The following is a 288,358-nucleotide window of genomic DNA, read 5'->3' as shown; positions in this document are numbered from 1 at the left end:
CCTAGGTGCTGGAATTTCTCCCCGTAGGAGTTCTTTTAGTTTGACGTATCTGAGCACCTTTAAATACTACCGGACTGAGCCAGGATCGAACGTGCCAAGTTGGGGTCAGAAGGCCAGCGCCTGAACCGTATGAGCCACTCACCCCGGCCTTTCATAGATCAATTGAAGAAGAGGTAGTATGCACGTTTCGATAACAGAGAGCTTTCTCTTTCACAAAAAACCCAGGGCTGTCATCAGATGAACAAAGCTGTCATATGGCTGATGAACTATGGATGGAAAAACCTGTAAAATGACTTTAATGTTCATTAATAACATGTTTCAAATAATACTTAACATGAATTTCCCTTTCCTTCGCAGAGTGTACGATAAGGAACTTCACTGAATGGATATTACAGTCACTGTTTACCGCGTATTTTTAAGCAAACTTGGCAAAAGTATACACAGTAGATTTTTCATAAATGAAAAATATTTAAATTATCATGCAAATAGAAAGCATATAAATATAATACGATTCACTTTCACTAAGTCAGGGATGCTCAATTCAAATGTCACCAGAACGCATACAGAGCGAGCGTGAAATTATAGGGTTGTTGATAATAATGATAATAATAATAATAATAATAATAATAATAATAATAATAATAATAATAATAATAATAATAATAATAATAATAATGAAATTTATATTCCACTAACTACTTTTACAGTTTTCTGAAAAACCAAGGTGCCGAAATTTTGGCCCACAGGAGTTCTTTTACGTGACAATCAATCTACTGACTCGAGGCTGACGTATTTGAGCACCTTCAAATACCACCGGACTGAGCCGGGATCGAATTTGCCGAGTTGGGCTCAGAAGACCAACGCTCTATCGACCAAACTAGTCAGCCCGGCAGGGTTATTACTATTAAAAAAATAATAATACTTGTTTAAATACGTGGAACCGAAGCACAAAAAATTATCATGCTGATACACAAATAATTCTAATTCTAAATAATTCTACAGTAATGTGTTACTTCCGAGAAGTTGTGGTTGCTAGGAAGTAGGTATGTTAAACGTAACTCCTCATTAGTATATCCCGTATAAATGTAGATTCTACTTAAGACAGACACTATATCTCTAGCCATACTCGAAATAAATAAATAAATAAATAAATAAATAAATAAATAAATAAATAAATAAATAAATAAATAAATAAATAAATACCATAATGGCAAAAGCTTATATACGAACCTCAACTGGTGGTAGAGGTAAGAATTACATCTCTAAGGAGAAGCACACAATCAATTAACCGCCCCCATACTTCAAGTACTAGGACGCTTATTCATGCATGACACAGACAGTGAAGTCTTAGAAAAGTAACCGAGAATTTGATGAGCTTGAAACCAAATTCGGTGAATGGAAACATTTTGCATTCTGCAGGGATAAATAATGTTACCTTCTGATGAGTACAATAATTATGCGCATTATAATAGCACATCGAATTTTGTTATTATTGATAATCGTTTATGAATATACAACATGATCAGCCGTGGGCGGTCATGACTGGAGGCATAAAAAGAACACAGTGGGTCTAACAAAGGACCAGATGTGTGTAATGTAACCTTCCCACGGAAAACAAGTTTATTTATTCGTATATGAATCACAGATGATATGGAGTTGCTGATGCGAGGTAATTTAAATCATATATTAACAGGACAGTTAAATACTCACATAAATGATAATATTTTATTATTTCTGAAACATATCAATAATTATAGACCACTACACAAGTAAATCTTTCGCTTGTTGAATGGTACATTTGATGCAGCAAAACTTGGCGTTATCGCAGACACTACCGACTGAGTTTGTTACCTGGAACACGTCATGCTTACAGACTTTGAAATGATTTTCTGTTGTTTCTCATTCTTAGACGGATCAAATACAGAGGACTTGTCTTAATTACGTTAATTAAATCAATTATCGCTTCCTTCCCTCTCCAAACCTTTCACTATCCTTAATTATACATACTGCAAATATTCATTAACATCTGTTATAACTCCGAGCGTTCAGTCTGAAAGTCGCTTCGAATTCACTAATTCACTCCAAATCCCCTATTTGCACTCGGGTTCAGTGGCTAGGATGGTAGAGTCTGAACCCAATCTGTATAAATAAATTTGTAGGGGTCCGCTGCTTCTAATTTCGATTATATGGTGCCATTTTTTACATATTAATCCGTTTTAGGTCAAATCAAGACCCTATCAGTGCTTTTCAGCTTTCGTAACTGGTATTCTGTCGGTTTGTTTGCCTGTTCCACCATCATGGGGAAAGAGCTGGGTAGATCTCGTCCACTCTTTAACAGTAGAGTATTGTAAATTTCCGAAGTTAAAATCATTCCTATTTAAGGAGCTCAGCCTGGCTGAAGAAGGACCGGAAATTTCCGCTCCAACCCAACCCGTCACGTACACCAAAATACCGGGAGATGGGATGAATGGTCGTTTCAGCCTCCAGACCTCTCGTTGCAAAGGTTAATGGTTCGACCTCTACTGTCGGCAGCCCTGAAGATGGTTTTCCGTGTTTTCCCATTTTCACACCAGGCAAATGCTGGAGCTGTACCTTAATTAAGGCCACGGCTGCTTCCTTCCCAGTCCTAGCCCTTTTCTCTCCCATCGTCGCCATAAGCCCTACTATGTCGGTGCGACGTATAGCAAACGAAAAAAAATTAGCAAAGGATAGTCATGCATTGTAAGAAGGAATATTCTTACACCCACCCACTCCGTGGATCAATTACAAAATCTTGTTGCACCCTCAGAAAAATACAAAACAGTTCTGAGACGGAATGCCATAGTTAACTTTACTATTCATGATAAATAAATTACGCTAATAACGGAACCAACACCGTGGGAATTTTCGAAGGTCATTACCATAAGGAATGTATGAATTTCAGAAAATTCATCCTAGCTATCTCCTGAATGGTCAGATACACAGGACGCCACCGTTGAAGTGAGGAAGCCCAAAAAGTATGAGGACCGAAATTTAATCATAACTTTTGATTCTACCATCGATTCTGGATCTAAGTCATGGAGGTTAAGATAACTCAGTCAAGTGAAGCAATTTTTGTGGCCTAGCTCAGTCTACGACTGCCAATATGACAAACCCCATCCTTTCTCTTTCCGACGCAACGTCAGATGAACCCGGAAATATCGCAAAAAAAAAACTATAACAAGGATCCTCGACCAACGAGTGGGTCACTTCCGAACAATTGTGTGATAAACGCTTGCCTGTCGATGGTCCGTCATTTGTGCCGTATTCAGTTCGGGAGTAGTTCAGAGCGATACTGAACACTTCAGTTCGAAAAGTGTTATTATTATATCACTTAAGGAGTGATTTCAATCTAAGTATACTTTAGTGGTATGCGTCAGGTAAAGTAAGAATGTAGACAATGTACTTACCGTGCGTTCGTGTATCATAGACAGGCGGAGGGACGTTTCGCGCATTCGCTTGGAGGAGAGACTGATTATTGTCCCAGTAATTACGATTTATCCTATTATTTAGACGGTGAGATCGACTCATCTGTGAAGAAGTGCTTGGTGAGCGTAATGGACATTCGCTGGCAGGGATACTAACTTTTCGTGGAGTGTGCGTTGCGCCGTAGAACGGGATAACACGGCGTACATTATCACTAGTTCCTAGATCGAATAAAAAGGAGGATTAATCGTAAATGTGTTCGTTGCAATAGGCACCATAATGCCAAGGTATCTTCCAAACTTTTTTTGTATTTTGTGTGCGTCTAATACGCGCCTTGGGTTGATTCATCTCCCTGTTATGGATACCATCGCTATGGTTAGCTGAACGGATTGGCAATTCTGTCCCTTGTCCGTTTAGTACGCCGAAAAATGAGTACCCTGGTATTATCATGCAGAATTGCTATCGCAGTAACAGGGAGTATAACTTTCTTAACAATGATTACTTAATTGTAGAAAATGGGTCGCTTCCCGGCTCCATAGTTAGGCTTTAAATAAGATGGAGGGACGTATTAAAACGTAATTAATAGGCTGAAATATTAAATTGAAGTTTGTCCTGTTGTACATATTTCTTTGGGTTTCTTAATTTGTTTATTTTTTGGGTTTAGGTGATGTCATGCATGTAATTTGTAGAATTAAATTCAGGCTCAGCTGTGTGGTGATTGTTTTACACCTGTTTGCGCGACAGATCTGGCCAGGTTTCTTTTTATTCTTGTTAGAAATTAGGCATGATGTTAAGTCCAGAGGTACGAAATTGCCAGTGAATTTAAATGTGTGTTGTGCTTATGGAAGGTTGTTTGCGTTAAAAATAAATGTAATTCAGATGTCGAGATTTTGTCGAAGGCTGTCAATAGTGTCAACTGTAGGGAATTAAATATGAAATCCAAATGTAAACAGTGTTGAATATTGGATTTTAAGTGGCTAAATGTGAGAGTGATGAGGGATCACTAATGCTGTGCTCAGCTCATGAGCCCGCTTTCGTAATAGTGTGTGAATTAAAATTTATAAAAATTAAACCGTGTCATGATGCTGTCACCGGTGCAACCGAGTTCTAAATGTGGTTTGTTGTTTAAATTGCGGTTTGGGACCACGGAATAATAATCACGTATTCACGATCGTTAAATTTTTTGGGAATATAAAGTCACACCATAAGATCTGTTGTGGAGATTAACCTCTGTGAAACAAGTCGAGTGTTACGGGGTCAATTTAATAACACGCAGTTGATACAAGTGTAAATCTTACTGTGTCGTTGAGGGAATATAGTCAGTTATGAGACCTATGAAAAGTAATTGGACCGAGCTCGATAGCTGCAGTCGCTTAAGTGCGGCCAGTATCCAGTATTCGGGAGATAGTAGGTTCGAACCCCACTGTCGGCAGCCCTGAAAATGGTTTTGCGTGGTTTCCCATTTTCACACCAGGCAAATGCTGGGGCTGTACCTTAATTAAGGCCACGGCCGCTTCCTTCCCACTCCTAGCCCTTCCCTGTCCCATCGTCACCATAAGACCTATCTGTGTCAGTGCGACGTAAAGCAACTAGCAAAAAAAAAAAAAAAAAAAAAAAATAGTAATTGAGGCAAATATCGCTGTAGTGTAAGAGGGATGAAGAATTTACACACCATGAATATTTATAAAGGATCTACGAGAGAAATAAGGAATCTGCGAGATAAATAAATTATATGTATATTCGTCCGCGTGACTGGAAATATGGAAATATCGTCCCATGCTACATACGTGAATTAAGACTGAATTACAGGGTGTCCATGGATCATACCCCTTTACGGTACAAACAATAAGGGTAGGCTGCATGTATGGTTAAAGTGCTACGACCCGAGAGATTACACAGGTTAATTGTGAGCTGGGTGATAATATGGTGGAATTTTAATTACAAATTAAATAGGATTTAAAAGGGGTCAATAATAATAATAATTTCTAAATTATCGTAAATTAGTAATCATAACGATGGTAATGTCACAATGACAGTCAATTTACAATCCTAATAACCATAGTATGAGGAACATTATCGTGATAATAAAAGTAATGAGAAGAAGTGTAATACGAGAATATCATTGTCAGCTCTTCAGCATGAGCTATATCTTACTACTATATTTACACAATCAATCCAATAATTTAAAAGTCTAGGAAGGTGTTTCTGAAACCTCATATAAGCACATTATCTGTATTATTAGTTCACCTGACACTTACCGGTAAAGAAGTGTAATAATAATAATGGAGATGGTCGCCGTGAGTTTGTTAGTCACAAGGTTCACAGAACCTTGTGATTGAGACCACGGCCGATGAAAGTCAGAGTTATATGAGGTTTCAGAGACACCTTCCTAGGCTTTTCTGTATTGGAGTGAATGTGTAAATACAGTAGTAAGATAAGGCTCATGCTAGAAAGCTGACATTGGTATTCTCGTAAATCTGCATGGTAAGACACTAAGGTCCTTCCATCGAATCCTCTCTTGTTAAACATAGCGTTTCTTGGGTAGGATTCCTGACTCTCTCATTAATGTTACTGAGGAATTTTGTCTTTTTCTCTAGCGATACTTGTAGCCCTACCTTAGAAGACTAGCGTTGAGTATGTTGATTGCGTCATCATTACTTCTACAGAGCTCACCAGATGTGTCAGTGTCGTCTGCAAATCCAGATAGTCGACGGTGACTTCATCCACTTCGCTACTCTCTTGAATCTTCTATGATCTTAAAACTCTCCAGGAGTATCCCTCTGAATTTCACTCGTGACCAGCTTTTATACGAGGTTAGGTGGACGAGGTTGTCGGTTTTCTTTACCAGTTCCAATTCCTGCTGAATTTTCATACGGGTAGACCTGTCAAATGAGAAAATGCTTTTTTAATGTCGACAAAATTCACAAAGTACTCCTTGCCTACTGTTTTAACTTGCCTTAATACTGAGTTTAATTTCAGCATCTGTTCAACACAATAGCGTTCCCTCCTGAATCCCTTAGATATTCTCCTGCTTCGGAGTACAATTGGGATTCGGCAGCAGAAAAAATGTCCAGTAATTTGGTAGTCTCTTAGTCTTCGAGATGTCCTGCAGGATCTCAGTCAATTATTATTATTACTATTATTATTATTATTATTACTCTACACTCTTGACGAGTAAGAATCCTTCTAAGTAGAATGTTTAAATATAGACTCCTCGTATATAATCTCTACTTAGTATAAAATGAAGTCCTCGATCCTGTCTGTCTGTCATTCTGTCTGTGACGGCTAATCTTAAGCACAACTAGATGAATTTTGTTGCGGTCTCCAGCATTCTATTCAGCTTTCCTCTAGATACGTTCATATATATAGAGAGAGAAAAATCATCTATGACGAAAGGAAGCCGAGCAGTAACGATTTCATTCGAGTATGTCGAAGAATAAACGACCATTCGTGCAACATTTTAGCTTGCGTTGGCTAAACGGCTAATTTTTCAGCATAACAAGTTCTTGAAAACGTTCCCCGACAGCACATATCTATCTTTAACACGTTGCTCACTATAAGTGTCTTTATGTTACAATAACAATTTAAACGAAGCAAGTAAAAAAAAAAAGGTCGCCTGGGTGCCTTTATATCTTACGCCGACTAAACCGTTAAAGACACATCTAAAGGCCTACTGTGTGAGAACGACTTGTTCAGCATTTAAAAAAAATCGGCGACAGCATCTATTTTTAATCTACACCCGCCAAAAGTTATGCAATGGGACGCGATTGGTAGTGAAAATGTTAAGAAAACCGTTTGATTGGAGCTACTAATTTAACTACCAGTGGCACAGAAGAAGCGATCGGAATACCGACAATCCCTATTCCACCCGCTCACACCTGAGTCCCAGACTAGCATTTACCTGAGGGGTCTTCGGCTCATCTCTACTACAAATCTGACATCAAACATATATTCTAATAAGGCGCTCGACTGATACTACAGAGGTGAATACTGAGATGGAAAACTTCACACTAGGATTGGGAAAGTAATATGATTTCTCACCGTGGGCAGAACTAAATACTATCTAGAAGAAAAAGATAATGGAACTGTTTCCTTCTGAAGTGTACAAAGGAACAATTTATTCACTTTACTTAATGCAATGTTTGATGAGATGACATAAATTTCAGTACAAAGCAAGAAGAAAACCTTCAGAAAAACAAAACCATGCATTCTCCATCATACCACTCCGATGGCTGGAACAATAACCAAATGGGGTCGAACAGCGACACGTATACCACGACATGGAAGCCGCGGGCCCGAACGCAAAGATAAGACAGCCTCCTCGTTCCCAGAGATAAGCTACCTCCAGAGCTATACGGTACGCCTCCTACAGTCTTTAATGTATGAAATCAAGAACAGATCCTTGACCAACCACATGAGAAATTACAACGTAAACCCCTCAGTCACAGCGACAGTATGCCCAGGATAGAAGTGTTTCATGTTACTTGTGATTAAGTGATCACTTTAGTGGGTGAAACCCGGTGCCTGCACATAGCCTAATCCTGCCGTATAGCACCGAGGGGTCTGCTCAAGGTTGGACGTCTCTATCCAACGGACGAATCACCGTCAACAGCGTCATATGTCCTTGCTCCATATGAACACTACGGGGTGAGCAGACCCCTTGGTGCTATTTAACAGCAGTAAGCTACGTGCCGGCGCGGGATTTTACTCTTCCCTTCCTACTATTATATACCACGTCATTCATTTCATCTCATTAACACATCGTGTGAGATTGACGTCAGGAAGGGCATCCGGTAGTAAGAACTCACTACGAATATTCATCTCACTTCAAACCCGATCCCGTATTAAAAAACGGAAAAACGGAGTGAGATGGCCGTGCGGTTAGGGGCGTGCACTGTGAGCCTGCATGCGGGAGGTAGTGGGTTCTATACCCACTGTCGGTAGCTCTGAAGACGATTTCCGGTGGTTTCCCACTTTCATACCTTAATTTTTAACGCCACGGTCGCTTTCTTCCCATTCGAGTGAATCCCATTACTTTTGTTTTGGATTTATTCATTTTCATCTTCTACTCATTCTTTTAAGACTGTGTCCGAACTTGTGAGAATATATACAATTTTATATCATAATGGAGCTGTACATAACACATGTACTTACATGTGCTTACAAAGTAAGCTAAGCGTACTCAGAAAGTGGCCAAATTCCAATTTTCCGCTGTTCATATTGAACCATATCGTTTCATGGTGATAGAAATAGTATTTAACACATCAAGAAGGCACCGGGAGTCGAAACTGGAAAGACGCGAGTTCGAGCGGGGGGGGGGGGGGGCAAGGCAAGCTAGAATGGGCGTGACAAGATGTGTGAGATAGTGAAGAAGCCAAGGAAAAGAATAGAATGACTCGAGTACTGTCTGGGGATTCACAGACACCACACTTACAAGAAGAAACGCGGCATGAAACAGGCCTGGCAAGGTATGAACATATGACGGTAATTACTCATGTGAACAAATTGTGGCAAAGTTAAAATAACAGGAGATTTTGTAGTAATTTACCGTGTGCTTTGAGCTGATTGCATGTGCTAAGTGTAATTGACTTTCTTAGTATGATTTGAGCGGGTTGAGCGTGGGAACCAAGCTTTAGTTTGCACGAAGGAGAAGTGTTTGTATCATAGGGTTTCCCCGTGTGTGGCGTCCTGTCAGGAACATAAAAAGGAGCATAGAGAGCAGGTGGCATTCATTTGAAGACAGATGATGACGTAGGATGTACCGTTAGCTTGTAGCAATCACACAGAGACAGTGTTAAAATATATAGTTTTGGTCAGTTTTTACCATCCGTAGCCTGGAGAAATAGCAATTACACGGAGCTAGGAAGTAATATTTTAATAACATTTGATCCATTGATGCATTCTACTTTCTACTTATGATTAGGAGCTCGACGGGACTAACAATAAGCCCGGATGGGAAACATGTTCTATAGTTTCTTCAGTCCTAACCCACGATATGCTGGAGAAGGAGTGATGGGAGGGCGAAAACAGGCATATTAATTGTGTGCGTAAAATTGCAGTTATTGGCAGGACGGGAATCTACGACAAGAGCTGATTCAGCGCGAAAACTTCCTACAAACCAGCGCTCAGGCAGACAGCAGCACGATGGACCATACCATGGAGCTGAACCGAGGACAAGAAGCTCAAGACGACGCTAGCGAAATGTTGGGCTAAAGTCCATACCCAGTCCGGCATGGAGGAGCCGTGAGGTCGCAATGTAACAGGTAAGTTTGAACAGATTTTTCTTTTAGCAAGAGAGAGGAACAGTTCAGCTTCGCATATTTCGCTTTGTAAATAAACGTTCATTATACCTTAATGGCGATAATTTAAGTATTCTTAGGACTAATGCATGTGTTCTCTGTGTTATTAGCTTTGAATCGATTGTGTACGGTTACGAGGGTATTAGGATTAAATTAGGCTTGTTCTATAGTCATGAAAAGTAGTGTTATTCTTATTGGGGATTATTTTATGGAAGCCTGTGGAGTTAGGGTCATTGAAAATTAAAGGATGGAGGTGCCTTATGAGTATCGAAAGGGGATACTCTTACTGGAGTGCCAGATGACCTAAAGGATAGGAATTGCATGTTATGTTAATGTTCATTAGCTTTTAAGATAAGCAGAAGAAGCTGAGGATATTAAATCCCCAAGGTGCACTGTAAACGGTTTTCGAAATAATTCCGGCAGCTAACACATGGCTATGTACGTGGCATGTACCGGGGCCCGTTGCATAAGAAAAGAGATTATATTCGGGATATTCTGGTTGGCCTGAAGTGAGGTCAAGCATGTAGGCCTGTGAGTTACGAGTCTGTGGAAAATGATTCCAGTCCAGAGAGATATGTTATTAGGTGTTATTGAGAGGCCATAAGCGCTCGCAGCCTGTTCCCTAGCGAAGAGATGAGATTTACATCAGCTGAGTGCTGCCGTGTACTATGAGGCAGGAAGGGGACCGATTAGCCATGTGACGATAAGCAGATGTGAAGAAGGCTTTGCCGTGTAGGTATGTGTATCTGCAGACAGATAAATGTTATTGTTTGAAACAGCGAAGGGAAGTCGGCCTTGTCATTCCCCTAGTATAGGTAAGGTCAATGGACGTCGCTGCGCAAGATTACCCAGAGATGGGAATATATCACCAATCACTCAAGACCAGTGTGTATTTTGTGTGTTTATTTCAGATCCAGTGGAAATTTTGTGATTTGTTTATTGTTGTTTGTTATTGTGTTTCAATGTTCCTTTTTGTCATTTTGTTGTAAATTGCTAAGGAGAAAGCTCGTATGCATTTTAGGGGTTGAGAGGTTCAATCCTCATATTTGATTATGAGATCGGGGTCATATTAGCTTCAGTGTCCTTTCGGGGTATCAGAAAGTCCTAAACGAAGCATTCTTGTGGATTATGTGTCCCAAATTTATTGCGAATAATTTTAATCTTAATTTTTCTTTATATGCGAATATTTCTGTTGCTTATCTCATGTACCAGGACGTTTAAGAACAACGCAGATAGTCGAGTCTGTTCAAGCTTATCTAAATATATAGCGTAGTGTTATGTAACTGTAACACGTGTTCCAAGTATAATTATTAAGACTTGTTCAGACAGGCAAGGTCTGTTGCCACTTGATGAAAAACAACACTAATTGTAGTAGAAAGTATATTGATTTATCTAAGGGAATTTATTTTCTTACAAAATGTTTATGTTCTAGCGCATTAAAATATTTCAAGCAAATTTTATACTCATCCACGCATTCAAAGGCAATTCCTGTTCTACTTACATCTTTAAGAGATCTTATTTGGTGTTTCTTGGAGACCAAATTGCGGACGTTCTGCGGGCGATGCCACTGAACTAGCCATGTCAAAAGAGGTCAGGAAATATGGTAAATGGTTGCTCATTACGTGAGGTCTCACCTGGTTTGTACTGATTTATTTGTTTGCCGAGTCAGTAAGGTACAATATTAAGGATTTCTCCAAATATTCGGCAAATGCTACTGTACTGCATTCGATCAAATCTATATAAATAAAGTTGTAGGGGTTCCGCTGTTTGTAATTTCTTTTGTTTTGCAAATTTTTCAGATATTTATACGTTTTAGGTCAACTCAAGACCGAATAGGTGGTTTTTACTTTTCGTGTCTGTTTGTCTGTTTGTTTGTATGTTTGTTTGTATGTTTGTCTGTTCCACCATCACGTCGAAACGGCTGGATAGATATCAACCAAACTTCACATTTAGAATATACTCATCTCGGGAAGGGTTTCGACATGCATATCATTTTAAAATCTTTGAATAGACGGGGGGTTTATAGGAAAACCAGAACGGTTTTCCTCCATTTTCTCTTATACTATTGATTTTCTGTAAACTCCGTGGACCGTACGTGAAACGACTCATCATTTTAAATAACTTTTGTTATGTACACAATTTACATTACTCTTCACATGACAGAGAAATTTACAATTTTCTGTGGGTATCATGGTCTGCATTGAGTGACCGACAGACCGACAACGAACCTACAGGTTACCATGGCAACGTGTCTGACAGCTTGCCAGCAAGGAAGTAACGTATTGACATTTTCACCATAATGCTTTTAAATTCGTGGCTGTTCCTTGGGTAGAAGGCAAGAGAAGCGTCAATCGGTCTATCTACGGGGTATTGGCGGAATATCATTGGAGGTTATAACCGCCCTCGAATAGATTAAGTAATAACACATTTAGTCATCTTATCTGTTTACCTAAGAATTACTTCGCCTGAATTTCTCCTCTGTACCCGCTTTCTTATATCCATAACTCACACCAGCATAATTTATTGAGGGGCATTTGATTTTCCAATACATTCTCTTGGCATTTGCGTATTTGTCGTTATCCGGCTGTCCTCAGATATAATCCATTTCCTATTAATTTCAACTTTCTTAATTGTATTATTTTCTTCCTTAATTACTCCGTATGTACGCCATTGCTAGAATCTACTGAATATATATTTCCACCAAACTTCATATTTAGAATCCACCTGTCCTTGGGTAGGTTTTAGGACAAATATTGATTCTAAATCCCTGAACTGACTGCGGGTTTATACGAAACCGAAACCGTGATTTCGCACTCCCACAAAATATACACAACCAAACTTAATGGAAATCTACCTGCCTTAATGGAAATTAATTTATAAACCTTTTCTCTCATGTACATCATTTCGATACGAGGGTTAATAACGGAGATATCATTAACGGACCGTTTTTCGGTACAAGTCCCACCGGACTAAACTCAAGAGGGGGTGTGTGTAAAGCGTATTTCTTACAACTTAAAAAGTACTGAAGATATTCGAACCAAGTTTTATATTTAGCATCCACATGATCAAAGGTAGGTTTTAAAGGTCAATAACATTTCATGTTCCCGGAATGGACTGGCGGTTTATAGGGAACCGAAATGGTTATTTTACTCTTCCACAGTATATACAGTACAAGACGAACCTGACTGGAAATCGACCAAACATGATGGAATTCAATGTCTAAAACTTTTTTTCGTGTGCATTTTTCCGTCAGGAGGATTAATAAGGGAGATATAATGAATGGTCAATTTTTAAGGTTAAATCCAGCGGACATAGCCCAAAAGGTGTTGTACGTGGAGCAGATTCCTTACATATCTATATAAATAAAATCATAACGACTGTGTGCCTGTACATTGAATACTTTGAAGCAGCTACCCGTTTAAAGGGTAATAATGATCATCTGCATATTTTTTGGTTTAGTTACCGGAAAGTCCTAATTTTTACCCTCCTCGCCCAAAATCCAGATTGCGGCATAATCTGCCAGACGAAAAAGAAAATTGAAATTTGACAAAATTATACGTTTTAGCCTGTAACGGACGGGAAACTTCAAAGATCTTTAAATTTTTCACTTTTTATTTCCGAAGAATATCGAAATATGGAGGCAATTTTAATAATGGTGTAGACCTTCGGGAAGTCTATCACATAACGGATTGCACGATCTCCGTTCAATTTGGAATGATCTACAACCTTGGTCTTATGACTTTTTGTCGTATCTGTATCGCTTTTACGTTTGATTTTTCTCCATTAATCGATGTGAACTAAATATGGACTCTTCACATGCATAATTCATACTTTCAATCATTTATAGGAAATATATAATCATCCAAATCATCACGAAAATTGGCCCACCCAGTAGCCATATGTGAGCCAAATGCTATGTATCTAGCTGTCACACAATTATCCGAAAAGTTATGCAATGTCAAATAATCTTAAAAACACGTTACCCTGCTCAACGTTTCTAACTCAGTCTGACCCATGAATAGGTGAGATATCATAGGACCAGCAATGTATTCGTGTCTGTTTGTCTGCCTGTTTGTTTGTTTGTATGTTTGTTTGTATGTTTGTCTGTTCCACCATCACGTCGAAACGGATGGATAGATATCAACCAAACTTCATATTCAGAGTATACTCATCACCGCTAAATCCGGCGTCATGTGATACAATCCTTTGTCGATATGACGTACGTTTAGCAGCAGTTAATATGTAAATGAAAGTCTGCAATATTGTAAACACGCATATACTTTCGTATGTCGATCTATATAATATATTCACTGATATCGATTTTTAGCGATCGATAAAGGGTGTGTCTGCTATTGTAATCAGTACTCCCCACACCGACTTTGACTGGCAATAGGAACGTGGTCCTTCTCCAACTCCTGTGTAACTGGCATTAGTAAGGAAGGCCTACCATTGTAATGAATAGTGCACTTCACGATTTGACTTGCAGAAGGCAAGGGAGCATGCAGTTTGGTTTAAAACTCCCCTACCCGATTGTGTTTGACAGTAGGCAAAGGTGTCCGCCATTATAAACATATGTACTCATCTAAAATGTGACTGGCATTAGGCATAATGGCCTGCTATTTTGATGGAAACTCACCAACTTGTTGTGACTGGCAGTAAGCTGGCTGGCAGTAGGAAAAGGGGCCTGACATAATGACAACTGCAAAACTCAATTTCGACTGATAGTATGGTAGTTGCCTGCCATTATAATAAAAACTCCTCAACTGTTATCTGTCTGGAAGTAGGAAAGGGGCTGCCATTGTAACGAAAACTCCCCAAATCGATTGTGACCACGCAGTAGGCAATGGGGCCTGCAATTATATCACAAATCCGTAACAACACTTTACATTGGATACAACATATGGGGTCTTCCCCATGCTGTTTCTCAGATAACGCTAAGAGACATGGAATTTTAAAACAATCGTATTTACTGCATGTACAGTGTTCACTTCAATAATTGAATACAATGTAGAATACTGTAGCGAAGCACGGGTACATTTGCTAGTGGTTTATATTTTCGAATGAGTAAGTTCTTGTTGAAGTCACATCGATTGTGTTATATTTATGTCATAGCGTTTTGCAACCTGTTGTGTTGAAATTGACCTGTTCTCTTTTCAGGAATTGGGGAATGATCCAACTGCCTGCACAATCTTCTAATTGTAACTAGTCACTAGCCTCGTTTAGCTCCGTATATCTCTCTACATATAAGGCAAACTCCGACTGGCTGTAATCAACGCCCAGCCAAAACTACGTGCCATAAAGAAATAAACTTTTGGAAATACATTTATATTGCAGTGTAGGTGCTCACTAAGGGAGGATATTTGGATATTCCGCCGCTAAATCGGCGATAAAAGGGGGGGGGGGGTGGTGAACAGTTTAGATGAGTACATCTATATTGTACCCGCTCAAAGCCTGAGTCCCAACTAGCATTTATCTCAGGGAGACTTACGGTCCGAATCTATCGCAACTAATAAACAATTTAAAAAAAAAATATATTTTGAGATATAAGATCTCAAACTAAATGTAAGGGCGCCATCCAATCAGTACTACAGGGTTGAACGGGACACTCTAATCTTTAACTTTAGGCTCATCATAAAACACACAAATTATATATATATATATATATATTCAGATCAAAGGGAAATTATGAAGGCTCCATCCTAGGGATGGGGACGGATATTTAAACGGTCACCAAGGGTTTACTATTCTACAAGAACAAGAACCTGGAACTGTTTCCTTGCAAATGCTAAAGGAGCATTTTATTTAAGTAAACAAAATAATTTTTACACACAACAAAATCTGTTGACCCTTGATTTGCCGGTAATTTGGCAAATTATTTCTGAAAATGATTACATAATATTTATCACTTCTGACCACCCTTCCATTTTGGTGGTGGAACCGTTGATATCTGAAGGTATCAGATTTACCTTCGTTAACACCATGACCATATTTGGTCGTGGACCAAACACCTGTTGGCAAAGTGGGCGCGATCACATGAACTATGTTATCGCCTCCACTTTGAATGAGATGAGACCAACCCGGGAAACTACAAACTCTGCTCGGGTTCCTAACCAAGATATGCTAATCGTTAGTTGAAGGAAACAACAAAGTGACTATAACCTAATAGTCCCGATGTAGGGATTTGCCTTCATTTTACAACTATTAACTTAACATATTATTCACAACACTTGACATTATTACGTTAATTTGCCAGCTGACTTCCCTAGTATCATTCATCATCAGCATCCGAAATAATAAAATAAAATAAAAATATTTTAATAATATTATTATTATTATTATTATTATTATTATTATTATTATTATTACTATTATCACCATTATTATTAATAGTGGAAATCGTGATTATCGTAACCCGTAATCATCCTCGCTATAATACTTGAACTTCTCGCTCTTATTATTCTCATCTAAAAAAGTAGCTTCCTTTTTATTCATCTTCTCCTACTTCAAATATTCTCATTATTATTATTATTATTAGTTAAAAATCTCAAATTTTTTATTTCAACTCCCAACATCATTATTATGTCCAAAATATTAAAAAAGTAAATTCTTCTTCTTCTTCAAATATTTATTATTATTATTATTATTATTATTATTAGATAAAAATCTCAAATTTTTCATTTCGACTCCCAACATCATTATTATGTCCAAAATATAAAAAAGGAAATTATTCTTCTTATCCTTCAGATATTTATTATTATTATTAATTAAAAAATTAATTTCGCTTGTTACACGGTAGTCCACTCTTAATATGTTTAACGCATAACCCCTTTTACAATTCCGATTTATTTTGGCACTAATCAATCCAGACATGATTTACTTGGAATATTATTATTATTAATATTCTTATGCTTTCGAGAATTTTTATTTTTATTTCCCGTCTTTATAATTTAGTCACATACGTTCTCTCCCAAACAGAAATCACCAAGATCCGAATTCACATAGGTCGGGATATAATAGTGTTCGAATCCGCAACTTTATTTTCGTACTGTCGTTAATTCATGGAGACCATATGCTCCTACGACAATTCTCAAATCCCATAACACCTCGCAGTTGGGCAAATACCTCCAATCTCTGCAAGTGTTAAATTATTCCTTCCTTTTCCATTTTGAAGTCCACTTATCCATCGGAAATCTTCAAAACATTTTCACTAATTAACCCTCGGTGTGTGGACTCTATTCCGCCACTCAATAAACCGGTATAGAAATACAACCTCTATGTATGCCTTAAGATCCATCTATTTCTTCATCAACATCAGTACAATTCACTTTCATTTCGGGCCGGATTTCTGTCCCACAAAACTCCAAATCTCAACTTTTGGCTCAAATCGCTCTGGGCCTCAAACATAGCGTGACCATATTATCAAAATGCCTGTCTCGTTTCTACCAAAATTATTTATGATTATTATGGAGTCCAAAAACGTTAAATCAACAATTCATGTTAAAATCGGATTCAATGCCCAAATTAATTATTCATGCCACATAATATCTCCACATTTAAATTATTTAATTTGCATTCTATCCAACTAGGCCCGTGCCTTTATTCTCAAAGATTATTATTAAACACGCCTTTTACACATTACCCAATATTAATGTAATACTTCGACACTTGTACAGATTATTATTTTGTCCACTGGCGAACTTCGCGATATTTACAACAAATCAATGGACTTCATTCCGTCCCACAACAATTTCAATCACTTGGCAACCCTACCTCTGGATTATCTTAACAACATGCCTTAATATCTATAAAACATCCGATAACGGAAAAATACTTTGGAAGCACTTCTAAATGAATATTAACGTTATATTTACGTGAAACGTGCTCCATATCATATCAAACAACTCAAAAACTTGAATGAATAATCAACCCTACTCTACTCTATTTAATAATCAAAATTATGATGAGTGCTTGATCTAATTATGTACATATTAATTCGTCCCTTTGTCTATCTATCTTTGAATTTATACGAGCCGGAAATGGCTCGTTTCACAATTAACTTACATGATGAATTAATATGATTTCCTCCCCCTAACGATAGCAATCTACAAATATTTTAAAAGGTTACTCATCTCTGCCCTTGTAGTCTGCTAAAACCGGACAAGGAGCCTAGCCCCTCCGGTTTTTAGCACTGCATTCCACTGGTACACATGCCAGCTTGAAGAATTAATCCTTGACCCTTTTCAACTTTACACATTTTGAATAAAAACAAATAAAATAACTGTTGCACTCTGGAATAATTTCCACCCTAAATTCTACTCACAAATTTTACACTCTTGGCCTTGTATCTAGCCCACTTAATATAGATATACATTCTTCATTCCTTTCCCGGACACTAGGGACATGGGATACCTCGGGATCCCCTTTACAACGGCCCGTGCGCGCACTTGAATTTCCGTCACGCGTTCACACAGCTGACCAGGTATCAGTTTATAATCGACTGTTTACTAGGTGAAATACATCAAACACTTGTGACCGTTCACACGTAACGCACTTCCTAATCTGTCGGCAGATTCTCACACTCCGTAAGTTATGCTTTACTAAATCCTGTCTATTTGAAACACTCCATACTAGTATACTGCTCAAGACTGTAATATGAGCTACATCACGTCATGAATCACTGTACTATGTAACAATATAATACTTCGAACCCTACTCCACGAGTAAGTACACACATGCACCCCTGGCGTAATCACGGCTCGAACAAATTATCAGAAGTTGTCACGCACCCCAGGCGTGGTATCAGCTCCGACACTTTGTCAGAAGTAGTTGTCAGTCCTTGTCCACGACCTCATATTTATACTTGTATCCCCTCTCTTCGGAGTTCACCGGAGTTCATCTTGGGACGCGCAGTCCCGATATCTTCATACGACACATTGCGGTTTGGCCCGTAGTAGTATAATTGGATGGTTCGGCCGCCTCCTCCTCCTCCGGCTCTCGGAAGAGGCCTCCTCCTCAGCCAGTGGCCTCCTCCTCCTCAGCCAGTGGCCTCCCAGTGGCCACCTCCTCCTCCTCCTCAGCCAGTGGCCTCCCAGTGGCCTCCTCCACCTCAGCCAGAGGCCTCTTCCAGTGCTGCCAACTTAACCTAACTAGCGCGAGATAAACAAAGCCACGTGCTTTTTGACAGACAACAACGCACCGCTAACCTCAGTACTGCCATCTTGACGGGCCTAAACCTCAGTAGTGCCAACTTAACCTCACAAGCGCGAGGTAAACAAAGCCACGTGCTTTTTGACAGCCACGTGCTTTTTGACAGATTTGTAAACAAAGCCACGTGCTTTTTGACAGCTGTCATCGACAACAACGCATCGCAAACCTCAGTACTACCATCTTGACGGGCCTAAACCCCAGTAGTGCTAACTTAACCTAACTAGCATGAGGTAAACAAAGCCACGTGTTTTTTGACAGCCACGTGCTTTTTGACCGATTTGTAAACAAAGCCACGTGCTTTTTGACAGACAACAACGCATCGCAAACCTCAGTACTGCCATCTTGACGGGAATAAACCTTAGTGGTACCAACTTAACCTAACTAGCGAGAGGTAAACAAAGCCACGTGCTTTTTGACAGCTGTCATCCGCCATCTTTAAACCACAAAGCACTGTGCTGCCCTCTTTATCGCAGTAGCTGCAAAATTCGTCACCTGTCATCCGCAGTGCTGCCATCTTGACGGGTCTAAACCTTAGTGCTACCAACTTAACCTAACTAGCGTGAGGTAAACAAAGCCACGTGTATTTTGACAGCTGTCATCCGCCATCTTTAATCTATAGAGCACAGTGCTGCCCTCTTTAGCTACTTACCTTTGAAATGTGGTGGCGGATAATTTGAAAAATGCTTTTTGACAGCAGCCATATTTGTACACCGTGCTGCCCTCTTTAGCTAGATACCTGTGGTGGCAGACAATTTCACGTGACAGCAGCCATCTTTAATCAAGAGAGCACCGTGCTGCCCTCTATGTGGTGGCGGCAATTTGAAAAATTCTACATTCTCTTGTTTGGAAACAAACCCATGCGCTTTTTTTTGACAGCTGTCATCCGCCATCTTTAATCCAGAGAGCACCGTGCTGCCCTCTTTAGCTACTTACCTTTGAAATGTGGTGGCGGCAAATTCTACGTGCTCTTGTTTGGAAACAAAGCCATGTGCTTTCTTGACAGCTGACATCCGCCATCTTTAATCTATAGAGCACAGTGCTGCCCTCTTTATCGTAGTAGATGTAAATTCGTCACAGCTGTCATCCGCAGTGCTGCCATCTTAACGGGCCTAAACCTTAGTGCTACCAACTTAACCTCACTAGCGTGAGATAAACAAATCTACGTGCTTTTTTGACAGCTGTCATCCACCATCTTTAATCTATAGAGCACAGTGCTGCCCTCTTTAGCTACTTACCTTTGAAATGTGGTGACGGATAATTTGGAAAATGCTTTTTGATAGCAGCCATCTTTGAGCACCGTGCTGCCCTCTTTAGCTAGATACCTGTGGTGGCAGGCAATTCCACGTGACAGCAGCCATCTTTAATCATGAGAGCACCGTGCTGCCCTCTACGTAGTGGCGGCAATTTGAAAAATTCTACATGCTCTTGTTTGGAAACAAACTCACGTGCTTTTTTCTGACAGCTGTCATCCGCCATCTTGCATCACAAACCTCTGTGCTGCGCTCTTTAGCTAGATACCTTTGAAATGTGGTGGCGGCAATTTGAAAAAATCTATGTGCTCTTGTTTAGTAAACAAAGCCACGTGCTTTTTTTGACAGCTGTCATCCACCATCTTTAATCAATAGAGCACTGTGCTGCTATCATGCGGGTAATTTCATCACCTGTCATCCACCATCTTTAATCTACAGAGCACCGTGCTGCTCTCTGTAGTAGCGGGCAATTTGAAAAGTTCTGTTAGCTGTCATCCGCCATCTTTGAGCACCGTGCTGCCATCTATGTGGTGGCGGTAAATTCCACGTGCTCTTGTTTAGTAAACAAACTCACGCGCTTTTTTGTCAGCTGTCATCCGCCATCTTACATCGCAAACCTCAGTGCTACACTCTTTAGTTGAAATATGGTGGCGGATAATTTAAAAAGAAAAATTCTACAGCAGCCATTTCTCAGCGCTAATTGCACAAGATGGTGGCTATACATGACTCCTTAAAGGTGCTTATGCAAGATGGCCGCTATACATAGACTCCCTTGGGATGCTTGCGCAAGATGGCGGTTATACATGGCTCCTTTTGAAATATGGTGGCGGATAATTTAAAAAGAAAAATTCTACATCAGCTATCTCTCGACGCTAATTGCACAAGATGGTGGCTATACATGACTCCTTAAAGGTGCTTATGCAAGATAACCGCTATACATAGACTCCCTTGGGATGCTTGCGCAAGATGGCGGTTATACATGGCTCCTTATGAGACGCCCTAGAGATGCTTGCGCAAGATGGCGGTTGCTCTTATGAGGTGGCTTAAGGGTCCTTGCACAAGATGACTAGAGACGCCCTAAGGATGCTTGCGCAAGATGGCGGACGCAAGATGGCGGCTATACACAACTCCTTATGAGACACTTTAAGGGTGCTTGCGCAAGATGGCTGCTGCTCTTAGCTTAGAGGCTAACGTGTCGTGCTAGTTCGATTCATTAAATTTGGAGGCTTAAATGCAAAATGTTAAAATTCTCGAAAACGATGCATCGTAGAGCAAAACGGACAAAATTTTTCTGACCAATGATTTAACAGCTGCTGTTATGCATGCGGTGGAGGGCAATTTGAAATTCTATGTGCTTAATCAACAGAGCGCCCTGCTGCCCTCTTTAGCTGAAATGTGGTGGTGGATAATTTGAAAAATTCTTTTGACAGCTATCATCCTTAAACAATGGCGACTATACATAGGCTGTTAAGGCCTTATCATGCTCCTCCTCCTCCTCCTCCTCCTCCCCCTCCTCCTCCTCCTTCTCTACCTCCTCCTCCGCCTCTTATGTCAAGGCATAGCTTTATATCGAACAAGTTTAAACCTGCATCGCGAAGGCAAGCGCGTGCAGCGATAACATTATTGTGCATGTTTAGACTTTCGAAACATAAGAAGAGTAGAATCAAACGCTGTACTCGATACGACATGTGATCAGAACATTGATTGATGCGTTCAGAAAACAAAATAAGTGATCAAGACTAGAATCGAACACTGTACTCAATACATCATGTGTTTAGAATATGTCAGGGGATACGCTTGTTCTAAGAAGATCAGATTGAAACATAACAAGACTAGAACAGAACACTGTAATCGATGTTGTTAACTTCAACATGTGATCAGAACATTGATTGATGTGTTCAGAACACAAAATAAGTGATCATGACTAGAATCGAACACTGTACTCGATACAACATGTGATCAGAACATTGATCGATGTGTTCAGAACACGAAATAAGTGATCAAGACTAGAATCGAACACTGTACTCAATACAACATGTATTTAGAACATGTTAGGGGGTACCCTTGTTCTAAGAAGATCAGAATGAAACATAACAAGACTAGAATCGAACACTGTAATCGATGTTGTTAACCTCAAGATATGATCAGAACATTGTTTGATGTGTTCAGAGCAAAAGTACAATTTTGATGATTTGCGCAGCTAACTCGCTCGGTAAACGATGTGGCCAAAGTATAACTTCAAATTATTTACCTTCCATCATTCGTCTTGTGTGTAAAAATCAGTCGAACAAGTTATCGCATAAACATAGCTGAAAAAAAATCGTGATAGGGTATGGAACCCAGGGGTTACATCTTGTCAGAAGAGCAAAAAGGATGAAAGGACTCTTCCTCCTCCTTACCGCACTTTCCTTGGCTAAAGGGCTAATGGGCTAAAGGGCTAATGGGCTAAAGGGCTAAAGGTGCAACAACCTCGTCGATCGCTATCAGCAAGAACGCTTGTACTTTGTAGAAAATTAATCTTTATTTGTAAATGGTTTTATGTTCAGAACAAGGAATGGAACCTAGAGGTTACGTCTTACGTAATAAAATCCCAGAGGTGCGATGAGTTACGTTTTTCGAACTAGTGTTTGGAACACTGAACTTTTCAAGATGATAGCAAAGAGTTTAGCAATGTTCTGTTGTTGGATTTTAAATTCCGCGCTACAACATGCATAAGGTGGCAGCCTTGAGGTTTACCGCCGTAAAGATGGCAAGAGTGAGGTTAACAATGTTCTGTTGTTGAATTTTAAATTCCGCGCTATAACATGCATAAGGTGGCAGCCTTGAGGTTTACCGCCGTAAAGATGGCAGCAGTGAGGTTAGCGACGCTCTATTGTCCTTCAAAGTGAGGTTAGGGTTCGTCAAGAAGACAGCTGTCAAAAAAGCACGTGGCTATGTTTACCAAACAAGAGCAAGACGTAACCTCTAGGTTCCATTCCTTGTTCTGAACATAAAACCATTTACAAATAAAGATTAATTTTCTACAAAGTACAAGCGTTCTTGCTGATAGCGATCGACGAGGTTGTTGCACCTTTAGCCCTTTAGCCCATTAGCCCTTTAGCCCATTAGCCCTTTAGCCAAGGAAAGTGCGGTAAGGAGGAGGAAGAGTCCTTTCATCCTTTTTGCTCTTCTGACAAGATGTAACCCCTGGGTTCCATACCCTATCACGATTTTTTTTCAGCTATGTTTATGCGATAACTTGTTCGACTGATTTTTACACACAAGACGAATGATGGAAGGTAAATAATTTGAAGTTATACTTTGGCCACATCGTTTACCGAGCGAGTTAGCTGCGCAAATCATCAAAATTGTACTTTTGCTCTGAACACATCAAACAATGTTCTGATCATATCTTGAGGTTAACAACATCGATTACAGTGTTCGATTCTAGTCTTGTTATGTTTCATTCTGATCTTCTTAGAACAAGGGTACCCCCTAACATGTTCTAAATACATGTTGTATTGAGTACAGTGTTCGATTCTAGTCTTGATCACTTATTTCGTGTTCTGAACACATCGATCAATGTTCTGATCACATGTTGTATCGAGTACAGTGTTCGATTCTAGTCATGATCACTTATTTTGTGTTCTGAACACATCAATCAATGTTCTGATCACATGTTGAAGTTAACAACATCGATTACAGTGTTCTGTTCTAGTCTTGTTATGTTTCAATCTGATCTTCTTAGAACAAGCGTATCCCCTGACATATTCTAAACACATGATGTATTGAGTACAGTGTTCGATTCTAGTCTTGATCACTTATTTTGTTTTCTGAACGCATCAATCAATGTTCTGATCACATGTCGTATCGAGTACAGCGTTTGATTCTACTCTTCTTATGTTTCGAAAGTCTAAACATGCACAATAATGTTATCGCTGCACGCGCTTGCCTTCGCGATGCAGGTTTAAACTTGTTCGATATAAAGCTATGCCTTGACATAAGAGGCGGAGGAGGAGGTAGAGAAGGAGGAGGAGGAGGGGGAGGAGGAGGAGGAGGAGCATGATAAGGCCTTAACAGCCTATGTATAGTCGCCATTGTTTAAGGATGATAGCTGTCAAAAGAATTTTTCAAATTATCCACCACCACATTTCAGCTAAAGAGGGCAGCAGGGCGCTCTGTTGATTAAGCACATAGAATTTCAAATTGCCCTCCACCGCATGCATAACAGCAGCTGTTAAATCATTGGTCAGAAAAATTTTGTCCGTTTTGCTCTACGATGCATCGTTTTCGAGAATTTTAACATTTTGCATTTAAGCCTCCAAATTTAATGAATCGAACTAGCACGACACGTTAGCCTCTAAGCTAAGAGCAGCAGCCATCTTGCGCAAGCACCCTTAAAGTGTCTCATAAGGAGTTGTGTATAGCCGCCATCTTGCGTCCGCCATCTTGCGCAAGCATCCTTAGGGCGTCTCTAGTCATCTTGTGCAAGGACCCTTAAGCCACCTCATAAGAGCAACCGCCATCTTGCGCAAGCATCTCTAGGGCGTCTCATAAGGAGCCATGTATAACCGCCATCTTGCGCAAGCATCCCAAGGGAGTCTATGTATAGCGGTTATCTTGCATAAGCACCTTTAAGGAGTCATGTATAGCCACCATCTTGTGCAATTAGCGTCGAGAGATAGCTGATGTAGAATTTTTCTTTTTAAATTATCCGCCACCATATTTCAAAAGGAGCCATGTATAACCGCCATCTTGCGCAAGCATCCCAAGGGAGTCTATGTATAGCGGCCATCTTGCATAAGCACCTTTAAGGAGTCATGTATAGCCACCATCTTGTGCAATTAGCGCCGAGAAATGGCTGCTGTAGAATTTTTCTTTTTAAATTATCCGCCACCATATTTCAACTAAAGAGTGTAGCACTGAGGTTTGCGATGTAAGATGGCGGATGACAGCTGACAAAAAAGCGCGTGAGTTTGTTTACTAAACAAGAGCACGTGGAATTTACCGCCACCACATAGATGGCAGCACGGTGCTCAAAGATGGCGGATGACAGCTAACAGAACTTTTCAAATTGCCCGCTACTACAGAGAGCAGCACGGTGCTCTGTAGATTAAAGATGGTGGATGACAGGTGATGAAATTACCCGCATGATAGCAGCACAGTGCTCTATTGATTAAAGATGGTGGATGACAGCTGTCAAAAAAAAGCACGTGGCTTTGTTTACTAAACAAGAGCACATAGATTTTTTCAAATTGCCGCCACCACATTTCAAAGGTATCTAGCTAAAGAGCGCAGCACAGAGGTTTGTGATGCAAGATGGCGGATGACAGCTGTCAGAAAAAAGCACGTGAGTTTGTTTCCAAACAAGAGCATGTAGAATTTTTCAAATTGCCGCCACTACGTAGAGGGCAGCACGGTGCTCTCATGATTAAAGATGGCTGCTGTCACGTGGAATTGCCTGCCACCACAGGTATCTAGCTAAAGAGGGCAGCACGGTGCTCAAAGATGGCTGCTATCAAAAAGCATTTTCCAAATTATCCGTCACCACATTTCAAAGGTAAGTAGCTAAAGAGGGCAGCACTGTGCTCTATAGATTAAAGATGGTGGATGACAGCTGTCAAAAAAAGCACGTAGATTTGTTTATCTCACGCTAGTGAGGTTAAGTTGGTAGCACTAAGGTTTAGGCCCGTTAAGATGGCAGCACTGCGGATGACAGCTGTGACGAATTTACATCTACTACGATAAAGAGGGCAGCACTGTGCTCTATAGATTAAAGATGGCGGATGTCAGCTGTCAAGAAAGCACATGGCTTTGTTTCCAAACAAGAGCACGTAGAATTTGCCGCCACCACATTTCAAAGGTAAGTAGCTAAAGAGGGCAGCACGGTGCTCTCTGGATTAAAGATGGCGGATGACAGCTGTCAAAAAAAAAGCGCATGGGTTTGTTTCCAAACAAGAGAATGTAGAATTTTTCAAATTGCCGCCACCACATAGAGGGCAGCACGGTGCTCTCTTGATTAAAGATGGCTGCTGTCACGTGAAATTGTCTGCCACCACAGGTATCTAGCTAAAGAGGGCAGCACGGTGTACAAATATGGCTGCTGTCAAAAAGCATTTTTCAAATTATCCGCCACCACATTTCAAAGGTAAGTAGCTAAAGAGGGCAGCACTGTGCTCTATAGATTAAAGATGGCGGATGACAGCTGTCAAAATACACGTGGCTTTGTTTACCTCACGCTAGTTAGGTTAAGTTGGTAGCACTAAGGTTTAGACCCGTCAAGATGGCAGCACTGCGGATGACAGGTGACGAATTTTGCAGCTACTGCGATAAAGAGGGCAGCACAGTGCTTTGTGGTTTAAAGATGGCGGATGACAGCTGTCAAAAAGCACGTGGCTTTGTTTACCTCTCGCTAGTTAGGTTAAGTTGGTACCACTAAGGTTTATTCCCGTCAAGATGGCAGTACTGAGGTTTGCGATGCGTTGTTGTCTGTCAAAAAGCACGTGGCTTTGTTTACAAATCGGTCAAAAAGCACGTGGCTGTCAAAAAACACGTGGCTTTGTTTACCTCATGCTAGTTAGGTTAAGTTAGCACTACTGGGGTTTAGGCCCGTCAAGATGGTAGTACTGAGGTTTGCGATGCGTTGTTGTCGATGACAGCTGTCAAAAAGCACGTGGCTTTGTTTACAAATCTGTCAAAAAGCACGTGGCTGTCAAAAAGCACGTGGCTTTGTTTACCTCGCGCTTGTGAGGTTAAGTTGGCACTACTGAGGTTTAGGCCCGTCAAGATGGCAGTACTGAGGTTAGCGGTGCGTTGTTGTCTGTCAAAAAGCACGTGGCTTTGTTTATCTCGCGCTAGTTAGGTTAAGTTGGCAGCACTGGAAGAGGCCTCTGGCTGAGGTGGAGGAGGCCACTGGGAGGCCACTGGCTGAGGAGGAGGAGGAGGTGGCCACTGGGAGGCCACTGGCTGAGGAGGAGGAGGCCACTGGCTGAGGAGGAGGCCTCTTCCGAGAGCCGGAGGAGGAGGAGGCGGCCGAACCATCCAATTATACTACTGCCCGTGGCTTTAATATATGATCCAATGATGTCATTATGTTCTCAAAGGCTCTATACAAATTCTCAACAATTATCATTCGCTGGTAAGTGACATATTTGCGAATTTAGCTGCCGTATCCCGGCTCGGGATTTCGCGCTCTATTGTGGCGTCCCTGGCCGGTAGCCAATTAACGAATAGCGTCCATGAATTCTCAGAATTACACCATGCAATCTCCCGCAATTATTAACTTTTTATAAGTTTTATAATATAGTAAGGCTCCTAAATTCCAACTTATTCTGAATTGATAACTCACTCCCTTCTATCAGTTTAATCCGCGGAGTTAGCCTCGCTAGTGCTTCTTACAATACGAAGTTGTCGCCTTGCTTTGGTCAAGTGAATTTTTCCATTGGTCCACCTAAACCACGGGACCGGGAAGGCTCATATTTTTTCTTCCAGTGCCAACCCCGCGTTCAACTCCCGCTAGTACATGGAGATAACCTGCCATCATTTCTCAGAAATCTGCACCCAGCTCTTTGCGCTGTTGCCACTACCTATTCTGCCCGGGGCTATGAAAACCTTCCGCAAATTTGTCAACAACTCGTGCCTTTCTCTTTCCCCCTCCGTCACAATTTCTGAGAATTCTAATTCTGCCGTTCATTGTGTTTGTTAATCTCAGTGGAGACAATAGTCTGTGCATGTTTCACCATACCATCTCGGCCTGGCCTGCTCTTACTGTATGTACAGTAAGATATTCTTTATTCTGAAAATGAAATATATATTCCTCAATAATTCATCATAATTGCATGACGCTTATCACACCCCCACCAGGGCGCAATATCTCAAAAAAGTAACAGTTTACAGACGCAAAAATTGGTATTTGGAATCTACTTTAAAAATAAAGAACACGTACTTTGTCGTTTTCTGAAAATTCCCTCAAGCGGGCTAAAAAATAGTGAAAAAGTTGTTGAATACCTTTTATACGACGATACATACAGTATATCTCAAAAACGGAATATGTTACGGATATGAAAATTTGTATTTGGAATCTCATTTAAAATTATGGAAACACGTATTTTTTATTTTCGGTATATCCACTTAACGGGGGTAAACGGAGTGAAAAACGGGTGAATTTTTTATGTGCGTATATCAAGAGTATATCTAAAAAATTTAACGTTCTACAGGCGTGAAGACTGGTATTTGAAATCTTCTGTAAACATAAAGAAACACGCATAATTTGTTTCCCGAAAATCCAATGATGGTGAAGAGAAAAACGGGGTGAATTTTTAAAATGAGCATATCTACAGTATATCTAAAAAAACTGAACGTTACAGACGTGAATACTGGTATTAATAACCTCTTTTGAAAATAAACACGAATTTTTTTCGGAAAATCTATTTAAAGGGGGGGGAGATATATTTCTATTGGGATATGATATATCAAAACTGTAGATGTTACAAGCGTGAAAATTGGTATGTGGAATCTTCTTTGTTTTCGGTAAGTACACTTAAGGGGGGCGGGAGCCCTTGAGAAAATTGAAATAATGGTTAAGTATTTTTAGTATGATATTATGATTTTTCATTATGATGATAAGAACTGTGTATCTATACATTGACTCTTTATGCGAGATTTTCGTTCAGTTGTCCGTTTCAGGTGTAGTAATGTCAACCTGCATACATGTTAGCTTTCGTTTCCTGAAAGTCCTAATTTTACCCCTCTCCCCAGAGCCAGACGGCGGTAAAATCTGTCAGACGAGTTATAAAATAGAGATTTTTGCCAAATTATAGATTTTAGCCAGTGACCGACGGAAAAATTCCAAGATGTATATATTTTTCACTTCTTGTCCCCGGAAAATATCGAATTATGGGGGCAATTTTAATGGCGGTGCAGACCTTCGTTTCGAAGAACTTGATGACTAAACAGTATATCGAATCACCAAACGGATGGTATATTCTCCGTTCAATTGGTAGTGATCTACAACTTTGGTCCTATGATATTTCGTCGTACCTCTATTCCTTATGCTTTAGATTTTGCTGTGTTTCTCGATTGTGCGTAACTTTTGCAGTTTTCACATTCCAAATTCATAGTTAGATACACTTTTATAAAAGACGGAATCATCAAATTCTGCACGAACACAGTAGTCATATGTGAGCCAAATTTTATGTCTCTAGCTATCACATAAGTATCCGAAAAGTAATGCAGTATGTGAAACCTTACCCACTGAAAAGTTCTAACTCAATCAAATCTATAAATAGAGTAGATAGAGAAAATGTCATAGGAGCAGCCATTTATACCGCTAAACGAGGCGTCTTATGGTGTCGATATAACGTACCGTTTATCAGCAGTTAATCTCTAAATGAAGATCTGCGATATTTAAACATTCATATACTTTCTTATGTCGATCTATATACATTCATTGAAGTTGATTGTAGTGATCTAGACCGCCATGCAATTTTCTTCCAAACCCCAATACCCGATTGCGTCTGGAATTAGGAAAGAGGGCTTGCCATTGTAACGAAAACTCCCTACATAGATTGTGACCGTACAGTAGACAAGGGGGCCTTATATTATAATGAAAACTTCCCAGCACGATTGTGAATGGCAGGAGATAAGTGCGCCTGCCGTTATCATCTCAACTCCGCAAGTCGCACTTAGCATCGGGACCTTCCGATGCTGCTTCTTGGATAACGTTAAGAGATATGCAATTTAAAAGCTCTTCTTCACTGCGTGTATAGTAAGTTACTTCGGTATCTGTATACAATATAGAATACCGTAGAGAAGCACGGCTACAATTGCTAGTTAACTATAAAATATTACAAAATTGAACCATTCTGTACCTCAGGACCAGAGGAATGTAAGTCACATTAGGATAACTTTACAGGAGAGCAGAAAAATTGGAAAACAAGATTTCAGTGCCTGGTTAAAAAGCTAATATTTGAATTAACCAACAAAAATTCTTTCTTAACATTGAAAATACAATTGTTTTATCTTACATTGATTAATTTTATTGTAATGAAATAAATTTATAATTAAAGTAGATTAACGGAAGACAACCTTGATTTACGTCCTTATGGTTCTACATCAACAATGTGCTAATGGACCTTCTTTAAATGCTATTTGTTCGGGGTGTCGACCTATAGAAATCTTTTGCTCCTTGTTATTGTTTTAAAATGGTAAGGTAAAAAGATAAACCAAATGAGCAATCACAAAGGCAATCTCTCTTCAATACTAGCATAAACATTGGAAATGTGCAAAAACGTTCATATTCAGTGTTGCAATGTTGTCAGTGTTTTAAACGCAACAGATTAAGCAAAAACCTTACTCTAGAGTGGCATAGTCATACGTAGGACTTCAATAATTGACCGGTTCTTTGTCCGTGTTTTGTTCATTGAAACAAACATGCCTCCTTCCAACTCTAGTGTAGAAAAAGGTCTTCAACGTATCGGGCATCCTTTCGCGACGAAGGGTTTTTGAACATGAAGCATAAACACTACTCTAATGCAGTGGAGTCATCCTCAGGAAAGTTTCCTGCATTCTCTTCAGGTGGAAGATTTTAAAAGAATGGTCTATATTCTTCAGTAACCCACTGCATTAAATTCATTAGGTCGCTGTACTTGTACCGTAATTACTTACATTGTTTTTAGTTACGCTCAGTTTCGGGATAGCTGCTGGCATAAAAATCTCTCTGATCTTTTCAGTTCAACAGTTTTGAAAGTATTATCATTAAAACTTGTATTACAGCACAACATGGTGTCTCCTTTGCGATGCTGCAACCACACTACATTGGATATCAAAAATGGTTCTTTATTTGTATTTATTTCTTGAAACAAATGGAACTTCTTTGCTTTTCAAGTGTAGAAATTAAGGAAAGTCTTCAAGACACATCCTTTTCACAACAAAATTCTTTTTCGGAAAAGAAGCAATAAAACTTGCCCAATCATCTGTGGTAAAAGTGGTGTGGGTTTTTAATTGCTTTTTCGCTCTCTCTGTCACACCGTTCTACATGTTGAAACTCTTAAATGCGTACCAATTGCCCTGGGATCCATTCTGCACCCTTGAATCTAGAGGTAAGTGCCAAAAATTTGTGATGCCCAGCCGAATATTATCCTTCACATGTTTGGTGACGTTTGTGGCCATGATGGACGCACAACTTTGTCTTAATTTTGAGAGCGAGATGTCCCATATATTTCAAAATTCTCTGCAGTTATCTGAAAAGACTGGGTAAACAACAGATAGAGAATCTGCAACCTGGGCGACCGCCCTAAAGGTAAAGCGGTGATTGATTGATTGATTGATTGATTGATTGATTGATTGATTGATTGATTGATTGATTGATTGATTGATTGATTGATTGATTGATTGATTGATTGATTGATTGATTGATTGACATTTCCTGTCATTGTTTCCTTCCAGTCGATTCCATAAGATCTATCTGTGTTTGTGCGACGTAAATCAATTTGTAACAATGTTTAAAAACGGGAAAGGACTGAACACGCAGACACTAAGGGGAAGGATGGAGACCAAAATATTACTCATTGAAGGTGAGACAGTGAAAATAAGGACACTACATAAATGACCTACGGTTAATGCTAAATAAATATTAAACAAATGTTAGAGTGCAATGAACTTGTGAAAGTTTCAACAAGTAAGCACAAACGAGCGGAAGTATTTCTCCCTATGGAGTTTTATTCACTTCTTCTGCTTTTGTGTTTGTGTAAGAATTATGGAAGCGGAGTGGCTGCAAGCAGAAGTTCGCACAAAAGTTCCTGGCATTATTAAACTGAGAACACATGTTAGGATTTACCATTTAACATTTAGTGTCCTAAAACTTTCCATGGAGGATTTAATAATAATTAGCTCAGTCTAAAGTGGAAGTTGGGGAGCTGATGAATGAGGCCGCATTCTCATTTCATTTTGTGTGGCTCAGAGCACTCTTTATAAAAAGACTAAAGGGAGCATTGAATTCACCAACCTGTAAAATGATCCCGTGGTCTATTACTAGTGGCTTTGGTAAGTGCATCACACACTGCAGAGATTATTTTCTACCTTCATCACAATTCAACATCCTTAATGAATGTATTACCTATTAGAATATAACGAGAATAGAAAAAGAAAATATCCGCAAGAGATTGGTGGGGATAATCGCAATGTTTACGGAAAAACAATGAGATCATCAGTTGTTTTAAAAATAATGTAGGGGGAAAGCGAGGAATGTTAAAGTTTGAGGACTGATGAATACGGGTAGAGGAAAAGAACAGATAGTTTTGAACCCAGAATTAACTATAATGTTTGACATTAATTCGAGGTTAACAAGAATGTAAAGTCGGTCACAGCTATTCAAAAGGGAAAGGGCTGGCTGCCCAGATGGTAAAGGTGTGATCGGTTACCGTGGAAGGACAGTGATTAAATTCTCAGTCAAGAGATCTAAATTAGGGAACGAGATTTTCACTTCTGGAGAGGTCTATTCATGAGAGACTACTGGTAAAAATGAGTGCAAATGGACTAGACAAAATAATGACTGTATGGGTTGCTGTATTTCTAGAAAATAGATCTCAGAGAATTAGAGAAGCTTTATCTCCCCCTGTAATAATTGACAGGGGAATTCTTCAAGGTAGTATATTCTTCAAGGTAGTATTATTGGACCTTGATATTGTCTTATATATATAAATGATATTAGTAAGGAAGTGGAATTAGGGATAAGGCATTTTGCGGATGGTGATTTTCTATACAGAGTAATAAATAACTTACAAGACTGTGAGCAACTGCAAAATGACCTTGATAAAGTTGTGAGATGGATAGCAACCAATGGTATGATGATAAACGGGGTTAAAAGAGGTTGTGAGTTTCAAAAATGGGAAAAGTCCTCTCAGCTTTAATTACTGCGTTGATAGGGTGAATGATCCTTATGGGGATCACTTTAAGTACCTAGGTGTTAATATAAGGAAAGATCTTCACCTTCATTGGGGTAACCACATAAATGGGAATGTAAATTAAGGGTACACATCTCTACACATGGTTATGAGGGTATTTAGGTGTTGTAGTAAGGATGTACAGGGGAGTACATATACGTCTCTGGTAACACCCCAAATATAGTATGGTTCCAGCATATGGGACCCTAACCAGGATTACCTTGGTTCAACAACTGGAAAAAATCCAAAGAAAAGCAGCTCGAATTGTTCTGGGTGAGATCCGACAAGAGAATAGTGTTACAAATATTTTGCAAAGTTTAAACTGGAGATACTTGGGAGAAAGGAGACGAGCTGCTCGACTGAGTGGTACGTTCCGAGCTGGCAGTGGAGGGATGGCGTGGAATGACATTACTAGACGAAAAAGTTTAAGTGGTGTCTTTAAAGATAGGAAAGATCACAATATTGTAACTGTATCGGTAATAAATGCAACCGTATCGGTAACTGACTGAGGGAATTAGTTTTCTTTGTCCGTATGAAAGTTGTGCTACATCCGATTGCGCAAGAACACAGACTTGGTGGCGCCGTCTCAAATACTTTGTGGCTTGAAATTTTCCCCGGAAAAACAAAGCTACCTAAGGAACGAACAAAGAGGGGAGACAACCTTCTAATCGCCCCAACCACTAAAAACTGCCGAAATACGATAGTGCCAACTTGCTAATTTGGTTTAAGACTGGATACTTCGAGATTATTGCACTGTTTACTAAGTAAATGATCGGCAAGTTGTATGTGAGCATTTAAGACCTCTGACAAAATTACAAAGGATTATCAAAATTCAGCATTATGCAAAATGCATCGCAGAAGATAAGGTAGGGGTCAGTAGAATAGCCAAGCTAGCTGTGGATCCAGACTCAGAAAGAGAAATCCCAGAGGATGCGTCCCTATTTTAATAAAGATAGTAATTTAATCCCCGATTGAATTATTCTCCGCATGTGTTAATCTGTCATGGAATTAAGAGCTACATATTTTGACTGCATCACCGATGTCAGATGACCATTAGAACACGAGATATAGAAATTAGAGTGTGGGAAACTGAACCCTGGCATAGCTGGTTGGAGGTAGTTTACTTAAGGAACCGTCCCGTAGTGGGGGCAGAGATTTGCTGAGGAATGATCGAAGGAAGCAGACGTCCGGTCGCGTCGCGTGCCTGCAAATATATATTCCCATTGTGCGGAAGTGATAATAAGTTGTATCGCAAGGTAGTAAGAAGAAACAATTTGTATGTTATATATATTGTGTACCCATATTATTTACGAACAGAGAGTGTGGAAATCCAGGTGATGTGGAAACGGTGTGTTAAATAAAGCGTTTATAGAACGATTGTATTCCTGTAGTGCCGTGGAGGCTGTGTATCACGATGTTAAAACGCGAGATAGATAGTTCTTTATAAACAGTGCTGGAGGAGTAGGTACATCTCAATAAACAGTGTCGGAGAAAAGTTAAATAACTGCAATATTAACTGTACGAATGTCGGAGAAATAATTGGTTTGTAATAAGCAGTGTAGGAGAAATAAGTTCAATATTAACTGTGCCAGTGTCTGAGAAAAATTACATAAATTCCATTAATAATGGCCACAGTCATAATCTTAATGTTGTGTTGTGTGTAGGTTAGGAGAAAAATCGTGTGTTTATTTTCCGTGTTAGGTAAGTTTTAAACTTTAAATGAAAGTTTGACTTAATATAAGGTAGGCGTACGCGTAGTGTACTTAAGAATAATTGTATTACTTGTGGTTGAAATGAAGACCACCTCGATGTTTTAAGAGGCTTTTAATGCTGCGCTTTTAAGGAGGGTTTTGTGTTAGTTAAAGAGATGGGTCGCTAGCCTTCCAATATGAGGCAGTGACCACGTGGCATTACATATATGCCGAAAGGAGGGGTACCTCTCTACACGTGTCATTTCAGGACAAGCTCTACAGAAAGGAATAAATATGTCAACCCTTACTATGGAATGGAAATAAGCCCGTTGTTAACAGAATGAGATCTGTATTTGTATTCCCAATTACATTATGTTCGATTCGGTATGGGAATATGATTTATTTGAAAGCCAAATTAAAATATATTAGTTTTCTCTTCTATAGGACGAATAGATCGTTATTTCGGTGACTCGACCCTGGTAACGTCCAGAAGATCATCGGTTCGAGTGCCAAGGCAAACCCAGGATTTTCGTCACGCACAGTTTTTCCATGAAATACGGCCGTTCATATTTTGTTTTTTTGTATGTTGTGTATTGTGTGTATAATTATGTTCATTGTACGTTGTATTTTAATAATTTTAACCTCTTTTATCACCGTACCATTGCCTGCTGTCCATCTCACAACATTATTCTTGTGTGCATGTGTGTCAGATTTTGAAAGCGGGTTTTGCCCCGTTGTTGCGTTGTTGTTCTGTGCGATGTGGGTTCGAAATCCGGACCCAACATTTGTTTATTTCTGTATTGCCTGTTGTGTCGTGTTTAGGGTTTTGATCATTTCGTTGGGCGACAACTCAAAGTTGGTTCTAGAATTCGGGAGTTTAGTAGGTTTTCTTCCAATGTAGAAGAAATAGGTCAACGATAAATCATCGCATTTACAAATAAATATAGGCTATGTATTAGAAAATATTCCAAATTTGTGTTCAAAGAATCGGTGTGCTTATCGCAGGATCCAGAAATAAAAGAAATATCCTTCATGGAATGTGGAATTAAAAACTGAGCGGAGCCGTACGTCCGATTTTAGTTAATTTTTGGCCTACATGTACAGTATTATTAATCAGGGTTACTATTTTGTGTGCGTTTTGAAAAGAGTTATTAAATATGTTCAAAAATATATGTCTTTTGCTATTCTCATTTGCGGTCGTTTTGATGCATCCTAATTTTTTTTCCGTTCTGAAGGCATTAGTATTAGCATTTTATTTTATTTTCTCCGCGAACGTACCATGGCTCTGTGAGGCCGGACGTTGTTACTACTGGAACGGAGGAATGTGCGGTCAACCCTCGCACGGTCTGAATGGCATTTGTTCACCCGTCAGTTTGGAATTCAATTTCTTTTTCAGATAAGGTGGCATTTTACTCTTGACCAAAAAGGTCCCATACGTTATAGCAATATGGCGTATGGTCCCAAAATGAAGATGAAGTTGGTATTCATTATCACAAATTGGGGCATATGTGCGTTTTTTAAGAAGGGGTTGGGGATTGGAATAACTTACCAAGGGAGATGTTCGATAAATTTCTAATGTCTTTGAAGTCATTTAAGAAAAGGCTAGGAAAACAACAGATAGGGAATCTACCATGTAAATGTAGATCTGTAGTGATTGATTGATTGATTGATTGGTTGGTTGATTGATTGATTGATTGATTGATTGATTGATTGATTGATTGATTGATTGATTGATTGATTGATTGATTGATTGATTGATTGATTGATTGATTGATTGATTGATTGATTGATTGATTGATTGATTGATTCTTAGTTTACTTGGTAATGAGATATATATTAAAAATACTTATGTGTTACTTATAGCTCCATGATGGCATAAAATTGTATATGTTTTCACTAGTTTGGATACAGTCTTAGGGAATGAGTAGAAGATGAAAATGAATAAATCCAAAACAAAAGTAATGAGGTTCGCTCGAATGATATCAGATAAGGCAGAAAATATTATATCAGAAAATGAAGTCTTAAAGGATATGAATGAATGTTGTTACTTGGGTAGTAGACTAACTAATGATGAGGTCATAAAATGCAGACTAGCACATGCTAGAGAGGCCCTTCCAAGGAAATAAATCTGTCCACTTCGAATATATAGGAATTACATTTGCATTTTTGAAGTCTTTCGTCCGGAGCTTGACATAGTATGGAATTAAAACATGGACGATAACTAGCTCATAAAGAAAGAGAATAGAAGTTTCTGAAATTTGGTTAGGGCAGAACGATCTGGAAAAAATGATCAGAAGAAGAGATAGTAAGATAGGACACATATGACACCCAGGGAAATATGAACAATAGATCAGAGTAGATGGAGGTTGTGGTAGAAAGGGAGAGCCGAATGAAAGCAGTTAAGGGACTGATGACCCAAACATTAACAACAACATACTAGGTTTGCTTCCTACAGTTGGTATACATACCGGTTGAATCGACATCATGTTCCTCTGGGTAACTCGAAGCTTGATAGTTGTGTGGGTTCGTCAAACTGTAGGTGGCTGAAGCTTGGGACGCCTGCCACGCACCATCGGTCTTAAATCCCTCGTGCTGACTAACGATCCAGGATAGTCTTGATGTGAAGTGCTGGTGCAATGACCACAGTTTGTTGGAAGGATAGCTCTTGCGGGAACTTCCGGTAAATTAATTTATCTCTTTTATGAATTGCTGCTTGAAGACGTCAAAGCTGCGAAGGTGGGATATATTCTATGGCGTGAAACCAAACCATTGGCATGGATTTTAGGACGCGCGATGTTATCCTTACTATTTCGTTGAGTTGAGCATCAACTCTCCCAACGTTAGCACTTAATTTCACACTTGTGCGCAGTATACTGCAGCAGAATATATGACCGTCAGAGAACATGTCCGCAGAATTTCTTATTTTTCTTCCCAAAAGCATAGAAATAGAGCCCTGCGGGGGACAGTTCTTCATTGAGTACGATTTACTGATATTGTCAAATATAAATACACGGAAATACCTGTTCCTGAACGTACCTGAGAGCAATGTGTGTATTTCTGAGCAGATGATGGTCTTCTTCAAATTCAGCACCAGTCTGTCCAGGCAGGTCGTGTGGTAGGCTGGTGTAACAGTTATATTAAAACAACTTGCGTGTTCTGACAGCCCACAGATTGGTAGATCCTGATGGCAGTTACTATGGCAACCAGTACACGCCTCCCGTTTCAGCCAGTCCCAGGTAGTCACGTGCTCCCCCTTCGCCTATACTCTCTATCCTAGCTCCCTGAGGTAACCGGCCCGAGTTCCACGTTGCCAGTTAGTACTAAGTAGCACTTGGGCGTTGGCTAACAGTGGCGTCTTTTGAATAAGAACAGAATTATCTGTTTTATGTGTTTTTGAAATCTACTGAACATTTATAGTTTAATTGTGTTAATAAGTGTGTCATTATTAAGATTGTGTACCCCTTTTGAGTGAAGTATGAATTTGACATTTAGTACTGTACAGTATGCCGTAATTTTAAACTTAATCCTTGTTATTACCACAACATATCGCCAACAGTTCAGAGCGCCGGTAAACAACAACGAGGTCGATTAAGAATTCATTCACCTCAAAGAAAAACAAGCGTTAATGGGAGGCATGGCTTCGTTATTTGTGATCAAGCTCGTGATGAGGGAATATTTTGGCGCTGAAAGGTCAAATGAAGGCCCAATGATAGGCGTTAATACAAAATAGCAGCATCATTAAAACTATTTTAAGCTACAAAAGACAAAAGAGGAGTCGTGGAAACAAGAATAAGAGAAGAGGGAGGAGAAGAATGAGAAGGAGAAGAAGAAGAATGGAAAGTAAGGCAGAAAATGTACCTGGACCATCAGATTACGGGTTATTAATAAAACTCTACACTATGCTTTGGATTTCAGTAAAAAGAGGTTCTAAGTCCAAGGTCGCGTACAGAGCTCGATAGCTGCAGTCGCTTAAGTGCGGCCAGTATCCAGTATTCGGGAGATAGTGAGTTCGAACCCCACTGTTGGCAGCCCAGAATATGGTTTTCCGTGCTTTACCATTTTTACACCAGGCAAATGCTGGGGATGTACCTTAATTAAAGCCACGGCCACGTGTCGGTGCGACCTAAAGGAAGTTGTAAAAAGACTTATGGTCGCGAGGTATAAAAACAACCATGCAGAAGGACAAGCTGAAGAAAATATTTTTACCGATCAAACTCTGATTTCAATTATACTATAGCGGGATCCCAAACTGTGCTGGCACCTATGGCAGGTTCCGACATTTCATTTATTTTTGTCCCATCTTCATCCCGATTTTAGCCCAGAATATTGAGAAAGCCAGTCTGATTGTTATTGGCGATTATGTCAATGAAGATTTCAATGATAATATAAAGACAGGTCTTATTTTTTAAACGTGTGATTTTTCTGCTGAAATATTCCCGAAAATTTAAAGGAATCATCTACAGACAGACTTATAAAAGTCTGGGATGGAGAGGATTAAGGAGTATGTCTTATGACATTTGAGCCAATTAAATTGCTGCTGAGTAACCTTGGAGTAATATTAATAATATTTACAGTAACATTATGCTAACACTGTCATGATTTCTGTACATGGATATTATTTTCCATATTGCCTCTCACAGAGCGAGTGGGGTTATTTGAGATTGTAGTAACAACAGCCGGAACATGTGGCAACACAGCGCTCCCGCAACTTTGCCCGGCGCCGCATGCTGACGACTGTCAGAACACGCATTTCTTTTAAATAGAACTTGCTACATTTTGTAAGATTACTTCAATGTAAAATGTTAGTGCTAGGACTTGTTCACAGCAGGTGTTGTTTTTTACGAACCCTGCTTGGTAGACTGACCCTTCATCATCTTCAATTTCTTATATACTGTTATGGATAAACCATTTAAGTACTTTGAGCACATGCCGCAAAAAGCAATTGGACTCTAGCTAGACAGATCTTCTCTCAGTTTTCCTGGTTTGAAAACTGGTATTTCGCCCCTGTTGATGATGTCCGTAGCTACTGTCTCCTGTTCTTGCCGGGAAGGATAATGAACTCAGGAAAAATTTCTTCGAGTGGGTCGTATTCTAAAATCGGAGAAGCGAACGTTAACATAACTACCGACCAGTGTGTATAATATCAAAATTATCAAACATTTTCGAGTGTACATTATGCCATAAAATTTCAGCATTATTAGACCTATAATTACAATTAATCAAAATTAATTTCATTCCCAGCCAAATATTGTTACCAGTTCAGAAATGTTACGCAAGCAGTGTCAACAGAATTTGACAACGGGGGTCAGTTTGGTTTGATACCTACTGACTTCGAAAAGACTTTCGGCAAAATTAATCTGTGTTCTTCATAAGTTGAACAGACTATGATTTACACATTAATTTCATGTTTGTGTAAATTTTATCTCAATGACGGCAATCAATACGTAATGTATCAAGGAAATTTGTGGAAAGAATTTGATGTTTATATTGGAATTCCTCAAGTTGCGAATCTCGGGTCTTTGATGTTTTTGGCATTCTACAATGATATTCCTGAGAGAGTAGAGCATTCCATATGTATATTATATACTGATGACTTAAGAATATTCAAACCGATTAATTCAAACAGTGGCCGTGTCCTTCTACAGCTCCGTGCAAAAGAAAATTTCGTGTTTGCTTAATTTATTTCTATTTATAATATATTATCTTCACAAAATGTATTTATTAATGTATGCTTCACTGCCTCTTCTATTACCCGACTCTGAATACAAATAAAATCCTGTTTACTTTGATGACTGAAGGTCATATATTTTTATTACTTATAAAGAGAAATATTACGAAATATGGAATATGTTTCTGTGAATGTACGTTGAACAAATATTAATTTTCTATCAACATCATTTCTGTTATTTAATATGAACTTTTATAGAAAAGTTCTCCATACCCCAATCTCTCTTTCACAAATAATATCTCTTGCTGGTATGAAAGCCTGCCTTAGAGAGTCTAAATAAGTTCATGAAATGTAATTAAAAATTTAAAATGAACATTTCAAGGTGCCAAAAGAATAAATGTTGCACTTTCCACATTACATTCATGTCATTTCACGGAATCGTAACAGGTATTCTGAAATGTACTCATGAATAATATAGAGTGTATTTGTAGATGGGAGTTGTACTTCGATATCTATTCATCTGTGAACTCTATAGAAAGCTGTATATTGTTGCTCATGGCATAAAACTGGAGTAGAGCAAACTGTATCTAGCCTATAGTTTATTCTTGACACTTTTTTGTTGTAAAAGAAGGTTGAATTTAGAGGAAACTGTCCCCAAGAACGTGTTGTATACCTCAGTTGCCAAACCAGTTCTTCGAATGAAACAGGTTCTTCCGATGAAATAACTGCTGAGCCACCTTGGTGTAATATTACAGTAATAATATTTACGGCAACATTGTGCTAACTCCATCACGATTTCTGTACACGAATTTTATCATTAACAATATTTTTCATAGCTTTACCACTGTTGATCTTGTTCCGTTGCTTAAACCAGCATTAGTGTTTAGATTGTGAAGAATAACTGCAACGCATCCAAAGTGTGAGATGACATGCCTGATGAATTAAGAGAGTTAAGCATTCAGTAACGTACTGCTTCATTAACATGATCGTACTCTATGAGGTCAATGACAGTGTACACTATTTTATCCCCTTTCAAAACGTTCAGAATCTGTAAGCTGATGTTCTGCTACTTCTGCTCAATTTTAATTTTGATGTAAGGAAAAAAAAAATTTGTAAAAAAAATATTATATCTGTGTTTTCAAACGTCAACACTATCATTTTGACTTACTTCGTCATTGCCAAATTCTAGAAACCGTTCACTATCTAGAGATTTGACATTCATTTTCAGTTTGATAATCTTATTCTTGAGTCACAGAGTAGGCCTTCCGTTCGGTTGCAACTCTTATCAACACATCAATAAACTCAAATCTTGACATGAAATCCATCCATTTATTTCAAACACCGTACATTGATCAGTAGAGCTGGGATTTCTATGTAATTACATATTTTGTTCCTTGCTATTTAGGTGCTGGGAAAAGTCATATGTTCACAAAACACTATATTAGGGTTATTATTACCGAATTTCATTTTACATATTTTTTTATATTTGTGGGCATTCTACATATTCTTAGTGATATTACATAAAATTACATATTTTAGCGTTTTCCTGTTTTCATATATAATAAATTGCTGAACTGAAGTTTCACACTTAAAGTGGGGCTGTTGTCTGTTCTCTCAACAGGGGGATTAAGGTAATTATGAGTGACAGGTATTTGAGAGGATGATAGGTTATTCTAAAGGTTCCAATTAGCTGCAGGAAAACTGTTACTTTATATGTGCCAGTCTTAAATCCTTCATCCCTTTTAGAGTTAATTGCTTTACAACTAGCCACTTTCATGTTGGAGTTTCCAGGAATATTTTTCTAAGCGCATTTCTGTGACCTATTTGTTATGTACTTAGGAATTTCCAAATCTGTTGTTAGAGCTGTCTTCCTTTGAAATGTCTCAATTAGGTTTTAGTTTCTTCTGAACAACTATAGAAGATAGTTCATCAACATCAGTTTCCTCTAGAGTCAATATGGCACCAGTAGCGTCCTCGCTGGTTTCAAAGTTAAAATCATGGATTGCAGTTGACGAGTCCTTTGCAACTGATGGCAAAGTAGTGATTTACCAAGCATGCAACAAACATATCGCATGTTCCATGAAATCCCAGCTTGAGCAACATGGACGAAGTGCTCTGCATAGAGAAACCAACAGTTAGGTCTACAAAAGAAACAAATCCTTTTAAAAAAGATGCAGCCTTCACCTTCAAGTAACCCTTTTTATAAAGACTTATGCAGTGCAATGACTGCAGCCAATATTCCACGGTATAAGCTTGAAGTGCCCGAATTCACATCTTTTCTGAAAAAATACTGCAAGCAACATGTTCCTAACCAATCAACACTACGCAAGAAATATCTTCAAGTCTGCTACGACGAGGTAATGCACAACAGAAGACAGCATACAGGAAATTCTTTCATATGGGTTGCTGTTGATGAAACAACAGATGCTAAGGGTAGATTTATTGCAAATCTTGTGGTGGGGAAGCTACAACCTGACAGCGCCTCAAAACCATGTTTAATCTACTGTAAAGAGCTAGACTATACAAATCACTCAACTATTGCGAGAGTTGTGAATGATGGATTAAGAGCTCTGTGGCTGACTGAGATGAAAGAGGAAAATGTATTAGTGATGTATTCTGATGCTGCAGCATATAAGCTTAAGGCTGCAACTGCTTTGAAGGTGTCTTATCTCAATATGCTCCATTTTACATGCTTGGCTCATGGACTGCAACGTGTTGCCGAAGATATAAGAGCTAAGTTTCCACAAGTGAACAGATTCATTTCAGCAACAAAAAGGTTTTTCTAAAAGCTCCACAACGAGTGCTATCTTACAAACAGCAATTGCCAGAGATACCACTGCCGCCGGAACCAATGTTAACGAGGTCGGGGACATGGATAGAAGCAGTTCAATTCTATAGTGAGCATCTAGATGCTATAAAGACTGTGGTAGATTCTTTTGATCCTGAAAATGCTGTATCTATTAGTGAATCACAAACTGCCTTTAGTGACTCCAAAGTGGTCTCCTCAATCACCTACATCAGAGGCAACTTCTGCTGGCTTCCAGAAACCATCAAACGTCTAGAAACATCAGGACTCCCACTGCAAAATTCTATTGCCATCATAGAGGATGCTATTGAAAAACTAAGTGCTGTGCATGGGGAAACTGGTGCAAGTGTATTGAGTAAATTGCAAAAAGTGTTGAAGAGAAATCCTGGTTATTCAGCATTTCACAGTGTGTGCCGAATTCTAAATGAAGATGACATTGATCCTCCCGAGGACATTTCTCCAGCGAATATTCCTCTCCTAAAATTTGCCGCAGTTACATCATGTGATGTTGAAAGGTCTTTCTCTGCATATAAGAACATCGTAAGTGACAAACGCCTTTCCATGACCCCAGAGAACATCGAAAAATATTAATAGTTCACTGTGCTACAAAATTTAAGGAATAAAGTGCTTTGAGTGTTGAAAATAATAAGTTTCTATTGAATATGTGTGTGATATATTCATATAATATGACTCCAAAGAACATTTAAAAATACTTAATTGTTCACTGTGCTGCAAAATGTAATATAAGGCCTGTTTAGTGTGTTGTAACTGATAAAATATTAAGTTTATATTAATCATATGATATCACATATTTTGTCCATTCTACATATTTTGCTACATATTTTGGTGCTTTTTGTTACATATTTATGTACATATTATACCACTTGATACTACATAAAAATCCCAGCTTTATTGATCAGTAATAGTAGAAGATACCAGTCTCTAGTATTTTTACCCAAGCAATATGGCACCCAGTACATTTGGCTTCAAATCTGGCAGCACTTTAGTGATGTGTTTTATGTTAATATGTCCTCTATGGCGACACTATAGGTTTTGTTAATAAGGGGACGGCCAAACAGTTCGGCTCCAGCAAGGGAGCGAATGCATCGTAATACGTATTGCCATCTCTATGTTATTCTGTGCTAGTTGGCAACAATAGCATACAGCGAATCTTCAACTCTCATTTCTTAGATATCGTAGTGTATACACAACATATTCAAAGGAGGTCGTATGACTTAGTTCAGTTTTGTTTCTTCTGATACTTATTGTTAAAAGTGGCCTGATATCTAGGTCATCATCCCTAGTTCAGTTTTATTTCGGTAGGTGATGTTAATGTTACTATGTAATACAAAATTTTTAAAAAATCATTTCTCTGAATGAGAAGCATTCCATCGAGAAAGAACCGAGCACTCGAAGAATTCCCGAATCATATCTCTACTGTGGAAATATCTAGAACAATCATCCAAGATTTGAATTTGTCTGAAGTCACTCCTCAATCTCAGTGAAGAATTCTATCCCTTGCTCATAGATACGTCAGAAGCCACTGAGCCGCTCCTACATCTCCCATGCAGACGCTGTGACAGGTTGTTCTTATAGTAAAAACTATTAGCATTGTGCGTTGCCACATGGCAACGATTTTCGCGCCTTTTTCTTATAATACTGTTGGCAACAAGAAATAATCTGGAAAATTGTAGTGTCATCCGACAGTTAGAGAAGAGTTTGTAGAACCGAGTAATCACGTTTATTTAATTTTAAAATATATTGTTGTGACACAAGGAGTGGTGGACTGTTGGTTATTTTAAGATTCCTGCGAAATCGCGTCAAGATTTCCATTGGATTCTGTTTGCAACTGTTGTGCACACTTCATTACGTATATTCTAACCATTTGGGATTGTACGGGCGCACAATGTAGTAGTGCTTGTTGAATCACTAGCCTTGCTATAAGGCTATGCTAGGCGTTTATACTCAGTAAAATTGCTGCAGCTGTCAGATCATGATACTTTATACTAATTCATACATCTTCATTGCTGGAAGGGATTTTCCCTTTTAGAAGCACTGGATTTGCTACTGACTGAAGATCTCGATGGTGATATTTTTGTGGAACCGCCCGATGTAAGTGCACTTACATATGAGGGCTCCTGGTGATGAAGATGATGGTGGGCGTTTTGATAATCTCAGCTCTCGACATTTTCGTGTCGGTGCTGAAATGAAATTTGTAAATAATGAAGGGATCGGGATTAGTTACGATGGTGAAGGTGTATTACCAGAGGACGAAATCCCTTTTCTGTATACTGATGCAAGATCTGGTTCAATACCCGATGCTGTGAAAGAGCGGATAACTGATAGAGAAAAGAATAAATCAAATTACAAAACCAAGATAGACCGAAGGGATGACTGTTGGGTGACTGTTGACATGTCCGGAGCTTAGTTACAGCAAGTGAAAATCCATAACTGTTGTTAAAATTTTTCAATTGTTTGCAGATAACCTGCTGTTTGCACATTTAGTTCGAGAGACTAAAAAGTATGCAGTGTTTTTGAATTGTACGGACCCACAAATAACTTCTGACGAAATTCGTGTCTTTATCGCCATACTTTTCATTTATGGATACGATAAGTTGTCCTCCAAGTGCTCTTATTGGGGCATGCAGGATGAGATGAAGACATTGAAACACTGCTCTGTCTCTGTGGCTAACGCGCAATTATTGAGGGTGGGCTTTTATTTGCCTCTGGAGGTATTGACACCTATAGCTACTGTATAGTATATAACTGTTTCTGAAATTCTCTGCTCCTTCATTTTCTTATTTTTGATGTTATTCTATTGTTCCAGTGAGTGTTTTGTTTTGACAGGCAACGAACTACACATATTTTTCTCTGACTGCAAACTAATATTTTTTCCTTTATTCAATACTTCTTTCTGTGACGTGAATAAACACTGGTATTACATATTTTTGCAACCTAAATTCGACTTCCAAAACCCATTGTTAAAAAATAGGTAGTGCAAGCGCCTGGAAGTGCCATACGGCGACATCAAATATCTTATGACCTAGCGGTTCCAAAACTCTGAAACTTGTTTTATTAATTTATTTTGATCTAAAACATGCGGGAAAGTACAATAAATAAGTAAATCTAAGAAGAAATTAATTCAGGCGCTAATGGGCTAAGTGTATGGCGGAAGTAGCAATCTTCCGAAGACCATGTTGGCGTGTATCATACCTGTCATTTCATAAGTGGATGCATAGTAGACATTTAACTCAAACACCACTTCCATTAGGGGTTCGATCACTTTTGAATCTTCATGATTGGGGATAGGGTAGACAACAGGTTAATCGATCACTTGTCAACAACGAACTTCTCTCCAGGCTTGGGATAACCCGAGTTAGCAGCTAAGCACTAGGAATTTTCAGGAACTCCAGTTACCAGCTGGATGTTATTTTTCTTGCCGTTGGCCGATTTTCATATGCACGTCAGCGGACCGTTGTAGAACTGAAGTGTTTTCCACGGAGCCCAGTATGCCTTGTACGATGGGATACTTGTACCGATTTCAGGTTGGCTATTCTCCGAGACAACCTCTGTAACAGTTCAAATTCCGTTACAAGCAGTCATTTGTATTATTATTATTATTATTATTATTATTATTATTAGTATTATTATTATTATTATTATAGTATCTTATTATTATCACTAGTATTTTAATTATTATTATTGTTTGATTCAGTTCTCTAATCTGATTTACCTATATATTAATTAATTATCGCTTGCTTCAGTTTAGTTCATTTATTGTGTATATATATGTGTGTATATTAGCATCAAAATAATGTAAAGTGAGACTAACTGCCTAATATCAGATATGTTTTGTGAAATCTTTTGACATTGCAACACATGGTGCAATACTGTTTCAGTAAGTGTCGAGTCATCGCTCTGTCATTGTATGCATTTAGCGATGAGATCATATTTAGGGAGTTCCATATGTGTCTTATGCTATTTCAACATAATATGCCACATTTTTAGCTGGGTGAGAGCGATATCATATCTATTTTGAGCTCTGACGTGGGTGTTATACTATTTGTCAACTAATGGCTATATATATGAGCTGTATCTTATAGCGGCAGTCATTTGGATGGTGAGGCCTTAGTCGGTCAGATGAGTTGGAAGGAGAGTGAGGCCACAGATGGTCGGTGAGTTCAGTTGGAGAAGTCAGTTGGATAGTTCAGTTGGTTGGAAGGACATGAATGGAGAGACTTGCCATGAAGTCAACTGGAGTAAATTGGAATGAGACGAATGGGGAACAGTGATATGGATACGTAATCGTCAGTGACCAAATGGACTATATGTTCGGAGTGTGTTTTTGTGTGTCAGTTCGGTTGAGTTATTGGGTCAGTTCGGTGACAGCCGAATATTGAGTCGTCGTAATGCAGACTAACAGTTATCAGTGAATTGCTTGTAAATTTGATTGCGAAGTGTAAATATAATTTCAAGCCATACTATATCACGTTTGTGAAACTAAAAGTATACATCATCTAATTAGGCTTGAGATACCTATAGCTGGTACCAACGTCGTAATAACACTCCAAGCGTTCGACGTACAGTCAAGTGAACAGTGAGGGATAAATTTCTTGTATAACTTTTAAATGTCCAGTCAAGAGAATTTCAAATTTTATGTCTAGAGTTTCCTTCAGTTATTACGTCAGAGTTTTAGGAGTCTCACTCGTTAAAGTCAATTTTTAAAGAATATATTTTGTTTGGTATAAAATATAATTAATTGTTTCATTTCTATAGTAAATCAGATAACCTCACATTTTAATGGGGAATCCGAACACCAATCTCCTTTTTCCCAAAAGCTATATGTTATGCTGTCAAAGTAAGCTTATTACCTCATGCCCTATATATATTCAAGACTCTCATTCTCTTATCGCTACATCTATTTGTAGCTGGTGCCCTTCAACTATTGTATGTGTAAATAATCAGGTAAATACTAAGTGTGAGTACATAGTCCAACGATTGAGCATTTTATTTAATGAATATTTTAATAATGTTTCACTTTAATTCAGTTTCATATGTTTAAATTAGTGAGTAGTAGTCATACCTCTCATATGATCTGTTTCACGTCGTCGTTCACAAGCTGCTTCCTCCTTACTACGGCACAGTCCAGGCCCTCCGCTGCCGCAACTGTCACTGCTGGACATCCAGAGTATCGGCCTGCCACTCAAACTTATGTTAATGGGTGAAGTTCTCAGGGCACGGTCACCTGAGCTTGGCATCAGAGCTTCCTTTAGTGTCGGTGTTTGGCAATAAAGTTATACAACTTGCAGACATTTGCACACACTAATCAGCCTATACTTCCATATTTCTAAAACCCTGAGGCCATGTAAAGGCACAATACCTGGTGCGCAGTTGGAATTGTTGAACATGCAGGTACTTGCGGAAGTGCCCCTTTGTCTTCACGATGACCAGTAGGCCACGGTACATTACACAGTAGTTCCTATCGGCCTAGGATAATGTTCGGCTGTAGTATACTATTGCCTTTCCCTGCCATCCTGGATTTGTGACAGCATCTAACCAATTCCAGTAGTGCTGGCTTTAGGGAGATAGTGGGTTCGAATCCCACGGTCAGCATTCCTGAATATGCTTTCCCATGGTTCCCCATTTTCACATTTTCATACCAGGCAAATGCTGGCCATTTCCTTCCCATTCCTAGCCCTTTCCTACCCCACCGTCGCCAGAAGACCTACTTGTGTCGGCAAGATGTAAACCACATAAAATTGAAAAGTTTCGTTAATAACAATGTAGTCCCTGAGTATTAGTATAATGAAAAATGAAAAAGCTGAAAATCTACTCAGTGTTATTCGACAGTATATCTTGTCCTGTAATTCAAAGTATAGTCAAACTTGAAAGACAGTTTAAAAATTAGAGTTATATTTCTGTTTTTGCAAGTTGCTTTACGTCGAAATGTCACAGATAGGTCTCATGGTGACGATGGGATAGGGAAGGTCACTGACCATAATTAAGGAATGGCCCCAGCATTTTGCCTGGTGTGAAAATGGTAAAACACTGATAACCCTCTTCAGGGCTGCCGAAAGTGGGGTTCGAACCCTCCTCAATGCAAGCTCACAGTTATGCGCCCCTAACCGCACAGCCAACTCGCTCGGTCAGAGTTATATTTCTCATTTTTTACTATCTATGTTCTAAGATTAACAGATCGACGAAAACTAGCCTGATAATACGTATATCATGTTTCATATAAATGAAATCTTCCTGGCCTTAATACCATTTTATTAGTGTCAGCATCTGATATGGATTTAGCCAGATTTCGAGAGATTGGGAGTAAAAAATGTAAATGGAATTTATGAAACTAAGTTTAAATCTCTTACTTGTTTCTAACGACTGACAGGAAAGACGTCATCTCGGTACGTCCGAAATTCTCATATCTGTTGCTACTGTCACCTCTCTAACAAAATATATGAATATCGATTCCAATTTCTGTCTGACCCTTTCGTTGGTTTTTTACAATCTACTAGTTTTTTACATGTCCTTCCAGTTTTTGTTCACATCGCTTCCCCCCTTAACCGAAGCTGGCTGTTATGCCGAGCTTATCTTAACCTGCTTATTTCTAGCACAATTTTATTATTAATGAAGTTCTGCTAAAATTCCTACATCTGTGTTCCCTTATTATTCATGCTGATTTCGTGTCTAAAACAAACATATCTGCAAGACATCCTAAGTCTACGCTGGTTTCACTCATGTTAATAAGAGTTTTCCCAAAAGGATATTATTTCCTATAAAGCTACTTTAATTACATAACATGCGCTTCATGACAATTATGAACACATTGGGTCATCTATTTCAACCGTCATGCAATGTATCACTAAGCTGCTATTCTGTAAAATTACTCATCTCATGCACTTGGAATGATGGCAAACTTTTTATACTTGCATGCTCCAAATACAGCATTTAATCTTGTAAACTTCCATTTCAATGATCAATAATTGAGTCTTCAAAATATTCTAATCGTATCAAGTCACATGGAACTCTTGATCATTACCACTGTTCCTCCAGTCCTGTGTGAAATCCGAACAATAGGGACGTGAACTTTTCTTCAAAAAGTCTACGTATATTGGTTGGGGTTCGAACTTCAGCGGCCTGTGGAAAGCCAGTGACAGTGTCATGCAGCTATTGCCACCCCAGCTGGATGACTACGATACCTAACAAAAATAAGTTCATAAAACATTACGATTTATTATAATACCCTAGTAATACACAAATGTTAGATAAAGATGTACCAATCTATGACCACAATTGAAGAAAAATAAAAGGAGGAAAATGTACTAATATCTAATTACAGTACAATAATTTGTATAATATAATTGTAACGTACACGTTCCATACCTCTTGGATGATCTGGGCTGGATATTTTTATAGTCAATCCTCAGCAAGAGTATCTCTATAGTCAATACATCAGTGCCCAAGTGCAGCAATCAGTGTCGTATCTATTCTCGATGTTCGGAAAGTTCGTGAAATCAATCAATCAATCAATCAATCAATCAATCAATCAATCAATCAATCAATCAATCAATCAATCAATCAATCAATCAATCAATCAATCAATCAATCAATCAATCAATCAATCAATCAATCAATCAATCAATCAATCAATCCCTATTCAGTTCTTGCATTTCCGCTGACCTCATGTACTGTTTTCTGGCGCGGATATTGATTTTATGCCTTCAGATTCTACAGCTGTATCTTCATGAATCGAGAGAGATAAATCTGTTGAAACTTTTGAGGTGATGATGATGGCGTATGGCCTCCGTAGAGGCCTGGTGCAGGTTCTTGTTCTCGTAGACGGCCTATTAGGCGACCTCCATATCTGTGAAGATGAGGGCTCTACCAAGGATGATTTCTAATGCTCAATATGCCACGCACACCCAACCCCCGAGCCTTTGGAATTAACCAATTGAGGTTAAAATCCCCGACCCGGCTGGGAATCAAACCCTGGGCCCTCTAGACCAAAGGCCAGCACGCTAACCATTTATCCATGGAGCCGGAGGTTAAAACGTGTCTATATTTTAGTGGCTTATAAGCTTCTTGCAACTCAAAGGTAGTGTAATCTTGTATCGAATATTTTTTTGTGACTACTATTTACAGTTACTCACAAATGATGTCACGTTTGAGTTTTCTAATCGACACAGCCTTCACTCACGATCGTCATCGAACACACTGTGCACTTGGCGTGTCGAACTCCTGTTCTCCAATACGGCTCATAACAGCGCAAAGTCGGAACAGAATAGTTCACTTTACAGCTCGTCGCACGCCATGTAACTACAAGGTTCGCTGATGCACAGGACTCGCGGCCATCCGCTGACGCATGGGTCTTACGATCATCTCGTAACTCACATGCAATTGACTCACAACCGACTCATTAAAGACTGACTCACTCGAGACATGCCCCGCGCTCCCCGCGCTCCCCGCGCTCCCCGCGCTCCCACATTGCGCTCATTACATAGGCCAGTCGAAGATCATCCTGTTTCCATTTTCTGGTCAATCTAGGCCTCTGCTTCACTTTTAATCAGACTCCAGTTTTCTCTATGAGCTTTCTTATCGCAACTCTGAATAATTCACGAGCGCTATTGTAGTCCTCAGTGCTGTTGGCCCACACTGTCGCCGATCCAACGGAATTGCCATCTCTCGTTAGCTTTTACAGCTGCCACCGATTCAATGCACTCTCGGCCTTCATTGCCACAATGTCAACCTCCTCACAGTAAAGGTTAGCACTGCGGTATTAGCTGCTATCCTCAAGGGTCCAGCTTCGAATCCCGGTAATGCCAGATATTCAAGAATAGCAGGAGTCTGGTATGTGGTTAAAATTGTACATGCAGCTCACTGCCATTCGGGGTGTCCCTGAAAAGAGCTGCACCACCTCGGGACAAGGAAACGCGTTTACATCGTCACAATACTAATCTCAAAATGAAATAGAACACATTGTGCAGAATTTTAGGTATATTTTCATTCACTTTTTCCTCTGTATAGCATATTTTAGGCCTAAACCAAACACTTAGACAAAACATGAGCTTCATTGAGACGGCGTTGGAAACCAACATTTTATTATTATTATTATTATTATTATTATTATTATTATTATTATTATTATTATTATTATTATTATTATGATTATCATTATTATTATTATGGTTCATGTTTGTGGGTTACTGTAGTCAAGTCCTACTTCGTGAACCATGGGCAACGACTGAGTGGCCTAGTAAGTTGTCCTGAGAGTCGGGATACCAGTTGGTATGGAATGGGAGTGGGCATCTCGGACATATTCTGAGTCGTGGCCCTCCTTGTGCTCAGGCGGCTAGGACTATACAATTCGCCGGTGGTCCATAACCCGTTAGATGAGAGATCCTCACTTGGACTATGTGCAAGTAGGGCAGCATCCTGCTTCATGAATTTACCGAGCTCAGAACACTTTAAGCAAGCCTCGATCCTATGGGAGTAATGGAGTCCCACTCCCATTTGACAGGCGAGGGACTTCTTGGAAACAGATTGGCGAACGAAATGGAATTCGATGGGGATCTATCAATATTAATGGGGCTTATGGAAGAAAGAAGGTAGAACTGGCTGAGTCGGCAAAGAGGATGCATCTGGATGAGCTAGGAGTAAGTGATATTCGGGTAAGGGGAGATAATGAGGAAGAGATAGGAGATTATAAAGTGTACTTGAAGGGTGTTAGAAAGGGAAGGACAGAGTCTGGGATAGGGCTCTTTATCAGGAATACCATTGCACGCAGCATAGTTTCTGTTAGGCACGTAAATGAGCGAATGATGTGGGTAGATTTGTCAGTGGGAGGAATTAGGACAAGAAGTGTGTCCGTGTATTCACCATGTGAGGGTGCAGATGAGGATGAAGTTGACAAGTTTTATGAAGCATTGAGTGACATCGTGGTTAGGGTCAACAGCAAGGATAGAATAGTGCTAATGGGCGATTTCAATGCGAGAGTTGGGAATAGAACTGAAGGATACGAAAGGGTGATTGGTAAAGTTGGGGAAGATATGGAAGCTAATGGGAATGGGAAACGTTTGCTTGACTTCTGTGCTAGTATGGGTTTAGCTGTTACGAATATATTCTTCAAGCATAAGGCTATTCACCGCTACACATGGGAGGCTAGGGGTACCAGATCCATAATAGAATATATCTTAACAGACTATGAATTCAGGAAATCTGTTAGGAATGTACGAGTTTTCGCGGATTTTTCGATGATACAGACCACTGTCTGATTTGTTGTGAACTAAGTATATCTAGGCCTAGGGTAGAGAAAGTGAAATCTGTCTGCAAACGAATAAGGGTAGAAAATCTCCAGGACGAGGAAATTAGACAGAAGTACATGAATATGATTAGTGAGAAGTTTCGAACAGTAGACAGTAAGCAGGTTCAGGATATAGAAAGTGAATGGGTGGCATATAGGGATGCTGTAGTAGAAACAGCAAGGGAATGCCTAGGAACAACTGTGTGTAAAGATGGGAAAAGACGAACATCTTGGTGGAATGATGAAGTGAGAGCAGCCTGTATACGTAAAAAGAAGGCTTATCAGAAATGGCTCCAAACAAGGGCCGAGGCAGACAGGGATTGGTACGTAGATGAAAGAAACAGAGCGAAACAAATAGTTGTTGAATCCAAAGAGAAGTCATGGGAAGATTTTGGTAATAACCTGGAAAGGCTAGGTCAAGCAGCAGGGAAACCTTTCTGGACAGTAATAAAGAATCTTAGGAAGGGAGGGAAAAAGGAAATGAACAGTGTTTTGAGTAATTCAGGTGAACTCATAATAGATCCCAGGGAATCACTGGAGAGGTGGAGGAAATATTTTGAACATCTTCTCAATGTAAAAGGAAATCATCATGCTGGTGTTGTAAACAGCCAAGCTCATGGGGAGGAGGAAAATGCTGTTGGTGAAATTATGCTTGAGGAAGTGGAAAGGATAGTAAATAAACTCCATTGTCATAAGGCAGCAGGAATAGATGAAATTAGACCTGAAATGGTGAAGTACAGTGGGAAGGCAGGGATGAAATGGCTTCACAGAGTAGTAAAATTAGCGTGGAGTGTTGGTAAAGTACCTTCAGATTGGACAAAAGCAGTAATTGCACCTATCTATAAGCAAGGGAACAGGAAGGATTGCAATAACTATCGAGTTATCTCATTGATTAGTATACCAGGCAAAGTATTCACTGGCATCTTGGAAGGGAGGGTGCGATCAGTCGTTGAAAGGAAGTTGGATGAAAACCAATGTGGTTTCAGACCATAGATAGGCTGTCAGGATCAGATTTTCAGTATGCGCCAGGTAACTGAAAAATGCTACGAGAGGAATAGGCAGTTGTGTTTATGTTTCGTAGATCTAGAGAAAGCATATGACAGGGTGCCGAGGGAAAAGATGCTCGCCATACTGGGGGACTATGGAATTAAAGGTACATTATTAAAATCAATCAAAGGCATTTATGTTGACAATTGATGGTAGAATGAGTTCTTGGTTCAGTGTACTTACAGGAGTTAGACAAGGCTGTAATCTTTTACCTTTGCTGTAGATGGTTTACATGGATCATCTGCTGAAAGGTATAAAATGGCAGGGAGGGATTCAGTTATGAAATGTAGTAAGCAGTTTGGCCTATGCTGACGACTTGGTCTTAATGGCAGACTATGCCGAAAGCCTGCAGTCTAATATCTTGGAACTTGAAAATAGGTGCAATAAGTATGGTATGAAAATTAGCCTCTCGAAGACTAAATTGATGTCCGTAGGTAAGAAATTCAACAGAATTGAATGCCAGATTGGTGATACAAAGCTAGAACAGGTCGATAATTTCAAGTATTTAGGTTGTGTGTTCTCCCAGGATGGTAATACAGTAAGTGAGATTGAATCAAGGTGTCGTAAAGCTAATGCAGTGAGCTCGCAGTTGCCATCAACAGTATTCTGTAAGAAGGAAGTCAGCTCCCAGACGAAACTATCTTTACATCGGTCGGTTTTCAGACCAACTTTGCTTTTCGGGAGCGAAAGCTGGGTGGACTCAGGATATCTTATTCATAAGTTAGAAGTAACAGACATGAAAGTAGCAAGAATGATTGTTGGTACAAACAGGTGGGAACAATGGCAGGAGGGTACTCGGAATGAGGAGATAAAGGCTAATTTAGGAATGAACTCGATGGATGAAGCTGTACGCATAAACCGGCTTCTGTGGTGGGGTCATGTGAGTCGAATGGAGGAGGATAGGTTACCTAGGAGAATAATGGACTCTGTTATGGAGGGTAAGAGAAGTAGAGGGAGACCAAGACGACGATGGTTAGACTCTGTTTCTAACGATTTAAAGATAAGAGGTATAGAACTAAATGAGGCCACAACACTAGTTGCAAATCGAGGATTCTGACGACGTTTAGTAAATTCTCAGAGGCTTGCAGACTGAATGCTGAAAGGCATAACAGTCTATAATGATATTGTATGTATGTATGTTATTATTATTATTATTATTATTATTATTATTATGATGATTATTCTCATTCTTCTTCTTCTTCTTCTTCTTCTTCTTCTTCTTCTTCTTATTATTATTATTATTATTATTATTATTATTTTGTCGCTTACTACACTCTTCACAATCCAATGCAACTTTCTGGGCATGTGGCAATGTCAAATGCGGCGTACTGTTCATTAACTCCTCCTTATGAACTGAAAACTTCATAGACGTCATACTTCTGTATCAAGCACCCCCATAATCATCCTCATTATCATCATGAATATTGCCTAGCGAATTTACGGCAAAAGAGGATAGTTTCCTCCTGTAGTCACGTAGGGTCATAATAAATCCCTGTTACAGCTTCAAAACCATCCCAAGGAGTTGCTTATCCTTTTTATGACAGTAGAAACCCATTAAATGTTTAATGTCCCTGCGCCATACAGGGGCTGCAGGGGTCGTGAAATAAATTTCAATTCAAGTTTTAGGGACGAAAACGACCTTCATCCCTCGAAGCAGGAAATAAAACTGATATTGATTTGAAGGGTGTAGGAGAGCTAGACTTCGCTAAAGATATTAAATATGCACACAATGCGTAGTCTTAAAATTCGCTTCGGAATGAAGTATCACATTTCAGCCATCGAAGGTTAATGTTCACTACTATGGAAAGTACAGCATGAAGTTCATACATCAACAATACTCAAGGTGACACAGTAGAAGAACCTAGCGCGTTGGCCGTGCGGTTAGGGTCACGTAGTTTCTAGTTTGCATTCAGGAGATGGTGGGTTCGAATCCCACCGTCGACAGCACTAAATATGATTTTCCATTTACACACCAAACAAATGCTGAGAATGAACCTTAATTGAGGCCACGTCCGCTTCACTCACAAACCTAGACATTTTCTATCCTTGCGTCGCTGAAATCCTTCGATGTGTTAGCGCGACGTTAATCCCCCCCCCCCCCCCAAAATGTATAAGAACACTTAAGCTCGGTAACTTTGTCTTAAATGGTATCATATTTATGCCATGTATTACATCCATTTCCGTAAATTCCAACTTATATTTTGGCTACGGGTAAAACTCTTTAAAAAAGAATTGCTGTTATCAGCCACTAGGTCATTTTTAGGAAACAAAAATGATTAGAGAGTAATAACGTCGGATGTCCGGCTCCATGGATAAATCATTAGCGTGCTGGCCTTTGGTCCAAGAGATACCGGATTTGATTCCCGAGCCTGCCTGGGACTTTCAACCTTCATTTGTTAATTATCAGCAAGGTTGGTCATCATTGTGAACTTGAACTATTTGAATAATTTTCTGTATGACCATTGATATTGCATACAATTGTCGGCTTTTACGACGAGATACTCTGAAATGTTTTGTCGAATCTCCGCATCTCGAAACGATAGAATTTTCGGACACTGGTTACAACGTATGATGCCCTCTAATACATTAGAGAATTACGAATAGTTATTCTATACTAACGGTGTACGGCCAACGGGAGGTGGTGGTGGTGGTAGGGTACTTTGAGTTTATCCCATGTGCAACCTGTGTGTCTGTATGGAAGGGGCCTTACGTCCGTTGATAGGGGCCATATGGTTCGTATCCCCCATATCTTGCTTGTACTGGAAAAAACATGCCACATCTCTCCATAATATGCGACTGGCTAAACCATGCTCCTAGGTAATTCTACGTAAGTACCATTCGTTAATTGTCGTCTCTCAGGATGATCAGCTGGGATTCAATTTTGGAGTTTTTGGATATGAAATGAATGCTTTTCATACTCACGTATGACTCTCAATACATACCGGTATCTAGTATTCAATGAACGAGCATTAGCACGAGTGCTAGTTCGAGGACAAACTGTCGACTGCTGCAGAATCTCATTTATCCTGAATCTAATTTCTTTACCTAAAACTGGCCACTATGTCTGAGACGTTAATGTAGCCTTGAAAATTTTCCGTAGTGGTGTCTACGGATTTGAGGATGTTGCTCAGAATAAATTTGCCGTGCCAAATTAGAATTACCGTACGCTGCTCCATGTGCTTTATGCATGTCTGATACTTCAACATAGGACTATGTAAACCGATACATTTTAATAACTTCAAATTTAATATGCAAGCGTCACAGAACTATTTTGTGAAACACAATGAAAAAATCAACAATATTTTCCTTGGCAACGAAAATGGATAAAACAAAAGGCAGCTATGAAAGTTAATAACGTCGATGAAGTGTTTTCGCCTTTACTGAACCATATCAAAAGAAGCATTTCTGGACACTGTTTCATTAAAATATCTTTTTTTAATTATATGCCCTCTGTCACATCAGAAACATAGAAGTTGTTATCCGGAAACATTCTCTATAATCTCCTAGGCAACTCGTACAAGACTACAAAGGGATGAGTGAAGGATAATAGAAATTCCTTCCCCTTGGAAGATCCCTTCACTAGCTTCAACAGGAGATGCAAAAAATATTGACTTAGAACCTCAGCACTCAAAAGAACCCTCACAAACGTAGTAAACCTCCACCAACTGCCAAAGTGAGGATCTTCGAGATGGGTGTTTCCTCCATATCACCCAGTACCATCAGGTTCGTCTGGCAATGTGACGAATGTCACAGGAGAAAATACCTCTTAACTTCCTGTGTGACGCCTCTAATTGCTTCATTGTTGCTTTTTGGCTTGTGCATTTAACACATACAATCAAAATGTCGAAATGTCAGCCGTATAGCCTGTTTTGGTAATACTACGCACAAGGTTTCCCATGTTATCCGTCTGGACTAGACTTTTAAACGTTTAATGCGTAGTCCTCTCATCTGGAAAGTGATTTGGTTGTCACTTTAATCTTTACCGACCACAAGGTCCATTATTAGTGGTTTCACCGTCCCTCTGGGAGAGTAAACATAATATTTATATATTTCAGTCCCCTTTGCTTAAGCTGCGTAAAATTCCTTGATAAACAGCGGACTGCTCTTCAAAAATATTTATCTGATTCTCACAAACTAATTTTCTCATCAACATGGGATTACAATAGGTCTGCCAAAGTGTTCTGTACGCCGCGCCGTCTCCCAGCATCGCTCCGTAGTACTAGAAAAGTTCCACTTACACGTACTTTTTTCTTTTTTTTTTGCTAGTTGCTTTACGTCGCACCGACACAGATAGGTCTTATGGCGACTATGGGACAGGAAAGGGCTAGGAGTGGGAGGGAAGCGTCCTTGGCCTTAATTAAGGTACAGCTCCAGCATTTGCCTGGTGTGAAAATGGGAAACCACGGAAAACCATCTTCAGGGCTGCCGACAGTGGGGTTCGAACCCACTATCTCGTAATTACTGGATACTGGCCGCACTTAAGCGACTGCAGCTATCGAACTCCGTTTTACACGTTCTTGGTGCTTGTGAAACATTGAGTTCTGACGACACCATTGGTTGTATTAGAGTACTATAAGAACAATATTAGTAACACAATACATACAAATAAAATCATTAGACCATTTCTGAAAAGTGAGACTTACCGTCAATCTGCGATGTAGGAAGGATATAAAATATCAAGAAGTTATTACTCTCCTTTCATCTCGTTGAATAGGCTTATGCAGATTCGTCCGCCGAGATATGCAGCATTCTGCGGTTAGCAGTGTGAAGAGCGTCTTGCGACATGTTATGGGGCCTTCTTCACATAGTTCTTTGTCGCTAAATTCTGAACTTTTGGCAACAATCATTCACCATATAAATAAATGAAGTTTGAAATGTACACTATATATCTTAAATACTATCTTGTCACACAGGATACAGGCATTTTGCTTAACACATGTACTATTTCAGAGGAGAGAGGAAGAAAATGTTCAAACTACGGTCAATTCTATATTCTCTCATATCGCACTATATTGGGACCTTTCCCATCGTCCCCCATGATTCATGGGACCATGTGACACCAAAACCAACCCTTTCGGGTCACGAACACATGGGACCATGCTCCACGGGAGTCGATAGTCAAGGGACCTATTCGGCCTGTGCCGATTTCCCCTCATTGGGATTGTATCATTAATCCACTCATATGAGGAGTTATCGGCCATACAGCACGGCCAGGTCAAAGCCACTCTCCCGTTCCTGAGGTCTGAACACGGACTCCTCAGGGTCGAAGACCGTTCGCGGCATGTAGAGGCTATCAAACTTAACCTAACTTAAAGGCCTACAATGAATGGAAGAGGTTTTTGGATGCTTGTTTTTCGGCAAAGAATAAGCACAAATAAGTTGTCCAAATTTACTAAGGCGCTCGTTGAAATCTATACATACACTATTACATCCTTGGTAAACTAATATAAATTGACAAGTTGAATACAAATACTTAGCAACGGTAAAATCCGTGCTACCTTCCATCAGCTAAACTTCATCCACATTCCATAAGAATATTTATTTGGATGACCACAGTTCCTAAGGATATTTCAAATGAAAGAAGACTTCCATCTGAACTAACAATCTGATGGATACCTGATTTGACATACACAGAAAAATATACATCCCCGAGGGATGACCATTCTCGTAGACATACTACGTTCATACCATCGGTTTTGTCTGTCTATCACCCGTTGGATATCAAAACTGTTGAGTGTTACACAAAACAAAATATAACACAGATTACCTATTTACAGTTACAATTACGAACCACTTTCCTCCAAATATCAGTATTCCCTGGGACCGAATCCATATCATGAAGTTAAAACTTTACTTACACTAACTCTACTACCCCGGAGTGGTCATTTATCTTATATCTACCGCCACCAAATATCTATACGTGAATAAAAAGTATACTGGAGAAATAAACATATGTTTACGTAAACCATGGAAAGGAAAATAAGGTTACGCGTTTCCACCAATTGGAAGACAAATGAAATAAAAATCAAACGAACACAGGCTCGACACCGAACCCGTCACTTTCAACAGCTACCAGTCAAAATTCACGAAGTCTAAATTCGCGCAGAACAGTACATAACACAAAACAAGATCACACTCTGAAAAAGAAACACATATTATACAACAACACAAAGTATAAATCGCTGTATTTCATCTCGTAGCACCCGCTACTTGAGCGAGCTATCGGTCGCTTCTGTGCTCTATTGAGGTTCGAACCTGAGACTCTGGTCATCTCCATCAAGGGTACTCTAATCAAGCCCTAATTAGTCTAATCATGTAGAGGACAGTCATAAATTCCTACATTGCCTTTAGATCATGGCTGGTGGATCGTGTGTGGTAGTTACGTAAATATTCTGTCTTTATTCTCACAGAAGACTGCACCGTCTTAAAAAGAAGCACTTCTCGGCCAAGCGACTTCCCTCAGCTGCCCTCTCACAAGGACCTTCCCATTCTGGGGCAATAAATCACTCCTTGTGAATGCTTCCATTCGCACAGCGGCGAGAGACCATTTAACGCACTCAATATCGGCAGTCACCGAGTCAACAAAATCATACAATTGAGCTAATGCAGGGTACACCTGCTCGAACCACCTCATGCTATCATTATGTCCAAGAATTATTTCTCAAATTAAGCCGCTATCTTATACCAAAAATCCCCTCAACTCTCCAGGAGTCTGGGGTTCAACTATACATTTCTTCCGTCGTACGTTTTTACCACAGTTACGTCAGCTTTTAACCCAAAGAACAATGTCCCCTAATCTCTCCCCCTTGAGGCGAGATTGTGTACCTGTCATATTCTACCCTATTGCTCGAGATATATCGGTATAAAATCACCGATCAAATTAATTTAAGAAAATAATAATAGTAATAATAATAATAATAATAATAATAATAATCCTCTAACCTGTTGCTTGAAATGTATCGGTATAAAAAACACCGATCAAATTACATAAGAAAATAATAATAATAATAATAATAATAATAATAATAATAATAATAATAATAATAATAATATTCAGACATGATCAAACTCAACTAGAAAATCTCTACTTTATTAGCCTAGCTAATGTGTAGGGGGGGCCGGGTTTGAACCTCCGCACGTATCTTCTCGAACATCTTCAGTTACAGCCAAACTTATACACTAGCATGCAAAACAAAATACTGCCTCTACTTTTATGAATTTAGTGCTGTCACTATCCCACATTAACTTCTGTATAGGCACATGTTAATGATCCTGACACCTACTAATCCCTGCTCGTATTATGGAGTCACGCAGATGAAATTTACGGCATTAACCTGTTCAATATTCTACTTATTTTCCCCCTCAAATCTTTCTCAGCACTCATAACAAAAAAATATAATATAGCATGCGCATGCAGCTTCTAAAAGGGGTCCCAAACTCTATACATCCTTCCTGGTTCACTTCCTTCCCATATCTACTTACAAAAATCAAACTAAACAAGGGTCATCTGACCACTCCAGGTAATTAACCTCTCAATTACCTCATCATTAACCCTATCTTTACAGTAACTCTATTTTCAAGGGGAAATACTAACATTGGAAGAAAATAGCTCAATACTCAACAGTTTTTGATGTTTTCTGGCCCCCGCCCGAAGTTTCAGGGGCCTGCCATTGGTGCTTACTCCATGTCGCTGGCTCGTGCAGTTCTGGGTTCTAGGAGTTTGATGACTTTGCTGGAGTAATCCACCTTCCTGGTAAACAAATCACTGCAATTATATTTACACAATCTTGCACACTTGTTGATCACTCGACACCATCCAACTTCCCCTCTATCGTTCTAGATCGATGCAAGTTACGTGATGCTAATTATTATGGATATCTCAGCTAGACTATTTCGTTTACATTAGGCGAGTTGAAAATTCATGATCTCCTTCTTCCCAAGTCTATCGCCTCCTACTTCCGTGACTTATATCAACCGTCCTTCTCCTAATTTCTTGTCTAGATCATTCAGATCCTGTACTTACCATTCCCCGTTACTTAGTGTGATAATCTGTTCCGGAAATCCTGCTCTCAATGTTACATGTATTTAAACTGATAGTATTTCTTCACACGATCTGATTTACTTTTGAAACAAAGTTTACCAAATCCCAAAGTTAGACTCCTCGAAAGGTGAGCTCCCTTACTGCTACAGACATCAACCTCGCGATGAGCGTTCTCCGTCTAGAGTTCGTTCCCCACGGCGTACTCAACCTTTCACAGTCACTACCTACGACATGATGACAAATATTCAAAGTTTACTTCGCCATCGGATGTCGCACAAATACCTTTGTCATATAGTTAAATTTTTTTCTATCACTGCACACTGGAAAACACTTTTAGAACATCACTCCCGTTTCTTTGTGTCAGTTATTCAGACAAAGAAGAGGTAGACCTTGCTCGCGGACCGCCCGTAGTTCCACCTTCTGAAGCTCGTTCTCGACTACTGACTCCCCCGAGAAACTGCAACAACTTATAGCCAAACCGGGAATAGGGGTGGCTAGCGTGTCCTTCCCCCACTCTGATTCTGGCCTTTCCTGGATAAACCAGCTTGTCGAAATCAGCAATACGCTAGATTGTGTGACTATGTTACGCACAAGTGCGCTATGCCATGCGGAGTTGATTATGTTCGGCGGATCTGCCGTAATTAATTTATAACATCGGAGGGGAAATGGTGAATCCCCAAAGACATCTGGTTTCAGCCATCGCGTCCGTACGCTAACGCAGTTATATAAGTTGTTTACCAACGCCTTTCGCTTGGAGAGTATTTTCTATCAAAACTCCTGACTTCATAATTCAACCAAAATTCTGCACACTGCTCTGACGGATGCAGTTTTGTTAATTAAGCCTTATTTACGCCGAAAACACATTAAATTTGGCCCGATCGCTCTGGCATCGCTGTACGCTGGCATTTTTTTTTAATATGGAGTCGCTAAATAGTGTTCTTCTGCTGCTTCTTCTATGACGTGTGCCTAGTTCGGGGATTCTTTAAGCCACCCAGTGGGCGTGTGAGGCGCCTCTCTGGCGGGCGTCCTATTGCACAACCTGATGCTACTTCCAACATCCACACAAAGAAAGCTTGCTGCCTGCTTCCTTACCAAGCATATCACTTGAAATAAGTATTACTTGTGCCGATACGGTCACAATATAATGTAGATATTACGTCGAATTTGTACGAATTATCCACAAATATTGAAATCACGATATTATCTGTAGACACAAAACATTCCCTCTTTATCTCTGTTCATCTGTATTATCACCAATCAAACTTGCAGTTGTTATGTCGAGTAGCCTATATCCTCGAGAACAAGTTCGTCTTGGAATCGAGATCCAACAAGCTCATAATTTATTGACCTCAGTAGTAGCAGATATGGTTAGTCATTGTCCTTCTATTACCACGATAGTGAGATAAATCCTTGATTATAATTGAGGGGTTTAAACGTGACAACTGCTTATCGTTAGCTTCCACCATGTTATGAACATTTTGCAGGACACAGTTCCGAGCACCTGGTAACTTCTGTAACCCATTGCAATTGAAGGAAACTTAATCAGGTGGGAAGCTTATCTCCACCAAGAAAACATTAACCGCAAGCTTGAAATAGTGAATGTTCCTCGTGTTAATGCTGTCAGAGATTATAACGCCATCAGTAATCACTGATTCTCAGAGTTCCAGATAAGTTCTGACTGCAGATGCAAGAGTGTTAAGAAGATCCGAGAAACTCTACGGCTAAAGGAATTTCACTTTTCGCCGAAGTACAATCTGCCAACTCATAGGTGATGAAGTGCAATGGGCTATCATCTTCGGAATGGAGAGACATGCTTAAAATGACGGCAAAGGTCATCCCCATGCGCACTCTACCTGGACGTTCTTCGAGCACAGGCCGCTGCAGTCACTGCAGTGAGTATGAAACCCTACCCCATGTGCTCAGGAGCTGCCCTCATGGAGAGTTAAGCGTCATAACACGGTGAGGCCTTTATTAGCGAGCAGTCTCAAAGAAAGAAAGCATTGAGGTTCACGAAGAAGTCCACTGTGTAGCAGAAGGTGGAAGTAACGACCGTATTAATATAATTGCCATCAATCGGAGACAAAACAGAGCAGAAATCACTGACCCTACGTTAAGGTTTGAAGACTCTGTTTCCCAGCCAGACGACGTAAATAAAGAGAAACAGAATATATATGCGTCAACAATACCCTACTTCCGGTGGGCCTACAGCGGCAGGTAAATGCGACTAAGAGGACTGCTTCTGGGTGCTATAGGGACCATCCCCTGAAATGTTGTCGAATGGCTGCAATCGTACAGATTGGGCATAAAAATCAAGGCAAAATTGTTACCACGTTTATAAAATTCTCAGGTGCAATAATGTGGCACCATTTGTATGGAAACCATAGTACTTAATTTCCTCATGATAACATTAAAAATATTCATATTCATCGGTACCGGTACATTCATATTTCTTTTTGAGACCAACAATTCAATTTTTCAAATAACTTGTGAGCTATTCTGTGTTCTTTGGCAAACGCGTATTGGTGTCAGAATAAATAACATATTATTACTACTATTATTATTATTATTATTATTATTATTATTATTATTATTATTATTATTATTATTATTATTATTGTCGTTGTTGTGCTGTCCCGACACACCAAAATGGTCCGAATCCGAGGTCCCGGTTACCCACAAGAAGCACACTTCTTGCAGCGCCTATTCTGGTTGAAAATTATACATCACGATTCCATGACTATGTTAGCCTGCATCCTAGGTACTTCAAATGTGACACCCTTTCAATGGCGTTTCTGTCCTCGGTGATAATAGTGTTGGATATTTTGTGTTTGCTGATAACCATGAATTTGGTTCTGAATATTTATTTTAAGGATAACTCATATCTTACATCGTTGGTGCTGGTCAGGAATTTAAGACCTTCTAAATTGTGAGCGGTTATTTTTATTCCTTTATCAACTTCATCAAAGGTGTCTTGAAAAATTGTTTCAGAGTATAAGTTAGAAAGGATTGGAGACGGGATACATCCTTGTCTCGCACCTTCTAGCGTAATTATCTCTTCAATAGCATGGTCTCCAAATGTGATGCGAGCCGTTTATTCTTGATTTGTTAGGCCCAGCTAAGGAGGGAGTTTGAACTCATGTAGTATAATGTTTCTTTCTTTCTTTCTTTCTTTCTTTCTTTCTTTCTTTCTTTCTTTCTTTCTTTCTTTCTTTCTTCTTCTTCTTCTTCTCCTTCTCTTTACCTCCAGGTTCGGTTTTCCCCTCGGACTCAGCGAGGGATCCCACCTCTACCGCCTCAAGGGCAGTGTCCTGGAGCGTCAGACACCGGGTAGGGGATACAACCGCGGAGAATGACCAGTACCTCGTCCAGGCCGCCTCACCTGCTATGCTGAACAGGGGCCTTGTGGAGTGATGGAAAGATTGGATGGGAGAGGCAAGGAAGAGGGAAGAAAGCGGCCGTGGCCTTAGGTGCCATCCCGGCATTTGCCTGGAGGAGAACTGGGAAACCACGAAAAACCACTTCCAGGATGGCTGAGGTGGGAATCGAACCCACCTCTACTCAGTTGACCTCCCGAGGCTGAGTGGACCCCGTTCCAGCCCACGTACCACTTTTCAAATTTCACGGCAGAGCCGGGAATCGAACCCGGACCTCCGGGGGTGGCAGCTAATCACGCTAACCACTACACCACACAGGTGGATATAATGTTTTTTTTCTTACCAATATCTCTTCATTCGTGCATGGAATTATTTTTTGAGTTCTTCTGTCCATCCTGTATTCTTTTAGGTTCCTCCGCCAGTTTGCTTACAATGTTTCAAAATTGTGTTCTGCCTTCAATGTTGTGGTTTTACAGGGGTAGTGCTAGGTTAAGAAATTTATTTGCCGGTCTGTCGTTATACATTTTGTGTAGGCGCGCGTAGAATTTCAACCGTCTCTTTCCAATTTCATCTGTGATTTTTTCTGTAACTTGAAAAATTTCCTGTGGGTTCTTTTTCATCCAAATTCAATTTTCGTACTGTTATTGGATATTTTTATTTGTGACCTGGCACAAGTTATCACCGTTTCGAATTCATAAATTGATTTTGGCTTGATGGCTGCTTTTAGTGTCGTAATTTTGCATGTTTTGAAGTAGATTTCCTGTTGTATTGCTAGTGGCTTTACGTTGCACCGACACAGATAGATCTTATGGCGACGATGGGATAAGAAAGGCCTAGGAGTTGGAAGAAAGTGGCCGTGGACTTAATTAGGTACAGCCCCTCCACTTGCCTGGTGTGAAAATGGAAAAACACGGAAAACCATCTTCAGGGCTGCCGACAGTGGGATTCGAACCCACTATCTCCCGGATGCAAGGTCACAGCCGCGCGCCTCTAACCGCACGGCCAACTCACCCGGTCCCTGTTGTATTTTTGCCAGGCGATTTTGTACGCTCTTTTCAGTTTAACAGCTATTTTTTTCTTTGTTTCCTTCCTGATTTATCCGTGAAGCTCAATATCAATGAATATATCTAGTTGGAAGATATTTTTCCGAATTTATATTAAATATTGATTGTCGAATCATTCCTTTCATATACTGCGTCCTTTGAAACGAAATTTGGAGTCTGATTTTTGTGACCCTTTCAATGTTTTACTTTTTTTTTTGTACGGACTGGGTAGCTTCCTGTCCGTTAAGGTCACCTGCCATAGCTTAGGAAGAAAGATGAATAATTTCGTTTTTAAGAAATGTGACAATATTTAACCCATTAGTTTCTTTCTTCCATTCACGACTGAGCAGGTAGCCGCCCGGTTTATGTCACGTAGCTATAAGCTTGTATTCGGGAGAGAGTGGGTTCGAACCCCACAGTTGGCAGCCCTAAAGATGGTTTTCCATGGTTTCCTCATTTTTACACCAGGCACATGCTGGAGCTATACTTTAATTAAAGCCACTTTCGCTTTCTTACCACTCCTAGCCCTTTCTTATCCCATCGTCGCCGTAAGCCCTCTCTGTGTCGGTGCGACGTAAAGCAATTTGTTAAAAGAAGAAATTCCATTCAAGAAACACATTTTTCAAAATTAGAATAAATAGTGGTAGGTATAATACACTCCCCCCCTTCCGTTGTCGGACGCAGGTTTTGATTTTCGAAAGGTTCAGAATTTCTCCGAGAAATTGAATATTATACTTTTCGGTGAGTAGATACCGTTAGAAATTCTTCTAGTGTGTTGAACAGTGTCTGTCTGTCTGTCTGTCTGTCTGTCTGTCTGTCTGTCTGTCTGTCTGTCTGTCTGTCTGTCTGTCTGTCTGTCTGTCTGTCTGTCTGTCTATTGAGTCGTGTGTCTTTCTGAGGTCTGTAACGGTGAGAGCCGATTGTTATTCATAATCCGAAAAACAAAAATTGTATCGTGACTGGAAGTGTAATCAATCGATTATGATCTTCAACTGGAGCAGAAGCATTCTTGTACCACAAAATTGTGATTACTATTTTTATTCTATTTAACAGGAATTAAAAACTTTTCATACGCACAACATACACTCTGAGCGAAATTAACTGATGGGTGCAATGTTCCTTCACACAGGTTCAAGACCTTAACGTCGTCAAATGGATAATCTGAGACAATATATTCTAAATATGTTGGAAACCAGCTTTATATAGTGTTCAATTGCATGTTATATTTGAATATAATTATTTTTTTATATACTGTAGCATAATTGTAGATGGACACACATTTGGCTAACGGTAATTCTTTAATGTTTGAATTAAGAAAAATACACAAGAATTTAAAAGATTTAATAGCAGAGAACTTTATTGTTGGCTGTAATGAATTGGGTCAAACTGAGCATTAGACCTTCATGTGAGGCAGACAAATAATGGACCAGTATCGAACAAATAAAACTTGAAGGAAATATATCTTTTAAATAACACTCGCGAGTTTCAGTTAGTAAAACGAAATTAGTTTTGCTGGCAATGCTGGGCTGTTTGCAGTATATATCCGAAATGGGGACGTATGTTGCTGTATGAAATACCGAGTCAATGCAATCCTCTCACTAAACCAGTTGAGATGGATAACATAACAGTATAGCTCCATTTGTTCCTAGAATAAAACTATGGAAAATTTAACAAAGTTACTGAAAACGAAGAGTACATTCAGTAATAGTTTTTATGTGAATTATTTTTTTATATCGTATCCATTGGGCATTTGAAGTATTTAAATTGAAAGACTTGTAGCATCCGGAAAGGCCAGCCCGTTGCAGGTCTTTGTGTTGACACTCATGGGCGACCTGCAAGTCTCTGAGTATGAAGATCTACCTAGATGAAATATAATGTTGACGACGACTTAAACATCCAGTCCCCGAACCAAATAAATAGCTAATGTAAGTTAAAATCCTAGATTCGGCTTTGAATGGAACCCAGGAATCTTTGCACCAACCGGTTAGTCATGGAGCATGTGAGGAACGTTCCATAGTTTCTTCTTCAAGTCTTCAAACTATTACTCCCCTAAAATATACCGCAGAAGATGTAATGTTTCACACTGCACATACAGAACTTCAGACGAGTAGTTGGATGTTTATGCTGTATGTTGATGTAATGGCTTTATATAATGCATATTCGGTTACAGTACTTCTTCGTAGCCTACGCTATTTATGAAATTATACGGAGAAAATTATCCTATAGCCTACAAGAAGGGTTCAGTACGGGACAGATATGCCAACTGGGTAATGATAAGCATTAATTGCTGTTCAGAATTTTGCCGTTGTTGTGTTACCTTTCCCATGAATAATGTCCCATGTTTTCGCCCCTAGTTTATATTTATAGTTCAACTCTTTCATGACAACTTATTAACCGCATATTGAGCTGCGTAACTGCATTGTTGCACAAATTATTGAAAGTTGTAGGGAGCCCATGTCATAATCACGATTCTTACCATCCATTGATAAACATGTATCCCAGCATCATAAACAGTATCTGGTGTAATTTTCTATAGATAGCTGCACTCCTCATGGTAATATCTCCTAGCCTGCTGATAGATCATAATTTGAATTTTGCATTTCAATTTGTGATGTTGAGCGACAAGGAATCCAAACATTTTTTAGCCATAGTGTTAGTGAGGACGATGCTCCTTTCTCATTTATGTGAATAGGTAGATTATGTTTATAGCTAGCCATTTTCCTTTCTGTACTAAATCGTACTTCAGTGAACCCAGAATAAAACATCAGGTACAAATGTTTAATTTTAAGGCATTTCTGTATGTAAAACTTTTCAATGTTTATCCTCTCACCTATCAGTAAATGTCGACTGATATCATCTAAGACTACTTACTTGAAACAGAAAATTTCCCGATGTTCCTTTAATTCCTTCTGCAAGTCTGATACATTTCTAAATAGAAAAGAAGACTTGCCCCAAACGCCCTGATCCCACATAGGCCGAAACCTGCTTGAACTAACCTTCCGAAGGTATGCAGTTTGCCTGCAAACCTGCTGCAAATGTTAGGGCTACTGGCGGCTCCTAGCTTCTTACAGAAGTGCAAATGAAGACGCCAGCTACAGACAGCCAAGCACGAAGACTGTAAAACAATAGTCTAGTAAGAGACTGTGAATTCAGGAAAATAACTGGTGGGTGTACAAACCTTCAGCCCATTCGAGAAGCCGCCACTGCGGCAGTCGTTATTTACCTCACAAAATTAATTAAAACTCAACAACGACTTACTGTGTTCTTCTCATTCTCCTTTCCCCACCCTCCCCTAAACTTCTGGGGTCGCGGGTACGAACTGTGTCACTCACATGAACTTGCCGCTGTTATATATCCGAAAACCCTACCCGATGCCAACGCATGGTAGTTTATGTGGTGGTTGGTAGTGTGATGTGTTGAGTGTGTATGTAAAGCAGTGTGTTTGGAAAGACAAGAACGCCCAGTCCTCGAGTCAGAAGAATTAATCATGCGCAGTTAAAATCCTCGAACCAGTCGGAAAACGAGCCTGGGATCCTCTGAACTGAGGAGAGCAGGCTGACCATTCAGCCAAGCAGTCTCAGCAGTAATTATCTTCTTTTAAAAGGTAAATGTTGAATTGTGAGCCTCTCACGGATTTGACAGTAAATTGCAGTAGTAAAACCTCGTCTTCTCGTCAGTTTACTACACTTTTTGTGGTGAGTAAACATCTACATAAACTTAATTGTCCTATTCCTCATCGCTCAGACACCTGTAAGCTAACTCAAGCAGTTTCTAACCATAAAATCAGGTGAGTCTTAATAACAAATTAATGAAGCCTCCACAGAGAGGGGACTGTTATGTGCTCTACGTGTCTTAAAGCACTATGAGAAGCCAATGTTTGCTGTGAAAACACAGCCCTGTTCCTTACAGAGATGCCTGTAGGCAATGTTCATTGTGAATTTTGAAGTAATGTCCTAATTTATGCATGGACCTGCCGTGCACATAACGGCACACTTTATATATTTAATGCTGCGGAGAGCAGACTTGCAACAGCTTTATTTTGAAGTTATGAAACTATGGATCATCATTCTGAAAACTGTCATGTTGAGAGATGAACAAGTACTATGAAGTTATTCATAATATATTGCGGAACAGCTTCATAAATTCATTTACTTCTCAGCTCTGCCCTTATAACTATGGACTGATACATGACACCACACTCAGAGGTATCCAATTCGTGTCTTCGCCCTGAGCTGGTGTAGCTCCTTTCTGGCGCACCCTTGGAGGACGTCAGCAGCATGCACCATTTAACTACATACTAGTCATGATACCATTCTTAAATATTAAATAACCCCACTGTCGACAGCCCTGAAGGTGATTTTCCGTGGTTTCCCATTTTCACACCAGGAAAATGCTGGGGCTGTACCTTAATTAAGGCCACGGCCACTTCCTCCCAACTCCTAGGCCATTCCTATCCCATCGTCGCCATAAGACCTATCTGTGTCAGGGCGACGTAAAGCCACTAGCAAAAAAATTACCAGGAATCGAACCCAGTATACCGAGGACGGCAACTAACCGTTACGCTACGGAGACGGATACTCCTAGGTAAAATATTGAGATCATTATTAGGCCATGTATATTACGATTACCTGTTATCTAACAATGTGCAGGGGTAGTAGAATACATCAATGGTATCCCCTACCTGTTGTAAGGTGTTACTAAATGTGACAAGCTCTCTCATCTTTGGAGTGTGGGCCGACAATACTCGGTCTCTACCTGAGACCAACATTGCTTCCACTTATTTCTATCAGGCTATTTACTTTTATATTTTCTATCTGAACTCACTTGGTGACTTGGTGTTATGTTTATGAGGCGTCATTTTCGCGTCATTCATGGTTCTAGTAGCTTTTTTCAGATACGTTCACCCTTCAAAGGGTCAAACCTCCTCCATTCCTCCTCCGATTAGTTTTTAAAACGGATGGATACCCATTTGAACTTATCATTATCTCATAAAGGTTCAGAATATCAATAATTTGCTAGGTTGAATAAAATAATTTTCCTAAAAATGTTGCATTCATTTCTGTTAGCTTGATCCGTGCATGCCCTCTAGACCCGAATATCTCGAGTTGAAACCCTGCCGAGATGTCGTCTTTGAAACAGCGAAATGAAGTCCATTAAATAATCCATATCGCACGATACTGTTCATTAAATGATTAGGGTGACACGATGCTTACACGAGAAAATTAATTAGAACCCTATACAGTTGTTTTCTCTGTTATCTTGTTCTGTAACTAAGCGTTGGAATTGACACACACGTAGCCTAACTGGTGACAAATATCTGCACCCGGTAGCTGTGGCCTTAAAATGAGTTTCTAGGTAACAAATAATTTGTTTGTATTTCATTACTGTTTATACAATTTATGAGAAAATGATATAGAGACATCTCGAGAGGTTAGACGTGCTGGACTTGGAACTGTCGCCGGTATAAAATAAAATTTTGAAATAAATGGTCGTTATCCACCAGGAGGAAATATGTCATAACGTCTGGATCTAGAATGTGTCAAATTACAACCAGTTTATGGGTTTGATAGAGAAAATAAAGTTCTGCGATCCGGAAAAGGAACCTTGCACCTGTTGGACAGTGATAGGAGAAAAAAATATATATTTCCTTACAGTTTATAGAAGTATGTTTAAAGGCAACTAGACACATCATTGTCATCATCATCATCATCATCATCATCATCATAATCAATTCTCATCTTTCAGCTCCCGCCGGATTGGGACATTTATTGCACTTTCCTACCTTCTTCGATCCAACCACCATCGTTCCTCCTTGGCTGTGTTCCAATATCTTCCATCACCTCTACATGTCCAGACACTACAAGTTTTTCTCCATTCTGCGGTAAATATTTTCAAATCTGTTTTCCTTCCTGACGTCGTCATTCTTATTTTGTCCTTTCTTTTATACCCTACAACACTTCTTAACAATTTCATTTCACTGGTCTGGGTTTTAGTGTTCTTTCTTCAGCTGTATGTACTGTATGTAAGCAATGGGTAGTATTTATCTTACACTTCATTGGTACTTCTTTCCTCCACACCAAATTTTTCACACAGTAGTAAAATGCATTTCCCTGATGAATCCTTTTACTGATTTCCGTGTCCATCCCTGCATCAAATCGCTTTACAAGTACTTGAATAGACATGTAAGTTATTGTGCATTATATGGTGCAACCTATAATTGTAAATGTGTGAGGAAGATCATTTCCATTCTTCAGTACTCCTACTCATTGTACGCCTGCCTTCCTTCTTCCTTCCTTACACTACTCTTTAGGCTAAATCCGTTAAAATATAAAATTGATTCAGATTCGGTTGAATACACATGCGTTGAAATAGATCTCTTCAGCATAGGGAGTATACATTATTTCACGTATTCTTTCCTAGATATTAAACATGTACTTTTTGCCGTTCTGCTGAAGTTTTACGCTAAATATTCTTTATTACATCGAAAGTGATATTGAAGAACTTCACTAAACAACTTGTCATAGCGTAAATATATAAACAACGATCCACGAGTAAGACACCAAGTAGAATTATAAATATGCCAAAGTGTCATTCGCATCTTATTATTATTCGGCCTGGACGACTGCTGTCCGGTCACGTAAGTAGTAGGGTAAGGTTTGTTCTAAAGCAATGAGTGATGAGTCAGCATTTTCTCACGAGGTCATTGACCCTAGTTGAGTAGTAAGGCAAAGCACGTTCTAAACCTTTGAACGCGGAATCTAGCGTACGAGAGCAAGCCTAGCTTCACAGACTCAATTGGAGGGGCCTTAATGGTCAGGGAATGATCTGAGTGCTTTTTGACCCTACTGGGTGAGGTTATGACGTCATACCCCTTATGTACGAGGAGAGTGCTAACCACACGGACCCTTTTGGAGGAGCCGAAACGGTCAGGCGGCCATGGAGGAGCCACAAATCGGTTAGGTGACGTATTAACCTAACCTAACCTAACCTAACCTAACCTAACCTCACACATAGGCTTCCCTTGGAAGAGACAAATCGTTAGTTGAGGTCATGACGTGTTAACCTAACCACGCTACGAGGAACGCTAAACTAACCTCAGACGGGTTTGCCTTGGAGGAGCCGAACTAGTGAGGTGATTTGTAGGTGTGGTTAACACGTGTGTTCACCTAACCTCACACAGGCTGTCTGTGCTGTCTCCTCTTGGAGTAATGACAGAGCTGTGACGTAATAAGCGAGGGCGATTTAAAAATACATGCTTAATTTACACAGCCGTGCGCTCCAGTCTTCACCTGACGGAGCTGTGACGTCACAGCGTGGTAATTTGAAATGGGGACTGTTGGCTAAGGTTGCATTACGTTATAACCTCACGTGTGTCCATTCATTGTCCAGTTTCTCTACGGTGTTGGGTTTGTGGTGAGATGAATCTGTTAAGATGTTTTATATAGCCACATGCTCTTCCTGACGTCAACCACATCAGGGAAGATAATAAGATGAAATGAATGACATAACTATCAGATCCCGCTACAGACACATCAGTGTGCTCTAGCGGCGAATTTGTGAGTTACCGGGTGAGAGGGTAAAACCCAGTAGTGGCACATAGCCTTCTCCTGTCGAATAGTATCGGGAGGTCAGCTCAAGGCCTGCTCCTCCACCCTATGGACAAATCACCATCAACAGCGACATATGCCCTCACTCCATGCGAGCACTGTGGAGAAGATTGGAATTTAATCAAGGCTTTTTTGTGGCAAAAATCTAGTATATAGAAATTGTATACCACCATCTGCATTACCCTGCCAGGCTGAATGGCTCAAATGGTTGAGACGCTCACCTTACGTCGTAAACTTTGCGGGTTCACTTCATCTCATACACGACACTGTAGAGAAAAGGGGAAATTGTTGGACATGTCAAGATCGATATTTTATAACCGGATGCCTTTCCTGATGTCAACCTCGTCAGGGAAGATAATAACATGAAATGAATGGCATGATACATGATGGTAGGAAGGGAGAGGGTAAAACCCGGTAGCGGCACATAGCCTTATCTTTTCGAATGGCATCGAGAGGTCTACTCAAAGCTTTACGTCTCCATCCGATGGACAAATAACTAATCAACACTCCTCCAGCTCCTCCTAAAATGCATCTGTACTTAGTTGATCAAAATAATTGATAGGTATGAGGAGGTAAAGGGAATGCAATAAGAAGTACATTTTAATGTTAATGAAATACTTATTGTGTAATTATTTTCAAATTTAAGCGCACTACTACCGGTTATACTCTAGTCTTTATCATGCTGCTCACAAGGTTGCTGTACGCCTTAACATCTTACTGTGAAGAGGTAGCGCATGGTTCCAAAATTGTAATGCCCCATGCAACAATCAAATCACACAAAATATTTATTGTTAATGGAATTAATTTTTCAAAATATGCATGTTATGCTTCACAAAGGAGTTGATGCTGTTCTTACCTTGATGTCATCCATGTGTTTAATCCCTTTCTGAATCATTATCAGATACTGTAAAGAAGGGAAAAAGTTCATCCATACAGTGTGTATAGTTTACAATCTTCGGATTAGGTCCATCACAATCGCATTCGATGCCTCTAGTGTCGTCGATCTAACTCCACATCAACTGTGGAGAAATAAGATGTCCCAAAAACATCTACGAAAGAAGTTGCGTACGTAGACAAAAATCCTGGTGGTAAACACTGAATCAGATATCTAGGCATCCGATAAAAGTTTCTGTGTTTTTAGATCATCTTAATAGCCTCACTTACTTGAGTGAGGTAAATACGATGTTGCGTACTGGTTTTACTGGTAGGCGAACAGGATGTACATTCACAGTTTTGTTTGTTATCAAAATGATTGTTTGTGACCGTACGGTCTTTTTCTTCTTTCTGTTCCATAATGTACGGTGTAGAAGCACACACTGATGATCATGATGAAGGGCTATCCATATTTATAGTATTGTAACAGCACTTGTTAGTGGATGGTAAGCGACATCACTCATATGAATAATAAGACAATAGGCTGTTGTGTTAACAGCAATATTTTCAGATGTTTCAAATTCTGAACGAATATCGACAGATCATTTTATAGATTCCTCCAGATAAGAACAGTCTAAAAATACAATCGGTGCTTTATTTCTAAATTATTCAAGCGAAAATAGCGCATGATCTTTCTTCTGATAATACGATGATTCGAATTTACAAAACATGTAATAGAGAAACCCAAATTTATTTTACTCAAAATCAATGTGCATGTTTTCGTAGGGATACGTAATTCCGTTGAGATATAGTATAATAATAACTAAATTACAGTAAACAAATGTGAGCTATCCTTTTCATGGTTGAATTTACTATGGGTTTGAAATCCATCGAAGTGTGTTATAGGTTGATCAGACTCATAACGTACGTTCGGTATGACCTCCCTTTGTAAAAATCCGAGCAATGGTCCAATCGAATCGGCTTGTGATTTGAAGTCAGTCTTGAATGAAACTCAATAACATATTTATGTGTGACGTTGCTTACATGCTGGTGGTTGTTCGCACCTATACACACCGCGAAAATAATGAATTCCTTGTTGTTTAACAAACGTAAAAATTTATCGAGGGTTAGTGCTCGATGTGGCAGTGCATTCTGTATGCCTCTTTTGGTGATATGTAGATACCAAGCCCTTTTTTTTGTACGGCGCTAGCTTCATGTGTACGCCTTTGCTCCGTAATGCAATTGCCTTAATTGTCTTGTTATGACGATCACACTTTTTCAACTGTTGATTCGCTTCTTCTACAGCCTTAACAGTTTTTGCTACAGCACTAGCACCACCCAGTAAAGACCCTAAAATGCTAGCCGAGCAAACAGCGCAAGAGGAAATCCTCCTCGTTTTGGTACAAGAATAATTCGTGCACGTTCACAAACCATTGCTCAGGACTTTGGAGAAATTCTCGCTCTTGCTGCGCGTAGTGCCTTAGTAATAGCTACTCGCGGATTGTATTCCCCTCGAACAGCTTTTTGTGCAGACTTTGCAACTTCTTTCCATCCAACAGTTTTAGTTTCCTTCTTCATAACGTTTGGATAGCTTTGTTTCACAATTCTGTTCACGACTTTACTCGTCAAGAGCGATTTATGAACTGACAGTTACATGTTTCGTTTGATATATATATTACAATGGGCTTTTTTATAATTCAGTTGCCATTAAGATTATAAAGCAACAAGACACACTACCTGTTAGTGGCGTAGTGCCACATCTCTTACCTGGATCTGGTAAAACTACACAAAGACGTCATGGAACGTTGTTTCCTTTTACTATTCGATATATTATAACTGGCCCATTGGGGTGAGGGAAGACAAATCTTTTACTAACACTCATACGCTTCGAGAATATTTACGTTTACGCAAAGTAACACTATAAACCACTAATGCTATTCTACAATTTGTAATACCCGATATGGTTAATGATGGTTTGAAATATTTTCAATTTAATGCCCATGAGCAAGTACCATCACCGGATGGTGTGCTTCCCAGTTCTTTTATGATCTTTGACGATATCGCTACAGAACTGAAAAATGTTATTCGTGCATATTTTAGTATGGGTTTTGATCATTTCATATGCATCAATATATAATTGATCGAATCTGCCATCATGTAAACATCCAGCAAAGGGGTTAACAACATATAATCCGTGTTAAAAATAATATTCGACGAAAATTTTAAGAGCTTATACGTATTCAAGCAGACACTGATTTATTTTTGGAAACGTAACTAGGTACACCACGTCTACTACAGGTTCTGTTTCTATGTAAACATCTCATGATAAAGAGAAACAAGAACAAGAAAAGCCTGGAGTACAAGAAGAAGAAAAGCAGAATGAGGAAGAGGAGAAGCAGGAGAGGGATGAAGAAGAAGAGGATGAGGAAGAAGAACATATCGATACTTCACCACCTAAGGGAATTAAGTTTTAACTACAGACGTTCTTGCTGAAACAGCTACTACATCAACACAGATCTACCTTCTTTGTCTGAAGTTATGATCACAGCACAGTATCGCAATCAGTTAAGACTTTTATTCAAGATGCCTATTGATTTATCGTTGCTCCTTACATAGAAAATCTCTTAACAGGACAAACTGACACAACCTATGGTATTCGCTATGGATACGACTGTTTCCTGATAGGGAATACAAATGTTAACATTAATGGCAACAGTCTCATCGTAAAAGTTGTTTTCCCATAAACCTACTAAAGGTCTTTTAGAACTTCTTTTCTCACGAATACTCGACAAGGATATAATTTCACTAGATGATATTAAAAATATAAAGCAATACCTTTTTGGCTACTGACGCAAGACGATGTAAGTACAAGAGGACAGAAGCTGTAAATGCAAATAAGGGACGCAAGTATCGGAAGTTTATTTCTAAGTTATTTCCGTCACATCAACCGACTGCACGTGGCCTTAATGTTATCTACAATCCTTTGTTGCCGTATGTACATATAAGATACTGGAATGTCCCTAACTTACTCGTAGAAGGATTACAGTTTTTAAGAGACTCAACTAAAATTCGTAATTCCTATAGGAGCAACAATAATTATATGGGCGCAAGTGAAGTGGGCTAGAGTGAATACGTCTAAACCTGCACAAAATATATGGTGAGCTCGTACAACAAACCCTTGAAGGCCAATTGCTCTCATTGCATAAATTATACCTAAAGTATCGAAGGCGTCCTTTTTCATCTTCGCAAGATGCTGGTCACCCAGGTCACGAATCAGAAATTCTAGAAATAGAGAGTGAATTACGTCATGCGGGTATTATTTAGTAATGGATCGTCAATATAAGACCACACCTGTAAGGATAAGCATCGCACACGAGTTGCATAAACCAGCACGTCGTACCTACTGTCACAGACGAGTTATTACACGCGGAAAAGATGATCTCTGGAAAGCATACTTAGTAGATATGAATCCACATGCCTCTAGCAATAAGGGGCATAAGTATATACTTACTGTAATCGATGTGTACTCTAAGTTTGCTTTTACACAGTCTGTGCGTTCTTAGCTCAAGTAAAAGACGCATTAAATATATTGTTGAACAATCAGAGAACGCTGCCCATGGCTTCTTCAACAGATGAATGTAAAGAGTTTTTCAACAAGGATTTTTCTTCTTACCTCAAGTTACTTGGCATTCATCACCACTCTAAGTACAGCGATCTCAAGGCAAGTGTTGTAGAACGCGTTAGTAGTACAATCAGAACAATGTTGCGACGAGAATTTACAGCAAATGGTTCATATCTCTGGATTGAACTGCTACCTACAACAATACACCTCATCGCACTATCGGCAAAATGCCACGTCTTGTTACTAAGAATACACCATGCTTAGATACTATTCATATTGTAATCAAAACGGCCGATCCACGCCGCCATCGCTTTAAAAGGTGTGATTTCTTTCGCATCAGTAAACACAAGTCTACATTTGCAAAAGGATACACACCTAACTGTAAGAAAGAATTCTTTCATATCAAGAATGTTAAGCTTACTGATCCAGTTACGTATTTACTTCGCGATCTTTAGCCCATTTGCCCTTTAGCCCTGCATCCCTTTAACCCATTAGCCCATTAGCCCATTATCCCTTTATCGCTTTAACCCATTAGCCCTATAGCCCATTAGCCCTTTATCTCTAGGAGGAGGGTGCGGTGAGGAGGAAGAGTCCTTTCGTCCCTTTGCCCTTCTGATAAGACATGACTCTATCATGTGTGTGTATGTGTGTAGCACAAATTTTTTCGTTGCAGCTAGTTCCAATCCTACAGTGAATGAACATTATCACTTCTAACACTTCGATCACTTCTAACCTAACAACATTCTATGTTTATTTACATCTCATCATTCTGGTTATGCTTTGTCTGCCCCAACTCGCGTTTATATATATATCTCTCATCATTCTGATTATTTTTTGTCTGTCCCAGTTCGTAAAAGTTAGGTAATTGAGCTAATGGGAACATAAGCTGCAAGTTGTGAGACCCTAAGGCAGCTCTCTAGTTAGGTCTATAGGAATAGAGTACATCAGCTCTCTTGCATAGCAGGCCTTGCCTCAGTTCTCGAATGTTAGGTTGATAAATCTAATAGGTCATAAGTTACAAGTTGTGAGCCCCTGAGGCAGCCCGCTAGTTGAGGTCTATACGAATACAGTATATCAGCTATCTTGCATAGCAGCCCTTGTCTCAATTTTTCGAAATTTAGTTTGATAAATCTAATAGGTCATAAATTACAAGTTGTGAGCCCCTGAGGCAGCCCTCTATTTAAGGTCTATACGAATACAGTATAGTAGTTATTTGCGTAGTAGCCCTTGCCTCAGTTCTCGAATGTCAGGCTGATTAAACTAATAGGTCATACGTTACAATTTTTGAAGCCCCTGAGGCAGCCCTCTATTTAAGGTCTATGCGAACACAGTATAAGAGTTAGCTTGCATAGTAGCCCGCACCTCAGTCCTCGAATGTCACCCTGATCAAACTCATAGGTCATGAGTTACAAGTTGTAAGCCCCAGAGGCAGCTCTGTATAGATAGACCTATAAGAACATTGTATCGCCATTAGCTTCTGGTCCATCTCCTTAACGTTAGTCTTGTATAACTAATGTATAGCATCCATCTTGCCTCGGGGGCCCTAGCAATAGGAAGTTGTACGCAGCCGCCATCTTGCTCAATGGCCCCAGGCCGTCTCCTTAAATCCTATGCCCCCCTGGGCCAGCTTTCTCCATAAGAGCCCATGTATAGCCGCCATCTTGCGCAATCAACCCTGGGCCAAGTTTCTTCATAAGAGCACGTGTATAGCCGCCATTTTGAACAATCACCCATAGCCGTCATCTTTCTCCATAAGAGCGTATGTATAGCTGCCATCTTTTGCAATCACCCATGGCTGTCATCTTTCTTCATAAGAGTTTATGTATATCCGCCATCTTGCGCAATGGCCTATGGCCATCATGCACCATCTTGTGCAATCGCCCATGCCAATCATCTTTCCTATAAGAGTCCGTGTACAGCCGCCATCTTGTATAATCGCCTATGTCCGTCACATTTCTCCATAATAATCCGTGTATAGTCGTCATCTTGTACAATCGCCTATGGCCGTCATCTTTCTCCATAAGAGCCTATGTATAGCCGCCATCATGTGCAATCACCCATGGCCATCATCTTTCTCTGTAAGTGTATATGTATAGCCGCCAACTTGCGCAAATGCCCATGGCTGTCATCTTTCTCCATAAGAGCCCGTGTACAGCCGCCATCTTCTGCAAACGCCCATGGCTGTCATCTTTCTCCATAAGAGCCCGTGTACAGCCGCCATCTTCTGCAATCGCCCATGGCCGTCATTTTTTCTATAAGAGCCAGTGTATAGCCGCTATCATGTGCTATCGCCCATGGCCATCTCCTTACGTTGAGAAGGGTATCGGGCTTAAAACTGAGGTTAGGCCCCTCCAAGATCGTGACAGTAAGGTTAGGAATGCTCTCTTATGCAAAATCCGCGTCAGGAAGATCATTTGGAAAGGTGGCGTCGGGAAGGGCATCCCGCCGTAAAACCATAGGTAGGCTCCTCCAGGAGGTTAGGCTTGCTCTCTTACGTGAATCCACATTACCCTACTACTCAACATGGCGTCACGAGCATCCTCATTGCCCTACTACTCAAGATGGCATCGGGAAGGGCATCTGGCCGTAAACTACGTCCTGTCTCTTATGCGTCGGGTAGGGCATCTCACCATATAAGTAAGGTTGGGCCCCGCCAAGATAGCGGCTGTGAAGTTACGCATACTCTCTTGTATCTCAGGAAGGGCATCTAGCAGTAAAACTGAAGTTAGGCCCCTCCAAGATGGCGGTTGTGACGTTGGGCTTTCTCTCTAACGCGCCGGGAAGGGCAACTAGCCGTTAATGTGAGGTTAGGCCCCTCATGATGGCGGCTGTAAGGTTAGGCTCGCTCTCTTATGCAAAATCTGCCAATCGGCATTTTACAACTACTATACTAGGGGTCAATGACCTCGGGTCAGAACGCGCATAGCTACACTACTAGACCTCGGGTGCTGACTCAGCAAAAATGCTGACGGCAAGTTTTTGAATCCACACTGCTCCTCTACTTCAGTCTAAAACCTAAATGAGCAACGGGATCTAGAGAATCCATTATTACTTGGAACATATTGAAGAGAGCTCCGACATTTCCATGTATGAGTTTATCGGCAAAATAAAGAGAATTGGGAGAATTGAAAACGCCATAGTTTCATAAGCCAAACACTGTCCAAGTTTTCAAGAACCAAGAGTTGCTGAGGAGGCTGACAAAATCAAGTGGAAACAGAACCAGACTCAGTTAAGGGTCCTTTAGTAACGAGCCAATGCTCCCAATTTGATAGCCATATCGTTAATCCACTTGTAATCATATCTTTCAACAGGAAGGAAAAGGAACGAAGAAACAAATGTGTGGCGCAACAGTGCACTTCCGTCTTGACCTCCATAGCTGTCCTTTGTCCAGTCAGATGGTCTACAAATACTGGAAATCTACGTGGACAGCGTGATGAAGTGTTTGAATCTCGTAGTCACGTCTACTGTTTCTTATATAAAACAGTTCCTCACTTAACCTCGTGACGCAGAGTTAATCCCACTTGAACCATCAATCCAAAATTAAAATCCCTGGACTGGTCGGGCAGTAGCGTAGCCGGGATCGGCGGATGGGTGGGGAAGGGAATGTTACAAAATGTTGATAGAACATAATGAAGGTGCGTGTGTGGTGCGCGCATGTATGACTTGTCATTATATGGACAATGATACAGGCGTTACTGTAGCCGATATCAGATTGCATGAAACTACACAATCTTACAATAAAGTAGAGAACAAAAATACTATCAAGGTCAACAGTTTCGGTTTACAAACTGAAATCCAATGTTCGGGGCTTCTTAGAAAGCAGATTCAACAAAATTTCTGATTTTAAAATTATACCCCTGAATGTTTGTTTAGTTTATAGTAAAGTCAACAGTTTTCAAGGGAATTGAATTTTCAGTTTACAGTCTGAAATCCAATTTTCGGGGCTTCTTAGAAAGTAGATTCAACAGATTTGTTGGTTCTACGATTATGCCTCTGAATGTTTGTTTAGTTTATTGACAGTTTCTCTTTATTTCCTTTTTCTAAAAATTCCATGGGAGAGCCTACGCCCTTGGGTTGGGGATAGAACCCGAAACATCCGATTAAGAGGCAGACACGCTACTCTTACACCATGGGATTGGCAGGAGCGGGGAATACAGAGGAAGAATCCTACCCTTCCCACCCACGGAGATGGACATTTTTGTTGACCAACAAAGAACAATGCTTGGGCTAGGCGACAGGCATGCTAGTCATGAAGTACATCGCATATTGCTGGGATTGACAAGGGCAGTATGAGATCCTCTCGTACTCCCCCAGGGTACAGGGCGGCACTTCCTGTCACACATCGCGGATTGTTTGTGCTACACATTCAAGCCGGTAAATTGATCTCACAGAGAGGCCGCATTCCCCAATTGACTCTCAGCTCTGAACGTGGACATGACGTGAAATGATAAATGGCTGAATTAAAGCGGGCACGAGCAGAGACAGCTAACACAGTTTTAAAAACTGTTATTACAGGAGAATAAAAACTGTGACCTACCTAGCTTTTGTGTGATAAAAGTGAGTGGTGAAAACTCTCCTTTATAAGCTTTTGATGTATGTCTGCATTACGCTGCTGCTGACACTGACTTCACTGTTGCGAGGTTGGATGTAAGTTAACAGAGAAAACTTGCCTAAGGATGTCATTCCCCCTTTCTCTAGCCAAAGCATTTAGACTGAATTCTAAAATTCACCAGTTTCATTTAAACTAAAGGGATCCCCATCGGAAATCTGCAAATTATTATTATTATTATTATTATTATTATTATTATTATTATTATTATTATTATTATTATTATTATTATTATTATTATTTAGTATAGCAGAAGGATACACGTTCACAAACAGTGATAAAAATGATTTACAACTTCTATCCCTCCAAGTGATACGTGAAAACCTCTTAAGTGATAAGCGACTGTAACGTCTTAGTACAAGTCTCTTTTAAAAATTCATACAAAATACAAAATGACGGTAAAATATATCATATTGCATACCTTTTTGTTCAGTATAAACTAGAGAATGTGATTATGTAATAATATTGGGTACATGCCTTGATTCCATTTTATTGCGGGTGGTGAATTACATTTATTCACTTTTGGAAAAAAACAATGTTTCAACTTTCACTGTACGTAGCTTCAAAACTATAAAAGACCGGAACAAAACGTAAATGTATAAAATGTTCACCATTTTGTTAGCAACAAAAGACTTAGAGTACATATTTACCTTAAAACTAAAGAACAGAAAGTTATGTACAAACAACCCAAACTATGTACATCTCTTCGGGCATAATTCTTTACTTCGAGTCACTTGCAAGAGTTTTTCATTTCCTCCCCTTTACTATGGGCCGGGTGAAGTGTTTCATCTTATGGTAGCAAGTAGGATGAATGCCACAATTACACTTAGATCACCAGAATTTGCTTCGCTTTCTTTTTATCATCCTCGTTTTCTAACAAGTCACCACTCAAAGAAAGTGTTTTTGGTATTTCGTCACCTGGCAAATCACTGTCAACACTGAAAACATGATTTTCATAATCTTCTTCTAACATATCCCGAATATCGTCAGAACAACATGGATCGCACATTTTAGTTTATTGAAACACTAACCAATCAACTAGAACAACATTAGAACACTGCCATGCGGTGTGGCGCTTCGAGCGACTGACGCTAAGATTTGTTTTAGTCAGTACATAAGCAACAAGACATATTCGATAATTCAGGTAGGTGAATCGAAATAGCCAATGAACAGAACTATTGATTAGTGCAAAATTCGACGAAATTCATTAAATGGTTGCCCAGAAACACGGCTCTAAATAAATGAATCGTTCATAACGACTTTATCATTTCACAAAGGCATAAATGAGGCGTTATTAACGACTCATATCGCCTGGAGGGCTATGCATATTTCAGTAGTCTTAAAACATACAGAATGATACCTAGATCACATGATATAGCAGTAGCGTATGCTGGGATCAAGACGTGGGCTATCACTAGACTTAGGTTACCCCTTTGATGGCTGGTTTAGTGAAGTCAAGCCTTCAGTGTTTTGAGCTGCAGCCAATAGCCAACGGAGAAGTCTGCTGTGTTGTCATGGCTGCTTCACAAGCTAATGCCCTGGCCTCTACTACTGCCAATGCTCATCCCTGATCAGTGAAGTAGCCTATGGTTGAGCAAAGTAAAGTCCGGCTTTGTGGATAAATGGATAGAACGCTTGCCTTTGGTCCGATGGCCCCTGTTCAATTTTCAGAATCAACCCACTCATACTGTTAATTCCCATGGCTTTGGGACTGGGGTTTATGACGTCTTCGCCATTAATTTTATCCTCTACCGGGCGAGTTGGCCGTGCGGTTAGGGTCGCGCAGCTGTGAGCTTGCATCCGGGAGATAGTGGGTTCGAACCCCACTGTCGGCAGCCCTGAAGATGGTTTTCCGTGGTTTCCCATTTTCACACCAGGCAAATGTGTGAGGCTGTACTTTAATTAAGGCCACGGTCCCTTCCTTCTCACTCCTAGGCATGTCCTGTCCCATCGTCGCCATAAAACCTACCTGTGTCGGTGCGACGTAAAGTAAATAGCATTTTACCCTCATTAGGTCACCGCCAACCCTATACATATGCCATGCACCATAATTGTTATTTCTATTATTATTATTATTATTATTATTATTATTATTATTATTATTATTATTATTATTATTATGAAATAAGAATGTTGAATTTTGCAGCGGTCGTAACCATCGTTCACTGGTTAATTAACTTCCTCGGGAGATCAGTGGTGGTGTCCGACCCATGATCACGGCTTCGATTCCAACCAACAAAAGAGAACACTAAACCTGAAAGACTGCATTTCATGTCAGGAGATCTACCTATAACAAGAAAACTATATTGCAGCCCTGCAGTGTCTTCCAACAAGGATGTAGAATTAAACGGGAGTGAAATACCAGCACTCTGTTATCTACGTTATTGTCAGAAGTAAGAGGTGAGGAAGTATATGCGAGCCGATGAGTAACGCAAGGTTGATAATTAGCAGTTGCGATCTGACGGACCGAAGCCTAGCACACCTCTTCTCCCCGGTCCCCGCTCCTATGTGATACACAGCAGCAAACCATCACGGGTGAGTCGAGGGGAGAGGGACGAGAGTCTTGGCTGCAATATCAGTTTCCGATGCCTTGCTCTCAGAAATACGTGCGACGTTTTTTCCCAATGCTTTGAAGTTTTCTAAATGGAACAATGTGTCAGATGCCTACATTATAATGTGCTTTAGACTCCCATCATTCTCAATTGAGGTTTGGGCTTCACTGATAGCCTTGGTAGCCCTCAGTATACACCACTGTAACATAGCTGGGTCAGAGTTGAATATCTAACATAATCATTTTACAGCTTTTTCAGTGGTCTCATGGATGTCCTGCATTGTTCCATTGAACTCCCAGAGTGGGCAATCCATAGCGATATGCTGGAGTCTCTGGAGCACAGTCACAGTAAGGGTCCTCAGGTACCTTCCACTTATGCTTCCAGTATTGACATCGGCTATGTTGGGTTCTTATTCGATTTAATGGCGTCCAGATTTATCTGAGTAGGTTGAAACCAGGAGGACGGTTAACTGGATCCAGAATTAAGCCTAGTTTGTTTGGGTTTGAAGAGATCTCACAGATTTCCATTGCTTTTCGTCCGTAGGTTTAACCTTAAAGTACCTTACACGTGATCCCTGGATGGTGCTAAGAAAGCAACAATATTGACTGCTGGACCTAATGCTCTGCTTTCGGATATCCCAGCCATTAGAGGATACATTACTATGAGTACTGTAATAATAATAGTTGTACATGTGGCCTTGGAAACAACTCGCAAATCTTTTGAGTTGATGATATCTGGAAATGCTAGCATGTATGCAGATGGTCGAGGCTCGAATCTTAGTGAAGTATTGGTGCTTACATCCACAAGAAAATATCACCCCCTAACAAGAATGATATCCAGTCATAAATACCTGCTCAAACCTTAGTGAGTGACGTTGCTTCCAGCGAACCCTAAAATAACAAAGATAAACTGAATAAATGTCCGTCTATTTGGCAGTATTTAAGCCTTCGGTTCAGAGAGTTCTGGGTTCGGTTTACTGCCGGGTGGAGGATTGTATACGCGTTTTGTTACTTCCTGTGGTTGAGGTCTGTGAGTTTCTGTTTACCTTAATACACTCCTTTTCATTCACATGCAACACAACACTCCACACTACCATTCACCGCAGTGTAGAAGTAACTCGGCTGGGGATCCGGCAGCGCGGAACTCTCTTCGTGACACTCGGCCGCCTTCTATGGGACTCTACTGATAAGCCTTTTGACGCTCGGCATTAGTGATTTTGGACAAAATTCTTACAACGGTTTCTATCCTATTAAATGCGTATGCAATAATTCTTGAAATTCTTAATTAACAAGCCCTTGAACAACTCATAAATGTACTTGCTATAACAACGTTTGTATGGTACAGTTAAATGTGAATGTTCCATGGTGATCACCAATCTTATTTGAGGTGAGAGGGCCAGAACAACTAAATTTACAATTCTTAGCGGCAATCTTCTAAAGGATTATTGAACTTGCTTATTGTAAACTCCTCCATGAATGCAATCATCTTGTCGTAAATTAAAACTTAAATTTATATGGACAAGGTAAACATTGTGGAGAAAGAAATCCTTTATGGATAAGAGGTCGTATTTTCGGACCAATAGAGCTTAAATTTCAATTGCTTGACAGGGAATTCTATAAGGGATTGTAGAATTTACTCCGAGCCTTAACGGTAAGCACTGGAAAAATCACTTGTTTGGTACTAAATAGTGAAGTGCTCCCCAGACAAACTCTCGTAGCTTTACGTGGAATCTTTCCCGCGCTGCGTAGTAGATCTATGTTAAAAGATAATGATGGCAAAGACTAATTGTGATTCACAACACGATTTTCTACACATTTTGAATCCAGTTCATTCCATAGCTAAATTTCAATAACTGGGTATTCAAAATTGTACGCTACTTGAACGTTCAGTTAACTACGTATATAAAATCGCTCGTTACCTCAACGTTGATCTAATTGCAATTAACTCCTAATGCAGGATGTATCTGTAAGGGAAAAATTTCAGAGAACATAAAGAAGGCATCAGTACGAAAAACATTCATAGAAGAAGCCCTGTCCGGAAATGTTAGGACTTATTGGCCAGTTATGAGCTTTTGTAGAGGGAGAAAAACAGAAATTAAAAAAGAGTAACCACCCTTACAGTTATGATACAGCCTCATAATTTTTTTCCAGAAATATTTCCTGAAGGAAAAATGGTTTGAAGCACAACCAATGTATGTGGGATATTTGAAATAGTAATTTATACTCTTGTATATCCTTCTAGTTATTTCGTGTAATGATGGAGAGCCTAAGGTTATAATCACAACGTCAGCAGTCACGTAAATCTACAGACTTGTTTGGTAATATGAAATCATCTTTGTGTTGATGCTTTATTATTAGTCTTACTTAGCTTTTGTGTCACACATGGCAAATAATGACTAATATCGAGTTCAGTTTAATATTCAGATATGGCCAGGTCCCAGCAATGACAAGTGAGTAAACCCTCAGAGCTGTATCGAAAATAGGTGTATAATAAATGCTGTACAGAATATAATTTCCGAATTCACTGTTGCATGCCTTTTAGCTGTGCGAGAAATTATAACAGAGATAGTCAGGATTATTTCATTATTTCACAAACTTCTAATTATCTACGGACACATTAGTCCTACCTGAAAGGTGTACTTAACAAAAATTATGAAGAATTCTAATTTCCAACCATTTATGTCTAAACAATTTTACCACACGAGTTATAATAATAATAATAATAATAATAATAATAATAATAATAATAATAATAATAACATTGCTACGTGCTCGTCAGTTCCGTTTTTCTCTAGGCCGAATCTCTCGGGTGCGCCTATGGCTGAGTTATAATCAATTTTTTCAAATGTGTCACCAGCAATCGTTTACACGCTGACATCCTACGCCATAGAGTGTTGAACGAGCTTTCTTCGGCAGTTCGAAAGTCCTGTTACTTCTGCCGGGTTTGAATTAGCTATCTTGGGATCCGAAGGCCGATGCTCTACACTGATCCACAGAGGCAGCTTGTGATGCAATAATAGTACATTATGCAACAAGCCTATAACGGCAGTAATTAATACACGATTATGTTTATAAAACGAGCGAAGCGAGTGTCTTAATTGCTATTATTACTATTATAGGTGAGTTGTATACAACTGTTTATGCTCGACGATAGTTATAAGTCTATTTTTTTAAATACTCACAAATTTCTGTCGAGATTTCGTTTGACAGTTGAGTTTACTGAACAGAGCGCAGAGCACATGCGCTGGGTTATTGATTTTCCGTGAATGGATCAAGGATCTTGGCAATGCCATATGTTTCCAAAGATTTGATAAAAAAATTATCACAACCTAGCTTTATTTCAAATACAAATTGTTTATTGTACAGTTTGTGAAGTGAATTTGCGGGGAATGTGCTGTGTGGTAGTGGAATATTGGAAGTAGAAGGTGTATTGATGTTAATGTGTGTGTCCGACATGTTTGGTTTTGGAAACAAGGGCGAAGCTAGTGCGTTGAGCGCAGGTGCGGTGCTATCCTTATCTAATTGGTCAAACAGTTGTACCATAATGAAAATATGAACTCTGATTGGTGGAAAACCTGTATCATAATGAAACTTGAACTAAAATGAGCCTCTTTAAGATTCAGTTTTCTGGCAATATTTATATTTCAGCATCGTCGAGCATAAACAACATTCTTTAACTTACTTATTCCATAATAACACAGATATACATGCATTTAGATTCTTTTACTGCCAGCTCATCAATGTGGGCATCACTTAGTTGGAAATTATTGTTCATTCGCCATTGTTACGTGTCACTGGCGATGATGGTGTTTTATGTGATTGTTTTAGTAACATACAAAACAGCATGATCATTAGCTTCCATTTATCAGAATTATAATGAAAGTATCTATCAAAATTAGAATGTAAACGTGAAGGAATGATCTCCCAAGGAATTAGTTCAAAAATATGTCATAAGCCATAGCGAGTTCGACAGCCTAGGTCTCGAAATCCCTAGAATCATGGTGTCGAAAGGAAACAAAATTTGATGAGCAATTATGTTTTTTTCCATTCCCCGCGGGGCGGGGCGGTCCCCCTAGAGCGGTTTTACGCTCTCCCGAGCCGGGAGAAGTAATGAAAGCAGTGTGGTGTTTAGATGTAGAAGATGGGTAACGATGTGAAAAAGTTAGTGATGGGGAAGACGGTGATAGGAATGATTGAGGATGTACGCTAGGAGTGAAATTTAGAGAAGGGGACCAGGATGAACATGGAGGGTTAGGAGGTGCAGTGTCGTAATGAGATTGTAGAGGGAAGACGTGAGGAATCGTAGGATGTCAAACGTCGGAGGTAATCGGGGGAAGAAACTAGGCGGGGGAGGTGGGGGACTAACAGGTGGACTAGCTAGTAAAGGTGGGGCTGGCCGGGGGCGGCGAGGAGTATTGTTGAAGGGCTGGCGAACCGGTTTGGGTGGGGAGATTGATGGCTCAACTTTGTGGCGATGGCGATAGATGTATACTCCGGTACTGATGAGGTGTTGGACATCTTCGGCGGTCGGTAGATGAATACGAACCAGGTACGTTGGGCCCGAGGTGTTCTGGATGCGGATGACGCGGCGAACCGGGACGCCTTCCGCTTGGAGTTGGTGGAGAATTGTGCGGTTTGAAAGAGCAGGGTCCACACCTCGGATCTCACAGCTGTACATTTTGTGGCGCGGTGGTGGTGGTGGCGTTGTCGATGGTGGTTCGGCGGCTGCTGCTTCGTCGTCGTATATAGATTGTAGAGGTGATGGTAATGTTGTTGCGGTGGAATCGGGGATGTCGTCAGGGGGTTGCTGGTGTTGAGGTTGTGTAGAAGGTGGGGAATGAGGTAGGGAGGATATTATCATGGCTGAAGGATGGCTTGTAGTAACGGTAGTGGTGGGAATATGGGAGGGGGTATAAGCTGTCGTCGTAACGGTGGTAGTGGTAGTTGTAGTGGTGGGGTAAGTGGAAACGGGAGGCGATGAAGGCTGTAGCGATGTACTAAGGTGAGGAGAGGTTACGACGGGTAGAGTAATCGGAATTGCACTGAGCTGTGCCAGGATGGATTGGGGAGTAGGCTCCACTAGGTAGTACTGGCGATGGATAGTTACTCCGGTGTCGAAGAGGCGCTTCAAATCATCCAGCGTTGGTAGATACAGCAGGATCTGCGAAGACGGAGATGAGGTGGAGCCATCCAACAGCCGGTACGCATCGTGGACTCGGAAGTTGGCGGAACGGAGTACGCTGAAAATGTCGCCTTCGGAGATGGCGGAATCAACCTCGGGAATGGTGCAGGTAAACATGATAGGGGAGGCCGACTTCCTTCGTGGTGTCAGGCCGATATGCTTTTCTGAGGCCGGCGAGGTGCGAAGTATACATGAAGTGGCACCCGGCCAGCAAAAAACTGAGGAGTTGATGTAGAGGATGGAATAGTCCGCAATTAGAGGTGTGAACAATAGCGTAGTGTCCTTCCCTCTGTGTTGTAGCAATTATGTTCTTTCGAGAACGTTTTCATTCCCCACCTTGAAGGGGTGGGGGAGGGCCACCTGAAGGGTTACGCCCACCCTCTGGCTGGGAGCTTGGGCGGGCTTGGGAAGATTTGTGAAAAGTGGGAGATGGGAAAAGGCGATGTGACGAATAGGGGATGGAAAAGGAAAGGCCCCTTGGCTAAAGGGGGTTTGGTGTTATGGATAGTATTTATTGTAATAAATACAGAGATGTAAGACATATTACAGAGAGATTACATGATTAATAAGACGTAGATATACTAGCGTAGCGAAGGTTTATACTAAGGTGCTAAGGGTAAGGTGAGAGGCGAGGGTGGGAAACACAGAAGAGATGTTAACTAAAGATGTGAGGAGTAGGCGAACTAGATCAGATGTAGTCGAAGTTGGGGAAGAATAAGCACGGTGGTGTTGATGTGGTGAGGGGAAAGGAGGGGCTGGTCGGGGAAGGTGATGAGGTGTGTTAGATCGGGGCAGGGTTTGCGGAAGTGATCGAGACGGTCCGACCCCGTGAAAGCGGCCGTAGGGATGCGTACCGTGGGCGATGAGTCGTTGAGCGGCGTCTTGAGCCGGGAGATGTAGGCGCACTAGAAATGTAGGTCCATGTTCGTTGTAAATCCTAGATGCTCTCCTCACTGGTAGTCCTGCCAGGCGAAGTTCTTTGGCTATTGCTGCTACAGGCATAGTGAGATCCACGCCGCAAACGACGCAGCTATACATGGTAGAACGGTCAGGCTTTGATGGAGGCAGTGGCGTACGTGTTGCAGCTGCATGTTGGTTGGTGGTAGAGTCATCCGCCGGTGGCTGAAGAAAAGCATCTGCGGGTGGCGGAATGAAGGCGGATTGTTGGCTGTGGTGGTCAGATGTGGGAGGGGTGGGGATACGGGATGACATAATGGAGGAAGGATGGGACATAGCAGTGATGGTGATGGGAGGATGAAAGGAGGTGGGAGCAAACGTGGTGAGTGTAGTAGGGGTTGTGGTGGTGACAAGGGTGGTGTGGAACGAAGACGATGGCAGTAGTCGTGACGTGGCGTAAGGTGACGCTGTTGTGATGGGCGGCTCAAAGGCGTCTGCAAAGTAGTGAGAACAAGGCGCCTCTGTGTAATAGTAGCCGGCGAAGGTCACTCCGTTGGAAAGACGTGCCTGGACGGCAGCTGTTGTGGAGAGTTGTAGCAGGAACCCCGTGTTGGAAGAAGATTATCCTGGACCCGAGATGCATTCTCAACTGGGTAGCCTTGCATGCGAAGGTGATTGAGTACATCTTGATCAGTGAGGGCGAGATCAACGCCGTGTAGGATTCAGCTGGGCATTGTAAGGGAGGCCGACTTCCCACTGAGTGTCAGGCCGATGTGCTTTTTTGGAGTTCGGCGAGGTGTTAAAATAAAGGTGCTGAGTCACCCGGACGAGCAAAAAAAGAGATGTTGCTTTGAGTTAGCGAGCAGTTTGTTTTGGAGATCCTGGCAATTATGTTCTAAGCTTTCAACATTAAGTGACTGACTATTGTCGTTAGATGAAGAGAGCTATGTCTTCCGTCACTACTCTACTCCTTTGGACGAAGTTACTGTTGCAATTGCTCTAACTAACCCGTTAACGACGAGTAAACAACTGCTATTAAATCGGGACACTTTCACTGTCTTGCTGAAAAGACCAAGTATTTAATATTTTAACAAGTGTCACATGTAGGTAATTATTGATTAACTATTAACTCGGTTTATTTCATTCCAGAAAAAATATATATAGTGCTAGTGGTTTAACGTCGCACTAACATATCGACGATTTTCGGTGACGCAGAGACGGAAAAAGGCTTTGAATGGGAAGGTAGCGGCCTGGACTTAATTCAGGTACAACCCCAGATTTGCCTGATACGTCCTATTTGGAAAGAAGACCAGTACAATTAAATTATTTTCTATTGCGACTTTGTTAAACACATCGATAAAATCTCATGATAGTAGTTTTCTTGGATATATACTCTGTCAGAACAAAAATACACGCAACATCCTCGAGAACAAGATGTTTTTTTCACAAGTGATGTGACAGATAGTTCATCATTGGAGGAGTAAATAATTACAAATTCCGACCAAATGAGATAGTCGTTAGAGTGAAGGGTGACCAACCCGTCGCGTCAACACACAGTGTACCCTCTGGCTGCAATGCAGGCGTATATTCGCTCGTGCAAATGATCATACACTTGCCGAATGGCATCCTGCGATAGATTTGGATCTTGCACCTTTTTATGTAATTCGGCAATGGTTCTTGCAGGGTCTGGAGAAGGCGTAAGTTCCCACTTCATCATGTCCCATACGTGTTCAGTTGACGAGAGTTCCGGTGATCTTGGTGGTCAGGACACTTGTCGTACACCATGTTGCGTTGCAGCATCTGTATGTGGACGTGCACTGTCCTGTTGAATAGTATATCACCTTCCTGTCGAAGAAATGTCAGTAGCACAGTGACAACAACCTGTGCAATTTAGCGGGCACTGATTACGTTACCCTGCAGAAACACCAACTGCGACTGCGAGTTGTAACTGATGACCCCCTCCCCCCCCCCCACAGCAAGAAGCCTGGATAGATTCTGGAATAGGCCACTCACCAGGTCTATGCCGAACACATGTACTTGCATACATACAGAACCTACTCTCGTCACAGAAGACAACAGAGCGCCATTTACCTCTCCAGTCAACTCTTTCACGACACCAGATTGCCGTACTTGTCGGTGTCGAGGTGTCAGTTGTAGCCTCGCCAGAAGCATACCTTATCGTGATCCTGCTGCAAGCAGACGGTTCCCGATGGTCCGTGGTGACACAGCAGGTGAAATATATAACCAGATTTCGTTCCTGAATGGTGTTCGGTCGGCCACCGCTGCTCACACAATGCGTCGATCTTGACGTGCGTCTGTACTACGCGGAAGTCTACGGGTGTGGGGATGTTCTACAGACCACTGCTCAAAGCAGTGACTCACCACCGATTCACTGTTCCCAACATGTCCAACAATCCGTCGATCCGTCCATCCAGCTTTCCGCAGGCCCACAATGTGACCCCGTTCAAATGGCTGCACTCACTGGTCTGCTGGGCAACACTCTTCAACTCTAGCCTTCGCACAATTACTGCCTGCAGAGTCAAAATAGACAGGCCTCCTGAGCGCCATCAGATCGCCGATACCCGTGACAAATGAATCACTAACACAACAACACAACCCTGGTGCCTCTAAACACGGTCCTTGAGGATTTTGCATTGTCCTTTTTCTGCAGTGTATATATATATATATATATGACAACGCCAATTACATCGCTTTGCTGTCCGGCTCCATGGATAGATGGTTAGCGTGCTGGCCTTAAGTCACAGGGGCCCCGGGTTCGTTTCCCGGCAGTGTCGGGAATTTTAACCATAATTGGTTAATTCCCCTGACACGGGGGTTGGGGTATGTGTCGTCTTCATCATCATTTCATCCTCATCACGACGCGCAGGTCGCCTACGAATCAAAAGACCTGCTACCTGTCGAGCCGAACTTGTCCTCGGACACTCCTGGCACTACAAGCCATAAGCCATTTCATTTCATCGCTTTGCTGATTAACGAAAACAATACTGTCTTCTGGGTAGTATCCCAGTTGGCCTTTCTTTTAAGTTGCTTTACGTCGCACCGGCCCAAATAGGTCTTATGGCGACGATGGGATAGGAAAGGGCTAGGAGTTGGAAGGAAGCAGCCTTGGCCTTAATTGAGGTACAGCCCCAGCATTTCTCTGGTGTGAAAAATTTGAAAATTTGAAACCACGGAAAACCATCTTCAGGGCACTGTGGGGTTCAAACCCACTATCTCCAAAATGCAAGATCACAGATGCGCACTCCTAACCACACGGCCAAATCGCTCGGCCAAGTTGACGTTAATTACGGCAAACTAAAGTTTCTGTGGCTCGTTCCAGACACCGCAACAAGTTTGAAAACCTTCCTGTTATCCAGGGATTTTGTCATCACGGAGGAAATTCTAAGGAAATCCCGTCCCCATTCATGCGGAAGATAATGGCAAAAGGTCTGATAACTTTGTTTCAAGATCATAAAGAGGTGGAGTACGCTGGCTCGATAGAGTGGCAATTGATAGTAGCCGACAGTATTTAAAGCGAAGTATAAATATAAGAAAAAAGCTTCGTGATTTGGAGCGTATTGAAGATGATTGTAAATGATGTCTGAGTACTCTGACTGAACCTTTCAACGCAGTGAGGGCTACGGCACGGATTGTATATTTGCTTATTGTGAGTCTGTTACGGAAGTCAACAAAGAAATATGTAATATTACCTTAGACTCGGACCATAACTTTTATAACTTTAAGTTTTTGAGGTGATTTTTTTAATACAGTGACAGTATCGACCCAAATATTTTTAAAGTTAAATTGTACCCAATATTACTTTGATAACTCTTTCATGCCAGGGATTAAGAGTGTATGTGATGTTATATTTGGACCTCATATTACAAGTCATTGATTTTTTTTTTTGCTAGGGGCTTTACGTCGCACCGACACAGATAGGTCTTATGACGACGATGGGATAAGAAAGGCCTAGGAGTTGGAAGGAAGCGGCCGTGGCCTTAATTAAGGTACAGCCCCAGCATTTGCCTGGTGTGAAAATGGGAAACCACGGAAAACTATCTTCAGGGCTGCCGATAGTAGGATTAGAACCTACTATCTCCCGGATGCAAGCTCGCAGCCGCGCGCCTCTACGCGCACGGCCATCTCGCCCGGTAAGTCACTGATTTAGTCTTTAACAGTTATCAGAGAAAAATGAATGATAAGAATGGATCATTTTTCCTAAATACCCTGATGTTCTATTTATTTCAAATACTCAACAATTAATGTGTCTGTTTTTCGAACTTTCGAAAATGCTGTCTAGCTATCTTTGACATACTATTAAGCCCTGGTACGGAAGGAATGTTGTCGTTTGACAACTCGTGAGAACTTCTCCACACCCTTCCTTCGCCCACTGTTTAGATTGCATTTAGAATTTACTGTATCATTACATTATTCCAATTATAATTTTCTTTTCAACTAATTATTCATTATCATACAATATTTTTCGGTATTTCTCACATGCTTCGTGCAGTGATCAGCCCAAAAATATGTTGTATAACCCTAATCATAAGGAGACAATGCTGTTTTTGTTTGAGTTTGAATGGTTCATGATTCTATTATGCCACTTGAAGGAAGGATTTTTGGATGATTGTCCTCTCCGAATTCACATTCTCTGATGGAGTAGTTTCGAAACATTCTCTGTCCTTCCACAAAGCCACCAATCAGCGCATTTCCTAGCATGCTGAAACTGTCAAAGTTCCGCTGCCAGTTTATTAACCGCTTGTCACGAGCCACGCTCACTGCGGTATAAATACAATGACATGCCACGTGCAACGTGTTACCATATAACCTCAATTACATCCATTGCATATCGGTTTGATAGCTGGTATAATATTTTAATAATAAAATTACAGAAATTTAATCTTCGCATTGTAATTCATTTAATTTTAACGATTGCCTCTAAATTTCATTTGTGAGCTTGTTTTGCTGGGCACTTGGACGACCAAAATGCTGTCAGTATTCATTACTATATCATTACCTTTATCTAAAATTCCGTTTTGTGTTCAGGAATCCTCACAGGAACACGGTTATTAATAACAACAGAGATGATAATATTGTTCTACTTTCATGGAGGAAAATGCTATTTCCATGTTAGCTTCTCTTGGCTAATTTAAAATACAGTGTACACAGGGAGTGGGTGTAATACAGTTTTACTATATTCACAGCAGGGATGCAATTAGCCTCCCTCCCTACGCCACACCAATTAAGTCAATAATCTGATCATTTCGGTCCAATTAACACGCTGGAACCTGGTTATACGGATTTGACGTGTGATTGCTTTGCTGCCGGTCCTAGCGGCGGGTTGAAAACAAAGGCATTCTGTGTCCCCTTTGTTCCATCGCATTTGGTTCTCAACAGGCTTATCCCAAGATAAGATCATCCTTGCTCACACAATGGGCGAGGGAACTGATTACCTTCGGCCATTTTCCTGATTGGAGGACAGCATCATGTTCAAAGCAATAGATATTACTCTTAAGTCAATGATAAATTATTGATATCATTTTATCACCAAAGTTATGTTTTCGATATATAATTTTTAATTATAAAAAACCCGAACAACGTGCTTATTGTACAGCACTGTTATTCCTTGCAAGGTTTCTGTATTGTAATTGCCCTCTATGAACACACTAAGGAGTGATATACATTCCAAGGTTTTCCACACGATTCACACAGAAAAGCTTGGATCACTTCATGAAATTTCTTGTTTGACCAAACTTGAACTGCAAAAGAGGTGACTGCGTTCCTTAGTTCATAATTTGTGTGTGTTCACTCTTGAGATATCATGAACTGAAGTCTGTTGGGATGTAATTCTTCTTCTCTTGTAACGCATGCAGTACAGCGGTGCTCTTACGGACACCGTCTGAAGACACACACCCTCTATAAAGGTCTCTAGCCACCTCAAAAATAATTTATGAAACAATTTTGAAGCACACAGAATCCCTTTTAAGTATACTAACTTAATTTCCTCCAGTTTTTGCAGGAGTTCTTACTGAAATACTCCGAGGCGACGTCCATACCGTAAGCCACTATTGGGATGAATCGATTCAAATGAAGAATGCCACCTATGGCGAGTATTGCTTCCGTAGCCCCTTCTCGCATGTGAACTGCGAAACTTACGAGACGGGTCTGAAATGTAATACCTAGGTATTTGAAGTGATTCACTACTCTGAAGTTTTCTTCCTCCATGTTGACGCCATCTTCCCTTGAAAGCCTCCCTCCCTCTACTGTACGCCTTCTTGTCATTAGTCGAATGCTCTTTTCCCTTCGCCTATTCCAAGAGTTTATTAAAGGCTTCCTGAAGTAGGCCTATGTCGTGACTTGGACACACTAATATTAAATCGTCAGGATATTGTGTACATGTTGACCTGCTTTGTTCAAGTCGCCGAGACTCATGGTTTTCATTATTGAAAAGAAACGTATTAGATTCCCTTGCATGCTATACTATTTTCATTTTATTTATGTATTTTTCCAATGGGACGTATCCCATTACCTTTATAATGCAATATTGAATCTCCATGTCATGTACTGTAGTTTATACAAGTGTGAGATCTCGTTTATTGAGGCGAAAGCTTTCGAAAAGTAAGGAAACAAAGAGCTTTCCCCGAGGGTGCCTCAGAGCCCCTAATGTCTGTATCATGTCACTTTGCTTCCTGCACTAGAAATCTTCCTGGACGGAAACCAAATTGGTCGTCCTGGATTCTCGAATTTACATTTACATTAGGTGGAAATTTATACTAAGTCCTTTATATACACATAGTAGAAATGCATTCATTGTTCCGTACTTGCTTTCTTTACACTGATGTTTCGGTTGTCTTCAAAGTAAAATATGATTTTGAGGGGAGGCAAGTAAAACAAATAAAGATTACAAGCAGACAGGCCAGGAAAAAAAATTTGCATTATCTTCCATCTTGCCATAAATTTCAAATATGGTACGTTCAAACTCTAATCTAATATACAGTAATCCTAGCTGGTCTAAACCAAAAAAGGAGGCGTTAATTACGGAGAAGTGATTGTGCTGTAAAATATTTAATGGCTAATTGTTAGGATTAAGACAACGGTGTTATCAAAGAATTACACTGATCTATGCTCATTTACAGTAGGAGTCGATATCAGATTTGGCAGTGCGAAGTTAAATAGAACAAATGTCGCATTTGATCAAAGCGTGCCTAAATGTTCAGTATTTAAGGCTTGAATAACGTGGACTGAAACAGCTGTACGTTTATAAATATACAACGTAGAAGAAAGATGATGTAATATTAGGGAACACTCCCTTCCACCATCTTATACAATGACTACCAAACAAGAGTTTGCAGCAAACTCATGTGAGGCACTCATAGCGAGCCGTACCGGGCCTTACTGCTGGAGACAGCCGTTGTTCTCCTCAACAAGAAGGAAATAGGAAACTGCCTCATTATCATAAAAAACTAGGTAATGGCTGCACTTGTCTTACATTAATGTCATACCAGCTGCTGAAAATTATTTCCATTTTCGTCTATGCAGGCGTAATAAGTCTTCTGTTATTTCACTCATCGTCGTCCAGGGCCTCAGCTGTACGCGGATTGATTCTGCAGACTTCCCGTTTCAAATTTCCACACAAATGAAAGTCACACAATCTGATATCTAGAAAATGACCTAATTATTCTCTGTACACCGCAGTTAATAATAATAATAATAATAATAATAATAATAATAATAATAATAATAATAATAATAATAATAATAATAATAATAATAATAATAATAACCTTCTACCGTTTTTTTCCACTCCTGTTGGGATGGTGGGTTTGAACGGCATCGCACATGTGGATTTTGCCCTGTTTCCCGACACCAGCCCTATATTGAGGGACGTAATAACTATTTCTTGTTTCTTGGGTGGTTGGTAGTGTGGTATGTTGTCTGAATATGAAGAAGAGAATGTTGGGGCAGACAAAAACACCCAGTGTCCGAGCCAGAATTATTAATCAGATGCGAATAAACGTCCCGATCTGCCAGGGGAACGAATCCAGCAGTACGCTGATAATAATGATAACAACAATAATAATAACGTAATATTCATTTCGCACAATTACCTAAAAGTAGTAATTAATTTTATAAATTGTAGACCACAAGATGTCTACAATACTTTGTAACATCTTTAATTATAATAGTAATAGGAATAAAAATAATAAGAATAAGAGCTAGTGAACAACGGGAAAGAAAGTAATGAAACCTACGTCTACTTCTTCTTTTTTCTCCTTTTTCCCCTCCTTCGAAGCGAAGGAGAGAAACGCAGGTTCTTTATATTTTCCTTGTTCTTTTTCAAGTCCTCCGTACACCGGCATGCATAACTTTAGTATTTACGGAGCTGATAATAATAAAATTACAATATTAATCCGTGTTTTTCAACAATGAACACTCGTTGCTCAGTGCTGTACCTAACCATGATGGATATTGTTATCGTGCACTTTATAACCACAATCACTATTCTTGGAATAAAGTTTGTGAAATTATTAATTTACTTATAGACTGTATTGTACAACCTGATATACAAGTTAGTACAAATAATCTTCTTTTATTCAACCGTTGGATAATTTGATTATAAAAAAAAATAATAATAATAATAATAATAATAATAATAATAATAATAATAATAATAATAATAATAATAATAATAATAATAATAATAATAATAATAACTCTGCAGTTGAGCGAATTAACTTGCTACGTCTGAATGGAGGTAGAGAAATATTCAACCTCAGGAAACAGAAAACTTACGAAGACACTTCCATACAAGGCGAGATCAATCTTAAAAGTATGTCAACTCCTCCTCCGAAATATTCCAACACAGAACAACTACAGCATGCTTGGAAACAGAAATAACTCCATAGTTCATATTCTCACCATCTAAGTCAACCATCTGTTGATAGACTGAAATTTACTTTCTGGCTGAAACATGACTACCTTCACGGAGAAACAGAAGGTTCATGATAGCAATCCAGGATCGAGCCATAAACACCCGTAACTATCGCAAATATACTGAATCTCAAAGGAAGAAGTGAAAGACAGACGTAGGAGATGCTAAGAAATAGCTGAGACGGTGAACATATTGTGGGTACATGTAAGTCCAGGGCAGGTAAAGAATATACTCATCCGCACGATGAGGTAAGGGAAACTTGTGCAACAAAAGCTCGGAATCAAGTCGGGACTTATAGATGAGAAAAATCCGTATTATGAGTACAGACCATTTGATGTACTCAAAAATAAAAGGTTCAAGCTGTACTGGAATCAATCTTTGTAGAGTTAGTGGGTTCGAATCCCACTGTCGGCAGCCCTGAAGATGGCTTTCTGTGGTTTCTCAATTTCACACCACGCAAATGCTGGGGCTGTACCTTATTTAAGTCCACGGCCGCTTCGTTCCTGCTTCTAGATCTTTCCCATCCCATCGTCGTCTTGATGTAATTTTTTTTTTTTTTTGCTAGGGGCTTTACGTCGCGCCGAGACAGATAGGTCTTATGGCGACGAGATAAAATTGTTTAATTTTCTTCAAAATTCGTTTCAGAGAGCGCAATATGTAGCCTTTCGTGAAAAAATCCTGGCTCTCTAATGAACATATCCACGTTCCTTGAAGGCTTAGTAATGTTCTTTTTCTTCCTATTCTTCTTTCCTAGACGTATATGTTCCCAGAAAACGGGCACTCCCGAGCTCACTCCGGATCTGGTCGTCTGACTCGCAGAAAGTATGTGCGACATTCTTGCACCAAGTCTAATGGTCCTTCACTTTGTCTTCTCTGAAAGAATTGCAATTGCACCTATTTTATTGTAATGACAAACGTCTTGATGACAGGAAACAGTCACTTATTGGGTGTGGAATTTTAGTTAGTAAAACAGTAAAACAAAATTATTTTTAAAACGTTCCACTTTTTTAAGACAAATATGTGTTGAAATCCCAGAGCGAATATTTGGTCACCATGTACTCCTGCATCATTATACGCTAGTCGCTACCTGAATGCAAATCTTCAGCTTCAAAAACCTAGTCATTGGGAAATTATTTACCTCCTGAGGGAATATGGGGATGTACTAAAGGTAATGGGCACAAGTACATATTAGATTATTGTTTGCATGAAGGAATTATACCAAATGAATGAAGAGTTGTTATAGTAGCCCCTGTGTATAAAGGAACGGGTGATATACATAAAGCTGAAAATTACAGGCCAGTCAGTTCGACATGCAATACATATAAGCGTTTTTCGAAAACATTCTTTATGATTATATTTGACATGTTTGCGAAATTAATAAGTGGTTCTATAGAAGGTAGTTCGAGTTTAGGAAAGGTTATTTCACTGAAGCTCAACTTGCAGGATTACAGCAAGATATAGCAGATATATTGGATTCAGGAGGTCAAATGGACTGTATCGCGATTGGTCTGTCGAAGGCACTTGGTAGGGTGGATCATGGGAGACAACTGACAAAAATTAGTGGAATTGGACTTGACAGAAGAGTGACTGAATAGGTTGCTATATTTCTAGAAAATAGATATCAGAGCATTTGAGTAGGCGAAGCTTTATCCGACCCTGTAACAATCGAGTGGGGAATTCCTCAAGGCAGTAATTGTGGACCTTTATATTTTGATATACATGGTGAACAAAAATTGCCGCACGTGGAGGTCGGCATGGGATTTCTCGTCGAAATTCACGACAAAATTTGTCTTACAAAACCTAGTCCCACCAATAGGTTTAATAGAAATGCGAGTTAAGGAACGAGGCTCTGGCAACGCTGTAACAGCGTGCAGCGTGGCCGAGCACAGGTGGCATGAACTCGGCGCTTGCCGGAGCTGTCTCATTAGCTCAATGAGACCAGGTAATGCCATAAATGCCGGTTGAGTGGACGTGCCGATGTTCAAGTTGCGTTTGCGCCATTCTTTTTCAGTTAATGTATCAAATTGTATCCAATGTACACCTACACTATGCAATACACTATGTTCTGTCTTACCGTTATAGTTACCTTTATTTAAACATTCAAATATTACATGAACATTACACAGACGTGAACGACCACTTTGTTTCGTCCATGGCACAAATAAAGCCAATACGTAGAACATAATAGTGGATCCAGTAACATCGTCTCTATCCAATGCGGTACAAGGAAACACAATACAGTACAGTAGGTAGGCTACTCTGGATTGCCATTATGCTACGCACAGTAATTCCATAGTGTACGCGTGACGTCCAGCCTTATCTTCACAGAGCCAGTACGTACACTTACGAGCAACGTTCACTTCAAAGCAGATGTTCAAAGTGACTACCTTGCATTTGCAAACACTTAGCCACTCGCTGGAGCATATTTTGCCGGACTCTACGCAACACACCTGCATCCACCATTGCCGATGCAGTATGCATGCGAGCTATCAGGTCTTGTCATCCATGGGTGAAGTACTATAAACATATTCCTTTAAGTGTCCCCACAAATAAAAATCTAGTGGATTAAGGTCCGGGGAATGTAGATCCCAGAACATTGGACCTACACGACCAATCCATTTCCCTGGAAACTCTTCAATTAACCAGTTGCGCACAGTCATTCCAAAGTGTGGTGGTGCACCATCATGCTGAAACCATAGCTGTCGCGGAACACGAAGTGGAACGTTTTCTAAAGCGTCGGGCAATGTATTGCCCAGAAACGTACGATAGCGGGGCGCATTCAACTTTTCCGACAATAGCTCTCCTCTCACGAATCCAGCCCACGGATTTATGCTAAAGCACGCCTGAAAGCCACGTTCACGGGTGACATGTGGGTTGTGGTCAGACCAATAATGGCTTTTGTGATGGTTGAAAATACCTTCCCGAGTGAAACTACATTCGTCACTCCCTATCACATTCTTTATAAAATGTTCGTTATCTTCAACTTGTTGTAAAAGCCATTCACAAAACTGTACTCGTTGAATGCGGTCTTCTGGCCGCTGGTGTTGACTTAACGTGTAATGATATGGATGCAGTTTTTCGTCGTGCAACACGTCAACAACCGGTGTTTCAGTTACCTGGAATTGCCTCATAATATCATGGGTACTTCGTCGAGGTGACTGGTGAACGGCTTCAAGAATGTCATCCGCTGTTTGTGGAGTACGTCTAGTCCTTGGACGACCTCTGTCCACTACTTGTGGACCAAGATTACCGGTTTCCCGTAGGCGTTGCTCAAGGCGACGAAAAATATTATCGGGATGGCGCCTTTGAGGGTACCGTGCTGCATACTCAGGAGCAGCAGCAGAAGCTTGGTTATAGGATGCACCCAACACTAAAAGCATATCGACGTATTCGTCGTTTGTGTACTCCATCAAGAAGCCGCCCTACATGCACTTGCTAGGACCAGTTATGGTTGTGCACTGCGTGGTTAATCGACTCATGCATTCATTTGAATGGATCGCACTGCCATGTGTTCGACTATTGTCATGTGACAACAGGATGTCATGCTTACAAACGCAGTTACAGGACGGGAACTAGGGACCTGACATCACACATAAATATAAAAACCTGACGTAGATTCGAGCCGTAGTTCCATGGTGCATTTGGGTTTGATAACACAGCCGTCTACTCAGTGAGCGGCGACGGCGGGTACGGTAGAGCGGGATGATGCACGTTTCTCTATTACATTTCGATGCGCTGCAGGATGGGATCACTGTAAGTACCCAGGTGTTGATAAAAGGAAAGATCTTCATTGGGGTAATCATATGAATGGGATTGTAAATAAGGGGTATATATCTCTTCACATGGTTTTCAGGGTGTTTAGGGGTTGTTGTAAGGATATAAAAGAGAGGGCACACAAGTCTCTGGTAAGACCCCAATAGAGTATGGTTCCAGTATATAGGACCGTCACCAGGATTACTTGATACAAGAACTGGAAAAAATCCAAAGAGAAGCAGCTCGATTTGCTCTGGGTAATTTCCGACAAAGGAGTAGCGTACAAAAATGTTGCGAAGTTTTGGTTGGGAAGACTTGGGAGAAAGGAGACGAACTGCTCGAACGATTGGTATGTTCTTAGCAGTGAGTGGAGTGATGGCGTGGAATTACAATAGTATATAAATTTGAATGCTGTCTGCAAAAGTAGAAAAGATCACAATAAGAGGATAAAATTGGAATTCAAAAGGAAAAATTGGGGTAAATGTTCGTTTAGAAGAAGGGGAGTTAGGGACTGGAATAACTTACCAAGGGAGATGTTCAATAAATTTCTAATTACTTTGAAAACATTTACGAAAAGGCTAGGAAAACAACAGATAAGGAATCTGCCACCTGGGCGACTGCCCTAAATGTAGATCAGTAGTGATTGAAAATTGAGGTTGAAATTTAGTGAATATAGCGATTCTTTTATTACGGACTTCACAGTACGGTTTCCTAAGAGAGCCAATCAGTACAAAGAATGAACTATGTTTGGCAACGAATAGGACTGCCTTTACAACATCATATTTGCTGGGGAAATGCAGCAGGATTTAGTATTTCGATTCTAAGACTTTTTTAGCTGGTAAGGAACGTTTGAGGATAGAATGGCAGGTAGTAAGTATTAAACTGGTGAAGAGGATAATTTCACGTACTTACAGTAGTACCCTCAATGTTTTGCATAACAAGTGGAATCAAGTTTGATTCATATTATTGTGGAGATTCGCTTAGCTGGATTTATATAATACATGAATAATTTTATCCTTTTATTTTTTTATTTTCTTATTTTTGATCTTTCTCAGTCAGAAGTTAGAGTCGGGGGAAGGCTCATTTTCATCGAATATTGTTTGTAAGATGGATATGGAAACGTTGCGGTCTCTTTTGGCGGACATGATGGAGAACGTTAATAAGATGATTGGACGAAGTCAAACACAGATTAGTGAAAATATGGAAAGTGTGATTAAAGAGAACGTCAAAGAGATGATTGAACAAAGACAAACACAGGTACTTGAAGACATTAAAATAATACAGAAGTAAGCGAATAGTGTGATGAATGAATTCACTACAGTTATGAGGTAAGGAGAAGTTCATTCTACATAATTATAATAAATTATTGTGTATTTTGTTATCATCGATACTTGTATTAAAAATGAACTCGTCATATGAAGTGAATTTAATATCAGATTAAATCAGGACATCAACTGTACTACTACTTCCGGTGTGTGTGCGGTGTGCGCCGTGGGTTGACAAGTTCATTCACCTTCCAGTTGTGACCCACTCACTTGCTTGATAGATCAATCTCTAAGTCGACCTCACAACACAGCGTTTCTACCTTGGAGCAACATCGCGTGATATTGTGACCTGTCATACTAGCCATTCTCGGAGTCATGCAATGCATTGCTGCTAACAGATGTTAACGTTACCGAGACTTCTAAAAGTACGTATTCGCCTGTGATATAGGAAAGTACCCGCAACTAGACAACTGTATTAATATTTCTGTGAGGACGGTATTATCACTAAGTCTTATCTGCCAAATTCTTACTGAGCACCCCTGAGGTGTTTCAGTGTTCTACGACTGATGTTCTGATGGGTGCAATTAAAACTCAGCCATAAAACAATCACCCGAGAAAAACTATTACCCACTCTACTGTAGATGTACAGAGTGGTCCACCAGCCCCTTAAAATTCATGAAGGTAGGCAACCCATCTAACACTTCTAGCCCATAGCACAGATATTGCTATGTTTGCCTGTCAGAAATGTAAAACGAGCCAACACTGCAAATAAAAAGCGACTATATGCAATATCTGTGCCAAAAAGGGAGGAACATTACACAAACAATCTGTTTATTGCGTGATGATACAATGCAAATTCCACTAATACGAGCAAGTTAGTGGGTTGCGTGAAGTGATCTGTTGTTCTTGAACCTTAATTAAACCGTATAAATAGGAAATTATGCCGAGATGAAAGGGGCATGAATAAGTAATTAGCTTCCTGCGGGAAAGGAGTGTTTCATCATTGTGGGTGATTCTGTAAGTTACTGGAGAGTTCTTTAAGAATCCGAAAGTAGATCCATGGTTCTCTATGCAGATAGCTTTGAAGGTATTCACAAAGTCACTGTATCTGTACACGGTAGTGTGTTTCCTTTGAGACAGTAACACCATTATGCTGTTTGAACTCCACAGCTACAGAAATTAAAAAGTTTGTTTCTGTAAACGGAGCGAACATAATCTTTTGCTAATTTATTTACAATCGCGAGCTGTTCCATTGACGAATATGTCGATACGTTACTCATCTATGGACATATATGGCAGAAGTCATTATAGTTGCAACGCCCGTGTCACAAGCAATTTCCTGGGAGAAGGAAACCGAACCTTTGAATGACGTGTGGGTTAAACTAGGGGACTAAGAATGAATCCTCCTAATGGGGTTACTCCTACTAGGCCCGGTCATAATGAAGTGGGTCTTCTACACTGTGTACGGAATGTTGCTAATATTTATTGGGACACAGGCACTCGTACAACCAACCATTATCAGCCGGTCGTCTGTTGTGCGTGTATAACTAAATTATACATTTCATCCACGCCATCTGCAATTACATTAGAAGACACACGGGGTGACATCGATGCTTGGGGATATTTTGCGAAAGTATGTTACACAAAGTGGGCAGTGATGAATGCTTGTTATCGATAGTTCTCTCTTCGGATATATCACGCATAACATACAACGACAAACAGATCTTTTCAGAACTAAAGGAAACTTTATTCTTAGGAAATGTGTTGGCATGTGTCCATACCGTGTCCACAGTGACAGACAGTAAAAAAATGCTAATACATTTTTCCTTTGGGAAATCAAATGATCATAAATGTGTCTTTCTATAAAATATGTTACCTAGCAAACGAGCAGGATGGGATGTGATGTATCGATGGATAGCCATGGTATATAGATTCACGGCCTGTACAGCTCTCTTTATACAGCTCTGAAGGTAGTGTTAGAACGTAACATTGCGTCACACTTGTTGCTAACTGACGAGATATTGTTACACAAATTTTCGCCTGACTCCCAGTTCTAAGACGTATTTATGTCTAAATACCTACTGTCTGGTATTTGAACCAGCTTCAACACGGTCTGGGTTCTTAACCACACAGTTAATTGCTTGTCCAGATTTGTTTGGGGGAGACCTAGCACTCAATAGGAAGTTCACACACTATAATTTATCTGTTCACATAATTAGTGTTCTAAAATGTTATTCACGGCTGTGATCGTTTCAATCACTCATTAAATTTTCTCTCAATGATCGTTGTAGTATTTTATAGGAACAAGCATCGGTATGTACTTATGTTGTCTATAAACTGTGGGTTACAAAAACTGGTGCTTTTTTTTTTTTTTTTTTTACAAACATACCACAAAATTCGTTCTCGGTGCTCATACTTGCTCTTTGAGAATATCGACAGTAATCGACATTAATGTTGTGTCACCTGTAAATTGGTGTCTAAATGATATTATAAAGAAATGGGTAATGTTTCACATCTTCTGAGAACGCTACATTAATCCCACTCTGTAGATTGAATCGTTACGAAACATGAAAAGTATATGAATGATTAGACAACTAAGAGTGAAGACAAGGACGAACGATTCACTTCTATCTGAAATAATACAAGATCAAATTTTATTTACGACCTCCAGCGCATTATGCAGCCCAATTAAAGATTCTTACTGGCGATGGAGTGTGAACTAAGGTTCCTATAAATTGCAATGTATTCTACCTCGAGCATTACGGTAGAAAACTTCGAATCATGTAATATATAGAATACTGGAAGCTATTAAGAGGCACAACGAATTCAGTCTTTTGTGTTCGCCAACAGGATAACGAATTCAACATTCACGAGTGTTTAAATGAACCATAAGAATAAAATTAAAACGTAAGTAAAAAGTGGTCGTTTCATGCATTCGTTCCAATTTCCACCAATGATCGTTGTAATAATGTAAAAACCGCCTGTTGTATAACACTAAGTATTAATTGGATGAGTGAACCACTGTGTATAACTATGAATTAAGAATAAAAATAAATCTGTACACACAGAGAAGTTAAATTTCACATCGCACAGAAACACAACTAAATTTAATGAAATTTAATGACATGATAGCCTTCCAACCAGCTACCAAGCAAGGACTAATCTTAGATCCCACAATACGCTTCGAGTCGCACGTTGGCCAGGCCGAAGAGGTGGACGCCGAAAAGAAGTCAATTTACCAGCCAACTGTAAACTACTATAAAGATAAATATCACCTAGACAATATTTCCGTCCATGGACTCATGATCGGAGCTCGAGGCACAATCCCTAAATTTCTTGTACAGCTATGGGATTCTCTCGGTCTCAGCCGGACACGACTTCACGACATCGCTATCGCCGCAATACGAGGTTGAGTGACCATACTCCGCAATCATCTATATAACATCTGAAGAACCGTATTGCAAATCTATTCCAGAGCCTTTTGGTGAATCTTCTACCTGGCACACTAGCAAAGTCAACAGTAACTTAGAAGACAAAATACTGTGTAGTCGACATACTTTGTCCTTCTGGCAGCCTCCGCATGGGGGAAGTTGTAATAATAATAATAATAATAATAATAATAATAATAATAATAATAATAATAATAATAATAATAATAATAATAATAATAATAATAATAAATTAGAAAGGATTCCCATTTCTCACCATTTTAAATAACTCTTTAGCAAATTAGAGTTTTAAATGTTTTCTATAGTCTAGTGAAGTGGAATAAGGGTATTATTTTTACAGAACGTTATTACAAACCACTCGAATGTTACTAATCTATTTTTCTGTGGCTGAACCTCTGTATCGTACATTTTATTAGCAATAGATGTAGGTAACAACAGGTATTGAGTAACAGGAAGAACAGTCATGAAGACATCTTTACACTGAAGCTTGTACCAGAATGTCATCCCGCATAATGACTTATTAAGTATCAGGTCCATTTATGTACTATTAATTAAATAAAGAACACCTGTGAATAGTCAAGAATATGATGACAGGATAGAGCAAGGCTGTTCCCAAATCAGAACGGTATATTTTGATTTCGACATCAACATTTCTAATTTTCATGAGTATATTAAAATATTGTGGACACGGTGGAATTTTCATTTCAGTACACTAATACCTATATGATATGAGATATCGTCAGCAGTTCTCAATTTAGGGATGAAGTTTCGAATGATATCTCGTCACACTCAAGAACTCAAGAAAGTGTGAGGCTCAAACGTGGTATACCTGATGAATACGATGAGACAAAAGAATTAAACAAGACTACATAATAAGATGGTTAGTATTAGCTTTTACCATTCACACAGTGTTTTAAGTTATGATCAATGGTCAGAAGTTGTCTTAGAAATTAATTAGTGTAACTAAATAGTAGAAGATACAACTATTGTTTGCGATTTTTGTTACTAATATTCAATTAAATTTCCAAAAGTGTGAAATGACCACTTGAAAACAAATATACAAACTCTCCTTAAGTGACGTATGACTGTAACGAACAACCTTTGATGTATCTTCCTCCTCTAGCCTCTTTTAATTTTTACGTTATTTTTCTCAGTCTGCAATTTCCATTTACGTTTCTTGTCAAATTTTTAATCATTCGTTTCTATATCAGCTTTGCTCCGTTTTAATTTAATGAACAAACCAGACAAACCATGGCACAACAATCCGTTAGGTCATTGGTTTACTAACACGACTGCTGCCCAGTAGTAGAGTACCGCGTGATCATCGTGAAGATAGTTTTAACCGAATTAGTAGTTGGAGTCCATTGTCACTTACGTCAGTCTGTTGGTCACACGAGCCTGAGTGTACCTGATTACAGCTCGCAGTCGAGATGTATAATCCCTGCAGTAGTCGGGAATGGAATCTGGGGTCTCTGGATTAAAGGCAGGACGCTATCCCTTCAGCACAGGGATTTAATGCCAGTTGTTCATATTGTTTACTTTAGTCATCGATCCAATGAATTAAATGAACTCTGGCACTCACATTACAATGTTGAAAGAAAACGCTACCCTCTTTACTATATGGAATGAAAAAGTCAATGCGAAGTTTATAATAGCACAAGCTGTAGAAAATTATGTGACAAGCAATTGGTATTAACATTCACATCATTACGTTGAATGGTCAGTGCGTTTGTTGTTCGTGAAAGGAGATATGTGTTCACTGAATGATTTGCAAGCAAGTTTATGTTACACTTCATTTTAAGGAACTCATCTGGAAAAATTTAACTCTAAGTTCAGTCGACCTGAGGCGCTCCGGAACTTTGCAACCACTCTCTCAGCTTTCAACAGCTGATATCAAGGAGCCCTTCTCCTCCTACCAGCTTTAACTTACCCTCATACTTCTCATCTAATCAGGAAATGTGCCACGCTGGACCGCCTCTCCTTACTTCTTGTTTTGGTGACGACGGCCCACACCTCACGCTAAAGGCCTGCTTCTCGGCCTAATCGCTAATTACTCACCCACAGACACTCGCTGCATTCCTAAACATGGCACGTCTGTCCGCACTCGGTGACGACGACTTACTGAGAGAACGACCGGAATTGTTTACGAGTTAATAAAGCGAATGTGAGAGAAATTCTTTAGTGAAAGGGATTATCACAGAGGAATTCCTTTCTCATTAATTCAAAAGTATTTCTACAAGAATTTAGCTAGAAAGAGGACTGCTTTAATAACATATATTATAAGGTATTTAGAGCCTGCCAATTTAGAGAAAGGCATGCTAATTTGGAAATAAACGTCTCATCCTAATTAAGCTATTAGTTAACACTTTGAGATCTCACATTCAGCGCCGCTAAGAAGTATTATACCACCGTTGTAGAAAAGTACCTTTTGTGATGAGGAAACGACCCGTGAAACTTAGCGTTGGAGTTCATTTCTTCTTAAGAATTAGTAAATGCAATTTCACATTATATCACCCCATTATGCATATTTTTCAGGAAAGTTTAGGTTTGTTATAACATCAAAAATCCATGATTGAATTAACCTTTCTTTCAAGTATGACGTATTTGGTCGCCTACAATCCACGTGCTTGATTTTCATCCTCAATACTTGAAACATTTTGCCTAATAAACTTGTACCTAATTAAAAGCCACTTGAAACGGACAGTTGAGGGGTAGTTTATATTCATGAGACCGTCTTCGAGTGGTAACTGCCCCCTCCCCCTCATCACTATCCACTGTCAGTGACGTAATCCGAAGATGACGAATGTGCAATACGCGTACCCAAGGTACGTAGAATACAAGGTACGGATCACGAGAGAGGTGCGCAGTAGCAAAGTAGAGCTGTGACGTCACGCAGGACCCTCGCGTTGAATCTGCTCTGAATGAGGTAGAGGTAGTTCGAATAAGAATCGCTGTACACGCAGAAGCTAGGTGCTAATAATACACGATAGTAACGTATCTGTGGTGTATCAGAAACCGCGTGTGTTTATTTTATGTGATAAAACGTAAAAGGTAGTAGTAGTGTACACTTTTCAGTATGCTTTGTCATGTCATTGCAGGCTGCACAAATCATAACGGGCACGCGAAGGAACGAAACACACTTTCATGTATTCCCTACAGCCACTGACCTAAATAAATGGTGACAGAAGTAATCAAGACATTATCGAAAGCTATGTTTCTCAGCTTCGAGGGTTCGGAAGGCTTTATGACCATCCTCTTCCGACAACTGCGACGCGAAAGGTGAGATCATTGCTTCTTTTAGCCTCAATGCTTCCGAGGCGTTAAGAAATTCCATCTGTTCTCCGGAAGATTATGAAATATTACGCCCAAATATGTTACATGCTACTGATGAACTCGATCAAAACTCGGATATCGTGTGCCAGTCTAAGGCCAGCGTTGAGCCCACAGCATCCTATTCTTTACCGGATTATGAGCAAGGGTTCGTTAAAGCCTTTGAAGAGCTAGTAAAACAGCTCGAGGACAGTCGCGAAACCAAGGATCGTGATGAGCTGTTTGAAAACTTCACAGGCTATATTGTACCTTTTAGGGTAAAGAAGAAGAACCTCGATATAGAAAGCAATAAAGGAGAGAAAACAGGTCAAACTACAAGGGGTGGAAATTAGATTTCAAAAAGAGTTCAAACTTTTTTTGTTTTACGTCGCACCGACACAGATAGGTCTTATGGCGACGATGGGACAGGAAAGGGCTAGGAGTGGGAAGGAAGCGTGCGTGGCCTTATTAAGGCACAGCCCCACCATTTGCTTGGTGTGAAAATGGGAAACAACGGAAAAACATCTTCAGGGCTGCCGACAGTGGGGTTCGAACCCACTAACGTTCGAATACTGGATACTGGCCGCACTTAAGCGACTGCAGCTATCGGGCTTGGTAGTTTCAATTTTACCACGGTAAAGAACTGAAAGAGGGTTCTAACATCATCACAAACCTTACGGACGTCCTGAAAAAGAAATTCTCCGAAATTTATGAGCTTGCAAGTTGCTTCATGAGAAGCTGTTCTTTTATTCGAACGGACGCTTTAAACAAAAGTAAGACATTCAAGAGACCGAGTTTCAGTTAATACAATATCGATAAAGAAAGAATAAAAGCAAAGAAATTCCACTGATGCTATGGATAAGTGTGTTTGATATTCTTTTTTTAATATCAACATTATACTTTGTGTATAACATACCAGTTATTTTTTATGAAAGGCAATTTATTATGTTGTATATGAATTAATTTATATAGCCTGTCTAATGTTAAAGGGCTGCCTAGCCGAGGCGGCAAAGGCGTGCTCGGTTCGCCCGGAAGGACGTGGGTTCCAATCCCCGTCAGGAAGTCGTAAAATTTAACAAAGGAGATTTCCACTTCCGGATATGCATATGGCCCTGAGATTCACTCAGCCTGCACCAAAAATGAGCTAATTCCTGGGCAAAGGCAATCGGGCGTAGAGCTAACCACTCTACCCCATCACATGCCGAGGTTAACAATGGTGGAAGCCATTATCCACTCCTCCAAGGGCATTCATGGCCTGTACGGAGGTGACTTTGCTTTACTTTGTTATCTAATGTTAAGGTGGAATTTGTCAGTTCCTGGCACTTGGAGAACATTTACTGTACTGTTTTGTGGACAGTTTCCCAACATTTGCTGTTTTTGTTGACAGTGTACAGTATATAGTTTCCCAATACTGCTTGTAACAATGTTCGCGTCTGTAACAATAGAGGCCCTTGTTATTGTTATCATAGGTGTTGAGAACATGAACATATGGAATGGTCATTCCACTGGGATCACAGTCTTAGCATTGTTACAACCTTTTATACAGATCGGAATACTTCAGAAACGCTGCTGGATTCACACTGTATTTGATCTCCTATTATTACTCTACTGTAATAGTGAAGTGGAATGCCTTTTGTGAGGTGATCTTAGTATATCAATGAATTTCTCTTATCTCTAACTTGCGACTAAAACAGAATAGCGTACAGCAGTATATTAGCCTACCCCATATAGAGGACAAGGCGCTGAGGGTTCACGTTGACGTCATCGACGGCCAAGCGTGGTGGGGAGACCTGCGCGTGATCCCTACCTCTTACCGTAACTACCTTTACGTGTACCAGTGCCCGTTATTTGTGTATAACTGTAACTTTCGTATTTCCCGTTAGTGTAATGTTAATAGCTGCCTCTCCTGAAATTTGGCTATTGAAAACAGTCAGTGGAGATTTGAAAAGTGCGTGTTTTTCACGTTTATTTTATAACAAGCGGCAATGTATGAAATAGTGAGTGACGCTCGTTCTAATGCTTTGAACGTGTCTATTAATTTTATGTTAATAAGTTCCCCTGCCCTGCGAACCATGTGACCTTGCCGTGGTGGGGAGACATGCTTGTCCCAACGAAGCAGATAGCCGAGCCACAAGTGCAACCATATCGGATGGGTATCTGTCGAGAGACTAGCCTAACGAATGGTTCATCGAAATGAGGGTAGCAGCTTTTCGGAAGTTGCAAGGGCCGCAGTCTAGATGATTGACTGATTTGGCCTTGTAATAACCCTCAGCATACCTTAGCTGTGTTGATACTGCTACACGGCTGAAGGCAACGCGAAACTACAGTCGTTACAAACTCCCGAAGACATACAGCTCTCTCTGTATGAATGATGTACTGATGATGGCTTCCTCCAAAGTCAAATATTTCGGCGGTAAACAAGTCCCCAATTAAGATCTCCGGGCTGGTAATACACGAGAGGGGGCGATCATCAGGAAGATGGGTACTGACATTCTGGGAGACGGAGCATGAAATGTTAGAAGTTTGAATCGTTGTGGCAGGTTAGAGAATCAGAAAAGGGAGATGGATTGACTAAAGTTAGATGTAGTTGGTATAAGTGAAGTACGTTGGCAGGAAGAACAGGGTTTTTGGTCAGGCGACTACCAAATTATCAACACAAAATCAGACAGGGGAAATGCAGGAGTTGGTTTACAAATGAATAAGAAAATAGGGCAGCGGGTAAGCTACTACGACCAGCATAGTGAAAGAATTATTGCCGTCAATATAGACACCAAACCAATGCCCACCAGAATAGTGCAGGTCTACATGCCTGCTAGTTCGGCGGATAATGAGGAAATCGAAAGAATGCATGAAGAGATAGAATATTTAACACAATTTGTAAAATGTGACGAGAATCTAATTGTGATGGGCGACTGGAATGCAGTGGTAGGCCAAGGAAGAGAAGGTAATATAGTAGGAAAATTCGGATTGGGACAAAGGGAAGAAAGAGGAAGTCGGCTGGTTGAATTCTGCCCTGATCATAATTTAGCCCTTGCCAATACTTCGTTCACACCACAAAAGACAGCTGTATACGTGGACGAGACCTGGAGACACCGGGAGTGAAAAAATTGAAGAAAGGAAGGAATGCAAGGAGATAGGATCCAGACGAGTTGAAAGAAGAGAGTGTAAGGGATTGTTTCAAAGAACATGTTGCACAAGGACTAAATGAAAAGGCTGAAGGAAACATCATAGATGAAGAATGGATGATCATGAAAATGAAGTCAGTAGGGCAGCTGAATAAACGTTTGAAAGAAGAAAACAACTAAGAATAAGTGGATGGCTCAGAATATACCGGAACTTATTGAGGAACGAGGATAATACAATAATGCTAGAAAATAGGCAGAAAATAATATAGGCAATGAAAGAATGAAGTGGATAGAAAGTGCAAGGTAGCTAAGGAAGAATGGCCGAAGGAGAAGTGCAAGGATGTCGAAGGTTGTATGGTCCTGAGAAAGGTAGATGCTGCATACAGGAAAATCAAGGAAACCTTTGGAGAAAGGAAATCTAGGTGTACGAATATTAAGAGCTCAGATGGAAAGCCACTTCTAGGGAAAGAAGACAAAGCAGAAAGATGGCAGGAGCATATCCAACAGTTGTATCAAGGTAAAGATGTAGATAATTTAGTTCTGGAACATGAAGAGGCCGTTGATGCTGATGAAATGGGAGACCCAATTTCGAGGTCAGAGTTTGACAGAGCTGTGAGTGACCTAAATTGGAATAAGGCCCCTGGAATTGATGACATTCCCTCTGAATTACTGACTGCCTTAGGAGAAACCAGCATGACAAGATTATTCCATTTAGTGTGTACGATGTTATGAGACAGGAGAAGTCCCATCCGATTTTCGGCAGAATGTTGTTATACCTATTCCCAAGAAAGCCGGTGCTGACAGGTAACTACCGCACCATTAGTTTGGTATCTCATGCCTGCAAAATTTTTACACGTATTATTTACAGAAGAATGGGAAAACAATCTGAAGCTGAGTTGGGATCAGATCAATTTGGATTCAGAAGGAATGTAGGAACACGTTAAGCAATCCTGACTTTATTCTGATCTCAGAGGATCGAATTAAGGACAGGCCCACGTATATCACGTTCGTAGATCTAGGAAAGGCATTCGTTAATGCTGATTGGACAAAAGTATTTAAGATTTTGAAGATGATAGGGATGAGATACCGAGAACGAAGAAGTATCTACAATCTGTATAAAAAAATCAGTCTGCTGTTATAAGAATCGAGGGCTCTGAAAAAGAAGCAGCAATCCAGAAAGATGCGAGGCAAGGCTGCAGTTTGTCCCCCCTCCTTTTCAATGTGTAGATAGAACAGGCAGTAAAGGAAATCAAAGAGGAATTTGGAAAGGGAATCACAATTCGAGAAGAGGAAATGAAGACCTTGAGATTTTCCGATGACTGCAGAAGAATTCGAGAAGTTGCTGAATGGTATTGTACCAGTAAAAGAGCCCGACTCCCAGATTAAATTTGATAGGGGCATGAAATAGAGATCTCAGGGCAAAAAACTGGATTAATCGTAGCTAGGGCTCGGTACAGGAGGTAGGGTCCTATCTACAGAAAAACTTTCACTCTGATTGTATAAGAGTTTATTCAAATAAGTCATGAGTTTGCACATGACCTCTAAGTAGAAATGGACTGTCTTCCTCGTATTCCAATAGTATGGATTGGGTTCTCCAGCTCACCAAGCCAAGCTGGTTGAAGCACGTTCCATAAGTCTCCAGGAATTCCAGGGACTCCAGATAATCCAGACAGACGCAGCTGGACTGTCTGGATTGACGGCGAGTAGAGATGTGTCGAACTCTGAGGCCCGGGTTGAACCCCGATGATCCAGGCGATGTTGTAGATAGTCATGTACTACCTCAGCCCAATGAGACTGAGAGGATTGATGTTCCCAAGGTCACTAGTAGCACTGAGTCCATGAACACCTTGGATGATCAACTTATAAGCAGAGATCTTGATAATTGTACATCAAGACTTCCAACACTCCTAAAATGATATGAGTGGTATTAATAATTTTAGAGTTCATCACTAGGAAGATCCCCTTCCCTGTATGACTTTTGGCAATGAAAAAACACAAGTCCCTTCTTGTGAAATTATAGTTAAACTCAAAGTTCATTACTGGCGAAGGTGCAAGTCTTTGCCTAAACTCGAACGAAAAAACACAAGTCCATTCACTTGGAAGTCTGAATATATTTAAAGTTAATCACTGGTGAAATTCATAAAGTCTTTGAGTGACCACTGACGAAAACACAAGTCCATTCACATAAATAAATTCACTGACGAAATTTATAAGTCTTTTAAACCAACACTGGCAAATGTACAAGTCTTTGAGTAAATGCAAGTGAAATCCTAACTCTGTTCAAAGTCGTTGGAAAGTTAAAGTTCATCACTAGCAATGTTAATCAATCACTGTCTATTAGAAGAATGAGTTCCTCAACAGTTGCAAATATTCCACGTAAAAACCACAAGTCCATTTTACGAACACTTAGAAAATTTCCAATCTCGTTTACGCGTAAATAATACAAGTCCGTTCAGTGAACACTTAGAAAAATTCCAGCTTCGAAGACGCGTAAATAATACAAGTCCATTCAGTTAACACTTAGAAAAATTCCAACTTCGAAGACACGTAAATAATGTTCAGTGAACACTTAGAAGAATTCGGGTCTCGAACCCATGGAAATAATATAAGTCCATTTAGTTAACACTTAGAAAAATTCCAACTTCGATGACACGTAAATAATACAAGTCCATTCAATGAACACTTGTAAATATTCCAAGTTCAATTACGAAGACTTAGAAAAATTTCTACCACACTCGAAGTCTTATGAGTCCACTTTATAAAACTTGGAAGAATCGTCTTCCCACACTTGTATAATGACAGAGTTCCACGATGATAGTAGCAGCAAGAGTGTCCTCGCTGACTACTCAGCTGAGACTGTGTGAATAGGCTACAGTAGGTCCCCTTTTTATTCAATCCGGGATGTCTACGTCATAATACGGTTTGATTGAATATCTCCCGAATCCCTCCATGGATTTGCTTGAAACTCGAGCATTGGGGCGTTTAGGTGATCCCAAACAAGATGACATATCGCTCGACTCGCTAGCACAATTATTATAGAAATTTCCAAATTTTCTCCATCGAACTCACTAGAACAAGTGACGTGGAATCCAGAAAATACCAGTCAAGGCTGGCAACACGTGTTGAGACGAGCGGGCGGCCTAGCTAGCCCCTGTGGCTACGTCACAGCTCACAGTCGTCATACACTTCGCTAGCTGGTCCTCGCTGTTGGTAGACAAACCATCCGCGCTCGGAACATTACGCGTGGTAAATGAACGTAACTTATGCTCAAAAAATACTTATGTACAGGTCGTAACCGGTACAGTATGGACGAAGTCTTAGGTAAGGAGTACAAGATGAAAATAAATAAGTCCAAAACAAAAGTGATGGAGTGGAGTCGAACAAAGGCAGGTGATGCAGGAAATAATAGATTAGGAAATGAAGTGTGAAAGGAAGTAGATGAACATTTTTACTTGGGTAGTAAAATACCTTACTATGGCAGAAGTAAGGAGGACATAAAATGCAGCCTAGCACAAGCAAGGAAGAGCTTTCTTAAGAAAAGAAATTTGCTCACTTCAAACATTGATATAGGAATTAGATGTTTTGAAGACTTTCGTGTGGTGTGTGGCATTGTATAGACGTGAAACATGAACGATAACTAAGAAAGAAAGTGAATAGAAGCCTCTTGGAAATGTGGTGTTACAGAAGAATGCTGAAGGTGAGATGGATAGATCGAATCACGAGTTAAGAGATACTGAATCGAATTGGTGAGACGAGATCGATTTGACTAAATTTGACAAGAAGAAGAGATAGAACGGTGGGACACATATTAAGACACCCAGGTCTTGTTCAGTTGGGTTTTGAAGGAAGTGTAGGCGGTAAGAACGGTAGGGGTAGAGCAAGGTATGAATATGGTACACAGATTTGTGCAGATGTAGGATGCAATAGATACGTAGAAATGAAAGGATTAGCACAGGATAGGGTGGCATTGACAGCTGCACCAAACCGGTCTATGGAGTGATGACTCAAACAACAATACTTTCGTGGTTCGTACCGAAGTAGTGGTGAGTCATTGAGAGTGTAACTGAAAATGTTCGCGTAGCTACTTACCATCTCTATATGAATAAAAGATGCTTTTGCTCGTTTGCGTCTCAGCCCCCAAACCCCCGATTCCTCTATATTAGAAGTGGTCATTTGGAAAATTACTGTAGCGAGAGGGGACAGCGTATCTATAAGCGGATTGCACTATCAGACGGCACGTATAGTGAGTGGGCTTCGTGATTTGTGCTATGGCATTTTCTCGTACATTAGCTATTTATAGCATAGATAGAGTGAAACTTTTCGATCTGAAAATTTCGTACGTTTATCGCAAGTTCAGGAATCATTTCCTCACCTAATGGACAGCTACAGTATTGAAACTCTGGAGGCGTACCGAAATGAAACACTCTACAATTTTGGTTCCTGGATGTGTACACCTTAGACTGGTTTGGAAACTTGAATTAGGCGGAAATTGGAATACAGTTTCGACATATGCCTTTGGTTTTTCCATGCTTACACGCCAGCTAGAATAATGCAATTTGACTTCCATATGGGCCACGGTCGTGCCAATGAGTCTGCCAATTCTCGCGATTCTCTCAGACTTATACGAGCACACCAAAGAGTAAAATTAGTTATGCCATATGTACAAAATTGACGTAAAATCAGAAACACCACCTCTATCTAAGGCATAAACGATCGGGATACGACTAAATGTCATAGGGCAAACGTTATACGTCTATTCATGATTGGTGGTGAATGAGTTGACCGTTTTGCGATATGACTTACTGTTTAAGCACAAAATACCTCGTAACGAAGTGTCCGTGCCGTAAAAAAAAGCCTCAATATTTCGTTATTCTTCGGTGGTAAATAATTGAAACATTGGAATTTTGTAGCTCATACGTAAGTGTGTGAATGTTCGTATCATTAAGTCGGCCAAGCCGTTTTATATATACGGTATATAAGATAGAACCATTGAATGTGCACGATAAATAGTGCAGACCTTCACTTGGAAATTTATTGTGGCATATCGAGAAACAGACAACCCTTTTAGTAGTCTACAATTTTGGTCCTAAGACATTTCGTCGTATCTCGGCTATTTAGACCACTGATAGAGGTGAACGTTTCGATGCATGTCAAATTTCGTACGCTTCTCACAACTTGAAAAATTATTTTTCCAATTTCTAAAACAGCTACAGTCTTGAAATTTTGCAGGCGCATCGACCACGAAACGATTTGCAATTTGGTTCTTTTACGTTTTGTCGTATCACCATCGGCTACTCCCTAGACTGCTTTCGAAGCTTAGATCAGGCTGAAATTTGAGTAGTGTTTCCACATATTACTTCCTTTTTTCCCATACATTCACGACAGTTAGAATGGTGAAAGTTGGTTTACTTATGGCCAATGGACGTGGCAAGAGGCTCGTTGAATTTCATGATTCTATCTGTCTTACAAATGTTTCAAGCCATTGAATAATATATGGAAGAGAATAAAAATTGACCGAAAATCGGAAAATGAAGCTCAATCTAATGTAGAAGACGTGATACGAAGAAAAGTTATAGGACCAAAGTTGTAGATCTCTTCAATTTAGGAGGCAAAAGTGCTATCCGTTTTCGATAGGAATTACCATTTAACCTCAAAATACCTCGAAACGAAGGTCTGCACCGTCGTTAAATTTTCCTCAGAATGTCAATACCTTTCGGGGATAAAATTTGAAATATTTGGAAATATTTGAATTTTTCCGTCGGTTACAGGCTTAGTGCTATAACTGTGACAAATTTTAATTTTCTATCGCACTGTAACATAGCGTCTGCCATTTTGTTTTGGGGGGCGTGGGTGAAAATTAGAAAATTGTACTTTTAGGGACTTTTCCGTAGCTTACAGGCTAATCGCTATAACTTTGCCAAATTTCAAGTTTCTAACTCAACTGGAAATGGTCAGTCTTTTATGCCATTCAGTGAGTGAATCAGCCGTACGGTTTTATATAATAGAGAAGAGGTATGGTTTGAAGATGTAGGCCTACACGTTTATAAGTGCAGACCTTCATTTGGAAATTTATTGTGGCGGAAAGGTGCCTCGTATCGACAAACGGATTGAGGCATCGGATGACACTTTTAGTAGTCTATATAATTGGTCCTAAGACATTTTGTCGTATCTCGGGTATTTAGACCATAGATAGAGTTGAACGTTTCGATCCATGTGAAATATCGTACGCTCCTCACAAGCTGAAAAATTATTTTGCCAATTTAGGTGACAGCTACATTCTTGAAACTTAGCAGGCGTATCGACCATGAAATGTTCTGAAATTTGGTTCTTTGAAGCTTTGTCGCATCACCACAGTCTACACGCTAGCCTCCTTTAGAAGCTTATATTAGGCTGAAATTTGAGTAGTGTTTCCTTATATTCCTTACGTTTTCCCCATTCATTCATTGTACGTATAATAATTTAAGTTGGTTTACGTGTGGCCAATGGACGTGTCAAGGGGTCTGTTGAATTTCATGATTCTGCCTTTCTTATAAGCGTTTCAAGCCGTGGAATATTATATGGATGAGAAACAAAATTGACCAAAAATCGGAAAATGAAGCTCAATCTAAGGTAGAAGGAGTCGAAATACGACAAAAAATCATAGGACTTAAGTTGTAGATTTCTTCATTTTAGGATGTGAAAGTGTAATCCGTTTTTTATAGGAATTACCATTTAACCACAAAATACTTCGAAACAAAGGTGTGCACAGTCGTTAAAGTTTCCTCAGAATTTCAATATTTTTCGGGGGTAAAATGTGAAATATTTGGAAATCTTTGAATTTCTCATCGATGCCAAATTTTAATTTTCTATCGCACTGCAACATAGCGTCCGATATTTTGTTTTGGAGGCGGGTGGGAGGGTAAAAATTCAAAATTTGTATTTTTTGGATTTTTTTCCATAGCTTACAGGCTAATATCTGTAACGTTGTCAAATTTCAAGTTTCTACCTCAACTGGAAGTTGCCAATTTTTATGTCAGACTGTGAGTGAGTCAGCCGTACGGTCTCTGTTATATGAGACACGCCTTTGCTCGTTGGAGGCTTCACTCCCAAACCCCCAGTCTCTCTTCATTGAAAGTGTGTGTGAAGGTATGTGGGTGCAGCGTTTATGCTGTATATTCTTCACATTCTTCACAGGTTTATTAATTATTATGCGTACGTTATGATATACAAGTAGCGGCTTTAAACTTGGCAAGCATATCGAAGGTCGTACTATGGATTTTTCCTTATCTTCCTTGGATAAATCTTAGCGCAGTGTTTTAAATGTAGGGATAATACTGTAATGTTTAACTGGTTCTTAAGCTATTTTCCATACCTTATGAATGGATATAGTTTTAAAGGTTGGCAGGCGTTTCGCAGATTAAATGACCTACAATTTTTGGCCCTAAGGTGTTTTGTAGCATCTCCACAGGGCATACCTCATACTTAGACAGAAACTCAGATCTATTTAGGTCATTTTTCACACACATCTAAAATTTTGCATACTCATGTGGGAGCTAGAATTATGAATTTTTGGATTCTTTGCTGTGTGGGGTCTCCGCTTCCAATACCCTACTATGCTCTTCTGGTAAAGTGTCATTCCTTCCGTGATTTGAACGAATTAATATTAAGTTACTGCTATTTGATAATTTGCCCTTTAGTTCAGCTGTGTTTTGTAGAAAATAATTATTATAGTTTAGTGTCGAAGGATGGCGTCAAACGTAAAGGCCATATGTCTACAAATATGTACTGTAAAATAAAACATATACAAAAAAATGGAGTGGCTGGGTTACCACCTTGGATTCGGGAGATGTGGCATCGAAGCCCACTGTCGGCAGCCCTGAAGGTTATATTCCGTCATTTCTCAGTTTCGCACTAGGCGAATTCTGGGGCTGTACTATAATTAAGGCCACGATAGCTTCCAACCTAATCGCTTTTCCTATAGCATTGTTGCCATTTCACCTACTTGCTTCGCTCCGACGTAAATCAAATAGCAAATACATAAGCTTATACATACATACATAATCCTCACAAATAATTTGAGGCCGGGCTGAGTGGCTCAGACGGTTAAGGAGGTGGCCTTCTGACCCCAACTTGGCAGGTTCGATCCTGGCTCAGTCCGGTGGTATTTGAAGGTGCTCAAATACGTCAGCCTCGTGTCGGTAGATTTACTGGCACGTAAAAGAACTCCGGCGGAACTAAATTCCGGCACCTCAGCGTCTCCGAAAACCTTAAAAGAGTAGTTAGTGGGACGTAAAACAAATAACATTATTATTATTAATTTGAGGAATAATGCACGGGAAACGAAGGAAGAAATGAAATAAGATTGTAAGAAAAGCAACTGTGAAAGATATAAATTATCGATAAAAAAATCGACTCCATAATGACCGTTAAAATGTCTAAGTTTTATTTTGTTTCTATAGCCTGTTCTACACGAGATTTTTTGTCAAATTCAAGACTTCACAAGCTTTTCCAAGAATTTTCAATACTTCACAAGTTTACTTGCCAGATCACTTGCAATACTTGGCAAGTCTTCAGAAAAAGGGTATTAGAAATTCTTCTAATTGATCAAGGAATTGCCAAGTCGTTGACAGAATGAACCAATGAATTCAAGTATAACGGTGCGTGCTATGCCGCTAGACATGCTAGGATATCGGGACGGGGATCAAAACAACAAAAATGGCTGTTTGCATATATGAATTGCTAAATATGAGGAACATCCCTGCGTATATTCAGTGGACTCCGCAGAGTACCACAATAAAATTAATAAAATGGCAGCGTACGAAGAGATTTCAAGAGAAATATCTCAAGGAAGAGTACATCTTTTATGTTTATTACCATACTGTAATCTACAAGTAAACATTGTCAGCAGTGAAATATTTATCACGATCTTCGTATATTCTTATTATGGAATTCCTAGTAAGTTTTCATGTAATAAGAAGTGAATTTCCGGTGCATTACTATCATTTTTATTTAATTAATATGAGTAAGTACAAGATAACATAACCTCTGCAAATTAATGTTTTGGCAGTAAATAGATTGCAAAAATTTTGTTGAAGGTAACCACATTAATATTTTCCCCACGTAAATTATGGTTTATTGCGCGTTTATCTTATTTTTATCAATTTATCCCACTGCAAGAGCAAGAAGCACAACTTCTGTTTGCCTTTCCTCCATGTTAAAAGAAAATGCTGTCAAAAATAGCCAGATTTTTTCAAATCTTTTCAAACCTTCAGCAATGTTGAACGATCTTTGACAACATGTGACAAATTTTCTTGTGAAGGAAAGAAAATTGTTTTGGTGCACAACAGGCATAACACAATACATTTAAATAATAGAGGAATTATTGAACGTATTGTTATCGCTTCTTGTGCACTCTATGCCCGTTTGTTCGACGATCGTGAATAATAATGGAGGAAGATTTATTGAGATAATATTTCCTATGGTGATGATGATTATTGCTTTAAGAGAAAGTAGGATACAACGAGGCAACCATCCTCTATATAAAACAAATCATAGGGGAAAATGGAAGGAATCCGACACTTCGAAAATCGAAGGTATAGACGAAAGGAAGACTAAGGCCAGGAAGGGCGTGAAATTGAAAGACTCCCTACGCCTCGGAAGCCTAATACCATCGGGGTCGGATAATGACAAGCGTTCAACAAGCGAGATCGGGTGGGATGGTTGAAAGTGAGAAGACAGGCACTAGTAAGTAGAAGCAATGTCAGTACGTACTAGGCTAAGGGCCCCCGTAGTTGCCAACCCACGCTCCAAACTTGAGAGCCCGTGGGGCCCCTTTCAGTCCCCTCTTACGACTGGCAGGGAATACCGTGGGTGTTATTCTATCGCCTCACCCACAAGGGGATCATATTCCTAGATGTGTATAAATCAGGACGGGAAATCTGCATCGGAGCTACCTTAGGTTATTGCACCATCAATCACGAACGATTTGTTGAACAAATCATCTAGCCTGCTTTATCAATCACAAGATCCCTTGGCCTTGTACTGTTGAATTGATCATGAATGTGAGTTTTCTTGAACAAATCCCCTGGCCTACTGCTGTATGAATAACGATGACGAGTTTTGTTGAGCCGATCCCTTGGCTCAGTGCTGTATGAATCACGACGGGGAATTTTGTTGAGCAGATCCCCTGGTCCACTACTGTATGATTCACGAAGGGGAATTTTGTTGAGCAGATTCCCTGGCTTGCTCCTATATGAATCACGATGGGGACTTTTGTTGAGCAGATCTCATATACCACTACTGCATCAATCACGACGCAAAATTTTGTTGAGCAGGAGCCCTAGCCTACTGCTCCAACCATCACGACGCGGACTTGAGTTTTGTTGAGCAGATCCCCCTGGCCTACTGCTGTATGAATTACGACGGGGGTTTTGTTGAGCAGATCCCCTGGCCTACCACTGTATGAATCATGAGGTGGAATTTTGTTGAGCAGATACTAATTTTGAAGTGGTTTCTTAATAATGGGTGAAAGAGAAGTTGAAATGAGTTGAGGGAAGATCAGTTTGGGTTCATAAGAAATGTAGGAACACGTGAAGCAAAAGCAATCCTGACTTCACGTCTGATCTCAGAGAATTAAGAAGGACAGGCCCACATGCATGGCGTTCGTTTATCTACATAAGGCATTAAATAATGATTGGACCAAACAATTTGAGATTTGAGATTATGAAGGTGATTAGGATCAGATACTGAGAAAGAAGAGTTATCTAAAATTTTATAAAAATCACTCTGCAGAGATAAGAATCGAGGTCTTTGAAAACGAAGCTGCAATGCAAAAAGGAGTGAGGGAAGACTGCACTTTGTCCCGCTCCTTCTCAATTATATATAAGAGGCGGTAGAGGAAATCAAGGAGGAATTTAGAAAGGAAATCACGCTCCAAAGAGAGGAAATAAAAACCCTGAGGTTTGCCACTTTTACTGTTTTTTTTTAAATCTGAGGCTGTGGAAAATCTGGAGAAATGGTTGAGCGGTATAGGCCTAGATAGAGTATTGTGGAAGGAGTACAAGATGAAAATAAACACGTCCAAAAGGAATGTAATTGAGTGCAGTCGAACGAAGTCAGGCGATGGAAAATTAGGAAACAAGTCTTGAAAGGAAATAGATTCATATTGCTACTTTGGTAGTAAAATAACTAACGATGGAAGGATTAAGGAGAACATAGAATGCAGACTAGCACAAGCAAGGAACGCCCTTCTTAAGAAAATAAGTTTACTCACTTCGAATATGGATATTGGAATTACGAAGATGTTTCTGAAGACTTTCCTATGGAGCGTGGCATTGTATGGAAGTGAAATGTTGACTCTAACTAGCTCAGAATGAAAGAGGATTTTGAAAAGTTGTGTTGCAGAAGAATGCTGAAAATGAGATGGTTGTATCGAATCACGACTGAATAGATACTGAATCGATTTGATAAGAGGAGATCGATTTGACTAAATTTGATGATAAGAAGAGATAGAATGGTAGGACACATCTTATGAAACCCACGACTTGGTCGTTTGATTTTAGAGAGAAGTGAAGGCCGTAAGAACGGTAGGGTTAGAGGGGTAGACAAGTGTATGAATACGAGGAGCAGATTAGAGAAGATACATGATGTAATATTTACGTAGAAATGGAAAGTTTAGCACAGGATAAGGTGACATGGAGAGCCATATTAAATCAGTTTATGAAGTGATGACTCAAACAACAACATAACACCAGAATATGGCAAATAATACTTTATAAATGTCGGAGTCTACATGGCTCACGCTACAAATAAAAAAGTATCACAAGTTTCTTTTAATACATTTTGTTCTGGACGTTTATAGAGTAAATGTGTAAAGGTGCACATTTAATAGCTTCCTACACACTAAGCATTACCCAAGGAATCATAACAATTTCTGTGTTTATTTCATGTTTTGTATGCCCAATAGGCGTATAAAGGAACGTGTAAGGCAATCCTCTGGAACAAAGAAAATGCTACTAATCCATGTTCACAAGATTTTCTTTCAACATCTGGTCTAGTTTACAGCTGCACAACGTCGTGGTATATTTCTGATATGTCTGTGGGAACTCATCTGACGGATGCACGACAATTCTTCCAAGAATACGCCTTACAGTCATAGCAATGCGTTGGGATGATTACGCTATTTCTGAAAACGCCCGTCAATTAGGCCTACAGCTCTTGATGGAAATAAGATCGAGATTGCGCGAGGGCAGCCCTGGGCATGACTTGGTTTGGTGGAACTAGCGGATTGTTCGGGGTTCCGTCATACTTTAAGTTGAAATTCGGCTCGACATCTCATGCAATGGGAACGACGTGGTTCCCAGAACCTCTTGTCTGTATCGGTCGGCTGCCAAGGCACCCCGGATGACGACGAGATCGATTTTTGATATTCAAGAAAATTGCACCCCAAACCCTCACTGATCCTCTGTGTAAGCAACGTTCTTCCGTACGTTTGGAGGCAGATTTCCCTCTCCTAGGCATTGCCTCAATTTGCAAGACCGTTTGTCCTAGACAGATTGAATCTTGATACATACGTGAACTGTACGGGAGTTTAAATTAGAGCATTTTATGTTCTGGATGGTAACGCTGATTGATACAATTGCCAATAACGTAGTAAGCGGTACCACTATCGGTTCTGATCACTCGACTTTGGGATCTGCCGGCTAACAGTCTAAAACCCACAGAGGAACACCTGCAAACTACACTCATGTACATAAAAAACAGAACACCTTGAAAGACTAGAGACAGGAAGTTCATATTCACAGGACATGTTCATTAGTATGTTCTGCAGAAACGATTGGTATTTTAGTAACCTAGGTTCAACATGTGTCCTGTTGCCTACTAGGCATTGGGTCTTCCATCGGCACTGATAACTTGCTCCATGCGTGTTGGCATTGATGGGTATAAGACGCGAATGGCGTCCTGGGGTATAGCCATCCATGCTGCATTCACCTGGTTTCACGGTTCATTTTTGTGGTTGGCATTGGGTCACAGTGCCGCACTCGTCATTTCACCATATCCAACACATTTTCGATGGCGTCAAGTCCGGTCCGGTGATCGGGCAGGCCAGGGCAACAGTCTAACATCCTCTGGTCGCGCATTGTCTTGCTGAAATATGTCGTCTGGGGTGTCGTGCAGAAAGGGTACGGCTAAGGTTCGCAGGATGTCATGGACGTAGGTCAATCTGGTCACAGTATATTGGACACTCATCAACTGTGATTTGTGGTTTTACCCAATAGCAACCCACTCTATAAGGCCTTGAGTTGGCACTGTATGTCTTGTGCGAATGCAGTCAATGTGATACCTCTCCCCCTGTCCGCGGCGAACCATTTGCGGCCATTATTTTCAAACTAACAGAACTTGGATTCGTCCAAAAACAGTATCTGCTGCCATTCCTGTCCCCAGGGACTTCGTTCCATACACAATTGCAGTCTAGCATGATTATGCTCAACAGTCAAAGGTAGGCGGAGAAGTGGATGACGCGCCGGTAACCCAAACCGTAATAAATGGCGCCGGACTGTCACTTCTGATCGTGTACGATGTGTTACACTGTTCCAATGTTGCGCCAGAGCCGAGGAGGACGCAGATCCGCCATGCAATGTCATTCAGCTGAGGGGTGTTCTTCTCAGGGGATGGTCTGGGTGGTGCGACTAGACCCACCTCGTCGTGTTTTACGGCCTTCTGTCAACCATTCTGTACACACCCGTTGGACTGACGACACACTTCGTCCCACACGAGCAGCAATTTCCCGGACGGTTGCATAACGTTCCCTTATGCATATAATGTGCCCTCTTTCAAAATGACTCATTTGACGGTACGGTTCTTGCATACGTCTGCGAGGCATCCTGTGAATATGAACTCCGTATCACTAGTCTTTCAAGGTGTTCCGGTTTTTACGAACATGAGTGTAATAAACAATTGCATTGCATAAACGGATTACTTTTAATTGGCGTGCGCTTTCACTTCCTTATGTCATTCAGCTCTTTTGGATGCTTTACTTCAACAATTTTACAAAACTAATCCGTTAACAACAGATAGAAGTGATAATAATGAATAAGTGTTCCAATATTAAGCAGGTTTTCAATTAAAAGTAATTGATTTGTTCAGAAGGTATGATAAGTGTTAATTCACTACATCTGAAGCCTGTGTGGCTTTGGTGGGAAGAGAGAGTTGCTCCGTAAAAATGAATAAATCTAGGAGACAGTTTCAGGGATATAAATGTGGTATGTTTTCGGAACTGTAAGAATGAACGGATTTCATGTTAAAACTGTTAAATGGTTTCAAATTAAATGTTACTCTTCGAAACACGAAAATTGTTGGTAAAGCGTGGCGTCAACCCAAGGAAATTCATTGATTGCGGAGGGTGGATCAAAAGTATTACGAATAGGTACACGTTAGTAAATGAAGGATTTACTTATTCTGATGAAATCTTACTTGCCTTTCATCATTATGCAATCAAAGTTTGGTCATTCAAAAGCTACACGCAGTCTCAAACAGAAAACAACAATTTGACATACCAAAAATTCGCCATGCCACAGGAAATAGTGGAAAGAAATGTTATACTGTCACATTCGAATTCACCGGCGGACGGTACAGTGTTGAAATCCGTGTAACTTTCAAAATAAGTATCTGTCGTCAATGACATTTCCACCTCATATTCATATGTGGTGCAAGAGATAGAGTGGATAGATAACTAGTTCAGTCTGTAGAGAAATCAGTGTGTAACAAGCGGCTATGGAAATTCCGCATTCCTAAGTCTTACGGGATAGTGTTCAAGGACATTTAACCAAAGAAACAAAATGTGACTATGACTCCTTGCAGACTGACATTGTGTTCACTACCCTTAAATATAATTCTTGTGAACAAGCCTCTCAAGGATTATGTCTACGAATTTCACATTTAGTGAATAGAGGCGAGAGACTACGGTTTCACTCAAGAGTACCAAACCAAACCAAACCAAACCAAACCAAACCAAACCAAACCAAACCAAACCAAACCAAACCAAACCAAACCAAACCAAACCAAACCAAACCAAACCAAACCAAACCAAAACAAAACAAAACAAAACAAAACAAAACAAAACAAAACAAAACAAAACAAAACAAAACAAAACAAAACAAAACAAACAGAATCTGTTGCACTGTAATGTCAGTGAACTAGTCGTGCGCAGAGCATGATTTCAACGCAATGCTTCACCATTGACCGATATTGAAAATTCTTGGATAGAAGCATGGATGACAATTATTAGGATGCAACAACTAAGAAGTTACTTTTTGCTAAGATTTGAATATTAATGACATTTTTCGATTAGTAAGTGAAATATAAATTCATAATTAATGACATGAATTTTAAGTTTATAGACAATGGAAAATGGTGCAACCGGAAGATATACACTTTATAAGGAGGGACGATTACTGAGATTAGTGTTTCAAAAATTTCACGAGTACAATTAAAGATTTCCGTAGAAGATGTCAATAACTGTATAGTCATTTTTCAAAGTGAAACTTGTGTTGCTAAGCCTAAATATGTATAAAGTAAACTTAGAAACAATGTCATTTTGAAATCAAAGAAGAGGAATGTGATCAGTATGATGAAACTAATATGATATGATCAACTGAAGCGAGGGAGGAAAACTGAAGAAATGAACTCCACCTATGAGATGCGATACATCAAGGGTTGGTGAAGATATCAAAAGCATTTAGCTGTAAATTGGTATCGACAAGTATACGACCGCGATACTAATAGCATCCCTCTTCTTAGCAGTGGAACGGACAGCGTGCACTTCAGTTCCAATAAACATCGATAATATTACGTGTACTGAGTGTCTTCAAAGAGTACAGGAACCTCGGAGAATTTATTAGGAATATCAATTGAATACTGTCTTAGTTAGACATATATAAGAACGGTAATGAGTTAATGGAGCGAATAGTTGTTATTGGTTTGGATAAATTTGGTTGCGTTTAAAATTGTACGAAAATCTACATATTATAAAGAGTTTACTAAAACAGTTTTGGTAAATCTGTCCGGACTTTCTACGGGACCGATTTGCTCGATTTTTGTTGTATTCTCTCCGGAATTACCTACCGGTGAATCATGAGACTTTGATATGTATCTAAGTTCATCAAACTTTGAGTAATCATAAAATGAAATGATTAAATGATCACTTCAATCATTGCAGGCGAAGGCTTAGCCTAACCCGCAATAAATTCTGTACTTAAGAGGTTGCTTCCATTAATATTCTGATATATATGTGATCTTCATCCTAAGTAATGTCATTGCATGCGGGCATGTTCGATGACTACCTGTCAAGTCAGAGAGTATACACTTCCTCTGATCACGGAAGAATACTATTCCGTGCTAGTTGCTAGCTATTATTGGATTATTTTTTACAATTTGTTTTAAGTCGCACCGACACAGATAGGTCATATGGCGATGACGGGATGGGAAACACCCAGGAGTGGAAAGGAAGCGGCCGTGGCCTTAATTAAGGTACATCCCCTGCATTTGCCTTGTGTGAAAATGGGAAACCACGGAATTCCATCTTCATGGCTGCCTACATTTGGGCTCGAAACCACTATCTCACGGACGCAAGCTCACAGCTACGCGCTCTTAAACGCACGGCCTACTCGCCCGGTGATATTATTTGATTCTTTAACATTTCTCAGCTTCCGATTGTATTCAACAGATGGCACAGCGTTCCTAATAACTTACATGCTGCTAACAGAAAGACATTATCTGGGAACACTACACTGGAAAGAGTGAATGCCATGCATCCTAGAAAAGTTCTCTGCCTGGCAAGCAAAGCTCCTTCGTTACTAACCTATGAGCTTACAAGACAACTTTTCTATACAGAATAACTGCAAATTAAATTACCATTGCCTTCTACGACACTGCACCAAGCTTTGCATCAAGAACTGCAGGTTAAAAAGCGAATATGTGGATAGATTTTTACGAAACAGGCGGCATGATGACTTCAGAATAAATGAATTCTGATTACGAACTGCGCGCGTCTTTGCCTGCCCTCTTCAATGGTTCATGAAACCATTAAAAAGGGCAGGCAAAACAATATTACTACGACAGGCACAAAGACGAGTTATCTGACCTTTTCATAAGGAATGCTCCGGAGCAGCGCGGGTCCTCCTGTTTATAATAACTTAGTTGTAAGTGATAAAATACGTCGGATATGTGTGATAGTGTGCACGTAAATCTGTGCTTCTGCAAATATTCCTCTTTCGAATTAATCCTTTTATTATTCTGTGTTGGGAGCTTATTGCACTTAGCAGTCATTTTTTCACGAATATCCGCGTAATCTTAAGGCAATGATTGTAGAACCTAAACGCCGTAGCATATACATCTCATTGAGCACCGTTGTCTGCCCGCCGAGAGAATAGTCTCATGACAGTTGACTGCGTGCCCTTTTCAACCAGGTCCGCAGCCTATCAAATCAAATCTCTCTTCAGTTGATCTCGTCACGGTGAGTGAACCGCGTACTGGCCCTTAGTTACGGATACAAATCCACGAGCCAGAAATCCAACCCAGGAGATCCCGGAAGGAGGTTACCATTGTAGCTCTTCACCAGAGATCTGCTTGGAAAGGTAAAAAATTGCAAGAAATGTACGAATAATATTAATTATGTTTAATCCATCTTTAATAAAGAGATAATGATATCACAAGCCTATAAATGGCTACTATTTTCTTCCTTTCATTTTCATGGTAATATTTTCTGGAATGTATGATACATAAACACGTAGACACATCTCGAGATGGTGGCGCGTTGGACAGGTACTACACGCAGGGTGATGGGACTGCAGTAGTGAATCAGACCTCACCCAGAATTGGGGTGACCGGACGTTCTCCTTTATCCGGACTTATCCTCCTTTTTAGACCAGTATCCGGGGTCCAAGCGGATTATTTAAAAACAAACGATAATTCCTCCTTTATTTAGTGAATCCGCTTATTTTGGGATTATCTACTACGTTTTTACAAGTATTATATAGGAAAGCCTTTGACTGTGTTCACTGGGAGAAACTTTGGAAAGTGTTATTGGAAATGGGAGTTCCAGAACATCTTATCTGACTGATAAAGAATATATGAGACTAACACAGCAGTTGTCAGGATAAATGGCAACATGTCTGAAATCTTCAAGACACAAAGGGGCGTTCGCCAAGGCTGTATATAGTCACCCCAGGTTTTTAATATTTATGGCGAGTACATCATGAGAACTGCATTGGCTGGATGGACTGGTGGATTTCCTATTGGTGGCAAAAAGATATATAATCTCCGATATGCAGATGACACTGTATTGATTGACATGGATGAGGAAGAAATGACAGAGCTTTTATACCATATCAGAACTGAGAGCATCAGTTTGGGTTTGCATATCAACATGCAAAAGACAAAAATTATGGTAGTTGATAGGCATGGCAGGCTGAACAAACACAGTGCCTTCAGCGAAATGGAAATGGTTTCAGAAATGTTGTACCTGGGTGCTATTATAACCAGCAACAACAGCTGTGAAATAGAGATCAGGAGAAGGATTGCCATGGCCTAGAATATCATTTCTCAGTTATCTCATTTTTGGAAGGATCGCTCCATTTCTGTAAAGCTGAAGATGAGGCTAGTACAGACACTGGTATTTTCTGTCTTTCTCTATGGTGCTGAAACGTGGACCTTACGAGTTTCAGATTTGAATAAGATCAACTCATTCGAGATTTAGCTGCCTCTGTGGATCAGTGGTAGAGTGCCGGCCTCCGGATCCCAAGATAGCGGGTTCAAACCCGGCAGAGGTAGTCGGATTTTTGAAGGGGCGGAAAAAATATCCATTCGACACTCCATGTCGTACGATGTCGGCATGTAAAAGATCTCTGGTGACACATTTGGTGTTTACCCGACAAAATTCATTAAATCTCAGCCATAGACGCCGAAGAGAGTTTCGGTTTACTCGGTCTGCCCTCTAGTGGGCCTAGAGTAAAACGGAACGTCGAAATTGACGAGCAGACAGCCAGATGGCGTCAAATTGAAATGTCTGCACACGGTAGCTGAGGCCATACGATTATTATTATTATTATTATTATTATTATTATTATTATTATTATTATTCGAGATTTGGTGCTGGAGAAGAATGCTTCGCATTCCTTGGACAGCATTTCGAACCGACAACTCCATACTCAATGAGCTGAACATCAAATACCAGGTTATCGGCAAAATGTCAACAGAGGATTATCCAATTCTTTGGTCATATTAAGCGTCGTGGAGAAGGAAGCCTTGAAAAGCACATAATCTTGGGAAACGTGCCTGGAAAGAGGGATCGTGGGCGAGCACCTGTACGCTTTACAGATGGCATAAAACATGCAACAAAGACATCGTTCATACAATCTACCCGTATAGCAGAAGACCGTGGAGGATGGAAACGGGTACAAAGAAATGTATTCAGAGATCACGATCCTCAGGATTGAGGGACCGATATAGACAGACTTCATTACGTGATGGTATCATCGATATCGTATTGGTTTACAGAAATGTGATTATGAATGCAAAGTACTTGCGATTATTCTATGCAAGTCTTGTATTGTAGTAATATACAATGTTATTTACCATTCTTTGTATTGCGTATTTCTATCTCAGCAATACCTCATCAGAACGCAGCTGTGTTAATGTGTGGCAGGTAACAACGTGACAAGTGATAGGAGATAACCGGGATTTGAAGGAAGCATGTTTAAAAAATATGGTGCTGTATGTAATATCGATTATTGTGATATTGAAAAATGTTTTCCGTATTTGGCTTTTAAATTTATGATGTGAAACGTTTTGATCGGTCCGGCAATTTCAAACAATTCCTGAATGAGATTAGTAATGACCCGGAATATAAAAAGTTACTTTGTAGTCAGAAATAGGCAAAATTTATTGTAGTTCTTAGCTGTTAAAACTTGCAGAATACTTTTTTCTATACAAGGGTACAAATGTGCAAATGTAGAAAGAGTATCTTTATTTATCTAAGTGCAATGGACTGGTAATGGAAACCGTTTCAATATAGAATCCGTGAAAATCCATTTAATGCTTCAATATAACCTAAAATAATTTACTTGTGTACTTTTTTTTTTTATATTACCGGGCGAGTTGGCCGTGCGTGCAGAGGCGCGCGGCTGTGAGCTTGCATCCGGGAGATAGTAGGTTCGAATCCCACTATCGGCAGCCCTGAAAATGGTTTTCCGTGGTTTCCCATTTTCACACCAGGCAAATGCTGGGGCTGTACCTTAATTAAGGCCACGGCTGCTTCCTTCCAACTCCTAGGCCTTTCCTATCCCATCGTCGCCATAAGACCTATCTGTGTCGGTGCGACGTAAAGCCCCTAGCAAAAAAAAAAAAAAAATTATATATTAGACATACCAAAACTCCTAAAGGCAATCGAATCTCAGCATTCCTCTGTAGGACAGACCCCCAACACTCTCCCTCCACAGCCCTTTCACCGGAACATACGTCTGGAAGGACACGACCTGCCACTGACTGTTCCTCAACACTTTCTACTTCCTATTCTACCCATACCATTTTAGAGAAGGAACTGATGTCATTTAATCGCGCCCTGTTGTGTGCGTATGTCAACAGCCAATCTATCGTTGCTCACCTCGACGAACTGAAGATGATATTTGAAGACGGTCCAATTCATATCGCTGCTGTAAGCGAGAGTTGGCTCCGTAGTTCGATTCCCGCAAGCATGGTTGACATATCGGGCTATGATATTCACAGGCATGATCGGACGAACAGACGAGGTGGTGGGGTCGCCCTATATTGTAAATCAATGCTCAGGAGTAAAGTTGTTCACACGTCCACTCCTGCTGTAAAAACGGCTCCTGAATATATGTTTGTAGAGGTGCTTGTCAGTTCTGTAAATGTACTTGTAGGTGTAGTATATAGGCCTCCTGACGCAGTGCGAGACTTCCATGACTTAGAAGACAGCTTACTGAGACTGCTACCATCATACGAGCACGTGACACTTTTTGGAGACTTTAACACCAATTTATTAACTCTGAACAACGACGCCTCACGACTACAAAATATTTTTAAATCCTGTGACATGACTACATTACCCCTTAAACCCACCCACCACGTCCATACTTCCACTATTTCCGCTGATACATTCATAGACCTAGTAATAACAAATAACCCTCAAAAAATCCTTCACCACGGTCAAGTATCTGTTCCTGACATATCTAAACATGACCTCATATACTTAGCATACTCTCTTCGCGTGCCGAAGTACCGACCGACATATGGCACGTTTAGAGACTTTATTTTTTTTTGCTAGAGGCTTTACGTCGCACCGACACAGATAGGTCTTATGGCGACGATGGGATAGGAATGGCCTAGGAGTTGGAAGGAAGCGGCCGTGGCCTTAATTAAGGTACAGCCCCAGCATTTGCCTGGTGTGAAAATGGGAAACCACGGAAAACCATCTTCAGGGCTGCCGACAGTGGGATTCGAACCCCCTATCTCCCGGATGCAAGCTCACAGCCGCGCGCCTCTACGCGCACGGCCAACTCGCCCGGTTTTAGAGACTTTAAAAGGATGAATTTAATACACCTGAGACAAGATGCACAACTCTGCCCCTGGTATGACATAATGATGAAGAGTGACATTGACGAGAAAGTGGAAATATTTAATTCCCATTTACATGAATTGTACAACAAACATACGCCAAAGCGATCTGTGAGAGTAACACGTCCACCCTGCCCTTGGCTGACTGCTGATTTTAAGACTATGATGAAGGAACGAGACGCACTACACCGACGCTATAAGCAGACTCAACTAGCTGACGTACATGAGCAGTACCGTGTTCTTCGAAACCGAATTAAGCTTGTAATTCGTAATAAGAAATTTAATTATTTCCAGCATTTAAACAAAAAATTAACACTGGTTCCACATGGCGACAACTTCGGTCACTGGGTATTGGCAAACCACTTTCGAAGCATACTGATCCCGAGGTGTCCCTTGATGAGTTAAATACATATTTCTCCACGCAACGTCTCACTCCTGATACAACGACAGTACAAAATACCATTGACAATATATTAAGGCAACAATCCCCAGTCCGTCCCGTATTTGAATTTGATACCGTTACAGAACATGAAGTAAGAAGGGAAGTTAATTCAATAAAATCTCACGCAACAGGAGCTGATGAAATTCCCATTTCATTTGTGACTTACATAATCGACATAATACTGCCCATTTTTACGCATTTACTTAATACCTGTCTTACTTCAGGCAAAATCCAAATTAAATGGAAAGATGCACTCATTGTGCCTGTCCCAAAAATCTCTCCTGCAAGCAATACATCTGACTACCGACCTGTCTGCATCCTCACAGCACTTTCTAAGGTTCTGGAGAAAATAATGCATAAACAAATTGTTAAATACTTGGAAAAACATTCTGTACTTGATCCCTTACAGTCTGGTTTTAAGAAAGGACACAGTACTGCAACTACACTAATCAAAATCACGGATGACATTGGACGGGCTATGGACGAACGAAAACTGACTATACTTATCCTTCTAGGCTTTAGCAGTGCGTTTGACACTGTAAATATAGACATATTGTTAGCTAAGTTACAAAAATTTCACATGGCTCATTCTGCCATTCAGCTTTTAGGCTCATACCTCAAAAACAGACGACAGCGAGTTGTATCAAACATGAAGACTACGGAATGGAGGACTAAACTCTCTGGCGTTTCCTAAGGGTCTATTCTTGGACCTCTTTTATTCTTAATCTATATTAATGACATTTCTTCTCATCTGAACGACTGCAACTATCATCTTTATGCCGACAATCTTCAGATATACTCACACTTTAAGGTCCCCGACATTGACAAAGCAATCCACCATATGAACTCGACTTTAAATTCAATTAGCTCGTATGCTAAAGAGAACTGCCTGTTAATTAACCCGAAGAAAACGCAAGCAATTATAATAGGACAATCTAGACTTTTAAATACGCTAAACATCATACAACAGCCTAACCTCATGCTCTGTGGTGAAGCTATACCTTTTCAGAAGTCTGTAAAAAAACCTAGGCGTTTTCATGAATGACACATTAAACTGGAATGACCATATAACAAGTGTCTGCAAAAAAGTATATGCATCTCTTCACCCCCTAAAAATGAAACAATCCATTCTTCCACACAGCATGAAAATAAAACTTATTCAAACCCTCATTTTTCCAATAATTTATTACTGTGATATCGTATTAACCGATGCAACTTCAGAACAAACTATGAACTCTTGCATACGATTTATATTTTCTTTGAACTTTAGGACACATATTTCCCCTTATTATGAGAAGCTATCCTGGCTGAAAATTGATCAACTAAGGAATTTACATTCTACGACACTAATTTTTCGACTTCTGAATGAATCTACACATGAATACCTATTCTCATATTTTAACTTCCTCTCATCTTTCCATGGACATAATACCAGATCGACATCTACCCTTATGATACCGGTTAATCATTCATCTGTATACAGCCACTCTTTCCAAGTGTCTGGGGCAAGGCTATGGAACACACACTCCCTGTCAGTATACGTAATAGCACTTCAACAGTCTCATTTAAACGGTCTTGTCGAGATTTCCTCTTAAATACGTGACCAGCTTGTATGAATGTTAGTGTGTATGATTGCAAGCGTGATTTAGAACTATTGTTAGGTGATGTAGATGTAGATAGGCTAGATAATATTAATCATTAAAAATAACAATTATAATCCGTTATAATATTACTCCATAAATTTAGGTACCTCCTAGGGTCTGCCAATGTTATTTTACCAATTATGTGATTATGTACTGTACGTAGTGGTTAAGTGTAAGAGAGGGTCGTGAGCCCTAACTTCGCCACATACAAAGGCATAAAATAAATAATAAATAAATAATCTTCAAACAAATAACGGCAAGGCGCGTAAATTAGTTTCATTTTTTAAATTTTGTAAATCTTTACTGTATAATATGAAAAAGGTGTATATTTTGTTTTTGAATGTAAACATTAGAATATCATCATCCTGTTATAAAGGTTAAGCCTTGTCGCTGCAGGCGTAGATGTCTATCTTGAGCCAGTCCTTTCAACTCAGCGTAGCTCTTGCAGTTCATCCTCAGAAGCAGGTTCTTGAAATACGACACTCTGCGTCGTTCTCTTCCTCTTTTTCCATCAATTATTCCTTCAATGATGTTGAGAAGGAACTTCTCATGCCTCAGAATGTGACCAATAAATTTTATTTTGTTTTTTTCACCTTCAGTTACCAGATTCCGTTCTTCTCTCTAAAGACTCCGGCATTTCAGTCCAACTTTTTTGCTAGTTGCTTTACGTCGCACCGACAGAGATAAGTCTTATGGCGACGATGGGACAGGCAAGGGCTAGGAGTGGGAAGGAAGCGGAAGTGGCCTTAATTAAGGTACAGCCCCAGCATTTGCCTATTGTGAAAATGGGAAAGCACGGAAAACCATTTTCAGGGATGCCGACAGTGGGGTTCGAACCTACTATCTCCCGAACAGTGGATACTGGCCGCACTTAAGCGACTGCAAATATCGAGCTCGGTTCAGACCAACTTATCCTCTGCATTATTCTTCAGATTAGAATATGTAAGTCTAACTTCAGACACTCAATGGAGGATTATTGAGTTCTCTCTTTTCGGCATTCTTCTTTTTAAATAGTTTTGTCCTCTTTTTGTCTATTTGTATCTGGTCACCCTACACAGAATTGATGTGACGAGGCCGGGGTCACAATGGCTAAAGGTGTCATATATAGCTTGTGGAAGCTGCAAGATGGGCTGCAGCATTTCAGCATGGACGTGAAACAAGCAGCGACATACAATGATCCGGGTCACCTATTAGGGTCTGGACTGTGCTTCACGTAAGATAATTACCCGGTGCATGGACGTGGACAGAAGATGGAGACAATCTGAGTTACAACATGAAACAATGCCACATTCTTCCATGACACCGCCAGATCACATGCAGCAGAGGCTATACGGAGGCAACTAGAGTGCCGGGGCGGGAAGTACTGGAACATTCGCTATAGTCACTGGACCTGTCTCCGTGTGATTTTGATCTCATCCCCAAACTGAAAGAACTACTGCTCGGGAGATGATTTCGGACACGAGAGGACATTGCCAACGTTATGAATCATGAATATCCAAAATTCACACATGATGATGTGACTGGTAACCGACCCCTCTCGCATCGTTGGTAACATGCTGCGAGCAATCTAGGGGATTATTTCTTCTACCGGAAATGATACTGTACTCTCTGAGAGTAAACATTATGTATCACAAAAATTCCATGGCTGACTGTTTCCTTGCTGAGGAGTGTAGGATTGGATGCTGCCCACCCTACTTTTGGTAAACCTGCCCGGCATAATCCGTACATTCCACAGGACCTTAGGCTCACCATTCCTATTCGGATATTTCCAGTTGTCCAGTAGACCCCGCATTCGTACCAAGAAGATAGTTGCGATGACTTATTCACCAACCCTCCTTTGATATGTAAATCGCACTAGTCGCAAACTTCAATTCAATATTGATACTTGCCTTTAAGAGTGCATGGAAATTAAGGACTCCACACACACACCACTTCAGAACTCAGAGAAATCGACAAAGTGAATTTCAAACGTGTTATACTAATAGCATGTAAGAGAAGCAATTAATGTGACACCCTTAAACTTCACTGTGTGCACTGAAGTGTTGGTGAGGAATAACTAGCATCTTCAAGGTGTCATTCTTAAAGAAGTCAAGTCTGATTCAAAACGCGACTAGTTGACCGTGTTTGTTTATAAAATAAAAGCCCATGTCAGCATACTGCGTTAAACATTCAAAGCCGGCTTTCAGAATTTAAATTCCATCATCAATTACTAAAATTACATTAAAATATACAAGGCATTTTAAAAATCCGCATAGGTGTGTCGTTAATACTTTAGAATGTCGCCAACTAGTGGCCAAAATTTTAAACTATTAAATTCTGAAAGTCGGCTTTGATTATTAAATACACAATGTTCATATAGGCTGTTGTTTAAAACATTATAGTTATACAGAACTGTCAGCTCTGTTGAACGTTGGCTTTACCATTTTATAATGATTATAACTAAGTTCATCGCTTCTTTCCTTTATGACGTTGCGCCATCTGATCACATTAGATGCAATGTTCGTGGATCAATTAGAAAACAGTGTTAAGCCTTTTAACGTTACTGCATAATGCATCTTTTCTTGAAGAAGTATTTACTCGCCTATCGCTATCAATTCAGTTGTGAGCAATGGCATATTTATAATCGAACTAGCATTTGTACCCGTTATTTGAATGGCAATTTGCAGTCGAATTTATGTCTTATCCATGAATTTATGCCAAGTTCCCTGACCCAATTCACACGTTATTTATGGCATGTCAAACAGATATTAGCATGTGACATTAGTGTGAAGTGCGATAAAGTTGAATATAATTGAGACATAATGAGGACGATTTCCAAATGTATAGTACAATGCATTCCCTGTCCAAACCAGTGCCTCTGCTTGTCACTTGCGTACTGTAGTGCCACGTGACTTCAATAAAAATCCGTTTTTTCGCGAATATCGCCGTCATGATCCGTCGTACAAAAAGTGGTAGTGGTGATTATTGTTTTAAGAAGATATACAATTGGGCAATCATCTATAAAGAACAGATAGAAAACTGGAAGGGATCCAACACTTCGAACTATGAAGGTATTTGCCAAATAAAGACGAGGCTTACGAAGGGCATGGAAACGAAAAACTCCTTAAGATTGGGAAACGTAATACCGTCGCAAAGGAACAAAAGTTGACCAAGGAACGTCGGATAGGAAAGATGAAGGTGAAGCGCCTAGCACAAGTAAGTGGAAACAATGCTATAACTCAGCTAAGGATGTAGTGTTGGCCAACCCACGTTTACATGTTAGGAGTCAATGGAGCCCCATTTAGCCACCTCTTACGACAGGCAGGGTATATCGTGGATGTTATTCTAATGCCCTCACCCACAGGGTCTTCGTACTAGAAATGGCATAAAATATCGAACATTGCAATTTCTAGATTTCTGTAATATAAAACATTTTGATGGACCTAATATGAAGGCAGGCATTTTAGAAAAACTGTTTCGATCTTTCAAAGGCCCGTAGTCTCCACGATTACCGTAAATTCATATCCACATGTTAGCACAACAGACGCAATAGTACATACATTCAAAGCCATCAAGCTTTTCCGTGGTTTCCCATTTTCACACCAGGCAAATGCTGGGGCTGTACCTTAATTAAGGACACGGCCGCTTCCTTCCCATTCCTAGGCCTTTCCCATCCCATCGTCGCCATAAAACGTATCTGTGTCGGTGCGACGTAAAGCAAATGGGAAAGCCATCAGATGATCAGTATTATATATGAAATAAATAAATTGTCAAGAAATATTGCTACCGAGTTCTATAACTGCAGTCGCTTAAGTGCGGCCATTATCCAGTAATCGGGAGATTGTGGGTTCGACCCCACTATCGGTAGCCATGAAGATTGTCTCAGCGGTTTTTCACTTTCACACCACACAAATGCAGCGGCTATACCTTAATTAAGGTCACAGTCGCTTCCGCCCGCCCTCTCTAGCCCTTTCCCATTCCACCGTCACCATATTACCTACAGTATCTGTGTCGGTGTGACGTAAAGCAACTTGTAAAGAAAAAGGAAATAAACGAAATTCTGCACATGTAATAAATGTTATAGACATGCAATCCATACGATTTTATTTTTTTATTAAAAAGTTGGAACTCTATTGTGTTATATGTGGCGACATGGATCCATTTCATAGGGTAATACAATTTTGAGAAATAAATTGTATTCATGGAATTAAATAATGATCAATGGGCTCAAATATGGAACCCTTAACTAGATATTTATTTAAGAGGACTATAATGTTTTTCTTCTACACTTTTACTGCATTATGACGAGGTCATGGTAGGCCGTAAGTCCAACATGAACCGTACACCTGGCCTAGACTTATAGCCAGATCCTAACGGCTACTATAAGTCGAGAATGTATTCACTATTGCGTGTTGGTGGTGTGGATTGGTGCTGTGATGTGTTGCTTATGCATGTATTAGGACAAAATAAAACACCAAGTCCTCGAGCTGGAGGAATTATTCGGACGAGAATGAAATTCCAGACCCGGCAGGGGAGCGAACCGTGGATCTTCTGAAACGAAAGCCTCAATGCTGATCATTATTTCAAGGGTGAAATGTTAAGTAACAATAGAACTGCGGAGAGGAGAGTAAAATATTGTACTTTTGACTGCTCTTTAAGAAACTAAGGATTACATACGAAACCCACCTAGAGTTCTAGTTTCGATTTGAAGTTCTCCAATGTATAGGCTTTGAATGATGTACACTTATGTCTGAAAATTGTGTTCTCGATAATTGTACGTAATTGTTGACCTTGTTTCGCGTTAGAGTAGGTGAATATTGTGATTGGCATAATCCACTGATAGATAAAGTTCATCTGAGAATGAAAAATCCTGTCCGTAGAGAAACAATGACTTAGGTTGGTACTGAAATTTATTTATTTATTTATTTATTTATTTATTTATTTATTTATTTATTTATTTATTTATTTGTCTACTTTTAAGTGGCAAAGTTAGGGCGCACGGCCCTCTCTTACACTCAACCGCTCATACAATACTTTTTTGCAGATATATTACCTCATAATTTAGTAGAATTTCATTGTACTAACACACACGCTATCACTCTTTCACATTTATAAAGGAATTAAAATATTACACTGTACATTAACCAATATGAAATAATATTGCTCAAACACACATACGCACAAAATAAATGCACATAGTCTATTACACAGCTACCAACTAGGTGTACGTACACCAGAAATCACAGTCTGTCGCTATTCACACACAAAACCACAAGTGTACACGTCAGTCGGTCGTTTTCAACAGGTAATCTCGGCAAGATCTGTTGAATTTAGTTAATAAGTCACTGTCCTTGACACTGCCTGGTAACGAATTCCAAAGTCAGGAACCGGTCACAGTAAAAGAATTGTTATACGCAGATGCTTCACAGCCCGGCCTTTTCCAGTGTCTACCACTTCCTCTTTTGCAAGCTTCTAGCAACATGATTCTGAAGTTACTTACCCCCACCCCGCATCCACCAAAAGAAGTTTTGAAAGGGGCAAGTCTTAAATAATTGCAGAGTATTATAACAGAGGGAGCTGTTGTAAGTTCCGTAACTATATAAACTTCTCCCATACCCAGAATAACACTTAATGCCTGTAGAGAATGCATACCTTCTTAATTTAAACGAAGACCGTTCCCAGCAATCATCATTCTCAATGTCGGACTCAATGGCTAAATGGTTAGCGTGCTGGCCTTTGGTCTCAGGGGTCCCGGGTTTCATTGCAGGCAGGGTCGGGAATTTTAATCATAATTGGTTAACATTATGATAATTATTTGGGTATATTAGGTCGTGTAATAATAAATAAATACCAGCTGGCGCATTTCAATCCTGCGACCAGGATCGTCTTCAGAGCAACAACAAAGCAAAATAGCTACGGTCACTCCATAGTAACCAGACTCAAGATAGAGAGACCCTGTTAGAAATATAGTTCATTCCAGGGCCTCCAGAGTCACGGAGAAAGATGTTGACGAGTTAACTATGGAGGGTAGCCATGATCTACTCAGTAAATTGTACATAATTGTTGACCCTGTTTCGCGTTAGAGTAGGTGAATATTGTGATTGGCATAATCCACTGATATATAAAGTTCATCTGAGAATGAAAAATCCTCTCCGTATAGAAACAATGACTTAGGTTGGTAATGAAATTTATTTATTTATTTATTTATTTATTTATTTATTTATTTATTTATTTATTTATTTATTTGTGAATAATGGCATATCTATAATCGAACTAGCATTTGTACCCGTTATTTGAATGGCAATTTGCAATCGAATTTATGTCTTATCCATGAATTTATTCCAAGTTCTCTGACCCAATTCACACGTTATTTATGGCATGTCAAACAGATATTGGCATGTGACATTAGTGTGAAGCACGATAAAGTTGAATCTAATTGAGACATAATGAGGACATGGGGGCTGGTTGTATGTGTCGTCTTCATCATCATTATTTCACCCTCATCACGACGTGCGGGTCGCCTACGGCCATCAAATCAAAATACCTGCATCTGAAGAGCCGAACTTGTCCTCAGACACTCCCGGCACTCAAACCCATACGCCATTTCATTTCAGCAGTCTTGTCATTTTTAACAAATTATGCCCTTTTTTTAATAAAAAACGGCCTCCTGCCGTAGGCCACTTTACGTAAGTCTCTCACGAGTGAGATAATTTAGCTTGTACCACCACGTCAAGGAAGTAATAAAATTTGTAATTAGAGAAACTTCCGATGGTGACTTGTATGAAATAATTTAGCATAACGTTGGGTTTTTCTTTTTTTTTTTTTTTTTTGCTAGTTGCTTTACGTCGCACCGACACAGATAGGTCTTATGGCGACGATGGGACAGGGAAGGGCCAGGATTGGAAAGGAAGCGGCCGTGGCCGCTGCAGCTCCATTCAATTACGCTTAGTATACTGTCATTTTGGGAGAATCATCATCATCATCATCATCTGTTTACCCTCCAGGTTCGGTTGTTCCCTCGGACATAGCGAGGGATCCCACCTCTACCGCCTCAAGGGCAGTGTCCTGGAGCTTCAGACTCTTGGTCGGGGATACAACTGGGGAGTATGACCAGTACCTCGCCCAGGCGGCCTCACCTGCTATGCTGAACAGGGGCCTTGTGGAGGGATGGGAAGATTGGAAGGGATAGGCAAGGAAGAGGGGAGGAAGCGGCCGTGGCCTTAAGTTAGGTACCATCCCGGCATTCGCCTGGAGGAGAAGTGGGAAACCACGGAAAACCACTTCGAGGATGGCTGAGGTGGGGATCGAACCCACTTCTACTCAGTTGACCTCCCGAGGCTGAGTGGACCCCGTTCCAGCCCTCGTACCACTTTTCAAATTTCGTGGCAGAGCCGGGAATCGAACCCGGGCCTCCGGGGGTGGCAGCTAATCACACTAACCACTACACCACAGAGGCGGACCATTTTGGGAGAATAAACATCCTAAATTACCTTCAGTTTGAGAAAAATGAAAATAAGTCGCAATCTATTCTAATCTGATATTTTGCCTGGAGTGAAAATGGGAAACCACGGAAAAACATTTTCAGGGCTGCCGACAGTGGGGTTCGAACCTACTATCTCCCGAATACTGGATACTGCCCGCAATTAAGCGACTGCAGTTATCGAGCTCGGTCATAACGTTGGTAGGGTGGAACGTGCATAAGTTAAGCTTCAATGGTAGTTCGCATCTTCAAGAGGAATACTTTCTTGGAAAATTTTACTGCATATACAGGAAAATTCTTTACTTCTTTTACAAATTAATTACCTAAGCTTACAATACCTAGCGCGTCGATATACATCACGGGATATGCTTGCAGTAATAAATTAATAAGTAATGCATTATTATTATTATTATTATTATTATTATTATTATTATTATTATTATTATTATTATTATTATTATTATTATTATTATTATTATTATTATTTCAATTAATTTTACTTACCCAAGAGTCAGACCTGTTGTTCTGTTACTACAGAGAAAACTGCGAATTTGTAAACCGATGTTAAGTCAGTCTTCACCACCTCATGTTAAGGATCTTTTAAAAGTAATATCCTGTGAAAACTGTCCCATACATCAGTGTTTTACTCTGAGCTGAAATTGTGTGCTCCTGTGGTTGAAAACTGAGAAGCAAGGACAGACAGAGTTCTGTGGTTGTAACCTAGACACTAGGGATGCTTGACACCATCCACTTGAATAGTGTAGTGGCAGTCCCCGTGGGCCAATAAACATTGTGACGTCACCTGCGGACAGTGTTAACAAGACCTGGGGCCTCCTGTCCTGGCAGGAAGAGATAAGCTAACAGTGATAGTACGAGCCGCATGCATGTTTGTTTGACACTAGAGAATGTACACTTGAGAGAAGGGACCGGCTTCCTTTTCACTTCCGGGAGAACTAAACAGACATGCTCAGTGGCGATACGCCAAGTGACAGGACGAATGGGATGGTTATTGTGTACAAAATTTGATTAATGGTCGCCCTTACAGGTACATTTTTCATGTCAATTCTGTCAAGCTATGTGGAAAACTTAATTAGTTTTCCAGAGTAAGAGATTAAGAACTTGATTTTACAGAATGTTGTGTTAGTTTCTTGCATGACTAGTCTTCTGATTGGTCATTTGCAAAATTAAATAATCATGAAATACAATTTATTTCATAAGAGTGTCAATTAACGACATACAATTTTTACTGCTACTTCCACGGCGCTCCTTACGAATAATATATCCTGAGTCCAACCAGATTTTACTGCTGTACAGTAAAGTCGGTCTGAAAACATGCCAGTGTAAAGATAGCTTCGTTGCGGCTGCGCACAACGGGGAGTAGGTTTCTTTCTTACCGACTACCGTTGATCGCAAGTTGAGCTCACTCAGCTGGCTTCGCTGCAGCTCCATTCAATTGCGCTTAGTATACTGTCATTTTGGGAGAATAAACATCCTAAATTACCTTCAGTTTGAGAAAAATGAAAATAAGTCGCAATCTATTCTAATCTGATATTTATTCAGCAATCTTTTAAGTTCCTTTCAAGGATATTTACCGGCGCATTGCTTTGTAGGTATATACGAGGCGTGTTTTTTAAGTAAGAGCCGTTTGAAAATAATTACACAATAAACGATGACTTTCAAACACCACATTTATTTGCAGTTTCTACAGACTTTACTCTATTTTTCAACATAGCCGCCAAGTTTGTTTAAACACTTATCATACCTTACAACTAAATGATGAATATCCTCTTCATAGACACTTGCCGCCTGCTTCGATAACCAAGAGTTCTTGATATTGCGCTGGGACAGAGTCTGTTTGATCTTCACTTTCACAGGCGAACGTGTGTGTCTCCATTCCATGCTCTGTTGCTTCGATTCGGGCGTGATATGCGAAACCCATGTTTCGTCTCCCGTTACAATCTGACTCAACACGTCGTCACCTTCTTCGGCAAAACGAGTCAAGAACGTCATCGAACACACACATCTGTACAATACTTACGAAGTATCGACCTATCACCATACTCTGTATGTTACAAGGTAGATAAGGTGATGAGCCTTGACATTGTTAGCGAGGGCCTTGCCGCTACCAAGCCATGGAAGTCACACAAAGATGAAATAGTTTGCTAATATACTCTGGGAACAAGTGCTCTATGAGAGCCATGACTGAGTATATCAGCACTTTTTTTTTAAATACACCAGAAGTGCATTTGGCAGAAGGGTTATTGCTTACAACTTATTGGTGAACTGTAGGGAGTTCCTAACGTATGATTCAGTACGACCTATATAAAGCTGAAGCAAATAGCCTAGGTAGTTTGCCGTAGCATACTTAGTACAACGTATCGCACTGTTGGTCTGAGGGGAACGTCCTGGCTTAGGATTTTTGGTAGTCCATGTATTCTTGGCGGCAACGCATCCCACTAAGTTAGATTTTTAACTTCCTCATTTCAAAATTGAGGACTACCATATGAGCTTCGCAATAGCGTTGGACACACGAGTAGAGCGATTAAGTGAGCTCAATCTGTGAACAGGTTCTGACAACATAGCAGAAGTATTGTTCTTATACTTGTCAGTTTCCATTACCCCGGTCGCATTTTCTTTAACAGTTGAGAGAATGGTCAGTTCGGAACCATCTCAGAGTTCTCCTCTCCCCTCTTGTTAAACAGGGCGCAGGTGTAGCTGCAGCATTGAAACGATTAAAGAAACTGGTTTTCTTCACGTAGCAAAAGTCCAAACACTACATTATCATGTCCAACGATTAAATTCGTCATCCAATAAACACAATTCATTGATCAATGTTCAGTATTCACTCTGTTGGCCTGTGAAACCTAGTTGTGCCGGATAACTTTGGTTTTCTGTTATTTCCAGTTTCCCGCTTCAAAATGCAGCAATGCCACCTATCTAGCTTACGTTCCATCTTCCCTGGTAACGTGCCTCCATTTCCTTCATATTCTGGTAGAATAGCTCCCCATGCTCACTCCAGACTCCTAAGATTTCGTTCCATTAAAAATTCAGTAATTGTACACCCAAAACACAACTTTTGCAAGAAAACCTGACATGGTAGTATTTTAAAGTATTTTCCCCATATTCAGCACTCAAAAATCTCTCAGATACAGTTGAAATATCCTATGCAGTTTTTGGTTGCAGACCTTCTTAATGACAGTATGAAATATCCCTGTTTCATCAAAAAACACCAAAAAATCGGAATCGTCTCTAATAATCCCTATATTTATATATTTATTCTGTCACTGCACATTGTCACAAGATAAAGAATACAAAGTAAGTTAAATGAATAAAATGTTAAACTGTTTGGTAAATTGAAGTTTCCTATATCCGTTCACAATTATTCTTCATACACATTATAAGCCGCCTCTGTGGTGTAGTGGTTAGCGTGATTAGCTGCCACCCCCAGAGGCCCGGGTTCGATTCCCGGCTCTGCCACGAAATTTGAAAAGTGTTACGAGGGCTGGAACGGGGTCCACTCAGCCTCGGGAGGTCACCTGAGTAGAGGTGGGTTCGATTCCCATCTCAGCCATCCTGGAAGTGGTTTTCCGTATTTTCCCACTTCTCCTCCAGGCGAATGCCGGGATGGTACCTAACTGAAGGCCACGGCCGCTTCCTTCCCTCTTCCTTGCCTATCCCTCAATCTTCCCATCCCTCCACACGGCCCCTGTTCAGCATAGCAGGTGAGGCCGCCTGGGCGAGGTACTGGTCATACTCCCGAGTTGTATCCCCCGACCAAGAGTCTGAAGCTCCAGGACACTGCCCTTGAGGCGGTAGAGGTGGGATCCCTCGCGAAGTCCGAGGGAAAAACCGAACCTGTAGGGTAAACAGATGATGATGATGATGATGATGACACATTATAAATGACTCCACAGAATTTGTATTGAACTTTTGAAAGCAAGAACAGCCATGTTTTGGCTTAATCGCTCAGAAACCGAAAATAACTTGTACAAATTCAGGAATGCATTTAGAATAGTTCCACGGCTGACGAACATTAAGCCAAAGACAGAGACATTCTCCAGTAAATATTTCGTCTTGAGTTATTATGTTTTAGGTTCGTTCATAAATATCCGATCGTTTTCACGGTAAACTTCCTGTACCTGTTCAGAGCTAGTTTTGAAACGTATGTCTGGGGCCGATGACCTTAGATGTTAGGTCCCTTTAAACAACAAACATCATCATCGTCAGTGAATCGTATGTTTGGACTGATTATGAAAACAGACTTCTTTCAATGTCGACTGAAATGATGTCCATTCTCCTTTTTTTGTTATTTTGCTTTATGTCGCACGACACAGAGAGGTCTTATGGCGACGATGGCATAGGAAAGACCTAGGAATGGGAAGGAAGCAGCCGTGGCCTTAATTAAGTTACAGCCCCAGCATTAGCCAGGTGTGAAAATTCGAAAACACGGAAAATCTTCAGGGCTGCCGAGAGTGGGATTCGAACTCACTATCTCCCGGATGCAAGCTCACAGCTGCGCACCCTATAACCGCACGGCCAACTCACTCGGTATTCTCCCGTTGCCACCAGTACAGTGGACTTCCTTAAACTATATCATAATTATTTACATAGAAATATTCTATCACTGTTCTCAGGTATTCGCAAGGGCAATGCAGCTTCTGTTCATGAGTCTGGATTTTATTTTTGCTATATACTTTACGTTGCACCGACACAGATAGTTCTTATGGCGACGATGGGATGGGAAAGGCCTAGGAATGGGAAGGAAGCGGCTGTGGCCTTAATTAAGGTACAGCCCCAGGATTTGCCTGGTGTGAAAATTGGAAACCATGGAACACCATCTTCAGGGCTGCCGACAGTGGGGTTCGAACCCACTATCTCCCGATTACTGGATACTGCCCGCACTTAAGCGACTGCAGCTATCGAGCTCGGTGAGTCTGGATTTGACTGGGAAGTTTAGACCGGGCACCTTTCATGAAACCACGTGATTCTTCACTTGAAAACAATGACCACGAGTCAGAGACACTCGTCCCCCGATGGATGGGGAGATAGAATAACACACATGGTATCCCCCTGCTTGCCATAAGTGGCGGCTAGGAGGGGCCCAAGGGGCTCTTGACTTAGGAGCGTGGGTTGACGATCACGGGGCCCTTAGCTGATTCCTAGCATTGCTACCACTTACTTGTGCCAGGTCCCTCACTTTCATCTATCCATCCGACCTCTCTTGCTAAACACCTGTTCTCTTCTGACCCCAACGGTATTAGGTGTTGAGCCCTAGAGAGCCTTATTTTCACGCCCTTCATGATCCTCATCACGTTTTGGCTCCTTCCATTTCTTTCCCTCCTATTATTGTCAATGGATGATGGTTTTCCAGTTGTACTTCATCTTCAAACAATAATCACCAACACAGACACTCGAAGCCCGGCCGTCCGCGTAGGAAGCCAGTAATATTATTATTATTATTATTATTATTATTATTATTATTATTATTATTATTATTATTATTATTATACCCACTTAAAATGTAATTTATAAAGTAATTTATAATATAGATATAGATGTATAAGTGAAGTACGTTGGCAGGATGAACAGGATTTTTGGTCTGGCGACTACCGAATTTTCAACACAAAATCAAACAGGAGAAATGCAGGAGTTGGTTTAATAATGAATAAGAAAATACGGCAGCGGGTAAGCTACTACGACCAGCATAGTGACATAATTATTGTCGTCAAGATAGACACCAAACCAATACCCACCACAATAGTGCAGGTCTTTATGCCTACTAGTTCAGCGGATGATGAGGAAATCGAAAGAATATATGAAGAGATAGAAGATTTAATACAATATGTAAAAGGTGACGTGAATCTAATTGTGATGGGAGACTGGAATGCACTGGTAGGCCAAGGAAGAGAAGGTAATACAGTAGGAGAATTTGGATTGGGACAAAGGAAAGAAAGAGGAAGTCGGCTGGTTGAATTCTGCACTCATCATAATTTAGTCCTTGCCAATACTTCGTTCACACCACAAACGACGGCTGTATACGTGGACGAGACCTAGAGACACTGGAAGGTATCAAATAGACTTCAGTATGATTAGGCAGAGATTCAGAAACCAGGCGTTGGATTGCAAAACTTTCCCAGGAGCAGACTTGGATTCTGACCACAACTTGTTGGTCATGAAATGCCATATGAAGTTGAATAAATTGAAGAAAGGAAAGAATGAAAACAGATGGGATCTAGACAAGTTGAAAGAAAAGAGTGTGAGGGATTGTTTCAAGGAAGATGTTGCACAAGGGCTAAATGAAAAGGCTAAAGGAAACACAATGGAGGAAGAGTGGATAGTCATGAAAATTAAAGTCAGTAGGGCTGCTCAAGAAATGTTAGGAAGGAAGAAAAGATCAACTTAGAATCAGTGGAAAACTAACGAAATACTAGACCTGACTGATGAACGACGAAAATACAAGAATGCTAGAAATGAAGAGGGCAAAAAAGAATACAGGCGATTAAACAATCAAGTACACAGAGAGTGGAAGGTAGCTAATGAAGACTGGCTGAAGGAGAAGTGCAAGGATGTCGAAGGTTGTATGGTCCTGGGAAAGGTAGATGCTGCATACAGGAAAATCAAGGAAACCTTTGGAGAAAGGAAATCTAGGTGAATGAATATCATGAGTTCAGATGGATAGCCACTTCTAGGGAAAGAAGACAAGGCAGAAAGATGGCAGGAGCATATCCAACAGTTGTACCAAGGTAAAGATGTAGATAATTTGGTCCTGGAACATGAAGAGGCTGTTGATGCTGATGAAATGGGAGACCCAATTTTGAGGTCAGAGTTTGACAGAGCTGTGAGTGACGTAAATAGGAATAAGGCGCCTGGAATTGATGACATTACCTCTGAATTACTGACTGCCTTAGGAGAAACCAGCATGGCAAGGTTATTCCATTTAGTGTGTAAGATGTACGAGACAGGAGAAGTCCCATCCGATTTTCGGCAAAATGGTGTTATACCTATTCACAAGAAAGCCGGTGCTGACAGGCGTGAAAACTATCGCACCATTAGTGTAGTATCTCATGCCTGCAAAATTTTAACACGTATTATTAAAAAACAAGTTGAAGCTGAGTTGGAATGAGATCAATTTGGCTTCAGAAGAAATGTAGGAACACGTGAAGGAATCCTGAATTTACGTCTGATCTTAGAGGGTCGAATCAATTAGGACGAGCCCACGTATATGGCATTCGTAGATCTGGGAAAGGCATTCGATAATGTTGATAGGACCAAGCTATTTAAGATTCTGAAGATGATAGGGATCAGATACCGAGAACGAAGAATTATTTACAATCTGTATACAAATCAGTCTGCAGTGATAAGAATCGAGTGCTTTGAAAAAGAAGCAGCAATCCGGAAAGGAGTGAGGCAAGGCTGCAGTTTGCCCCCCTGCTTTTCAGTGTTTACATAAAAGAGGCAGTAAAGGAAATCAAAGAGGAATTTGGAAAGGGAATCACAATCCAAGGAGAGGAAATCAAAACCTTGAGATTTGCCGATAATATTGTTATTTTATCTGAGAATGCAGAATATCTCGAGAAGCTGCTGAATGGTATGGACAAAGTCTTTGGTAAGGAGTGAAATGTAAAAATGAAAACCTACAACCTGTTTTCCAGTCATTGACTGGGTCAGTGATGTAATGAATGAAACATATATAGGCTGTTATTACAATGGGGTCGCCACTCCCAAGGTGATTTATTAATGGGTGATAAATGCTATGAAATGATAATGGAGAGTGTTGCTGGAATGAAAGATGACAGGGAAAACCGGAGTACCCGGAGAAAAACCTGTCCCGCCTCCGCTTTGTCCAGCACAAATCTCACATGCAGTCACCGGGATTTGAACCACGGTATCCAGCGGTGAAAGCCCGACGCGGTGCCGTCTGAGCCACGGAGGCTCTTGGTAAGGAGTACAAGATGAAAATAAATAAGTCCAAAACAAAAGTAATGGTGTGCAGTCGAACGAAGGCAGGTGATGCTGTAAATATTAGATTAGGAAATGAAGTCTTAAAGGAAGTAGATGAATATTGTTACTTGGGTAGCAAAATAACTAACGATGGCAGAAGTAAGGAGGAAATAAAATGCAGATTAGCACAAGCAAGGAAGAGCTTTCTTGAGAAAAGAAATTTTCTCACTTCAAACATTGATATCGGAATTAGAAAGATGTTTTTGAGGACTTTCGTGTAGAGCGTGGCATTGTATGGAAGTGAAACATGGACGATAACTAGCTCAGAAAGAAAGAGAATAGAAGCTTTTGAAATGTGATGTTACAGACTAATGCTAAAGGTGAGATGGATAGATCGAATCACGAATGAAATACTGAATCAAATTGGTGAGAGGAGATCGATTTGGCTAAATTTGACGAGAAGAAGAGATAGAATGATAGGACACATATTAAGACGCCCAGGATTTGTTCAGTTTGTTTTTGAAGGAAGTGTAGATGGTAGGAACGGTAGGGGTAGACCAAGATATGAGTATGACAAGCAGATTAGAGCAGATGTAGGATGCAATAGTTATGTAGAAATGAAAAGTTTAGCACGGGATAGGGTGGCATGGAGGGCTGCATCAAACCAGTCTATGGACTGATGACTCAAACAACAACAACAATAATCGTATGGCCTCAGGTACCCTGTGCAAGCATTTTTGATATGACGCCACCTGGCTGTTTGCTCGTGGCCGTTTTACTCTCGGCCTACTACATGGCAGAGTAAAGCGATCTCTCTTGGGCGTCTAAGGCTTAAGCTTAATGAATTTTGTCGGATAAACATCAAATGTGTTACAAGAGATCTTTTGCAAGCCGACTTCGTACGACATGGTGTGTCGAATGGAGTTTTCTGCGCCCTTTAAAAATCCCAATTCTTCTGCATTGTTTGAACCCGGGATCCGGAGGCCGACACTCTACCACTGATCCACACAGGGAACTTAAGAAGGCAGTAACAACGTCACTGCACTAGCATGTCTCCCATTATATTATTAGTACTTATATTAAATGGGTAAGTAGTCTCATATAGAAGAACTCTTGGGCGAGTTCTTTGTATGTAAGGTACGAGTAGTGCTAATAAAGTAATATCAAATGGTGTAAACGTGTTTCTATGCTCCAGGAAAGAACCGCGACATAATAAGTTCGCGGACAACTGTTGTAGAAGATAATTTTCATAAGATGGTTGTAAACAAACCATTTGTCCATTACAACCACGACATACTTCTGATGAAATGAAATGTCGCATGGCTTTTTTTTAGTGCCGGGATATCCCAGGACGGGTTCGGCTCGCCAGGTGCAGGTCTTTCAATTTGACACCCGTAGGCGACCTGCGCGTCGTGATGAGGATGAAATGATGATGAAGACAACACATACACCCAGCCCCCGTGCCATTGGAATTAACCAATTAAGGTTAAAATCCCCGACCCGGCCGGGAATCGAACCCGAGACCCTCTGAACCGAAGGCCAGTACGCTGACCGTTCAGCCAACGAGTCGGACATACTTCTGATGATAGTTCTGATAGATAATATTGTCTTATATCCGTTACCGATAACGAAGATACACGCCGTGTTCCGTTCAGTACATTTGAACGTACAAGCAAATGTCGCGGTATTACACCCTGAAACATGCTCCTACCTGACTGAGCTACTCAGCTATCTCCTCTGTTGGTGGTGAGAATGTGCACATTCCCAATAAGCCTTATTCCATCATTTTCACTACTCAATGTGCAAGCAGTAAACAGTCAGACTATGAAGTAAATATCAGTATTTGGCAAATAAAGTATGGAATTCGTGCAAGTGAATAATTTAATTTGGAAGAATTGAAAGCAATTTATTGAACTGAAATCACAGTTTTTATATGGTATACGATTCAATCATGATTGGAATTTTATATGGAAACATTTTAAATTCCCTTGTTCCATATGAAATTAATTATGTTTTCAATAGAACAGTTTCAAATGTTTTGTGTTACATTAAGTCCTTAAATTTGTGGAATGCTATTAGGGCGGGAGAGTTAATTTTGCGATACGAATAGGGATGGAAAACGAACGTAAATAAATTAGGTGCTGGATAAAATTTGTGTGCAGTTATCTTTGATTGCCATCTCAATTTACAAATACCGTTTCGCTTGACTGTTTATTAATATCTACTGAAAAAATATCTCTCCATCTCTACCGCTTATATTTCCATCTGTATTAATGCTGGTCGTATACTCTCTGTGTTTTCCTCCCTATAGAAATGACGTAATCGCATCATCGGTAATACTGCAGTGAGCTATGATCAATATTCTTGCATATTCTCTTCAAAACGAGAATGGAATGAGCAGAGAAGGAATATAATCATACTTTGTATTAAAGGAAAGACTTGAAATTAACGTGGTTTAAAAGACTTCTGGCTGCTGGTTAGCTATACATATCATAGAGTCGTGGTGATGGTGGTTATTTAAAAAAAATGTTGCTATTCATTTTAGGTCGCACCATTCCATATAGGTCGATGGGTTATTACAAGGCTAGTCATATAAACGACGTGAGCATGACCGTAATTAAGGTACAGCCCCAGCATTTGCCTGAGGAATCACAGAAAACATATTCAAGGTGGCTAACAGAGTGCTTAAAAACAGCCATTCATACCAAGAGCTACATGAGCCGATCAGCGCAACCTACTCGCTCAGAAATTATTATTTTAAGGGGAATTACGACTTGGCATCCACACACTCTTAATTCTAATCACAGGTTAAATGGCAGAAGTCCATCAGTTTAAAGATGGGCATCGAAAAGGAAAGTAAAGGGGGCAGAAATTAAAGGCTTCTTAAATCTCACAAACCTACAGTAGTCCCATCGAGCCGAAAAGAGAGCAAATATTTACCAAGAGATGTTGGATAAATTAAACGAAAGTAAGGAACCTCTGACAGATAATTGGAAGCAATAACAGACTCAACTAATGGCCTAATGGGTACCAACTCACACTCCTCAGGTGATGGCCCGTATGAGTTCAACCTTTATTCTCCATTTAATATGGACAGGGGATACCATGGATGTATTCTACGCCCCAACCGAGAGCGCTGTATAATAATTGCAGTAACTCATGACGATAATTTGAATACTTGCAGATTCTGACCTTTCTGTTCATATTACCATCAGTAATGACGTACACTTTACCTTGTGGGGAAGGTCTGATGTTTTCCAATTTTAGGGCAAGGTATTGTTTCAAATTATAAAACATATCTGAAAGATGCTTTATTGGTACCGTACGCATTTTTTCTATCTGCTTTACGTCGTACCGACAGAGATAGGTCTTATGGCGACGATGGGATAGGAAAGGGCTAGGACTGGGAAGGAAGCGGCCGTGGCCTTAATTAACGTACATCCCCCAGCATTTGCCTGGTGTGAAAATGGGAAACCATGGAAAACTCTTAAGCGGCTGCAGCCATCGAGCTCGGTCCGTACGCCTTTAGTTATCCATGTTTGTTACACCTGCGTAATAACAAAACAACATTTAAGTACGCTATTTCAAAAATAGAAAACGACCAGGTCAAAGTGAATGTAAAGTTTTTAAGAGCCTGTGAATCCTACCTCCCATCAGAAAACACTAATCAAAACACTGGTTGAATTATGATATTCATGCTTTTATGTGCTTTATATTAAACTTCCTTTATTTTATTCATCATGTGAATAATAATGCTCGTGTTATAGAAAAAATAAAACATACTTTCAATTTTAATTTGTGCTCAGATAATTTCCTTTCAGTTTGAGTGTTTGAAATCATTAATATTACTATTTAAGGAGATAATAGTATGAGGGTATTTCATGTAATAAATGGAATCATTTCCTACTTAATTAATCCTAAACCACTGTTTAAAATATTTTTAACTTAAACAAAGAAATCCAACACTCAGAACACAGAGGCTGGTCAGGTAAATATAGGAAACTTCACGTCAGTAACTAAACTGATAACAGCGGCCTTATATTCATTAACTTATTTCACTTGTTCGTAATACCACCATTTCACAACAATTTACCATCATTCAGAATCGTTTATGTAACGTAAATCATATTGTATATAAACACGGTTATGGGTGATTTGATACAACTTGAAGATGTTCTTGTTCAACGAAACATGTCATTCCACTTAAAATTGTTCATTCTTACTATGTCAGATGTTTGTAAGTATTCCAAACGTTTAAATCATTAATTGATTGTTGATGTCCTCCAGTCTGTTGAGCGAGAGGTAAAAGAAAGTCTTTTCCCCGAGATCTGTATATAATTTTTAATAATTTTTAAGTTGTACTCTTGCTATTATTTTGGCAAACCTTTGTATTTTCAAGAAATCCTAAGTGAAGAACCTACGTTTTGATTACACTTGTCTATTTCAAACATGCAAAAGTTCAGTTACAAGCATAACCATACAACAATATGAGATACGTGACCATTTTCAAGATTATTAATTTCCTGTACCTGTATGTAATGTTCTTCTGTTTTCGGGGACTGCTCTCTTAATTTAAGACATGTGTTTATTTATTTTTGGTAGTAGTGTATTTTGCAGTCTTATTCAACGTACTTAATGTTTTTAATGTGTGTTACTATAGGTTGTTCAAAAATGTGTGGAGGTTGTTAAAATTTTAAGCATCGCTATTGTAACGATCTTTGTACTTGATAGCGTCTTTGCTTACTATCAACTTGCTAGAAATAGCGTAGTAATTGAGACTTGCTTTCAAAAGGGTGCCCTTGATCGGGACACTAGATAACAAAATATCAAGGTACTCAGAAACGGCAGTACACAACCGCGCAGAGTGCCGAGAAGCGTGCAACATGAGAATATAACAGTTCAATACATTGTGTCAACATTACCGTAAACAGTGCAGCTTAGAGCTCCATACATGTGCATAAATAAGTTAAAGGGCCGCTACCCAAGAGAATTGCCGTGGTAGGTACCAGTAAAAACAAAAGCATTAAGGGAAAGGAACTCGAGGAAGAGAATTTTGGAAAACAAGTTTGAAAATAACAATATATATTATACCAATCTCAAAGGGGTAACAAATTATATTTTACATCAGAACAAATAGAATGAACCAGCATATGTCATAATAAAAGCGTTAAGTTTGATTTTAAGATACGTAGGTGATACAAATTTTAATTACATCGTCATAATCGAATCCCTAAGCACCAATCACTACAATCTTTGGACATATGTTCCGACACTTCAATTAGGGGAAAAAGAAAGGGAATGGGGGGGGGAGATCCATAAATTCAGAAATCAGTTTCTTTGCATTATATTACACAATATGCTAGAAGGGAGGTACATCAATAAAGTTTCAGGCTCGTGCCAGTAGAATAGAAAGTTGGTAGTGTTATACACCTGCAAGATGAGCTCACAAATTGATACAGTGTTTACAATAAGACATTGTAATACAACCTCATGGCAAACAATTCAAGAGATTCAGAATTGAAATAAACCCATCTCGAATTTCAGGGAGTGATCCTATTGGTAGATTAAAAATAAAAATAAATAGGAATTCTAACAAGTGATCCCAGCAGGGATTAAAACACACACGCATGCGCAGAAGTGATAATAAAATAGAAGCTAACCAATGAACATACAAATTAAATTAGCAGACCACATCTTTTGAGCAAGCACCATTTTTACGCAAATTAAGCAGATAGATGGGGTAAGAAAAGAAATAAAGATAGGTACAAGATAAAGGATAGAATAAGGAAATAAGAAACGGAGGAATGGGATAGGATAAGGATCAAGCCGCCAAGTCCCCAGCGCTAACAGACGCGATGCAAGAGTTCATCTCAGAAAGCAGGAATGTTTATGGACTAGAATAGTAGATCAGCTGTCCAGTACACCATTTTACACCACATTTTAGGAATATAAATGTCCAAAAGGCAGAACATTTGCGCTGCTAGAATACTCGGATGTGTCCTGAAGGGACCAAAGTTCAATTTTCGTTACTACGGCGAAGCCCAAGTATAGCAAGGTAGGGCACGTTAAATGATAGAAAGAAACTGTGTCTGCTCACCCTTGACAGAAGTCCAGCACGAAGTTTACAAGTAAAATGGACACGGACCAGCCGTGTGGAGAGTTCCAGCTCCCACTGTCTTCAACAAGGTTATACCACAACTGACCTGCCAAATAAACGACACAAGGCCATATATATATGCCAGCGGGGTATATCGAGAACATACTATAGGTGTGACGTCAGAGTGGATGCGCCATAGAGGCGAGCAGTGACAGCAGTAGTACAAGCAGCGGGGAAGCCGACAGTTCGTAACAGCAGACGGAGAAAAGAGCACCAATTCGACGGGGAGATTATTATTTTTGTTTTTAAACGTAAGGTAAGCACTAATAGCTCGCAACATATACTCCCACCACACGGGAAAAATCCGAAGGATTGGTGCGATGAACGATGAAGAAGCACGTCGAGCAAGCGATGGTTGGTGGAGCCAGCACAGATGAGGACGGTGAAGATGCAGCGCGGATCCCATGATGAACAGACGAAAGCAGCAACAGAAGAATGCAGAAGAAACGTAGACACGCAGATCCGACGAAGTCCAGACGTGGCGCATCTCCGGGGCCGGGCAGGATGCAGGAGCAAAGGGCAAAAAAAAGAACGAAAGAATGAGTAACAAGAAAGAAGAAACAAGAAAAAGAGGAACAAGTGGGGGGGGAAGGAGGAGGACAAAGGAAAATCCGGATCGTATCATAACAATAATACAATGATAAGTGGTCTGCAATCAAAATGTTTACAATAAAAGAACAAACTTGATCAATAAATATATATATATAAAGAAGGTAACACAGATAACGAATATAATGGGAGGAGGTCAGGCGTGAAAAGATTAGACAGTGGGAGCTGGAGGGAGGGAGAGCAGAAACCAGAAAAAAGGGAGAAAAAGGAGGACTGGACAGCAAACGATACCAAAGAAACAAGAAAAAAAAAAGGTATAGCAGGCCCGATCGCTACCCAACTCCCACCCTAGAAAGAAAAAAAAAAGGGAGGGGAGGGGGCCTTAAGAATGGAACGGTTTTAACATAGAAAAATGAGCTTTTTTAATGTCCGTGGGGGTATGAAGAGATTGAAGCTGAGCAGTATTAGAGGATGGAAAGGAAAGAATACGAAAAGGGCCTAACCAACGTGGGGAAAGTTTAGCGGAAACATTTTGTGAAACGGAACTAAGAGGATGGTTTTTCAGAAGAACTTGGTCAAACATCTTAAATTTAGGTTGAGAGACCCGAGTTCTACAAGCTTTCCTATGTACTTCCCTCGCCTGAAGGAGCTTGTCATATGCCTTTTTCAATTGGGAATGGCTGAGGCGATGGGGAGGGGTGTCCAAGAGGGAGGGCAAATCCCACGTAAGAGACAAAGGGGTGTTCAATTCACGGCCAAGAAAAAGTTTAGCAGGGGAAAAACCCGTAGAGGAATTGATGGTCGAATTTAAAGCAAGCACAAAAGATGGAAGTTCAGTATCCCATAGCTTCTGATTATTGGAGTGAAAAATGGATAGGAAGGTTTTCAAATTCCTATGGTACCGTTCAACAGTGTTGGCTTGAGGATGATATGGAGAAGTACAGATTTTTTTGATACCTAATGAAAAACAAAAATTATAAAATAATTTCGACGTGAAAATGGATGCATTGTCAGAAATAAGAAATTTAGGGTGGCCAGTAATTGGAAAAATATGGTTAGACAAAAGATTTATAACAATTTGAGAGGAAATATTTCGCAAAGGGCGAACAATGAGAAATTTGGAGAAACCATCTAATAAAGTAAAAATATAAGAATTTGATTTAGACGATTTGACAATAGGTCCGACAATGTCAACATAATATTTCTCACAGGTGTAGGTAGCGGGAGAGGCGGCAAAGGTGCCATAAGGAAGGTGATTCAATGGCTTATGGCGTTGACAAGAGGCACAAGAACGCACCCATGAAAAAATATCCTTGCGCATTTGGGGCCAATAGAATTGGGAGGCAAGGCGTGCATAAGTCTTAGCTCTCCCAAAATGTCCCCCTACAGGAGAGTCATGAAAGTATTGATAAACCATGGACCGTAAACTGGAAGGAAGAACAAGGCGAGGAGTGGCCTTGGGAGTAGGCTTAAAAATGAGAAGTTGCTGCTGATGACGAAACGGGCCAGAATAATTAGGGGAAACCAGGTCACGAGAAATTTGTTGGCAGTAAGGATCAAGCTGTTGATGTTGTAAACACGATTGAAAAGAAAGCGGAAAATTAGTTAACGAGGAAACAGAAAAAACAGAATTAACAGGAAGTGAATCGAGCTCAGAGGGTTGGAAATGAGGTTCTTCAAATAAACGAGATAAAGCATCGGCAACGGAGTTGTTATATCCAGAGACGAATTTAAGAGAGAACTTGAATCGTGAGAGGCGGAGTAACCAACGACCCGTACGATCAATTTTCGGGGCATTATGGAGGAGCCAAGAAAGAGCCTGATTGTCGGTACTAACAATGAATGGGCGGTGGTCAAGATAATCAGCGAAGTGTTCAATAGAGAGGATGAGGGCAAGAGCCTCTTTTTCGTAGGTAGAATATTTACGTTCGGCAGGGGATAATAGACGGCTAAAATATGCAATAGGGAGTGTGCAATCATTAATAGTTTGTTGGAGAACGGCGCCTATAGCAATATCAGAAGCATCAGTGGACAATTCAAAGGTGACGTTAAAATCAGGAATCTGGAGAAGAGGTGCATGAGATAATTTAGTTTTTAAAAGATCAAAGGCAATTTGTTGTTGAGAAGACCAAAGGAATTTAACACCCTTACGTTTAAGTGCATTCAAAGGTTCAGAAATAGCAGAAAAATTTGGAATGTATTTGGCATAGAAACCGACCATTCCCAAAAAAGATCGTAAATGTTTTAAATTAGAGGGAGGCGGAATTCTAGTAATAGCAGAAACCCGTTCAGGGTCAACAGCAATACCATCAGAACTTAAAATATGACCCAGAAATTTAATAGAGGTTTGAGCGATCAAAACCTTAGACGGATTTACGGTTAAGCCGACGTTGCGGAGACGTGTAAGGACTTCGCGAACGTGGGACAGATGAGATTCAAAATCGGGAGAAAAAATCAAAATATCATCAATAAAAGGGAAAAGATATTTGTACTTAATATCAGAGAATAGGGAGTCGACGAAGCGTTGCATAATTTGGGAACCTAAATTCAAACCGAAAGGGACTTTTTTAAATTGGTAAAGGCCATTAGGGGTAATAAAAGCCGTATACCGGGAGCTAATGTCATCCAACGGGAGCTGGTTGTAGGCCGAATTAAGATCGAAAATCGAAAAAAATTTTGAACCGGAAAAATGTTGAAATGCAGAGTTTAATTTGGGCATAGGATACGCATCATAAACAATTTTCTCATTCAACTTACGAAAATCCACAATAAATCTCGCGGAGCCATCAGGCTTATCAACCACAAAGGCGGGAGAGGCGTAATCGGAAGATGATGGAATAATAGTACTATCATTCAACATTTTTTGTATTAGCTGATTTAAAACCTTCATCCGAGGAGGACTAAGGAAATATGGAGAGGAGCGAACAGGGGTGGTATCATTAAGATCAATATGGGCAAAAAAATCCCTGACAGTACCGAACTTAGGGGTGATGACGTCCGAAAATTCAGTGAGCAAAGCTTGAACTTGATCGGAATGAATAGAATTAATTCTAGGAAGGGGAGAATAGAAACGAGAAGGGTAGTCGAGAGTATGAATTAAGGGAACAGATTTATCAGAAAAGGGAAAAGAAACTTTAGAATGCGCGGAATCAAGAAGAAGACCAGTATAAGCAAAAAAGTCATACCCCAAAATGATAGGGAGAGATAAAGATTCAGCGATAAGGAAGGTAAACGGCCAGGAAAAATACTGCATTTTAATATGCAAAGAAACCGTACCAATAATATTCAAAGGCTGATTAGAGACAGAAAGACAACGTGTAGAGGTAGGAAGATAATGTAAATGGGGATCTAGTTCGGTTAACAATTTATAGAATTGATAGCTGATAAGAGAAACAGCGGCACCTGAATCGAGAAGGGCGACAGAAGGAGAGTTATTGGCAGTAACTAAGATATGACAAGTAGGAGGTAAAAATGAAGCCAAATTTGAAGTGGATTGGGAAGATGCCGTTAATACAGGAGGCAGATTTTCCCCATCAAAGCGTCTACTGCCTAGCGACGCGGGTGGAATGCGTTTCCCGAAAATGGAGTAGTACACTGACGCGCAAGGTGGCCGGGCAGTTTGCACCGATAACAAATGATAGGAGGGCGGACAGCGTGAAGGGAAGGTGCGGGTAAAGCAGAATATGAAGAAGTAGAAGGAATAATCGGAGGAGGAACAGATGAATAGAACGAACGATCTCCTAAAGAATTTATGGTGTGCTGATGGGCTAAATTATAAAGTTGCAGAAGAGAAACAGGAGGAGCTAAAACGTTAAATAGCATGCGAAATGAGGGAGCCGCGTAAAACTGTATAATGGAAATTAATTCCTGGGTATTATGTGATATATTCAAAACATCGGTATAAGTTATGATAGAGTCAAGATAATCATGAGCAGGTTCATTAGGTAACTGATGTCGTCTAATAAATTCATTACTCAATTTATAACGTACTTCCAGGGGTAGAAAATAATTATGAACAGCGTGCCTCAATTCGTACCAGTTAGAGAAGTTGGACATATTATCAAGCCAAAATGTGGAGAAAAAACCCGTGGTTTTCGTGGAGAGAAGACCAATCAGTTGAGGAAAGGAAGCTACTTTAATATTTAAAAATTTACGGGCTGAAAATAACCAAATTGTAAGACTACGAGGATCTGTTGCCGATAACTGGGGGACGTGAAGTAAAGATTGTTTAATAATCTGAACATTGAGAGAACTATCCACCGAAGTGGTAGGAAGAACAGGGGAGGGAGGGTATGGAGGAGGGGGAGGGGCCATAGGGTATCGGAAGGGAGGTGGTTTACTCTCGTCAGATGTTACATCAGGCGTATGATCAGTAGAAGACGGAGAGACTGAGGAAGGAGAAGAAAACGAAATTAAATTGGGAACAGAAGGATTTGGGAGTGACAAATTTTGAGGAATTGGTGAAGACAGTAGAGAAAGGTCATCCCCTAAAGGGAAATTATCTGAAAAACAAGCCATGATATACAGAATAATCAAAGAAAAGGACTAAAGTAAAGGGTAACTCTGCTACCATATGTAACGATCTTTGTACTTGATAGCGTCTTTGCTTACTATCAACTTGCTAGAAATAGCGTAGTAATTGAGACTTGCTTTCAAAAGGGTGCCCTTGATCGGGACACTAGATAACAAAATATCAAGGTACTCAGAAACGGCAGTACACAACCGCGCAGAGTGCCGAGAAGCGTGCAACATGAGAATATAACAGTTCAATACATTGTGTCAACATTACCGTAAACAGTGCAGCTTAGAGCTCCATACATGTGCATAAATAAGTTAAAGGGCCGCTACCCAAGAGAATTGCCGTGGTAGGTACTAGTGAAAACAAAAGCATTAAGGGAAAGGAACTCGAGGAAGAGAATTTTGGAAAACAAGTTTGAAAATAACAATATATATTATACCAATCTCAAAGGGGTAACAAATTATATTTTACATCAGAACAAATAGAATGAACCAGCATATGTCATAATAAAAGCGTTAAGTTTGATTTTAAGATACGTAGGTGATACAAATTTTAATTACATCGTCATAATCGAATCCCTAAGCACCAATCACTACAATCTTTGGACATATGTTCCGACACTTCAATTAGGGGAAAAAGAAAGGGAATGGGGGGGGGGAGATCCATAAATTCAGAAATCAGTTTCTTTGCATTATATTACACAATATGCTAGAAGGGAGGTACATCAATAAAGTTCCAGGCTCGTGCCAGTAGAATAGAAAGTTGGTAGTGTTATACACCTGCAAGATGAGCTCACAAATTGATACAGTGTTTACAATAAGACATTGTAATACAACCTCATGGCAAACAATTCAAGAGATTCAGAATTGAAATAAACCCATCTCGAATTTCAGGGAGTGATCCTATTGGTAGATTAAAAATAAAAATAAATAGGAATTCTAACAAGTGATCCCAGCAGGGATTAAAACACACACGCATGCGCAGAAGTGATAATAAAATAGAAGCTAACCAATGAACATACAAATTAAATTAGCAGACCACATCTTTTGAGCAAGCACCATTTTTACGCAAATTAAGCAGATAGATGGGGTAAGAAAAGAAATAAAGATAGGTACAAGATAAAGGATAGAATAAGGAAATAAGAAACGGAGGAATGGGATAGGATAAGGATCAAGCCGCCAAGTCCCCAGCGCTAACAGACGCGATGCAAGAGTTCATCTCAGAAAGCAGGAATGTTTATGGACTAGAATAGTAGATCAGCTGTCCAGTACACCATTTTACACCACATTTTAGGAATATAAATGTCCAAAAGGCAGAACATTTGCGCTGCTAGAATACTCGGATGTGTCCTGAAGGGACCAAAGTTCAATTTTCGTTACTACGGCGAAGCCCAAGTATAGCAAGGTAGGGCACGTTAAATGATAGAAAGAAAGTGTGTCTGCTCACCCTTGACAGAAGTCCAGCACGAAGTTTACAAGTAAAATGGACACGGTCCAGCCGTGTGGAGAGTTCCAGCTCCCACTGTCTTCAACAAGGTTATACCACAACTGACCTGCCAAATAAACGACACAAGGCCATATATATATGCCAGCGGGGTATATCGAGAACATACTATAGGTGTGACGTCAGAGTGGATGCGCCATAGAGGCGAGCAGTGACAGCAGTAGTACAAGCAGCGGGGAAGCCGACAGTTCGTAACAGCAGACGGAGAAAAGAGCACCAATTCGAAGGGGAGATTATTATTTTTGTTTTTAAACGTAAGGTAAGCACTAATAGCTCGCAACACTATCCTCTCAATATTGCTACAGTCTTGATTCTGGTATATTTATTGCGTGAGTTCGCGGTAGGCGATCTACTCCGTATTATATATTGTTAATTAATGAAGGCCTTGAAATGGAATGGTTAAGATTCTCTGAAGTTTGCAATGAGACATTATCGGACACTTATCGAGAAATAATGTGAAAGAACACACAGACATTCGCGATTCACGGTCCACTTTTACCACTTCAGACCTCAGAATTTTTGCTCTGCATAACTTCTGCGTAGCGTTTGATTTTAAATTAGTAACGCAGTAGTTTTGTTTATCGAACTGATGAGAATTTCCGTACGGATCTTCTGCTTCTTCTTTCGGCATATTTAGAAACAAATTTTCGATGTACTTTATTGAGCGAATTGGCCATGCGTTTAAGGCCGCTTAAATTTGGGAGATGATGGCTTCAATTCTCACCGTTGACAGCCCTGATGGTGTCTTTCCGTTTCTTCCATTTCCACGTCAGGCAAAGGCTGGGGCTGTAACGTAATTCAAGCCATGTCTATTTCCTTCCTTATTCAAGCGCTTTCCCAACATTGCGTTGCTGAAAATTTCAATGTGTACGTGCGAAGTTAGAAAACACTAGCAAAACAACAAAATAAGTTCTTAGCGTGTTATCCCGAATCGTAGGACTCGGCGAGCTCAGGCTCCAGACACACGCTACTGAGCAGCCAGTGGTGTGGAGACTTCAACAACCTTCAATATTATTATTATTATTATTATTATTATTATTGAATTAGGGCCTACTAGGGACCACGTCATCATCATCATCATCATCATCTGTTTACCCTCCAGGGTCGGCTTTTCCCTCGGACACAGCGAGGGATCCCACCTCTACCGCCTCAAGGGCAGTGTCCTGGAGCTTCAGACTCTTGGTCGGGGATACAACTGGGGAGAAATACCTCGCCCAGGCGGCCTCACCTGCTATGCTGAACAGGGGCCTTGTGGAGGGATGGGAAGATTGGAAGGGATAGGCAAGGAAGAGGGAAGGAAGCGGCCGTGGCCTTATGTTAGGTACCATCCCGGCATTCGCCTGGAGGAGAAGTGGGAAACCACGGAAAACCACTTCCAGGATGGCTGAGGTGGGAATCGAACTCACCTCTACTCAGTTGACCTCCCGAGGCTGAGTGGACTTTTCAAATTTCGTGGCAGAGCCTCCGGGGGTGGCAGCTAATCACACTAACCACTACACCACAGAGGTCTAGGGACCACGTTCCAAATTAAATTCTTCATCATCATTTGTTGTTGTTGTTGTTCCTTCCTTTTCTTCCAATATTCCTTCATTGTTTAACTATGTTTCTTTTTCTTTCTTCAGACCACTTTGTGCCGGTTTTCTTTGCCTCCCTCCCTTGGAATCCTTCCTTCATTAAAAATTTCTTCCTGAAAATGTATCTTTCTATTACCTCTTCTTCTCTGATGTTGTTCCTTTCCGAGTCTATTTGATCTCTTGAATCCAGGTGGTTGTTGACTTTTTCTTCCAAAGATACGTGAAAATCTTTTTGGTTAGTCTACTGTTGTCCGTTCTGTAAATATGTCCAAAAGTAGCAGTCTTCTCTTCCGTACTCTTGTAGATATGTTTTCTATGTTCTGATAAATTTCATTGTTACATCTTAATTTCCAAAATTGTGTAGTTTTTAGAGGGCCTGATATTTTTCTTATAATTCCTTTTTCCAGTACTTCCAATCTTTCAAGTTTATAATTGAGTACTAAGCGTTTACTGGCACATAGTCCAGCTCCATGGCTAAATGGTTAGCGTGCTGGACTTTGGCACAGGTGTCCAGGGTTCGATTCCCGGCAGGGTCTGGAATTTTAACCATAATTGGTTAATTCCGCTGGCACAGGGACTGTGTGTACGTGTCGTCTTCACCATCATTTCATCCTCATCACGACGCGCAGGTCGCCTACGGTAGTCAATTCAAACGACTTGCACCTGGCAAGCCGAACTTGCCCTCGGACACTCCCGGCACTAAAAGCCATACGCCATTTCATTTTACTGGCATATAAGCATTCTGGTTTCAAAACTGTGTTGTAGTTCTTCATTTAAAGATTTTTTAGATATACATTTTTTGTTGTATATATTTTTATACCATATACCCTTTCCATTTTGTGTATCCTTGACTCTATATAGCAGATTTTTTCAAATCATTTTCTTGGATTATTTCCCCCAAATATTTGAATTGCTTTACCCTTTCGATTGAACCAAAATCTGTTCCTAGCAACTTTGGAGCATTTTATATGATCGTCATGAATTTTTTTCTCTGCCGAAATTCTTAAGCCTGCCATGTTGGCTGTCTCTTTGAGAAGGTTTACTTGTTTTGCTGCATTAGTCAGGCTTCCAGAGAATATGGCAAAGTCATCTGCAAACGCCAGGCAATTTATTGCAACACCTTTGTTCTTCCTCCCCAGCATAAGTGGTAATATATTATGGTGCTTCATTTTTTCGTACCAAATTCTCACAACTTTTCCAAGATACAGTTGAAAAGAAGTGGAGATAAGCCATCACCTTGCCTGACACCTGTTTTTGTTTTAAAAGGTCGTGATATCGCACCCATAAATTCAACTTTTGAGACTGTGTCTGTAAGGGTTTCGCGGATCAGGTTTGCAATTTGCTTATAACTCCAAACTCACGTATGATGTTATCTGAGATTTCTCTATCAACAGAGTCAAAATCTTTTTAAAAATCGATGAATGTTACGACTATGTCTTTTGAGTTCATTTGTCTGTGACGAATTACTGACTTCAAGTTGAATATCTGTTCTGAGCAGGACTTGCCCCTTCCAAATCCAGCTTGATATTCACCCAATTGACTGTCAAGTGTAGATTGTACTCTATTGTGTAATATTGTTGTGAATACTCTATAAGCAATTGGTAGAAGAGAAATACCTCTATAATTGTCGACATATTGTATCTTACCCTTCTTATGAAATGGGTATATTAGAGCCACTTTCCACCCTTCAGGTACCTTTTATGCTTTTCAAATTTATTCCAAGCTTATTTGTAAATCTACAATGATTTTTGGTTCTGACCATTTCAAAAGTTATGGAATCATCCCTACTATCTTTATTATAATTTATAGACTTAATTGCATCTTTAATTTCTTCGACAGTTGGCGGCAAATCAGATTTTAGGTTTTCATGAATCTATAAAAATTCTAATTTGTGGCTTGGTTCCGGAGTGTTCAGAATGTTTTCAACGTGTTTTTGCCAGTACTTCACAGTTTTCCGCATTGATAAAGCCAGTTTTACCATTTTCATCTCTGAAACAAATACTCGGAGCTTGATAGACCTTCATCGAAGTTCACCGTTCATGAACTTATTAAATAATCTAAATTCGTGAATTTCTCCATTATTATAGCTCCTGCGGTAAACAGGTATCGGATGTAAAAGGTAGGAAATTCAATTCTCTATAATTATTATTATGTACACTATTTATAGAGGCCTTATATTGTCATAAATAATTGTATGTTTGGGGAAAATATAACAATCGTAAATGCCTCGTTCTTATTCCTCGCACGGTAAAAAGGTTTGAAACACAAAGGCCCGAAATAATATTTGCACAATTATAATGTACAGCTTCCTGTTACAGTTGATGGTAAAGGAGAAGTATGTTATTTTGTGTTTTTTTCATTCATAGTGCTGTACTATACACGCTGATAAGCCGTTGCATTATGACCACCCCGACTCGGGAACATTTAGCACGCCTGGAACGGTGAGAGTAACATGTGACATGGCTTGGTATACAGGGTTATTCATCTAAGATGTTACATGGAAATAACTTCTAAACTATTAAATATATCGGCATTCCGTTTTCATATTCGTAAACGATATCCAGGGTCTTGTAAAATAACATGCTACTTATTCTCATGGGATGATTAATAACCGAGATATTGATACTAACTACATATTCTTAAATTGAACGGCAGGAACGCATACAGCTGGCCTAAAAGTTCAACTGCGTACAAGTTCAATTATCTAAGTAGTTTAAAAATCGGACAGTTACTTTTTGAGATGTCAATAAAAACCGCATTTGGGCTTCTGAGTGCCCCATCAGACAACGTACTATCAGCCAAGGACGTACTGGCATTGATTCCAACCACAGAACGGTTACCAAGCATGTACTGTAAACTATCGTACACATAATGTGATGTATCGTAACATACCCTGGGTGTGTAACGTTATAGTATGACTGGCGAACACATAACGGGAAAGGGAGATTATTCGGACATTATTCATTTTCTTTTCTAGAAGGAGCTCTTCTGGTGTCCTGTAATATGTTTATTTATCAATTCATACAGTAGTGTGTACTGTGCACTCAAAACAGTGACAATTATAGCTTTCGTTATGTTCCTTTGAAGTCAAAGTAATTATTTTATTCCTTTTATAAACATCACACCTACCGGGCGAGTTGGCCGTGCGCGTAGAGGCGCGCGGCTGTGAGCTTGCATCCGGGAGATAGTAGGTTCGAATCCCACTATCGGCAGCCCTGAAAATGGTTTTCCGTGGTTTCCCATTTTCACACCAGGCAAATGCTGGGGCTGTACCTTAATTAAGGCCACGGCCGCTTCCTTCCAACTCCTAGGCCTTTCCGATCCCATCGTCGCCATAAGACCTCTCTGTGTCGGTGCGACGTAAAGCCCGTAGCAAAAAAAAAAAAAAAAAAAAAAAAAAAAAACATCACACCTCCCTGTCCTGCCATGAGTTCGCGTGTCATACACACTTTGCAAACCCATCACATGTGCACGATATGTTTACATTCCTGGTATACATTCTGTGGCTGGAATCACACCCAAGATCCTGCTTGCGCGTCAATATGTTCTTGCCCGACTTCACTCTGTTTGATGCGGCATGAAAAACAGCGCATTCTGTTCTTATTGATATCTCAAGAACTAACTGTCCGGCTTTGAAAACACTCACATATTTGGACTGGTACGTACTTGAACGTTTAGAACAGCTATGTGTATTTGTGCCGTTATATTTAAAAATATGGAATCAGTATCAAAATCTCGGTTATTAATCTCCCCATGAGAATACGTAGCACATTATTTTACAAGCTCCTGGGTACCATTTACGAACATGAAAACAGAATGCCGATATCTTTAATGGTTCAGACGTTACTTCCGTGTAACATCTTAGGTGAATAACCCCGTATATATACAGTCATGGGAAAAAGTATACGTACACCTTAAACGTTAAGCAATATTGTCGTTTGTAATTGACGCATTGTCCATAGGCCGCTAGAAATTTCATCACTTTCCTATATTTCGGTATTTCACGAAACATGACTATGAATACGTACCGGAAATAACAATAGTACTTTGGAAATGTTTGTTTTAACAAGCATATCATCCAATAATTTCGAAATATAGACGCATAAAAAGTATTCGTACAGGTGTAAAATCTTCAGATCAAAAACCTTGATGACATCACTTGCAACGCAGGAAAGCAGTAAAGGTCACGTCTTTTACCAAGTCAGTTGTGCTTCAATCGTTGTAAACAACAAGTGATACAGTCTATCAGTAAGATGGGCCGCAAAATGAAAGAAACAACAGAAGAAGGGAGAATGATTATAATTCGGGCTCATAATTCCTGTAAATCTCTCTCGGAAATATCTAAATTTGTGAAGAGACCAAGATCTACAATTCAGGGAATTGTTGACAGGTATGGTGAGGGAAAATCTTTCAAAAATGCACGTAGATGTGGACGTCCGTGCACACTAGACGAACGAACTGAAAGACTAAACTTCAGGAAACTTAAGAAAAATCCTAGAATCAGTGCTGCAAAACTGAGGTCTGAACTAGGAAATGATTTAAAACTTCATATCTGTGCTTCCATAATTCAAAAGGTTTTATATACGAATGACTATCATTGTAGAAATGCCAGGTGAAAACCTTTAATTACCCCAGCAAACAGGAAGAAAAGACTACAATATGTTACAGACTACAAACATGCTTCTCTAGAATTATGGTATCCAGTTATATTTACGGATGACAGAAAAATTCACTACTTTTCAAGAACATTGCAAAAAGGGGCGGAGGAAAAAGAACACAGAACTCGAAGAAAAAATCTGCTTCCTTCAGTGAAGCATGGTGGAGGTTGTTTAATGGTTTTGGGGTGCATGAGCTCAGCTGATGTTGGTTCCTTAGAATTCATAGATGGAAAGGTGGACCGTAAATATTGTATTGAAGTTTTGAAGAAACGTTTACTATATAGTGCCGAAAAAATGGGACTTCTGGATGATTATGTAGTCATGCAGGATAATGATCCAAACCATACGGCCCTGGATACACGACTGTGGATTTTATAAAACACACCCACATATATGGAACATCCCCCACCAATCCCCGAATCTGAATCCGATTGAAGATGTGCGGGATTATCGTAAAGAGAGACTGGGCGCAAGAAATATTTCATCAAAGCCAGCTTTGAAAATGGCTCTCTTGGAAGAATGGGGTAAGATTGACCCCTCCTTCACCCCCAAGCTAGTTCATTCAATGCCTAGGCGGCTTGAGGCCATTGTAAAATCAAAAGGATTGCCAACAAATACTAAATATGCACTAAAATCAGTGGGGAATGAAAGTAAAACCGGACTGTACGAATACTTTTTATGAGTATGAAATCAAGGCATTTTCATTTATTTATGTATTAATGGCAGGGACGTCCATCAATTGTATGTTTTATGGTGTATATGTCTTTACATAGTGTACAGAAAGCTAACCTATTTATGTTATACAACGTACATGGCAATAAGTGTACTAAATAAAGTATTTTTTGTTTCAGTGTTAACTGTACGCATACTTTTTCCTATGACTGTATATATATATATACGGCAGGTCAGCAGGCGTTTGATAGGGGGAAAATTGTATTGGCGCGGCACCTTGGTACCAGCATCTCTGAAACGGCGCGACTTTTGGGCTGCTCTCGTGCCACTGTTGTGAGCATGTATTGAAAGTGGTGCAACGATAGGCAAACAACAACGCGTCGTCCAGCCGTGATGCCGAAGGCCAGCGGAAGCTATCGAGTGCGTTTGGAGCGACTGTGAGGTCACATTTCGAGAAATCGCTAACAGGTACAGTGGTGATGACCAGGCCAATGTTTCTCAGTACACGGTTCATCGAACACTGCTGCGCATGGGACTGCGAAGTCGGCGACTCAGTCGTACCCCAATGCTAACTGCACTCCACCGAAAGTAGGGCATGAGTTAGGCACAAAGTCATCCCCACTGAACTGTGATGATTAGAAAAGATCATCTGGTCCGATGTATCCAGCTTCCTGGTTCATTACGTCGACGGCCGAGTGCTTGTACGCTATATTCCATAGGAGGCTATGTCACGTGGTTGCACAATTGGGTGAAGACAGACTGGTGGATTCACCGTGATGATCTGGTTGATGTGTTCGTGGGATACGCTGGGGCCCATTATTGTTGTACACTTATGCCTACCAGCTATTCGTTATCTGGACGTTATTGTGAACCAAGACCATCCGTTCATGTCAACAGTGTCTCTGATGAAAACGACCACCGCCAACAGGGCCATGCCACACAGCCAGGATTGTGAAGGACTGGTTCAAGAAACTTGATAGCGAATTTGTTTTAAAACCGTGGCCCCCAAGTAGCCCCGATATGAACCCCAATGAATATTTCAAGTTGAACTTGGAGAAGCGCGTTCATGCTACATTACTACCACCCAGCAATGTACGCCAACTGGGAAACCTGCTATGGAGCTTTTAGTGTAAGATACCCCAGGATACATTTCGCCACTTCATTGAATCTTTTCCTCACCGAGTGACCGCCGTTTCGTGGACAAAAGGCTTTGCTACATCGTATTAAGTAGTGGCCCTAATGCAATGACTCATCGGTGTTCATACCAGCTATCCTTGAACTTAAATACCGAGTTTCATAAAATTCTCTTTAACACTTTTCCCTTGTTGTCGTAAGAAGCAGACACACTGGTAGATACACATACAGGCAAGCATACAAAAAGTGAACTGAACCTATTTTAAATCTTTGCAAACGTAATATGAGAAAAAATAACTAAGTATGAGCTAAAAATATAAAGTATTCAGAAAAACTAATGATTTTATTTTTCTGTACTTCAGTTCAGCACGGTAAGATTTATTACAAACCTAGTAACACGCGTATGCACTCTACTGGGTCTGTCATAGCAGCGATGAAAGGACGTAAAGTGATAGAATAATGAACTAGAAACCAAATACACTTTAATGTGGTTAATATACGGTGAATCATGAAACAACATTACATACTGAAGCAACGTAATAAAATCAGCTATGGTAAAAAATAACCACACTGTATGTCCGACTCGTTGGCTGAATGGTCAGCGTACTGGCCTTCGGTTCAGAGGATCCAGGGTTCGATTCCCGGCCGGGTCGGGGATTTTAACCTTAATTGGTTAATTCCAATGGCTCGGGGGTTGGGTGTATGTGGCGTATTCAACATTAGAAATCATCCTCATCTTCACAGGCAAGCAGGTCGCCTAATAGGCCGACTACTAGAAAAAGACCTGCACCAGGCCTCTCCGGAGGCCATACGCCATTATTATTATTATTATTAACAAACTATATGACATGACGACCAAAATGTATTGAATTAAAGGTATTGCAGATATTGGTGGATACCGTATAGCCACAGAATATTACAGAACATGTAGCATTAACCTTGTTAGTTGCTGTACGTTATATCACAGCTATTAATCTACGTAAAATCTCGGTAATGAAGAGGATATTATGACAGCTTGTTAATAAGAATCCATTTTGGTGAAGGTGTGTCGTAAGAGAACTCACATCTTAGAAGCGTTAGTTGGCGAGTTGGTGAGTTCAGTCTACCTGCTGTCACTTACTTGTGTAGGCTCCTCACTTTACTATTTCGAATTAGACCTCTCTTGGTCAACTCTTGTCCTCTTTCGACCCCGACACTATTTGGTTTGTGATACGTAACATACTGTACCTCTCATCTTGACGCACTTCGAGGTCCATTCATTTCGTTTGATGGTATCCTCATCCTTTGAAATTCCGTACCGTACTTTTACCAATTGCTATAATGGAAGATTACGCATTTGTATTTCCTCTTAAAACAATAATCACCACAAACAGCAACCACGTTACTCCCTCCTCCTGTGCGTTGCGGTTCTAATTTACATACACCATTACCCCTGCCTGTCGGTAGATCTCCCTCCCCGCCCCTCGACTCGTCACATAGGAGCGTGGGTAGGCGATTACGGAGCACGTAGCTGATTCTGGTATTGCATTAGCTTGCTTGTACATGACTCCTCAGTTTTATAATTCCTGTCTGACCTCTCTTGGTCAACTATTTCTATCCCAACGGTAATTCAGTTCGCGATGTCCAGGGGGCCTTTCATTTACATCCTCTTCCGTAGCTTTTATTTAAACACACAGGGAGAATGAAGCAGTCGTAGATATTTTTCTTAGTGTTCAATGATGAAAAGGCTTTTCTTAAGTTCCGAGAGTGTCCGAAGTGTTCAATGATGAAGTGCTTCAATGTAGCTAGGAATCAGTTAACCCAATATTTTTGCCCAACTCAGAAAATACGCTTCTCGATTATACAGAGTAATCAAAGTATTTTCGTGCACGGGGATTGTTACTGGCTGAGCGTTTTATTATCACATTAAACTCAAAACAGACTCGATACATAGTGCGGTATACATAATATATGTTTTTTTACAATTTGTTTTATGTCGCACCGACACAGATATGTCTTATGATGGCAATGGTATAGGAAAGGACTATGGGTGGGAAGGAAGTGGCCGTGGCCTTAATTAAGGTGGCCAGGTGTGAAAATTGGAAACCACGGAATCCACCTTCAGGACGGCCAACAGTGGGGTTCGAACCCATTATCTCGTGGATGCAAGCTCACAGCTCCGCGACCCTAACCTCACGGCCAACTCGTCCAGTACAGTGTGGTATAGTAACCATAACTGAAGTCTTACGGTTCTTATTCGAAGCTCTTGCGGAAACGTTACATTTAAAAGAAGATTACCATATCTCAGGAACTGAATACACAAGGTAAAAAAATACAGTCTGATTACAAACGTTAATTTTATTACAATCTACTAAAGAACACAACTTAATTTCCGATAATTTAATGCACAGTCTTTACGAACGGAAATGAATTTATCCAAGTCACTTCGCGATTGCTAATTGCAGAAGGAATGTCAATTATTTAAGCCCATTCAGTTCGTCACTTTACGAAACGAATTCTATTACTCGTGTGCCACAGTTTGTACAAGTCAGTTACTATTAACAACTTGAGGTAATTTATTACCTCTAATCTCACACGAAATTAGAGTTCTAGGTTCGCATATCCGACACTTAGATATATAAACTGGAACACTCGTACTTTGCAATTCGTCAGTCATCGGCGTTCAGGGTAACGACCTCGAATATAATTTTCCTCAGCTGGCCCGCACGTCGTGGCTGCTGCGAATACACGAAGACACTGATTTCTGCTGGCCCATCGGGCTCCTTTTTATATATGTAGGCCGGACCATGTGGTTTCCAATTCACGAATCTTTTCCCTTTAATAACTCGGCTATCCCTCCGCCGAGTTTTATGAAACTTGCTACAATATGATTTGTGATAAGAGGCTACACGATGACTTGATTAGAATTTTGATAGCTTATTCCATTCTTGAGATGTTGAAATAGAAGTAATGGAAAGTTCGATAGTGACGTCACGTGGCCTTGGTTGGCTCTCTGCAGCGACCGGTTGCGTGCCTTGCTGTCACATCCGCTGCCTGCGCACACAGCGGTCTTTTCGAACTCTTATATACGGGTGTTAGCACGAGTTGTGTTAGAAATACTTTGACGGAGAATGTCGGCATGGCATTCCCGTTTCAGTACGAATGGATTTATGCACGTGAAATGATGGCTAGTGTCCTGTTTGTTCGCAAAGCCAGTCGCAGACTGTGTTCTAAGAATGCACTGTAGTGTAATAGCCTCACATCAATTACTCCATTTCATGTGGCACAGCTAGTGGTTAATGGTTAATGGGGTTACAAAGCAAAGAAAAGCCTCGAAGTCATTTCCGTACATGCAATGAAGGCTCTGGAACTAGTGGAAGGTAAAGGCTTCCACCTCGGTACTTAGTGAAGTAGAGTGGTTAGCTCTATGCCCGGACGCCTTTGCACCCAGGAATTAACCTTATACTCAGTTTTGGCATGGGCTGATTGAATCTCGGAGGCATATGCTCCTCCGGAAGTTGAAATCTCACTCCATAATTTTGCTCGAGTTCCTAACTGAGAATCGAAACCGCGTCCTTTTGGGTGAGCCGAGAATGCCTTTACCGCTTAGACCAATCAGCCCCTGTCCCCTGTCCTGAATTTTACGGGACAGTACTGTATTTTGAGGCTCATTTAATTGTCTCGCTTAGGTCAGTATTTTCCCCACAAATATGCTTTTATTTAATTAAAACATATTGTCATCCTCGTGTATCTATTTCTTATGAAGGATATTCGATAGTTTCCATAATCGATAGTACCGTGCAAACGTCAGTGGAGTTGCCGATTATTTCCTATTGTGCGTCTGGGCGAGTGGATGATGCAGTAGCCACGTAATTCATACAGCTCGTTCAGTGATGCCATAGTCTCAGCTAGTCCGCGATAAGCGACGGCACAGAGTATAACGAGATCGTTTCTTACTCGGCAGTAGTTGATCGGATTAGCACGTTTCGTGGCTTCTGAATTAAATGTTGAACAGCGTATTTTCGGGTTCTGTAGTTTCTTAAAGCATGAATCTGCTCGGATGGTGAGAATAGAATTTCGTAAACAACTTCATGGACCGCAAGAGCCAACACCTTATGAAATTACAAAAATTCGGAATAAATTCAAAACTGCCGTTTCAGTGTTAAACAATAAACGAGCTGTATTAACTGACGATAAATCAAGGATATTTGTGAAAGGACTGGAGCGATATCCCTGAAATTCTGGAAACCGACTGAACAAAGTGCATGGTGGACAGCAATAATAGCCACATAACTTAAAAAGTATAGCCGAAGTGATCTAGCCGTAAGAAAACATTATTGCGGTTGGTTTCTCTAGTCTATGAGCAGTGATGAAATCATTTTAAAATAGCGTTGTTTTCTGATGGGCATGGTTTCATTTTAAATCGCAAAATCACCGGTGCGGTATTGCCCAAGAAGAATAATACAAGAAACTCCAATTCATTATCTTAAAATAGGGGTGTCATGTGCTATTACTGCTAAAATAATTCAAGGACCAACTTTTTACGACATCATCAATTCTGGGCGATATATAGAATTAATATTGAACGAGTTTTCCCTCAACGGACTGAACAAGACAGGGCTACAACATGCTGTTTGTAATGCAATACGTGATGTTTTCGGGGACAGAAAAGTAATAAGTGGAGGTTAATGGCTTATAACTTCTATCTATGGTGTAGTTTGAAAAACAGTGCGTACAGAAGTAACTCCGCGCCATAGAAGAAGTGAAAAATGCAATTAGAACCGAAATTTTGAATATTCATGAGGCTCAATTGCTGAGAATGAATTTGAACATAAACGCAGGAAGCTGAAAACACTTCAGTGGCATAGCCTACAGTCATTAATGTTCGAAGTTAGCTCCTTTTCTGTTCGGCCAAAGAAGAGAGAAGATAATGTTATTTAATTATTTGTAATTAATTAATGTAACAAAGAACCTATGAAATGTTTGCAGGACAGCACATTTTATGAATTATGATTATGTGTTTATCAATGTAGTAATTTTAACTTTATCATCGACCTATTGTTAAACGATCAAAAGTTGTCATTTGATAATTTAATTCACATATATGAATCACTTAAATTGCTCTTCAGAGACATATATTTATCAATAACTTACTGTTCATACATTTGGCACATTGCACCCTTCTACTGATAAGTATCGAATTGTTAGCCCTGAGCACGGCGATTTTATTTCTTTAAGATGGCAGCACTGTTACATCACCTGATGGCGTCAGACTGAGCTCAGGCTCATTTTCTTACATACATTGTTCCTTCATATTTAGAATGAGGAAATGAACACTGTCGTCGTACGTGTTGGCTAGAAATTATTTTAATTTTAAAACATTCATGTTTATATCTCAGTGTCCCTAGCACGGTTCTAAAACTAAGTACATATTCTGTGTCAAAATAGCCTCATTTTCTTTCTTTCTTTCCTTCTTTCTTTCTTTCTTAATAAATTTACCCCGAAGGGCTGGTTCTTCCCCCGGACTCAGCGAGCTTTACCGCCTCAACGGCAGTGTCCTGGAGCATGGGACATTTCGGTCGGTGGATTATAACTGGCGAGATAGATCGGAAGGGATAGACGAGGAAGTGGGAAGGAAGCGTCCGTGGCCTTATGTTAGGTACCGTCCCGGCATTTTTCTCAAGGAGAAGTGGGAAAAACAGAAAACCACTTCCAGGGTGCCTGAGGTGGGAATTGTGCCACCCTCTATTTGTTGACACCCTCGAGGCTGAGTGGACCCCGCTCCAGCCCTTGTAGCACTACTCAAATTTCGCGGCAGAGCCTGAAATCAAATAAGGTCCTCCGGGGGTGGCCACTAATCAGACAAACCAGTAACTACGGAAGCGGACAGAGTGCACGTTTACAAATCTAAAAGCTAGAAGGATGTGGGATTTCTCAGAAGAATACGGCAATTAAAAATCTGAAAAAGCCAGAGTCTTTTCTGATGAAAAAAAAAAAAAAGTGGGGTCGCTGCTGCCAGCCAGGCACATTTTGGCTTTGGCCAGGAGTTTAAGGCCGCATGCCCATGCAGACGCCACGTGGTTTTTGAGATCAAAGTATCCAATCAGGATCGACAGGGATGAGAACAAAGCCTTCTGGATGGGAAATCAACAGCTAAGCCCCTGTGCTTATAACGTACCCTGATGATAAATAGAATGTGTTTTCTATTTCATGAAGTACTACTTTTACGAAAGAACCCGGGGAAAACACTCTGCTAGCAGAATACTGTGGGGTACCCCGCATGGACAGTTCTTTCTGCTTCACTTCGCAACGTTTCTCTGTGAACAGTTTCTGTTCGCTACATCGACCGCTGTATGTGCTTGTTTTAACGTAAATGAGCTCTGTGTGTTAACACACACTGAGTAAAAACATAACATCGAAAGGCTTCGACTCATTCATGCGACAACACAAACACAGCGGAAAACTAACAAAAACATATTCGGAGAGGAACATAAACCTATAAAAATATGTGCTGTATAATGGCGTAGAAAAACAAAGTCCATCCGATGTGAGAAATATTCAAACATGAATTTTGAAGTTGTCACGATTAAATAACAATTACTGCATTCATACTTGTTGCTATAAAGTCCGTTGCAGTGAAATAGAAGCTTTCATAAAAGGTATTAAGCCAGATAATAACAGAGCTAGAAAATACGAAACATGTTCATAATTCCTACTTATCCTGTATCGCCCTCCTCTACAAACCAACTGAAGTGAAAATCGTTAAAACATTAGGTGAGCTCAAGCAAGTTGTGATTTCACATCTAGAATCCATTTTTATACTTTTATGAATAGTTTCGTTTGTTAGCCATACAAAACGCTCTGCACGTACGAGACTTGACCAGAGTAGATATTACTTTCTTTCTTAATCAGTTTACCCTCCAGGGTTGGTTTTTCCCTCGGACTCAGCGAGGGATCCCACCTCTACCGCCTCAAGGAGAGTGTCCTGGAGTGTGAGACATTTAGTCGAGAGATAAAACTGGGGAGAATGACCAGTACCTCGGTCAGACGGCCTCACCTGCTATGTTGAACGGGGACCTTATGAGAGGATGGGTGGATTGAAAGGATAGACGACGAAGACAGAAGGAAGCGACCGCGGTCTTAAGTTAGGTACAATCCCGGCATTTGCCTGGAGGAGAAGTGGGAAACAACGGAAAAACACTCCCAGGTTGGCTGAGGTGGGAATCGAACCCACTTATACTCATTTGACCTCCCGAGGTTGAGTGAACCCGGTTCCAGCCTTGGTACCACTTTTCAAATTTCGTGGCAGAGCTGGGAATCGAACCTGGGCCTCCGGGGGTGGCAGCTAATCACACAAACCACTACACCACAGAGGCGGTCGCAGATATTACTTAAAAACTAAGATCAAGCCATTAACTTAATAACTGAATATTCGCTATTTCGTCACTTCGACTTGTTTTCCAGACGAGGAAGGACATGTTGTAATAATAATGCTTCCGAGATAGGGGATTGAAGGAAGAAGGTCTATGTGATGAAGGAACAATTTCTGGCTCAAATACCTGTGCCGTTATTTCAAACGAACATCCACCGAACTCTTCAAACTCCTATTAAAAATGTTACCATAAAAAATGGATCGCGTACATGGCAGGAGTATTCCTGCAAAATATATTTCTCCATCGTCGAACAGGGTAGAGGAATCGGGAATACAAGTAGAAATGACATAAAAATGTATATTTAACTGTAGAAGTACTGTAAAGAAAGGAATGGAATTGAGTAATTTAATAGATATATACATACCAGACATTGTAACAGGAGTTGACTGATGGCTGAGAAATGATATAATGGCTACAGAAATTTTCTCACAGAACTAGAGTGTGTATTATAGAGATAGGATAGGAATGGTAGGAGGGCGAGAATTCATTCTAGTGAAAGACGAATTTGTAAGCTACGTAAAAGTTAAGGATGACAAACTAGAAATTCTAGGTGTAAGGCCCATCTCTAAAGATAATAGGCAACTTGATACCTTTGGAGTGTACAGACCGCGAAAGGGTAGCGCTGACGCGGATTCAGAATTATTCGATAAGATAATCAGCTATGTGGGAAACGATATGGAAATTAATGTGATCATAGCGGGAGATCTCAATTAACCAAATGTCAATTGGTAATGCAATGCGAACGACAGGAATCATGTGCAACAAATGGCAAATAACTTAATATGGGAAGGACAGCTTAATTAAGAAAGTGAAGGAACCATCTGCGGCAAAGAATATTCTGGACGTTGTGCTGGTAAAACCAGATTAGTTCTATAGAGGAACTGAATTAATAGGTGGCATTAGTGATCAAGAAGCTGATTTTGTCGTAGTTAAATGTGATAGAAATGGAGGTCTTGAAAGTGGGACAATTAGGCGGTACCATATGGCTGATAAAAGAGGCGTGAGGGTGTTTTTAAAAAGTAACATTGATCGGTGAAAAACGGTAATTAAGAATGAAAATAGACTCTGCGATGTGTTCAAAGCAATAATTGAAAAATGTGTAAACAGATTTGTACCTTTAATGGTGGTACTGAATGGTAAATACTCACTATATTATAACAGAGAAGTAAGGAGACTAATGAGGTGCAGATTGGAAAGAAATAGAGTTTGAAATGGCCGCGGAAGTAAGGAGAAATACAAATTTTAGTGAAAATGGAAGGTTTTGTTTAGGTAATTTAAGGCAAAAATAGTATCCAAGGAGGATATTCCAGGAATCATTAATGAACAAGGGGAGTGTGTATGTGAGGATCTTCAAAAGGCAGAAGTATTCCGTCAGCAATATGTAAAGATTGTTGGTTACAAAGATAATGTCCAGATAAAGGAGGTGACTAATATTAATGATGTTGTAAAATTGACCTATGATAACAACGTCATTTCCAATAAGATCCAAAAAATAAAAACTGGAATTGATAAGACTTCTAGGGATATAGGATATGCTAAAGACATTGGGTTGAGAAACAGCACCATATCTGAATTACTTATTTGATTATTGTTTAGAAGAAGGAGCTATACCAAATGATTGGAGAGTTGGTATAGCCGCCCCTCTGTATAAAGGAAAGGGTGATAGACATTAATCTGAAAATTTCAGATCAGTCAGTTTGACATGCATTGCGTGTATGCTTTGGAAAAACAATATTTTTTTTCTTATATTAGACATATTTGCGAAATTAATAACTGGCTCGATAGAAGACAGTTCGGGTTTAGGAAAGGTTATTCCACAGAAGCTCGACTTGTAGGATTCCAGCAAGACATAGCGGATATCTTGGATTCAAGAGGTAAAGTGGATAGTGTCGCTATTGACCAGTCTAAGGCATTTGATAGGGTGGATCATGGGAGACTACTGGCAAAAATGAGCAAATTGTACGAGACAAAATGATGACTGAATGGGTGGCTACATTATTTGTAGAAAATAGATCTCAGAGGATTAGAGTAGGCGAAGCTTTAACTGACCATGTAATAATTAAGAGGGGAATTTTTCAAGGCAATGTTATTGGACCTTTGTGTTTTCTCATATTATATAACTGATATGAGTAAAGAAGTGGAATCAGAGTTAAGCCATTTTTCGGATGACGTTTTTCTGTATACACTAATAAATAAGTTACAAGATTGTGAGCAACTGCAAAATGACCTCGTTAATGTTGTGAGATGGACAGTTTGCAATAGTATGATGATAAACGGGGGATTAAATGTCAGGTTGTGAGTTTAACATATAAGAAAAGTCCCCTCAGGTGTAATTACTGTGTTGTTGGGGTGAAAGTTCCTTACGGGAATCATTTTAAGTACCTATGTGTTAATACAAAGGAGGATCTTCATTGTTGTAATCACATAAATGAGATTGTAAATAAAGGGTACATATCTCTCCACATGGTTGCGAGGGCATTTAGGGGTTGAAGTAAGGATGTAAAGGAGAGGGCATATAAGTCTCTGGCTGTACCCCAACCGCAGTATGGTTCCTGTTTATGGGGACCCCGCCAGTATTACTTTATTCAAGAACTGGAGAAAATCCAAAGAAAAGCAGCTCGGTTTGTTAAGGGTGATTTCCGAAAAACGATTAGCATTACAAAAATGTTGCAAAGTTTGGGCTTGGAAAGCTTGGGAGAAAGGAGACAAGCTGCTCGTCTAAGCGATATGTTCCGAGCTGTCAGTGGAGAGATGGCGTGAAATAACATTAGTAGACGAATAATTTTCAGTGGTGTCTTTAATGGTAGGAAAGATCACAATATGAAGATACAGTTGGAATTCAAGAGGATATATTGGGGCAAATATTCGTTTATAGGAAGGATAGTTAGGGATTGGAATAATTCACCAAGGGAAATGTTCAATAAGTTTCCAATTTCTTTGAAATAATTTAAGAAAATAGGAAAACAAAAAATAAGGAACCTGCCACCTGGGCGACTGCCCTAAATGCAGATCAGTAGTGAGTGAGTAAACTGCAGGGAAGTCTTCAATGTATGTTCCAACCTACAGTTTAGTTTTTCACCACATTTTGGAACGAAGTAGCCTTTGATTTCATGGTACGCAATTGTTAATGTTTCAGTGAAGTTTTGTTTGGATATTGTTCCTTTCAATTCAACATGAAATATATACTTTCTCTAGACAAGATGGAAAAAGGAAAGCTTTCACATTTATCGCCAGAGAAAACTATATTCTAGGAAAAAGGCCAAATTCTAAAAAAATCGCGAAAAAAGTGGAATACGCCACGTTTTATAATAAATTTCTCCCTTATCGCCAACTATCACTCCCATACATACGGAGTAATTAAGACAGCTAAGCAAGTTTACAATAACTGAAGATATGATAATATTTGAGGACAGGACAAATAGGAGAAATATTTAAATAGCATTTGGAAGAATAAAATCTCCCTCACTAAATTCTGATCATCTTTGTTACAGAATTTCTAAAGCTGTAAAAAAAAGAGATATTTTGGCACAGGACATTAAGTATTCAGATAAGGTAATGAATTATGATGCAACTTTACTTTCCATGGCACCACAGCCCTTGAAGGGGCTTGGCCTTCCAAGCGACCGCTGCTCAGCCCGAAGGCCTGCAGATTACGAGGTATTGTGTGGTCAGCACAACGAATCCTCTCGGCCGTTATTCTTGGCTTTCTAGACCGGGGCCGCTATCTCACCGTCAGATAGCTCCTCAATTCTAATCACGTAGGCTGAGTGGACCTCGAACCAGCCCTCAGGTCCAGGTAAAAATCCCTAACCTGGCCGGGAATCGAACCCGGGGCCTCCGGGTAAGAGGCAGGCATGCTACCCCTGTACCACGGGGATGGTGTAACTACTTAAGTCTAAATAGGCAAGGCAGAGGCAAAAAAGCGGAGCATAAAACTAAAGTAGAGATTAAATACAGTAACAATTATAGCAAAAATTATAGCAAATGCCATAAAATACCTTACAGTCTGAAATAATGGGCTACACTCAACAGTACTGTTGAAATATTAACAGCCGCCTTTAGTGCTACTCGAAGACGATTGTAACCTTTAACGGTATTCCGTAAATATCCCGCAGAATGGCTGCTTGAAGTCGCCTCCTCCTTCTACCCAACGAATAACCAGCATTTACAGGAATAATGACGAAAATGGCATTAGGTATACAGTACTTTCCTGCTGGCAAGAAGCCAGAGACGTTGCCGTGGTAACCAGTAGGTTCGTTGCCGGTTTGCGCCGGCGTCCGCCACTCAATGCAGAGAATGAAACCCGCCGAAAGTAGTAACTTTTCTCGCCATTTGAAGAGTAAGCGAAATTATCTACGGAACATAACAAAAGTTGTTTAAAATGAAGGGACTTTTCATATGCAGTCTACGGATTTTACAGAAAATCAATAGTATAAGAGAAAATTGAAAAAAAAGTTCTGTTTTTCCCATAAACCCCAATCTCCACTGTGATTTTTTAAGCATATGCATGTCTAAATTTGCTCCCTGTCGAGTATACTCAAAGTATGAAGTTTGGTCGAGATCTAACAAGACGTTTCTCCGTGATAGTGGAACAAAGGGACAAAAATTGGACAGACAGGCAAACAGACAAGGAAGTTTAAAACCTCCGATACGGTCTTGAGTTAACCTAAAACGGATAAATATCTGAACAATCAGCAAAATAAACGAAATTACAGACTGCGGGCCCCCTACAACTAGTTTTTCACTAAGTATATAGATAACAAAAACTCTTGCCTCTGCCTAAACAGTTCGACTTGCTGTTCTGTACCTATCGTTCATGGATTCGTTTTTGTATTGCAACAGTAAAGTCATCTAGCGGAGAGGATTCAAAGCACAAGAACAGAGCAGAACAATCAGTCATGTTACTTTTGTGTAAGTTTAGGAGCTTAAAACGTTGTAAGACTTCACACTTTGTTTTCTTCCTGCTAGGTGCTATTAGTTCATTCGAGGCCTAGGTATTCAACACACACGTGCACACACAAACGCATACTCACACAAACGTCTATGATTCCATTTTCTCTCATTATTCTTTTTCTCCTTCATGTTTTTCTGCTTATTTCGATTTTCAACTTCCCAATCAAGGAGGGGCTAATGACCAAATGACCACGTAGTTAGGCAGCTAATAAGGACAATCATGACAACAACAACAACAACAACAACAACAACAAAGACCATTGCCAGTTAGTACGTTACCATGACGAATGGGAAACATTTCCAGATCAGTGAAGCTCACCATTAATCGATTCAGCAGTAACAATTTAAATTCGCGATTAACTCTCTTATTGTTAAAGGACGTGCGGTAAAAATATTAGATATAGAAGATGTAAAACTTGTTTATACCTATATTGTTGGGATTGAAGTGATCATTTCGGGCATATTTGGAAGTTTATAAACATTTTTAACAATCACCAATTTTTTCGTCATTAGTAGCTCAAAAATACATTTTGCACTTGTTTTATTGCGTACAGCTATCGATAAGGTAATGTCAATGGTGAATTTTTAGATTTTCCTGTTTTGGCCACTGGAGATTGATAGTCCACTCCATACAAATTTGCCTATTTCATATCTTTACAGTACCTGAAATTCAATACAGAATTAATTTCAATATTTTCTGCTGATTTCCTTCCCCATGATGTGAAAACAAGCAAACAAACAAACAGATACACAGATGGAAGGAGAGTCAGGAAAGAATGCATTGAACCTACTCTCAACTATTGTTAATCTAATTCTATAATAATATGAGAGAAAAGTTTATAATTTCCCGGTAAAATTACTACTTTATTTATATCGATTTTTACTCAAGAGGTCCCTAGTATGTTGATATTGAAGGAGGGAGTAACCTAGAGGTGGTAGGTTTGAATGAATCCAGATTTACCCTCATGTTCATAAAATACAGAACACCTTAAAAGACTAGAGATAGGAAGTTTAAATTCACAGGACATGTTCACTAGTATGTTCTGCAGAAATGATTAGCATTTGAACCATGTCGGCCCTGAGGATCAAGGTCCACATCGATATCTCCGCGCACCATCGACTGGTAAAATATGCCTGCGGCTCTCGTTGTCGCTATAAACCGAAGGTAATGGATCAGTGTGACATGAGAAGACGTTCAGTATGCCTCGCAGACGTATGCGAGAACTGTACCACCAAATGCGTGAGTTTGAAAGAGGGTGCATTATTGGCACGAGAGAACGTGATCCATCAATCCTGGAAATTTCTGCTCGTGTGAGACGAAGTGTGTCAGCAGATCAACAGGTGTGTACAGAATGGTTCGCAGAAGGCCGTAGAACACGACGAGATGGGTCCAGGGGACTGTGACGCTTTACACGCGTCGATGCCATCACGCATGGAACAAGTTATCAATGCGTATGGAGGACCCAATGCTTACTAGGCAACAGAACACATGCTCTACCTAGGTGAATAAAAAGCTAATCGTTTCTGCAGAACATACTAATGACCATGTCCTGTGAACATGATCTTCCTATCTATAGTCTTTGAAGTTGTTCTGTTTTTTTATGAACATGAATGTACTACGTCAAGGTAGACTTGGTGATTAAGTGCTACTGTCACCGACTCATCTAATCCCAACCAACGCATGTGGGATCTTTGAAATGAAAACTCGTGTCTCTGAAGTTCGCATTACACGTAAACCTTGATGACTCGTGATATAATGATCATAACACCAAGACAATATTATCTCAGTATATGCCATGAAAAACCTTGTTGCTGTGGAAAGTAAAGGCTTCCACTATTCGTAACCTCGGCACTTGGTGGTGTAGATTTTTAGCTCTACCTCCTACTGCCTTTGCCCCAGGAATTAACGAGGTACTCATTTTTGGTGCATGCAGAGTGAACCTCAAGTCCATTTGCACCTGCAGAATCATAATAACAAGATTTGCTTATCATTTTAAACCTACATCTCCAGGAATGTTTAGTTAAATTTAAGGACTGGAACTACTGTATGTTGGTTCATACCCTTGCATCTTATAACTTTTCTTACGAAATGCTAATAAATTCGCACAAAACCCTATTATTTTTAGAATAGCCATGCGATATTGGTAAATTGTACCTAGTACTTACTGATTCACAACTAAGTACTTTTTATTTTTCACCTTCTCGATACACTAAATTGCTTAAGGCAACTTATTGGTTAAAAGTGGTACATGTTTCGTATATTATAAACATCTTCAGTCACATAAAACTGTTTGGATGAAAAATTCATATATGAAAAATTCACATTTTCATGAATTCATATATGAATTTTTCATATAAACAGTGTTATGTGGCTGAAGATTTTTATAATATACGAAACATGTACCACTTTTAACCAATAAGTTGCCTTAAGCAATTTAGTGTATCGACAAGGTGGAAAATTAAAAAAAAAAGACTTAGTTGTGAATCTGTGTAAGTGCGATACGGGCCATGAAGCTGATTTCATGTAATAGTACTTATTGGTCATAAAGCTTGAAGATATTTTGAAACATGATTTGTCTCTAATCTTCATGATTAATGAAATATCCCTAATTGAAACCAGGTGCAACAACAAAATCGGACGAACGTATTCTGAAGTATCTAAAAATAAAAAAAAGTCTTGTGGCATAACAGCCCAGTACTGGTATTGGCCAGTAATGGTATTGGTCTGTCAGGTTGATTGCTGCCCAGCGAGAGGGCCTGCAGATACTGGAGTGCCACGTGGTCAGCGTGATGACGAACTCAGCCGTATCCCATGACTGTTGCCACGGTGTCCGCTGTCTCTCATATCGCACAGTTACTCAGTTGGGCTCCCGATGTTGAATGAACCGCATTGCAAAATGAATATCCTTGGACTGGCCGGGAATCAAACACGTGTCCTCTAGGTAAGAGGTAAGCAATATACACCTGCCCCACGAGGCTGGATCTCCAGAAATTAGTTATGGTGCAAGTTCTGGCTCACTCGAAAAAATACTTAATATTCAGTTGAAATTTCAGTTGAAATATCTAGAAATTAAATTTTGTGGTCTTCGAATGTCGATAACAGTAAAGTTAGCGGGCATATCCCGTCAAAACGCTGCCATCATAAACGATATATTTGTTCCAGTCGTACCGTAATGGTCATTACAAGCTCCAGATGCCTTATCCCCGTTCATTAAGGAGCGTCTTGTGGAGATTATTCCATTTCAGTGCTTATCTTGGCACCGGAAATTGTTCACTTCTTCTGCTCTACTGAATACCGAGATATAGCCCTTCCGAGCTCCAAATTCCATTTCTCAACGTTATATGGCCCATAAAGTGCGGCAGTACCATTGCGTTATTGCTGGCTAGGTGATACAGCAACCCATCTGCCATAAACGGGGAGTTTCCTGAAAACTCTAGTGACAAACGACTTCATCAGGCACAGTGACCCTGGGCTACCGGTGCAATATGTATGAGACTCACTGCTGATCAAGGAGCGTTGAGGTATGAAGAAATATTCTAACAAAGAAGGCGAACGATAAAATCAGAATATTCAGGTTAATTTATTTTAAAGGAATCCTACTAAGGTATTTTTCAGAGTACAAACATTAGCAAGAAATATTATCATGTTTTTATGTGTTTCCTTTATAAGCAGGATGGTAGGAAAGTAAGTGGGCTGGAATCAAGGTGCAGCAAAGCCAATTCAGTGAGCTCGCAGTTGCGACTTGTAAGAAAGAAGTCAGCTCCAGGAAGGAACTATCTTTACACCGGTCTTTCTTTAGACAAAGATGTAAAAGCTGGGTGGACTCAGAATATCTTATTCTTAAGTTAGAACTAACACGTATGAAAATAGCGAGAATTGCAGTTCATAAAAGCAGTTGGGAATAATGGCAGGAGGGTACTCGGAATGAAAGAGAAAGAGGTTAAGTTAGGATTAACTAGATGAATGAAGTGGTACACGTAAACCTGCTTAGGTGGTGGGGTCATGCAAGGTGAAGGGAGGAGGATAGTTTAGAAAATGGATTTGCTCGTAGAGGGTGGGAGATGTAGGTGGAGACCAAGACGACGGCGGCTCGGCTCAGCTTTTATGATTTCAAGATATCAGATAGAGAACTAAACTAGGCTACACAGCTAGTTACAAACAGATGATTATGGAGGCGTTCAGTAAATTCGCAGAGGTTTACTGATAGAGGACGAAGAGGCATAACAGCTTACTGAAGACGTATGCATGTTTGCATTGATGTATGTATGTCTTTATGTGTGTACGCATGTATGTAGGCCTACGTATGTACGTACTTATGTAATAAAAAGACGTAGGTATTTTAAACTGCAAACCCTGCATGTCGAAGAAACTCCAGAGCAATTATTAAACTCGTCATAAATATTGATATCGATAAAAATATAATTACAATTTTGTCTATACACTTCAAATTTTTGCCTCACACTTTGCTTTTCCGACAAATTAAATATACAAAATGGAAAGTGAGTTCAGTTCATTTTTTGTGTCTCAGTCTGGTTGTTTACATTTTGTGTGAACCTCATGGCAAAACGCTTGACATAATTTTTTGAAAATCGGTGTTTACTTTGGGGGGTACCCGGAGAGTGTACTGGGTTTTATAACTACATTGGATTAATCACGGCCGACTTGATGCGTCGCTCTAGCTAGCTCCTTACCGGCCTTGACAATCGGGTCCACGTACTGTAATCGGAGTAGTTACATACCTCGACACGTGGCGCTGGCGGCCGACCTATTTGCGGTAGAAATGCATACTTCTTTATGGAAAATATATTGACTTTGGTTGCCGATTTATCGTAATTTAGAGCTATGGAGAATATTACATGGGTTAATACTGTTAAAATGATTAATCTTAAAGGTTACTTTCGTTGATATTTGCCAAAATGACGTCGTGAAATGAAACTGCGGGGAGATGACTTAGTCCAGCTGACGTTCTGATATTGACTCTGATTGCCGATGTATCTTAATTTAGGGAATAAAATAGTATGTTACATTGGCTAATATTGTTAAAATGATTAATCCTAAAGGCTACTTTCATTGATATGTGCCAAAACAACGTCGTGAAATGAAACTCCGGAGGATGGAGTAGTCCAACTGACGTTCCTTAATTGTGAGGAATAATAGTAATCGTTTTTATTATCATGGCATTTAGATACATAGCAGAACTTACCACAATGCTTTTGTCTTCTGATGTTAATATCGAGATTAAGAGTCATTGTTCAATTAGAGTTTTAAAATTCTTCAAGCGCTGCTCTCAGGAAGGGGGCTGGACAAAACATAAGAGTCTTACTTTTTCCATATTCGTTGTATGCAGAACATAAATATTTTGACTCAAACATGTTTAAATGTTAATTTCAATATATATAGTTTCAGATTATATTTCATTCATACCTTTCACTAGAATATTAAATACCGGGCAAGCTGGCCATGCTAAATTCAGAAAATAAATTTTATTTGAAATGCAGTAGGGTGGAACAAGTTGGCCGCGCGGCGTGGAGCTGTGAGCTTGCATCCGGGAGATAGTGGGTTCGAACCCCACTGTCGGCAGCTCTGGAGACGGTTTTCCGTGGTTTCCCATTTTCACATCAGGCTGTACCTCAATTAAGGCCACGGCCGATTCCTTCCCACTGCTAGCCCTTTCCTATTCCACCGGCGTCATAAGACCTATCTGTGTCGGTGCGACGTAAAACAAATAGCGAAAGAAGAATAATTTTAAATAAAAATTCAGTGAGAGAAAAGTATTTTGAGTAAATAAAATGTAAACTGTTCTCTGCTCGATGATGATGATGATGCTTGTTGTCTAAAGGGGCCTAACATCTAGGTCATCGGCCCCATTGCTCAGGTAACAACACTTCATACGCTGGCCTTACCGTCATAGCAGTAGTGATTCTTACTTGTCAATGTTTAAATGTTAAAGTTCAGATTATCTTGAACAAAAATGTGTTGTGTTGCTGTCATATGGCAAATACGACACCGCCTAAAGGATTATTCTATGAAAGAAAATTCATGGGTAAAAATGATTAGCGGCCACTCACGGAGGCCCGGGTTCGATTCCTGGCCCTGCCACGAAATTTCAAAAGTGGTACGAAGGCTGGAACGGGGTCCACTCAGCCTTGGGAGGTCAACTGTGTAGAGGGTGGTATCGATTCCCACCTCAGACATCCTCGAAGTGGTTTCCCATAGTTTCCCACTTCTCCTCCAAGCAAATGCCGGGATGGTAACTAACTTAAGGCCACGGCTGATGCCTTCCCTCTTCCTTGGATATGCCTTCCAATCCTCCCATCCCCGACACAAGGCCCCTGTTCAGCATAGAAGTTGCGGCCGCCTGGGCGAGGTACTGGTCATCCTTCCCAGTTGTATCCCCCGACCCGCAGTCTCACGCTCCACGATACTACCCTTGAGGTGGTAGAGGTGGGATCCCTCACTGAGTCGGAGAGAAAAGCCAACGCTGGAGGGGTAAACAGAGTAAGAAAAGAGAAAGAAAGAACGAAGGTAAATACCCGACATAGAAACGGAAAACTAAGACGTAGTTTTGTCCTGGTCTACAGAGAATTCGTAAAATGATAGTGTCCCTTTGCTTTTTTTTCCTGTTCGGAATACAAAAAAGGCACACAGCAATATATATTCGAATATTTCCTAACACAGTTAAAGAAAAGCAAATCAACACACCATTAAAAAACGAATTAGCACATAAATTAAAATCCTTGTTCAGGACGAAGTTACAGCGAGAAATCACTTTGTTCTTGTTTCCATAACATTTCTGCTCGAAGTACGAAAAGGTGCACAAGAATGTCTCAAATTCCAAGATTTGTAAACACAATTTTAAAAAATATAATCACCACACTACACAATAAAAAATAAACTCACTAGCGCATAACTATCAGATTTCATTATCAAGCCAACAAGCACCTCATTGCGAACACATTGCTAACATTTACGACAGCAAAACCAGAAAATAAAACTGGAAATGCGGCAATTTGCGGTATACAGCATCCTGTCAATGGGTAGTAGGCCAGCGCTCCAGCGGCATTATGGTGAAACTTTCCAATTACAGCTTTATGCTGGGCTTCACAAGCGATTGTCAAGGCTGGTATAAGGAGCGCAGCGAGGTATCCAGTCGGCCGTGGATTAATTTAGAGTGGTGTAGCAATAAAACAAGAACTATGACATTTCTCCGTTAAAATTAGCTATATAGGAAGACTAAATTTTTGCATAATATAACTTGTGACCTATCAAGTTATAGGCATATTTATGCTATTAATAATAATAATAATAATAATAATAATAATAATAATAATAGAGCCATGGGTTAGGCCTCTCCGGCTATTCTGAAACCCCACCAGCTCTATTGTGATGCCATCTCTGCCATTCCTGATGAACTATCTGACTGAAATCGTTTTAACAGTAAGTGTCGGGAACAGATGTCTCTACTAGCAATTTACTAGCGAAGTCTAGTGTTTGAGGACGTTAACTAATATTGAAGAACTTCTTGGTTTCAAGTTTGAGCGTGTAATCTGTCTTCTTTTGTTTGGCTATTGCCATCTCTGTTATTAAAATTATCCCCCAAGCATGTTACTGCTCTCCTAGATCCTATTGTCCAATCATTTCTTTTCTTTCCTATTTCTGGAAATGTATACTGTGTTGCTATTTACGGGGTTGATTTTTCTGAAACTAGTGTCTGTTAATGGAAGGAGAGTTCCTCTGAATGAGAAAAATGCTGGAGATGGGGGAGCATCCGGCGTGATAAAACAGTTATGAAGTTGACAGAATACCAAGAATGTGTGTACTTAGGAAAGATTTCTACACCCCTTTTAAAAATGTTATTTCAGTCTTGGTCTCTTTAATCTTTAAATGTAGGGTTTTCTCCTGTAATCTTAAGCTCGATGTAAGCCTCCGTTCTCCGTCTTTGCATTTATAATTTAAATTTGTTAAATTTGACCTCTTCCCTTCAGCCTTTAATTTTTTCGTCACTTAGTCACCAAGTAGTACGGATTAGCCTCGGCTTCGCCGGGCCTTATGCCCAGTTAGGTAATGTAAATTTATTTCTGGAGTGCTTGGGTTTTGCCTACATTTATTTTGATTTTCGACCTTTTGTAAATTTAACCTTCTAGTTCTTTCTTCACTTCTGTGGCCGAGTAATGTGGGTCTTCTGCTCCTGTTTACCAGGGATCTGTAGATCCCTTTTCTTATGCACTCCCCTATATTATAAATAACGAATGTACGAACTACTTTTCAAGCAACGTGTTGTTGCTTTTTCACCTGATAATGTAATCTACTGGTCCATTTGAGGACATTTGGTAAATTTGTGTAAACTGTATTCCGTGGTTCGAAACTCGATCTGTAAATTCTATCAGAAGCTACAGATTCTTCAGTGAGTGGTATTAAGTATACCTATGCCAAACTGTACACTTTTGACTGACTCCACATGTAATGACTTGTCTGAAAACTATGATTATGAATTGTAATGTATCTGAGCTTCTGTGCTCATCAAATGTTAATTATTCCGAGCCTCTGAGCTCTTTGTTGTAAATAATCTTTAGTATTCGAGCTTCTTTGTTACAAACCGATTTCGAGCTGATGAGCCCTACTTGTGCTGATTTATTGCCACAATATACAAAATTCCTGAAACTTAAGTTAACGCTTAACTTGTTCTTGTCTGAACTTCCTGCTCTATTTCCACATTGTCTATTAACGTATTATTTTACGGTTAACGAGTTAAAGAGAGGAAGAAAACAATTTTTTTCAAATTTATTAGATTTCTTCAAACTTTTATTTATGCGTTGTTCAGCCATTCGCCTCTCACGCTTCCTTCCTTATGCTAACCAATAATAATAATAATAATAATAATAATAATAATAATAATAATAATAATAATAATAATAATAATAATAATAATAATAATAATAATAATAATAATAACCGTGCCCGGTCAGCTTACGTGGGGGTTTAGCTCTGAATTTAGTAAGAGCTAGGCATAACCCTGCGTAAGACACTGGGGTGGGGGCCCTCAACCCCGACACGGCGCGTCCCAATGGCTGATAGGGGAAGCTCCTGTAGATATGCAGGACAGGTGCGAATAAGGCTTCGCCAAATAAGCACCCGCGGATCAACTGAGGTGTCAGGAAAAATGGTCAACGGCTTCAACGGCAGAAGAGGACATATCCCAATGGCAGAGAAGGCGGAAGAACCGACCCAAATCCACTTTGCGTCTGACTTGCAGCAAGCGGCAAAGTGGTCAGCGTCTGTCTCCAATGGAGCGGCTGAACATCACATCACCTGGCTGTAGGTTATAAAAAGCAAAAATCAACTATGAAGAGTTCTAAAACTGTGCCTCGGAAAATGCCGCTGCCTGGGGTACGCCAGGGCATCTCTGGAGCCACCGCTAGAGATGACAGCATGCGAGCCGGTGGTGGTGGGAGCGTAAGCTGCTGGCCTCCCATCGGGTCACCCGAACAAGCTACAGTAGCTCAAGACGATCATGGCGGAACACAAGAACCTGATTATCATACCGCACCTGGTGTGAGTGCTTTTGTGCCAAGTACGACCTCTCGTATCAGTAAGCCCAAAAAACGCATTAAATGGAACAATGATATGAATGAATTTATCATGCGGGCATATCTTCGAATAACTCGTCTTGGAACTGAAACTGCAGGATATAGGCAACAACTACACACAGCCTTTACAAATCAGTACCCAACAATGAAAGTTACTGAACAGCGCATTGCAGATCAACGAAGATCAATCATCAAGAACAATTTGATCCCGGGTCCTGTTCTTAGTAGAATCAGACAAGAAGTAACACAAGAACTCTTTCCACATCTTGAAAGTACCGAGTCTGACTCAACGGTTAACAGTCCACCTGATACTGATATAACAGTACATACAAGTAATCCTGAAGTGATACTTTCAGATAACTTTAACCTCCATGACAAGACACATGTTGAATTTTACAAGGCCCTTCTAGAATATTCTGGTACCGATCCTACACAACGACCCATACTGCCAAGGCAGCAATCATTCAAAAGTTTGGAAAAATCATTTAAGATCTTAATTCAAAAGTCTTGCCAGAATATCTGAAAGAGCATCAGACGTTCCCTGAAGTACATACTGCTATATACTGTGCAGCACTTGCCGCAGTACGACTGAACAATGGAAAGCCATTTTTGCCTAACAATAAGTCTGTCAAGAAAAAATTGAGAGAACCACCTTGGGCAAAACGCCTGAAAGAACGCATCATCCAAATCCGCCAGGACGTGAATCGCCTGCAGCAATACAAGAATGGAGTAAGAGGGAAACGCCTAAATAACAAAATTATTCGAATTCTGAAAATCAATTCAAGGCAGAGTCTGGAGGAACCTGGAAGCACAGTACTACAAGAAACCCTCGAAACCATGAAGCAAACGTTGGCCGCATTATCCAAGCGCCTCAAAAGGTACCAAAACACCACAGAGAGAAAATCACAGAACGCAATGTTCGAAAGAAATGAGAAACAGTTCTACAACAATCTGAACGAGAGAACACAAGATGCAGCACAAGATGGAAATACGCCCAGCGAAGAAAAAATTCACAGCTATTGGTCGGGAGTATGGTCGAACCCAATAGAGTACAATGCGGAAGCCCATTGGATCAGTGAACTGCAAGATAGAACTAATGAAGTGAAGCATATGGCAACCAAGGCTGTTGAGATCGGAGAAATACAACAGAGCATCAAGAAACTGCAGAACTGGAAGGCCCCAGGCATTGATCGTATACACAATTATTACTACAAGAAATTTACATGTACTCATTTCCTTCTGACTCAACATTTCCAGAAATTTTTAGACAACCCGGCAACATTCCCAGCTTTCCTGTGCACTGGCATCACATATCTGAAACCAAAAGATGAAAATCTGCAAAATCCAGCGAAGTATCGGCCTATAACATGTCTATCTACTCTATATAAGATATTTACATCTATAATAGCCAACAGAATTCTGAAACACTGCGAGGAAAACCGTATCATTGCCGAGGAGCAAAAGGGTTGCAAGAAGAATACCAAGGGGTGCAAGGAGCAACTGATTATCGACACTGTGGTCCTGGAACAAACACACAATAAAACCAGGAACATATACACGTGCTTCATTGACTACCAAAAGGCCTTTGATTCAGTACCACACACTTGGCTCATACATGTTCTGGAACTATATAAAGTTGACCCCTCAATCATTCACTTCCTGAAGACGGTAATGGCAGACTGGAACACCTCACTTCACGTTTCTCTAAGAAACTGCAGTGTTGCAACAAGACCCATACCAATACGACGAGGGATCTTCCAAGGGGACTCACTGAGTCCATTATGGTTCTGCATGGCATTAAATCCACTATCCTACCTACTGAACACAAGTGGGTATGGATTTAGCATTAAGAATAAGCGAGAAGAGCTATTCAAAATCAGCCACCTACTCTATATGGATGACATTAAGCTGTATGCCTCTACCAAACCCCATCTCCAACATCTCTTCTCAATTACCAAGACGTTTTCTTCAGATATAGGCATGCGGTTTGGATTGGACAAATGCAGAACCCAAACTGTCATCAGAGGATCCTACTCAGCACAAGGGACACCTTCGAGTTTAAGCGACGAATCCATACAACAGCTGGAGGAAGAAGAAATGTACAAATACCTCGGTTTTCATCAGAGCACACGTATGAAACATACCGACATCAAGAGAAATGTCACGCAGCAATATATAACACGTCTCAACAAGGTACTATCATCAAAACTGACAGCTAAACATCTTACCAAAGCAGTCAATACGTACGCCGTACCACTGCTCACATACTCCTTTGGTATTATAAAATGGACCCAAACAGAACTCCAGCAGTTACAAACGAAAACAGCAGTTTCACTCACCCGGTACCATATGCACCATCCTAAATCTGCAACCGAACGTCTTACACTCCCGAGATCAGAAGGTGGTAGAGGCATCTTATCCATTGTCAATTTACATAGCAATCTGATATCAAGTCTAAGAGAATATTTCCACTCGAGAGCTGATACATCGTGTCTTCATCATGCTGTTTGCAGAGCTGATATAAACTATACACCTCTCAATCTGTCGTCACCAGAAATGCCTGTTTCTACCCCACCTACAAAAGAAATGAATATGGCCATGTGGAAGCAAAAACCTCTTCACGGGAAATACCCCCATGAATTGAATCAGCCTCATATCGACAAACCTGCGTCGCACGCTTGGCTGACCTACTCCGGTCTTTTTCCAGAAACAGAAGGATTTGTTCTGGCCATCCAAGATCAAGTAATTGCTACACGGAACTACCGTAGATTTATCATGAAGTATCCAACAGTTGTCTCAGACAACTGCCGCCGCTGTTCCAGAACTACAGAGAGCATACAGCATATCATCTCTGGTTGCCCACACTTGGCCAACACCGATTATAAGCACCGACATGATCAGGTAGCAAAAATCATTCACCTGAAACTTTCTGTAAAATGTGGATTTCTTCAGTCATCAACTGCATATTGGAAATATACACCTCCACCCATTCTCGAAAACTCTTCATATAAACTACTATGGGACCGAGAAGTCATAACTGATGTCACGCTCAGCAACAATAGGCCAGATATTATTCTAATCGATAAATCAAAAAGATCCGCATCCCTTATAGAAATTGCTTGTCCAAATACATCCAATCTGCAAACAACAATAGCCACAAAGATATCAAAATACACAGAACTGGCAATAGAAATACAACGCCTGTGGAAACTAGAATCAGTCACCACAGTTCCAATAGTAATATCATGTACCGGTGTTATTCCAAAATGCTTGCACAGCTCTCTGGCCGCATTAAACCTGCATCATCACACATACGTAGAACTACAGAAAGCCACCCTCCTGAGCACTTGCCACATTGTGAGGAAGTTCCTAGGAACGACTTTTCTTCTGACTCACGCCAAACAGCATGAAGATCCAGGCCGCAGTTCCAGTAATACTGAAGAACAGATTCCCGAAACGGGGACATAAGAAGTCTGAAGTTGTTTGTATTTATTGTATAAATGTATATGTTGTAATTATTTCTGTTGTAAATATTTGTACATATATGTACCTGTAGTTTCATAATCAAGAGGGTGACTCCTTGCTTAGGCCGAGTCAGCCCATTATGTTACCGGCACAAGCCGAGCCTTCCTAAATTGATACAAATAATAATAATAATAATAATAATAATAATAATAATAATAATAATAATAATAATAATAATAATAATAATTACAAACATCAAAAATGCTCCAAACATTTTGGCAACAGATATTGGTCCAGTAGAATGAGTAACAAAATTCAAATATCTGGGAGAAATAATTCAAGAAAATGGTTTAGACAAATCTGCAGTAGAAGAAAGGGTACACAAGGTGGAAAGAGCATATGGTATCACAAAGAATGTGTATACCATAAAGTGTCTATCTAAAAATCTTAAAATAAGGCACTACACTACAGTGTTGAAACCGGAATGCTTGTATGCAAGTGAATGCCTGGTACTGAACTATAGATTAGATAAACTTGAGGTACTAGAAAGGAGAATCATGAGAAAAATCTTAGGCCCTGTGAAAACAACAGAAGTATGGAAATTAAGATCTAACGATGAAATATACAGGAACATAGAAAACATAACAGAAACCACAAGAAAAAGGAGATTGCAATTTTTCGGACATATTTTCAGAATGGATGATTCCAGATTAACAAAAAGGATTTTCAAGTACCTTTGGGACAAAAAGGCAACAACCAGCTGGTTTCAAGAAGTAAGGAAAGATTTAGAAAGAAATAATATAAGAGAAGAAGAAACCATTGACAGAGAATTTTTTAGAAAGAGGTTAGTAAGTATGGAAGGATTCCAAGGAAGGTTGAACAAGAAGCCTGGTGCGAAGTGGTCCGAGGACAGAAGGAAACAGCATAGTGAAAGGATGAAAGAATATTGGAAGGAACGGAAGAGAAAACAACACAGTGTGAAGAACTGAATTGAAATTGGCACATGGTCCTTAGCAGGCGTCATCGGAGATAATAATAATAATAATAATAATAATAATAATAATAATAATAATAATAATAATAATAATAAAATTCGCAATTTTTCTTTCCTCATAAAGTTTCAAATATGAGTGCAAATATTTGTTCGATCTAAAACCTGTACATAACAAAATGTGTGGAGATTACAATTTTCGAACATGTATGCCTCATATATTTTTACCGTACTGTTTACATTCGGCTCCGCACTTAAAAGGTTAGCATGATGTCCTTCTGATCTAGAGGCCTTTGGTTCGATTCACAGCCAGGTCGGGGATTTTAACCTTCATTGATCATTTCCACTGGTTCTGGATCTGAGTGGGTGTGCCGTCTTCAGCATTACAATTCAGCATAGGTGGTCCCATTCGCATTGAGGTGCAAGTCGCCTGTCAGGCATGAACTCGAAACACCTGCATCAGGTCTCTTCAGAGGCTACATGCCATTATTATTGCCAAACAGGATATGTTAAGGGAAATATTCTCGAATTCATATTTTTGGTGCGAAGTCAATCAACGCTCAACATCGCTGACATGAACATATTGTTCCACCATCAAAACAAGAAATTGTGTTCTACAAAAACTTCCTGGTACATCAAGGAAGGTAATACTCACATCCTACAATCTTAGGCTTATCTTATTCTGTTGCTGAATATTGCTGTCCAACATGGATCAATAGTGTTCACACTAAGAAAATACATGTACAACTTAAGCAAGCTATGCAAATAATCACGGGATGTATTCGGAGTACGAATACACTGTGGCTACCTGTTCTAAGCAATATTCCACTTTCATCCCTAAGAAGATCAGAAGCACTTCTAAATGTATGGAAAGACATTCATCAGAATCCTGAACTACTCATTCACCAAGATATTGCACAAACAGAACATCAACGCTTGAAATCAAGGAAACCACCGCGGCGCACAGCAGTTAACCTTGAAAGATCCTCCTTCAAAGTTACCAGTTCATGGAAACTCCACTGGAAGCAGTCTTCGGTAATAAATGTACATCTAGCTGAGGACCCTTCTAAGCGAATACATGGATTCAACCTTCCTAGACGTTAGTGGAGTATCGTCAACCGGATTCGAACCGGACAAGGCAGATGTGGATATGTGCTACACAAATGGGAATGAGCTACCTCTGCAAATTGTGACTGTAGTGCCTCCTTGCAGACTGTCCACCACATTGTCGCTGACTGCCCTCTTCGTGATTTCAGTCGAACGATGACAGACATCCATCATACATCAATTGAAGAAATAGGATGGGACAGAGAACTAGACCTAGAATCGTAAGATTGCACGTGCTCGTGACTGTACATATTTGTCAACAAACTTTGTATATATGATAACTTTGATTCATCATTCGATAAAAAAATCATGGTAAGGAGTTCAAAGGGCTATGATAAATCGTTGATGTCGTGACTGTCCTTGTAAGGTACATAACCACAGTAATATTACACAGTCTGTTGATGACATGTGCTCTCTCTCTTCGGCTGCACCACTGATCTCTATACATGGATCGCTGATGGCAGCTCTCCGCTGCAGGAGAAAGTACGCCAAGTTGAGCGCGCGGTTCGCCATGTTGGTGTACCCATCCTAGAGCTCTCCTTATGGGGAAGCAATGATAATGTAATCAATTTTAAATCGCAATTAATGGAGCATTGGAATAATTAAAAATGTAGGGACATGTTTACTCAAAACATAAGGACATTGGGAACACCGACACGTCATTCCGAGGTCAGTAAATCTCCGGGATAGCAATAAGAATGAGTGTATAATAACGGCCTACAAATATTAACTTAGGTGCTGAATACATGCAATTAGCGATCGGTAATACAATACGAGTAAAAACCGGTTTCTGGAAACATTGCTGTAAATTTTATACATGCATTCCATGAAATTATGCATTCTTAAGGGGAGGTATGACTGAATCTTTCGTTTTTTGAGCCCAAAACTCTGTTTTTCTTTTTATTTATACAAAAATAGCCCTATTCTTCCTCTTTCAGGAAATGTTTTTATTTTAGTAATTCCGACTTGTTTAAAGCTTGTAGAAGCCATTGAATATGAGCCCGCAGGGCATTTAAAAGCACAGAACCACATCCACTTCTCCTGTAACGGCATAATGATAGTTTACTGTGTATTTTTCGCTGGATATTCAAGTATTCCGCGGCGTATTTTCCATAGAAGTACACTTCGGCATGCTGACAGTCACTTGTTTACTAAGTAATCAATACAATTACGTTGTGTTAGGAAATATTGTAATTTGAACTGACAAAGAGAATGTTGTACTTCTTCCAAATAGTACTCAGTTTATATCTGCCACACATGTATACTTCGATAGTTTAAATATATTATGTATTTGTATTATTTACATTTAGGAATTCGTATTTGTTTTAATTGTAGTAGTACAAGCATGGCTCCCTTTTTTCGTTAATATTTTACTAACATGCAGAAGTAACATGTGGTTTCAATTCAGCGAGTGAAATATCTAAACTAGTGATTTTTCATTGTATTTCATCTTAATTCCTTTGTAAATGTGTGGGGTATTGCAATAACACAGCACAGAACACAATCAGGAGGCCTGGCGTCACTGAACTAAGCATGAACAAAGCAAGCGCGCTCCTCGTGGTCTACTGCACCGTGCGCTCGCTGCCATCTTACTACGCCAGTCATCTTCTATTCGCCTTACTGCTACCCAAGCTACCAGCCATCCATGTATAGAGATCAGTGGGCTGCACTCATCTCCGCTATTTAACAAGATGTACTTGCATAAAATCTAACTCGTTAACGACGGGTACAACAGCGAGTTTTGTTATTATTTCTTCACAATTCATAATGTTGAATTAATTCGTAATAAAAATGTTAACGTATTTCTCATTATCTTCTCGTGATGTGCCCAAATGACAACGATTTTCTGGTTGACAAGGAAAGAACAACGCATGCATTTGTTAAGGTGCTCAGCGTGGATGTATGTGTTCTGTTTTTCAAGTCCGCTATACACGCAGCATTCTGCTCTAACGTTACATCTTGAATGCATCGGTGCGTTATCTCAATCCTTTAGGGTCCGAGTTTCAGGACCGTATACAAAGGCAGAGAAAACGAGAACTTCAGCAAGGAAATTCTCATACGTCTCTTTCTTGCGATTGCTCTGTTCTCTCATCTCCTGGTGAGTTCCTTCATAGAAACCCGCCGTGAGTTGATCTGTCAAGTTACTGCATATTTGCGTCACAACTTCCCATGTCGCAGATAGTTCATTCGAGTAACACAAAATAGACTGTTACCTCCAGTCCCTTTAATCTACTCTACCTCTGAGCTGGATCAATGCTCCACGGTCAATTATCACTATTTTGGACCTATCATAGTTGATGTTTAGTACATTCTCTGTGAACATATTTTTAACTTTTGTTAGAAAGTCAGCAAGTTCATTTTCGCTCTAGTCGAAGAGAGTGATGTTAGCAGTGAATATCAAATTGCTAATAATTTACCTACTGATTGAGATGCACTTTGTCCATCCTTCACAAGATTTGATGAGGACATTCTTTGAATAAATGATAAATAGGTGAGGAAGGACCCCTAACACCTTAGAAATACACTACAGGCGAACAGGCTTATAATAAATTAAACCCATTTGAGAAATAACACGAGCAATCACATTTTAAAGTAAGATTCTACATAAGTAAGGAAACGGCGTACATTTAACCACGTCTGAAGCTATCAATACGTTAAACATATCACCTTAGGAACATTTCTTTAGCTAACTGCATTTGGTAATATGTACTGCCGCAATTCTCCTTTTTTTTTTCTATCAGCAGAGTAAACGCTACTATGACCTCTCATGACTCTTGAATCGGTATGTAGTCATTAGACTACTATTCGTGAATGAGATTTCTATTCTGAAAATTGACTTAATCACTGATTTGACTAACGAATATCACATTAAATTATACAACTTGTTTAGGAAGCTTTACGAATAGTTGGGATGTAAAGCAAACACCTAATCTATCACCCCACTTACAATCTTGAGTCTATTCACCAACTGAAGAGGATATACTCGGCATTATCCTACTGTGGCTTAATGTAGCAAACAATACCTAAGAGAAACATCACAGATGTAAAAAGACGTAATTCACAGGAGAATGTTGTGGCCAGATAAATATTGTGCGTATAGAATTAAGACATTTCAATATCGTTCCGAACAAGAAATTTCCCATTCGTATAACAGCACACACTTCTTACTTCAAGAAATAAGACATCTATGCACTTCCTAGACCAGTTTATTTGAGTACAAGCACATAAAACTATGCTGTTTTGTGTGAGCAACTGTGCTTCATTCATGAAATACATATGCATAAACCGGAGAGAGTTATTGAGGAGAGTTGTTTGAATGTCTAGTAATCTGCAAAACGGATATAGTTCGGAAATTGAAAATATGGAATTCAATAAGGAATCTTTCCATTTCTACACGTGAGGTAAACATTACTTCTTCGTCCTCGTATGAGAGGAAATAGCACGAAGATTTATTGAAGTACCGTGCGAATCGAACGTATTGTTACATAAGTAATATAGGTATACTTAATAACTACAGCATGTACTATATATAGGCTTGGTTACAGAATGGGTTAGGTTATATTTTATCAAATAAAACCATTAAAAATAAAGACCGTGCCTTTAACTAAACGGTATAACTGATATATGACTTTCAGTATAGCAGTTCAGAAACTTCCCCCGTGATTGTAAATATTGTCTTAAGTATATTTTTCTCGGGGAGTGTCAAGAAATGTAACTTAAACGTAATAAGGATGATCATCTGACATTTAAATTCGAATCAAGGAACTGCGAAACAAATGACCTCAAAATTTTGTGCCATTGCTTCTGCTTTTTGAAGGTAAACCAGATGATTTCATCCTTCATGTCCGACCTCCTTGCCAACATTTATTTCTTTATATTACTACAGTGGTATTAGATTTATGAAGAAAAACACGGAGCAACAGCTCTGAAGGGCCTTGGCGTACCATTTGACCGCTGCTCAGCCCAAAGGCCTATACATTACGAGGTGTGTGGTACGCGCTCCGAATTCGTTCGGCAGTTCTTCTTGGCTTTCTAGACCGAGGCCGCTATCTAACCGTCGTATAGCTCCTCAATACTGTAACCACGTAGGCTGAGTGAACCCAGAACCTGCCCTCAGAACCAGGTTAAGAATAACCTTGACCGAGTCTGAAATCGAACCCGCGGCCTACTGGTAAGAGGACCTACCCTTACACCGCGGAGCCGGCTTAGCTTTTTCAACCCTCACGTTTCAAATTTCTTCCGAATAAGTGCCCTTGTCCTGTGATTACGCTATATTTTCATTGTTTCAAACGGCGAAAATCTAGGGAAGTCAGGAGTTCTATGAAATCAGATTTGACAGAATCATCAGCCACTATTTTAACCTTACTTTGTTGTATTTATGATAGAAGCATACCGTAAACGAGGTAAATCAGCAGAACGAATTAATTTTTATTGAGGTTAGATGGAACCAGGCACTGTCCAACTGGGAGTATACGTGTAGAAAAAAAATTTAGAAGAATAATAGTTAACGTACAGAAGTTAAAGTTCATTGTGTTTATATTGTGCTCAGAATTAGCATTTTATTAAGAATCGTCCTTGTAGGTGACTGCTGCTTCATTCCACGTCTTCAAAGTGTGCTTAGTCAGTAAACTTAGGTCACTCTCTGTTTCTGATAGTTTGTTTTATTGTGATATATGATTTGTGTGATAACTGTGTCCTGGTACTGAGGTTTATTTGGTATTACCGTACCTGCTTAGCATCGCACTAACTGATATAAGATATCGGTAACGCTGGGATAGGGGCTGGTCCTAATGGCACAGTCCTGACATTTCCCGTGCGTGAGTGGTAATCCCTGGATAACCATTAGTACTATCGAAAATGGGCCTTGAGTCTTCAGTCCCATCTAAGAGCTACGTAGCCAATTTACTCGAACCTAGCTTTGAGGTAGCTGTACTGTAATTTAATTTAGATTCTACAACTTCCTGCAGTGACTGAGCATGTATCCATGTAGGAGCCGTTGTTAAGTTTGCAATTGTCGTTTTGTATTGGAATCTTGGCACTTACATTAGTTTCTTCGTTCTGATACAGAGTATGTCTCAGTACTCACGGACAGGTAGGCTTACGTACCATTCGGATATTGATGGCAGGGTTATTTATAACTGAAATCTTTTATAACTGCAATAGCTGGATAACTTACGATTTCAGTTATACTATGTTTTCACTTATACATTTTCTGAACTCGATGATGAACATATTGCTAATTTGTTTATGTCTTCGCCCCATGTATTTAAAGTTCTTCTGAAAATCACTTAAACACTCATAACTCAAAAACTCCACGAAAATGTATTTAACAAATGGGTGTTGTACAACCGCAAGGTATGGGTGCTTGTAGGTTTGATATGGTAATCTACTTTCTAGCCGAAATATAACAAAGTGCTTTCAAATTGACCTTGTAACTTGAGGCATTACAAGAGCGAAGGTTAAAATTCTGGCGCTGACAGTATGTATCGGAGCCTGGTTTCCTTCCATTCTCTCGCATTCACTCCACGGAACTTGCGAAGTAATACAAATCTTATTCTCTTCGCCAATTCAATTTTTAGATAGATAATACCCGTCTCCTATAATACAACCAGTATACAAAAGTTAATATCCTTCAACGTAATTGTAAAACACAAATAAATAAAAAACAGTATCCGGAAAACATAGACGATTTAGAAATTGACCAGATAAAAATAGTCTGGAATGAAAGTTGGAATTGTATTAACTTTAAAAGGAAGACAGAAACATCAATGAATATTAATACAATAAATCAAACTTTAATAAGCAAAACAGAAATATCAGTGAATATTAAATATGTTCTTTTCAGACTATTGAAAAAAACCGAATATTTATATTGTCCTTTCAGACTATTGCAGAACACAAAAAATAAGGCACATGAAGACTGATAGACCTAATACCACAAAGTAGTTACGTGCTGTAACTCAAATCTACGTACTTAATGGCTCTAGACTTAAACGGAGGTATATTGTCTACGTTATCTTAGGCACAATTCTGTTCCTGACTGACATGTATCACTTCTTTTCCTTCCACCAGTTTACTGCTCCACACTCCCCTGATATTATTAAATCATTTTGCATTTCTTCCTGGGTGCATCCATTCTCGGTCCAATAACTTTGCAATTGTATATAGCTGATTTTCGTTATCAATTTTTCTTACATCCTCTTCATCTATACATTTCTCTCGTATTTGCATTGTCTCTGAAAAATCTTCAATCAATCAATCAATACCAATCAATCAATACTAATCTGCATTTAGGGCAGTCGCCCAGGTGGCAGATTCCCTATCTGTTGCTTTCCTAGCCTTTTCCGAAATGATTTCAAAGAAATTGGAAATTTATTGAACATCTCCCTTGGTAAGTTATTCCAATCCCTAACTCCCCTTCCTATAAATGAATATTTGCCCCAGTTTGTCCTCTTGAATTCCAACTTTATCTTCATATTGTGATCTTTCCTACTTTTATAGACGCCATTCAAACCTATTCGTCTACTAATGTCATTCCACGCCATCTCTCCGCTGACAGCTCGGAACATACCACTTAGTCGAGCAGCTCTTCTTCTTTCTCTCAATTCTTCCCAACCCAAACATTGCAACATTTTTGTAACGCAACTCTTTTGTCGGAAATCACCCAGAACAAATCGAGCTGCTTTTCTTTGGATTTTTTCCAGTTCTTGAATCAGGTAATCCTGGTGAGGGTCCCATACACTGGAACCTTACTCTAGTTGGGGTCTTACCAGAGACTTATATGCACTCTCCTTTACATCCTTACTACAACCCTTAAACACCCTCATAACCATGTGCAGAGATCGGTACCCTTTATTTACAATCCCATTTATGTGATTACCCCAGTGAAGATCTTTCCTTATATTAACACCTAGATACTTACAATGATCCCCAAAAGGAACTTTCACCCCATCAACGCAGTAATTAAAACTGAGAGGACTTTTCCTATTTGTAAAACTCACAACCTGACTTTTAGCCCCATTTATCAACATAGCATTGCCTGCTGTCCATCTCACAATATTTTCGAGGTCACGTTGCAGTTGCTCACAATCTTGTAACTTATTTATCACTCTATAGAGAATAACATCATTCGCAAAAAGCCTTAGCTCCGATTCCACTCCTTTACTCATATCATTTATATATATAAGAAAACATAAAGGTCCGATAACACTGCCCTGAGGAACTCCCCTCTCAACTATTACAGGGTCAGACAAAGCTTCACCTACTCTAACTCTCTGAGATCTATTTTCTAGAAATATAGCAACCCATTCAGTCACTCTTTTGTCTAGTCCAATTGCACTCATTTTTGCCAGTAGTCTCCCATGATCCACCCTATCAAATGCTTTAGACATGTCAATCGCGATACAGTCCATTTGACCTCCAGAATCCAAGATATCTGCTATATCTTGCTGGAATCCTACAAGTTGAGCTTCAGTGGAATAACCTTTCCTAAAACCGAATTGCCTTCTATCGAACCAGTTATTAATTTCACAGACATGTCTAATATAATCAGAAAGAATGCCTTCCCAAAGCTTACATACAATGCATGTCAAACTTACTGGCCTGTAATTTTCAGCTTTATGTCTATCACCCTTTCCTTTATACACAGGGGCTACTATAGCAACTCTCCATTCATCTGGTATAGCTCCTCCGACCAAACAATTTAAAAGGTGTGTCCATCCCAATTATTCAGAACATAGTAAACATTTATTTTCATCTCTATTTTGTCTATATGCTTTATTGTTGTGTATCCCCATTATACCCCTCATTCCCTCATTCGTTATAAACACTACATTTATCCTCATTCTCCCACTTACATTAAAAATTCCTCTAGTGACCTCTTACTTTTACATTATGAAACAATACATTGATTTTCAATATCCTTAATTCTTAGAACTATTTTTATACATATTTTTACCTTCTCCATACAGTTCCTTTTCCAGTAACATCCCATTCCTAACGTTTCCAAAATGTTCCGTACCCCATCATGCCAGTATCCTTGGTTCTGATCATTTATTTGGTGTTGGTAGGCTATCTGTAATACCTCGCCACCTGATCCCGGCTTCAGCCTCAACCAATACTTGATTATCTTTTTAATAATATCCGCCACCAGACTTACATCGTTGCACATCATTCTAACTTCACAGTTAGCTGTACAACTGGGTAGTCCCATAATTATTTTACCACATCTACTTGTAATTGCATCAAGTGTATAAACTTTCCCTTCAACTACCCAGATTTCCGCTCCGTTTGTGTACACTCTGTTATCTGTGTTGGGCATCTTTTTATCCAATATGTTAATGTTTAGTTTAGTTCTTTTTATTTCCTCTTCCTATTTTCCATTTCCATTTAATACCATACCCAAATATTCTACTTTCTTGACAACTTCTTATCTCGTCCCGCCCATCCACCGTTTTTCATTCTTTAACAATTGATATCCTTTTTTTTACACACCATGGCCTTGGTTTTCTGTGCATTAATTTTAAATTCCTTTCTTTACAGTAATTTACCACTGAATTTATGCTACCCTGCATGCTAGTGGGAGTCAAATGTGAACAGAAGGGTGTCATCTGCAAAAATGAGACCTGGAATATACTGGTTCTCAAAATTTGGACAAACCCCTGCCTCGAAGCCTTTCAATTGATATACACTGGCTGAGAAAATGTCACGGGATAACGGAGCACTCATGCGCTGGTGTGTTGTCTGCGCACCACACGCCCCCTGTGCCAGCGGCAGTTGTATAGGAGACCTTGTGAGCAGTGGCTGTGCATGTGACAGGTGTAACATGGAACGTCGTCGTGAGCTGGCACCGTTCGAACGGGGTATGATGGTCGATGCCCGACGGATGGGAAGTGCAATTTCGGAAGTGGTGCGGGAATTCGGCTTCACACGATCAACCGTATCCAGGGTGTATAGTGAATGGCTGAATGCGGGTGTCACCGTCGACAACAGACGAACGACTGGCCGTCGAGCCACTATCGATGACCGTGACCGGCGACATCTGAGACGGATTGTCAATAGTGACAGAGGGGCAACCGTGCAACAAATCACGGCTCAATTCAACACAGGCCGTGCTAGACACGTCTCCCAGTGGACAATACGTAGGAACATGGGTTCTATGGGGTATGGGAGCCGGCGCCGCACACGGGTGCCACTGTTAACCCAACGTCATCGGGCACAACGATGCGCATTTGTCGCCAGACACCAGGGATGGGCACTGGAACAATGGCGTAACGTGATTTGGCGTAACGAGTGACGATTTCAACTGCACCATGCCGATGGGAGGCACCGCGTATGGCGCAGACCACATGAAGCGATGGATCCCGCCTGCCCCCTAGTTGTTCTGGAAGAGACTTTGAATGGGACGCGGTATGTTGAGCTGCTCGGAGACCATCTCCACCCATTTTTGGCCTTCCAGCGCCCAGGCGGTTCTGCGGTGTTTCAAGATGATAACGCGCCGCTACATCGCTCCCACGTTACCTGGGAATGGTTCCAGTAAAATGCAGCGGAGGTCCAACGACTGCCATTGCCACCCAAGAGCCCTGATATGAACCCTATCGAGCATATCTGGGATGTTCTGGAACGCAGGCTCCGTGCCATGGATCCTGCACCCACGAACAGACCAGCATTGTCGGCCGCTCTGCAAACGATTTGATGTCAGCTGCGTTCCTAGGACTACCAGGGACTTGTCGAATCACTTCCACGGCGTCTCACTGCAGTTTGCAGGGCCAGAGGATGCCCCATACGCTATTAGGTGACTATTCCATGACATTTGATAAGTCAGTGTGTATCGTTTATAAACAATAAGGACAGTTCAGGTGACAATACACAACCCTGTTTCAGCCCTACTTTGGAGAATATTTCCCCAATTAATATTCCCTCCTTAATTTTAATTGAGCACTTCACTTCTGATACACGTTCTCAACCGCTCTTATCATCTTATGAGACACTCTTATCATTCTCATCATTTCTACGACAGCCGCTTTGCGCAGAGAGTCAAATGCTTTCTCAAAGTCAGTAGCAGTGATGTACAATTTTCCACCTTTATTTTTTACATACATATCTACTATTGTTTTCACAACATAAATAATACCAGTTGTCCTCGTCCTTTCTCTAAAGACTGACTGAAGTCTCTCCAGAATCGATCTCCCCACCACCGGCCCACTTCATAATCCTTTTCGCCAACGCATCTGTGTATATTTCTTCTATTTTCGGTCTCCACCAATCTTCACTCCCTAATAATTTCTTGTGGTACTCCACCAAGTTAGCCTGACTTATTTCAGCCTGCCGAGGAAGGATCATATTATGTATGTTCGGATGAAGGTATCTGATAATTCCGGTTCGTAATACCATATTTAAGTGTGATCTGTTCTTCATGAAACGTTTAGCATAACGTGTACTAAGAAATTAGTACTCGTTTATTGTAAATTGGTGAATATTTCATGTAAATACGGTTTGTTACCGTACTAGCATTAAAGGTTGATTTACTACACTGGTCTTTTTTTGCTATTTGCTTTACGTCGCACTGACACAGACAGGTCTTATGGCGACGATGAGACAGGAAAGGGCTAGGACTGGGAAGGAAGCGACCGTGGCCTTAATTAAGGTACATCACCAGCATTTGCCTGGTGTGAAAATGGGAAACCACGGAAAACTATCTTCAGGACTGCCGACAGTGGGGTTCAAACCCACTATCTCCCGAATACTGGATACTGGCCGCACTTAAGCGACTGCAGCTATCGAGCTCGGTACACTGGTCTTTCGACATGATAGCTACGCTCGACTGTGGTTCATATCAGTAATGGTTTGCAGTAATGTAGACTATTCGTCCTCAACACCTCCAAGTTCAGATCTTCGCTCGTTATAGTCAATTTTCCTTAAAACACACAAAGATTATGCTCTATCACTACAGATTTCATTCCTTCCCTGAAATTTGTGAAAAATTTAGTGAAAGATTCCCTTATCGCTCATTGAAATCTACCAAAGTGTACTTGTGCCATTTCAGGCTTTAGAAAAGTAGAGCAATTCGGAAGTACTGTGCGTCTGGAGCACTCGAAGGTGAATACGCTGCCTGAAGAGTTAGTCGTATTAAGAACGGGATTCACCGAGAGTGCTGAGAACTGTACATTCTACAAAAGAGTTCAAATGCATTTCCTTCCTAATTATAACTCTCTTACGCGAAGAATTACTTTTATATTATTGTGTACGCTTTACTCTTTGCAACTTTAACTCAGAAAAACCGGGCTCAAAACACACTTATTTATCAGAATGCCATGGCAGCGGATGCGTGAAACTAGAGTGCGATGTCGGTTTGTGTATTATGATATAAAAGAACGCCATGCGATTCTAAAATGAGTCTTTGGGAACCAAAGGGGCTTATCCCATAATTTTTTTCAAAACAGTATTGATGTTGCATTGTTATATAGCTTTCTGAACTCGACGCCAGAAAATAAAATAGTCGGCTGAGGTAATTTCGATTAAAAATGATCAGAAGAAGGAATAGTGTATGCAGATGGAGCCTCGTGTTATGCGTGATCATATGAGAGTCCCCTAAAACGTAACGCTAAGTAACATATTAGAGTTCCAGTGTGCTATTTAAAGTTATAAGTATAATAATGGCGTGTGGCCTCCGAAGCGGCCTGTTGAAGGTATTTCGAGTTGAAGCCGTACAGGCGCATAGGACTAATTACAGCAGTATGAATAGTTTATTCCAAGTAGTTAGAAGCCCCTGATAAATACAGCATAATCCAAACATGAACCTTGCTGGTAAGATGTAGTGTTTACAGTGCGCTATGTCTTCTGGTATGGGCTAGAGTAATTTGTTACTTTCATTGACCTGTCTCAGTCTCATCCATGGCTTTGACAACATGAAAGTGACCAAGGTTTGAGTGATGCTAGTAATACCATTCATTATGAAGCCAGTCCCTGTTATGAATGGTGTGAAAATATCGCTCATAGGGTCGGTTAGTGCATGCATTTCAGTGGGTTTGGCAGTCTGGTATGCAATAGCAACTTCTGGCTCGGTGAGAAAAGCAACGAGAAACTACCTCACTCCTAATTTCCCTAGTATGCCTCTTCATTGTCGCCTAGGCTACCTATGATAGGTTTTGGTGGAGTTGTGGAGGATCAAACCAGCCTTCGGGCTGAACACCAAACACACAATCCAAACATTCTCAAAAGCCAACGGACTGCAATCGGATCTAATCCCGCTTACATCAGCATGGAAGACGAGCACACATGCACTTTGTCTACTCATCCAATATCTTGAAAAGGAATAAAAAGATGGCCAGAAGGGCTATACCAAACATGATGCTAAAATAGCTGCACTCATTGGAATTATCTGAGTGGTAGGATGTGTGGACACACCGCAGCTTTCGTAAAACAACATGTTTGAAACCTTAATCGGGTATGATGCTCACAGCTTAGCACTATTTGGATTGTGGTTGTTTTCACGGCATGAATTATTTAACGCGGAGTGATTTATGGAGGGTTATCATGCTATTAGCAATTTAGTTGGTGGACTCAGTAATTGGCACATATCGCGGCCTGTCTTAGATGAGACCAAAGCGGGGACAGAATGTTCTCAGGAAGAAATGAACGAACCGAGATAGTTGGCCGTGAATTTAGGGTCGCATTGTTGTTAGCTTGTATTCGGGAGATTTTGCTTCAGGCCGGATGCGTCATGCTGCGTGTTGAACAGATCTGTCTACTTACAGAGAACCCATTCTACTTTGAGGCCTGTGAAGCACGATGTTGATGGTATCATCATTAAAAGTGCTAAACAAGGTGTAGTTCATTTGCTCAATATTATCTAGTAATTGTAAAACATATCCGTCTGGCTCCCTGACTGGTCAGACTACTGGCCGTCGGTTCAGGGGGCCCAGGATTGGACTCCTTGCCAGGACGAGGATTTTAATTGCGAATAGTGAAATCCTCCTAGCTTGCGGATAGGTTGATTGTGTTAATATTAATACTGTAGCCTATGCACATCTCTGTACAACACTATCACATTTAAAAGGAGGGAGTTCCTGTTACATCTTGCGATCGCAATGACCATTAATAATGGACAGGGTCAATGCTTTGACAAAAAAAGGGTCAAAATGGTCATTTACAGTAAAGTGATTAAAACATGACTATGCATAAGTGGATTATGATAGGACAAATGCCGAAGTTCAAAATTTCCATATGTATCGTCACAATGGAAGTGTAATTTTAAAAGCAAATAAATGGTCTTCCAGCGTTCAGTATATTTTCCGTTATTTTTTCTCACGCTTCTTTTATCATCAGTTTCACTTTTATCTTTCGTTTGCAGCTATTACTGCCACTATATGACATAGAAATGTTAACACTGTTAATAAATAGATTCTAGTGTAATAAATAGATTGTTTTAGGTTAATTAACTAATGTGGACATGTACATATGTGTACTATATAAATAGCTCTATAGAACAGAATATTTCATTATCGGCCGACATGTGCGGTATATAAATTACTAGCATAGGATATTAAAACTCTACATTCATAGTTTTAGGTTTAGCTAATTCAAGTAGACATGAAAATATATATAGAAAGAGTAGAATAAAACTGTAACACTTTATACATTTTTTACTTTGATCACACTCCTGAACATCTAGATTAAAATATATCTACATTCATTATTAGAAATACCAAATTAACTCCAAACTAAAAACATCGACGGTCTCCTCACATCGAGCTGGAATGTAAGAATTAATCAGTCGGTAATAGGAATGTTTATAACGCAGTTACTGTTTACGAAAGCGAGGTTGAGGGTCAGGATCAGTCAAAGGTCTAGAGGCTATTATTCTGCAGACAAGACCATTTTTGGCTCTGCAGTGGATTCATACATCAGCGAAACACTCACGGACAGAATAAACTGTCCAACTTGTCTTCTTCGCAATAGAGGAAAATCTCCTTCGGAATCTGAAGGAATCCTGGATGTGGAGCACAGCCAATAGAGTGCTGTCCATCTGAGCCGGTGGTATTTGAAGATGCTCAAATACGTCGGCCTCGTGTTGGCAGATTTACTGGCACTTTACAGAACTCCTGCGGGGCAAAATTACGGCTCGCTGGCGCCTACAGAAAGAAATCCCCGAATTGAACTGATGTGGAAGTGTCTTTTTGTTTTGTAAACCTTTTTAACTTAACGTATCATTTTATAAATTGCTTCGCGGTAACAACTGTTAAACTTTGTGCCACGCTACTGATAAGTAAGTAGAACGAGCTTCCCACAATGAGTTATTGTTTGATTCCAATTACATAAATTACTTGCCGTAACAGAGTAGTTGTATCAAGCTAGTCTGACGTAATAATTGTGAATCACTGCTGCCCGGTGAATAAATATCACAATTAATTAAAAATAACCTAGGTACCAGGTGTATGCAGAAGTTTTTGCCGGTTTTTGTGGTAAAGAAAACACCTAATTTTCAAGGGAAATTCATTTTTTGTTTATTCGAAATATTGGCCATCGGTTTCTACACACTTCGCCCATCTTCAGGTAAGTTATGTAGATATTTTTTTACAATTTGTTTTATGTCGCACCGACACAGATAGGTCTTATGGCGACGATGGGATAGGAAAGGGCTCGGAGCGTGATGAAAGCGGCCTCGGCCTTAAGTAAGGCACAGCCCCAGCATTTGCCTAATGTGAAAATGGAAAACCATCTTCAGGGCTGCCGACAATGGGGCCCGAACCCACTATCTCCCGGATGCAAGCTCACAGCTGTGCGCCCGTAACCGTACAGCCATCTCGTCCGGTGGTAAGTTATAAATACCATGCCAGAAAAACTACTTGTCTTTTGCCGCAAACCATTCGTCGAGACATTTTCCAACTTCCTCGAAATTGCTGAAGTGCTGCTCTGTGAGCGCGTGTATCACTCATGCGTAGAGATAGCGTCAAGTCTGGAGGGTGCGGCGGGTACGGAAGGATGTCCCATCCAAGCGATTTCAAGGTATCTTTCACTGGCTTTGCTGTGCGAGACGGCGCAATGTCGTGTAACAAAATAACTTTGCCATGTCTTCTTGTCCATTCCGATCGTCATTCGATCGATGCGTCAGTCAGTGTTGTGCATTAACGGTTTCGCCAGGCTTCACAATACGGCTCTGGTCCCACCAGACACAAAGCATGGTCTTTCACAATGAAATCAGCATGTTTAAACCGTTGAAACCCTGTCTCACATGTTCTAATCGATGGAGCGTGTTCACCATACCGTCCCTGTTCTGCCAAAACGGCGAATGTGTCAATGCTCTTCCTATGCATTATTTCCCTTAAGACTGGTCACGCCTTCCAGCCACATATTGATATGCGGTCCATCAGAAAAATTTCCGTTGAGTTCATTTTGCTATGAGAGTGTGTTAAGGAAAATGAACCTTATTGTACCATACTGAAGAAATGTATATTTGCACGATATTTACCCACTCCTAGAGTGTGATGTATTTAAGGTTCATTTTCTTTTACACACGCACATAGCAAAATGAACTCAACGCAAATTGTTCTGATGGACTGCATATCAATATGTGGCTGGAAGGCGTGACCAGTCTTAAGGGAAATAATGCACAGGAAGAGCATTGTCACGCAGAACAGGGACGATATGTTTCTACCAGCAAACGATGACATTCCACAGCCTTTTACTTCCGATTCAGTAAGAAAAACAATGCGTGCCGCAATTATTGTTCTTTTTCAGGCACAAACCTCGAAATGATCATTGAACGATACAACACAGACGCTAGTGTTTGGTGGACTCAACTTGTGTGTGTTGGTAGGTTAATGTCAGTAGAACAAACTGACTTATGTGTCAAATTCACACGCTGCGTATCGTTCCCTGGCGCCATCTCTTAGTGAAACCGGAAAGGATTTATGCATACGCCTTGTAATAGTAATTTCGTATCACTTTACTGGCCTGTTGAAGCCTTTGGATGGCAGGCCCTCCGCTGAGCGTGGGTGGCTTCTGCGGTGTGTGGAAAACTGCGTGCTGGTGTGGTGTAGTATAGTGTTGTGTGTAGTGTGAGCGTTTCAGGACTGTATGCGATAGAATGAACACCTGCGCCAAAATTATTAACCTTTTAAGAATACAATCCCTCGATCCGGCCGGGAATCAAACCCAGGACCCAAAGGACCAAAGATCAAGATATTGACCACACAGGCATGGAGCCAGATAATAACTTAGGTTTATGGTTTAAAGTACATTGATAGCATATGGTTAGGAAGAATACCTATGTATGAACATTGTGGTTGGTCATAATTTCATAATTCTGAGAGCGATCACGCAGTGTATTGCAAAGGGAACGAAATAACTGAGTAATAATTGAAATTACATTTTCATACTTGTAAGGATAAAGGATGGAATCCAGAATGCTCAGAAAAAATATTTGTACTGGGACCTTTCCCACCGTCCCCCATGACTCATGGGACCATGTGACAACAAACCAACCCTTTCGGGTCACGAACACATGGGACCATGCTCCATGGAAGTCGATAGTCAAGGGATCTTTTTGGTCTGTGCCGATTTCTCCTCATTGGGATTGTATACTTAATCCACTCACATGAGAGGTTATCGGCCATACGGCTCAGCTAGATCAAAGCTACTCTCCCGTTCCTGAGGTCTGAACACGGACTCCCCAGGGCCGAAGACCGTTCGCGGCATATAGAGGCTATCAAACATAAACTATCTTAAAGGCCTACAATGAACGGAAGAGGATTCTGGATGCATGTTTTTCGGTATAGATAAGCACGAAATCGTTTAGAACAATTTACTATTCACTCGGTGAAATATACAAAATTTACATACACTCTTGATACTTATTACACAAATAATATAAGCAATCACTTATTTCAGCAGCGGAAAAATCCGTACTGCCATTGACATCCGCTGTTACCTCCACATTCCACAGACAAAATCTATGTGAACGGCAACGTTAGCTGTTACTTTCTTTAATCCAATAAATTTTCCTTTTTGACACAGACGTTAATATCCATTTCCCTCTCTACCAAAACAGAGAATAACCGAGAGGTTGTTAATATGATCTCACTTTCTCACATACTATCACTTTGAATTGCCTGTGTCCTATATTGCTTACATAACTATTACATTAGTTTGGATGTATGCTACACAAATTGTTTTGTGTATTATCGCGATTGTTTTGTGCGTGCTATCACCCGGTTTAGCATAAACCACTGAGTACGACATACACAATAAAATGACCCTACCATATTCACACACAAAAAAAAACAAGCCATGTTCCCCCAATGCGAGTATTCCATGGGACTGAATCCCGTATTACACATTAAACTCTATTTACACAAAAGAAAAATGTCCGCTTTTTGAATGGTCGGCTACCTTAAGAAATCAATGAAGTAAATATTAAAACATAATTAATCCGAACATTCTGACCAAATCAGAAATCCGTCACTACAACACGGAGAAGGAAAAAAATGGGCTCAAGTCTTCCATATAAAATTACACAGACTTGAACAACGAACTATCACTTGCAATCACTACCAGTAGACTTTCACGAAGTCTAGATTCAAATCGACATCGATTATAAGTAAACAAAACACATCCTGGAAAAGAAATATATCAAACACATGTATCAATAAAGACAATGGCTGTAATTAACCCGTTGTAACCCGCTGTCTTAGCGAGCTGTAGATCCCTGCGGTGCTCACACGAGGTTTGAACCTGAGACTCTGGTCGTCTCCATCCAGGGTACTGTAATCAAGCCCTAATTAGTCTAATCATGTATCGAACAGTCAGAACAAAAGTAAACGTCTATATTGCTCTGTGGGCCATGGTCTACGGCGTGGCAATTAAAGAACTTGCTGTCTTTATTCTCAAAAGAAAACAGACTGTTGGTCCGACCAACCTTTCTGCTTGTATCTATTCCTCCCTGTTCGAGACTCTCCCCCTCTCAGCCATAACTCACGGCTGACACTTGTCCCACGGTCCGGAGACTAAAGACACCATTCAACCTGCTTCCCGCTAGGATTTTTCTTTCTGTGTCCATCAAATTAATTCATTAGAAACTGGCACATTTTATTCAATGCTCGGGCCAGCCCACATACATTCAGTACACGAGAATCATTTCTCAAATTCGACCGTTAATTCACATCTCATTCTCTCATATCTCTGGAGGTCTGGAGTTCGACTAGTATCTTCTCTCCTTCCAAAAGTCCACCATCCGTCAGCCACTGACCACAGCAATATTCCTATTTCTCCGCCTCTGAGGAGAGAGTGTGTACCTATCAGATACTACCCTATTGCTCGAAATCTATCGGTATAAATCATCAATCAAAATACCATCGGTAAAATAATAATAATAATAATAATAATAATAATAATAACAATCCTCTAATTTTTTGCTTGAAATGTATCGGTACCAAAACACTGATCAAGTTACATCAAGAAAATAATAATAATAATAATAATAATAATAATAAAATAATAATAAAAAAGTTAATTTAAATTATTAAATCCTGCCAAACCACTAACAGATCTTCTACGTGTAACCTCGCTAGTGTAGTGGAGGACAGGGGTTCAAACCTCGGCATTTCATCCCATGAACATCTTCAGTTACAGCCAAAACTTATATTACCATGCAACAAACTACTCATTCTACCTTTACGAACATAGTGCTGATTCTAGCCTAAGCCTTTCCTTTCATACGGGCACTTGTTGACGACTCTGTCACCTCGCTAATCCCTGCGTAACTTAGGCAATTGCTCAGATGAGATCTACATTATTAATCTACATAGCATTCTACTCCTTTTCCCCCTCAATTCCTTCTCAGCACTAAATAAACAAAATATGATAACATGCAAATGTAGCCACTAAAAGGGGTCCCATATTCTATACACTAACATAGGATCACTCCCTTCCCATAGCTAATTAATTAATACCAAAATGAATAAAAGGATTCCCGACCATTCTTAGGCGGATTTAGCCTATTTAATCAATGTTATTAATAACCATATACCTCATGACTTTTATTTACAAAGGGAAATACTAGCATTGGAATAGAAAACATAACTTTGTACTCAACGGTTGATGTCTTAGGCCCTATCCGGAAGTTCCGGAGGCCTACCCATGTTGGCTTACTCCATGGCGCTGGATCCTGGAGTCCTGGAGTTCAGAAGTTCCATATCTTGTCTCGCGTAATCCATTTTAGTAGCACACGGATCACTGAAATTAGATTGTAATTTACACAATTTATTGATTTCTTGCTCACGTGTCACCATTCACTCCTACTACTTCGTTGTCTACCCACTGACAGTTACATGGAGATGAATATACCGGCTACTTTCAGCTAGTCTACCTCAATTGCACTGCTAATATGGGCATTCCCAGCATCCGTATGATGCAGAATTTTCTATCCCTATCTTCTGTGTGTTTTAATAGTTCAGGAACACTTCTCACTGCCTGTTAATCAGTTAATAATCTGACCTGCGCTTTGTTCAGAAAACAGCGTAGATTTATACCGTTCTTTGTTCTCCTACAGAAATTCTGCGTAATATCAAGTAGTTATTATACAAAATCCTACTTCATATTTCCCGAAGTCTTAGTCTACTTTGCAACCGATATCTTAAGTACATCTCATTACCGTAATCTTCTGTTGCCTATCACAAATTATAAGCGAAAAAACTGAAAAATTTCACTCCCGCTTTGTTCACATAGTATACAAAGGAGCGGTAATTCGATAGCGGACCGGCCGTCGTTTCCCGTCGAAAGCTCCTCAACGAATGCTCCCGCTTCCTGGGACTGCAAAAACTTATACTGGCCCCGGCGGTAGGGGCGGCAAGTGAGTTCATCCCCCACTCTTATTTCGACTGCTCCTGGATAAACCAGCCTGTCGAAATTAGCAATACGCTAGACTGTGTGACTTGGTTATGCACAAGTGCGCTGTGCCATGCGGAATTGAATATGTTCGGCGGATCCGCAGTAATTAATTAATCAGCTTGGAGAGGAAGTAGGGAGTCCCCGAAGGCATCTGGTTTTTCACTAGGCGTACGTACGCTAACGGAGTTATATAAGTTGTTTACCAACGCCTTTCGCTTGGAGAGTATTTTCTATCAGAACTCCTGACTTTATAATTCCACCAAAATTCAGCACACTGCTCTGACGGGTGCAGTTTTGTTAATCAAGCCTTATTTACGCCGAAAATGCATTAAATTTAGCCCGATCGCTTTGGCATCGCTGTACGCTGGCATTTGTTTTCCAATATGGAGTCGCTAAATAGTGTTCTTCTCCTGCTTCTTCTATGACGTGTGCCTAGTTCGGGGATTCTTTAAGCCACCCAGTGGGCGGGTGAAGGCGCCTCTCTGGCGGGCGTCTTATTGCACAACCTGATGATACTCCCAACATCCACACAAAGAGGGCTTGCTGCCTGCTTCCTTACCAAGCATATCACTTGAAATAAATATTAATTGTGCCGATACGGTCACAGTACCTGTATATTGTAAGTCTGGATATTATATAATATCAAGCATTATCAATATCCATGGAGAGCTGCTATAGGTAGGCCCTACTACGTATATATACAGGATAAGACACCATTGCACTGGAACTTAATACTTGTTATCTCCTTTATACCCTAAATACTTGGTACGATAAGGTAAATCTGTCAGGATCGTTGTTATATTATGATCCGAGTACTTTTCAGTTTCTAGATTGGATACTGTGGATTAGACCCAAGTGCCTCACGCACCTGTAATAGGCTGATAGCAAATGTAAGAAAAAGGAAAACTACAAGAATGAAGTAGTGTGTATTGATAACTGTCTGCCTGACAGCATTTAGTCCTTTAGTTAGAAACACTCCATGGACCTGATTCAACTGCATATTGTGTAATGCAGTCTCTTCAAATAAGAGCTCTGGAATTCCGCTAAAATAGCTACCTCTGAATCCTAAGGTCTCAAGTTCATACCCAGCAGATGGAGTCGGACTTTTGAAGGGTGAAGAAAATTCTATTCGACACTCCATATCATACGATGTCAGTGCGTTAAAAATCTCTAGTGAAAAATTAGGAATTTGGCCGAAAGAGTTAATTAAAACTCAGTCATATTTCACCCACCGAAATATGTTTCCCTGCCAGCTGAAATGGTAAATCGGAACGTCAAAATTTACACGCATTAGCGTAGATAGCGTCAAATCAGAATCCCTACACATGATAGCTGAATTCATCATCATCATCATCATCATTATTATTATTATTATTATTATTATTATTATTATTATTATTATTATTATTATTATTATTATTATTATTATTGCCCCTCCTAGTGACCATGATCGTTCAAGTCATTATAGTCTGATACCGTGGTTAGCTCAAAATGATGTGTTCAATTCAAACCCGTCCACAGTGTTCATATTGAGCGAGGGAATTTGACGCTAATCATAGTGATCCGTCCTCCGGATGGAGATATTATGCATTAAGCAGATCCCTTGGTACTATTCTACAGGAGTAGGCTATGTTTGGATACCGGTCTTCACCCTCTTCCTACCTCATCACCACTACCAACATCATCATCATTATCTCACACTCAGACATGCAGGTCAACCATGGGTATCATTAAAATGACTTGCAACAGACGAGCCGAAAGTGTTCGGACACTACCGGCATTAAAAATCATACGCTAAAAATAAATAAAATAAATAATAAATACGAAAAGAAAGTACGAGAAAGAACAGCTGCACAATATAGAAGAAGATTTCAAGAGAAACAACACAAGAGATTTCTATAGAAGGTTTAAAAACAAAATCAAAAAATTCTCCCCTGGTAATCTATGTTTTAAAAGTGAATAAGGGAAACTCATTATTGGTGACAAGAAGAACTGCGAGTATCTGGCCAACTATTTCCAGAATCTTCTGAACTGTGAACCTCCCGAAGATGGATTGCTGTTTGGAGAGCATCAATTCAAGTTGAAGGGTTCATTACCACCAAATAAGGAAGAAATTAGGGACATCATTAAACAACAAAAATATAGCAAAGCTCCTGGGAAAGATTCAATTACTGCAGAGTTATTCAAATTTGCAGGTGAAAATATAGTGGAAAAACTAGAGGAATTATTCGCTTTTATTTGGGAAAAAGAAGAAATACCAAGAGATTGGAAAAATGCACTCATTCATCCTTTACACAAAAAGGGGACCAAACTAACGTCAACAACTACAGAGGTATCTCTCTTCTTCCTATAGCATACAAAATTCTATCCAAAGCATTGCAGCGGAGGCTTGAAACACATCTAGATAAACAAATTGGTGAATACCAGGCAGGGTTCAGGAAAGGGCGTTCATGTGCTGAGCAGATTTATATTCTAAAATCACTTATAAAAGTAAGATCAATGAGAAATCAGAAGAGGACAATCATAACCTTCGTTGATTTCAAAAAGGCATATGATTCCATAGATCGTGGAGTGCTCTTGAACGTTCTGCAGGAGTTTGGAGTGGATGAGAAATCTCTGGCCATAATTCGGCAATCTCTTACAAACACTTTTTCTCAAGTCAAATTTATGGGCGAACTCTCAAATCCATTTGAGATAAAAACGGGTTTGAGGCAAGGAGACAGCCTTTCTCCACTACTCTTTAATTGCATTTTTAAAAAAGTTATTAGGGAATGGAGGCTGAGAATGACTGAAAATGGAATGAAGAATGGGGTAAAGATAGGTTCTGGAAAAAATACGATGATGTTGGATTGCCTTGCCTTCGCAGACGATGTCGTTCTTATTGCAGACAACCGTCAAACAGCCAAGAAACAAGTCGAAGAACTACAAAATGTTGCATTCAAAACAGGGTTAAGAATCTCTTTCTGAAAAACAGCATTCATGGATTCTATAAAAAAAGGCGACACGGACAGACTTGTTACATTGTATGGGGATATCCAGCGTGTGCAAAAATTTAAATACCTGGGAGAAATACTCACCCCCAATGGAGATGAAAAGGAAGGATGAAAGGAGAGGGTGAGAAGGATGGAGCTGGCATTCAGACTATGTCATGACACCTATGAGTCCAAGTCTCTCTCAGTTCAGGCCAAGTTAAAACATTACTGCATAGTGGTTAGAACAGAGTGCCTTTATGGAGCAGAAACCTTGACGAGGATGGCCAGTCCTTGAAAAAAGAGAAAGAAGATTCATGCGAAAAATCTTAGGCCCTAGAAAGTCGACGAGTGGCCCAAACACATTCCGGTTAAGATCGAATTTGGAGCTCTACAAGACAGTAGAAAGAATCACGACTGTGATGAGAAAAAGGAGACTGACGTTTTATGGACATATCAACAGAATGAACCCTGAGAGATTGGCCAACAGGATACTTCTTCTGCAGGAAAGGTGGAAAAAACAACCGGGATGGCTTACACATGTGTATAATGACTTGCCAGAAATAGGTATCAAGAGGAGGATATAAACGAAAGGACATCATTTAGGAAGAGGTTGGGGGATTGAGGGATGCGTCTGAAGAGCAACATGCGAAGCCACGGAACATCTCGGTGGAAGAACGAGCAAGAAGAAGTCAAAGACTCAAGAATCTTTGGCGAGAGTGTAAAGAGAAGGGTATCAGTCTGCGTGACAGAAGGAAGATTGTGTAAACGTGGCCCACAGGTGGCCGTATCGATTAATAATAATAATAATAATAATAATAATAATAATAATAATAATAATAATAATAATAATAATAATAATAATAATAATAAATATATTATCAGCTGACATTAATGTCCTGTGTATACTTTTAGGTGTGAGATACGCTCCTAATTTATAAAATGACTCTCTTTTTCTTCTCCCCTTTCATCCTAAATATTAGTTAGTGAGACGTAAAGCAAATAACATTATTATTACATCCTAAATACGTGCTAAGTCTCTCCCATATTTTACTATCCGGCATGGTAAGGTTTGTGATTAATCTTGCCCTCCTTTGAACTATAAATTCTAGTTGCTACGTCGTTTTCAGTTCCTTTCATGTCATTAATATTAACGCCCTTGTTTTAATGTTTATTCCTGTCACGAGTTTGATGTTATAGCAGCAAGTGATGGGAAGTTGGACGACATAGAACTAGGTGTGTTATTATTACCTGCCGTCGTGCACTTAAATAACCCACAGAGTCCCAGAGGATTGAGCTTCGTGCTGCAGCACGCATATACACAAGCGCTCTCTAATGTGCTCTTCGTCTACAAAGGTTCCATTGATTTGAGCATACACATTGAATGTAGTTACGACCGCGTCTGGTGGAATGAGTGGACTAAGTTGTTGGCTCGCACCCTGTGCTAGCCCGCCCTTAGCCTTGCCCCGGGCGCAGCCTAATATTTAACTGAGCCCTAAATCACTGCCCTCACCACGCTAATGGCATACAAACGGGACCATTAGGAGAACAGGACAGGGATTTACATCAGGGGACCTGCCTGCTTTGTACCGGCGGTCCAAGCTCTTTTTGTTCGCTCAAAATTGAATTAGTACATACTTCTTGTTGCAGTGGTGGTAGAATGCTCCAGTCTTAACGCCAGGCATACCAAGAGCAAAGTTTATTTCAATTTATTACCTAAATGAACTTCATAATAGACTATGTAACCTCATTATACAGCATTGTGTTATTCTAGATCGTGATTGTCGGCCACGTGAAAAATATTAAAGATATTATTCTCATCGGCCTACAGGGAACATTAATGACAATTAAGGATCAAAATCTTATTATTACTGATTAATGGGCCATCATACGATGATATACTCGTATAATGCATAGCATGTTCTGAAAATACACGACTTTGCTTGATTTGTTGATCATAAAACAAAGATTAGCTTTGTTGAAGCACTGGTTTCTGAATACCTACAAAGTTCAATATATTAGTAATTTAACGGAAGATTAAAATAACATGACTGGCAGGTAGATGAAATAATCTGACCTACACAATAGGCTAACAACATTTCAAATACTTCGGATGACTATTATTTGAGTTGATATTATTTTATATAAAACATCAACTTTCTGCTGGTTCAGCCTCATTTCGTAATTACAGTGATCAAGAGTGAACACAGCCTGTAGCGCAATTTGGAGTCCCACAGCTTTTTCGTTTAGGCCCTGAAACAAATCTGTTTTTCCATGATAAATGTGCCGCATTTACACAAAGCATGTAGAGTCAGATTTACATCGTCATTTATCACTGCAAATACCGAATTTAACACACTGAACAGTGCTCAAAGGATTGGACGTTTCGTGTTGAGGAAGATATACTGTAAACTAAACAAACAATATGCAAACCAGGGAACCACCACTGCAGTGCTTCTCGAACGATGAGTTAGATACCTTGCCGTCGCATCTCCACCACAATCACTACCATCACCAATACTAAAGCAAAGCAAAGTCACCTCCGTACAGGCCATGAGGGCCCTTGGAGGAGTGGAAGGTAAATGCTTCCACCATTGTTAACCTCGGCACGTGATGGGGTAGAGTGGTTAGCTCTACGCCCGGCCGCCTTTGCTCCCAGGAATTAACCTGGTACTCATTTTTGGTGTAGGCTGAGTGAGCCTTGAGGCCATATACACCTCCGAAAGTGGAAATCTCATTTCTTAAATTTTACGACTTCCTGACGGGGATTCGTACCCACGTCCTTCCGGGCGAGCCAAGCACGCCTTTACCGCCTCGGCCAGGCAGCCCCACCACCAACACTAGTATCATGATTATTAGTTACTTTATTATTATTATTAAGAGTAGTAGTAGCAGCAGCAGTAAATTCTCCCAGTATTGGAAGACGTTAAGCAGATAACTCAATCAATTCTTCTGTGGGTTCTTCTCGTTGTTCCAACAGGTTTTCATCCTTTCAGAGAAGGCTTGTTTACGTTCTTCCGACCACTTCGGTCAGTACTGCTTTTGTTGTGGTTGCTCCTATGTAGCTTCCCCATTGTTTACTTTGTGTCTAATGGTGTCTTTTTCTAGAATGCCTGTTTAACTTATATTTGCGTTTTTGAGGTTCTTTTGAAGTTCTTTAACCCAGGGTGTTGAGTTCTTAGGTTACATAATCTATTATCCTTTTCGTCAATCGATTTTATGGTAATGTCAATTTTGTTTGAAAAATTTTCTGTTGTTTTGATTTACTGTAACCTGTAACCGGCTTGGCAGTACCTTGCTCCTAAGATTTTCCTAATAATCTTCCTCTCTTTTCTTATTTCTTTTAGTTCTTGTTTCTGTGGAGTGGCAATGTTTCACTTGCGTAAAGGACTGTTGGTTTATGACTGTGTTGCAATGCCGAATGTTTGCACGTCTCGAAATGGATTTTTTGTTGTAGATGTTTCGGACTAATCCTAATGCATTTTTAAGTTTTTGGAGACGAGTTTGCTGTGAGATATTTTCAAGGCCAGTCGGTTCTATAAGTTCTTCGAGGTATTTAAAGTAAGGTACTCTCAATTGTATCATATTTTCTTCTCAGGCACTTGATATGTGTATTTGAACGTAATCATTTAGTTTTCTCAAACGGTATCTGTAGTTCCACCTCTTCTGCACTTTCTTTATCTCCAGCTGTTTAACGGCAGTCTCCTCGTCCTCTGTTAGTATCGCCAGATCATCTGCAAAATCGAAGAATGGTATGTAGAGGTTAGCTTTGGGAAAGCCCAGTCGGATTGGCTTCAAAAACGCACATTTCTTGAGTTCATTCTCCCATTCTTCCATAACCTTGTTTAGTTCGATGTTGAACAGAATAGGAGAGAGTACATCACCTTGTCTCATTCCTGTTTGAATGTCTAACATTTCTGAGATTTACCTAAAAATTTCGCTTTAGATTTCGTGGCAGTCGGCGTTTGTTTTATGATTTCTCGAGTTTTTGGATCTAGTCCCCTCTCTTCTAGAATTTGGAACGGTGAGGGCCGGTCGATCGAATCGTAAGCCCTTTTGAAATCTACAAATTTTGTATTTTGTATGAGAGCTCGCATTACGAGTACGGGTTTGAGGTTAAAAATGTATTCGGTGCATGACCTATTTGGTCTGAATCCTTCTTGATATTCAGCTAATTTGGGTTATAATTGCTTTTGTGTTATATGCAGGAAACATGCTGATAAAATTTTGTAGGTGACAGACATAAGAGAGACCCCTCTATATTTATTTACATCTGATTTTTTGTCACCTTTAGTACGTAGTGGACGGATTGGAGCAATCTTCCAGTCATCTGGGAGATTTAAAATTTGCCAGATGTTTTGAATTATTTGTGTAATTTGTTTGAGTGAATTTGGGCCTAAATTTTTCATATGTTCAGCTACAATTCTGTCCCCCCCTGATGCTTTGTTGTTTTTATGTTTCTTGATGTGTGAACAAAATTCTTTTTGTATTGGTGGTGACGAATTTTCTAGTGTGATTTCAGGCTGTATTTTCAGGAATCTCTCTGTAGGTTTTGGACAGTTTAAAAGCTGTGAAGAGAATGTGGCAAGTTCCTGGAAATCGTTTTAATTGTTAAGGCCAGTTTATCATCCTGTTTCCGAAAGCAAAGGTTATGTGGAGAAAGCCCTTTAATTGGTTCGTGAAGGTCTTGTAAAAATCGTGTGTGATGACATTTTTGAAATCGTCTTCAATTGACTTCAATTGATCGTTGACGTATTTCCGTTGATTTTGTCTTAGAATCTTAGATGCTTGTTTGCGAACTTCGAAAAAGGATTGTGTTTCTTCTGATTTGTTGCTATTGTAGTTTTGAAATGCCCTTTTGCGTTCTTCTAGTGCGTTCACACTTTCTTGATTCCACCAATGGTGTTTTGGTATCTTGTGAAGAGGGATGAGAGATCTTTCGGCGTCTTTATGATCTTATTTTGAAATTTCACCCAATTCACTGCAGGTTGTTCTTCCCATCCTTCTGTTGTTCTGAGAAGAGCAAATTTTGGGATCTCTGGCGTCTTCCTGCTGAATATGCTTTTGGATGTGAATGTAATTTTCATCCTGGTTAAATAACAATCCGAATTGATGTTAGCACCTCTGCGTATTTGCACGTCGTAAATTTCCTTTTGGTAATCGTACGAAAAGTAATTGCCATACGATCAATCTGAAATTTTCCTACATTGTGGATGGGTGATCGCCATGCTTTTGGTTTAATGGATTATTTTTCTGGAGTGAAATTGACATAATTTTCAAGTTATTTGTTATCAAAACTCAATGAGTCGTGTGCCATTCTTATTGGTGAACCTGTGTGCCGTATAGTCTCAAAAAGTCTTCTTGTATTTGTGTTGCCTGGTAATTTGTGCATTGAAATCACCGAGTAGAATTTAAACATTATCTTTTTGGACTTTGGCCATATCTGTTACAAGTTCTTCCCAGAATCATCCCGTTTTTAGGGCTCTCTTGTATCGTCGTCATTTGTTGGTGCATGATCATTAATAAAGGTGTAGCTTTTGTTGGTGTGTTCGGTTCTTAATGTCATAAGTCTATTGTTGATGGGGTTCACCTCTTTTACGGATTCTAAAATGTTTTGTCTACAACGAAAGTCATGCCAAATAGTGCTGCTCCTTTGACAATTTTCTTCTTTCTTCCACTTTTGTAGACTTTGTAATTATTGTAGTCTATCGTTTCTGAATCCGAGAAACGGGTTTCCTGCAGGGCCAGAATTTGGATTTTCTGCTTTGTGATTGAATCGGTGTTTGAAAGTTGGAAGTGCCAATGTTACTGTGTGTATTCCGTGGAAGTTTACCAGAGCACTCTGACTTGCTCTCTCATAAAAATCCAAGCTCCCCAGAATCCGAATGCTTGGTTGCCACTTTAGCGTGGGCGGATCGTCCACCTGGGGTAATGTTTTCTTTATTTATACGAGACATGATTGCTTGTAATCAATCTTCTAACTTTCGTTATTGGTTTAACACCAGTGATTGTTAGTTCCTGGAGGATGTTTACAGCCGCACCTCTGGTGAACAGACACTGAAAAATTTTCAGCTTGCTGCAAGTCAGACGCAAAATGGTTTTGAATCGGTTCTTCGGCCCCCTCTACCATTGAGTTATATCCTCTTCTGCTGTCGAGGTCGTTGACCACTTTTCTCTTGAGCTCAGGTGATCCACGAATGCTTATTCGGCCAAGCCTTATTCACACCTGTCCTGCATACCTACAGAAACTTTCCCCATCAGGCAATGAGACGCGCCTTGTCAGATTTGAGGTGCCTCTCCCATGGGATCCCATATGGCAGTTTGTAGGGGGGATCTAGTCCTGAGGGTATGTGGTACTTTTAATATTTTGGAAGACGAATAGCGACTTGTATTCCGCGATAGAATAACAAGCACAGTATCCCCTGCCTGTTGGTGGGTTCGGTACTGCCAATTCTACGTAAAACCGACTTTCAATCATTTTCTTGAAAGAAAAACACCTGACTCATTAGATATTTTCCGTTCACTGAGAGCTACGGGGTGGGGGGGGGGGGCTAGCTAAACCCCCACGCGAGCTAATCTAGTAGTAGTGTAATATGTTATCCAGTAGAGAAGCCTCATATTGCCCGCCTGACAATATCGGAAGGCTGCGTGACCTTACCAACGCCGAGAATAGTAAGCACAGTGCACATCTTCTTCGAGGTTTCCGTAGGAATAATTACAAAAGAAACTAAATTATTATTTTCACCTAGGTTTACTACTTATCTGGAAGGGAAACTAACACAGTGCAGTGATTAATCTTAGGAAGGATTTATTCGAAGAGGCGTGGCCTAGTGGCATTTTTTGCTCCAAAAGGATCTACTTCACTCACGTACCTTTTTGTGTGCTTTCGCAATCAATGCTTGAAATAGTGAGTCCATAAATCTTGTGACATGGTACTTCGGTATGATTTAGCCAACTGTAATTTGGTAAAAGGATCCTTCAGCTGAAGCATCTCCTACAGGAGAAGGGAGAAATAACATGATAGCGGTACAAATATCTACAATGCTTGACGCTAAAGCGCAATTAGTAAGAGGGGTGTAACTGGGGTTAGAGGAAAGTTTCCGTCAAAGGTGGAGCCTACAACATTCGTATTTTGTGTACGAAATTTCAACACCTGATTACTAAGATTCTAGATAAGAAAGAATTTAAATTTTTCCGCATTGTTGGAAATATTTGTTTTATTTGAGCTATTTTTGCGATGATCCAATTTCAAAATATCCCAGATGCAAGAATTTTTGTTTCTTTCAAAACTGACTGTGAGTTATAACGATATGAAGTTGTAAAGTAGTATACTTTTTTCATTGCGTAAGATATTTTTGGCAACATTTCCATTCATATGCGGCGTGTATGAACTATCGGCTGTCTCTTTTCTCTTCAGGGTCAGGTATGAATTGTTATGAAACTTCGTAGCGAGCTTTTACTGTACGACTGGATGTTTTTCCTGACGTCAACCTGATCAGAGGAGTTAATCAGACGAAATGAATGACCTGATTTATGTGAGTAGGAATGGTGAAGGCGAAACTGTGTAAATGTGTAATGCCCCCATCCAATGGGAGAATCAAAATCAACAGCATCATATGCCCGTACTCCATATGAACACTGCAGAGTGGTTTTGAATTGACCTAAGCTTCTGGCATGCAACCTAGAGATAGTAAATATTATACCACCACTTCTCCTACCCTGCTAACCGACATTCCAATAGTGAAAATGCAGTATTATATCATCAAAATCTTTATTTTCCCACTTAATGGCATATCTGAGAGTTAGCGTTTTTTTTATTAAAATGAAGCCAACACTTCATCTATTCACAACACACCACACCACGCTACAATCACCACAGAGTTTGAATTAAACCAATTTACTGTACGGTACAATAGGAACAGAAGTTGAGCGTAACATATTTAGCCACCTAGAGTATGATGTACGTATATTTAATTTTCCTTTAAAAACGCGCACTGAAAATGAACTCAACGAAAATTGTTCTGATGGACTGCATGTCCGTATGTGGCTGGGAGGCGTGACCAGTATTAAGGGAAATAACTGATAGGAAGAACATTGTCACATTCATGGTTTTGGCACAGTAGCGGCGATATTAGATGAGAATGTCCGGACACGATAGCATATACACCATTGTTACTGGATTAAAACAGGTTCTTTAATTTCAATCTCCTTGTATGTCTGGTCAGCGTGGTGGCCTTCGGTTCACAGTGACCCGAGTTCCATTCACTGCCAGGATGTGGATTTTAACTTGTGCCCTACTGCACTGTTAAGTTCCGTCCAGGCGAAGGCCGGTCTCGAACCCAGAGTACAGTAGTGAACGAACTCTCACAGACGTGAGCTGGTGCACATAGTCTTACCTGAACACTGTCCTCTTCAATCAGCCGGTAGAGCGCTCTTCTCAGGATAACATGGGTATAATGGGGCAACATAAAGATAAAACACTAGGACATGTGCCTCCTCAGGTAAGAATCCGACTAAATAAAAATTTAAAATAAAATATCTAACAGAAAACACCGCTGCATTCCAAGTATAACAAATAGGGATTTATTACATAAAATTGAATTATTTACAAATAAAGGATCATTTCAATATGAGATGGAAAATTGACGCTGAGCCGAGGACTATCATTTCACTGCCTTCACAAAAACATGTGAATCTGCAACAAGCATGTAACCATAGTGTAAGTCACGAAGTTTAGAAAGATGGATATCCGCTTAGTGACACAAAAACAATGATTCCCTTAAAAAATTTACAAAGCCTCGCGCCGTCGAACCCCGGTGCAAACAAAAATCACTACAAAATTTACAATGACCTGACACGGTCACGAACCCTAGTCCTATGACAGGTAAGGTGTCCAAGATACCTATGCAAACAATATCAAAGATCCAATCAACACATCCAAGGGTGTCAGAATAAAATGGGCCAGTGTTAAAATCTTACGTAAAACACGTAGGACATAAAACAAATCTCTCTCTCTGCTTTCAAAACAAGAAGGTCGTTTCTTCCCCTCTGGCATACTTGAAATACTGCAGACGACCAACACACCCGCCTGTGACGTCAAGCTCAATGACCTCCATTCTCACCCCACCCCTTGCGGCAGCCCCTAATTTACGAGCTCAAACGGGAAGACTGGCTAAAGTCTTGCCTTTCAAAGAACACATCACGTCGTCAGCTGTTAAAGCCCTCATTTAAATATACCTGGGCTATCTGCCCTTGTCTCCATACTTCAGCACTCTCGCTCATCTCACATATGCCTCTCATGGGCTAACTCCTGGTGCTACAAAACACTAATCCTTACGCGATCATCACATTGCCATACTAGGCATTTCCAAAATATATTCAATAAACTCTCAATGGTTGGGCTCTCTCAGGCCGACTGCAAATCTTACTTTTGCCTCTTATGGGCTCAAATCTCTCAATACCTGGACTCGCTCTCTCTATCAATGGATCTGGGTGAATTACTGGTCACGACTTGGTCATAATTATACACTTCTACGTCTGCAGAAACAAATGCCTGAATGTGATCTAATAAAAGTACCTATCTGTAGACTAACCTCCTATGCCCAACTGAGTTCAATCAGACCCTTACACAAACATGTACTTCAAAATAACGCAATCAAAATGAACTATAAATTCGTTAACAAGGACTCTACAAATAACATCTACCTTAAAGTACGGGGTTCGAGTTTGAGGCCTAGCTCTATATTACACGGGAAAATCTCCTATTAACACAAATATGCTGACTGACGGTTCCCATATTCCTATCTAAATTTAAATGACATGCTTGAAACAGAATTGGAAAGCTCTGACCTTAAAATAGAAGACATAGCGGAGCGGCCATCCCTGTGGACCACTGGATCTACCACATTCTGATAGACTGCCGGGCTTGCATCAGATACTGTTGACCATTTGGAGACATTCTTGCTGGTGTGGCGTCTTCGTACAGCTCCCTCTGTAGTCGGAAGGTGTCCTCTTCGATGTTGTGCTGGTCAGGTGCTCCCAATGTTCCTGGCTCGATGCCCGTTGTTGTGTTGGCTTCAGCTCCTGGTTGTGGCTTCTTTGGAATGATGCTGTCAAACACTCGTTCTGACTTGATGCTGGGGTAACTGAAAATAAATTCATATATTACAGACTGTCCAAACTTGATGCCTGTCCTCACTGCTAGCGTGTCTCACACGTTACACTGACCAAGTCTCGTTCAGAGTTTTAACCTGGTACACAAGAGTTTCTTTACTACTCTCCGTCACTGTTCTCTCACCCTATCACACGGACAACATATAGTTTTAGAATTCCTAACCTGAGCCAAGATTAATACTAGCATTTCGTCCGTCATACTTTGACCTCACAGAAATATGAAGCTCCTAGTTCATTAGTCTCTTATAAGCAGTACCTCAACTCCCCATAGCATAATCTCACAGGTAAAACCTTCACTTCATCTGGATATTCAAGTTGATTACTTACATCTTTGCAGAAATAGCAGTACAGGTCGTCGTTGTAGCTTGAAGACAAAGCGTTGTTCTCAGTACCAACACGCCGTATGACGATTCGTTCCTGCAGCCTCTCGGTCTACGAATGACCCTGATATGCCCTGGCGGCCTTAATTTATAATTCCGGGTGGCGTCATCAAGCCACTTGGCTGCGTACAATCTTAGCGTGCCCGGGAAAATTTTCCCGCATTAATTATCGTGAGCGCAACTTAGTGAATGCATTAATTAATGCAGCCCTAATGCCTATCAAAATAAAGCAGAAATAATACAGGTTGCAATTCTTGCCTCAAATCCAATGCAACTCTTCTGTAACCAAAGATATTAATTTATTTCATTCTTCCCTCCTAGAATAAGTTTAGCCGGGAACTGGAACGCGTCCCCAAGCTTCATCAAGAGGCTTCGCTTGGGACATAACTTCTATTAATGGGTTCTGGAGATTTCTCATAATGACGCGCGCTCACTTCACAAAAGAACGCTTCTTCTGGACCCCTTTATGACATATACTGTAAGACATCGGCTTCGTGGGTGGCCTAGTATTCTTCCAATATCCAATACTCAAATTAATATAATTGCACCAATGAACAGAATGGTTCAAACTTCACATTGTTAAATTCTCTGGCTCGCGGACTTGTATTGGTGTTCATTTTGATATCTATCTCTTCACTACATTCAACACACCATGCTATCAGCCACCACAGAAACAATGAATAGTGAATAATATGCAATATGTTTGGCGTCTGCCTGCTATCATTTCTTGATGGATACAGTACTTTTGCATCCATCTCTTGGCACAGGCCAGAGTAAAGTGTAGCTTCCACCGAAGTCCCAGTCAACATCCATGGCTGTGACAATATGGAAGTTGCTGGGGTATGGGTAGTGCTGAGTAATGACATTCAAAGCATGACTAGTGGATCTGAGTGTTATGAAAGGTGCTCCTCATAGGGTCAGTCGTGCTGCAATAGTAATTTCTGACCCAGTGAGGAAAGCAATGGCAAATTACCTCACTCCTCATCTTGCCTCTACTTCTCATTTTGGTGCTGCCGTTGGTTTTGGGGGCTTCCTTATAACCACATAACCTTTGGTGGTGCTATTTGAGGATCCAACCAGCCTCTGGGCTAATGACCTAACAGACAGACATTTTTGGCGTCAGGATAGATATCTGTTCGTAAAACTAGGCATAGTGGAATACTTACTCCAACAAAAGGCCAAAAAGAATATTAAAATATGGCTTCCACTGTCCGATACAAATACTATGCACATTGATTCTGCGCCAATTTGCCGATGACTTGCTTCTGATTGAAGAATGAGACATGGTAAGCCCCATTACAGGATCACGCCCGTATCAAGGGACAACCATTTAACGTCTCTGCTGATGGACGGCGCCATTCTCCCGAGATTTACGGCTACGCCTTGAGTCCCTGTCGGGAATAAGAAGCGAGTGCGAGGAGAGCAGGGACGGGAGGGAATCTCGCAGCCGTCCAGTATCCAAAACGAATAACAATTAGGAGAATGAAATTGCCAACCGTAGTCTGTTGCAGTAGCTTAATACTGTTCTGTAATGCCATTTCCAAACTGGTGCCATAATAGATGAGGTAGCAACAAACATACCATAGATATAGTTACTAATTATTAATGAATGTGTCTTCACGAATAAATATGTTTTGCCTTTTCACGTAAAATATGACTAATGTTTCAGAATCGGACTTCGGCTGGAGGGTGTGAAGAAACATGAAAGGATTAAACAGAAAATAATTTCTAAAACATCAAAGGAGATCCATTGTAGCCAACAACCAGAACCAACCAAAAGCGCCACCATCTTGACATACTAAAGTCACCACACCATGCGTCAAACAAAAGTGTAATTCTGGACTCCGACGTGTGAGGTTTCGTTTGACGAATCCCAGAATGATCCGTTAGTTTAGGGCAAAAACAAAACAAATAGAGAACATTATTTTGAGTAAACTGTAGGTTGAAGAATACGGAACCTGGATCTTAATTTTAAATGTGTTACTCTTATTAAAAAAATCTATTAGAATTAAAATATATGCTCATTATATGCAAATGCTAATTAAGAATATGATAAATATACGAATAAAAATGCAAAACTGTCACATGACGTAAGTACGCGATCTCATTCGTCTGACGTCATGACTGCTCTAGCATATGGTTTGCACTGAGAAACGTGAATACAGTTGAAGTATTTTATGTTAATATCTGGCCAAGTTAAGTCAAATTAGTATTTATCGTTTAATAATATGAGTATAATTTGTTTGGACCTAGTACAAATTTTGCACTACAGTGAGGCAAAAATATTTTAAATAGTACGGAGTTCCAATGTGCACATAGCATACCATCTCAAACAAATGATATTTCAATGTACCAAAGGAGCGTGAAACTAAAAAGAAATGTTATCTGGAGAGCATCAACGATAAATCAGGAAAGTCTACTGCTCAATGCTGTGAAGAACATTTTAAGCTGAATATCATCTTTTATGTCGCCTATTCTTGTGGCGAAACTTTAAATTTGTGTATATGCAATTTTTAAAACAGTTTATGTATTTATGAAACAGACTGACTGCAATAATTAAATATTGTAATATGAAAGTAATGAACAGTGTGTAAGTTAACGTTGATTATTAAAATATTCTCCGAAACCAACCTAAGTTTTATGTCATCCATCTCAAGTAAAGGGTTTGTATTACTCCAAGAGCTTTGTTGTCCTCATGAATACACAGTACATGAAATGAAATAAAATATTACCGCTGGTATGCCGATTCAGCCCTTTCAGTACCAAGTTTTGTTTACCCTATTCATTACACATCCTGGACTATTCTGGATGTTTTAGCAATGGATGAAATGGCCTAGTTGAACAAAGATTACATATATTTAGAAAGTTACTGAACAGTCATGGAAGGAAACCATTAATAATTGTTCTTGCCTCTTTCGCCGGATCTGAATAAATAGATTCATTCGCTGCAAACTGTTTTCGCTATTATCATAGAAGCCACACTTGCCGTCAATCCAGACAATATCTAAAATGTCATCCCCCATGATGCTTTCATTACGCCTGGCTAGAGACATGAAGGAAGACAAGAGTCAGCTGTCAGCGTTGAACAAAAGGCATAACATTTTATATGTTAAGACTCTCGTAAAGAGATTAATCAAATCGACTGTCGTTTTCACCGGACACTACTTAGCTCCATTGATAAATGGTAATCATGCTGGCCATAGGACAAGTGGTCCCGGATTCGAATCCCGGACGCATTGAGGATTTTAACTTCCATTAGTTAATTCCTGTGGGTGTTTGTGCCATTTCAATATTACTAAATGTCATCGTAGGTATGGTCCCTTCCTCTAAGACACGCATGTTACCCATTTGTGTAAATTTGAAAGATCTGCATCAAGCCTCTCCGGAGGTCATACGCCATTATTATTATTATTATTATTATTATTATTATTATTATTATTATTATTATTATTATTATTATTATTATTATTATTCACAGCTTTTCATTATTTGGTACCAGATACAACGAGAGACACTTTTTTAGATATACTCAATTTTGAGACAGCTTAAAATTGATATACGGTACATGTAGTGGAGTAATATAGTGGATCTTCCATCTCCAAATACTCCCAGACGATGTTACAGGTGACTAACATGGCAGTTTTTGTAAATTTATGTTGCTGATAGAGTGCCGATTGATAATTTTAGTACTTTTATGCAATATCTCCTGAATAAGATCATTGCACGCTGTGATTATTGGCACTGTATTATTATTATTATTATTATTATTATTATTATTATTATTATTATTATTATTATTATTATTATTATTATTATTATTATTATTATTATTATTATACATAAAGTGAGAAGCCAGGTGCAAGTAAGTCAGGTGGAGGTCTCTTAGTCGTCACATCGCACTTTCAGGTAAAGAGCCCTTAAGAACCACCCGTTTTGTTACGTCTTACCACAGGCAAGTATGCTCTAGACCTCACCCCACCGCCACGCCTAGAGATGAAACTGATATGTTGTGAGGTAAATGATACACCGTGAACATGGTCATACGGACCAAGCAATTCAACTGATGAGATGTCACACGAAGCACGTGACAGGCAAATATCTGCGTGCCTTCTGGCTGGACAGCAGTTTTACTGGCAGAATCAAGATCCATTTAAGGCTGTACAGATCGTTGAACGTTGTTCTTGAATGCGTAACATAGATTCCTTAATTTTAATTTCAGCTGCCTAACTTTTCATACTATTGTTTTAACAGTGTGTTTACTTCCTATTCTTCCTCTTTTGGTGCTGTCTGCTCACAGAATGTTGGCGATCATAGTTGAATAAGATTTGTTTCTGTATTCCTGGTATCAGGATAGCCATATCGCAGATCTTGAACTACTAACGGAGGTTCTGGGCCCAATAAAATCTCATACGCCCATATCATGCCTTTGCTGACGAGATGTAGTGTTTACAGTGCGCTATGTCTTCTGGTATGGGCTATATCAAATTTGTTACTTTCATTGACCTGTCTCAGTCTCATCCTTGGCTTTGACAATATGAAAGTGACTGAGGTATGAGTGATGCCAGTAATACCATTCCTTATGCAGCCAGTCCCTGTTATGAATGGTGTGAAAATATCGCTCATAGGGTCAGTTGGTGCATACATTTCAGTGGGCTTGGCAGACTGATATGTAATAGCAACGGCTGGCTCGGTGAGGAAAGCAACGGGAAACTACCTCACTCCTCATTTCCCTAGTACGCCTCTTCAGTGACACCTAAGCTATTTATGACAGCTGTTGGTAGAACTGCAGAGGATCAAACCAGCCTTCGGGCTGACTACCCAACATACATACATACGCCCATATCAAAGCTTCCGTTCTGCCTTGTCTTTCACGATCAATTGTATTGGACCAGTTCTAATTTCGAAAGTGTTGTAACTTAATTAAGCACCCTTTATGCATTTTATGAGAGTTATATTTCCCGGCACAAAGTAGGACCTCCTCGTTGGTGACAAGGTCTACCCATGGGATCTTCAACATTCTGCGATACACAGATTTCAAGTTTTCAGTCGGTTCATTGAACAAGTGTATTTACGTGATTCCAAAGCTATTTGCTACAATTCGCAAGGTATGACTCGCAAGGAGACTGACAATGTGTCACCACTGATGTGAAAAATTTTCAATGCACTTGCATGTAACGGGTGGAAGGTTTACCGGTTCAAATCGCAAGGTAAAACTTCCACCAAGTTCCAAGAACATTTCGAGAGCGACACACAAGACCAGCACGTGGCACATATCAGTTAGCACAATGAGGAAGCTCTTTGCTCTACAAGATCGTGGTACAGGGATCAAATCTCGCCACCATAATGTTTTCAAGGGTGTATTATTTTAAAGTTACTTTCACATTAAAGATCGTAGCGGTATGAATATAACAATATATATATATATAAAATAACTTGTCCTGACTGACTGACTGACTGACTGACTGACTGACTGACTGACTGACTGACTGACTGATTCATCATCACCGAGCCAAAAGTACTGGACATAAAGGAATGAAATATTGGCGATACATTCATATTAAGATGCAGGTGCTCGCTAAGAGAGGATTTTTGGATATTCCATCGCTAACGGGGTGAAAAGGGGGTAGAAATTTTAAAATGAGTGTATCTATATCTCAAAACTTTAAACGTTTATAGATGTAAAAATTGGTATTTAGAGTCTTCTTTAAAAATAAGGAAGCACGTATTTTTATTTTCAGAAAATCCCAATAGGAGGGGTGAAAAAGGGTGAAAAAGGGGTTGAATGCCTTTAATCAAGATACCGGTACTTATATCCCAGAAAGTGAAGATATTACAGACCTGAAAATTGATAATTTTGATCTCTTTTAAAAATAAAGAAACACGAAATTTTGTTTTTTGGAAAATCAAAATTGATGGGATGGTGAATAGGGGGGTGAATTTTTAAAATGAATGTATCTATATCTCAAAACTTTGAAAGTTTACACATGTAAAAATTGGTATTTAGAATTTTCATTAAAAATAAAGAAACACGTATTTTTTGTTTTCGCAAAAATCCCAATAGGAGTGGTGAAAAGGGGTGAAAAAAGGGTTGATTGCCTTTAGTGAGGATACGTATATCTCAGAAACTGAAGATATTACAGACCTGAAAATTGGTGTTTGGATCTCCTTTAAAAATAAACGCGTATTTTTTGTTTTTGGAAAACTTCAATTAATTGGAGAGTGCAAAGGGGATGAATTTTTAAAATGAGTGTATCTATATCTCAAAACTTTTAAAGTTTATAGATGTAAAAATTACTCTTTAGAATCTTCTTTAAAAATAAACAAAAACGTATTTTTTGGTTTTTGGAAAATCCCAAAAGGAAGGGTGGAAAAGGGTGAAAATGGGTTGAATGCCTTTAATGAGGCTACTTATATTTCAGAACCTGAAGATATTACAGGCCTGAAAATTGGTATTTAGGATCTACTTTAAAAATAAAGAAACACGTATTTTTGTTTTGGAGAAATCCCATTAAGGGGGGTTGAAAAGGCGGGAAAAAGCGGTTGAACATCTTTTATGAGGAGACTTATATCTCAAAAACTGACTCTGTTACAGACATGAAAATTAATATTTCTAATCTGTTTTGAAAATTAAGAAACACGTATTTTTGTGTTTTTGGATAATCCGATGAATAGGGGGTGAACAGGAGTGACTAACGGGGTGAATTTTTAACAAGACTATATGTGCAAATTATCTCAGACACGTAACATATTACAAATTTGAAAACTGGTATTTGGAATTTTCTGTAAAAGTAAAGAAACATAAGTATTTTTTCGGAAAATCCACTTAAGGGGAGCTGAGAAAGGGGTGAATTTTTAAAATTAGCATATGTATAGTATATCTCAAAAACATAACATGCTGCAGACGTGAAAATTAGTATTTGGAATATCCTTTAAAAATAATGAAATACGTATTCTTTGGTTTTCAGAAATAAACATTAACCGGGGGGGGTGGTGAAAGAACTGAAATATGAGTTGAATTATTTTTTTGAGAATGTGATATATATACACCAAAAAATCAAAAGATGTTACAAACGTGAAAACTGGCATTTGGAATCTCCTTTTGAATAAACACGCATTTGGCGGGTGAATCAACGTGGTAGTTGGGGGGATGGGTGAAAACGGAGATGAATTCCTTTTGCCAGGATACATATATTTCAAAACTGAAGATGATACAGTCGTAATAATTGGTATTTGGACGCTCTTTTAAAGAAACGGGTAATGTTTGTTTTTGGAAATTTCACTTGATTGGGGAGAGTCACTGAAAGTAAAAAAATTAAAAAAAATTTCTGGAGAAACTTATATCTAAAAACTGAAGTTTACAGAGGTGTAAATTGGTATTTGAAATCTCCTTTAAAAAACGAGACAAGCATTTCTTGGGCGGGAGAAAACCAACTTAACGGGCGGGGGTGGAGTGAAAACGGAGTTGAATTCTTTTCACGAGGATACTTGAGAGAGAGAGATTTATTAAAGAGATAAATCATCCGTCCTCCAACGAGGGTGACCATTTGGATCCGGAATACAGTTTAAACTTCAATGGAATTAAAAAATATCAAGAAATGAAAATTTAGTCGCTGAAGCTGTTATCTTCTACTTTCCCAGGGTTAGTGGGGGAGAAATGTCATTCACGTTCTCAGGTACAGATGGAAGTGAATGATTTGTGGAGAGTCCCTCAGTATCTGTATTACTATTTTTTCTAACTCGCAGAATGGAACTTTCAAGTTTTGTAGGAAGTTCGATGTCTGACTAGGGAGGGCGCCTCTTGCTCCGAATAGCAGGCCTCTAACAATCCACCGATCGATAGGTATTTTATAATTAGATGAAAGGTAAGGCAAGCGTGGAACATAAATAGCTTGCTTTTCTAGGTCCACATCCCGAGCCTGATCCAGGTCCCTTTCAAAGCTAATGGTGGGATCTAAGACCATCGCTTTAATGTCCTCTCTGTTGATGGCTACGGTGTCCGCCCTCCGATTAGAGTCATCGGTAGAGACCCAGTGAACCTCCTCGTGCACCTCCCGTCCACGCTGTCTCAAGCCTTGAGCAATCGACGATCTTACACGGTGGTGGCGGTGGTTGCGAATTAGTTCAGAGCTCCGGCAGAATCCCAGCACACGTCCAAGGGTTTCTGTCTCGTTGCAGCCACGTAATATTTTGTGTTTGGAAAATCTACTTAAGGGGCTGAATTAATTGAAAAATTAATTGAATTCTTTGCATGAGGATACCTATATCTCTAAAACTAAAGATGTTGTAGACGTGAAAATTACTATTTGGAATCTCCTTTCAAAAGAAACAGGTATTTCGTGGGGAAAATCCACTTGGGGCGGGGGCGGTGAAAAAGGAGTTTAATTCCTTTTTTATGAGGATTAATATATATCGAAACTGAAGATGTCACAGACGTGAAAATTGGTATTTGGAATCTCCTTTAAAAATTAAGGCATTTGTAAGGGGTGTGAGGCTAAAAATAAGTAAATAAGGAGTTGAAATATGTTTATGAGCATACTTTATCTTACAAACTGAAACTGTTACAGACGTGAAAGTTGGTATTTTGAATTTCATTTCAAAATAAAGAAACACGTATTATTTTTTTTTTTTTTTGGAAAGTTCACTTAAGGCGGGAGATGGAGAAGTGGAGATGAAGAAGTTGAATTATGCTTACGAGTATACATTTATCTCAAAACACTGGAGGTGTTACAGACGCACAGACATGAAAAATGGTATTTTAATCCCCCTTAAAAATAATGAAACACGTATTTTATTGTTTTTGAAAATCCAGTTAAGGGGCTGAAGGGAATTGGAAAAGCGGGTGAATTTTTAAAATATGTACAGGTATATCTACATTGTATGTCAAGAACTTAACATGTTAGAGACAAGAAACTTGGTATATAGAAAATCTTTTAAAATATAGGAACATGTACCTTTTTGTTTTCGGAGAAGGCACTTAACGGGGGGTGAAAAGAAGTGAAAAATAGTTGAATTATTTTATAATATTTTTTTAAGGATACCTATATCTTAAAAAGTGAAGATGTTACAGATGTGGGAATAGGTATTTGGAATCTCCTTTAAAAATAAAGAAACATGTATTTATTTTCTGACTTGAGAGAAGACTGTTTCTCGCATGTACAGTTCTTTGTCGCATGGTCCTCTTAGCCCCAAAAGGTAATACCACAAACATAGTTTACAAGAATAACTTCTGGGGTGAATAAAACTCAATTTTTGGGTGAGTTTTTATAGTTTAGGAACTTCCAGATAATGTCTTAGTACAATGCGGAGGAACGATTACTTAGATCAAATTACGAAATCCACGCGAGCGAAGCCGCGGGTAATTGCTAGTAGGAAATATTTTTAAACGTTCCACCGCTGAAGGGTTAAATGAGGTTAGCTCCGTAACCTAAATAATTCATACCTCCAAAACCATTTCGCGTACAAAGTTGTTATTGTAGTCTTTTATGTCCTAGGTGTAAAATACCGTACACTTGAAAATGTTTCTCTCCTAAGGGGTTTAGGTCGGAGTGGACTCTCAAAAGCACAATATCCATTCCTCCGAAACCGTATCAGGTAAAAAAATAACGTTCTTTCTAAGAAGGGTTGTCTTCTATATCCTAGATGTTAATAAATATTTTTAAACATATGCCCCTTAAAAAGTATTCATTCCTCCATTACTGTTCGAAGTACAAAATAAAATTTTCACAGGTTGGTCGCGTTTACATCCTAGATGTTAAATAAGATATCGTTTAAAATATCCGTATTCTTCCGTACGTGGTTCCAGTGAGTGGTAGATTATAAAATAAATAATCATTCCCCCAAAACCGTTTGACGTACAAACTGAGGACGTATTTTATAGGCTCGGCTGACAGTGGACTCTCCAAAATGTAAAACTTTGAATAATAACTTTCATTTTAAAGCCGTAGCGAAGCCCGGGCATCTTGCTAGTTAGTTATATAACGAGTGGTTTGTTCGTCCGACTCATTGTCTGAATGGTCAGCGCTGAGGCCTTCAGTTAAGAGGGTCCAAGGTTCGATTCCCGGCCAGGTTGGGATTTTAATCGCGTCTGATTAATTCTTATGGCCTTAGGATTGGTTGCTTTTGTCAAAACTCTTTCCTCTTCATATTCAGACAACACACTACACTACCAACCACCACAGAAACATGCAATAATAATTACATCCCTCCATATAGGGTTGGTGTCAGGAAGGACATCCGACCGTAGCACATGGCCGAATACACATGTGCGACACAGTTCGCACCCATGACCCCACATATGTTGGAAAAGTGGAAAAGAGAGAAGATGAATGAGTGGTTTGTTACCTGCTCCCCTGTGAGAAAATAGTTTTAAAATAATTATTTACCGTAAATGTTTGCTTTCTCAGGGCCATCGTTTTCTTCATCCTCGCCATGCATGTGTTATCATCCGTAATCAAACTTAACTGACAAAAACACTCCTTTACCTGATCAATTTAGTGTCATCTGTATCTCGGTGTTGATTTCACGAAAATTATTCCAGACAACCATTATATGTTTTTCTTTCATTCATTTTCAATTTCCATTTCTTAAGAGCAGGCTCGAGAATTGTAGTCAAGAGACCTGTAGAACCAGAGCTGTACTTATTAGAAATAACTTTCTAAAATCTACTCAAGTGTCCATAACGGACTTCAACATTCGTATCATATGTCACACTTGTTAAGAATATCACTGTGGCCTTTCATATAATTATAACAAAAATCTCCGAAATTTGGAGAATAAGGGCAGATGAATTGCTTATTCCTTCTTGTAGAACAGGGCAATTATAATGCCTGTGTATTAATGAGAAGTTATTTACTCATTGGTATACAAAAAGATACAGTCCGATCAAGTTCACGTCTTTCAGTATTTAATGTCAAACGGAATCAAGTATGAAGGAAATATGGAAAGGTTGTTAATCGATTGGACATGAGAAAATAATTTCAAAATAACAAGGGAATTTTAAGTGAAGGTAATTGGGAAACTATAGTTAATGACATTTCAACGACTTCAGAGGTTATCCGGAATTGGAACGTATCCTACTCTGGAACCCCGAACGGTTTGGATGCAGATTACTTACGAGTCGGGAGCATCATTTTGAGGAAACGCTAGGGTTGTGCATTGTTGCCTACCGTGTGGGCCAGTTTGCTCAGATATTCTGTTGTATGAAGAAAGCGTATAAGTTGTTATTATAATCAGTGTTCCCTAAACGACGGGAAGAAGTTTAAACCATAAACTAGCGAGAACACATTAATGAAAAAGGAAACAGTGTTTCTTTCCATACGTTCGGTGTATGTTCATAAGTCGATGTGAGTCCAAGCATAATAATCGTGAAATCTACGAAAATGTGTGGTTTGTATTAATTGCATTCTACCAGTTGCAGGTACAACAATCTGGACCAGTGTTTAGTAACATCGTGCCCCATACTATGTGCCGTTAATATGGATGGAATTAGAGAGTCATGGCAAATATCGGCACTTGACCAACACCAGTTGTACGATGGGGTGAAGACATCACATGCTAAGTGATTCTTTTACTTTTTCCTTTTAGATTTGGTATTGTAATGAACCGTGGTGTTTCTTCGTAGTATAAATTTCAAGTAGTATAATTTATCGTAGCTTATATAAATACTTATAAGGAATGATGTGATGAGACATACTTTGAGCGAGTAATAATAGGGTCTTCGAAGTGGCTATGGATTTTTACGTGTGTAATCTGAAACGTTTCTTATTATGACGACCATGTGAATATGATTATGCGACAGATTAAATCTTCGAAAGTGGCTTTAAAACAGCAATGTTGATTAATAAATAGGAAATTCATCACAAGGCTACCCTTAATGCAGGCGTGAGTTTCGTAGTTGTTTTGGTGAAGGATGATAGTACCCAGTCGTACTCAGTCTTCTTACTAACGGTCTAAGCATTACAGTTCCAAGTAATTGTCATTTCTCATAATATATTTTTGAATCCAGGCTGTATTTAAGCTACTGTTTGGACGCGTGTTTGAAAGTAGTTCTTCAAGAATAATTTCAAGCGTGACTCTGCCCGATGTGAGGAACGCCGATGATGCATATGGTTTTAATGTCTTCGGAATGTTAAATGCTGAGACGTAATGTGAGCAGAATACAGGTTGAAAGTCATCATAATATAAAGGCAATGAACGAATTGGTACGCAGTTTCTTGGCAAATGATGGAATATGTACGTTAGCTGTATTTATATTTTGTAAAGTATCGTTTACCGAGTGAGACGGCTACGCGGTATGTGTTTCTGCTTTCTGATTTTCGCACGGCAAATGATGGAAGATGTATGCTAGGTGTATTTATATTTTGTAAATTATCGTTTACCAAACGAGTTGGCTACGCGGTATGTGCCACTGCGGTTTCTGATTTTCCCACTTGTCAAATGATGGAGGATGTTCCTTAGCTGTATTTATATTTTGTAAATTTGCGATCACCGAGTGCGTGTCGCCATCTACTATAATGTTCCCTGCTAAGCAATAAACATGTTTTAATCAGTTATTTTGTGTTCTGAACACAACAATCAGTGTTCAGAACATGTGTTGTAGGTAACGACATCGAGGATAGGTTTCGATTCTCGCCTTGTTAACATTGCAGCATGTAGTAGTAGCAATAAGGTTAGAATCTGTCAATATAGCAGCACTAAGAAGAATAGCTATGTTTAAAAATCTTGTCAGCACTAAGAATAGCCATGTTTAAAAATCTTGTGAACATAGCGGCAGTAAGATTTTTCTGTTCGAATCCACCTTCTTACGACAAAAGTATCCCCTGCGAAGCAGTAAACATATTTTAATAAGCTATTTAGTGTTCTGAACACAACAATCATTGTTCAGAACACGTGTTGTAGGTAACATCCTCGAGTATAGTGTTCGATTCTAGTCATGTTAACATTGCAGCATACAGTAGCAGCAATAATGCTAGAATCTGTCATAATACCAGCACGAAGAAGAATAGCTATGTTTAAAAATCTTGTCAGCACTAAGAATAGTTATGTTTAAAAATCTTGTGAACATAGCAGCAGTAAGATTTTTTCTGTTCGAATCCATCTTCTTACGACAAAGGTATCCAGTGCTAAGCAGTAAACATGTTTTAATCAGTTATTTAGTGTTCTGAACACAACAATCAGTGTTCTGAACAATTGTTGTGGGTAACGACAATCGAGTATATTGTTCGATTCTAGTCTTGTTAACATTGCAGCATACAATAGCAGCAATAATGTTAGAATCTGTCAAGATAGCAGCACTAAGAATAGCCATATTCAGAAAACTTGTGATCATAGCAGCAGTAAGAATAGCGATGTTAAATCTCGCGAACATAGCAGCAGTAAGTTTTGTATTTTCTACCGCTAGAGCGTGTGCGCATCACCTATCGATTATGCATGCATCGAGTATCGTACTAAACTTCTTACGCTAGAGTGTACAACGATCGCATGTGTGCGCGCGCACCTATCGATATGTATACAGATTGACTATCGTACTAAACTTCTTCCGACAGAGTGTGCAAACATCGCATGTGCGCACGAACCTCCACTGCTAATCGATCTGCGCGCGCACACATGCTGATCTATGCATTCCCCCCACCCGCTCAACGTAGGTATAAATAGGGGTGTAAGAGAAAGTGTTCCTCGCTTGCCTCGTTAGAGGTGGCCGTGCCCTGATCCAGGGCAATATTTTTTGTAGAGGAGACATCGCTACGGCGCTGGACCTCAAGGGAGAGAGAGAGCACATCTCTCACTCACCCGCCCCTTATTTTTCGTAAAGGGAGATAGGGGAAAGAGGACTATCCTTTTAAGCCCCCCTTACTCCTCCGAAATAAAGCACAACCATTTTCTTAGATTATCCTACCATGCCTAAGGTGACACCCGTAGAATTTCAAATTTCGCGTGCCCGCGTGCATAAGGTGGCACACATAAGGGTTTAGCCCCGTCAAGATGTCAGCACGATGCTCTCTTGTTTAAAGATGGCAGCTCTAACCTTGACAGCTGTCAAAAAAACACGTGGAATTTTTTAAATTGCCAACCAACATGTGCCTGAGGTGGCAGCCATGATGTTTTGTGCCTTAAAGATGGCAGCACTGAGGTTAGCGATGCTGTCTTGTTTAAGGATGCCAGCTGTCAGCTTGACAGCTGTCAAAATAGCACGGAATTTTGTTTACGAACAAGAGCACGTGGCTTTGTTTACAAACATTTCGCGCTCGCCGAATTCAAATTTCTCGCACTGCTGAGTCAGCAGTCACGTGACCCGCTCGGCGACCTCTGATTGGAGGCTGTTGAACTCTCTTTGCTCATCTACTCGTATCACTATACCATGCATAGTCCGCGCACCTTTTATCGATATTTTTTGTACGGTGGTGGAGAGTAAGGAGGGAGCTCTCCCGGTTCCGATAATCCTGCCAACTGAATGGAAATGAAATCTGAATCGAATCGATTATATGATCGATCGATATGAATTTTCTAAACCTAATTATGTTAAGCCAACAACTGTGTCATATACACATTACATAACATTTCTCGATGCGAATCTTGTTCCTAGCATGACTTATATGGTTTGGTTTTGCTGTATAAACGACAACAGTACTAGTAACTAAAGTGTACACCAGATGACGCACAGCGATGCATAAGTGATTCATAGTTTGTATTTCAAAGGTTGCCAATACGAATGTCGAAGATACCCGAGGTCGTCCGATTCAGCACTAAGGTGTCCATGTATCGCTAAAACGTGCGCGTACTATAAGCAATACTCTATATGATTTTAGAGGGTCAAAATGTCCACCTCTGTGGTGTAGTGGTCAGAATAAATAGCTGCCACCCCCAGGATCCCGGGTTCGATTCCCCGCTCTGCCACGAAATTTGAAAAGTGGTACGAGGGCTGGAACCTGGTCAACTCAGCCTCGGGAGGTCAACTGAGTTTAAGGGGATTCGATTCCCACCTCAGCCATCCTGTAAGTGAATTTCCGTGGTTTCACACGTCTCCTCCTGGCAAATGCTGGGTTGTACATAACTTAAGGCCAAGGCCGGATCCTTCCCTCTTCCTTGTGTATCCCGTCAAATCTTTCCATCCCGCACAAGGCCCCTGTTCAGCATACCAGGTGAGGCCACCTGGACTATATACTGGTCCTCTTTTCCAGTTGTATCCCCCGACTCTAAATTCTCACGCTCCAGGACACTGCCCTTGAGGTGGAAGAGGTGGGATCCCTCACTGAGTCCGAAGGAAAACCAACGCTTGAGGGTAAACAGATTAAGAAAGAAAAAAATCAATGTGTCTAAATACATTATTAAGTTCACACTTTTAGCTTCCGCTTTCTGTCGATTGAATTATCTTAGTATAATGTGTTACCTACTAAAACTAGAAAGCTGAAAGGAAATGTACGCTCCTCTCTTGTTTATACAAATCTAAAGCCGTTGCCTTTTATATTATCACTAGCAAGATACCCGTGCTTCGCTACGGTATTATACTGAAATTTATAATTGAATGCTTATTGTTTTAGATATATAATCCTCCGAAATTCGCGATCTGACCCGTTTACTGCGAGAATCCGCCAAAATTCGCGATCTGACTCGTTTTCTAATAGATTACGGCAAGTTTCCTCCCATTTTTCAATCTTTCTTTCCAGCAAACGATTTCGTACTTCCCGGGTCAGGTCCAGGTATTCCACCCAGTTACTTGGGTCCCTAAATCTTTGCCATCTTTTCCTATAAGCATTTTTAATATGGATCAAATCCTTCAGGGGATCTGTCGTGGTGTCGTCTTGGGTGCCTTGGCAGTAGCCTACTGAACCCGCGGCCGGACTGCATTCTTAGTCATTAGCCGTCCAGGACCCGTTTCCAGCGTGGTCCGCACATGTGACGACGGTCCAGAACATTATTATTATTATTATTATTATTATTATTATTATTATTATTATTATTATTATTATTATTATTATTATTATTATTATTATTATTATCATTATTATTATATGTTCTGGACCCCACAGCAATATGCAAGACCGCTACTTGGCGGTAAATTACATCTGCTGCCATTATCATTGTTGACAATGTGGCCAGCACCATTGTCGCGCGTAGGCAAGTGTGCGGGATTTCTGGTGATACGAATGACATACCTCCGTGTATTAGTGACCTTATTATAGAGGTGAACAATTTGACGGTCAATATCATTCCTATCATTTATTTGAAATGTGTTTAAATTTTTATTTATATGCCAGGAGAATCTACTCTAATCTAAGAACGTTCTCCGAAGCAAAAGATGGCTGTTGAAAAAAGAACCCAGGAAAGATTAAAAATGATCGGTTTATGATCAGAATAAGTACATCGAAAGTCAACAGCCTCTTTCCTATCATTCGACAGGATCAGGGATGGAATGAATAAAGCCCCATCTAGCGGCGACAATATGAATTGTGCCGGCTGCCGAAGCTCCCCTCTGGGGCAATGATCGATGAGTGACAAATGAAATGAAATATTGGACAGTGTTGCTGGAATGAATGATGACAGGGAAAGCCGGAGTATCCGGAGAAAAACCTGTCCCGCCGCCATTTTGTCCAGCACGAATGTCACATGGAGTGACCGGGATTTGAAACACGGAACCCAGCTGTGAGAGGCCGGCGCTCTGCCGCCTGAGCAACGGAGGCTCCTTATAAGTACATTATGAACAGTAAAATCAATTGGTCTCACCGCCTTTTACACCCCACCGCCGTTAAGTTTATTTACCCCCAACCCCCCAAAAATCAAAAGAAGGTATGTTTCTTTATGTTTAAAGGAGATTCCAAATACCAATGTTCACGTTTATTACCTTCAGTTTTGAGATATAAGTATCCCCTTAAAAATAATTCACTTTTTAAACTTCCTTTCACACTCCCCCCCCCCCCCTCACAAAGTGATATTAAGGCAAAAAATACTTGTTCCTTTAACAGTAAAGGATCTTCTAAATACCAATTATCACCGCTCTAACCTCTTTAGTTTTTGATTTATGTGTCCTCATGAAAGGAATTCAGCTCCTTTTCACTCCCTCCCCCCCCCAAGATTGTTCCCCCCCAAAACGCGCTTTTCTTTGTTTTTAAAAGAGATCAAAATACCAATTTTCACGTCTGTAACAACTTTAGTTTTTATTAGATGTATTCTCATACAATTAAGTCAATTAATTTTTTCAATCCTCTAACCCCCCAAACCCTCTTCATTGGATTTTCCGAGAATACGTGTTTGTTTACGTTTAAAGCAGATTCCAAAAATCTAATTTCACGTGTGTGACATCTTCATTTTTGAGATATCAGTAGCCTAATTAAAAGAATTTAACACCATTTTCGGTTACTTTACCTCCCCACTTCCCAAGTGGTATTTCCGAAAACTAAAAATACACGTTTCTTTATTTTTAATAGAATTTAAAAATTACCATTTTTCACTTCTGTAACATGTTAAGTTTTTTGAGATATACTGTAGAAATTCTCATTTTAAAATTTCACCCCTTTTTAGTTCCCCTTAATTGGAGTTTCCAAAAACAAATCACCTATATTTTTTTACATTTACAGGAGATTTACACCCACTATTTACGTCTGTAACATTTTACGTTTCCAAGATATTCTGTAGATAGTCTTTCAAAAAATTCACCCCAATTTGTCACTCCTGTTTAACCGCCATTAATTGGCTTTTCCAAAAACAAAAAAATACGTGTTTCTTTATTTTTAAAGGAGATCCCATATGCAAATTATCAGTTCTGTAATATCTTTCGTTTATGAGATATGTGTATCCTCATTAAAGGCATTCAACCCATTATTCACCCTTTTACACCCCTCCTATTGGGATTTAGAGAAAACAAAGAAATACGTGTTCCTTTATTTTTAAGGGAGATTCTAAACACCAATTTTTACATCCGTAAACGTTTAAAGTTTTAAGATGTAGACACACTCATTTTAAAAATTCACCCCCCTTTTCACCCCCCATTATTTGGATTTTCCAAAAACGAAAACTACCTGTTTATTTTTAAAGTAGATCCCAGATACCAATTTTTAGGTCTGTAATATATTCAGTTTCTAAGATATAAGTATTCTCTCTAAAGGCATTCAACCCAATTTTCACCCCCTTTTCACCCCTCCTATTGGGATTTTCCGAAAACAAAAAACTACGTGTTCCTTGATTTATAATGAAGATTCTAAATGCCAATTTTTACATCTCTAAACTTTAAAACTTTTGAGATATAGATGCACTCATTCTAAAAATTCACCCCCCTTTTCACCCTCGCATTAATTGGATTTTCCAAAAACAAAAAAAAAATTGTGTTACTTTATTTTTGAAAGCGATCAAAAGTACCAATTTTGAGGTCTGTAATATCTTCAGTTTCTGAGATATAAGTATTCTCTTTAAAAGCATTCAACCCATTTTCACCCCTTTTTACCCCTCCTATTGGGATTTTCCGAAAACAAAAAAATACGTGTTCCTTTATTTTTAATGAAGATTCTAAATAACAATTTTTACATCTTTAAACTTTAAAACTTTTGAGATATAGATGCACTCATTTTAAAAATTCACCCCCCTTTCACCCTCGCATTAATTGGATTTTCCAAAAACAAAAAAATATGTGTTTCTTTATTTTTGACAGCGATCGAAAGTACCAATTTTGAGGTCTGTAATATCTTCAGTTTCTGAGATATAAGTAGCGGTATCCTGATTAAAGGCATTCAACCCCTTTTTCACCCTTTTTCACCCCTCCTATTGGGATTGTCTGAAAACTAAAAAATACGTGTTTCCTTATTTTTAAAGAAGATTCTAAATACCAATTTTCACATCTGTAAACTTTTAAAGTTTTGAGATATAGACAGACTCATTTTAAAATTTCACCCCCCTTTTCACCCCCTTAGCGACGGAATATCCAAAAATCCTCTCTTAGCGAGCACCTACATTATAATATGAATATATCCCCAAAATTTCATTTCTTTATGTCCAGTAGTTTTGGCTCGGCGATGATGAATCAGTCAGTCAGTCAGTCAGTCAGTCAGGACAAGCTATTTTATATATATAGACTCGCTTTCGCTCGTTGGGGGCTGCGCCCCCAAACCCCCAATTCCTCTATATTTCAAGTGCTCACATGGAAAACTACTGTGACGAAAAGGTACTTCGTTACGAAGAACGAATTCGCCACCAGACGGCGCATATATTCGCGTACATATTTGGTCCTGTAATATTTTCTCGTACCGTATATTCACGATTTATAGACGAGGTAGCGTTAAACGTTCCGACGTGGTGAAAATTACGTACGATTCTCACAAGATAAGAAATTATTTTCCTAACGTAACGGGGAGCTATAATCTTGAAACTTGCAAGGTTTATTGTGGTTGAAACGCTCTATATTTCCGTTATTTGATGTTTTGTCGTATCTGTTCGAGTTGACCCTAGATTGGTTTAGAACCTTGGATTAGGAGGACAGGGTTTACGTATTACTTTCGTTTTTCCATGTTTACAGGGTGCTAGAATCATGCATTTGGTCACTTGTGGTCCACAAACGTTCCAATGAGCCTGCCAAATTTCATGATTCTATCGGTCTTATAAGTGTGTAAAACAGTAAATTAATTACGAAAACTGTAAAAAATTGACGTTAATCTGAAAAATGGAGTTCTATCCAAGGCATAAGGGATCATGATACGACTAAAATTCCGGGGGCCGAAGTTGTAGAACCCTTCATGATGGGATCCGAACGTCTTGTCCATTTGGCGGTACGACTTACAGTTTAGCCACCAAAATTATCGAAACGTTACTTAGCACCATAATGAAAATAGCTTCCAGATTTCGATAACTTCTGGAGATGAAAACGTTAAACAATTCAACTCCTTAGAATTTCTCCGTCGGTTGCAGGCCAAAGATGTAACTGCGACAAATTTTAATTCTTTGGCGCACTGCAACATATCGTCCAATATTTAGTTTAAGGCAAGTGAAGTAAAAATAACACAAAATCAACATATCGAACTTTTCCACAATACAGCCTATTTGCTATCATATTGTTAAAATTTAAGTTTCTAGCTCATGCCGAAGTGGGTAAACATTTATGCCAGCCAGTGAGCCAAACAGTTTTATATATATAATATAGAGCCAGGCAATGTGCACGCTAAATAGTGGAGACTTTGGTAAGAAAATTTATTGCGGAAAAACGGTACGTCGTATCAAAGTATGGATTGCGCCATCAGACGACCCCTTTAGTCTTCTACATTACTGTCTTAGGCCTTTTCTAGTATCTTGCGTATTTATACCAAGGAAGGAGGTGAACATATCGATCCATGTCAAATTTCGACCGCTTTAAACAAGTTGAAAAGAGATTTTGCGAACTTAGCAGACACCTACACTCTTGAAACTTGGCACGCTGGACGACAATATAACGACCTACAATTTTGGTTGTTTGAGGTTTTGCCGTATCTCCATGGTCTTCACCATAAATTGATTACGGTACATACATTATGCTGAAATTAAGGTAGCGTTTCTAGGTAAGTTATTCCTTCAGTTTCCCATACATTCATAGCAGTAGAATAATCAAAGTCGGTCTACATATGGCCAATGGTCGTGTCAGGGAGCGTGCTGAATTTAGTGTCTATCTGTCTTATGAGTGTGTTAATCAGTAAAAAATGTATGGAAATTTAACAAAATTTATAAAAACCTGGGAAATGAAGGTCAGTCTAAGGTAGAAGGGGTCGAGATACGACAAAAAGTCATACGACCAAAATTGTAGACATCTTAATTTTAGGACGCGAAAGTGCAATCAGTTCATTGATAGCAATTACCGTTCAGCCACAAAATAGCTCTAAACGATAGTCTGCATCGTCATTAAATTTGGCTTCATATTTCGATTTTTCAGTGGGTTAATTATTCAAAATTTGAACTTGTTGCGATTTCTTCGTCGGTTACAGGCTTGGATCTAGAGCATTGCCAAATATTAATTTTGTAGGGCACTGCATCATGGCGTCCGCCATTTTGTTTGGGGGGAGGGGTGCAGAGGATTTTGATTGGGTGGTGGAGGGGTAAATATGAGAAAATGGAATGTTTTGGAATTTTTTCTTGGCTTACAGCCCAATTTCTATCATATTGATTAATTTCAATTCCTGGATCATCTGGATGGGCCTAACACGAAATTTGAGTCTGATAATTTGATTGGGCGGGGAGAGGGCTAAATATGAAAAATTTGAACTAAATTTGAATTTTTCCTTGGGTTGCAACCTAATAGCCATCACATCGCCGAATCTCAAGATCGTAGATCATCTGTAAGGCTGTAACAAAAAAATTGAGCTCGATATATTGATTGGGCGGGGGGATTAAATATGAAAAATTTTAACTTTTTGGCATTTTCCTTGGGTTTCAGCCTAATAGCTATCAGATTGCCGAATTCCAATATTCTAGCGCATCTGGAACGGAAGGTTCTAAACCGAAATTTGAGTCCCATATTTTGATTCGGTGGGGGGATAAATATAAGAAATTTGAACTTTTTGGTATTTTCCCTTGGGTTGCAGCCTAATTTATATCAGATTGCCAAATTTCAAGTTCGTAGCTCATCTGGAAGGGTCTAACGCGAAATTTCAGTCCGATAATTTGATTGGACGGAAAAGCGGCTAAATATGAAACATTTCAACTTTTTAGAATTTTTCCCAAGGTTGAAGCTTAATAGCTATCAGATTACCGAATTCCAAGTTTCTAGCTCATCCGGAACTGAAGGGTCTTACCCGAAATTTAAGTCCGATATTTCGATTCGGTGGAGGCTAAATATGAACATTTTGAACTTTTTGGAATTCTTAATTGGGTTACAGCCAAATAGCTATCAGGCAGCCGAATTTCAAGTTCCTAGCTCATAAGGAAGGGTCTAACACGAAATTTCAGTCCGATATTTTGATTGGGCGGAAGGAGGCTAAATATGAAAAATTTCAACTTTTCGGAATTTTTCCTTGGTTTGCAGTCTAATAACTGTCAGATTGCCGAATTTCAAGTTCCTAGCTAATCTGCAAGGGTGTAACACCGAAATTTGAGTGATTCGGTGGGGGGCTAAATACAAAAAATTTAAACTTTTTATAATTATCCCTTGGGACACACGCTAATAGCCATCAGATCGCCACATTTCAAGTTCCTAGCTCATCTGGAAGGGCCCAACACGAAATTTCACTCCGATATTTTGATTGGGCGGAAGGGGGGCTAAATATGAAAAATTTCAACTTTTTGGAATTTTTCCTTGGGTTGCAGCCTAATAGCTATTTGATTGCCGAATTTCAAATTCCTAGCTAATCTGCAAGGGTGTAACACCGAAATTTGAGTGATTCGGCGAAGGGGGGGCTAAATACAAAACCTTTGAACTTTTTGGAATTTTCCCTTGGGACACACCCTAATAGCTATCAGATTGCCACATTTCAAGTTCCTAGCTCATCTGGAAGGGCCTAACACGAAATTTCACTCCGATATTTTGATTGGGCGGAAGGGGGGCTAAATATGAAAAATTTGACTTTTCGGAATTTTTTATTGGGTTGCACCCTAATAGCTATTTGATTGCCGAATTTCAAGTTCCTAGCTAATCTGCAAGGGTGTAACACCGAAATTTGAGTGATTCGGCGAAGGGGGGGCTAAATAAAAAAAATTGATTTTTTTGGAATTTTCCCTTGGGACACACCCTAATAGCTATCAGATTGCCACATTTCAAGTTCCTAGCTCATCTGGAAGGGTCTAACACGAAATTTCACTCCGATATTTTGATTGGGCGGAAGGGGGACTAAATATGAAAAATTTTCAACTTTTCGGAATTTTTCCTTGGGTTGCAGCCTAATAGCTATTTAATTGCCGAATTTCAAGTTCCTAGATAATCTGCAAGGGTGTAACACCGAAATTTGAGTGATTCGGCGAAGGGGGGCTAAATACAAAAAATTGAACTTTTTGGAATTTCCCCTTGGGACACACCCTAATTGCTATCAGATTGCCACATTTCAAGTTCCTAGCTCATCTGGAAGGGCATAACACGAAATTTCACTCCGATATTTTGATTGGGCTGAAGGAGGCTAAATATGAAAAATTTCAACTTTTTGGAATTTTTCCTTGGGTTGCAGCCCAACAGCTATTTGACTGCCGAATTTCAAGTACGTAGCTCATCTGCAAGGGTGTAACACGAAATTACAGTGTTTCGGCGCAGGGGGGGCTAAATACAAAAAATTTGAACTTTTTGGAATTTCCCCATGGGACACACCCTAATAGCTATCAGATTGCCACATTTCAAGTTCCTAGCTCATCTGGAAGGGCCTAACACGAAATTTCACTCCGATATTTTGATTGGGCGGAAGGCTGGCTAAATATAAAAAATTTCAACTTTTCGTAATTTTTCCTTGGGTTGCACCCTAATAGATATTTGATTGCCGAATTTCAAGTTCCTAGCTAATCTGCAAGGGTGTAACACCGAAATTTGAGTGATTCGGCGAAGGGGGGGCTAAATATAAAAAATTGGAACCTTTGGAATTCTCCCTTGGGACACACCCTAATAGCTATCAGATTGCCACATTTCAAGTTCCTAGCTCATCTGGAAGGGCCTAACACGAAATTTCACTCCGATATTTTGATTGGGCGGAAGGGGTGCTAAATATAAAAAATTTCAACTTTTCGGAATTTTTCCTTGGGTTGCAGCCTAATAGCTATATGATTGCCGAATTTCAAGTTCCTAGCTAATCTGCAAGGGTGTAACACCGAAATTTGAGTGATTCGGCGAAGGGGGGGCTAAATAAAAAAATTGAACTGTTTGGAATTTTCCCATGGGACACACCCTAATAGCTATCAGATTGCCACATTTCAAGTTCCTAGCTCATCTGGAAGGGCCTAACACGAAATTTCACTCCGATATTTTGATTGGGCGGAAGGGGGCTAAATATGAAAAATTTCAACTTTTCGGAATTTTTCCTTGGGTTGCACCCTAATAGCTATTTGATTGCCGAATTTCAAGTTCCTAGCTAATCTGCAAGGGTGTAACACCGAAATTTGAGTGATTCGGCGAAGGGGGGCTAAATACAAAAATTGAACTTTTTGGAATTTCCCCTTGTTACACACCCTAATAGCTATCAGATTGCCACATTTCAAGTTCCTAGCTCATCTGGAAGGGCCTAACACGAAATTTCACTCCGATACTTTGATTGGGCGGAAGGGGGGCTTAATATGAAAAATTTTAACTTTTTGGAATTTTTCCTTGGGTTGCAGCCCAAGAGCTATTTGATTGCCGAATTTCAAGTTCCTAGCTCATCTGCAAGGGTGTAACACGAAATTATGTGTTTCGGCGAAGGGGGGGCTAAATACAAAAAATATGAACTTTTTGGAATTTCCCCATGGGACACACCCTAATAGCTATCAGATTGCCACATTTCAAGTTCCTAGCTCATCTGGAAGGGCCTAACACGAAATTTCACTCCGATACTTTGATTGGGCGGAAGGGGGGCTTAATATGAAAATTTTTAACTTTTTGGAATTTTTCCTTGGGTTGCACCCTAATAGCTATCAGACTGCCGAATTTCAAGTTCCTAGCTCACCTGGAAGTGGGCAAACATTAATGTCAGTGAGTGAGTGAGTGAGTGAGTGAGTGAGTGAGTTAGCCTTGCGGCTTTATATATATATAATAGAGCCAGGCAATGTGCACGCTAAATAGTGCAGGCTTTCGTTTGGAAATTTATTGTGAGCAAACGGTGCGTCGTATCGAGGTACGGATTGCGGCGTTAGACGACCCGTTTAGTGGTCTACATTGCTGCCTTAGGCGCTTTCTCCTATCCCGCATATTTATGCCGTAGAAAGAGGTGAACGTTTCGATCCATGTCAAATTTCGCCCACTTTTCACAAATTGAAAAATAATTTTGCCAACTTGGCAGACAGCTACAGTCTTGAAACTTTGCAGGCAGGTTGGCGATGAAACGACCTATAATTTTGCTTATTTGAGTTTTTGCCGTATCTCAACGGGTTTCGCCATAAATTGCTTAAGAATCATAAATTAGGCCGAAATTTCAATAGTGTTTCCACATGTACCCTCCGTTTTCCCATACTTGCAAGGCAGCTAGAATAACGAAAGTCGGTCTACATATGGCCAATGACGTTGCCAAGGAGCGTCCTGAATTTCGTTCATCTATCCATCTTATGAGTGTGTGAATCAGTAAAATCATTTAGTGAAATTTAACAAAAATGAACGATCCCGGGAATATGAAGCTCAATCTAAGGTAGAAGGAGTCGAGATACGACAAAAAGTCATAGGACCAAAGTTGTAGATCTCTTCATTTTAGGGGATGAAAGTGCAGTCCGTTTATTGATAACAATTACCGTTTAGCCACAAGAGAGCTCGAAACGAAAGCCTGCACCGTCATTTAATTTGGCTTAATATTTCGAATTTTTTAGTGGATGAAATATTAAATATTTTAACTTTTTACAATTTCTACGTCGGTTACAGGCTAGGAGCTAGAACTTTGCCAAATATTAATTTTGTGGGGCACTGCATCACGGTATCCGCCATTTTGTTTGGGGGGAGGGGGGCAAAAATTTAAAATTTAAAATTTTTGGAATTTTTCCGTGGGTTACACGCTAATAGCTATCACCTTGCCAAATTTCAAGTTTCTAGCGCATCTGGAACTGAAGGATCTAACCCGAAATTTGTTTATTCCGTGGGGGGCTACGTACACAAAAATTCGAACTTTTTGGAATTTTTCCTTGGGTTACAGCCTAATATCTATCAGGTTGCCGAATTTCAAGTTCCTAGCTCGTCTGGAAGGGTCTAACACGAAATTTCTTTGATTGGGCGGAAGGGGGGCTAAATATAAAAAAATTGTACTTTTTGCAATTTTTCCTTCGGTTGCACCCCAATAGCTACCAGACTGTAGAATTTCAAGTTCCTAGCTCACTTGGAAGTGGGCAAACATTAATGTCAGTGAGTCAGTCAGTGAGTCAGTCAATTAGCCTTGTGGCTTTATATATATAAGATGTTAACAAAATACGATTATTTCACAAAGGATGCGCTGGTAGTGAAAGTTAAGATTCCAATTATATCCCCTTTTGGGCCTTAAACCAACTGTTGTATCCTCTTGCTGCGCTACCAACTTTGATGTTCAGCCTGAAAACTAGGAAAGTGCTGGGGACCAGATGTTGCCGTAACAAATGAAGGCTGTAGCAGCGCATCGATAGCGGTACTCTTAACATCACCTCGCTCTCACACACATTCAGTCTTACGACCCTATTACACACAACACAGCTGGCTCGTTACAATATGTCTGTTCCATTCAATTGGGAAGATTGAGATGTAGCAAGTGCACAGCATGAAACATTAATTCAAAACCAGATGAGCCTCCGTTTGGATAACAACTACCACAATCCACATATCAGTCCCAAACTTTTCGAGTTCCTGGTTAGTAAATTGTTAGGGACGAAATAAAAGGAGTGGGACTTTAAGTAAGAGTGATGATGATTATTGAGAAGAAGTAAAATTGGGCAAACATCCTCTATAAACACTGATTGAAGAGGTGGAACACTTAGAAAAATGAAGATATCTGCAAAAGTAAGGGAAGTATTATGAAGGGCGTAAAATTGGAAGACTCCCTACTTATCTCAAACATAATATCGTCTAGGTCGAAGGAGAACAAGAGTTTATCAAGAGAGGTCGGATAGTAAAGATGGAAGGGAAGAGCCTGACACAAGCAAGTGGAAGCATTGTGCATGGATTAATACTTAATGTTGCCTAGATAATGTGTAAAGAACGAAGCAGAGCATTAATGGTCTTTAGGTATTGCATGATACCTCTGAATTGCATCAAATATTGCCTGAAAATGAAAATATATTCATTCATTTTACTCTCATGAAAAGGTCATGTGGTACTGTACAACAAGCGTGGCGAAAACATGACTCGCTATGCATTACTCTTGCTTCTAACCCTTCTCTGACCGGCAGTCGACCTCATTTCCATGTATATTGACGTGCAGCTAGTGGACAGATTGTTGCTTCAAATCCCGCCTCTGACTCGGCACACGATCACATTTTTACCATAACATAACATTATTGTAGTTTCAATTACTGCCCTTAAAATGTAATTTAAATTGCATGCTAAAGTAACTAATAAAATGTCCTGATTTCTCCTCATTCGTAATTTTCCTTTATAAATAAACGTAGTACTATAGCCACTAATGCTAATCACGTGGAAGGCCACTGTTCTAAGCCCTACATTCAGCTGCTTCTACTGCTCCTCCATATCACGTTAAACTTCTAATAAATTTATAATTGAAACTCCATAAAAATCTCAGAAATATGAGGTTGGTTTCGAAATGCAGCCAGTGATACTATCACTCGACACTCACGCCCCCATCCCAAACTCTAGACTGCACTACTTATAGACTGAAAACTTAGGCAGATTTGAGAAGTTCAAGAGAAGAACAGAAGAGCAATCAGTTTATTACAAACTCATTGGGAGGTGATCAAACCCAAAATATGCCTCATTGTTCCTCCACGGTGTACATGTTATTGCTGTTATAAGAACATTTGGTTAGTTTATAACTTACAATTATATTGAAGTGTTCCAAAGACTTCAAGATAGTGAAAAGAAGTTTTATCTACATTACTGATAAAAGCGAGCAAAAAATTAGGTGGAAATTGTAGGCAGCGCAGTTCGAGTTTTCAGACAAACGCAATTTATAAACTATAAACCAAGGTTCACAAATGCCATCCCAGATACTGCTTCGAACGAGGATGGTGTCATAAACAATCAAGGTTAGCATTTTGAAGCATTCAGGTGCTGTTTTAAGAAATAATTTTCTTTGTATTCGAGAGACCTAATATTTCAAATGTACAATGAATTATTTTATTAGAAGAAAAGTGATACCCATTATTCTGTATCTGAATTGCAAGCCCGCATTGAGACGGATTGGAAAATAAAATAATAACGCAATTTCTTCCTTACTATACCACTTACGAATTCTCTGAGATCACACGAACCCACACTTGAATTTTATTGTTCATTTGTGTCCGTCATTATTGAATACAACATAATTATAATCAGAGTAAAATCCTTGAACATCACGCTAAGCCTACCACATATTTGAGATAAAAATTGAGATAAAAATTTCATCTAGCAATAATTCGTGTCAAGAAATGTTATGTCATGTTATCAAAATGTTTTATTTTGTGAGCGATATTAGGTAGACACGCCAGAAAGTAGTAACCACTGTAACAATGAACCACCTCTGTCCAAAATAAGTGCACATTCTCTTTCCTGGTGATATCAACGTTAGTTTCATCACAAATGAACTAAGAGTGAAGCTTCATATTACACGTTTATACCAGCTGAATAACCCTTCACAGTTTATTAATTATTACATCTCTCACATAGGGAATATCAAAAGAAGGCGTGAATATCCTAACTCTGACAACAAATGAAAAAAAATATAAATATTTCTGCAGTGTGCCTGTTCGTCGTATTTGCAGTGTAACTGTATAACAGGATTACAGATTCCATTCAGTATTTATTATTATTTATTAACCTGATTCATTAGATTTTGTATTGTGATTTTCATCATTTATACTGTAATATAATTATGTATCACACATATTATTTTACTTAATCATAGGTTAAGTGAATTTTGTTTGTAATCATTCTGTATATTAATAAGTGAGGTTTGTTGGTTTCAAATAGTCATACTGTAACTTGTAACTCTGGCCAAATGAGCTGTCATATTATTTTGCAATCGAGGCTATGTTTAACCGAGACTGTTGAGCAAATAGATTTTCCGCTCACACATGCAGGGTAGTCATCGGTAGTCCGCGTGAGCAAGGTAATGCAGCACATGACTGATGACATCAGTGCGTCGGCACGTGATTTCGACCAAGTGTCTGTATTCGCCAGCTACCGTATGTTGAGGTGTAAGGGAGGAGCAGAGAGTAGGGAGATGAGTGGTCATCACGAGGTTATAAAAGTCAATTCAACAGTGGTGAGAAGAAGGAAGAGTGATGGTCAGTGGTCTCAGAGTAGTGGTAGGAGTAGACACAGCAGCATATCAAGAAATTTCCGTGACCGCAAACAGATTACTGTCAGGTTATTGTTACAACCACTGCATATACATATTCTAATGAACTTTATAAATATCAAGGATACTCTAGTGATGAATATCGCCTAATATATGCATTTTCCTTCCTGAATTATTGTAGCTCATACCAGTCACAGTCTAGTTTCCAATCAAGAGGCGTACTGGGAAAATTAGAATTTGGTTTCCTCACTAAGCCATAATGGGCTAGTAAAAGTCACCCTACCAAGCACACTGAAATCTGCACGCTAATTGATCATATGGCCTACATATTCACAGGGGATAGCTACATAAGGATTTTTTCTAGCATTCATTGTTCGGACACTTTCACATTGTGAGTGTTAAGTATGAAACTGAGACAGGTCAATGAAAGTAAGAAATTTCTTCTAGCCGATGCCAGAAGATTAAGTGAATACTACTGCGTCCGGCCAGTAAACGATATGGGTAAATTCAGGTGATTTAACACACGAACAATTCATAAATAAATAAATAAATAAATAAATAAATAAATAAATAATGGTCGAAATACCCTCCGACCAACCTAAAAGTGAAAAGTAGAGTGTGTTCTCAATTCTAAGAAAAGCCTATAAATTATAATAATGCAATATCAGAAAAAATGAATAATTCTTATATTATAATTTATGACTAAATATAGTAATACCCCAATTATCCGAGGATATGCGGACCGACCGTGGCCACATCGTATATGTTAAAACCTCGAAGAATGCGGATGGCCACATGTACCTAAAAATATCTTAATTCACATCGTACTGTAACACTGAACTTCCCCTGATATCTTCATAAATTTTATATTATCTAAGAACAAAATAAAACAAATTCACGTTTAGATTTAGAAACAGATAATTAAATGATTCTGTACGATTTATTTTCTCTTACAATAGGCCTACATATATTGAAGTTACAATATTTTTAAATGTAACAAAACTAACAGCTTTTAAATATTTTAAATATTAATTATTCTAAAATCTTATTTAGGTCTTCTTTTCCGTTTCATAGCTGTATCTAGTTTCTTTGCTGCAATAATACCTAGGTGTACGGACAGTATGCATGACATACATTTCCAGAATTACTGCATTTAAAAGCGATATAGTGTTTTAAACGTAGAGATTTGGCTCTGATAATACGATGCCTTGATTAATCGGTGCTCGGATAACTGGTGTTATACTGTATATAACTTAAATAGATAAAAATATAAAGGAAGCTAATTAGTATATTCACTCATTAACATCAAAACTTGTCGTTGAATTACTCTAATGAGATGCATCTCACTAGCTGGCTTACGGAATGTACATTAACCTGCAGTTAAGCATACGGTGCACAATCATACTCACTGTGTAGACACATTTCTATATGACCTGCTGAAATTGATTAGTTTACATTTTAGTGTTGTTATTGTTGTTATGTTTCACATTAGCTGTGTAAGAGATTGTATGTATACATCATATGCCAAATAATAATTAATAATAATGGTACGGTACTCGTGTTTTGACAGGCGTTGTGGTACAAGTCCCTCTTCTTTAATTTGACGGAGAAAAAGTGTCCACTGCGTGAGTTCTCATTGACGGGATCCACTTATAATATTTTTAACACGCTTCTAGCTACCTCCACAAACCATCTACATAAGTGTATTGTTAAATTGAGTCACGTCTGCAATGAATTTTGTACGTGACCACTCACCAATTCGTGGACTTTTTCCATTCCAGTTTTAAAACCAATACCGTTAGTAACTGAAAATTCCATCAACGTGCCGAAATAAATTTGTACAACACTCTCTAGATACTAACGTTCAAGTACGCGTTTAATTGGAGGGAAATGTCTGAAACTATGTGATCAGCTCATCAAACACTCTGTTGGGTACCCATCACAGATATGATACTTGGAAAGTAACAACAACAACAACAGCAACAGTAATTGATGATGGTAATTATTGATTTAAAAGGAGGCAAAGCAATTGTTCCCTCCTAGAACTAACCATAGAAGAAATAGAAGAGTTCTGACCCTTAGAAGATAGGTACCGGTAAATGTGAGCAAGCAAGCTGGTAGATTATTTACCCTATTGTGTAGTTTGTATTGCCATTATAACACATTATCGCAAATTTGTGCTAAAATTAACACATCTTATCACAGACAAAACGCTACTGACGTATGCATCAATCCAACAGTTACTTTAAAATATGTTCTACGTTTTTGTGGCTATTAGCGATATATCGCTACCGCCATTTGTTATTTTTTGCAGGTATTTGGTATATTTTTTCTTGTTTGGTTAACATATTACTCCATATTATGATAAACTATTGTGAAACAGCAATCTGGACTTCTGGCGTCCCGAGGAAGAGTAACTCGAGGCTGAGTAGGAAACTGACTGTCAAAATTTGGGCTTTCGCGGTTAAATTAGAACGGTTGGTCATCCTGTGAGAAATTTATAATCAAATTTTCATAGTTTGAAGAGGAACATAGCCTGGGCTTCCCTCAGTCCACACAAACATTGAATAACGTATTAATTCCTAGGAGCGAAGTCAGCCAGACATACAGGATATGAATCACTCTATCTCACTTTGTGCCAATGTTAATAGTGGAAGAAATCATATTTTACCCTCTTATCGGCCTTCGTGACCTCTGTGGACATGACTTTGCTTTTGTCCATACCTTTAACTGGGCAAAGCTGAATGTTATGGATTTTAAGTCATAATGAACTTTCAATGTACATAAATTGGTGTTCTAAAATACAATGACGATTGCTATCTTCATAAATTTTGCATACGTCGATTAGTGACTTTTTCGTTAAAACTTAACTTTACTATGATCTCTTTCTTTGTATTAGTATTTGCGTCTATAGTAATTTAAGTACGTAATTCATTAATGGCAGTCATTAGTCGTATCACGTAGACTATTATGTGTAGATCGGCACCAATATGTGCACTATCGAGAATATAATAGCGCATCCCTAACTCATCTATGCTAATCGGCAATTATACTTGTATCCGTGCGCCATCTAGCATAATAGAAACACATCGTGCATCATTGATAATCAATTTTGTCTTGGTCCATATTATCCTGAATCTGTCCTTCATTTTCATGATTACAGAGGCCGATTGCAGGAGGCCAGCTGCAGTGTCCTGTGCTGAATTCTAGAACACCTGATAATTAGAAGGGTGAACATAATAATTTCACATATTACATAATTTGGATAGTATTTAATTTCCTAAAACTCAAACTTCAGAGTATAATCATTTGATATACTACTAATGAAATGTTATCTTGTGTATTTTCCGAGCGGAGTATGTTTTGACGCACTACTGCTATAGAGCCAAGCTCTGCATTCAGGAGGTCATTGGGTATGAACCACCGCCAGCTATCCTGACTTTGGTTTTTCAGTGGTTTCCCATTGTTCCTCCCAGGTAAATTCCGAGATTTCCTTTTTATAGGATCCAGCCTATTACTTCAGCCCTCTTACCCATTTTAATTAACCTTCACTCATTTCATCTTCATTAGCTCCTCAAGTGAGACTGACGCCAGGAAACAACCGTAAAATGATCTTACATAATTTCATGGTTCAGATCTAATGGGTAAAGAGACATAACTTACAGTCCATACACTGGTTTGATCAACTCTCCATGCCACTCTATCCGTTTAATTTCTGCGTGACTACTACCTTCCATATACAGGTGAACAATGATGATGAAACATTAGTCTTCTTTATCATACGTTCCAGGGTCGGTTTTTTCCCCTCGGACTCAGCGAAAGATCCCACCTCTAGCGCCTCAAGGACAGTGTCCTGGAGCTTCATACTCTAGGTCGTTGGACACAACTGGGGAAGATGACCAGTACCTCGCCCAGGCGGCCTCACCTGCTATGCTGAACAGGGGCCTTGTGGAGGGATGGGAAGATTGGAGAGGATAGACAAGGAAGAGGGAAGGAAGTGGTTGTGGCCTTAAGTTAGGTACCATCCCGGCATTGCCCAGAGGAGAAAAGGGAAACCACGGAAAACCACGGAAAACCACTTCCAGGATGGCTGAGGTGGGAATCGAACCCACCTCTACTCAGTTGACCTCCCGAGGCAGAGTTAACCCGGTTCCAGCCCTCGTAACACTTTTCAAATTTCGTGGCAGAGCCGGGAATCGAACACGGGCCTCCGGGGATGGCAGCTAATCACACTAACCACCACACCACAGAGGCGGACAATATTACTTATAACTTAAAAAAATCGTCCTTATTCTACTATCACTTCATAAATAATACCTCACATTATTCACTTAACTCATAACGGTTTATTAAACATAATGCGAGAATAAAACAATATTGGACGAGCAAAATAATATTTACAACTTGAGTTCCAAAACGATTAGTTACTGCTGAACAGCTGATTTGTCATATTCATATGGTACGATCCTACTTTACTGTTCACTTGCTCCTCATCATTAATTGAAATGGGCTAGATTTTCTCTTTACACCCTCTTATGAATGAAAATTCTTGACTTACAATCTACACTTGAAAATAAATGTTATTCTAAGCTGTACTCTTGGTCTACACCATTAATTGCAGATTGAAGTTTAGTATATCATATCTTACGAGTAATTACGTCATTTAACATCACAAGTTCATCATCTAATTGAGTTATTACATTCTTAAACTAATCAATATGAAATGATATAAATACATCTGAATTTTCGTCTAACATTAGCTTGATTTTATTTGAATTTTTAACTGAATTTTATTATTACTTCTGTTATTGATTCAGGTTTCGGAATACTCAATAAGTTTCTTGCATATGCAGCCAAAATTCGCTGCTACTAACCTACCGCTCATTACGAAATAATATTACGTCTAGTAATTGCACATATAATTCACGTAAAATATAAGCAAGATTGAAGATGTCATACATATCTTATACTTTATTTAAATTTAATTTGAAAAATCAGATATGTGCCAATAAGTAACATACTTCCATATGATGATATGCCATCACTTGAAATTAATTATATTCTCGTGTTCCACGAATAATGAATCACTTTGTAACATTAATCCTGACTTAACTTGAATAAAATATACCTCTATGTGTGCCGATTAATCATACCATAATCCAGAATCATGACATTTATGTCTTTTATAGAGGTTATCAGATGAAAAACCGAAGTGGCGTATGGCTTTTAGTGCCGGGAGATCCCAGGACGGGTTCGGCTCGCCAGGTGCAGGTCTTTTGATTTGACTCCCGTAGGCGACCTGCGCGTCGTGATGAGGATGAAATGATGATGAAGACAATACATACACCCAGCCCCCGTGCCAGAGAAATTAACCAATGATGGTTAAAATTCCCGACGCTGCCGGGAATGAAACCCGGGACCCCTGTGACCAAAGGCCAGCACGCTAATCATTTAGATCTGATGATTATAGTTCATTATAATAGGTCTACTTAAGGTTGAATATGCTGTAATCATTGCGGTATACATCTTCTCGACAACAAAAGTATTTCTATGCCATCTCTGACAAGAGTGATCCTACCGGGCGAGTTGGCCGTGCGCGTAGAGGCGCGCGGCTGTGAGCTTGCATCCGGGAGATAGTAGGTTCGAATCCCACTATCGGCGGCCCTGAAGATGGTTTTCCGTGGTTTCCCATTTTCACACCAGGCAAATGCTGGGGTTATACCTTAATTAAGGCCACGGCCGCTTCCTTCCAACTCCTACGCCTTTCCTATCCCATCGTCGCCACCTAGACCTATCTGTGTCGGTGCGACGTAAAGCCCCTAGCAAAAAAAAGAGTGATCCTATCTGGTATCAGCTAACATCTAAAATATTCCATTTATTCTTATAACCGCCGATATGTCCATATACGTCTACATATTTCACATTTCCTTATATTCTTTATACAAATCTATCACTTCATAAATCATGTACTACACCGCATATCTTCTTAATACCCCTAACTCTTCGCAGAATGAACTTCCCTACACGTTATTGCTTCAATTCTCATCCATAATCAACAAACGATCTCTTTCTTCTTTCATACGTTCACAGTTATCGTCCTGTGCAATAACATTACTATGCCCCATATCCACGCTTAACGACACAGCGTATAACCTCTCCAATATTCTATGAAATAACTTTACTAATGGTCTGGGGATCTATACACATTCTCGTTACATACTTTGCTATGGCATTAAATCTATGGTAGGACTGAGATTCATTTGTATCTAGGTCACTTTTTATTCTATTATAAATTGTTCAGCACACAAGTTATTCGTCAGAACTTTAAACATGAAATAGGTTAATCTCGAAGATCATATTCGGCACATCGATTACATTTCACTTGCAGGTGAGTTACTAAATTATTTTCTACCAAATCATCTATAACGATTTTGAAAAAAACAAGAAACTAATCTCCTTTCCTCCGCCTTTTGGGCTGGTTTCTTCTCCTCAGCTACTCCATGTGATCCTCGCGGTTGGTAACTGATTCTGCGAACGTCATCTCTGGTCTCGGTCGATCATCTTGGGCTGGATTAAATCATCTTGGGTAGTTTATTTCCTCATCTTTAGCAGCATTCCATGGTGACAAGCTCTTTTATGAAATAATAATATACAATTTGTATCAGACAATACATATTTCTGATGTTCATTAAGCCTTAATACAATTATTCCTCCAGGTATTTGTAGTGTATATATTGAGATTTGTGAAGATTGAAGTTGTTTTCTTGGATATTTCGAATGTTAATGCGTAGTTTGAATCTCTCTCCTTTCTCGGTGGGTTAACTGACTGTACGTATAGCGCTTATGTTTTCTTCCGACCTTGCAAAGGAATTCATATGGAATTTCGAAATTTCTCCACTTATTTTCCGTTGTCTATTGACAATTTGATGAATGATTATTATTAATCTTCTTCTGGATGAATTTCATTCTTCTGTTGCGAAGGTTTATTACAATATTTTTTCCTCTCAGATTAAGTACGTCTGTCTCTAGTGACGGCCGATTAAGAAGTCATTTCTTTCTCTTCTTTTGTTGCCTCAACAATCTAAATCCCATTTCGAGGTCATTTACATGGCAATTGCGATTCTGTGTATTCTGCTAGCGCACCAGTCTGGATTTCAGTGACGTTATAAGTTCCTTTAGCCTATTTAACTTCGCTGCCGGCACTTGCATTTTCCTTCGATCCCATTACATTTCCAATTTATGGATAGCGTAATGGTACAATGCTGTACTTTCAATTGAGCAACACACGCTTGTTCTTCCGGACCATAGATGAAGTAAAGTCTGAAATACAATGCCCCATAGCTTTCACCATCATATCAGACAATAGGTGGTTAGGACACCAAACTGCCACAAGTGATGTGATACCAAGTGCATAAGAACTCCACAGTCTTTACGTCAGTACAAAACTCCATGTTCCACAAAAGTTTTAAGTCAAATCCTCGCTGTTTTCTCACATGCCTATATAGACCTCAGCTTCCCCCTACTCTCTCATGTTACGTCTAGATAGGTCCTGATCGCTATCCAATCACGAGTGGCCACCAACCTACTACTCTGGCGTAGCAAGGGGAGAGGTGATACTCCCACATGGCGCGTTCCAAATGGCGGATTGGGGGGGGAGGGTCGATCCTAACCGGCTTGCCGGCGGACTTGAGGGAAATAAAATACCTCTCGGGACCAAACACACAACCCCTGTGGGTGGGGAACGCAGGCGAAGAATTCAACCACGGTATCCCCTGCCTGTCGTAAGAGGCGACTAAAAGGGGAGACCAGGGGGTGATCAAATTAGAACCATGAAACTACTTTTGATTAGTACCACCACGCGAGGAACCCCGTGGGTCGCTTCTACTTGTGCGTAGTACCACTATGTTGGGTACCATACAGGTTTGTGATTAGTAGCAAACGAAAGCGCGACGGCTTTTACTGTACCTGTGATCAGTAGCACTATATGAGCGACACAATGGGATGAGGGAACCCATGGTTCTGGCTTGCCTGTGATTAGTACCCACTAAATGAGGAACACCACGGGATAGTACGAGTCCTTGTGGTTAGTACCCTTATGTGATGAACACCATAGGTTTGCGTTGCCTGTAAATGGCGCCGCAATGTGCGAAACAGCGTAGGTCTGTAATACATGTGAGAATGTCATTACCTGTGAGTAGTACCATAATGTGTGGAATACCGCGAGTCTACGCTACTCTTGATTAATACCGCAACATGACAAATACCATGGTTCTACTTTCCTAGCGATACGTACCATTGTGAGGGACCGCTGACTTGGATTTTGGACCCCTTTCGACTACAAGTATCATCGATTCAATATTGTGCTATAGAATCAGTACCTTGTTCAGTAATACTATTGTTCTACGCCAGCTTCTGTGCATGTGGGGCACTGTGGGTCGGTTCCACTGATCGTTTTAAATTCATATCCATCCATCCATTCATTCCACGTCCTCGCGTTTTTAATTGTGGTCAGTGGATGTTTTCGGGCTTTTAATTTGTCATTACATTTCGTTTGATTTCGTACCATTAGGGGCCGATTACCCGGATGTTAGGCCCCTTTAAACAACAAGCATCATCGCCATCATCAATCACGAATGGAAGATACTCTTACCATTCCAAAGACCACGCCCCGTACCTCTGCCTCGTCCCAAGGCAAAAACAAAGCCACGTCATCGGACTCTGGACTGTTCCACATAACTCAAGAAAATTTTCTGACTTGCAAATAGCACTGTTTTTCCATCGGCTTGCACAAAACATATTACTCACGAAACATATGGATACCTTCCAGCTACAAATAATAATAATAATAATAATAATAATAATAATAATAATAATAACGACATTAAAAATATTATCTCTTAGTTGTGAATACAGTACGAGGGTCTGATATATGTACTATCACAGCACATTACGCTACGACTATGTTCTGTAAATTGCGCTTAATAAAGCGAAGGCAAGACAGGTTTTCTCCAAATTATTTGGTATTCTCTGTCAATTTCCATTCAAAAACATCCTAAAATTCTTCATTTTTCTTCGCTAAAGTCCTCGCAACTGGCACATTCCTATAACTCACATGACGTTGTTCTGAACTCCTTCACCAGTTCCGGCATGCTCAGTGGTGAGAATCATGTTAGTTAGCATTTTCTATCGCAATGGAGTAAATGCACTTATTGTAAATATGCTCATATACATTACTCACTGAGGGGGATAGGAATCGTTTATGTTAAAATAGTGCTTATCTAATATTATTTGCTAATGCAGTCCTTAAATATGGTCCATTTATTTCCTGGGTCTTGTGAGTTATGAAATGACGTTCTCCGTAAATATGAGTTTGCATCAATTTATGACTTGAGAAAACCGATGAGCTGAAATGGCGGCGTGTTGAATATGTATCTATTGAAATGAGATAGATAGGCGGACGCCATGTTGACACTTGGTATTGTCACCTCTGGACCATGCAGATTTTCATCTGGTGTGGCCAACAACAGCTGACGCTCATTGCAAGTCAAATGTGGGCCCGTCTGCTGCCTTTTCAGAGTCACGCGATCATTTCACGACCCTAGATAAAGATATCGACTACTTAATAATGTATGCACCAATCTAGCAACGTTGACGCAGAGGAAACAAACGGAACCCTGCATTATAACTTTCAGCTCAAAAAGCCCTCGGGAATTTTTCTTATATTCACAGCATGCATTCGTTTTAAAGAGGGCGTGTATTATTTAAGTGTTAATTTGGAAAATCGTTTATTAATCCACTTTGCCATCATTTCCAGCAGAGTCCTCAAAATTAATCTGTTCATCAGGATTGAGAAGTAGGAGACGAGTATACTAGTTTTATGTTATTTAGCCAATCGTTTATACGAGTGTGTGCGCGATATTTTTTATTCTTAATTTTGATTTAAACAGTGTCTGTTTATAATACACACAACTGATGTACTAGTAATAATAATAATAATAATAATAATAATAATAATAATAATAATAATAATAATAATAATAATAATAATAATAATAATAATAATGTCATATCGACAAACCTGCGTCGCACGCTTGGCTGACCTACTCCGGTCTTTTCCCAGAAAAAGAAGCATTTGTTCTGGCCACCCAAGATCAAGTAATTGCTACACGGAACTACCGTAGATTTATCATGAATGATCCAACAGTTGTCTCAGACAACTGCTGCCGCTGTTCCAGAACTCATACAGCACGTCATCTCTGGCTTCCCACACTTGGCCAACACCGATTATAAGCACCGACATGATCAAGTAGCAAAAATCTTTCAGCTGAAACTTTCTGTAAAATGTGGATTTCTTCAGTCATCAACTGCATATTGGAAATATACACCTCCACCCAATCTCGAAAATTCTTCATACAAACTACTATGGGACCGAGAAGTCATAACCAATGTCACGCTCAGCAACAATAGGCCAGATATTATTCTAATCGATAAATGAAAAAATCCGCACCCCTTATAGAAATTGCGTGTCGAAACACCTCCAATCTGCAAACAACAATAGCCACAAATATATCAAAATACACAGAAATGGCAATAGAAATACAACGCCTGTAGAAACTAGAATCAGTCACCACAGTTCCAATAGTAATATCATGTACCTGTGTTATTCCAAAATGCTGGCACAGCTCTCAGGCCACATTAAATCTACATCATTACACATACGTAGAACTACAGAGAGCTACCCTCCTGAGCACCTACCACATTGTGAGAAAGTTCCTAGGAACGACTTTTCCTCTGACTTACGCCAAACAGCATGAAGTTCCTGGCCACAGTTCCAGTAATACTGAAGAACAGATTCCCAAAACATGGAGATAAGAAGTTGTTTGAAGTTGTTTGTGTTTATTGTATAAATGTATATGTTGTAAATATTTGTAGATATATGTACCTGTAGTTTCATAATCAAGAGGGTGACTCCTTGCTTAGGCCGAGTCAGCCCATTATGTTACCGGCACAAGCCGAGCCTTCCTAAATTGATACAAATAATAATAATAATAATAATAATAATAATAATAATAATAATAATAATAATAATATGTTTCGGGTTATGTTCCACTGACTCCATTTACAGTTTATAGAAATGCTGAGGTCCCGAAAACTAACTCCGTAGTTCGTTAACTCACCAGTAAATCCATCGATCCGAGGGTGACGTATCTGAGCATCACCAAATACCACTGGGCTGAGCTGAGGTCCAACCGCCACATGAGTCTTGGGAGGCCAGTGTTATATCATCTCAGGCTCTCAGACTGACCGACAAGTAGACCTGCCAAGTACTTTATGGTGTATATTTTTCCAACGTAGTCTTCTATTAAAAGTGCTACATCGCTGAGTTAGTCTAACATGAATCAAAATGCAGAGTGCTTCTGTTGTGTTGATAATCAGGGTGTTAGTATATATTTTATTATTCTATAGCTTGATTATTTTTTTTACAATTGGCTTTATGTCGCACCGACACAGGTAAGTCTTATGGCGACAATGGGATAGGAAAGGGCTAGGGATAGAAAGGAAGTGGCTGTTGCCTTAATTAAGATACAGCCGCAGAATTTGCCTGGTGTGGAAATGGGAAATCACGGAAAATCCATCTTCAGGGCTGCCGACAGTGGGTTTAGAACTCACTATCTCCCGAATTCAAGCTCATAGCTGCGCGCCCGTAACAGCACGGCCAACTCATTCGGTATAGCTTGAAGTCATATACGTTATAACGAAGTGTAAGGAGACGATTACTCCAGTGAACTCACATTCTGGCGTGTATTTTAGGTTGTCATACTGTGTCTTGATATGGGTGAATAGTTTGCACTTTGCTGGTGTTCCCATTAATTGTAAGGATAATACCATCATCGTAGTCATGCTGCCCTACCTCGCGAGCGTGGTTGGCGCCGTCACTATGTTGTAAAAATACACTGACAAGTATGTATGTGGCTACTGAGCGGTGATTAGCTTCGGTATGCGCTTGTTGTTAAAAGCGAGCCAATTATTATTTTCTTATGATTCTGTTACGGGGTTACCCATAGACCAGCAGAGGTGAAAGAAGGTGCCGGGGTGTATGGGTCTAACTATTATGTCCAGAAAGAATTTAAACTGAAATGGAAGGTTATATTTTCAAAAAGCAACAAGTTAACAAATTTTAACATAGTAAGATAACAATGACATAGCAATTTAAAAACAAGACTTAGAAAGGTCCAAGATTTCAGAATTTTCACGATCTTGGGCTACAAGCCCCTAGTTTTACGATTTTTGAATTCCCAAGTCAAAATTACAAAAGAGTACAAATTCATATCAGGGCAGAAATCCCTCAATACGCGGAGCGCTGGCTCTCAACTCATAATATCAAGCCTTCCAAAGGCATTCAACAATCTTACTTTGAAAAAGAGCTAACAGGCTCTCATTTTCCAGGCCTATTCAAAGCAACACCAAAGATATCTTACACCTTTTGGCCTTCCATGGCCCAGCTTACAAATTGGTACAGGGGTATCTCGTACCCAACCTATAGGGCCTTCGTGTAAAAGAAATAATTTAATAAATGGCCCGAACACAAAATGAATGGAGGCGAATACTTGCACTCCTAAATATGCATTTTTAAAACCTACAGGGCACTAGGCCGATGAAACAGGGGCTATTCCCAAACTATGGAGGTGACTCGTATAAGAATAAATTGATACTTTACGGAAAGGAAGAAAACCAGTTACAAAACGTAGTCACCTCAAACCAATATGAAGGGGAGCTCGAGACGGTACATCACTCTCTATCCCCGATTTACAGTTAAAGATTTTATGAGGAATTTATATAAGCTGGCAGAAATTACATTTTCAGAAAAGTAGGTTACATAGTTAAGGTTTCGGACCTCCCCCTCGGGTTAAACCGCAGAGCTAGCAAGACATAAAGATGCTAATAGGCCATTACCTTGTTGAAAAACTGCTGCCTGATGAAAGAGGCGCCTCCCGCCTCCTGCTTGACACACACACACACTTAGATGTTGATCAAATAGCCAAGAGACGTGAAAATTCGCAGTTTATAAACCCTCGGGGAAAGTTCGAGACCTTTCATGAATAAACTAGCCCCACCCTCTCAATTTTATCGGAGAATTTAAAAGTTACATTCAAAATCGAAGAAGAAGAAGAAGAAGAAGAAGATGGTGATTTGTAAAAAATTAATTACAGAAATTCTTGCTTGGTTGGATTCAAAACTGGCGGAAAGAAAAGATCAATGTTGCCAACCCAAAAATGAATGAACATAATTTAGTAAAAAAATAACTTATGAGTACAAAACTTCTTTGAATCAAAGTTCATCCACTTTGCACCAGGGTGCATCATCATAGTTTTTTAGCAGTGACCTCTGTTGAAAAAAGTCCAAACTTCTTGATGACTGGTAAACAAAACACGTAGAATTTCATACAGTACATGAAACTTCACAATAAGAAAATTACGTCCAATTGCTGTAATGACATCTTCTGAGTAAAGGTTGAAGTAGGTCTAGTTTTAAGTTCACAGTTTCTCCTGTAGAGTAGTTCTTTTAGGCGCAAGATTTAAATGTACCTCCAGGTACAATGGTATTTAGAATGTTGTTGATTTGTGATAGTCACTTTTTTTTCTATTGTAACGTGGTTCACTTCAACTCTATTTTTCAGTACAGTTAATGTTACTGCAAAAGGAGAGTTGGTGCATATTCATAGGTTCCGAAACATTTCTAAGTCAATGAGAAAAGTTAGCAAGAATATACGATTTGTTCCTAATATGCAGTGAAGATATATATTCACGTACACCAGGCTGAATTTTCATTACACTATCCCTAATTTATTATCCAAAGTTGTTGATTTCTCGTCTACTCTAGGTAAATTTCTAATTCATTTCATACAATTTTTAGCTTAATTAATGATATTTCTTCCTTTGGTCTTTATGGCGTTTGGTCTCCGAAGAGGTCTGGTGTAGGTCTTTCGAAAGTACAGAGGCGACTTGCGCGTCTGTCAGAATGGAGCCCTAATCTATGATGAATTCGAATGCTGAAGACGGCGCACACACCCAGCCCCCGAGACACCGGAATTAGCCAATGAAGTTTAAAATCTCCTACCCGGCCTGGAATCGAACCCGGAAAACTGTGGACCAAAGGCCAGAAGGCTAACCATTTAGCCATGGAGCCGGAATCTTCCTTTGGTGAGTACCTATCTGTAATTATTCGTTTTCATTAAAGGTAAGCAGATCGTGTGCTAAAATCACACCATGTGTCACGATAATTTCTTATTTAAAAGTCATTCCTTAGGCCACTGACAGCTGATCTACGGTTTGGGTGAAATTCAATCGTGTTCTACCTGGTGCAGGTGATTCCATGGACAGATTGTTACGTATGCCGTGCGGTAGTTGAGCACATGCAGACACATACTGTGGCATGCTCTAGCTATGTGGAGTGAATTCACGGCGCGAACGGTCAATATTTGCTCGACGGCTGTGCGAGGTGTACACTACATTACTAACACAAAGCGAAGTCGAAATATTACATGATTAGAATTAATGCAGCCACCAGCTATGTCTGAATTACAAGTAGAATAGGAAACTAAATTTCCGTGTTATTCCACCTATCAACAGTTGGAATGAAACAACAGCAGTGTCGCTTTCTTGCAGCTATAGAGTACAAGCGTCCTGTTTTAGGATGATAGAGTAAATAGACTTCTGAAGGACACCCTTCTTGTAAGAGCAATAAAGAATTGTGGTACTGGAGGTAAATACTTCTGTAACGGTTCAAATCCCGTTACAAGATGATATCTGTATTTTGTTATTATTATTATTATTATTATGATTATTATTATTATTATTATTATTATTATTATTATTATTATTATTATTATTATTATTATTATTATTATTATTATTATTATTATGTCAGTATTATTATTATGTTATCTGTGATATTGTACTATTATTGTAATTATCCGTTTTATTCAATTTTGCAATTGCCTGTTGCTTGCAAGATTGCACTTAGATGTATACATATATACGTATGTGTAGATTATCATTAAACACCTGTACAGTGAGAATTGTTGTATATATCAGAGATTGGAAGTGACGTTATATTGCTACACCACTGGAGATTCTGCCAAGTCATCGCCGCGCCTTGGCTATGTCATCGTATTTATTTAGATATGCGCGCATCGACTCAATCGCCGCGGGGCTATTTCACCACTGTATGTAATATCTGTCGCGTAGGTGGGAGTATGTCATTGTTATTTCTGGAGATTACGTAGTGGTGTCAACCAACGTCTATATAAGGTGGATGCACATTGTAGCGTCAGTCATTACTTATACGGATGCAGTACAGTGAAGTAGTCTACTAGATCAAGAGGCCTTAGGTGGTCAGCCAACCAGTGTGAACGAGAGATGGTGAAGACTCAGTGAGCCATTATTGGTCATTGAGAGAGTGAGACCAAATGGTTGGTCCGTCACTTAGTGGAAGACGCGGACGCAAGGCTTACCAAGGAGTCAGAGAGGGCAACCCTGGACCTGCCAAGAGGTCATACCATATTGACTTACAAAGAAGTCAGATGATATGGAGAAGAAGCAGTCTCAAGGATGTATCACCACGTTAGGCGTGACACATCTACAGTAAACACCAGAGCAATGGATTACGTCGTAATTACACTCAAAGTGTTGAAGGTACAGTCAAGTGAATCAGTGAGGGAAATATTTCGTATAAATTGTTAAATGTCCGGTCAAGAAGAATTCAAATTCATGCCTAGTTTCTGTCAGTTGCAATGTCATAATTTCATATTCTCATCGGTTTTATCGCAACAAGACTCACTATTTTTTTAATATATTATTTAAAGAATATATATTGTTCTATCAAACGAATTCAGAGTTTCATTTCATTGACAGTAAAATATCTTAACCTCAAAATTAATGGGGAAACCGAACGCCAATCTCCTTTTCCCAGAACTTATATGGTATGTTGTCAAAAGTAAGCTTATTACCCCACACCTTAGAGATAGTCAAGAGTCTCATTCTATTATTGCTGTACTGAGTGACAGCTGGCGCCCTTCAAATAACGTATGTGTAAGTAAGCAGGTAACAAGTAAGTGTGAGTACAGGGTTCGACGAGTGTGTATTTTATTTAATGAATGTTAATTTTCAGATTTTCCATTATAAATGCAGATATTCAGATTTTCAATTAAATGCAGAGTTTTATATATGTTTCAAAAGTCAGTCAGACATTCAAGGGACAGTCTCAATGTGTCGACGCAACGTGGGACTCGAATAAATTCAGAATTTGTTCTGAATGACAGCATATCATAGGTTCATTTTGGGAGGAGTGTGCGCATTTAAGCCAACGGAAATTATTACCGGTAAATGTCAAGAGTGTAATTTTGGAATATATATTTGTATTTTGGGGATATGTCAAGGGATTTGAAGAGGGAAATTAATTTGAGATCGCGTACTATCACAAGTGAACCAAAGATGGACAAGGAAGACAATAACAAGTCATGTGACGACGAGGCCATTGCTTCTGCGGACATCCAAGGTGAAATTCAGAGTAGGGAGCAGGTGAATACGATGGAAAATTCTGAGGAAATTCAGGAAAGTGCAGAAATTGAGAAGCACACTGAAACTCAAAAGGAAATCGTGGGGGGGATGAACCAAGATATTCTAAATTTGCTGTTGGCCCAAATGACCGGGCTCAAGGAACAAATAAATACAAGTAGTGAAAATAATAAGAAAGAGATGAAAGAATTTTTTAGTAGTAGTGAAAATAATAAAGAGATAAAAGAATTAATTAGTACTAATAATGAAAATAATAAGAAAGAGATGAAAGAGATGAAATAATTTTTTAGTATTAATAATGAAAATTGTAATAAACAGATTAACTCTCTAAGTAGTAAAATGGAAGAATTAATTGGTAGTAATAAAGAGAATTTTGATGGGATTAATGAGAAAATAGATGGGTTAAGTGAATCACTAAATTCTAAAATAGATACTAAGATAGTAGAGGTAACTAGTCAAATATCTAAGTTAGAAAATAAGTTAAACAAAGAGTGTGTTGACCTTAGAGAAGAAATGGAGTCAAGTCGGAGCGAGCTTCATACTCAAATTGAGCATGTCAAAGGAACTTGTACAGAGAATATCAAAGAATTAAGAAATAAAATTTCGAGTAATCGGGAAGAAATTCACGAGGTAGTCGAGAAAAGATTGGACAAAATTTACAATGCAGTTAGGGAAGATACGAGGGAACAGATTAGTAGAATTGAACAAATTGAAAGCAAACTTGTGGAAGTCAGTGAACTACGGAACGAACAGGAAACGCTATCACAGCAGGTGAGAGAGAGAGAGGAAGAATTGCAGGAAGAAGTGAGAATAGAGGAAGAGAATGCTGAGAGAGGAGCGGAAGAAGAAATTTTGAGTTGCCAGGAAGTGATACGGCATGAAGTTACAGGTAAAACGGCGGTAGAGGTGCTAGTAGTGAGTGGTTTGTTCAGTAGGGATCGTGATTTAACCAAGTTTTCTGGAAAACAGTTTAATTCGATAGAATTTGTAAAAGTAGTTGAGAAAAGATTTGCAAGTAAGTTGAGGAATAATATTATTGAATGGGAATACGTGTTGGAGATTTTGTCTAATGTGTTTGTCGGTGAAAGTAGAATATGGTTTCGAGTATACTGGAATAATATGTCTAATTTGGGAGAATTTAGAGAAAATTTCATTGACAGGCTTTGGAAGGAATGTGTGGAAGGGCGCGCGCGTGAGAGAGAACGCATGATGTCTGAGGAAAGTAATATTGTAGAGAGAAGGGGGAAAAATGTTAGCCGTGTATCAGAGAAGGGGTAATCATGATCCGCAGAGGATTAATAGTTGTGTTGAAAGTGATAGTGGTCGGAAGAGTAATCAGAGAGAATCGGGAGATGGGAGGCGTATGTATTTGAGTTATGAGAGAGAGGATCAGAAGAGTAATCAGAGAGAATCGGAAGATGGGAGGCGTATGTATTTGAGGTATGAGAGAGAAGGTCAGAAGAGTAATCAGAGAGAATCGGAAGATGGGAGGCGTACGGATTTGAGTTATCAGAGAGACTATGATAGTCTTAATATGAATGGTATCCAGGTGTCTTTATCGAGCCAGAGTATCTCAGATTCACAGGGAATCGGGTAAATTAAGCGAACAGTCCGAAGGTAGAAGATGAACTGGTATTTATTATAAGTAGTTATGTAGTGAAAGTAGATTTAAGTAATGTTAAGTGAGATATTTAAGTAATGACGTAGTCGTAGATAATGAAGTAATTAATGGTAGCAGTAAGTTAGACGTAAGAAGTGTTCTGGTAAGTGATGTAAGTACTTGTAATGCTGAGAATATACTGTAAGCAGTGAGGTAGTCGATGATGGAAATTGTGATATGAAGAAGGTACTATCAGATCTTATAACAGCCGTTGGGTAAGTCAAAGTGAGTAAATAAGTTGATAGAGGTACCAGTCAATTGAAGATAATTGTAAGTTTCAGCCATGCCTTGTGGTACCAAAACTTGTGTATTCAGTTGTTTTAGGAGCTGACTTGGTTGCAAATCATGGAAGTAGAGTAGACTTTAATTTAGGTAGTGTGTGTTTGTTCTGGGAGGAAACTAGCAAAGAAGTACGTGTTAATTATGATGGTCTAAGGTAAGTGTGTCGGTGACGTGTGTTCTTTGAAATATATGAGAGGTAAGTGAAGTTGTTCCTAGTGAGAGGAAATGTGTTGAAGTGTGTCAGGTGTCTATAACGACCAGTATCTGAGGGATAGTCGGTATGAGGCAGTGACGTGAGGTAATTTGAGTGAATTACAGGAGGAGTAATTGTGGTCGATGTTAGGTAAGCATCGAGATGTATTAAGTGGTAAGTGAGGAAGAACACGTATATGAACATAAATTTGTAGTAAATGACCATAGATCGTTTGTGGGAGGTAAGTACCCCAGTCAACTTAAAAATGCTAGTGCCGTCTAAGAACAAATAAACATTATGCTGGATTACGGAATAATTGAACCATCTTGTAGCTATGGTATCGAACCTTTAATTATTGTTGCCAAGGAGGATGTGATCTATTGAGAGATGTAAGTTAATAAGGGCAAAATTAATTCAGTTTGGGTGACAAGGTGCTACTCAGAGTTCCATTCCCATCATCTGCAGAGGCGGGAAATATGTTGAAGTTATTATTTTGTATCAGGGGTATTTCACTATTGTGAACCGTATCGGGAAGTGTGCATATTCCTTAAAAGATCAGGAAGGGGATATTGTCGGTATTTGTAGTATTATATATGTAAAGGAGTATTTCACGTGAGATTTGTTGAAATAAGAGTAAGATGATTAAATTTTTGTAAGAAACTGGCAAAATAAAATTAACATACATGAATTAGCGTGTGAACCAAGTGTCGTATTGGTGCATTGGAAGAATAAGTGCTACATTGTCATGTACTGTGTGACAAAAAAACGGAGAACAGGACATTGGACAGTTATCTGCGATAACAATATGCGAGAACAGTTCTCATATAAGTGATATTTCACAAAAAGTTTTGATATGTTAAAAAAAAGAAGAATGTAGTGTATATTTATTGAAAAATTATTTGTGTGTGTTAAATTAAGGGCTATGCTCTTGTGAATTGTATGAGAATGGGACACTGAACAGTTATCTACGATGGCAATGTGCGAGAAGAATTCTCATATATGTGATGTATTATAAAATGTGTGGATGCTGAAAAAGAAAATTATTGTTGTATACTCATTTAAAGTGTTTATCTGTGTCAGTGTTATATATATAATTTTGTTCATAAATCAATCGATTCTTTGTTCTTCGATTTATTTATGAGGGAGGCGAATTGTAACGGTTCAAATCCCGTTACAAGATGATATCTGTATTTTGTTATTATTATTATTATTATTATTATTATTATTATTATTATTATTATTATTATTATTATTATTATGTCAGTATTATTATTATGTTATCTGTGATATTGTACTATTATTGTAATTATCCGTTTTATTCAATTTTGCAATTGCCTGTTGCTTGCAAGATTGCACTTAGATGTATACATATATACGTATGTGTAGATTATCATTAAACACCTGTACAGTGAGAATTGTTGTATATATCAGAGATTGGAAGTGACGTTATATTGCTACACCACTGGAGATTCTGCCAAGTCATCGCCGCGCCTTGGCTATGTCATCGTATTTATTTAGATATGCGCGCATCGACTCAATCGCCGCGGGGCTATTTCACCACTGTATGTAATATCTGTCGCGTAGGTGGGAGTATGTCATTGTTATTTCTGGAGATTACGTAGTGGTGTCAACCAACGTCTATATAAGGTGGATGCACATTGTAGCGTCAGTCATTACTTATACGGATGCAGTACAGTGAAGTAGTCTACTAGATCAAGAGGCCTTAGGTGGTCAGCCAACCAGTGTGAACGAGAGATGGTGAAGACTCAGTGAGCCATTATTGGTCATTGAGAGAGTGAGACCAAATGGTTGGTCCGTCACTTAGTGGAAGACGCGGACGCAAGGCTTACCAAGGAGTCAGAGAGGGCAACCCTGGACCTGCCAAGAGGTCATACCATATTGACTTACAAAGAAGTCAGATGATATGGAGAAGAAGCAGTCTCAAGGATGTATCACCACGTTAGGCGTGACACATCTACAGTAAACACCAGAGCAATGGATTACGTCGTAATTACACTCAAAGTGTTGAAGGTACAGTCAAGTGAATCAGTGAGGGAAATATTTCGTATAAATTGTTAAATGTCCGGTCAAGAAGAATTCAAATTCATGCCTAGTTTCTGTCAGTTGCAATGTCATAATTTCATATTCTCATCGGTTTTATCGCAACAAGACTCACTATTTTTTTAATATATTATTTAAAGAATATATATTGTTCTATCAAACGAATTCAGAGTTTCATTTCATTGACAGTAAAATATCTTAACCTCAAAATTAATGGGGAAACCGAACGCCAATCTCCTTTTCCCAGAACTTATATGGTATGTTGTCAAAAGTAAGCTTATTACCCCACACCTTAGAGATAGTCAAGAGTCTCATTCTATTATTGCTGTACTGAGTGACAGCTGGCGCCCTTCAAATAACGTATGTGTAAGTAAGCAGGTAACAAGTAAGTGTGAGTACAGGGTTCGACGAGTGTGTATTTTATTTAATGAATGTTAATTTTCAGATTTTCCATTATAAATGCAGATATTCAGATTTTCAATTAAATGCAGAGTTTTATATATGTTTCAAAAGTCAGTCAGACATTCAAGGGACAGTCTCACTTCTAATAGATCGTAGCGTGATACACTCTGTTCGCTGGCACATTTCGACCCAATATAACAGAGTGTATGTAACCGAGAAGAACTGTTCATGTGAACATCGAGTAAAAGTTGATAATCAAATTTCCTATATCCCATTAATATTTCAGTTCAAGCCCCCAGCGTAGTTTTGACAGAAATTATTGCAAAAAAAGTCTTATTTTTCAGCATTTAACGACACTTTTATTCTCCGTCCCACGTGGTAGGGAGATTAATATTGGTCCACCAGTGATAAAAATCGTGTAGCCGCATTTCAGTTGAGAATTGTGGTGTGGATGCGGTATATTTGGACAGTTGTCCGACTCGTTGGCTGAATGGTCAGAGAGCCCTGGGTTCGATTCCCGGCCGGGTCGGGGATTTTAACCTTCATTGGTTTATTCCAATGGCCCGGGGGCTGGGTGCTTGTGCTGTCCCCAACATCCATGCAACTCACACACCACACACAACGCTATCCTCCACCACAATAACACACATTTACCTACATATGGCAGATACCGCCCACCCTCGTCGGAGGGTCTGCCTTACAAGGGCTGCACTCGGCTAGAAATAGCCACACGAAATTATTATTATTTGGATAGTGCAGTACCTTGCCTCGATCTCGAAAGCCAAGAATAACGGCCGAGAGGATTCGTCGTGGTGACCACACTACACCTCGCAATCTGCAGGCCTTCGGGCTGAGCAGCGGTCGCTTGGTAGGACCCATTTAAGGGCTGTAGTGCCATGAGGTTTGGTTTAAGTATCTTGCTTGCTGTAACCATGTGTATCTTTGTGTGTATATCTTTCGTGTGTATCTATTAGAGCCATAGTACTAATAAAAAACAGTCTGAGAATTTGGCTTTGTTGGTGATCTTTGAGTGGTTCTTACAAGTTTCAGATTTGCAATTTTAATTTATGTTCGTACTTAGTAGTAAGATACATTATTTTACTTAGGATACGCCTGAACGTA

The sequence above is a fragment of the Anabrus simplex genome, chromosome 1 (assembly GCF_040414725.1).
Source record: "Anabrus simplex isolate iqAnaSimp1 chromosome 1, ASM4041472v1, whole genome shotgun sequence".
Taxonomy (NCBI): domain Eukaryota; kingdom Metazoa; phylum Arthropoda; class Insecta; order Orthoptera; family Tettigoniidae; genus Anabrus; species Anabrus simplex.
Note: the sequence above shows the minus strand (reverse complement) of the source record.